The sequence below is a fragment of the Ornithorhynchus anatinus genome, chromosome 9 (assembly GCF_004115215.2).
Source record: "Ornithorhynchus anatinus isolate Pmale09 chromosome 9, mOrnAna1.pri.v4, whole genome shotgun sequence".
Lineage (NCBI taxonomy): Eukaryota > Metazoa > Chordata > Mammalia > Monotremata > Ornithorhynchidae > Ornithorhynchus > Ornithorhynchus anatinus.
This window is the reverse complement of record NC_041736.1, coordinates 44,679,844-44,968,201: the sequence shown is the minus strand read 5'-3', so window position 1 is coordinate 44,968,201 and position 288,358 is coordinate 44,679,844. Positions and strand designations below refer to the sequence as shown.

At 44.7% G+C, this 288,358-nt stretch overlaps 2 protein-coding genes across 7 annotated transcripts; one reads left to right on the top strand and one right to left on the bottom strand.

The window, feature by feature from the left end:
• The first annotated feature begins 18,689 nt into the window (after window positions 1–18,689).
• Window positions 18,690–83,130, top strand: ISM1 (isthmin 1). The gene is made up of 6 exons (XM_029072352.2): window positions 18,690–18,845; window positions 59,706–59,945; window positions 67,348–67,612; window positions 72,710–72,853; window positions 78,140–78,229; window positions 80,051–83,130. Exons 1-6 carry the CDS (start codon window positions 18,711–18,713, stop codon window positions 80,566–80,568), a joined length of 1,392 nt encoding a protein of 463 aa, XP_028928185.1. The 5' UTR covers window positions 18,690–18,710; the 3' UTR covers window positions 80,569–83,130.
• A 42,637-nt stretch (window positions 83,131–125,767) lies between these two features.
• TASP1 (taspase 1) lies at window positions 125,768–247,439 on the bottom strand. 6 transcript variants are annotated; one of them, XM_029071868.1, is made up of 14 exons: window positions 247,312–247,439; window positions 246,797–247,015; window positions 246,153–246,220; window positions 241,069–241,137; window positions 226,237–226,357; window positions 224,747–224,831; window positions 221,707–221,786; window positions 208,560–208,666; window positions 186,312–186,431; window positions 181,818–181,896; window positions 164,277–164,387; window positions 150,820–150,930; window positions 136,886–136,959; window positions 125,768–126,748 (listed from the first exon to the last, which is right to left on the bottom strand). In XM_029071868.1, the coding sequence occupies exons 2-14, from the start codon at window positions 246,939–246,941 to the stop codon at window positions 126,656–126,658; spliced, it is 1,263 nt and encodes a 420-aa protein (XP_028927701.1). In that variant the 5' UTR covers window positions 246,942–247,015; window positions 247,312–247,439; the 3' UTR covers window positions 125,768–126,655. The 6 variants fall into 6 exon arrangements, with proteins under 6 accessions (XP_028927701.1, XP_028927702.1, XP_028927704.1 ...); XM_029071869.1 differs by having other exon boundaries at window positions 247,321–247,439; XM_029071871.2 differs by lacking the exons at window positions 246,797–247,015; window positions 247,312–247,439 and adding an exon at window positions 236,279–236,427 and having other exon boundaries at window positions 246,153–246,190.
• Between the last annotated feature and the right edge of the window lie 40,919 nt (window positions 247,440–288,358).

Below are 288,358 nucleotides of genomic sequence, written 5' to 3'. Positions count from 1 at the left end.
TGGAGAACTGTAAATATTTGATGTGAAAAGGACCATTTTTCATTAAGTAGGATTTATTCTGTGTTTATTTTGTGCTGTACCAGAATCATTTGTCAAATTGCCAGGTCATGGGGCACTAAGTTCTAGCCCTAATAATTGAATACTACTACTATTATTCTTAGTAGGCCATATTGTCTCCAGTTGAGGATGACCAAGAAGATCAGTAATATTGGGGAATGCCAAATGCATAACTTTCAACTCAACTAGCCAATAATGTATTATACCTGTATCTCCAGGTATGCTCTTGGTGTTGGCTTAGAGAGGGGTCATCTCTGAACCAGGGATGTTGATAACTGATTTAATCCAGCCTGCCAGTTAGTACCATCAGGTCAGATCATTCAATCTGGACCGTAAGGAACTTCCTTCCAGCACAAGAATCCTTTCACTTCTGCTCATCATCAATCACTATGGTAGGTAGTGGTGGATACTACAACTATCTTTTCGCCTCATGAGAAGAGGAGGCAGAAAGAAAGCCAACACATGGACTGAATTTAGCCTTGAAGACCAATCAGCCCAGAAATAAAGGGTAGGAGTGAGTGGACAGTGAATGAATGGTATATAAGTAAGGAAAAGGATATGTTTTGTGGGACAAGGTATTTATCTGGCTCCACTGAATAAAACCTGGACTTTTTGACTCCGATGTATTTCCAGAGAACTTTACAAACTTTCAATAATTTTTGATATCAGGCAATGTTCCAACCTAATGTTCCACTATAAGGGTGACTCAAGACCCAAATAATTCTGCAAGCATTTTGGACAGGGTACGAATTGATGCTTATTTAATAATCCCACCCAAATCCTTACCTGAAATGAAAAAGGAATGTTACAGGCTAATAGTCTAATTTATTTAAATCAACTATATGCCTATCTTTTTAAATTACTTCTATGGAGCTTTCATTTCCTGTTCAGATAGCTCTGTCTCTACTACAATAATTAAGCTGTTGACCTTGCGGAGGGGTCAAACATTATTTGCCTTGGAGAAAGACAAAAGCCTATGATGGTGGTCACATGCATCTGTCTTAAATTCTAAAGATAAATAACACTCTTGTAATCTCTAATGAGTATATTTATGTGTGTAATATTCAAAAAGATTTTCATGGGCAAATTTGCTCAGAATTTGGGGTATCTAATTGGGCAAAGAATTGAGAACAGAGAACTTGTTTTAAAGCAATTAAAACCAGGGCTTACCTAGGCTTAGTTCAGTGTCTTGTTCATTTCCATGGGAACAAAGTTATCAAATGTCCAGAAATATAGCTTGAAATGACTTAATTTAGAGATTTTAACAAAACGATAATCGATCATATTTTCGATATGTCGGCCGCTATCTGGTAGAAGTTCATGTCATCCACATTTAATGAAACAAAGTAGAAACTGTAAGAAAAAGAACCCAGAACAGAATTTATGCCATCTATTTTCATGGTGTTCAGTTAGAAGGAAAACGGTGAAAGAATCAAATAGTAATCTGCGGTTCCCTACACGAGCTTGAATCTTCTGGCTTTTTTAAAACTGTTTCAGGCATGTTTACAATTTCACACGTGAAATGGGGAAATCTTTGATTGGACTGATAAGACTGATATAGTGGAGTTACATGGTGGACCAGGAATCACTAACTAATTGCTTGTCTTCTGGTGTAACAATTGCCATTAAATGGTTAATAGTGTGTTATTTAAGTGATTGTAATTAAGCCCCAGAGTTGACAACCCCATTGAGATGAATGTGAAAGTTCACATTCTGCTGAGAGCTATTATTTTCAGATTTGTCTCTCTGGAGGGTCAAAAAGCCTGGTCCTGACCAGAGCTGAAACACACTTGTTATATCCTGACCTTCCATTCATTTAAATGTCTGTCCTGTAGGAATATGGAAAGTGTCTGGAGTTTGCAAATAACTCAGTGTTGTATAATTATACACAAACTGTAACAATCACCTAAAAGTAGAAGAAACAGAATAAAATCATATGGGTTTACCCAATGCTATTAAGGATTGCTCTTCTTCAACAAAGGCAATGAAGAGTTTGGGAAACCAAGAGGCAGGTTCAAAGACAGTGACGGGTTGTGCAGTCAACAACAACGAAGTTTAAGGTACCCTCTGTTTGGAATAGATTGCCATTCATACTTTGGTTATTCAGTCATCCCAACACACATAGATAGGATCTCACAGTCATCTTTGAAAATGAAAGACATATATGTGTGTTTGTGTGTGTGTGTCTGTGTCTGTGTGTCTGTGTCTTTGTGTGTGTCTCCGTGTGTGCCTGTGTATGGTTATACTATGAGGGAAGAAATCTGTTTTCTAATTCCATCCTATCCAACGATTACCTAAGAGTCTTTTCAAGTAACAAACAGCTCTTGATAAGCAAATGTTTTTGCTGTCTTTTTCCTTTAGACTTTGGTTCACTCTGCCTTGTAAGCAGAAAGAGCTTCAGGATTTTCATAAGGCTTTTTATTATAGCTGATTTTAAAGTCATCCTGAGTTTGATTTTAAATAGAAAAGAAAGAGCTAATTTCCCTGGCCTCTTGGGTGAATCAGATTGTTGTTCTCATCTAAGGTAAGGAGACATTCCGAGTCTTTATAGAAATATAGATATGCATATATGTATGTGTATATGTATACACACACATTTGTGTATGGGTAGCAATTCCCAATTTATTTTGTTTATTTTGTGATATAATGAAATGTATATCGCCTTGATTCTATTTACTTGTCATTGTTTTTACAAGATGTTCTTCCCCTCAACTCTATTTATTGCCATTGTTCTTGTCTGTCTGCATCTATACCCAGTGCAGTTTCTTTACTGTCTTTTCACCTCACTGTAAAACAAAAGGAGTGATAATGTACCTGGGAATCAACAGTGGAAAATTATTATAAAGAACTTGTAAATGAAAAGGGACAAATGCAATTTTTATCAGCAGTATATGTTTATGTAGTCTTTGTGTATCAAGTTCTATTAGGCAAATTTTGTGTACCATTTCCATTCCTCCTTTTATTTTTGTTTTTCTGTGTTTTTAATTTTCAGTATGGATGATGAAAAAAAATAAGTCCTACAACTATATGAAAACACCCCACCCCAGGAGTAGCTGTTCTTGATCTCAGCATAATCAGAGAGTAAAGCAGTGCTTTAATCAGAAGGGTTGCATTCTCACTGCCTCTCTGATCTGGTACCTTTGTAAGATGAGCAAAGAGACAGGGGTTTCAGAAATGTGTAAGGTTGGTGTGAAAGGAATCCCCCAAATTGGCTTTATTCATTTGATGAGGGTGGGAGGACGTGTTTGTTTGTTTGTTTAACCATTGAAACCTTGATTTAGAGCGTATAAAGTTTGTAATAAAAATAGAAAACATACCCAGGTTTGACAGGAAGAAAACGTTATATGAATTACATGAGCATTTCAACTCAATCTGGATTACATTACACATGGCAACCCTTTTGGGGATGAGCGGTTAAGAGCAAACTTGATTAGTCATAATGATAATTATAGTATTTTCAAAAGTCCTTTCATCCATGGGTCTTGAAGTGCTTTACAAATAATAATTAATTAAGTTCCTGTCAGGTAAATGTCATTATATCTTTTGTACAGGAGGGTAAACAGAGGTGCACAGAGGTTAAGTGATTTGACCAAGGTCACCCAGCTGACAAAAAGCACAGCTGGGAGCAGAATAGAATTGGCTGATTCCCCTCCCCCCCCAACTTCTTCAAATATTGGGCAGAAGAAGATAGAAAGGAGTCACAGAAAAGGGAGGCTAACAAAAGCACAAAGGAGAAAAATGAGCGAAAATTGTAATATAAGAAAAGGAGTTTAGTTTGTATCTTCGACTAGGACAGATACAATATTCTGAGGCGACCATTATAAAAATAGAATAAAGAATAATTCTGAGACCAAATCTGCAAAATAAAGAATCAAATGACTGGCATCTACAAAACCATTTTGCTTTGTGTGTGGATTTTTTTGTTGGTAATTTTTAACGTAATAGACTCCCCAGGACACCACTGGTATCCATGTGAAAGATCCACCTGCCTTTTTCAGTGTTTCAAAAATGTTGAGTTCCCAAAGTCCAGTAGAGACAAAAACATGTTTTTACTTGCTTAGCACCAATGCAAATCTCAAGACTATGGCTCTCTTTAAATCATGTCTACTTATCATTCTTAATGTAATTTGCTTGACACCTAATAACACATTTTTATTGTATTTCTAGCCTACATTATTTGTTGTCATTTCCTAGGAAGCATGAACTGTATTTGATTTCCGAACCGAAGGACAACTTCTACCGTAACAGATTCTGCTAAGGAAAATCACTTTGTACAACTACTGAAGGATCACTTTAGAAATTTGCCTTTTGGCTTCTTTTCCCTGTTGAACTATTGTTTGTGGTTTCAGAATTATTTATTGTTCAGGATATGAAAGTTCCCTGAGCTTTTCAGAGGAAAGGTACTTTCAAAATATAAGAATCAAATAATGAGCTCAACTAATATCCAAAGAATAACCGTTATATTCAAAATACATGGAGGGCAAGTCAAATCTCAATCTTTTGACTTGCAAAAATGGAAATTAGAGATACCATATTCAGGTCTACACAAGATAAACCGACAACAGGGATGAAAAACTGGGATCGTCCTCACATCCATCTGTCTAAACCAGTTCTTATGGTGCTAACAATATCTAACTCATTAGCCACCTGACATGAGGGAGATTTGATACTCAATTTGATACTGCAGCACGGTAGTATTTAAAAGCATTAGGGTTAGCTGATGCAGAGAGAGAGAGGTTTTTCAGTGAGTTTACCACTTTATATGGACTTCTTGATTGGTCTAAGAGATTATATGATTGACAGCTGCTGCCTGGGTTGTTGGGGACCCTATCTTTCCCCCATCCTGTCACCAGCCTGTTTTCAGATATTGGCAGAAGTAGGGGTTATGTTTAGAGGCTCTCTTTGGAGTACTGTTGGTATGGACCGAGGGACTGAAGCCAAACTGGTCTGTCAACCCAGCAGATCTGTTGTCATGAGAGATGTGACTTCAAAAATATTAATTTTGTTTGCTGGCAGAATTCCCATTAATAATAGGTTGGCTCTTTGCATTGATACTTTAACTGTCCTGCCCCATTTCCTTTGGGTCAGAGACTGATTTTGACAGAGAAGCAGCGTGACCTGGGAGTCACAGGACCTGGGTTCTAATCCCAACTCCGCCACGTGTCCGCTGTGTGACTTTGGGCAAGTCGCTTAATTTCTCAGTGCCTCAGTTACCTCATCTGTCAAATGGAGATAAAGACTGTGAGTTCCAAGTGGGACATGGATTTTGTCCAATCTGATTAGTTTGCATCTACCCCGTATCTTGACTCTATTTATTGCCATTGTTCTCGTCTGTCCATCTCCCCCGATTAGACCGTAAGCCCGTCAAACGGCAGGGACTGTCTCTATCTGTTGCCGACCTGTTCATTCCAAGCGCTTAGTACAGTGCTCTGCACATAGTAAGCGCTCAATAAATACTATTGAATGAATGAATGAATGAATGAATGAATGAATACTCAGTACAGTACCTGCCACTTAGTCAGTGTTTAACAAATACTAAGAAATAGTCTACTTTTGAAAAGTTTGGTTGACTCAATACAAAGGCTGACTAAACATTTGGTTTTGGACTCCCTGATTAATAGTCTAAAACAACTCAAAACTAAAAAAACCCTTGGGTGATTGAGAAAGGAAAAAGTCTGTCCTGTCATTCCAGAAAAGATTTGCCAACTACTGTTAAAAAAAAAAACCCCACAATTAAAATCCTTTCAATTAAAATATTTCAGCTTTTATACAAACATTCTCCTGTCTAGGCATATGGCTTTGCCCAGAAGATGAGCCAATTACATTTTTATATAGCTAGATCAGAGCAGAATTTCCAACAAGAATAGAAGCAGTAATAACACAGAAGTAAATGTATTGCTTAATTCTATTGAATTTGTGGTCAGTTATGCATTATGCAACATGATTTATTCAAATCGAATAGCCTTTAAAATTTTAGGACAATTTATTGACCTTTTTCATTCATACTGAACAAAACTAAAATTTGGTCATATTAATATTTTTTCAGTGGACAGGATCACCAAAGAGTTGCTCAACTGTGAATTCAATCAATCAATCTCAATTTATTGAGAATTTACAATACAATTTACAATACAATACAACGGACTCTAGAGTTGTTAGAGAAGCAGCATGGTCTGGTGGAAAGGGAACAGGTTTGGGAGGCAGAGGACTGGGGTTCTAATCCTAGCACTTTACCTTACCTGCTCTGTGACCTTGGGTGAGTCACTTAACTTCTCTATGCCTCTGTTTTCTAATCCATAAAATATGAAATTCAATAGCCATGCTCCCCTCTACTTGGACTGTGAGCCCCAAGTGGGAAGGGGACTGTGTCCTTACCTGATTATCTTGTGTCTTCCCAAGTACTTAGTACAGTGTTTAGCACTTAGTAGATGCTTAAAAAAAATACCACAATTATCATTATTATAGACACAGTCCCTGCCTTCAAGGATCTTACAGTAGAGAGTCTGAGTTGAAATGAAAAACCTACATTGGGTGAAGAAAAGAAGCATATTAAAGAACAATGAAGTAATACCTCAAATAATGTGACCGGGGTGGAACAGCAGGTAGAGAGCAATGAAAGACAGACCACTAATAATAATAATATTAATAAATATGGTGTTTGTTAAGCACTTACTATGTTCAAGTTGCTGTACTTGGCACTGGGTAGATTTGACCAGATGAGACAAAATCCTTCTCCCATATGACGTTCCCGGTCTAAGGCGGTGGGAGAAGAGATATTAAATCTCTACATGACAGACAATAGAACTGAGGCACAGAGAGATTAAGTGATTTTTCCTATGATCACACAGCAGGTTAGTGACAGACTGAGGATTAGAACTCCAGTCCGGCGACTCCCAGGCCCATACTCTTTCTATTAGACCACACTGTTGCTCACTACAATTAGAACTGGAATGTCTTGTAGAGCAGAGGTTTCTAGAAGATTGGGGTACGATGAAACAGGATCATGTCCTGTGTGGGTTAACAGATGGACAGTGCATCAAGGTGTCAATTTTACAAAGTGGAAAGAAGAGCCATCGATGCATTACTCTCATCAGCCATATACCCGCACTTGGATGAAATATCTCCATTAATAACATTATCTTTCCAACGCAGATATACATACGTGTGTGACCATACGTACATATATCCCTGCAAAGCTAACAAGTTTAAGAGGTAGTCATTAGATATATGACATAGAGAATAACTGGCTCCCTCTAAAAGCTTTATAACTCACAGATAGCCTTTAAAAATACACAAAATGCTATACCCAACTAATAAACTCAACTCTTAATAGAATTAGAAATTATATTTTTAAACAATAATTCTATCCTTTGAAGAAAAAAAAATTACTCAGCCATGTGCTTGGCTCGCACTGGCAATAATTTTACAAAATTATTTCAAATAAAATTTAACAACTGACAATGGAACTCACAGCTGCAATGTATACAATAATTCAACTAACTTCTGTATTTTTAATGACAAATTTGATCAGTCTTTTGAGCACTGATTGGTTTTAGGTTTCCTGTATTTTATTTTCATTTTGAGAAGTCATATTTCCAAGGCTATGACATCCCTAATTGAATACGAAATTCAGTTTGTAAAGCCCACTATGCTTAAGAATGGTGGATTGCAAGGACTCCACAGGGAAAAGAGTTTTTCCTGCCATCTGGACAACTTTTACTCAATTATTTTGCTCTAGAGCTCGAGATTTCCCTTTCTGACTTCCAAAGTCATTCCTCTGCCTGGGCACTCAAGGCAAGTTTTCTTCACTTTTGCAATCACATTCCTCCCTTAGGCACAGAAATATTACTCGGGCCTCCATTTAAAATGTTTTTTAATGGGGTGCTTGGTTCAGAGATCATTATTTGGTGTGTGCCAAGGTATGGGGAAACCAAGAGAAAGTGGAATGTGTGGTTTGGGGCATTCCCTTTAATAATTCTCTAGACTGTAAGCTCGTTGTGGGCAGGGAATGTCTGTTTATCATTGTAGCGTATTCTCCCAAGAGCTTAGTACGTGCTCTGCAGGCAGTAAATACTAAATAAATATGATTGAATTGAATTGAATTGACTAATGCACGTTCATCTTTCCTTCCTTGCAGGATTTGAGTGGAGATTCTGAGCCTTCTAAATGGAATTTGGAAATTCCATGTTAGACTAGAATGAGCAATCAACAATTCATAGAAATCTGGTGCCATAGCACCTGAACTTCTGGCCACCAAGAACCCTTGGCTACAAAGAGAAAGGAACAGGCAGTGAGCTATACAGAATACGCCTTTCAGGAACAATGCCAGCAGCAGCAAAAAAAAAAAAAAGAGAACCTCTCTCCTCCTACTTCTCCAGCCTATAATGCGGTAGGCAAGCCATGTAATGAATATGATTTTGTTTTCTGATTACCTGTATATTAATTGAATTATCAAACCCAGCTGTTTCTGCCTAAATGTACTTACAGTGGTATTTCCTATGTTTAAAACTGGCTTTGCTTCCTATTTATCTCTGCAGTTACATGGTTACTACTGAATGAATATATTTAGGAACAACCAGTTGAGGAATCATTATTCCTTTCATCCTCACTGGAGATTTAGATGTTGATTCTAGCACTTCATGGTCAATCTATCAATAATATTCACTGAGCACCAAGCTGTGTGCAGAGCACTGTATTAAACAGCTGGGAGATTACCAGGACCTTACCATCTAGGTGGGGAGACAGAATCTAAAATAAATCGCTAATAGAAGGAAGCAGTGGAGTATAAAGAGATGGACATAAGTGCCACTGGAAACAGGGGGAGGGAATGAGTATCCGAGCTCTTAGGTGTTGCAGAAGTAATGATGTGGTATTTGGGGGGGTGGGGGGTGTTAAAAAGTAATCAGGGAAGGCCTCTTGTAGGAGATGTGATTTCAGAAGGACTTTAAAGTTGGGCAGATGAGTAGTCTCCCGGATGTGAAGCGGGAGGAAATTCAAGGCAGAAGGGAGGTCAGCAAGAGTTCAGCGACAAGAGATATAAGAACAAGACCCGGTGAGTAGGTTGCCTTGAAAGGGCCAAAGTGGGCGAGCTGTGGTGTAATGGGAGAAGTCATGAGTTCAAATTTAGCCAAGAGTTGAAAGGACCTGATGGTCATTTGGTAGTAACTCAATCACAGAGCACTCTCTCCTGTGAGGGCAAGACTCAGATTCAAATCCAGATGTTGCAACTACCTGGTGACAATGTGTCAGTCTTCCTCAACCCTGTCATTGCTCTATTTCCCCATCTGCTAAATGGGTTAAAAAAAATCCCTGAGCCTAATGTTGTGAGAGTAACTGAGATGATGAGTGAGAAGTGTCGATCAGTCCACTCTTAGCGAGGACAACTATACGTAGTACTCAGAGAACGGTGGAGTATAGGCTAAGGCAAATTCACTGTAAATAATCTCCACTGAAAGAATTGGGGACAACCACAAATATCCTTTGATGTAGGTCTGTAAATTGCCACATAATTAGTCGCTGGATTAAAGTCTGATTCCACCTGTCATAAATACTGATTTGAGATGCTTCACTCAGTGTTAAAATCAGTTTATAAAGGAATCTGGAAGAATGTTGTTTTCCCCATGAAGTTCCAGGGATATTTTCACTGAAAATGAAACTTCAACTATCAACTCAAACTTCTCCATCCTACAGGAGAAAATAATCATTGGTTTCGGTGATTAAATGTCAATTGACACAATGTGGTAGAAATGAGTCTTGCTTATTTGACGTATTAGCTTTTTATTACTGTCGGAAGAATTCAGATGAATCGCTTCTTCACTTTCTCAGTGAATCAAGACACATACTCTTTTTTTATACCCTACAAGAGGCAAGAGTTTATTACGTGCTTTTTGTAACACACCTTTAATCCTGGAGAAAAGATACGAGACGGCCATCAGAGAATTTGAGGACTAATTTAGACCTCAGGTAAATACAAGAATCATTTCTTCTCAATAACAAAGTCCATAGAACTGTGCTACAAAGAAGTGTAAACATCTCTTTTCGTGTTTGTTCTCCCACCAGGACATTTCTCATCTAACTTTCATCATCTTGTTTAAAGTTTACAAAGTGAGAATCTTCAGATTTCAGTCGAGACATCTGGCAGGCAAATGAAACGTTTTAAAATGTATTACACCCTCGATTATTATGAAACCCTCAGTGACAAGCATCCTGAGTTTATAACTATTCAGGCAAACAAATTAGTCTGGTTTGCACAGGCAGACCAGAACAGCCATTTTGGTAAAAGCCTCAATCCTTGACAACCATTTGGTTCGCGTGTGAAACAGGTGACAACGGGGCTTTGCCCGAATCGAGAAGTTGAGACACTACCGACTGCCATTAAATCCATTTTCCAATGTAGATAAACCCATCTTAGTTTTCTTCAAACATGATTTCACTCTCCCCACCAACCCTCCCCCGGACTCCGATTTAAGAGGCCGGGGTTAAAAGGGGGGTTAAATTCTCCTGGATTACTGGCATTCTCCTAGGTTTCACCAAGAATTTAGCTTCCCCGGAGGGCTGTTTAGCTTCCCTAAATAAAGCTCAAACACACCGTAACCCTGAGGTACTTAGAAGAGTAATTCTAGGCAATTTTGACTAGTCCCAAGCTTTGCTTCTCTTTCTCTGACTTCCGCTTAGCCACCTGGCCAGAGACAGCAAAGATATGGGTTGCTTTTTAGCTTGGGGACTCTCCTATCACTCCTGATAATGGAATGGGATGGAGCAAAATGATTAAGCTGGATCTGGCCCGAGAAATGCAGCTGGGACAAACCCACAAGAATGAAAAGGGCTTCTTCACCTTGGGAAGCTACTGGTTCTGATTCTTGAACTAGATTTACAGGGTTCAGTGCATCAAGGAACTCCTTTAATTTTGTCAAACTACCGCATTTGGGACAAAACCAGTACGTCTTCATTAAAAGCATCTGGAATTTAGCTGAACTCCCCATCCCCTTCCACCAAATCATCACCTATATAATCATATTTAATAACACATCGAATACTTAGAAATAGAACCGTTTCGCTTAGCCTCTACTAATAAATAATTTCAAGCCTACATCATCTACTGTAAGATGTGCTTACTATGCACTTATCTGCTCTGTAATGGAACCTGATAATTTGTACTTAGATTTAACTATGTACTTATAGTCCTTTTCATTTAAGGACCACCAGGTGAGCATATTAACCCACGTTCCATTCCGTTTCCTGGCTCTCATGCAATAATAATTGTAATAAAAGAATCACGGTGATGATAATAATACTTGGGTTTGTATAGCACCTTTCTGCCTCAGACTTGCTCAGGAAAAGTTTCTGGGTAAAGCATGTTTTGACTACTGTGGGAGTTCCATTCATTCTTCAGTAATTTAATGTGTAATGGATTTGTGATCTAAATAAGCAAACAAAATCTAAACAAGGAATAACAATTCTATTGGAGAATAGAAGAGGCTCGTGGGATTTCAGGAAGCATCCTTTATCGGTAGACCTCATAATCTGTTTTTAAAGGTATTCAGAGTCCATGAAAATCGGAAACAGGGAGTTGAATCAATTAATTAATCGATGCTGTTTGTTGAGTATCTACTGAGTGCAAAATAGTATGCTAAAAACTTGGAAGAGTACAGGAGACAGATGTTCTCTGCTCTCAAGGATCTTACAGTTGGTAAATTTGAAAGTTTTACTCTGCCTCTTCTTTATCGACTGCCTTGCCTGCCACACACTATTTTCTTCTTTGCTCCATCTATCTAGGAGGCAATTTGATCATACCAAGTGGCAAATACTGTGCTCTTAATACAGTAAGTCCTCATAAACGTTATATATGTTCCTCCTCTAGACCGTGACAACCTGATTACCCTGTATCTACCCCAGGGCTTAGAACAGTGCTCAACACAGAGCGCTTAACAAATACCAGCATAATTATTTGTGGGCAGGGAACACGTCTACCGACTGTTATTTTGTACTCTCCCAAGTGCTCAGTACGGTGCTCTGCACACAGTAAATCGTTAGTAAATATGATTGATTGGTTGATTACTCGATTTTCTAAGGAAGCAGTTCTTTCCAGTGCTTTTGATATCTGCCCTAGCACACTATATTCATTCATTCATTCAATAGTATTTATTGAGCGCTTCCTATGTGCAGAGCACTGTACTAAGCGCTTGGAATGTACAAATCGGTACAGATAGAGACAGTCCCTGCCCTTTGACGGGCTTACAGTCTATGGGCTACCTACACCTGATGCTCTAGACTGTAGGCTCCTTGTGGACAGGGAACTTGTCTACCATGTCTGCTGTACTCTCCCAACTGTTTTGTACAGTGCTCTGCATACAGTAAGTACTCAATATATACCATTGATTGATCAGTGGATGCTAGCTCTGCTTGCTCTCCCCCCCCCCCCCCCCCCCCCCCCCCCCCCCCCCCCCCCCCCCGCCCCCACAGCAGCAGGGTAGCATTTATTGAGCATCCTGCGGGGAAAGGTAACAGAATTAAGTCCTGGTCCTCACCTACCAAGGGTTTACGATCTAATGGGGGGAGGAGGGGTGCAAATTACCATACAATGCAGAAAAGAATAAGCACAAAGATAAAAACAAAAGACAATGAAGAGAGGAAGGAAAGGAAAAAGAAATAGAGCAAGGAAAGGTGGCATCCATCTCTACATATGTATATTTGTATAGCTAGATATGCATATGTTCATATGCATTAGTGACAGCAAAGGTAATTGGTGACTAGGAAGATGGGGATTCATCTGAGAATCCCTTTTTGGCTTTCTTTAGGAGGGTTTTGAAAATGGGGAGGGATGTGATCCAGAGGATTTGATGGGGAACAGAGTTCCCTGAGGTGAACGGTAGATTCGATTTGGAAGAATCAGAAATTGAGTAGTTGGGAGGTTTTAGCTTCAGAGGAGCTAAGAGTGAAGTGGGAGAAAAGAACAGAGAAGCGGAAGACAGCTGGTAGGGGAACGTGAAGGCTATGTTTTGGAATTTAGGATTTATGTTTAAAGAAGTGAGTAGATAGTGGAGATTTTCCAGTAATGTAATGAATTCAGAATAGTGTTTTTATGAGCATGATAAAGACATCTGAATACGAAAGAAATAGTAGTTTAGCAAGGAAGACATTCTCCTTAAGCATTTCCCCTTAAGCATTTTTTTAAAATGGTATTGGTTAGGTACTTACTATATGCCAGACACTGTACTAAGCACTGGGGTAGATATTAGAGAATCAAGATGGACACGGTCCCTCTCCCACATGGGGCTCCCACTCTCACTCCCCATTTTACAGGTGAGGGAACTGAAGCACAGAGAAGTTGTGACTTGCCTAAGGTCACACAGCAGACAAATGGCAGAGTGAGGATTTAGAACCCAGGTCCTCTGACTCCCAGGACCATGCTCTTTCCACTAGGCCACGCTGCTTCTTTGTGATACCACAACACTTCATGTACACATCCTTTATACTCTGCCCCTTCCCCCATCTGTAATCTATTTTAATGCCCGGCTCCCTTACTTGTAAACTCATTGAGAGCAAGGGTCCTCTCTATCAACTCCAGGGTAGTGTACTCCTTCAGGTCTGGCTCAGTGAAAAGAGCGTGGGCTGCGGAATCAGAGGTCATGGGTTCGACTCCCGGCTCTGCCGCTTGTCAGCTCTGTGACTGTGGGCAAGTCACTGAACTTCTCTGTGCCTCAGTTTCCTCATCTGTAAAATGGGGATTATCTGTGAGCCTCACGTCGGGCCAGCTGATTACCCCATATCTGCCCCAGCGCTTAAAACAGTGCTCTGCACATAGTCAGCGCTTAACAAATACCAACATTATCATTATTATTATTCAAGTAATTAATACGGCCCTCCGTATGTACCCAATAGGTTCTCCATAATCATCACTAATTGAATGACTGATAAGGATGCATTCAAATGAAGCCCCAGATGATGCTCCATCCGACCTGCCAACTGGGAGTCAATTGCCTTGGATAAAGCAGCAAGGTATACCGCAGTCAAGAAACCACTGGTTCTTTTTGAGCAACATCCTAATAGATGGGGACGATGAGGAAAAAAGTAAAAATATCAGCAGCGATTGCAAACGTAAAACAGGATCGCACAACTGACAGCCTTTTTGTCCACACAGTGTGACCGGGATCGTGGGTCTCACGTTAGTCTTTTTGGTCACACCTTCATTCATTGGTGAATTACACAGTCGGTGGTGTTTTGTTCTAATTAGAAGCCAACGGGATAAACCAGAGAGCAAGAGAGAAGAAAAAAGACGATTAAGAATGGAGACCTGTGACGTAGAAAGCGGGTCAAGACTTTAAACTGAATCTGAGGCAGCTTATGATGATGATGATGATGTTGGTATTTGTTAAGCGCTTACTATGTGCAGAGCACTGTTCTAAGCGCTGGGGTAGACACTGGGGAATCAGGTTGTCCCACGTGGGGCTCACAGTCTTAATCCCCATTTTACAGATGAGGTAACTGAGGCACAGAGAAGTTAAGTCACTTGCCCAGTCACACAGCTGACAAGTGGCAGAGCTGGGATTCGAACTCATGACCTGTGACTCCAAAGCCCGGGCTCTTTCCACTGAGCCACGCTGCTTCTCTATGTTTGTATTTCTTAAATTTTTCATTAGTATGCAGTTACTAATATGTAAACTTTCAATGGCACTATTGAGAACATAACCAATATATTTTTGAAAATTAATAAACTTGGTGACTTGGTCATTTTAATGCCCTCCCAACAGAGGAACAAGTTTAAAGAAACTAAAAATTGTTCACATGAATGCTGAATCTATTTATGATACAAATAGTTCAAAAGCTATTACTTTAACCATCATCGATAGCTATCCTTTGAACGGGCAGTTTGTGCAGGGGATCGTTCGAGATGTCTATCCTGGGTTGCTGAAAATAGAAAAATAGGAAACCACTGAAGATTCATTCTGATCTAGTAGGAGAAAGCACAGGACTGGGAGTCAGAGAACCTGAGTTTAAGGTCCGGCTCCACCACCTGCCTGCTGTGTGTCCTTGGACAAGTCATTTAACTTTCCAGCACTGCAGTTGCTGGATGGGATGAAATCCTCCTCCCTCCAATTTAGACTGTGAGTCCTATACGGTATAGGGACTATCTCCAACTTGATTATCTCGTAGGACCTAAGAGAAAGAGCATAGGTCTGACAATCAGAGGACCCGCATTCGAATCCTGGTTCCAACGCTGGTCTGCTGGGCGACCTTAGGCAAGTCACTTCACGTTTCTGTGCCTCAGGGTCCTCCTCCCTGAACGGGGAATTCAGTACCTGCCCCCCCCCCCTCCTACTTTAGACTTTTGAGCCCCTTGTGGAACAGGGACTGTGCCCAACTTCATAATCTTGTATCTACCCCGCAGTTTAGCGCAGTGGTTGACCCATTGGAAGCACTTAATAGCACAACCTATTCCAGTCCTTAGTACTAGCAACATGGGTGAATGCTCTGAGTTCTAATCCTGCCTCTGTCATTGTGACGTCTGTGTAACCTTGGACAAGTCATGTAGCCTCCATTTCTTCTTCTGTAAAATGTGAGCTTCAGACTGTGAACCCCATCCCGTCCGCTCCGGGGACGGTGTCTGACCTCATTATCTTGTATCTACTTCACCCCATGGCACAAAGTGCATAATAATACTATTATTATGATGGTGAACACCACTTACAAACATACAGAAAGTAAAAGAAGACCATAAAAAAAGATTTGACCTTTATTTTGAAGATGAGATTCAAAAAACAGAAAGACAACTAGGCAAGTGACTAAAGAAATAGTATGTGCAAACGGTAAAACGATTGGTTGGTTTTTTTTCTTATGAGCCTCAGGTGCCTCGGTAAATTGGTGTGAAAAAGCAAATGAACATCCATTTGTTTATTGCAGCATTTTTTTTTTAATTGCTTAGAAAAATAGAGCAGTTGTCCTCTTCCTCATCCAAAGTTGAAGCTTCCACAGGGACCTTATCAATTTCGGCCTTATTTATTGGATGCAAAATCAACCTGGCAGGAATCTGGATTTTCTAACCCTGTGCCAGGTATCCTTTACATCGTACAAACTCCAGTGCTGACTCGGCCGAAACGAAGAATAAACGCCTGTAACCACCTAGAATCCCAACAGATGAGCCTTCCTCGATATTTCCTCTTTCCCAATGTGGATTTTATGCTATTCTAATACAGTTTTTAAAATTATTTTCTCTTTCGATCAAAACCTTCGAGCCCGACTAGCAGCAACTGAGCACAGGAGAGAATTTGCTTACACAGTATAAAGACATTGAAAGATAGACAAATGTTAAAATCTGGTAAATCCACCCCTTTAGGAAATGGTAATACTGCCCGGTGACACACGGACTAGAAACGACTAAATCCATCTCCGTGTTCCTTCAGGTTTGGATAAAAAATTACCGTAATCGTTTTTGTGTATCCAGTTCTTGTTCCGTAGTGGGGGGGGGTTTTGTTTGGTTTGGGTTTTGGTTTTTTTAACGGTCCCTGGAACTCATTGAAGGGATCCTAGTAGTAGCCCATGAGATTCTTCTTTGATTCTTCCTTTGATCTCCCATCGGAACCCCGGCAGGCTATCGTTTCAGACTACTTGCTCGGCCCCGAATTAGACATTTATTGACGATTCAAGATCTTCGACCCCCCAACTGGATGGCTTGAGGCTACCTGGACTTTCACTCCATTTGCAAGAACAATCTAACGAGCTGCCACTTTTTTTAAAAAGAAAAAAAGATTCTCCCGGATAATAATAATGATGGTATCAGTTAAGCGCTTACTAGGTACAAAGCATTATTCTAAGCGCTGGGATGATGTTGGTATTTGTTAAGCGCTTATTATGTGCCAAGCACTGTTCTAAGCGCTGGGGTAGATACAAGGTGTTCGGGATGTAGAAGGGCACCGGGAGGCTCCGGGATCCCGGACCCGGGGGACTCTCAGAAAAGCTCCCTGGAAGAGCAGGGAGTTGGGAAAAGCTGCAAAATGTCCTTGGGCCCTGGTTCTTCGCCCCCCCACCCCCCGCCTCGACCCCAGGCAGGTCCGGGTTGGAAAACTTTCAGCTCTGTGACTTTTGGGGCAGGTCAACTTCACTTCTCTGGGCCTCAGCTCCCTCATCTGGAAAATGGGGATTAAGACTGTGAGGCCCCCAAGTGGGCCAACCCGATGATCTTGTATCTCCCCCAGCGCTTAGAACAGTGCTTGGCACAGAGTAAGCGCTTAACAAATAGCAAATTGTTTATTATTAAAAACTTGATGGGAGAAGGAGAGAAATTGGCGAGACTGAATTTTGATCGCAGGAGGGTGGGGAGGGAGGTGGTTTTTTTTTTAAAGGTTCTTTTTGGGGGGTGGGGAGGGAGGATTGCAGGTGTGGGGCAGGATGGGGGGGGGGCAGAGCGAGGAGGGGCCGGGATGCAATGGGAAGAGAGGAGGAGGAGGAAGAGCAGGGGGAGGAGGAAGAGCTAGGGGAGGAAGAGGAGGAGGAGGAAAAGCAGGGGAGGAGGAGGAGGAAGAGCAGGGGAGGAGGAGGAGGAAGAGCAGGGGAGGAGGAGGAGGAAGAGCAGGGGGAGGAGGAGGAGGAAGAGCAGAGCAGGGGAGAAGGAGGACGAAGAGCAGGGAAGGCAGGGGAGTAGGGCGAGGAGAAGGGGAAGAGGAGGAGGAAGGGCAGGGGAGGAGGAGAAGGAGGAGGAAGAGCAGAGGGGACAGGAGGAGGAAGGGGGGGAGGAGAGGGAGGGAGGAGGAGCGGGGAGAGGAGGAGGAGGAGGAGGAGGAGGAGGGCAGCGGTATAAAAGCGGTAGAGGCGAAGAGCGCTGTGCTCTCCCAGCCCTGTGCTTGGAGCGGGCGGGCGGGCGGGCGGGCGGCCGGACGGACGGACGGACGATGCCACCGCAGGCGGCGGAAAGCACCAGCACCAGCGCCAGCGCCAGCGGGCGGAGCAGCAGGAGGCTTGGGCGCTGTGCGAGCGCGTTGCGCGCCGGAGACGCGGCCGCCCCAAGCAGGAGCCGGCGCTGAGCCCCCTCCGTCCGTCCGTCCGTCCGTCCGCGTCCGCGCCCCCACCCGCCCCCGCCCCCGACGCGGCAAATAAAGGCTTCCCGCACTTGCCCTCCCCGCGCCGGGGACCGCTCCTCTCGCCCACCCTCCCTCCGTCCCTCCGTCCCGCAGCCCGGAGGAGAGCGGCGTCCGGAGCGCGGCTGCGGGGCCGGGGCCGGGGCCGGGGCCGGGGCCGGGGCCGGGGAAGGAAGGGGCCGCCGCCGGCCGCCGCTGCCGCCGCCCCGTCGGGAGAGCCCATGTGGCGTCGGGCCGCCCGCCTCTCCGGCCGAGCCTCCGCCGCCTCCGCCCGGGCCGGGCGTGGGTGCGAATCCGGCGCCGCCCGCCTCCCCGCGCCCGTCCCCGCCCGCCTTGGCCGCCCCCCGCCCCGCGGTGGCTCCGGCGTGGTGCGGCGGCTCGGGCTCGGGCTCCGGGTCTTGGCCGGGGCCGGGGCCGGGCGAGGCGGGGCGCGGGGCTCCGGCCGACCCCGACCCCGACCCCGACCCCGACCCCGACCCCGACCCCGATCCCGTCCCGGCTCCGGCTCTTCCCGGCGGCTCGGCGGCGGCGGCGGCCCCGGCCCCGGCCCCGCGCGGTCCTAAAGGCCCCCGCGTGCGGAGGATGGTGCGTCTGGCGGCCGAGCTGCTGCTGCTGCTGGGGCTGCTGCTGCTCACCCTGCACATCACCGTGCTGCGGGGCCGGGCCGCCCCCCCCGGCGCCTCCGACGCCGCCAACGCCAGCCACGGACGGCCGACGGTGAGAGCCCCGACGCGCAGCGGGACCAGCGCGGGGTCCGGCCCAGCGCGGGGTCCCGGGGGGGGAGGCCGGCCGGGAGGGAGCGCGGGCGGGCGGGCGGGAGGACCACGCGGAAGCCCCTCCGTGGGCGCGGAGCGTCGGGAGCCCCCGCCCCCCCTCCCCCCCTCCGCGCTCCCCGCGCCGCGGAATCCTCCTCCTAATAATACTAATAATGTTGGTATTTGTTAAGCGCTTACTCTGTGCCGAGCACTGTGCTAAGCGCTGGGAGAGATCCAGGCTCATCAGGTGGTCCCGCGTGGGGCTCCCGGTCTTCATCCCCATTTTCCCCCTGAGGGAAACTGAGGCCCAGAGAAGTCAAGTGACTCGCCCCCAGTCCCCCAGCTGACAAGGGGCCGAGCCGGGATCCGAACTCATGACCTCCGACTCCCCAGCCCGGGCTCTTTCCACCGAGCCACGCTGCATCTCCTCCTCCCGCTATTGCGCCCGGGCTGGGGAGCCGGGGGTCCTGGGTTCCGATCCCGCCTCCGCTGGGGGACCGTGGGCCGCTCACTTCTCTGGGCCTCGGTTCCCTCATCTGGAAAATGGGGATGCGGACGGGGAGCCCCACGGGGGACCACCTGATTCCCCTGTGTCTGCCCCAGCGTTTAGAACAGTGCTCGGCACCTAGTCAGCGCTTAACAAATACCAACGTTACTGTTATTATTAATTATGCGTTAAGCAGCGTGGCTCAGGGGCCAGAGCGCGCGCTGGGGAGTCAGAGGTCGTGGGTTCGAATCCCGCCTCTGCACCCCGTCCGTTGGATGTCTGTGGGCGAGTCGCTTCACTTCCCCGGGCCTCGGTTCCCTCATCCGGAAAATGGGGATGAAGACTGGGAGCCTCACGGGGGACCGCCCGATGACCCTGGATCTCCCCAGCGCCTTAGAACGGTGCTCTGCACCTGGTCAGCGCTTAACAAATACCAACATTATCAGTATTAGTCGCTAAGCGTGGCTCCCGGGCAAGAGCAGGCGCTGGGGAGTCAGAGGTCGTGGGTTCGAATCCCAGCTCTGCCACCTGTCAGCTGGGGGACTGTGGGCCGCTCACTGCACTGGGCCTCGGTTCTCTCCTCTGGAAAATGGGGGTGAAGACTGGGAGCCTTACGTGGGACCGCCTGATGACCCTGTCCCTATCCCAGCGCTTAGAACAGTGCTCTAGTGCACCTAGTCAGCGCTTAACAAATACCAACATTATTATTATTATTATTATTCGTTAAGCAGCGTGGCTCAGGGGCAAGAGCGCGCGCTGGGGAGGCAGAGGTCGTGGGTTCGATTTCCGGCTCTGCCACCTGTCAGCTGGGTGACCGTGGGCGAGTCGCTTTACTTCTCTGTGCCACGGTTCCCTCATCTGTAAAATGGAGGAAGACTGGGAGCCTCACGTGGGACGAAGCTGGTGGCTCGGTGGAAAAGAGCCCGGGCTTGGGAGTCGGAGGTCATGGGTTCGACTCCCGGCCCTTCCACTTGTCAGCTGTGGGACTGTGGCAAGTCACTTTACTTCTCCGTGCCTCAGTTACCTCATCTGGAAAATGGGGATGAAGACTGTGAGCCTCACCTGGGGCAACCTGATTACCCTGTACCACCCCAGTGCTTAGAACAGTGCTCTGCACCTAGTAAGCGCTTAACAGATACCAGCATCATTATTATTCGTTAAGCGGTGTGGCTCAGGGGCAAGAGCGCGCGCCGGGGAGTCAGAGGTCGTGGGTTCGAATCCCGGCTCCGCCCCTTGTCAGCTGTGGGACTGTGGGCAAGTCACTTCTCTGCGCCTCAGGGACCTCATCTTTAAACGGGGATGAAGACTGGGAGCCTCACGTGGGACAACCCGATGACCCTGTCTCTTCCCCCAGCGCTTAGAACAGGGCTCTGCACCTAGTAAGCGCTTAACAGCTACCAACCTGATGATTATTTACCTAAGCGCTTAACTCTGTGCCAGACGCTGTACTAAGCGCTGGGGTGGACGCAAGCAGATCGGCTTGGCCAAGGTCCCTGCCCCACGTGGGGCTCGCAGTCTCCATCCCCATTTTACAGATGAGGTCACTGAGGCCCGGAGAAGCGAAGTGACTTAAGCGCTCAGTGCATCCGATCGAGTGAACGAAAGGGAGAGGACGAGGCCCAGGCGCATCGCGGCCTGGAGGGGTCCAAGGGCTTCGCTAGAGGGCCCCGGGGGCGTTTATTGATTTGTTTTGCAGATCGATCTCTTATCGGGGAAGGTTTGAGAAGCGGCGGGGCTCCGTGGCCAGAGCCCGGGCCTGGGAGTCAGAAGGTCGTGGGTTCTAATCCCAGCTCCGCCGCTTGCCAGTTGTGTGTCTTTGGGCCAGTCCCTTCCCTTCTCAGTGCCTCAGTGATCTCATCTGTAAAATGGGGAGTAAAACAGTGAGCCCCGCGTGGGACAGCCTGATCACCTTGTATCCCCCCCCCCCCAGCGCTTAGAACAGTGCTTTGCACTGCCAGCGTTATTATTATTCCTGTTGAGGTGGGAGCTGTCAGAGGGATTTGGGCTTTGGAGAGGATAACGTCCCAAACCCGGCAAAGGGAGAGGGGTGCAAAGCCGTTCTGATCTCCTGCCTCTTTGCCCCCCAAGGAGCGATGGGATGAGACCCTCGCCTGGAAAACAGTGGCCGCTCAGTCCCAGCGCTTAGTGCAGTGCTCTGCACATAGTAAGCGCTCAATAAATACTGCTGAATGAATGAATGCCCGGGCCCGCCTCGGTTTTCCGGTCCTCGGCTCCCGGGAATACAGCTGCGGGAGATGGCATCGCGCCCCCCTGCAGCTCGGGATGCACTGAGGCCAGGTTTCGGGGGGGCGACGGGACACGCCCCAGAGCCAGGTTTGGGACATCCTCGGTCCCCCCCCCCTTCCAGGGAATCCTGCCTGCCGAGTGTCCGGGGGACAGCGTCGTGCTGCACCCGTCTTCCGGGGACTCCCCTCGCCCCTGACCCCGGGTTTCGGGGTCACATCCCTCCCCCGAGGCTCCCAGGTGGCGGAGAGAAATGGCTCGACTGTGGGCGAGCTGGGCCCCTCTGACTCCCGGGCAACCAGTTAGTAATAATGATGACGGTAGTTGTTAAGCGCATACTATGTGCCAAGCGCCGTTCTGAGCGCTGAGGTGGATACGAGGTAATGAGATTGTCCCACGTGGGGCTCACCGTCTTTATCCCCATTTTACAGATGAGGTCACTGAGGCGCAGAGAAGTGCAGTGACTCGCCCAAGGTCTCACACGGCAGGCAAGTGGCGGAGCCGGGATCAGAACCCACGGCCTCTGACTCCCAAGCCCGGGCTCTTTCCACTAGGGACTTGGGTCCTTTATTGGGAAGGGCGGAGAAAGGCCCCGTTTGGGAAGGTAGATTCTCATTTCAGCGTGGCTCAGCGGAAGGAGCCCGGGCTTGGGAGTCAGAGGTCACGGGTTCTAATCCCGGCTCCGCCACCTGTCAGCTGCGTGACTTTGGGCGAGTCACTTCACTTCTCCATACCTCAGTTACCTCATCTGTCAAATGGGGATTAAAAATGCGAGCCCCCACATGGGACAACCTGATTATCCTCTATCTATCCCAGCGCTTAGGACAGTGCTCGGCACATAGTGAGCGCTTAACCGATACCGCCGTTATTATTATGATTTCGAATCCAAGAGCTGCACGTGCCGGCAGAGGCCGACCTATAATCCTACCGCCTGCTGGGGTACCAGACCCCCCCCCCCTTAGCATTTCTCAGTGTGGCCACGATGGGTTTTCAAACAAGTCCAACTATCCGTTCTGGGGAGACTTGGGCGGTCGCCGGCCGCGAAGCCACGCATCGTTCCCGCTCCTCCCGCCTTCGGACGTTGGATCCCCGCACCTCCGCAGCGCACTGAACCCGTTTCAGGGGCAGGATCCCACGGGGAGCGCCAAGGCCAAACCTTATTCGCACGGGATCAGCCTTGCTTCTTAAAGGCAAGGTAGCCCCGTCTCTACCCGGATAGAGAGCCGAGAGTTTAGAAGAGTGCGAGCGCTTGGAACGGTGCTTGGCACATAGTAAGCGCTCAACCGACGCCATCGTTAAACATTTAAAAAGCCTCGAACTTGTTCAACTTAACGTGGATTCATCCAGCCCGTAGGTTTAAACCCGTCCTCTCCCCGTTTTTATCCCGGCCCCCAGTGACGGTGGTCAACTGTCACCACGATTCACGCGGCTCCAATCTACGCGGGGCTTAGTGCGGGGAGGCGTAAAAAAACCTGCAGGGCCTTCGGTGAGACTGACACTGAAGAAACTGTCTTTAATGTCTTCAAGATTTCTGGTTCATCGTTTTTATACATGATGCTCTGTTTCCTCGCGGACCCGTGAAGGGCTGTAAAAATGATGTTCTGTGGAAAAGTATGCTTGGCGAGTTTCTTTATGAGGTGTTTGCTATCATTAGAATAACCTCGAGTTTGCCTTTTCTGACAGGCCAGTCACATAATGAGAGAAACAGCTGGGAAAATGACAACTGAGGAGGGGGAGCGGGAAGGTGGATGTTAGCCTCCAAAGGGGTTTCGATTAAAGATCTAAGAGGCAGCAGCCCTGGGAGATTTAGAGGGAGTTATCCTGTTCAAGATCTTTGGTACGCAGTGTCTAGTTAACCCGATCCCACAAGTAGCCTCTCGATCATATTTTACGATTTATCCGCAAAATTCAAATACAGCTAGGATGCATAATGAGTTGAACAGAGAAGTTTATAGTTATACCACATTGCGGTCTAAAAGTTTATACTCCCCCTAGCTGATTCTGATTTGACTCTGGGGTGGTTTTTTGTTGTTGTTGTTGTTGTTGTTGTTGTTGTGTTTTTTGGGTCCATCTCACCTCCACAACCCTTAAATGTAGCGTTAGCAGGTTGTAGCTGACTACCCGCATTTCAGCAAATGGAAATCCATCGGTCCGCAGCCTCTGTAAATGGCAGAAGGGGAAATTGTCTCTCAGTGTATGTAACCGTTCTATGTTATATACGTTGTATATGTTCCGCCAATTCTTCGGGGTATTCTGTGGTATCAGTTCGAGTCGTTACTTAGACCGTCTTTAGAGACTGTGAACCGCCGTAATCCCCTGTTGATGTGACGTTCACAGAGTGGAAATTGGAGAGTAAATTAGCCAGAGAGAATTTGCGAAATGGATTTGTTTAGCTAAATTAGAAGTAAATTCAGCAACCCTCATCTCTAAAATGTGCTTCTATTTAAGGATTGTTGTTGTTGGCTATCAAGATTTGCAGCCCGTGTAACTGCAGTTGAGATTATTTGCACAGTTGCCCAGTTTGTCCTTCTGTCATCATCTTCAGCAAGAAGGCAGTCCTGTTTGAACACTGGGCAGAGATTACTCAGGTCCTTATTTACTTGCAGGGGATAAAACCCCTCTCTTGACCATTTGTTTAAGTACCCGTTTCTTTTGTAGACACACCAATCAGTCGCTCCCGAAATAACCTTCTCCTTGAAAGAATGAGCTAAGATGAAGAGACCCTATTCTAGTCTTTGTTGCTGAATTGTCAGATCCCTAATCTCATCAACATGAGCATTTATTAAGTGCCTACTCTGTGCAGGACAGGACGGCGGGACCACCGTCCCTGCCCCTGAGGAGTTTATTAATCTAATGAGGGCAGACATCTACCCCCTAACTTATTAAACCTATAACAGATAAAGTAGTGAAGGTAGATTCACACGATGAAAAGGAAAACAAGCAAATGAACGGATACTCACATGAACATGTTGACCCTCGTTGCTAGAGTCACCATACCGACTAGGCGTGAAATGTCAAAGTTCTCCAGTCCTTTGACAACTGGATTAAACCGAGTTCGTGGCTTCGATATTATTATTAATCATATTTATTGAGCGCTTACTGTGTGCCAAGCCCTGTACTAAGCACTTTGCACTGTGCAGTAATCTCTCTGGAGCTACCCTGTGTAACTCTGATTTAAAAAATCAGTTCCAAGCCATGATTTTAAGAGCCAAGGAAAGGAGACTGAGGGTGAGCGGGGCCACTGCAGCAGTCCAGAGGTGGCACGGAGCCGGCCGGGAGGATGGACTAGGTTGTGTCGGTCTACATCTGAAATTTCCACCTCTGTCTGCATCCTCTGCACCACTGACCACTTCACGCTGACGTTGTTTCCAAAGAAGGGCCCGAGGATGGCTCAGACCGGGGACGCAAGCCACAGAGATGGGCATCCTGGTCCAGATAAGAGGAGCTTCCCCCGTAAGACTCCCTTACCAGCCTGATCCACCGGGATTTCTGCTACTTCTTTCCCCTCCTTAACACCAGAGGACCATTTGAACCTTGGAATGATCTTCTCGGCGATAGTAATGGCAGTTTGGGGGGGTCTCATGTTTTTGATACCTCCAGGGAAGAAGATTCCACAGCCTCTCATTAATGTGATGCAGACTCTTATAGCCTTACAGGGTACAGAAGCACTGATTTACATCTCATGCCCTTCTCTACTGCTTGCACTGTCCTATGTAGATCTTTTATCTTCCAACAGAATCATCTCCTGAACTATTGAACCACATCTTCCTGAAGCTAAATGATTCCACGTCTTCACAACTTGACTCGCAGCTCCTATCATTTTCATTACCGTCATAGGGAGCCACTCCGAGCCTCCACCTCTCCAGCTTGAGAACATCAGCCTGGACAGACTGGGAACAGCAACCTAGTGTAGCAAGAGGATTGCCCCGCGGTTCCTACCTGTTCTTTTCTATTTATAAATATCTGCTTGCTTTCTAACAGTCATACTACATTACTGACTTTTTTTTTTCCTCCCAGCATCTTGTGTTGCCATTTAAACCTCTTCCCTCTCCTTCCCTCTTGCCTGGAACTCCCTCCCCCTATATATCCAACAGACCAGCACGCTGCGCTCTCTCCATCTTCAAAGCCCGCGTGAAATCTTTTCTCGTCCAGGAAGCCCTCTCAGACTGTCTCATTCTCCCCAAATCCTATTTTCCATCCCTGTTGCCTCACAAGTTCACTTAGCCCCATCCCCCTTGCAGACATATCCTTATACTCGCTTGGTTCCCCAACCTCAAACTTACTTTAATGTCTGTCTCCCCGTTGGACTGTGTAAGCTCCTTGAGGAAGGGAATCGTGTCTGCCGGCTGGATCGTGCTCTCCCGGGCAACCCGGTGCTGAGCGCGAAGTAAGTGCTCAGTAAATCTCATTGATTGATCGAGTGTGGGACGACGGTGGTTGGGTGATGATTCCAAAATTTCCTCCTACAACCCAGAACGTTCACTTTGCTCCTTTAACACTAACTTGTACCTCAGCCTCATCTATCTCACCTGCCTCTTGCCTGGAAATTCTTCCCCCTTCATATCCTACAGACATTCACCCCACTTTCAAAGCCTCATTAAAATAACATCTCCTTCCAAGAGCCCTTTCCCGACTAAGCCCTCATTTTCCCTACTCCCTCTCCTTCTGTATCCCCTTGCACTGGAATTTATACCCTATATTCACCTCACCTTCAGCCCCACAACACTTATGTACACATCTGTATTTTATTTTAATGTCTGTCTCCCCCTCTAGACTGTAAGTTCCTTGTGGATAGGGAATGTGTTTTTTGTACTCTCCCAAGTGCTTAGTACAGAGCACTGCACCCAGTAAGCACTCAATAAATATGATCGGGTGGGAAGCAGCACCTATATGAGCAGGGAGCTGGGAGGGGAACACAGTGGCCCTGGAGCAAGGGTGATTGGGTCAGGAATCCCAAGAGAAACCCTGGAGGCTTGGAGGTGTGAATGGACTTCTGTATGACATCATCATATCACCCAGCGTGTACATACAATGAACCAGAACATTAGACGGGAAAGAGGTCGCCAATATTTTCCCTGATTGTCTGAAGCCTGCCCCGAGGTAAAGCACGGTCCGTCATCTCTCTCCGAATGAGTCCTCTTCATATCGTAGAGGAAGGAGCGTGGCTTAGTGGAAAGAGCCCGGGCTTGGAAGTCAGAGGACGTGGGTTCTAATGCCGGCTCCTCCACTTGTCTGCTGGGTGACCTTGGGCAAGCCACTTAACTTCTCTGTGCTTCAGTTCCCTCATCTGTAAAATGGGGATTAAGACTGTGAGCCTGACGTGGGACAACCTGATTACCTTGTATCTACCCCAGCGCTTAGAACAGTGGTTGGCGCGTAACAAGCGCTTAACAAACGCCATCGTCATCGTTATCGTTGTTATATCCATGAAAGCTATGGTTAAATTGATGGAATAACTTTTCCTTTCTCCTCTGCGTTCCTTTAATCTTTGCCCGTAGACCTTTCTCTTTTCTTTTTTTTTTTAAGCCCTTTATAATCGTCTTGACGGCTCTCTCGGAATGTTTATCTTGGTAAGAAAGAATTTCTTCCCCAGCGACCTTAGGCTCAGGATCTTAATGATCCATCAAAAAGATAGTAATGAATCTCTTTCCCTCTTCTGTCAGCCAAGAGGGATTTGCCTTGCACCTTCTCCCCTATTCTGAACCAAAAGAATAGGCATGCTGTTATTTGGGGAGTGGAAGGAGACGGTGTCAGTTTAAAAGACCCGATGTTATTTGGAGTAGGTGTCACTTTGAAAAAGACACCAGATCCGATTTCTCATTTCATTTAACCCCTTCCTAAGCAGCTGTGGACCCACAGTGTTTAAACTCGTTCAGTCTCTCTCTGTTTCTAGAAATCCGGTCAGGAAGATTGCAGAAGCTGCGCGGCCGGGGAATAAAGGACCACTTGGTCCTTGCTGTGTCCTTGCCACTGTGGCGCCTGTAGGAGTTAGAGTGAAATATTGACTGGTGAGAGGTCAGTTCTCCTTCCAGTCAGATCAGTGAGTAGCAGCCAAAGGAGACGTGCTTTTGCGACCCGGAATGGAGTAACGGGAAGATTCCTAAATTGCAGTGGGTGAGGTGGGAGGGACTTCTGGATGGCATTCAAATGCTCGATTTAAAAGGGCCCTAAGAGTGCACACCTTTCAGGGGACCAAGTCGGCGGTCAGTGCTTCCCTGCGGCGATATGCCGGGCAGTCTTGGGAATTCCCCAGAGGTTCGTGGGAGCTGGTTTCCAGAAAGAGACCGAAGCCAGGGTTTCTTTATAAGAACATGGCGTTAGCTCTCCAAAGCGTAGAGCAGCTCCTATAATTTGAAAATGAAGTTATTTGTGTGCGCAGGCAAGAAAAAATAAACTTGTTGCGTTTACTCCTTTCCAACCTTAGAGACAGGGCTGGCACATCGCCGACGGTTGCACCTTCTAAATGTGAGCCTGTTTGCACAGTGACCTTTCATTACTAGCCCCAAGTCTCCGTATGCTCCGATGCAACAGAGCAGCATCCTGAAAAGGAAGGATCCTCTCGGTGTCTGGATACGGCATTATTATTACGGGGATCGCTAAGGTCCTAAGAAGTTGCACATTTCTCACCTAGCCTCGAGCTGGGTCAGACTACTTAGTTATTTAAGATGAATTATAAACTAAATCAATCAAGCTTCGACCACTAAGGGAACCTGATCCTTGGTCTGCCTTACACACATGATTTTCATTTTCCTCGTGGTCCACTATGGTGCATTTGCTTAGTGCGGGCAGACTGTGAATTGTATTAGATTGTGCTTCACATCCTCAATCGATGGTATTTCCTGAGCGCTTACTGTGTGCAGAGCACTGTACTGAGCTATTATTTCTTCCTCCAAGAGGCTTGGGGAAAGCAAATGATTCCCAAATGACTCACAATATGATTCCCAAAATATTCTCCCCCCGCCCTTGTTCATGGTTTGCTCTCATGACCCTGACTCCCAATCAATCAATCAATCATTAAGTCAGTCACTGGTATTTGTTGAATGCTTACTTTGGGCAGAGCACTGTCCTATGCATTTGGGAGAGTACAGTACAACATAGTCGGTAGACTTGTACCCTGCACACAAAGAGCTTAATGTCTAGAGGGAGAGACAGACATTAACATAAATTATGAATATGTGCCTAAGTGCTGTGAGACTGAGGATGGGGTGATTAAAGGGTACAGATCAGGTACGTAGGTGAAGCAGAAGGGAAAGGGAGTAGGGGAAATGACGGCGTAATCGAAGACGATCTCACGGGAGAGATTAGTTTTAATAAGGCTTTAAAGGTGGAGAATATAGTCTGTCATATATGAAGGGGGAGGCAACTCCAGGCCAGAGGGAGGACTTGGGCAAGAGGTCAGCAGTGAGGTAGATGAGATGGAGGTACAGCTTAGCGCAGTGTTCTGCGCACAGCAAACACTCAATAAATACGATTAAATGAATGAATGAGTAGGTTGGCTTTGGAGGAGCGAAGCGTGCGAGCTGTGGTACAGTAGAAAATCAAGGGGCTAGCAGAATGGAAGTAGATGGACAACGATTGAGGGTTTTTGAGGAGTGGGGAGATGTGAACTAAATTTTTTTTTCTGTTTTTTCTTAGAAAAATAATCCAGGCAGTAGACAGAAATAAGGACCGAAATGGGGAGAGACAGGAGGCAGGGAGGTCAGCGAGGAGGTTGATGCAGTAGGCAAGGTGGGATTGACTAGCCCATCCTAGTCTTAGAAGCCATCCCTATTTGTGTGAGTAGAAAGCAGTTTTTTTGCTATTCAGAAGTAGCTAAGGAGTCCTCGACAGATGTTTGAGTCCTGGCAGTTTTTAGAAAGCAGTGTGTACCTGCCTTGGTCTGTGAATGAAGTTCTACAAACTCAAAATTTACAGCACACGACACGTTTTTGGAAATCTACACAGTGCACATTTAGTCTTGTGATAGAACACAGAACGCAGAATTTACCTTTTCTCGCTAGCAACACTGAGTTTACAGAAGTCAGTGACCATGAAACATTCACTCTAGAATGGGTGAAAATATTTTTGTCTTTTCTTTTGTCACTAAGAGTTAAAGTTAAGAAAATACAGCCAGTTCTCCTGTAGCGGAGTAGTTGGGTTCTTGAAGGATCTCGCGTTACGGAAAAATCACATTATAGTACTTGCTCCTCGACCGAAGCCATACACATACATAAAACCGTTAGGGCTGACTTGTGGATCATGTTCTATCCAGACAGAGACTCCTTGTGGGGAATACGTTGCCTAATTCTTCAATAGTATTCTACCCAAATTGCATAATGAAAGCAGGCATTAAAGCAGAACTGTAGGCAGATATGATTTCTGTACAGCAGGACAAAACCAAAGTCAAGATTTAATGCTCGGCACCCAGTGAGTGTTGAATAAAATTCTCCGGTCTATGAGTTGATACTGCAATCCCTTTAAATGTCTCATCATTACTAGAGAAGGAACTCAGTATGATATCAGGCTACGATTTTTAGAATGAACTCTGGACTGCCTATTTTCTGTTACCATTATTTGCAACCCTGCAATCCGGGTACCGGATCCAAGGCCCTAGTGCAGTCAGAAGTCAGGCTACAACCAATCGATCATGTTTATTGAGTGCTCATTGTGTGCAGAGCACTCTACTAAGTGCTTGGGAGGTATAACACTCTAAGAGACACATTCCCGGCCCACAGCGATCTTACCGTTTAGAGGAAACTTAGGAAAACAGTGTGGCCTAGTGGAAAGAGCTCACAGAGGACCTGGTTCTTATCCCAGATCTGCCCCTTGTCTTCTGTGTCACCTTGGGGAAGTCGCTGAACTTCTCTGTTCCTCAATTCTCTCATCTGTAAAGTGGGGATTAAGACTGTGAGCCCTATAGTCCAACCTGACTGTGGAAGAGAGACTGTGTCCAACCTGTTTATCTTGTAATAACAATAATAATTATGGTATTTAAAAACCCCTCTCAGGGTATCACCTGCAGAGTTTCCAGTGCTCTACCAGTCTCGACTATGGGAGGGAGAGTCAAGCACAGGCATACTTATTCCATTCCTAGCTTGGGCAGTGGCTAGCGAGCGGAAAGCAATCTGCTTCGAGTCAAAACTCACCTGTGCTGGGCGGCAGCGGCACGGGAGAGGGTCGAGGGCAGAGACTCAAGTTTACTGCGTAGAAGGAGGCAGTGGTAAACCAGTTTCGTATTTTTACCAAGAAAACTCTATGGATATACTACCAGAATGATTGCAGATGGAAATGGGGTGGGAGAGATGGTTCCATGGCGTCACTATGGATCAGAGACTACTAGGCAGCGTAAGACAATTTAAGTGCCTACTTTATGCTAAGCACTGTTCTAAGCGCTGGGGTAGATTCAAGGTAATCAGGTTGTCCCACGTAGGGCTCACGATCATAATCCCCATTTTACAGATGAGGTAACTGAGGCTCAGAGAAGTTAAGTGGCTTGCCCACGGTCACATAGCAGGCAAGTGGCGGAGCTGGAATTAGAACCTACGTCCTCTGACTCCCAAGCCCATACTCTTTCCACTGAACTACACTGCTTCCCGGCATAATTATTTGTGTCTACCTTAGGGCTCAGTATAGTGCCTGGCACATAGTAAGCACTTAACAAATGCTATTAAAATGATATTTATTAAGCACTTACTCTTTGCAGAGCACCCTAATCAGCATTTTGGACAGTACAGTATAACCGCATTGGTAGGCATGATCCCCGCATACTAGGATCTTGCCAACTACAAGAAGATCGTACAGACTAGAGGACAGGTATGGATAAGGCATTGATGGCACAGGTCAGATCAGGAGAGCAGAGAAAGTTTTACTGGCAAATTAATTTTTTTGCAAGCCGATAGTCTAGAAAGAACTATCACCAGAAGTGGCCTGTTCTATGAGAAATCTTGTTCCTCTGTCTGTTCCGCCCTTCAAGATGTATTGTTTTCTCCTGTCAGGAATCAGTTGAATTCCAGATTGTAGCCATCTTGTTTTGGGGCCACCAAGTTTCCCTTCTTTAATAGGTGTTTTTCAAGAAGTGAGCCTTATCGCGTAACCTAGACTCCACGCAGGGTCTGCTTTTTTCAGACAGTGTGTAGTACTTGACAGGGTGAGTGAGTAGTATCAGCTCATTAGTGTGCATATTTTTATCCAGATATGCAATGGGAGACATTTTCAAGAATTAAGCAAATGTCCAAGATGTTTGGGACTGGATGACTGTTGGGTTACTAATAAGAGCTGTCAGTTGTTTGTGTCCTGATAATTTATGCATCATGACTTAGTCATTGAGTATCGTATCCTGATAGTCTTTTAGAGTGAATCCACTGAGCATTCATTGCCTCAGGATGGATGGATGGATGGATCCTCAGGATGGAATTGAAGATTACCGCATCATCTCCCAGGTCATTCTAGTTGATGCTGATTTATCATCATACCTCGTCATCATCTCATCTCATCATCATGAGATACCATTTATCTTTTCTTTTGGGGGTATGAAACCAAGGGACTTTTGTCCCTGACCTCTCTGCTCCTCCTTCGCCTTTTCCTCCTCCTCCTGCTCCCCAAAATAACATGCCACCATCACAGCTGCCAATTTTAAATAAAGTTCAAGCATCGGCAAGCCCTGGAGACTCTTGGGAATATCCCGTATCTGGAATAGGTTCGGTTCCTTTTTCAGAGAAGAACTTCACAAGGGTGATGGTGGAACTTTGCGTAACCGATGCTTATAATAGACTTTGAAAGCCAAACTGATGCTTACGATAGACTTTGGCTTTCAGTAAATGTTTACTCGGCAGGACAGGTAGGAACAGCTCGGTTAATGATTCACGGGGTATGAATATGGCCATTTTGCTTTATTTCAATGGCACGGCTTTTCCATCTTGAAATAGATCACTTCTCATTAGTGTCGTCTTCTCTGAGTACCACACGGCTCCGGGAGGGGGTTGAAGTGCTAAAATATAACTTAATTAGTACAGGAGACTTGCCGTGTAGACTAGAAGGCTTTAGAACCTCTGGTTAGAATGTGGAGAGTGTTTGGAAACATGTAACCACAGTGATGTTTTTAAATTGGAATGTTCATCTCACGGGATTCTCGAAGGTATTCTTTTTTTGTTTTAAGTTATTGCTTCACTTTATTGTACATGATGTCCTATAAAGAAGATATATGTCTGGGATTGAGCTTTGAAAGAGAACCATGGGGCCTGTTCCATTTAAAGGGAATGAAGTCAAGCAGTAAATTCGCTGGTCACTCTTTTCATATGGACTGTATCTCCGCCAGCAGTTGGTCTTTGATGTTGTAACAATAGAACTTGGGCACAGAGGTGGATTAGGACCCCGATAACACAGAAACAACAAGTCTGCATTCATTAAAAATTGGAGAGAGACCAGTCGTCTCCTCAACACCAGACGTACTGATCCCCGGGAGAAGGTCCCAATTTTGCTTCTATTTTCTTATGACTCATATCAAGCTTTCCTGCTCTTCTTCTCCATCTGTTTCTTCAGAAACTTTACTACTTACCTATATTTGTTTCCTTGTATAATTTTCAGTTGTCCCTATATCGCTCTGTCCACTGAAGAACTCTTCCTCTACATTCTTATTCCCTTTCAGCTGGGGAAACTGAGGCCCAGAGTGAATGACTCTCAAGGTGCTACTTAGCAAGTTAACAAAGCTAGGAGAGAACCGAAGGCGCTTACCCACCACTCTCGCCCCTGAAGCAGGCACCTCTGCTTTCTACCTGAAAAACAGAAAAGCTGAAGCACTATTGGTCTGGAGCAGTCGGTGTGTATTTCCTGTGGCTTTTAGAGAATTTGACCACTTTGGAAAAGAAGGGGCCGAAGAGATCATCTTCGTTTAGGAGTAGAACTGCTATTATAAAGTAAAAATAATAATTATGATATTTAAGATTTACTGGGTACCAGGCACTGTACTAAGCGCTAGGGTAGATAAAAGACAATTAGGTCAGGCACAATCCCTACCTCTCATGGGACTCACAGTCTAAATAGAACGGAGACCAAGTATAGAATCCGTATTTTACAGTTGGGGAAACGGGGCAAGTGGCAGAGCCAGGATGAGAGCACAGGTTCTCTGACTTCCAGGCCCGACCTCTTTCTGTAGGTCACATTAGTGATCTACTCTTCGATGTACAATACAGTGGAGTTTATCATAGAATGTTGGGCAGGTCCAAGAGGAATTTCAGCAGATTCATAGACAGAGAGTCCAAAGTGAGTTCCTAGATGTTACTAGTCAGGGATCAGAGGGAAAAGCTAGGCTACTAGATGGAACATTCATAATCATCAGACTGGAAGAAAAAGAGGATAACAATCATATTTCTTCCAAGCTTCCAGTTGCCGTGGCTGAATGGAACATTGATCTGACCCAGTAATGATAGTTCTTGTACTTGCTTTCCTGTCTTTCTCCATCAGGTGCACAGATAGTCACATATAATGCACCCTATCTTTTCTCACAAAGTTTAGTTCTGCTCATTCTGCTCATTCTGCTATACAGCATCTGTTATATTTTCCACCAACTACGGCTATTAAATCTCACCTTTTTGGGACAAAGCTTTTAATTTTTAAAAGTTAGTCTGATTGAAAAAAAAAGCTGTAGTGTAATAGGAGGAAAAACAAATAATCTGAGGAGAAGATGCAGCTTGACTAAGATGCTAAACCAGCCAGCCATCTCTGAGTGACTCAGAAACGTTTGGTCGTATGGGTTTGGGGCATTTTATCGGCATCCAGACCAAGCTGGCTGCTCTTAGACAATAGCAGCCCTCTTTGAGTTTTCTATGCTAACCGTGCATAGACTTGGTTGGATTTTTTTTTAACATCAATTAATAAATGGTATTTTGAGTGCTTACTGTGTGCAGAGCACTGTACTAAGTGCTTGAGAAAGTGCAATACACTAGAGTTGATAGACAGGATCCCTTCCCACAAGTCTAGAGGGGGAGACAGACATTAAGATAAATTACAGGCAGGGGAAGCAGCAAAGGATAATTATGTGTACCTAAGTGCTGAAGGAGTGGAGGTGTGGCGAATATCAAATGCTTAAGGGATCCAAGGGATCCAAGTTTCATCTTTACATCTCTGAGAAGCAGTTGAGAAGTGACAGTTTTTTTACAAAAGAGAAGCAGCAAATTGATATCTCAAAACAGGCCAGAGTGGAAGGGAGAAGAAAGGCCACTTAAACTGAATCTCCTCCACATGCTAATCCACTAGCTCAAACTGTATGTTGCTGGATATGCTGTTTCTGCTTATTGGAATGGGACAAATACGAGGTTTCCATTTTCTACTTTACATTTAGGAAATCATCTCATGCACTTCCCCAAACCCAGAGAGGAAGTCGTCTCCCCACACTCCTTCCAGTGCTTTTTCTTGGGCCAGGCTCACACCTGGCTGGTGGGGAGAATGTCTTGGCAGCCAAATGCAACTACAGAGTGGCAGAAGAGGAGAACAAGCAAGATTCCCCCTGAGTTAAGCTTTCAGTGGCCTAGTAGAAAGAGCATAGACCTGGGTTCTAATTCCAGCTATACTACTTGCCTACTGTATAACCTTGGGCAAGACAGTTAGCCTCTGTGTGGCTATTACATCATCTGTAAAATGGGGATAAAATACCTGTTTTCTCTCCCTCATTGACTGTGAGCCCCCTCTGGGGTAGAGACCGTGTCTGACCTAATTATGTTGTATTTACTTAGCATATTGCTTCATACATGGAAAATGCTTATCAAATATCACAATCACTCTGATTATAGAAGTCTCCTAAGGGCAGCACAGCTGGACGCATACCTTACCTACACCTACTGTATCAGCAGCTCTTGTCTCACCAGCTCCTGACACCCCTCAGTTCATGCTGTCATCTGCCTAACAGCCATATGCCCACATAAAGGGTCAAGAACAATTTTTCCTTTTCCCTCCCAGACCTTCATTTTAATGCCGTTCCTCCCAGGCATCTGGGCCAACTGATTACCTAAGGATCCAAGTTAGTACCATGAGATAAATCACTCCGTGGATATTGTTGCCTGGTGGCAGAGGGTTGGTCCGGTTGAGACTTATGAGGTCAACCTAGAACGTGATATTCCTACAATAAGCCAGTAGTCATTTGGCTTTTGACCGCTCTTCTCCCATATGATGTCCACCTCTTCACGTCTTGAATGCTTTCTCTTGTCTTTAAAAGCTCACCCCATGTAGATTTATTTTTCCAGCCAGATATCTTCTGTGTGTGCTCTGCTGCAGAAGCCAGTCGATCTGTTACGTGTCTATTACGGGAGAACGTGACCTATGGCCTGGATTGTCTGTTATAGACAAGCTTTGGGCAAACATCTGTTCACAGCTGTGTTTATCCACTTCGCTCCTAACTCGTCAAACTTCTGAACAGAGATCTTCTACTACATTAAAGGAGAGGTAGCCGATTCAGACCAAGGACCCAGGATTTAGGAAAGGATAAGCAGGTCATTTCCTCCCATTTCCAAAGTACCACATAAAATGCTAATCAGCTTGAAACAGTTTGTGGAGAAGGAATCTGCATTTATACTCTATCTGACTCCTCCCTAGTCTGTACGCTTGTTGTGGGCAGAGAGTGTGTCTGTTGATGATGATGATGATGATGGTATTTGTTAAGTGCTTACTGTGTGCCAAGCACTGTTCTAAGCACTGGGGTAGATACAAGGTTATCAGGTTGTCCCACGTGGGGCTCATGTCTTAATCCCCATTTTACAGATGAGGTAACTGAGGCACAGAGAAGTTAAGTGATTTGCCCAAAGTCACACACTTGACAAGTGGCGGAGCTGGGATTAGAACTCACAACCTCTGACTTCCAAGCCTGGTGTCTTTCCACTAAGCCATGCTGCTTCGGTCTGGAATATTGTACTCTCCCAAGTGCTCTGCATACAGTAAGCACTCAATAAATATGACTGGTCGATTGAAGGACAAAGCTAGGAGAGAAGCAGAAGGTCTGCCCATCTCTCTAGCTTCTGAAGTAGGCACCTCTGCTTTCTACCAGAAAAACAGAAAGGATGAAACACTGTTGGCCCAGAGCTGTCGGCGTGTATTTCCTGTGGCTTTTTAGAACATGCGGTGGAGGAAAAAAGTCGTTTGACCACAGCTTATTCTCCCATTTTGCAGCACCTACCAAGTTCCGATATTTCTGGAGGGTGTATTCCAGTTGGAAGTGAGAGGGAGTGTATTCAAACCCGTGATGCCGTTAGACCGGACCAAGTAGATTACTCAACGGGGCCACACACCTGTTTTGTTCAGGTGCTTGCTACACTAGCAGCCTATTTATCACATTCAGATAAGTGAAATACGGCCCCAGATGGAACCAAAGGACCATGTAATTGTGTGCAGTTGTAACAGATCAAGAAGCAAATCACACCGGGTTGCAAAGCCAAGTTCCCCAGAGTTGAAATCAACAGCCATCAAAGAAGGATAGATAAACTTTGCTTCACTTGGAGATGGGCTAGGGCTCCCCAGATCTGGGCTCCCAGGCCAAATTCTAAAGACACATCTGATTTTTTTTTTACTTTTTGGATGTTTGAGTCAGGAGGGCTCCATCCTGTTTTGGTTGCTGCAACTCACTAGGGGCAAAAGAACTAGCCCTGAATAAATCACCTCATACTCAGCACAATGTCAATGGATATTAAATCAAAACACCTTTAAAGGTTTTGTGTTTGATTTTAGAAATCTACTTCCCTTAGGTGTGCAGTAGTTTCATTTTTAATCAGTTTGATGCAAGTATTAAGCAGGTGTCAAATATTAACGTGAAGGAGGCTCTGTGGATCATCAGGATGGAGTCTGCTCCATCAGAAAGGTGAGTCTAGGCTCTGACAGTGGGGAGAGGGTTTAACATATGGAAGGACTGATTTTATCATCTCTTAGGTGGCCATTTCCTTTCAACTTGGTAGGTCGAATCACTTTAACACTGATTCTTTTAAGCACAGTAACAATAGCAGAGATTTAAAAATTACCAACAAATGGATTTTGGATGAAAATATTTAGAGACTGGATTAACAAGTAAGTTTATACCTGGCAATGAACATGGCAATCCTTGACTACATTATTCCATGGATAGAAGGTAAATAAACCCAACAAATGTGGCAATACAGCTTTGTTCACATCAAGGTGGGTTTGAGAGATGATGAGTTTTGAAAATTAGTCTTTCTAACCTAAGAATACATCTCCCTGAGAAATAACCACCAGTGAACAGGAGGAGGAGGAGGGGATAAGGGAAGTGGGAGCATAAAAAAGAAAGATATTTTCCTTTCACCAAAGTGTCAGATTCAAAAGCATCTGCCTACTTGGTGTGTGTATGGTATTCATTTCCTCCCTGCAGTCTATTGGAATGCCCTCCCCGACCCCCTCATCGTTTGAAATTGAAAATCGAGTCATGCGTCTTTAATCAGCCTTAGGGAACAGTGAAATTAAGGGGTGAGTGGGGAAGGGCCATACCTTTTTTCATGAAAAGTTCCTAAAAACAACAACAACAAAATGGGTCTGTGCTTGAGAACACCCTGAGCTGAATGGTCACAACCTTGGTTGGGGCTGCCTGGATTTGTACCCTTCTTGCTCTGACAACACTGTTTGCTTTCTCACATCATTAAGTGTCTCTCCCTTCTTGTGTCTTTCTCAGAAAAGGTGAGTTGTCTATTTCCCCCCTCCCCTCCTCCCTCCACACTCTCCAGTTTCCTAGCTTTGTGCCCTTGCTGCTTCCCTCTGGATGTCAACTTTCGGCATCCTCAGGTGGTGGGAAGAAGGAATGATTTTGGGGGGTTGTCACTGCAGAAACCACAACTGTCTGGCATTGCCCGTGTCATCATAAAAAAGTTTGGCTGGGTTCAGGCATTTAAGTCTGCCTCCCTCTTTCGAAACTGAGTTCACCTCAAATTGCCCTTTAAACCCAAAAAATTCCTGGCTCTTTAATGGATCCGCTGAAGAATAACTTGGCAGCTCTTGTATTTGTGGGAAGATTTTTTTCTTTTTTTATTCAAGGAGGAAAGAGCAAGGGCACATTGGAGCTGGCCACCTCATGGGCTTTCGGAGTACAGGTGTGTGTTTATATGCCGTCCCATATTCTCTTGAGGCTTGCCCCTTCCAACTACCTATAAAGGATTGCCAGTAGTAGAGGAAACACTGTGTCTCTGAACGTAATGCTTGTCTGCTTCTCGTGCCCCATTATTAACTTTTGTATGATGATGTCATCCTGTAGTTTGTGGCTCACCCCAATTAAACATTTTCTAGTCACCCAGGGACTCATTTGCCAGCTGGCAGAGCCAAAACCACGGACACCTGTAAGCAAAGGGTTTATATTTTTGTGGCATTGGAAAACTAGATGCAGTGGAGTAATTGTTTCTTGGGAACTACGGTACAGTCTGTTGAAGGCAACATTTCGAATGTCAATTGTTTTCCAAGTTGGGTCTTTTCTGCTGCTAGAATTAAATATGAAAATTTTACCATTATTAAAAATAACTTACACCCTCTAAATCCGTTCATGTAGTCTGCTGATAATGGAATTATCTACCATCGGTATCCAAGTTTATTCTAGTGCTAGCGGTTTGTGTAACGCCATTCATCCTCTCATCCTCCTGTCAATCAGCCAATCATATTTGAGTGTTTACTGTGTGCTAAGCAGTGTACTGACTGGAGGAATACTATATAACAGAGTATAACTGTATAACACCTCTGTCACCTTCCCCAGGCCCTGGAGAGATTAAAAACAAAAAGATAGTCGTCAAGGAAGAATTTTATATATAAAATCTATTTATGGACAAATTGTTCCTAGTACCAGTGCTGAGCTCAAACTGAACCAAACTGACCGGCAGGCAGCGGCCAGGATGGCCAGTTGGATAGCTGCCATGGTCCTAGGCTTCACCGCCCACATTAGCCAGACTTTTTTATGGTATTTTTTAAGCACTACTATGTGCCAGGGGTACTGAGTACTGAGCACTGGGGTAGCACGGGAAGCAGCGTGGCTCAGTGGAAAAGAGCCTGGGCTTCGGAGTCAGAGGTCATGAGTTCGACTCCCGGCCCTGCCACTTGTCAGTTGTGTGACTGTGGGCAAGTCACTTCACTTCTCTGTGCCTCAGTTACCTCATCTGTAAAATGGGGATTAACTGTGAGCCCCACGTGGGACAACCTGATTCCCCTATGTCTACCCCAGCGCTTAGAACAGTGCTCTGCACATAGTCAGTGCTTAACAAATACCAACATTAGATGCGAGTTACTCAGGTTCACACAGTCCCTGTCCCACATAAAGTTCACAGTCCTTAATCCCCATTTTGCAGATGATATAACCGATGCACAGAGAAATTAAGTGACTTGCCCAAGGTCACACAGCAGAGCCAGGATTAGAACCCAGGTCCTTCTGACTCCCAGACCTATGCTATATCCACTAGACCACACTGCTTTCATTTCCAGGATTACTGCAGGACCCATCTATCTGGCACAACCCCTTAGGGGCTTCTTGGGTCAGGAATCTCCACCAATAGCATAGCCTCAGACAGCATTCCCTTCTAGGTGCTTTACCCCCAAAAGTGTGGGAGCTTGAGGGGAGGGAAGAATTTATATATTGAAATGAAAAAGCATGCTTTTTTTAAAAAAAAAAATCAGCGGAGCTTATTTGAAGGTGATCAATCATTTGTGGGGGGTTTACTGTGTGCGGATCCTCACTGTACTAAGTGCTTGGGAGAGTATAATAGAACAGAACTGGTAGACATGTTCCCGTAAATCAAAAGATCAATGGAAGCAGCTCAGTAAACCACACTTGATAGACTCCAAAAACATGAGGACATTAAACAAACACACATATAACTAGAGGGAGAGAGGTATCACAAATCTTTCAGTTGAAGACAAAGGAAGCATTCAACAGCACAAATGATATGAATGCCTTGCTTTTGTGAGTTTGATCCTTAGTTAAAATTGATACTCCTTCCCTGAGCTCTATTAAGAACTGCTCACTGTGGGGCGGCTTGTGATCTTGCTTCCCATCTGCACGGCTGCATCTAAGTGCAGGAACAGCCGAGCAGGGCACCTGAGGGTCATCCCGTCTTCAGCACAGCCGTCAGTTCCTCTCCCCTCTTAAAGGCTGCACGGGGGTGGGGGAGATGGGAGAGGAGTGGGAGACTCTCAACTCAAAGGGTAAACCTGCTTCAGGTATATGATAAGGGAAGCAGCAGAAAGAGATTCCCCTCAGGACCACTGACTAGAATTCAGGTCACTATGTTTGTGTGTAAAATGGGATGTTTGCTTCTGTAATCTACAGCGCCGTAGAGGAAATATAAGAATAAGTTTTGCGGGTTTAGTGTCCGAGTCAGTATGGGATCATGATGGATTAGAAACCTTGATAGAATCTTGTCGACTTGCATTCAGTGTTGATCTAAGGAGAGAGACCTCTGGACTCCTTAGGGAGCTGTTTTTTAATGCAACATTTTGCTTGACATACGGCTCAGGGGTCAGGCCGGGGAGGAACTGAGTCTTGAAGGGAGCATTCCCTTGTCATTTCCCAGCAGGTGATTATACAATAAATGGAGCCTGTGGTGGTTTTCTCTGTAGCAGATTTTCAGAACTGTGGGGAACTAACGATTTAATTCCACAAGGTCCTACTGACACTCTGTGTTATCGTCCTAGAGTGAATGCTTTTCAGTTGCCCCTTCCCCCCACCCCCCCCAAACTCCTGGTGCTGTGAGACACACATTTCATCTTCAGATGACATTTATTTTGATTCTGTAAGTTAATTTTCTGTTGCCAATTTGTTTGCCTTACCAGCTGTTTAGGAAAGTAAGGGGGATAAGTGTATTTATTTGAATACATTAGTTCTTATTGGAAAAAAATATGATGGAAAGGATAGATCAATCTTAAGTATTGTGTTCTTACCATGTGTATAGTGCTGTTCTCTGTGCTTGGGAGAGTACAATAGAATTAGTAGAAACATCTCCTCCAAGAGGCCTTCCCTGACTAAACCCTCCTTTCCTCTTTTCCCACTCCCTTCTGCGTTGCCCTTGAATTTGCTCCCTTTATTCACTTCTCCCTCAGTCCAACAGCACCGATGTACGTATCTGTAATTCATTTATATTAATGTCTGTCTCTCCTCTAGACTGTATGCTCACTGTGGCAAAGGAACGTGTTTACCAACTCTGTAATATTGTTATCCCAGGGCTTTCTACCATGCCTGGTACATAGTAAGCGTTTAACAGAGACCATCATTATCATATTGTACTCTCTCAAGCCCTTAATATAGTTTTCTGCGCACAGTAAGTGCTCAACAAATACGATTGATTAGATCCATGCCCTCAAAGAGCTTATAATCTAATAATGTTGGTATTTGTTAAGCGCTTACTATGTGCCGAGCACTGTTCTAAGCACTGGGGTAGACATAGGGGAATCAGGTTGTCCCACGTGGGGCTCACAGTTTTCATCCCCATTTTACAGATGAGGGAACTGAGGCACAGAGAAGTGAAGTGACTTGCCCACAGTCACACAGCCGACAAGTGGCAGAGCTGGGATTCGAACTCATGAGCCCTGACTCCAAAGCCCGTGCTCTTTCCACTGAGCCACGCTGCTTCTCCAGTGGGGGTTGGCAGAAACTAAAATTACAAATAAGATGAAGTAGTAAAGTATAAGAACGTGTATCAGAGTGTTAATACCTAAGTGTTTAAGTGGCATGAAATACTGACCTGGAAGCAGGGAGAAATGTAAGGTTGGGAATTCAAATTTTAATGAGGGAAGCCTTCCTGGAAGTGTAATTGAGGATGAACTTCAAAGATAGGGAGAGCAGTGGTCTGCCATAAGTGCCAGAGGAGGGCATGAGCTCAAAGTGGAGAGCAGGAGGGATGAAACTGAGGCACAGCGAGTAGATTAGCCAGAGAGGAACAAAGAAAGTGATCTGGGGAGAAGTGAAAGAGGAGAGTGGATAAGTAGGAGGGAGACAACTAATTGAACTGCCTTAAAACCAGTTGTCGGAAGTTTCTGGTTGATGCGTAGAAGAATGGGTAATCATTTGAGGTTTTTGAGAATTGGGAAGGTGTGTGCAGAATAATATTTTAGAAGAATGATTCAGGCAGAAGAGTGAAGTATGCGATGGAGAGGTTGGAGGCAGAGAGGTCGGAGAAGAGTCTGATAGAGTAGTCAAGTCGGGATGTGACGAGGATCTTGACCAGTGTGGGGGCTATCCGTGTGGAGAGGAAAGAACAGGTTCTGGAATGTTGTGGCTGTAGGATGGTAGAGGAAAAACATGTAATGAAAGTGAAGAAGAGCAGGCAATGACCTAGTAGAGGGTACGATTATTGCCAGAGTGAGACTGAATGCAAAATGTGTGTGGTCAGCCCACACAACCCAGGCAGAATTTGGCCATGTTTTTATACAAATATTAATCAATGCTGAGTGGCTTTGAAGTATCATTTTTTAAAAACCAAAGAAACCTGGACTCAAAGATGAGATGCATGATCTTACACCAGCGAATAACGTCTCTCTGGCACCTCCACTCTTCAGTGTCCAACTGCCCCGCAAGAAGTGATAAAGAGCCCATGTTGGCCTCCTTGTCTTGCTTCTGGGGGAACTCGGGATCAGGAGGGTAGGGTGGCTTACCTGAGGTCAGTGGTGGCTCTTTGGGAAGGCTGGCATTTGGTCTCAGGGTATCGACTTTCTACCTAATGTTCTTCCCTAGAGCCCTCGTTACCTGCCAGGGAGCCTTAGGAAGAATGCCAAAACAGACTCAAAGCCTTCCTTGCCCCACGTGGATGGGTGGAGATGAACCACAGAGAATTTGTTCTTCTGACACCAAATAGTTATCCATTCCAGACTAAAGCCAACAAAGGATACTTCACCGCAAAGGAAACATTCACAACTAAATTATTCACCTCAGAAAATGCATGAGTTTTTTCCTTTCAGTAAAAATGTTGCCAGACTCCTAAGTCTTTGCAGCTCCGTTATGGCGTCGTTTTATCTTTGGAATAGAATGTCACTGGCTTGGGGATTCGGCAGCTTCCTGTGGCGTGAGTGCCGGTGAGTTCACCCTTTGTACCACTTGCCAAGAAGCAGTGCCCATATTCCCAGCATCCCCACGTCAGACAGGCACACTTCCTCGCCACCGGGCCCCTTCACGTCATTCTGGGCCCGTGATCCCATCTAGCTTTGCACCACTACTATGGAAAGGTCAGAATCAGAGCAGCATGAGGGCCCAACAGAATTTTAAGCACTGGGTAAGCAGTGGAGGTCCCAGTGAGCAAGCGGTTGTGACTCTGGAGTCTGAGCCATGTAGAGTCTGAAACTCTTCTCCTCATGCCACAGTACCCTGGTCTCTGTTTCATTCTATTGGTTTTTACTTTGTATTTGTCCTTGGCTTGTAGGGGTTGGGTTTTTTTGTTGTTGTTTCATCTCTTCTAATGTACCTGTTTCCTCTCTCCTACTTTATACTTAGATTTTGGACCCTTTCAGACCCTGGGACAGTCCTACCCGTAGACTCTTTGTCCAGCACTTAGTAAAGTGCTTTGCACACAGTAAGCACTTAAGAAATACTATTATACTACTAAGCAAAAAAGCCTCTTCTGGGATCTTTTTCACATCCTCCATCCATTTATAGGATTGTTCATTCTGACTTCAAAGAAGAGTGCTGTTTCCTTTCCCATTGTTATTATTTTTGAAAATATTTTCTGGCAGGAAAACACCAAAGATATTTTCCTTTGAAATAAAAATCCTGGAAAAGCCCTGTTTTAAATATATTCCCGTTGTCACCGGGGAGGAGAATCAAACCTGGGAAATGAAAGGCTCCAGGAGAACAGAGGGAAAGTTACAATCGTCAGCTAAGCACTCCACTTAGCATTTAGCAATCTCAACAGATTGAACAGACCCTGCTCCCATAACTGTTTCTTGATAATATGGTAATTTTTGAAGTAGATGAACCCAGTTCTGTGTTAATGGCTCCATAGGGTTTCCAGATAAGTGGCCATGTGTACTATATTAGAAAACTTGTAGTGGAGTTGAAGCCTTTTTATTTTATTTTATTTTGCTTCTCCTTCCTATGGACATTGAGATTTGGCAACAGATAAATCAGTTTTTATAGTAAAAATGTTTATAGAGACTGTCAGTTCTTAACCTTAAAACTGAACCATGCTGTTTGTATTTTTCCAAGTGATGGAGAGTGTGAAAGACGAGTGAAAATGGAGCGTGAAGAGATCAAACATGTATTGTGGAATCTCCGTTCAAAAACCTGAAGCAAAGAGAAATTCAGGGTTTGGGGAGGGGAGACTGGGGGAGGGCAGGAGTTCAGGGGAAAATTTTCATCTGTTAATAAGACTCAGAACCAGAGTTCATTGATCTAGTCTAAGAGTCACGGGGAGTAGGATGGAAGGAAAACAAGCCAGGCTGACTGAAGGATGGACTGTGGTTTTATTTTAAAAGCAAGAAACCCTTTATCTTTCAGTTAATGAGAAGGCAAAAATGAAGGTGTGACCACTTGGATCTATCTTATAAGTTTGGGAAATTTTAAATTTGGAAAGGTCATCCTACCTTATGTGGTGTTTTGTTTCATGTTGTGTGTTTCTCGGGGGGGGGGTGGGGAATGTAGTGCTGGGAAGATGGGGATGGAAAGGCAGAAGAGAGAAGCTGTAGTTTTATGTCTAAACTCTTTATGGTTAAAGTAAAAAGCATCTTCCCATGAAACTATGCTCTCAGGCTGTATGGGAGAGGGTAAATAATAAATATAATCGAGTTAGAATAATATGAAAAAGTGTTCATTTGGAAGGGGTGAAGGTGGAATAATTCTGTTAATCTAGGCTTTTTCTCTATTGCGGACTGGAGTAACTGTTTTAAGTGACAATTTTCCTGACGTGAATTCCACTGTCATTCTGTCTGTTTACAGTGCCTCCCCCGTAGCACTTTGGTACTGATTAATTCAGCAGTTCTCCTAGGTTAGAAACCCTCAATAGAAAAAGAATGAACTAATTGAAAATGAGGTAGAAGGAAAACACTACTGAGTGAGGAGATCATTTTAAACTTTTTATCGATCAATGTTTTACTTTGTTTTTTGTTTTTACTCACATGAATGTGACAAATGGATTTTCTTCACTTAATTTTATAGACTTGAAAGAGCTCTTTCTTTGTCTCGGGAAATACAAACTAAACATTGTCTAATGAAAAAAATAAATATTCTCTACAAAATGCTTATTGGTACAGCAGCCTAGATTGAAGGGATCCTCAGTTTCAAAGAGGAGATTTTTTCCATTTGTGATCCACCCCTTCTCTCTGGACTTCCTTGGACCTTGCAGATGGGTAAAAACCTGGTTCTTCAAATTCAGTAACATGCTAAAAAGGGGATTCAGAAGCTGGCTTGATCTTCCTTCTTCAAGTGTTCCTTCAATCATCTCCTCCACCCTCCATCTTGCTCTAGATAGACTCACTTCTCTGATTGCTCCTTATTTTCTTCATCTAAAGGATATGAGAAACTAATTAGAGGAGTCTTCAGAGAAAAGGGAACTTAGCGTCATCTTCTCCTTTCTTTTCTCCCCCATAGGTCATGTGGTCTGACACAGCCCAAAGGATTCTGCCTCTGCTGTGCTGCAGATTCAGGGCAAGCTGTTCTAATAATAATAATCCTAACAATAATAATAATAGTATTAAGTGCTTATTATGGGCCAAGCCCTGTACTAACTGCTGGTGGTAGACACCACCAGGTAATCGGGTTCCTGGGGCTCACTGTCCAAGTAGGATTTTGAATCCCTATTTTGTAGTTGAGGGGACTGCGACACAGAAGTTGTTACTTGCCCAAGGTCACGCAGCAGACATATGGGAGAGCCGGAATTAGAACCCAGGTCCTTTGGCTCCCACAGGCCCACGCTCTTTCCAGTAAACCAAACTGCGTTTCGAGCTCTTCTGAGAAAGATCGCGCCCTATTACCATACAGGTTGTGAATGGAGTCAGAGGTCATGGGTTCGAATCCCTGCTCTGCCACTTGTGACTGTGGGCAAATCACTTAACTTCTCTGTGCCTCAGTTCCCTCATCAGTCAAATGGGGATTAAAACTGTGAGCCCCACATGGAACAACCTGATCATCCTGTATCTCCCCCAGCACTTAGAACAGTGCTCTGCACATAGTAAGCGCTTAATAAATACCAACATAATAAATACCAACATAATGTCTTCGGATGTACAGAACAGCAGTGGAGCTACAACTTTCCTTTAAGATATTAATCATCCAAGCCAGAAGGAGCCAGGCCAGCTCACTAAGTTTAGGTTTCTCCTCAGCCACTCACTGATTCCATTGTCTAAACAGACCCGCTTAGTTCCTCCTGCAAAAGAGCGGCAAATGACACCAATTAGATTCATATGCAGGTAGGGAGAGAGGAATGTTTTAACCATCTTCCAAGTGTCTTGAATTAGTACGTGTAGGATTTGATTGTCTTTACGTGCTCTCTGCCCTCTTGATCGATCTCTGCTCCAAATCTCTCTGCTCCTTGACCCACTTTTCCTCCAAGGACACTTCTTGTGGGGTGTTTTGAGGAGACTTTTAATATTTTAATGAAAAGCATCTATTACGGTTCTTTTGGAGCAAACAGCTTTCATAACAGATGGAAGAAACACCACATGCCTTCTCATTCCTGTCTTCTTCCTTCATGCACTAGTCATCGTCCTTTTAATTTCATCCCAATTATGTTTGTTGTTTTTGTTGGAAACTGTGCCATCTGAACCTATGATCTCATCAAGTTACATAAGCCAAGTCAGGTCGGGCCCAACTAGAACACAGAGCCGAAGCGAGCGGAGGTGGGAGGTAGGAGGGAAGAACCGGGCAAAGAAAACGAAGACTGGGAAGGTCGTGGGGTTGAACGGTCGTGCTGGACGTCCTCAGAATACCAATGAGCACCACGTGCAACAGCAGAGGAGGAAGAAAGCCAAATGAGTAGAGGAGATATCTCTAACCTTTTTTATGGTATTTAAGTGCTCGCATTAAGCACTGGGATAGATGCAAGCCACTCAGGCTGGACACAGTCCATGTCCCAAATGGGGCTTTGTCTTAATCCCCATTTAAAGGTGAGGTAACTGAGGCACACAGATGTTCAGTGACTTGTCCAAAGTCATTTAATAGACATGCGGTGGAGCCAGGTTTAGAACCTATGTCCTCTGGCTCCCAGGTCTGTGCTTTTTCCACTAGGACATGCCAACCTGAGCCATAGCACGGGCCTTGGTTCTCTATTATGGGACCACCTCTCCACCAAGTCAAAATTGGAAGGTCATGAAGAAGGAAATAGGGTGGGAGAAGCAAGGTCATGATCTATTAATTAATCAAAGGTGTCTATCGGGTGCTCCTAGGGTGCAGTGCATTGTGCTAAATGCTGGGGAGAGATCAGTACAATAAAGTAGGTAGACATGATCCCTACTGATCTGCATTGCTCTACTTCCATTTGGAGGGAGCAGCCGGGCCTAGTGTAAAGAGCACCAGCTGGGAAATCAGAAATCCCAGCTCTTCCACTTACCTGCTTTGTGACCTTGGGCAAATCACTTAACATCTCTGTGCCTCAGTTTCCTCATCTGCAAAGTAGGGATTAAATACTCTTTTTCCTTCCCCCTTAGATTTTGCACCCCATGTGGGACAGGGACTGCGTCCAATTTGACTGTATAATACAGTACTCTGCTTGGTGCTTAGTAAGTGCTTAGCAAATTCTACTATTATTAGTAAACAGTGCTTTACATGCCTCTGACCCATAATCTGCTCCTTTCTTTCCCTGAGGATAATTCTGAAGCCTAATTGTTTTTTAACAGTTTCCGTTAATCACTTACTCTGTGCCAGGCACTATAGTAAGGACTGGGGCAGATTCAAGCTAATCAGGGTGGACAAAAGTGATTGTCTCACATGGGGCTCACTGTCTTAATCCCCATTTTATAGATTAGGTAATTGAGGCAAAACGAAGTTGGTAACTTGCCCGAGATCATTTGTGGTTCTAGCTTCATTGTGGTCCTGCCCATATGTGAGGAAGGACCAGGATCATAAACTCCTTTTCCACAGTCACGGAGTGTTTATTCCAACATCCGGGTCTAATGAGCCTTACCTTGAGTTTTCATTCCAGATCATCAATTCCCTTTGAGCACTGACACAGAAGCATAAAAGAGGCCTAAAGACTCTGCTACGTTCCCTTCCTTCTCCGCTTTTCTGAACCTTCCCTACTTCTGTGCAACAGTTCTTCCTATCCTCATTAAAACTGCTGGATTTGTCAATTCTGCATAGTCATTTCTGGTCCCACTAAGTAGTGGGAAGCTATGACTCTTTGGCTTTTATGTCTCTAGTATATGAAATCTTGGGGGAAAGATACTCTACCAGACCGAGCCGATGGTCATGTCCGCATTTTTCAATCAATCAATTGATGGTATTTATTGAACGTTTACTGTGTGCAGAGTACTGTACTGAGTACTTGGTCCAGTACAGAATAGTGTTGGCAGACATCTTCCTTACCAACAGTGAGTTTACAGTCTAGAGGGGGAGACAGACATTGACATAAATGATGAATTTCTGGATGGAAAATATCAATTTTTAAACCAAATCTTGCGTGAGAAAAATTAATGCTAGTAAGTGTTGGCCCAAGGAGAAGACTAATATCTCTTCAGAGCTTTCACCAGATAGTTTGATGCCAAGTCCCCACTACTGACTACTAGCCTATCCAGCTCCTTCAGGCCCGTACCTGCCCTCTTCCCTGCAGCAATAATAATAATAATTGTGGTATTTATGTGCTTCCTATGTCCCAAGCACTGTACTAAGCGCTGGGGTGGGTACAGGCAAATTGGGTTGGACACCGTCCCTGTCCCACTTGAGGCTCAGAGTCTCTATCCCCATTTTACAGATGAGGTAACTGAAGCCCAGAGAAGTAGAGTGACTTGTCTAGGGCCACGCAGCAGATAAGCGACAGAGCTGGGATTAGAACCCTTGACTCTCTGACTCCCAGGGCCATGCTCCATCCACTGTGCCAAGCACTAGGGAACTGCAGCAGCCTCTAGAGTCCCAGTAGGCTGGCAGCGAGAAGGAGAGGGATCCTTCAAAATGCCAAAGACAAATCAGGCGGTGGTTGCTCTGTACCCTGTAAGCGCTCAGTAAATACCGTTGACTGATTACAAGTCAGGACGAGTACACAGCCCTGCCTTTCACCTGATGAAGAAACGACTGAGAAACAGCGTAGCTTAGTGGAAAGAGCCCGGGCTTGGGAGTCAAAGGTCGTGGGTTCCAATCCCGCCTCCGGCAACTTGTCAGCTGTGTGACTTTGGACAAATCACTTCACTTCTCTGTGCCTCGGTTACTTCATCTGTAAAATGGGGATTAAGACTGTGAACCCCACATGGGACTACCTCATTACCTGTATCTACCCCAGTGCTTAGAACAGTGCTTGGCACATAGTAAGCACTTAAATACCATCATTATTATTATTATTCTCCAAGAGTCCTTCCCTAAGCCCTCACTTTCTCTTTTCACACTCCCTTTTTCGTGACCCTGATTTGCTCCCTTTATTCACCCCTCCCTCAGCCCCACTGCACTTATGTACATATCTGCAGTTGATTTATATTAATGCCTGTCTCCCCATCTAGAATATGAGCTTGTGGTCAGGGAATGTGTCTACCAACTCTGTTGTATTGTACTCTCCCAAGTGCTTAGTCTGGTGCTCTGCACACTGTAAGCACTCAATAAATGCAATTAATTGACTGATTGAAATTGAAGCTGAAATGGTCGGAGTATTCAGGCTATCGTGGGTTTGGGGTACCCTTTGGAAATGAGAGTTGGTTTTTGTTTTTCATTTTTTCGTCCCCTGCTGCGAGCAGACATGATTGAGGGGAGTCTGAAAGGGAAAGGAGAGTATCTGCTCCTCTCTGGAGTGAGGCGGGGGAAGGCTGTCCACGCACAACTCTAATCTTCTCCCCTCTTTAGAATTGCCAAAGATTCTACAGAAGCATTTCCAGCAAAGTCTCCAGAGGGGGAAAGCAAACCTACCAAGGCCCCATTGCCTCATCCCGCCGTTGTTCGTTTGATGGCAGTGATCTAACCCTAACCCTGGAACAGAGCAACAGACGGGAACAGAGAGCGGCCCGGCAAAATCAGAACAATCTGTGTAGGCAGGTGGGAAACGGAGCTAGTCGTGATGGTAAAAGCTCTCTCTCCTAGGCCTCGGGCCATATTTGGTCTGATAGTTATATAATCTTTTATAGTGTCAGTGGGGGTTTCCTAATAAATGAACCTTGCTGCTTTCTGGCAGCCCAAGGTGCTGTACAGGTGCATCATGAAAGGATAAAAGGGAGCTGTTGGGTTTCAGCTCAGGATCCCTGAAGTCACTGGCAGTGAAATGTGAACAAAGGAGCAGAATGAAAGCAGAAAATCAGCTACAGCAGGTTTGGATTTTCTGGGGGCTTTTACGCAGCCTTTTTGTGGGAGGAGGGAGTACTGATCATTCCAGACCGTGCAGGATTGAACTTTGACTCCCAGATGCATTGGGTTTCAGGATCCATCAGATTTCTACAAATGCCCAAACTTGAAATGCATAGCATTCCCCGAGGTCCTCTAGGATCGTTCTCTCGTTGCCTGTCCCGGTATTATAGAATGGGAGATAAGTTAGGACGAATGCAAAAGAATCTAGACTTTCCTATTGTTAGAAAAGGTGAAAGGAAGAAATGAAAACTTAATAGGACAACAATTATGCCAATTATGCCACATTGGCAACACAAGAAGCTGCATTCCAATCCTCGACTCCTCAGGAATGGAATGGCAATCCAATCTTCTTTTGGTCTGGAATTTACAAAAATGCTGGTAGTTTTATCCACTATCATCTCACTGTAGTTCCCTCCTCAGTTATCTACAAAGTATTATGGTAGGAAACCTAAACAAACTGCCAAATTAGGATGCTTTATTCATCATGTAATTCCCTCTCAACGTAAGCTTTCAATAATCAACTGTATTGAGCACTTACGTGCAGAGCACTGAACTAAGCACTTGGAAGAGTAGATTACAACAGAGTTGGTAGACACATGACCACAATGAGCTCACAGTCTAGAGGCGGAGACATGTTAATATAAATGAATTACAGAAGTGTACAAAGGTTCTGTGGTGCTTAGGGAGAGGTGAATAAATGGAACAAATCAGGGTGACTCAGAAGAGTGTGGGAAAAGAAGAAATGTAGGCTTAGTCAAGGAAGGCCTCTTGGAGGAGGTTTGCCTTCAATAAGCCTTTGAGGGTGGGGAGAGTGTCTCTCAGATAGGAAGAAGGAGGATGTTCTGGGCTAGAGATTAGCAGCAAGATAGACGAGCTCAAGGTAGAGTGAGTAGGTTGGCACTAGAGGAACGAAGGGTGTGGGTTGGATTGTAATAGAAGAGCAGCAACGTGAAGTAGGAGGGGGCAAGGTGATCGAATGCTTTAAAGCCGATGGTAAGGAGTTTCCATTTGATGCAGAGGTGGATGGAGGTTCTTGAGAAGTGGGGAAACGTGGACCGAACCTTTTTGTAGAAAAATGATCCGGGCAGCAGAGTGAAGGATGGACTAGAGTGGGGAGAGTCAAGAGGCAGGGAGGTCAGCAAGGAGGCTGATAGAGTAGTCGAGGCAGAATAGGATAAGTACTGGGATTTACGTGGAAGCAGTTTGAATGGAGAGGAAAGGGCAGATTTTAGTGATGTTTTGAAGGTTAAAGATGAAGTCCACGCTGGCCGAATGGCAACACAATACTGCTCTGTTGCGCGGGATGACTTGACTAAATTCAAGCAACCACACAAAAACCAGAGAATACATTCCACATTTCTCACTGTCTTTCTTATTTTGGGAATGGTTCATCAAAGTACATTGTTTTCACATACCTAAGTCTGGGTATCAGCTAAATTCCAAATGCTTGGGGCACTGAGATTAAAATGAATTATCCTACACGTGGCCAAAGACTTACAGAGCAGAGCAGTGATACGGTAATAATAGAAGGCCAGTCGGTTTGGCCATCTGCTTATTAAAATTGCACACTGCCTGCCATGTCCTATTTACTTCCCTTCGATTATTGTGGTGGTGATGGTGATGAGGGTGGACAATTCTGGGTGATATATTGCTGCTTATCGAGGATGAACCTCACACTACCACATCTCTGAGTGGTAACAGCCGGATGGCACCATTGCTTGGAGGAAAGAGATTTTACAGTTTTAAACTGATTGAGCTTTATGGTGTCCTGTATTTCTGAGAATACCCTCTTCTCATTCATGCTTAGAGATAATCAGTGTACCCTTTCATTCTTTTATCTTCTTAGAAGTAGAAACTTTGTTCCTCTCTAAAACAGCACCAGTTGCATTTTTGAACTTTATTTTTAGATTTGTGGAAGCTTTCCAAACATATTAGATGTCCACCACAGATAAAGGTCTGTGTGTGTGTCATCACATGTGGGGGGGGTGGGGAAGGCAGGAGAGGGAAAATGTGGAAGTGAATAACAGGCTTAATGAGTCTTCTTATAAATTTATGTCCCCTCAGACATTGCCTTGACCACATTTATATGTAGTAGAATATGAAATAAGGACTTGTGGTTTATCAGTTATCACTAGATATATTTTGATAGGAAAAAAAGATCTCTATGGTTGTTTACAGCACGTCTGATAATACAGTAATCTGTTTTACAATGCATTTCTCTGAATAGTCCTATATTTTTAAAATTCCATTTAAGATCTAAATTAGGATAAACAGACTTTATACCTGACCATAAGTCATACAAAGGATATTTTAGACCACTGATTGTTTTATCATTATTGCCGACAAATAATGTATTTAGTTCTTGACACCAAGTTCTTGATGTTAAGGCTCAGGGCTCTGGGTTTACAAGATTATGGATTAGCTATGCTCTCTTCCATTGAGAAATATATACCTTCATATATCTAGCAATAATGATAATATTTATGGTATGCGCTAAGCATTAACTGTGTGCTGAGCAGTGGGATAATTACATAAACTCAGGATAGTCAGATAGGACACAGCCCCTGTCCCTCCTGAGGCTGTTTCAAAGGAGTAGGGAAAACAAGTATTTAATCCCCATTTTACAAGTGAGGAAACTGAAGGGCACAGAGAAGTTAACTTTCTTATCCAAGATCACACAGCAGGCAAGCAGTGGAGCCATAATTAGTCGGGATTAGAAGCCATCTTCAAAAAATTCACCAGTTCTGTTACTCCGGAAATAGGACGGACTGACAATTATTAAAATCGATCGCCTGACAAACACGTTTTACCAGCCAGTCTGCCCTTCGAGGGACATGCAGGCTGTAAACTCAAGATTGTTGTATATTTCTCTGGCACAGATCATTTCCTCACTTGGAGAGTGAGAAAGTGGCCATGTGTAAGGGATACTCAGTTCTTGTGCTCTTTTCTTAGAGCTAGATCAAGCTGTCTTCTCCAACTATACTGAAGAATTGAAATGGGACCTGGAATTTAGGACAGGTAGGGCTCATGGTGCTGGCCTATGCAATGCAGAAGTTGAAAGGCAGTGGGAAGGTGAGAAGTTCCGTCTCTGCCAAATTAGGTGGGAAATAGCAGCAGGTTTTCTGGCTAGAGTTTTGCCAGCCACCTTAGTGGAATGCAAAACTATCAAGGGAACTTCCCTTGGCCCATTCTGTTTCCATGAGGCTACAGCCAGTAAGCATGAGAAGCAAGTCTCCTCCAAGCCTTCCCCTCAGTTGCCTGGTGAAGACACTGCACCCCAGTGCTGCAGGGGTAATGTCACCCAAATGAAAATATCTCCTTTCCTCATCCTTCTGTCAATTTGTTTGCAGTCCAGCATGCAACCTATGGCTGAGAAGCAATTTCTCAGTTTGTGTATGTTAATGAAAAACGCTCACTTTAATTGTTGTCATTATTCATCAGCGGGAAAAGGAGTATGTCTGATTTTTATTTTTTAATGGTGTTTATTAAGCACTTACTATGTGTCAGGCACTGTTCTAAGCACTGGGGTGGATACAAGCAAATCAGGTTGTACGCAGTCCATGTGTCATGTGGGGCTCATTGTCTTAATCCCCATTTTACAGATGGGGGAACTAGGAAGAGAGAAGTTAAGTGACTTGCCCAAGGTCACACAGCAGACATGTGGTGGAGCCAGAATTGGAACCGAGGTCCTCTGTCTCCCAGGCCTATGCCCTTTCCGCTAGCTACTCTGCCTCTCAGCCTGTCACATTTCACGTCATGTTCATTTTCATGTCATGGTTCTTTTAACCCAGGAACTGGACATTTGGTAACGCCCCGATTTTTTTTTTTCCTAAACAAAAAAGAGTGTAGAAAAGTTACGAAACTTGATTCATTTTTAATTCGAAGTTGAGTCGGGCTGCCATTTCAGAGAGTGATCATCCTTCTGAAGTGGATTGGTGGACTGTAGTTTTCCAGGCAGCAACGAAGAACCCAGCCCTTGAAAAGCGCTTTGGGGAAATATGCAATATCACAGCTTTAGAAAAGGAAATCTCTTCAGGAATGGGGAAGAGATTCCTTTGGCTATCTTTGGAGAGATCCTGTCCGATAACTCACTTCCAAAATTTAGCACATAAAAGAGAAATTATATGATGAAAATGAGTTGTGTAAATATTCCCAAATAAATTTACAAATACTCTCCAAATATTCCAGGACAATATTTCACCTTAAGCTACTTCACTTCATCAAGCAATTTGATTAACAGTAATCTTCTCAGCAGTAAGGAGAGGGGCAGGAGGTTAGGAAGTATTAGTGACTGGGTTCCAGAATAAGAAACTGAGATCCAAAGGGTGAGGGGATCACACCAGGGTCAGTGGCAGAGCACTGCTCAGACTCTAGTACTTTATTCCTTCTCCAGAGAAATGTCTAAAATGATAAAAAAATTCATGTCACTATCCAATCTATTTTAACAGTTCACACGAGATGAGTCAATGTTTGTTAAAAATCTAGTTTGGATTTTTTAAGGTAATTTTCCATTTTTCTAATTCAAAAATGACTTTCTATTAGCACCAACAAGATTTCGCCCTTGGTTTGAAGAACTTTCAGGAAACCGAAGAGGAGAATTAATCTCAAACTGTGGCTGAAGCCTTGCGTGGCTTAGTGGAAAGAGCACGGGCTTGGGAGTCAGAGGTCATGGGTTCTAATGCCGGCTCTGCCGCTTGTCTGCTGTGTGACCTTGGGCTAGCCACTTAGCTTCTCTGTGCCTCAGTTACCTCATCTGTAAAATGGGGATTAAGACCGTGAGCCCCCCACATGGGACAAGTTGATTACCTTGTATCTACTCCAGTGCTTAGAACAGTGCTTGGCACATAGTAAGCACTTAACAAATACCATTCTAATAATAGTAGTAATAATAACAGTTCTCTCTGCTGTCATCCCAGGGCTCATTCTAAACAACTTGACAGCTGCCAATCAGTCCTGCCCCTACAACAATAGGGGAGCAAGTTTTTGCTCCAGGCCGTTGTGCTTTAATGAGAAAACTGCTTGCATTTTATTTGGACGATTTTCATTCTCACTTGTCCGGGAGTTACATTCTGTAACTGACTTGGCCTCTGTGTGGGCTGAGGACAGGTTCTATTGGATGAAGCTTTGGAATGCCAAGGATGCAAAGTGTTCTCGGAAAAGTAGGTCCGAAGATGAAAACCATGACAAAAGGCAAAAACATTCAATGGGCAGACAGCACACTTCTCCTTTTCCTGATCTTTTAAGAGAAAGGCAGCAGTTCTCTTCCAAGTTCACCCTTTAAACTGTTCCTGGTTCCCCCTCATTCACGCTATGCCCCGATTTGAAACTCTCTTACCCCATATACAAAATCCTCATAAAATTTCACCTTCTCCAATTAATTACCAGCATCTCAAGTCACATAAACCTGTTGGCCATCTCTAGCACTGCAGATATATTTTTTACCATCCCAAGTGCTTGTGTATAGGTTTATTTAATTATTTATCTTGATTACTCTATTTGCAAATATTTTTATGGCTGGCTCTCCCATTACTGTAAGCTTCCTGCAGGCAGGGAAGATGTCACTTCTTCTTTATTTTGTACTTCCCAACTACTCAGTACAGCTCAGCACCTTGCATCCAGTTGGTTTTCGGTAACTGAGATTACCGCAACCCCCTTTTGTCGCAACCCTTCTATCTCTCTACAGATGGCAAGCGCAGGTCTTTTCACTCACCTTTTGCCCTAAATTTGTACCTCAGTCCCATCCATTTTAAAGCTTGAAAGTTCCCTTCCTGAATGGGGGAGTGAACTCTGGGACTTGATATCCTGTGAGTTTCTTCATTCTTACTTGGAATCTTCACAAAGATAATTTTTCCAGTAAATTCTAATTGATTTAGGATTAGAATTTGCCTTGGACATGCTGAGGGAGGTGAGGTTTTGTTGTTAAATGTATCCCTTTGGCTGGGTCAGAGGCAATTGGCAGGTCTTCTTCCTGGGTAGAAGACCATTCGCTGTTAATATATGCGGCAGAACCCTAAAACATGCTCAAAAAAACAAAAGCATTAACTGCCAGCCCAAGCTGTGGGTGAAATTCAATCCCCTCATTACAACAACATGAAAATGATATCCCCGAAGAATGAAGGCTAATGTGGGAAAGACCAAAGAGACTGGATAAAGAAAGGCTGGGGAGGAAAGGTGGTTTCATTCCCAGCATTATCTCTTAACTCTTTAGCTTCCAGGTTGATGTTGACATTTGATAGCAAACAAGTTGAAATGATCAGATGTGAAACAAGATAAAGATAGAGCAGGCGAATTGTGGGCCGCCCCTTTAATTCCCAGTGTATTGGAGCCGCCTCCCCAGCAGTCCAAGTTAGACTCTCAGACTTGTAACACGTCTTTGACAAGATCTGAGAGTTTCCAATGAGTGTGCAGAAAACTCAGTATGGTGGCTCTCTGGCCTATAGGGCTATCTGAAGTTCACTTCTCTCCCAGTCTTCCCCCACCCCAAGATCTCTACTCCCTTCCTGACCCTGTACTAAAAATGAAAAGTTAGCACTTCTGAGACAGTGTTTCCAGGAAGGAATGCAACCACCCTTTAGACCCTTTAGGAGCACCAGAGATTCTCCTCTTGAAGCCCAGCATGGAGGGCAGTCCAGCCCTTTTGGGTTCGATGGTGCAGCTGGAGTGATGGGCCCCATCAGACTATGGTCCACCAGCTTCCCCCTGCTTGCGGACGACATCACAGCCAGGAAAGAGTTTGTGGTGCTGATTGCATTATGTGCTCTCCTTGTCTCCCTGTAAGATTTCTTAGCCTAGAAGGCTTATATGTATTTATGCCTTAAAGCTGTGGTTGGCCAACATTTTTGACTGAAAGCACCCGAAATTCATGTTTTAGTTTTTCTGGCATCCTGGATCTGCTATTATATATGAAATATGTATAAAAAATATGTCTTATATTAAACCTAAAACCTAAATTTAGGGTGCTTTCAGCCAAAAATGTTGGTCAACTACAGCTTAAGGCATTGGTTTCAGAGACAGTTATGAAGCAGTTGTCTCTGTGTAACCAGCTCTTCTCCCTCCCTTTATCCTTCTGCCATTCCACGATGCCCATTCTCTTCCATCCTCCAGGAAAGTTAGCAGTGTTGGCTTGTGAGATGATTCTCCAGTGACACCTGCCATAAAATCAGTCTGCAATTTCAGCTCCAGTAGTTTGTATTTCATTCACTCTAGTATTTTTGGCCAGCCTCATTTTTTTTAATTGACCTAGAGTCATATTTACTCAATGACAGTTTCCCCCACGACTCCCCCAAAAAGCCTGAATTCTCATTTTCTTTCTGATTTCTGCGGCGTGCGGCACTCCCGTTAATGACATCAAACAGAGTTTGACATCAAGTGGCATTCCATGTGTGGGAGAAATATGCATGGCGGGGGAGAGATGAGAATCCGGCCCATAATAAACTGTGTCTGAATTTCTTTAACTGTGGTAGAGAAAAATATGCCTAAATCCACAGAACTGGAAGTCCTGGAGAAACCTTTGCTTTTTAAACGTCTGGACTCTGAAAAACTCCAGTTCTATTAGAATTTTGTGGGATTTTTCTCCCCAGCTGCTTGAGTTAATGGCCTGTGTATCTGAAGCAGTTGGAGTACTAGTAGAGATCCGACTGTGAATCCCATGGGGAAAAGGGACGCTGCTTGAGTTCTCATATTTTATCATCACCCCAGTGCTGAGTACAGTATTTGCCGGTGGAAAAGTCATATGGCCTAATGGAAAGAGGACGGGCCTGGTAGTTGAGAGACCCAGCTTCTAATTTCAACTCTGCCACTTACCTCCTGGGTGTTCTTGGATAAGCGACTTAACTTTCTGTACCTCCGTTTCCTCATCTGTAAAATGAGGATTCGATAGTTGTTTTCCCTCCCCCTTTGACTGTGAGCCCCATGTGGAACAGGGATTGGGTCTTATCTGATTATATTATATCTACCCCAGCACTTTGCATAGTGCTTGGCACCTACTAAGGCCTTAATAATAATGTACCTCGCAGCCATCCAGTAAATACGTCATGGCACTTTGTTTTGAAGAGCCTAAAGGACCTAGAAGTCATTCAGTCTGATTCCTCTCCCTCTGGCTCTGTCGAAAAGCCTCGAAACAATGGTGAACCCACCCCAAGATCTGGCTCATCTCCCCATATCCCTACAAGCAGGTAGAATGTGCGGATAATTATTGAAGCCTTAAAGATGGAGAGATGGAGGCACCGTGAGGAGTTTTTTCAGGGTCACCCAAGTCAAGAGAGGGGCCAGATGGAGCACCCAGGTTTCCCAGATCCAGCCAATGGATGATGATGGTATTTGTTAAACACTTACTATGTGCCAAGCACTGATCTAATCGCTGGGGTAGATACAAGGTGATCAGGTTGTCCTACGTGGGGCTCACAGTCTAATCCCCATTTTACAGATGAGGTAACTGAGTCGCAGAGAACTTAAGTGACTTGCCTAAAGTCACACAGCTGACCAGTGGCTGAGCTGGGACTAGAACCCATGACCTGTGAGTCCCAAGCCCGTGCTCTTTCCACTAAGCCATGCTGCTCCCATGAATGATGATGATGATAATTAGTGTATTTGTTAAGCCCTTACAATATGCCAAAAACCATATTAAGCGCTTGGGTCAAGACAACGTAATCACAAGCCTCCTTGACTGACGCAATAGTTTTCTGGTGTTTGTTTTCCAGAATAATCTCAACTTGGATGCTCACTCTCCTGCCGAGTCGAGTTTCCCACTCCATGAGGAGGAGCAGAAGGAGTATCCTGACCACCGGGCAGCACACCGACCATTCCCAAGACAGCGCTTCAGGCAGGAGAATGGACACACAGCCTTACAGAGGGATGGGCCCAGGTCCTTCCTTCTGGATCTCCCAAACTTCCCAGATCTGTCCAAGGCAGATATCAACGGGCAGAATCCAAACATCCAGGTAAACCACCGCCGCAGTCAGAGGGCGGGACTCTCGGCTCTTGATGGAGCTGGCCTCCCCCAGTTCTTTCCAGGAATTGCTTCGAAGTGGTACCTGGTGGCTTGCGTATCCCGCTTGCCTCTCGAGGAAGATCCAGCGAAGGATCATTTTATCCTGTAGGGTGAATGATGAGTGTCAAATCTCCCTTCTTGATGAACTCCTATAATTACACACAACAGGACTGGGCTTGGTAGGTGATCATCTCGTGACCCCAGCAGATGTCTTTGCTTGCTTGGTCTTGTATTTTGCAAATTTGTTTTCATTTCCTGTTATTTGGCTGTGGGTGACCTTTTCCGTCTTTTTCTTATTCCTTCTCTCTCCTCTGAATGCCAGTAAAACTGCAAGAGGAATGAGTACAGAACCTAGTACAGTACCTAATAACCAATCATTAAATGTGCTTGGGTGCCAAGCTCCTCTTCTCAAGCATGTAGCGCTGAGGTGTATTTTTAGGCAACTCTTCTGGTTCCCAAGTTGTTTTGCTTGAGCTGGCAGTTTGAAGGTAGCGGGAGAGAGAAGGCTTGAATCTTTCTTCTCTAGGGCCGTAAATCGCGAAGTTAAGCCGGTGGAATTCCTTACAAACGCTGAAATCGTCGTGTATTTCTGATACTGCTTATGATCAGTCCTGAAGTACTGTAGTAGGGTGCCATGTTAGAAACATCATAGACATTACCTTATACTGTGAGCTACGTATGGGACGGAGATCGGGTCTGACCTTCCTACTATGTCTCTACCGCAGTGCTTAGAACAGTGCTTAAGAAATACTGCTTATTATTATTATCATAATTTCCTCAGTGACCAGTCTACATTTAGGAGTGAGAGTGGTAGTATTTTTTAAGCACTTTCTGTGTGCAGAGCATTGAACTGATTTCTGGGAGAGAGTACACAGGAGAAAATTAGAGTTTGGCCCCGTCTTTAAGCAGAGATGTCCAGAAGACTAGCAAATGATTTTTTGTGTGTGAGGGATCATTAGGAAAGACCAAATGGAGTTGACACTCTATTACTGCGTACGCAGGGAGTATCATTCCATTGTTACATCGATGTGAACTGAGGTGGTTCTAGTACCAGACAGACCTAGCAGGAAACGGGCGTGCTGATTGCCCACAAATATATATACCTACTGGTCTTGTTTAGAGTCTGGGAAATTTATATAGGAAATGCCCTAGAGGTGGGAAAAGCCACAGATGGTCTTGAAGCTGTGGGTTGAGTTAAATGGTATAGTAATAAATGTATCAAATAATAATGCAAGCCACAAAAACTTATATAAGTGGAAAGGGTAAGCATTTCCTTGCTGGGAAGTTATTGAATTCTTAGAGCCTGGGCCAGGAACAGAGTTTTCAGACAAGGGAGTTTCTCAAACTCCCATTCCGTCTTCCAGATAAATCAGTGCAACTGGGCTCCTGAACAGCCTAGCTGTAATCCACTCGAGCCCATTTCACTTGGTGTCTAAATATCGGGGGATACGACGGCAACTCCTTTGGGTCTCGGCACTTAAAGGCCAAATACTTCTGCCAGAGAAAAGTGATGGGCAACAAATAGGAATTGACCCCAGTCCTAGCACATGAGATCAGTTTGTGCTTGTAAGCTTGAGCGCAGCCAAGATTGCAATTCATTTTTCATCATAATAAGCTGTTTTGTTTAGTTGAATGTGAAGTGAAGAATGCTTTGGAACAATTCTTACTGGCCAAGTGGGGGGTGGGGGAGTGTGGACGTTGGAGGTGGGGAGGGCAGTGCGCGCGCAGGCAAGCGAAAGGATAAAGGGGAGCGGAAGAGGGGCTGTAGCTCAGAAGTATTATATAGTGTGAGAGGGCAAGACTCAGCTGTTCATTTAACGTTCATCTCCCCAATCTCCTTGGGTCAGTTTCCCTTGTGCAATCCTGAAGGTGAGGATGAGGATGGGTTACAAATGGAAAGAATTAACACTGATGTCTTTAGACACTCATGAAGTTACACACACACATGCAGACCCCTAATAATAGACTTAAAGAGTTTAAGGCTTAAGGCTTTGTTTTCCAATCCCCTCTGAGAGAAGAAAGTATGCATCGCAGGGCTGTGAAAGCTGTACCTAGGAAAAGCATCGCGTTTGCGGGGACTTCGTGAATGTTGTTTTTCACTTCAAGTTGAAGACGGCACCATCGTGTCCTTCGGTATTCAGTCTGATTTTTCTGCCGTTCATGTTCGGGGCAGCCGAGATCACCCCAATTCATAAAATATCGGTGGCCGCAAAGCTACCAGAATCAGGATCGCTTTGTTTCGGAATATAAAAAGTATTTGGCCCAGTGGACTGGAAACAAAGGCAACCACAACCCAGATACAATTAAAGTAGAAAGTCTGTTAGAGAGCCGGCAAAGGGCCTCTTTTTCCATCAGTCACAGCTGTGCTCTGCTACATTTCCCTGCAACAATTCTTGTGTCTGCTAGACTTTTGAAAGAATACCCAAGGAGTGGTCTTTTACTGACCCTCTTGTGTCCCATTAACCCCATGCCCTCTTCCCTACCGCCCCGCTCCCCAAGAAATCATATCGAGTCCCGTTTCCGGCTCCGCGTCGCTGAAAGGTCCCGTTGGTGCGATTATTTTGTGTAGAAAGGAGAAGATGAGAGAGGATGGAGCGGCTGCTTCTACCCTCCTAACGTGGAGGCTGCCTAAGCGTGTGCTTGTGCACGCTTGCACACACACGCGTACCCACGCAGAGCCAGCATCGGCTGCCCTTCCACTGGCTGCTGCAGAGGCGGCAGCCGTACGCACCATTGCACTTGAGTAAACTAATTCCCGGGCGGTGCTTTTTAAAAAGGGGTGCTTTGGGCCCTTATTGGCAACGTCCTCCACTTCCTTACAGCCGAGCTCTTTTGTTGCAATGCGCCGGTTTGACACATGGCTGCTCAGTAATGTAAATGGGCCTGCCGATGGGACGGGCTCCTTCAGGATAAAGCCTTTCCCTGTGAAACAGAGTGAAGTCAGGTGAAGGGGCCTTCTCAATGCCCCAGTTTCCCCTGCTAGTTTTTCCCTTTATCTTGTTTTTTTTTTTTTTTTTTACTTTATCCCCCGGCCCCCTTCCCCGGCAAACTGACTCCCCGCCTCCGTTAGGGGGCCCAAACTTGGAACGTGATATGCCACTTGGCCGACTTCGCACACTTCCCCGCTCCTCCAGTTTCTCCCAGGTTTCCCACACTCTGACCTCATCCCGGTTGCCGGTCGGCCTTTTCCACTGGGCCTGTCTCTTCCCCACTGGCCTGTGGCCCCTAGTCGGCGACGGCATCTTTCAGCAATGAGGCCGGAGAGGGGGGAGAGGGACGTTGTCCATCTCCTGCCCCTGAGATGACCACGACATCCCTTCCCCTATCGTTTTTCACGATTGAAATGGTACGATCTCTCAAGGAGATGGTGCTTAGCTTCATTGAGAGGCTAGGGTGTGGTGGGGGAGAAGTCTACTTTGTGCAAAGAAATCTACTTTGTGCAAAGCCAAAGAGATTCAGATGGCTGGATGGGCACTCGAGATGAAAGTTTTCAATGGAGTTATTTAGCAAAGATAGCAAATCTGGGGCATGTTTTGATTGAACCATGATATTGACTTTGTTTTCTGCTTGCAACTGATTGTCAGATAGCAAATCCCAACTGGAAAAAAAAAAAAAATCCTAAAAGAAACCCCTTTACGGAGCTTGGGGTGCCAATTCATTACCATCATACTTTTTCACAATCGAATAGCCCTCCTTTTCATCATAAGTTTACATCAGTATTCATCTCAGGGAATATGTGTGTTTTTCTTCCACCTTGCATTGAAAGAAGCTCTTTTTTTATCCTTGGAATTCCACTGCCTTTTCTTTTTTCTTGCAAAGGTCTGTTTACACAGCTACAAGCCTTACCCCCAGTTTCTATCAGATCATTCAGACCACAGTGCTGTGCATGTTTTTACTCCCGATTTTGGGTGAGCTCTTTCCATTTCTGGAAATGTTTTTGGAGTTACCCTGAGGAAGGCAGTCGGAAATGGCGATATAAATTTGGTCCCTGTTTCTGACCAGGAGGCTCCACCCTCGCCCTGAAGGTTGAGCCAGTGGGGAAGAGCAAGGGCCGGTGCCCTTTTATTGATCTCTCCAACAGGCCTGCTAAAGGAGGACACAGGGAGTTTGGAAGTCTTGGACTGTGAATCCTATGTGGGACAGGGACTGTGTCCAGCCCAATTAATTTGTATTTATCCCAGCATTTAGAACAGTGTTTGGCACCTAGTAAGCACTTAACAAATTCAGCCGTAATAACAATAATTATTATTATTGCTAATAACAACAATGACTACCACAGTGAAAAGCCTAGTATCTCTGTATCAGGAGGCCTGGGGGGAAGGGGGTGACTTCTTGTTTACCACTTATTTACTGTATTACTTTAAGGAAATTGTTTCACAGTTGTGTTGAAGGAATCTTTACATGTTTCGCAGACCCGTAAAATGGATATCACCTCCATAATAATGTATTTATTAAGCGCTTACTATGTGCCAATCACTGTTCTAAGCGCTGGGATAGATACAAGGTTATCAGGTTGCCCTACGTGGGGCTTACAGCCTGAATCCCCATTTTACAGATGAGGTCATTTAGGCACAGAGAAGTGAAGTGACTTGCCCAAAGTCACACAGCTGAGAAGCGGCGGAGCTGGGATTAGAACCCATGACCTCTGACTCCCAAGCCCAGGCTTTTTCCACTAAAGCCACGCTGCTTTTCATCTTCTCCTTACTTCCCAGATGTGTCGGGAGGACGAATGAGATGTTCTACGTTAAGTACTTTGCTCTCAGCAGGCAAATTGATATCCAGTAATGTTATCAATTACTACTAAAACAATTGATAATATCTCAACATTATAAATGTTTTTAACGTTAACAATAATGATCAAGAATCAGTGGGAATCACACACACTATTTTGTGATGAAGGAATAGGAAAGAATAAGCCTTGTTTTGTCAAATAATGATCTCCATAGATAGGTGAAGATGCTGATCGGCTTTATGGAACAGACATTAACACTCTGGTTGGAGGAAGACTGAGACTCTAGGACAGATAAACAGATTTTCCTGGGTTTTCTCAGCAGTGGGAAAGATATTAGAGCCTAAAAAGGGGGAAGAGACTTTGGGGCTCTTACGCCCTTGCCAAAAAATCTTCACAGCAATGTTGCTTTTGAGCTGTGCTGATATGACGTCCTGGAAAATCTTGAGGAAATGAATGTAGTTCGTGTCTCTAACATGTATGTATGGTCTGGATTAGCATATTTGAGGTAAAGAAGGGAAAGGATTAGCCGGATTTGGAAACTTTTATCTGCCCTGAAAATCTGCTGTTCTTTCACACAGATATTCTTAAGATCCTCCACCCTGATTATTACAGACCATTGCAGTAGGATTTTTTGACATTAAAGAATTGTATAAATAGATTCAAGATAACTGGAGCTGCAAGGATCACCTCTTCTATTTTAAAAGTAACCGAATGTGTTCGATAGATAGCTCTAATTGGATTCCTGGGGAATAATGAATTAAAGATTATGTTTCTGCCTTCTCTAATGGTGTGAGCTCTTTATATTATTGTGAGAAGGGGTATCTCTGTAGCGTTGTATTTTAGGGAACATTAATTTTGAAGGAAGGGAAATTAAAGGGAAAAAAGAAACCTCTAAACTGCAGTAATTGATAGTGATCTGGGAGTTAGCTCTTATTTTACTACTTGCTGCCTACCCAACAGACAGCTCTTTTTATCCCCAGATTGGGGGAAACTGCAGAGCCCATTTGTTGGAAGAAATCATTTGGGCTGCAGTGTGAGCCAGTCTGAGACAAAACTGTGGTGCAGATTCCACTTTAATCTTGCACCTCAAGACTTACTACTTTTATTGCTACAATTGTAGGTTTGTCCTGATCGACCAATCTGGTCCCAAGGGAGTCTCTTAATAGTCTCCCAGTCACTGCCTCTCAATTGTTCCATCTGCAGTCAAAGGGGAGCCAGGTTGTAAATGCAAAGGTTTGTGTCTCCAGAGAGGAAACGTGTGCATTGTCCTGTAACTGCCCAACTGAGTTATGCACCACTGAACTGCAACAGCTCTTCTGCTGAAGCCATTTCTACTTCCTGGGTAATGTCCCTCCGCTGATTGGAGATAGCCGCCTTCGGTAAAGAAAGGATGTGCTTTTATTTCTAGCCAGAAAGTGTTGGTCTGAAAACAGCTATAGGAGAGCCTTCACGAAACAGGGGGGCTTAGCCTCTCTGGGGTCTCTTGTCCGAGACGCCTCCTTTGCTTGTGCTCCTGCTCGGCGCTCGATCCATCGGTCGAACTGAGCCTTTAGTGAGCGCGTACCCTGTGCGGAACACCGTACTGAAGTGGAGAGAGTTTATTTTGACGGAGACATCTTTACATTCCCGTACGTCTTTGTGGGTGAAATGGTGGTTCGGAAAGAGTCTCTGAATTACACGCACCCTTGAATGAGCGTGCGGTCCGCTCACCCTCAGATCGGGCCAGTTGTTTAACGTCCAGATTCCTGACACTACGATCCCCAGATCCTGTCATTCACGACCGGCCCCAGAACACGGTCAAGAAATGTGTGGGGACTCACCGGGGGTATGCCTGGGATTTTTAAGACCACTATGACGTTCACTGGAGGGATGAGATTCCCTGGAGATGGGCAAACACCAATGTCTTCTGGTCCAACATCTCAAACCGTTATTCCAGCATCTCGCTTGGGCAGAACTGGCAGCGTGTTTGCCTAGCATGCCTGACCTCGATATTTCTGGAGGGTATGCTTCTGATTCATTTACAAATAACTTCTCCAAAGTGGTGTTGCAAGAGCTATTTGATGTCCAAGAATCCCAGCAGGCGTTTTTAACAAGCCTAAGATGACTGTCTCTTGGAGCCAAGGAACTGCATTTCATCACCCCCGTGACAGTGGCTGCGAGTTTGAAAGCTCCTCGCCACTGGGTCTCGGACAGGTTGTGACCTCGGCCAGCGCGCTCACTGCACTGAACTCAGGGGCCCGGTAAAGGACTAGAAAGACAGCCAGCGATGCCTGGACTGGCTAAATCTGAGTAAAAAACCACTGACAGGAATGAAATCGCAGTTCTTGGGTTTCCCAACTCCAAGCAAGGACAGCGGTTGGCTCCTCTCTGACTTTGCCCTTTACACTTTCTAGGCCTAGGCCCGTGGTGCAGCTTCCACCTAGCGACAGAATTCAGTAGTGCGATGTTGGCCTGCCTCGATGCTAAAGGTACCCACGCAACCGGGCAAGGCTGAACCAGACAATCAATCAACCATTTTCCTCTGTTACATCGAGTTTTCTCCCCAGCCCTTCCCTCTCCCCCCAGAGACCCGAGCCAGGACGCTGAATGCTCATTGCCCGTGCGTGTTTAAATTCCCCAGGTCACTATAGAAGTTGTGGACGGTCCCGACGGTGACCCGGAGAAAGATTTGAGCCCAGAGAACAAACCCAGCTGGCCGATCCCTTCACCGGACTGGCGGAACTGGTGGCAGAGGTCTTCGACGTTGACCCGGGTGAACGGCGGCGACCAGGACTACAAGTACGACAGCACCACCGAAGACAGCAACTTCCTCAATCCCCCCGGGGGGTGGGATCGCCAGGCACCCAGCCACCGGACCTTCGAAACCAAAGAACAGACAGAGTATGGTGAGTGTTCGCTCCCGTGGGGCGTCTCAGACAGCTTGAGGGGAAATTCCTCCTGTGGCCACGATCCCTTTCTGCCTGGGGATGTCGTGTAGCTTTGGAAGACCGGGCCCCACAGAAGCCTGAACCCAGACCCTGTGAGTCCTGAACCTCTGGAGAAACGTGTGTTTTTTAAAACCCTCACCAATTATGTTTCCTTAAAGACAGCATCTTTGGGGGTCTTTGCAAAGAAAACCCAGATTCATCTGTAAAACGGAACCCACGCTCTTCTTAACATACAAATCCTTAATGGTAGTTGATTTAGTGACTGGGGAATCAACAAGGGAATTCTGTCAACTGATTCATGTCTTTGCAGTGACAGCAGGAGAAAGAATGCCACTCACGTGCGTGTGTTTGTGTGTGTGTGTGGCATCAATAGCAATATACTAGTTTTTTTGTGCCGATTTAATCATCAGTAAAGTGCGGTGTCTGTGTTTTGGTATCAAGGAGGCATATAATCCATTGATATTTTTTGAGTGCTCACTTTGTGCAAAGAACCGTAGAGAAGCAACGTGGCTTAGTGGCAAGAGCACCGGTTTGGGAGTCAGAGGACGTGGGTTCTAATACCAGCTCCGCAACTTGTCTCCTGGGTGACCTTGGGCAAGTCACTTCACTTCTCCGTGCCTCGGTCACTTCATCTGTAAAACGGGGATTGAGAACCGTGAGCCCCATGTGAGACAACCTGATTACTTTGATTCTACCCCAGCGCTTAGAACAGTGCTTGGCCCACAGTAAGCGCTTAACAAATACCATTGTAATTATCATTACTATTATTACTAAGTGCTTGGAAGAGTATAAATAGTTGGTAGCCACTATCCTCGTGCTCATGGAACTTACGGTCTAACAGGAGAGAAAGATATTAAAATACCTTTCAGGTAAGGGAAGCAACCAAATACAACGATATGTACAAAAGTGCTGTGGGATTGGAGGTGTGGTGAGTACTTAAGTGCTTAGGGGATGGGACAAACTGAGGCAGTAGGGAGGGAAAAATAGGATGGGAAGATGACAGCTTAGTCCAGGAAGGCTTCCTGGAGGAGCTATGAATTCAGTAGAGCTCAGATGATGAGGAGAGTGCCGGTCTGTCAGATACGTAGACTGTAAGCCCATCGATGGGCAGGGATTGTCTCAATCTGTTGCCGAATTGTACATTCCAAGCGCTTAGTACAGTGTCCTGCACATAGTAAGCGCTCAATAAATATTATTGGATGAATGAATGAGGAGTTTCAGGCGTGAGCAGGGTCAACAGCAGGTGCAGTGAGATCGAGGGACAAATAAGTAAATTGGTATTAAAAAGAGTGGCGTATGCAGGGAGGGTTGTAGTTTTGGCAGGTGCCAGACCCTCCGGCAGGGCTTTGCCAAGACCCAAGTGGAGGAGGCAGGAAGCAGAATAGAGACCACCTTGGCCCACCCTTCCGCCACCACCCGGTCTAACTCCCAGCCCCGGGAGGGCAATACTGGAGACACAAGTCACTCCAACTGCCCAAGCTGTCCCAAGGACAGCACAGTTCAACGTTACTTCTTTGCAGCAAACTTGACATTCCATTCTAGAGTAGCTCTTTGCTTATTGTTTTTTTGGCTTTACTCACATAAAACCCTTATTCCAAGTACCGTTTCCCTGGTAGACCAGGGAAGCCGTCATTTTATAGCGAACTGTCGACGGGCCCATAAAGGAATACTGCCGTCTTATAACTTTTTCCCACATTTAAAAATTCCCACTCTATCCTATAAAAATGTTACACAAACATGACCATCACCAGGGAAAGGTATTTACCATACTGTTGATCTATGGGGGTTAGCTCTGGATGCCTTCAGGGTGGTAACTCGCTCAAACGCTGTGACGGAGGCATATTTGGTGGAAAGAGTGTCAGTGGAAATGTTGGTGCACGTAATTAAATAAGTGCTCTGTGCTTCACTTTGTGAAGACCAATACAAAGGACATTTTATAAAGACTGCCTCTGTAGTCATTTAAAACTAAACTGAGGAGAATACTATTTTCAAGGGTCATAGATCTGAAAGGCCCCCAGTAGCCCTTTTGAGTTTTGATCCGGATTTTATGAAGTAGCAGACACAAACATAATCCTGACTTGTTAATGCAGATATTAAGGAAAAAAGAAGCTCCCCACATTTAGGCTAAATTCCATCATTAACCCTTAAAAATAAGAGTTTAAAATAAAAATTCTAATGAAAATCCCTGAATGAGTTGTGCAAAACAGACCATTGCAGAAGGAAAGGAAAAAGGTGTTGTTTCCTGGCTACTTGTTCCAGAAGGGTGAAGGGCATTTTGATGGAGCAGTGGGCACTGCACAGTTAAGGTCTTGCGTTCTCTATGGGAAACACAGCTGTGGACGCTTCCACTGCAGGTTCCCCTCGGAGCGGGGATATACAGCACTGTGTGTATTTAGGCTATTGCGTGTAATGGGCTGATTTAAATAGGCTGTTTCTGATATCCATTTTCCCTACTTTTATTGGTTTTTTTAAATCAATCCTATAACTTAATTATAATATAGTACTCTTTCTGAAATTTAGCACAGGAATTCTATCCAATAGCTAGCAAAGTGTAGAGTTGCGTGAATTTGCCGTGTGACTTTTTCTAGTAGAAACAGTAGTAACATCACACCTCCAAGAGGCTTTCCCTGACTGGGCCTTCATTTCTCTTATTTGCTTTGCCTTCTTCACTGTCTGTGCACTTTGATCTGTCCCCCTTAAGCCCTAATATTCACCCCAACCCCCCAACGCTCGTACATCTCCTTATACTCTCCCATTTCCCCTATCTATAATTTATCTCCCCCCGAGACTGAAAGCTTCTTTTGGATGGAAACATATCTACCAACTCTACTGTTCTCTCTCAAATGTCTAGTACCTCTTAATGTGGTTTTTGTTAAGCACTTACTATATGCCAAGCACTGTACTAAACCCATATAATACTAATCCCAGTATTATACTGTGTGTATATGTATACACACTATACTATACTTTATATTGAATGAATATATATAACACATATAATATATATACTTATATATAGTATACATAACACATATATATAACACATATAATATATATACTTATATATAGTATACATAACACAATATATATAACACATATAATATATATACTTATATATAGTATACATATATAAGTATATATATTATATGTGTTATATATATTCATTCAATAGTATTTATTGAGCGCTTACTATGTGCAGAGCACTGTACTAAGCGCTTGGGATGAACAAGTCGGCAACAGATACAGTCCCTGCCATTTGACGGGCTTACGGTCTAATCGGGGGAGACGGACAGACAAGAACAATGGCAATAAACAGCGTCAAGGGGAAGAACATCTCGTAAAAACCGATGGCAACTAAATAGAATCGAGGCGATGTACAATTCATTAACAAAATAAATAGGGTAACGAAAATATATACAGTCGAGCGGACGAGTACAGTGCTGTGGGGATGGGAAGGGAGAGGTGGAGGAGCAGAGGGAAAAGGGGAAAATGAGGCTTTAGCTGCGGAGAGGTAAAGGGGGGATGGCAGAGGGAGTAGAGGGGGAAGAGGAGCTCAGTCTGGGAACGCCTCTTGGAGGAGGTGAGTTTTAAGTAGGGTTTTGAAGAGGGAAAGAGAATCAGTTTGGCGGAGGTGAGGAGGGAGGGCGTTCCGGGACCGTGGGAGGACGTGACCCAGGGGTCGACGGCGGGATAGGCGAGACCGAGGGACGGTGAGGAGGTGGGCGGCAGAGGAGCGGAGCGTGCGCGGTGGGCGGTAGAAAGAGAGAAGGGAGGAGAGGTGGGAAGGGGCAAGGTGATGGAGAGCCTTGAAGCCTAGAGTGAGGAGTTATAAGTACTAATCAAATTATAAGATAATTGGAGTGGATATTGCTCAACACACAGTAAGTGCTCAATAAATGCCACTGATTGATAGTATTTATTGAGCAGCCACAGGATGCAACACATACTAAGTGCTCAGCAAGACAATATCATCAGGTGCTACACCTCTTATTCCCAGAACCCAAAAGAATGCTTTTCCCATTAAGGCCAGTGAGGTAATCAGGATAAAAAGGCACCATACCAGTTCCAGAACCCCTCGTGCCTTTTTTTCTTTGCCTATGGATGATTGTGGCCTTAGTTTTCCTTTGTTGCCCTGCAAGCGGATGACAGAGGAGCCAGAGAGAGAAAAGTGCCAGTAAGAAGAGTAAGGTACCACGGTGTCTAAGAAGAGGCCGATCTTGTCACAAAGCAAATTGTTTCTAACATCTGCTTTGTTTATATGATCAGAAGGGCAGCTTCTACCTAAAAGGAAAAACAAAGTTCAAAAAGGTTTTTCTTCCTTTTTTTGGTGGTGTTGTGTTGTTGTTGTTGTTCCCTGAGGGTTATTGAGCAAGACAAAACCATAAAATGCATCCTGACCCTGCTTTATGGCTGAAGATTCTCAGCTGCCAAAGGTCAAGAAGAGAGAACTATTTTTTGAAATAGCACTGCATATGTTTCCCCAAGGAGAGTCGGAAGCGAGAGACTTTTAAACAGCAGGCTTTAAGGCTGGCACTGGGCCCAAATTTCAGGTACAACCATATGGATTCCATTCTTGTCGGGCCAAAATTTGCAGTATGTGTGGTGTGTGTATATAATATATTGTATATACACGCGTATGGTTCATATCCCTAGACATATTTTACATGGAAATTAGCATGGGTAAGAAGGCAGGATTTGTAAGAACTAAATCTGGGTCTAGAAGAAACTGCTCAGTAAAGATATTATTACAAACTAAAATAACGGCCCAAAACATTAGGACTGTACTTCTCCGGCCCAAAACATTAGGACTGTACTTCTCCGGACGCTACGCGTTAAGCGCGCGCAGAAGCATCTTCAAGAAAACATAGGCTTGTAGGTCCACGGGGTGGGTACTAATAGAAAAGGTGGAGGGTGGTAAAGTGTTTGAGAATTAAATATTTCGGATGCCTCTCTGCAAGGCCCATATAGGGAGAAGGGCATTTTGTGGGTAGGTGGGTGAGCACGCCTGAGCGTAGGTAAGGTTAATCAGTACTCATCCCATTCCCTCCTGTTTAGATTACATCGATGGGGAAGGAGACTGGAGTCCCTGGTCGCTGTGCAGCGCAACCTGTGGGGGCGGGAATCAGAAGCGAACCAGATCCTGTGGTTATTCCTGCACTGCCACCGAATCCAGGACGTGTGATAGACCCCGCTGCCCAGGTCTGTACGAGAACGTTTTCGTTCTTCCCTCTCGGAGGTCATGATACGGTCTCTGTTCTCAAATGCCGGGGTTCCTTTTTCGCAAAACCTTGGATTAAGAAGATTCACGCACTGTGCTCACCCGCTCTGTGGGTACAAGCAGTTTCTTCGGTATTGAGGCGGGATGGACCAAAGTGTATAAAGTGTATTTGAGTGCCTGCTAGGTGCAGTGTACTATTCTAATCGCTTGGGAGTGTTCAACAGAAGTATGTCTACAAGGAGCTTATATTCTGAAAAGGGCACAAAGACATGAAAATAGTTGCAAATAGAGTAATTGGAATAAGTAAATTGACTGTACAGTCGAGACTCCGCATAAACACAGAGGGAGGGAATAATGTTAGCAGTGGCTGTTGGGTTGGTGGTACTTTGGAGGTAATTGGGGAAGGCTTGTCAGAGGTGGGATTCTAGGAGGGATCTGAAGGTAGAGAGAGGTCTATCCAATTAGAGAGGAAGGGAGTTCCAGGCTGGAAGAAAATTATGAGCAAAGGCAAAGATGCAGGAGAATCGAGAGCAAAAATCAGCTGGAAGAACATTCTAAATTTCTAATTACACTAACCAAAATCCACATTTGAAACCTGCATTGTGGAAGAACTGAGTGTATAACACAAGTAATTATCAAAAGCTGCCACCACCCTATCCAATCGAGTGCACTGCGGATGTTCCTTTAGATCAGGGCTTGGTGATATTTTCAGGCCAAAAAGCTGTCACCAGTGAGACGGCAATGCACTTGGATCTGTGAACTCTGGGGGTTTGATATTCGACTCATCCCCAGCCTCACAGCATTTAGGTGAAAATCTATAAATTATACATTAATTATATTAATGTCTGTCTCCCCCTCGAGACTGTAAGATCACTGTGGGCAGAGAACATGTTTACCAATGTGTTGTTTTCTCCCAAGCGCTTATTTACAGTGCTCCGCATACCTTAAGCACTCAAACGCCGTTGTTGATGAGGATGAGGACGTTAGAGTGGGGGGCAGAGAGAGCACAGAGTGCTACCAGCTGGCAAAATCGCTGCCTCACAGATCCCCAGTGGGCAAGAAGTGGGCAGAAATGGCTCAGAGTTCCAAAAGAATTATTCCTGAGTTGCCCCGTCCCATCCAGTGAGTTCTCCATTGGATGTGGTATTCGTCCCAAGCAGATTTGGGCCAAAATTGAATTTGTCACTAAAGAAAGGTCAAATATGCCTGGCCCTGTGCTGACAGAATGTGTGTGTGTGTGTGTGTGTGTGGTGTTGGGGGGCTGGGCTGGGAGGAGCACAGTTGTGGTGAGGAGTAGGAAAAGGCCTGCATGTAAGTTAAAAGAATCAACTTACAAAAAATTTGGTCAGACCACAAAACTTTCAGTATCCCTTTTCACTCTGGTCCATGTCATAAGGATAATGCATTTGATTGTAAGCTCTTTGAGAGCATTGAAAATTCCTGTTATGTGTTGCCAAGTGCTTAGTAAAGCAGGCTGCACAGAAAGAATAGGCCTGCAATAATTGTAGTTGATGATGATGACGTGATGGCAGTGAGCAGCAGGGGCTTGAAAAATATGGTGCTAACATGGCTGGATCTTCTATTTTTAATTAAAATTCCTTCCCACCCACAGCCTAGCATCTTCTTTTCAAAAGGTTTGTAAATGTAGGAAGTGCATTTATCTGCCCTGTGTTGGCAGAAGAATGGAATAGGTGACTCAGATTTCTTTTAGACAGTGCTAAGTTTTCATGGTTACCAGATTGTACCAGCCACAGTTACTAAGCCAACCTGTATCCACGATGTTTAGCGAATAAAATAAATTAGCACCTCATTTGACAGCAACCAGAAAAAAATATTGCCATCCTGGTTAAAAAGAGGTTAGGATTGACTACAGGGTTCCTCTTGAACCTGGTAGCTGATGAGTTAAATCGAGGGGAGACCAGTCATATCTTTGTTGCCTATTTTGGTATTTATGACCAGGAATCACCAGAGAAGAAAAAACAATTATGCATACGCAGGCAGAAATGACATAGGAGAATCATCAGGGAGAACATAATTTTACCCTTTGAGATCCTTACTGCCGTTTTCCAACGAGGAGGGCAAAGCTCAGTCTCTTCTGTTTATAACACCAGCAAAACTTCGGCTGAATTATTGTTCTGTGTCATATTCTGAGGTAACTTGTTCTTCCTCTCTGTGCTGTTGGATAAAGGCAAAAACCACTGAAAAACATAAGGCACTGGGAAGGAGTTCTGAGCAATTTGGAAACTCTACAGCCCCCAGTTTGCTCAGCTCTCTTCCAACAACTAAACCAAAGGGGTCACTTGTTGGGGTATGTAATTGTCAACTGATAGTCCTTTTGCAGGATGAACAAGCAAATGTTACTGAAATCTGCAATTCAATGTGACAAAATTATGTGCCTCTTGTATTAAGAGTAGTAGTAAGAGGATCAAATACAAGCCATACAAGTCATCGTCATCAGTTGTACTTACTCTGTGCACAGCACTGTACGAAGGGCTTGGGAGAGTACAGAAAACCAGGGTTGGCAGACTTGTAACCTTCCCGCAACAAGTAAGTGTACTTAGAGAGAACTTCTTCTTATGACAAATAATATGATCCTGAAAAGTCCTTCTTGTGTGATAGACCCAAATATCTCCCCTTCCTAATTTTTCCACATACTATACCTTCCAACTAGGAATGGAAGAATGTGCCATTTTTTCCCTCGGGTTTATTCTCAGGCACTTTTGACAGCTTTTGCTGAGACAGACTAAGATGGGGGTGGTTTTTTGGTTTCTTCTTTTAGTATTTTGCTTTATTTGCAGTTTGCAGTCGTGCAGGGGAGAAATGAAACAATAAGGATAAAGTGTGCAGCTTGGCCACCGCTCTGTTGACCTTTTTCTTTTTTTAAAAGTTCTACCAGCCACAAACAAACAATGATTCAACTCTAAGTAAATACAGATTAAATTGATGTTTTGCTGCTGCACTAACTTTTCCGGGCTTCCTTTTTCCTCTGGTGGGACTTCAGCCCCAACATAGAGGATCTGAGAAACCCAGTGAATGAAAGCTCTTGAGCAGTTTATAATTTAAAGGATTTTATCTCCACGTACCCATACCCTGCATCTCTCCAAGCAGATCAGTTGCTGCGTAGGGCTTTGTTTTATCCATTTTCTTACCACCTGTTCTCTCTCCTGCCATGTCATTTATGCTTCTTGCCTGAGCTTCTCAGCTCTTGGAGCATAAGACTAGTAAGTAGACCCTCAAGGACCCTCCCTCTCTATTTGAGGCAGCAATCTCTTTATTGTGTTTTCTCTTCTTTTTACCCTTCTCCCCCCTTGCCTTTCATGACAAGTAAACAGCATGATGTAGTGGATAGAACACTGGCCTGGGAGTCAGAGGTTGTGAATTCTAATCCCAGCTCTGCCACTTGTCTGCTCTGTGACTTTGGGCAAGTCACTTCACTCCTCTGGGCCTCAATTACCTCATCTGCAAAACGGGGAGTGAGACCGTGAGCCCCACATGGGAAAGAGACTGTGTCTAACGCTATTTGCTTGTATCCACCCAAGCGTTTAGTACAGTGCCTAGAACATTATGGTATTAAGTACTGTAATTAATATTATGACAAGTGAAAGGAGATGAGCAAAGAGTGGCACACACAGTGACTTGGCTCTTTTGCTTGCTGAGGATTTTGAGCCTGACTGGGTGGGAGGCCTGCCCACCTGGCAGCTATTGTAAGGTGACCAGAAATCAGATCATCTTGGGTGGGATGGGGAGATGGAGAGGGCTAGCTCCTTGGGGGCAGGGATTATGTCTACCAGCTCCATTGTGTGGTATTCCCCCAAGCAATTAATACAGTGCTCTGCACACAATAAGCCCTCAATAAATAAGTAAGTAAAGAATGGTTTCTAAGCCCTTCTAAAACCACATTTCCTCCAGGAGGTCTTCCCTGACTAGTCCCTTATCTTCTCACCCTTCCCACATCATCTATGCACTTCGATCCTCACCCTCCAAGTACATGGGAACTGACCTTACCACCCCACCTCCCCTCCCTCTACAAACACCTAGGTACATATCTTTAAGCTCTTTTGCTTTCACCTACCTGTAATGTATTTGTTTGTGGCCTCTCCTCACCACCAATCTAATGTAAGTTCCTTGAGAACAAGGATTGTGTTTCTTACTCTATTATACTCTCCCAAGTGGTTAGAACAGTACTCTGGACAGAGTAAGCACTCGCTCACTCACTCACGGAGTAAACACTGTTGATTGATTAAGGGTAGGAGAAAAAAAAACAGGAATCAGTCAATTGGGTAAGTAGTTAAACGAAACTAGGGTTCATTCTGGGCAAGGATCCTGTCTGCTAATTCTGTTGTTTTGTATTCTTCCAGTGTTCTGCACATAGTAAGCATTCAGTGAATACCATTTATTGATCGATTTTTATACCACTGTCCTAGGCACATGGGAGATGTGCTATCAATAGAAGGCACAATCCCTGCTCATGAAGAACCTAGAATATAACAGGATTTTGCAGTCTAGGGGAGAAAGGAGGAAGAAAGCGAGAGGATACTCACCCTCCACTGCTGTGTCATCCTCTATCATCCATGGCATCACCCCAACCAGGCAATCACGTGGGTAGTCTTATTCTAGCAAATCAGAAATTGGACGAGAAGAGAGGCAGGGAAAACGGTGAAATGAGAGCTGGAGCAATGTAAATTCAAAGGATCAGAGAGAATTGCCAGTTTGAGAATCTTGGAAAACTCTTTGCAAAGCACTGCCTAGAGCGTAGATGTGTGGGCTGCCTTTTTCCCTACCAAGTGAGACAAGCATATTAAGCACCCCCATTTGGGTAGCTCAAGAGCGGGGGCAACCAGTAGAGGCCTATGATCTTTAACTATTGGGGTGGGAGATTAGGCAGGGGTTTGTAGTCTAAGGTGGAGAGGAACAAAGGTGGCAGGTACCTTCACCCACAAACGTTCCCCAGCACAGTGCCTGAAGCGGCCATTTGCCCACCGTCCTCCCCCGTCCCCCAATTCTGAATGCTGCAGGCAGCCGTTGCCCACACTAGAGACTTAGCCCAAGAAGATACCCATGATATTCCATTTCATGCTATAGACTCTAACATGAAGCTTAATATGTTTTCCATTGATCCTAGTTTTAACTTTTTCCTACCTCCCACAAATTCATGCTAGCGAACTGCATGCAACACAAAGAGGTTCTTTGTTCAGGTTCTCGTTATAAAATAAAAAATGATTTCTTTTTCGTGGAGCTGGGAAAAATGAGCTTCTGTCTGTGTTTAGGAATTGAAGACACTTTCAGGACGGCTGCCACAGAAGTGAGCCTGCTCGCAGGAAGCGAAGAGTTCAACGCCACCAAACTTTTTGAAGTTGGTAAGTTGCCGCTGAAGGATCTCATCCCAGGTTGCTTTAGCTTCTTTTTCTTTTTCTTCATTTCCAATTTATCCTTTTGATTCATGGGATCTCATTTCCCTCCAGGGGAGTTTATTTCTCCTGGCAAATTTCTTCCCTTCAGTCACACACCAAGTCATTGACGTGGTGCAGAAGAGAGCCAACAAGCCGCAACTCCCACTTCACTGCCCCGCTGGCTAGGCTTCATTTCCTGGATAATCCAAAAACTGGATAACGAATCGGTTATCAAGTCCCCGGTGTTCAGTCGTCACTGAGAGCCACCTGAGGGATTAGAGACAGCAGTAATGAAATTACATCATTAGAACGAGGGCAGAAACCGAGTGGCTTCGTTTATGGCAACTCGTGGGGTGAGCCAACTAGAGAGATCGCAAGCGATGAGGCAGGGTACCACACCGACTGCTTTGGCCTTCAAGGATGCAGGTCAGGAGCGCTGGGCCGGGTCTCGAGAGACCGCTCATGAATCACTGCCTGTCACTGATGCATGGTGAGATACGATAGGTGACTTAGCCCAGCCAGTGCTGCCAGTCGGGGCCGGAGCTAGGGCAGGAGCGCATTACATTTCCGACTTGAAAAGGAGTCGTTTGGTTTGTCGCGACCATTTTGTCGTCGTGCCAATCAGCAGGAATTTCCCACTCACAGACTGTTTATTCAGTAGCGGATGCCAACTCCTGCATTTCCCAGAATGGTGAGTCCTCGTATTACACAATGTGTTTAGGCTCCTGTCTACACCACCAAAGTAAACCCTGTGGACAACGCATTTAATGTCTGCTAGACAGCAATCCAAATCCAATTCTATTAAAAGAACAAATCAGGCCCCCAACTAGATTGAACTGTTTTTTTCCTCCACCTGAATGATCGAGATACCACCAAAACCACCCCTTGCTGGCTGTACAGACCAGCTCTAGGAGGAAGATTTTGTGCAGCTTTTTTCATTCATGCTATCTTTATTCCTCCCTAGTTTCCCTCCTCATGTTTCTCCTTTTGGATCCTTCCTTAATCTACCTTCAGGATCTACAGAACTTGCACTGCTTGTGGGCATGGTAGGGTCTGGGCGACGAGGGCCTTGGGCCTTCGGGATAGAGACAGTAGTTTCCTCATTCACTGAGCTCCGGCAGGAGATCAGGGGACTCTCCACCAGTTTGTCAGCTCCCAGGAAAGTGTGAATTCACCTCACCTCGGTACCCTGCATAGCCTTAGGGAGCTAGTTCAACCCAGTTGGAGGTAGTGTAGGAAAATTACAGTGAACCCCATTACAGTGAACCCATTGGCGGTAGTATAGGAAAATTACACTGAACACACGGACATGTCACACCCAGTCATGCCTGCCTTACTATCAGGACACAAGGCCCCATTTAGACAAAAATTCTGCTCTTCATTTGGGAGTTTCTTGGGACATCATCTCCTAGTTGAGCTCGCTTACTGAATCTGTGCCCCCGGTGGAAAATTCTGAGTGGCATTCCGGATGTGTAATTCACGGGATCCTATCCTCTGCCTTGTGATTACTCCCATAATTGATTTCTTGAAGAGCCAATTAAAGAACGTACTGCAAGCTAGAGAACTTTCCAAACATCCTCTGGTTAAAAGGAGAACAAAACGGGCTAGTTACCATCCGTGGATTCATTGTAATTATCGGGGCTCCACCTCACCAGCTGCCAGACGCCTAGACCTCCGTTCCAGAGAGCCCTATACAATTATGACCCGTGCCGCTTAAACGGGGGCGTGATCCCTTACGGCGGGTGTTCACGCGGAGGGATTTTTTTTCTTCTTTTTTCCCCGCTTCAGACATGGACAGCTGCGAGAGGTGGATGGGCTGCAAAAGCGAGTTCCTAAAGAAGTACATGCACAAAGTGATCAACGATCTCCCCAGCTGTCCCTGCTCCTACCCCACAGAAGTCGCCTACAGCTCGGCCGAGATCTACGACCGGGTCAAGCGGAAAGATTTCCGCTGGAAGGACGCCAGCGGGCCGAAGGAGAAACTGGAGATCTACAAGCCGACCGCAAGGTACTGCGTGAGGTCCATGCTCTCCTTAGAAAGCACGACGTTGGCGGCCCAGCACTGCTGCTACGACGACAGCATGCAACTCATCACGAGGGGGAAGGGAGCCGGGACCCCAAACCTGATCAGCGTCGAGTTCTCTGCGGAGCTCCATTACAAAGTGGACGTCTTACCCTGGATCATCTGTAAGGGGGACTGGAGCAGGTATAACGAAGCCCGGCCCCCAAACAATGGTCAGAAATGTACAGAAAATCCTTCAGATGAAGACTATTTCAAGCAGTTTCAGGAAGCCAGAGAATACTGAAGGGCTACACCCTCTCTGAGAGGGGGATGGGGATAAACCATTCTCTTAGCGCCTAGGACGCCAACGAACTGAGCTGCTGGAAATGGGGTCAGTGAGGGGTCTCTCTCCAATATAGCTGTATATTTGTATATATTACATGTGTATTTTTCAAAAGTTACAGTATGGGTGTGTATATACCCATGTGACTCTATTATATAGATCAGGCACACCCTATACCCATACAGAGAGACTAGAGGTTTTCCCAAGGGAAATATATGCTATTGCCAAACATAGCTTGAAGGGGAAGAATGGGTTGGAAGAATAAACCCTTTGGTTGTTCTTTCGCCCCTGGTGCTCCGACCTAATGTTCAGAGTGCGGTGAAGGTGAAGGGAAGAGAAATCGAAGCATTATAAATCATTTTTCTAGGTAACTTATTCACTACGAATGTGACGCTCATAACCTTATCTCTGGAACTGTATTCTTGGAAGTATTTAGTCACATCTCTGAGAGAGGAGTTCATGTGGGGGCAGGGGAGGGATTTGGGGAGGAAATTCGAAGAAAAGAAAAATCCCAAACCCCAGATTAGAAATACCAAAGAAAATAATTCCAAAGAAATATTTTTTCAATTAAATAGCACCTTGTTGAGGTCCTGGCTTGTGAACTCAGTTTGCTTCAGTGATGCTCACCAATCACGGGGCTGTGTTGCAACGGGATCAGGCTTAAGGCTTGGGTTCACGTATCCAGATGCACAGAATCCAAAGTCAAAGGCCAAAATTTGCATCATCTGTGGACTCTACCAAAAGTTTTACCGGCATGAAAATGCATCCTTCTAGCACATTTCTGAGTGAATAATAAAAAACCTTACACATTTCTACCTTAAAAGTACAAAGTAGAACATTGTTTTTAACAAAATCACAATTTTTGTGTGCGTACATCATTCCACCTCACTCTTTTTCCCCTCCACCAGCATGTTCCCAAAGCACAGTTTGCAACAAAAATTGTTTAAAGAAGGGCTTGGGGCTGGGGATCAGGAATGTTTTAATGTTTAAAGAAAATACCTGCATTATTTTTGTAAAGTATTTATTAAGTTGTAGTTATGTCTCATGCGATGGGCATTTTGAATATGATCTGCTTCTGTAGGGTGGAATTCAGTGCAAGTGAAGAAAAGATTTATAGGCAATATTGAACTTGCAAAACTAAGAAAAGAGAATTTATAAATAAAATCATAATTAAACCTGTTCCCTGCATTCTTACGGTATTTTAAACCAAAAAAAACCCACACTATTTTAAAAAGCATTAACCAAGTATAAAGAAACTAAGGCTTTAATCAAGAGGCTAACAAGGATGTATACATTGTGGGTTAGTGTTAAAATAATGCTGTAGAACTATGTTGCTTAGCATACTGAGCTTCCAGCCAGCAGCCCAAGAAGAGACTCTGCCAATTCTCAGCGAGTTACCATAACGGTGGACAGCCGAAACATGAATCATGGAAATCTCCAAACTCTTCAATCTCGGGTGCCATTTTATGTGCCTTCAATTATTTACAACCAAAACTTTGTGATCCTACCTGGAGAGAGGTCAGATTCCCCATCTGCACCCTCTTTTGGTCCTCTTCCATCCCCTCCTTTGTGTCTCTCCTGGAGCAGAAGAAGATGGATGATAATAGTAATGAAGCTACCTATTTAGCTCTTACTTTGTGCTGCTAGGTCATGAGCTAGGAACAAGACGGTCAGATCAGACGCAATCCCTGACCCACAGAGTGAGTGAGCAGATATTTTATCCCAATTGTGCAATGAAGAAACCGAGGTTCAGAGAAGTCGAGCAGGTCAGTGGCAGAGTAAGAATTAGAATCATTCTCCTATCTCCCAGTCCTTTTCTCTTACCACTTGGCCACCACTGGCTTTCTTTTCTGAAAATCCGGATTTTTCACACTGGCAGAAGTTGTCCTGGTTTACAGAGGAAGCTTGCTTCATCTGACTCCGTGTGAGCACTCCTCCTAAACCAGCCCATGTGCATTTATATATTTCCCCAGGGTCTAGGTGTTGCATTGTTAAGGAAATCAAAGCCCTTGTTATAAGCAGTTGATTCATCTGCAAAACATCCTAGGGAGATCCAAGAGGGACGAGGTACGTTGTGTTCCCTGTAAACCACGACAGAAACAACCATGGCCAAGGCATGCTGGGACTAGTGGAGCAATTGGACTAAGCTATTTAAAAGCTGCCATTTGCAATGGGACAATCTAGAACAATGTGTAATTCCCCAGAGTGTTAACAACATGCCACTCCTTGGGGCGGGGTGAGGGGGGGATCGTTGCCGAAGGTTTTAAACTCTTACGTTCTTACCTTTGCCTCTCCTCCCGAAATAGCATCCCACTGCCCTGCCGGTTCGCTTCTTGGGTGTCCCAACATGAGCAGCGGAGGGTGGCTGGACAAACAGAAAGAGACACAAATTGTCCTCTACTGGCTGCCATCAGCTGGACTCTAGGCCAGAGGAGAAAAATCAATTGCTTTGTCGGGGGGCAGCAGGTGAGAACATGTGAGAAATTAATGAGAATATGACTGATTAAAGAAAAAACAAATCTACTTGCTTCTTATGTCTTTGCAGTTCACACTTCATAGAGTTATTTAGTTGGTTAAAGATCAGCATCTCTAAGATCATGTCCAAATTCCTGGATGATTGCCCCTTCTAGGATGTGATAGAAGCCAAAGAGGGATGGGGAAGGGAAGAGGTAATGGAGGGAGGAGTGAACTCTTAACAGCAGAAACCATGGATCAGAGACACATGTCACAAAACCCCTCTGCTTTTGTGGAAGACTGTGGGGAAAGAGAAAGTAAGGGAGAAAGAGAAAGAAAGAATGATAGGAGGCAGCATTATTATGATATTTCTTCCACATTTACTATGTGCCGGGCACTGTAGTAGACACTGGGGTAAATATAAAATAATCGGGTTGTACACTTTCCCTGTCCCATGTAGGGCTCACAATCTTAATCCCCATTTTATAGATGAGGCAAGTGAGGCACAGAAGTTGAGGGACTCACCCAAAGTCACACAGCAGAGGTGGCAGAGCCGGAATCGTCATCTCTACACTCTGGGTTGTGTATACACTTGGATCTGTGACCTATGGACAGTATATATTCACCCCACCCCCAACCCAACAGTATTTTTGTACATATCTTTAAATGATATATTATAAATTATTTATTCATATCAGTGTCTGTCTCCCCCTCTAGACTGTAAGGTCATTATGGGCAGGGAACATGTCTGCTAATTCTGGTATATTGTATTCCTCCGAGAGCTTAGTACAGTTTTCTACTTTAGTAAGTGCACAAGAAATACCACTGATTATTGAGTACAGAGAGAAAAAGTGAGAGGATGGGGAAAAAGAGCGGTGGGGAGAAGATTGAGGGAAGGAAAAAGAGAGAGAGAAGGAGGAAGGGGAGATGAGAGCTACTCTTTTTTTGGTACCAGGAAGATCATGTGGGTAAATCCTCTATTTGCAATGAGCAAGCTCCCATGAACGTACATTTTTGCCCAACTTAGAAATATCTGTACAGTAGCTGTTGGAAAGTTAGTTCAGTTACCTCAGCTGTAAAATGGGGATTAAGACTGTCCCACTTCATGTGGGACAAGGACTGTGTAGGGCTTTTCTCTCTCTGCTGTATCATCCGCTTGCAATTTTCAGTGGAAAAATATGTGTGTAGTCTCCATTTTGTCTACATGACTTCAGACAAATTAAAACCTTAACTAACTGTTGGGTTTCTGAATTGTATGTGTGTGTGTATGTACATATGTGCAAATTAAGACCAATTGAGAAGCAGCGGGGCCTAGTAGATAGATCACAGGCCTCGGAATCAGGACCTGGGTTTTAATCCTAACTCGGCCACTTGTCTGCTGTGTGACCTTGGCAAGTCACTTCACTTCTCTGGGCCTCGGTTACTGTGAGCCCCATGTGGGACAGGGACTTCGTCCAACTTGATCAACTTGTATCTACCCCAACAGTACAGTGCCTGGCACATAGTAAGTACTAAACAAATACCAATTTTTTAAAAAATACAAGAAACAGCTAGTCCCATATTTTAGATCTGCTTCGCTTTTTCTCCTATATATCTTAAAATAAGAATGTTTTCTGGACTCAAAAGCAATATCTACTACTTACAAATTTATAGGAATCAGACCCCACCAGAAGAACGAAATTTTGTAACAGTTTTGATAAACACAATGTGGGGATTTGGAAAGTCAGACACACAGGAGCAGTTCTTTTCCCTTAATGGTAAAAATAACATCATCCTTAACTATTTTAACGACAGGATTATTGGTTTTCTTTCAGATACACAGCTGCAATAGCAAGGGCTTGCTTGGTTTTATGACCTTGCTAATTTCCTATCAGTTCTGGGAATAATAAATGTTCCCTGTGTGGCTATTCACGTTTGATCTGAAAATTAAAAATCTTTAAGGATAGAAAAGCACATTATTCTTTAATGGTAACTAATGGGTGATTTCAAAATGTCACCATTGTGTTAGGAGCTCAAAATTTCTAGAATAAATCAACCAGAGGAAATCCTTGACCCTAGAAAGCACCCAAGTGCTGAAGGCCTATTTTTTAAAGGATTTCTGCTGCTCACATTAATCAACAAAGTTAATGTTATTAGTGGAGTATCTGAATATTCCAGTCCCGCACATCTAAGAATAGTAAGTGTAAATGAAGTCAGTCACAAATAAAAAGGAAGCGTTAACAAATCTGAACATGTCACTTGAGGAGCACCCAGAAGACATGCCTTCTTTCATGCTGAATAATATTAATAATTATAATTATTATAATAACAATAATTGTGGTATTTGTTAAGCATTTACTATGTGCTAGGCACTCTACTAACTACTGGGGTGGATTCAAGCCAATTGGGTTGGACGTAGCCCCTGAACCACATGGGGCTCACAGTCTTAATCCCCATTTTACAGCTGAGGCATAGAGAAGTCAAGTAAATTGCTCAAGGTTACACAGCAGACAAGTGGCAGAGCCAGGATTAGAATGCAGGTCCTTCTGACTTCCAGATTCTGCTCTAGCTACTGAGCCAAACTGCTTCCCTGGAATATGTGGAGTATGCAGATATATGGAATATCACTCCACAAATTATCCCTCTAATACTATCGTGCAATAGTAGTGTAGTTAATGGTATTTACTGGGCACCTACTTGATGCAATAAACCTTACTAAGAGCTTGAGAGGCTACGACAGAAGCAAAAGATATACATTACCTACACACAAGGAGCTTTGACTCTAATAGCATACGCAAATATTCAAAGTATTTACAAATATACCCTGTTTTGCCATAACGTGTTTTGGCTAGAATGCGAAGTGAGCCTGTTGGCATTGATCAGGCTGCGTTATCAAAGGAACTTCTTGTGGACCGTGGCAGAATGAGCGAACATGTGTTTCTCTGAAAGTAAGAGTTTTTCAAGGATGCAACCCTCAAACATTAGGACAGCGGTGGCCAATGGGAAGAATAAGAACAAAAATCAGATAGGGAGAAGAATGTATCAGGATGAAAAACCAGAATGAATAACTGCTTATACACAGACACAGTGCTTAGAACGGCTTTCGGGTTAATGTAATAATAATAATTATGGTATCTGTTAAGCACTTACTATGTGCTGGGACTGTACCGAGTGCTGGGGTAGAGACAAGGTAATTGGGTAGCACACAGTCCCCGTCCCACATGAGGCTCACAGTCTTAATCCCCATTTTACAGATGAGGTGACTGAGATAGAAGTGAAGTGATTTGCCCAAGGTCACACAGTAGACAAGTGGCAGAACAAGGATTAGAATCCAGGCCCTTCTGACTCTCAGGCACATGCTTTAGCTACAAGGCCAAAGCAAGTGTTTCCAATAATGTGACTGACAAAAACTGAACATCTGACTCCCGTCGATGATTCTTCTTTAGCACTTACTGTGCGTGAAGTACCGTACTAAACTCTGTGGGAGAATACAACAGAGTGGGTAGATACGTTTCCCACCCACAAGGAACTTACATTATAGAAGGGGAGACAGACATTAACATCAATAAATTATGGATATATACATAGTTACAAAAGGTCATTTTTCAGAGTGAAATGCTGTAATACCTATTTCTATTACAAAGCTTTTGACTCTGGGAAGAGAGGAATTGGGCAACTCTAACATGGCCAAGAACATGTGAAAAAGCACTAAAGAAGCCTGTGGTGGAGTTCTGTCGATGATGAAGAAAGCCCATAGGTTTTCTGAATCTGAAAGAGAATACCAAATCCTCCCTGGAGAGTTTGTGATTATTGGTGAGCAACTCCTTTTTTATGGACCTAGTTTCAGGAATTCTGTGGGTTTTATGGAGTTAGTATTCGTCAATAGCTCAGCTATGATTTAAGGCATAACAAAATGCTACAGAAGATGAATACTTGTTCCCAAAAACCCCGTGCATAGAGGGCACTGGACACTGTGGGCTATAATCTTCCCCATAGGGGTGGGACTACAGTCCCCTTAGATGTAAACCCTCTTCAGCACACATACATACGCTCATGCACGTTGTCCACTCTGAGGAAAGGTTTCTCCTGTCGGAAGACAGATTCTCTGGTGTTCTCCTTCAGGTCACCAAGCTGGAAAATCATCCCAGCAATCCTGGAGCAATCCCGGGTAACAATTTAGCCTGGTGTCACTTACCACATTTTGTATATGGTTGAGAACCAGTCAATAGGGAAGAGAGGAGATTTCCAACTCCAGCCAGTTCCACATGTGCAGGCTCCTTCCTAATTCCGAGCTTGGGATGGACCAGTGGTTCCGCAGTCACCGTGCCAGGAGGTTGCTCTCTGCGGCTGGGCTTGGAAAGGCCTCCTTCCGTAGCACCCGTCGGGGACAGAAGCTGGCTTAGGGCCAAGCTGAATCCGTTCGTCAGCCCTGTGAAATTGCGTGACAAGTTAGATCCCAGCCTGCAGCTCGCATTTTGCACGTCCCGCTGCCGTAATAATCCCTGTGCTCCCCCTCCTCCCCCTGCACCGTACCCACCACACCTCCTTTTGAGGTTTCACTATCCACCAACACCCAAGGAGCGGGGGAGTGCGGAGTAGAGAATTGGGACGAGAGGTCAGTTGGGAAGAAGCAACATGACGTAGTGGATAGAGCACGGGCCTGGGAATCAGAAGGTCATGACTTCTGATCTGCCACTTGTCTGCTGTGTGATCTTAGGCAGGTCACTTCACTTCTCCGGGCCTCAGTTACCTCATTATAATAGGGGGTTTGAGACCGTGAACAGTGCTTAGTACAGAGTCAGGCATTTAATAAGCGCTTAAATACCGCAATTATTATGATTGTCGAGAGAAGCTGAGTGGGATCTTTGTAGGGAATTATGATCTCATTCAACAGATGATCTGAACACTACTGTGGGAAAGCATAAACAAGGAAAACATCGTATAAAAGGATCAGTTAATTACTTCTGGGACATTTCAGTTCTTGTATTCCAAAGTATTCTGGACCCAATGAAGCCATAGAAGTCTACGTCTTTCCCTTGTTCTTAGGCAACTTTAAAATTACGTACTAAAATACATCTGTTCGATGAGTACAACGTTGGAGTTTGAACGTGGCTTAGTGAAAAGACCACTGGCCTGGGAGTCAGAAGGACTGGGCTCTAATCCCCACTCTGCCACTCAGCTGTTGTGTGACCTTGGATAAATCACCTAACTCAGCTGGGCCTCAGTTTTCTCACCTGTAAAGTGGCTATTCAATACCTGTTCCCTCTCCTATGTAGACTGAGCCCCATGGATTATGTCAGACCTATCTTAAATCTACCCCAGCGCTTAGTAGAGTATTTGGCACATACTAAGCACTTAACAAATACATTATTGTGACCGTTATTATTATTAATGATCATAATAATAAACCACATAAGGAAGTATTCTGGAACAGGAGAGTTCGATCTTAATCCTACTTCTGGCAACTTCACCTCACCGGCTGCTCCGCCAAGCCCATACACTACTCCTCTCATTGACACTGAGCAGGGTTCACTGAGAAGAACACATCCTCGACTGGATAAAATTAACCACCTCCATATGGTCTACTCTCAGTTTACACTTCCCATTAATGGGCAAACAACCCAGTGTTTGGTAACTTGACAGCAAGAGATAGTTTTGAAGGGCCAAAAAGCTTCATCATTTTGCACACTTGACTGTTCCAAGACAATAATTCCAGAGTTATTCTCATGACAATTACTGCTTCAACCTAAGAGGTTGAAGGCTCATACAGATTTGCTTTAATGGTCTCTGCTCAAGATCAAGTGAACTTTTCCCCTTGTGTTCCACAGTCCTCCTGAGTTGACCTCTGCTGCTTTGGCAGGTGTACAAGCCAAGTCAAACTTCCCACCTGATTCTTTTTTCTGGAAGGGATCGTGTTTCTGGGAGAATGTCACAGACCTCACCCCTCTGTCTGATCCGATAAATGAAAAAAGATAAGAAAGAAAGAAAAGAGCATCAACACCGCCATCATCAAGTGATAACCACGAGCATTCCCTGGCATTGGACCAGCTTGGCATTGGACCAGCTGCTGCAGACAGCTTGAGAAAACACATTCCCTCATTTCTGTCCTTTGCCCTGATGAATTAATGTACCAATTCTGGGTTTTGAGTTTCTCTTCAATTCACCTGCCAGACACTTGGCTTCATGGCTGGCCACACCGCAGGAAGAGATTGACTTTTCTTTGGTCCCTATTACTTGAGAAAGTCATTTGAAGTTTCCCAACTCATTTGTTTCCTTTTTAATGATCTTAGATAAACTGAGGACTGCCTTTTTCTGAACTCAGGCACTTGTCAGTCTTTCACAGCCTAAGTATTCAAGAACGAATTAGAGCAAGAAATGAAGACAGAGACAGAGAGAGAAAGGCACACAATTTACCCATCCAAGGGGATAAAATTACAACTTCCTAAGGGATGGGGATAAGTGATCTTTATCTAATCAGACAGTCTACCCAGGAAGCCATTCAGATCAAAGCAAGGTGCTTTTTATTTAGCACTGTGTCAACTTAAAAACAGTTCTGCAGGAGACATACGATCTGGATAAACTCACACCTCTCTCCACCCCCTAGCCATGACCTGTCTCAGCATCTGAACTCTCTTAGCATTCCACTGGGAAGGAGACCTGGATCAAGGTACTGTCCTCGGAATTATCACTTGCGGAGAAAAAGCTAGAAATTCAGGCTGGTTCTTCGTTTGTTACAATGAACAAATGGTATCTCGGTTTCTAATCTTTTCTGGGCAATGGAGTTTACAATTCATCAACAGATGCATATTTCAGCTACATTTTCTCAAGAAATTCTTCTATAATTTCCTAAAATCAAAGCAGACGTCGATAATAGTGACAAAGACTTATCTGGAATAAGAATTCATTCATTCAACCGTATTTACTGAGCACTTACTATGCACAGACCACTGTACTAAGCGCTTGCAGTTTCTTTATCTATGGTATTCTTAATTGGCTTACTGAGACAGCTCCTACAAAAATGGTAGTTGATGGAAAGACAAATGAAAAAGAAAGGAGCTAAAACTGTTGGTTTCTGCTGCAACTGGAAGTGAGGAGGGGTGAATGAGCTACAGAGAGGCAGCTCTTCAGTACCAGGTGGTCAGGTGTGAAATTTCTTGTCCTCATCATGGAACGATTGTGCAGATGTTCCCCAAAGAGACTGGTAGGAGGTTGGGAAGAAAGAAGAAAATCCACACGGAACAGTTGAAACATGGTGAGGTACAATGATTCAAGTATTTGAAAGGTTTTAAAAATCAGTTCAGGAAATTTTGAACCAGCATTCAGAGATTTACCGACCTATTTGGTTTTGAGAATAAAGGACTGTGATATTATTTCCTTTGGCGTTCCAAGTAGAAATCAGAACTGACTCAGGAAGCAATTTTGTGAGAAGAGGATGGGCTACCAAGAGGTCGGATAACTTAAGAAATAGAGTGGATTCCTATCTGTCTGGAATCTAGATACAGGGTTTTGAGCTTTTCCTGGTTCTGCCTGGCTTTCAGGATTTTGAACTGGGAGAATCCAGAAAGAGACAGCACTGATCCTAGTACAGTCAATATGGGTGTATCTCGGTCATTCTCCCTGCACTAACGTCTTTAGCTTTAGGATGATACAGCCCGGTATTAAAAGTATTCTCTATTACAGTAAAAACATTCCTATCGGGTATGTCTCTGGGGCTACTCTTGAGTTGATGTTTTGTTAAAAGGAATTACCAAAAGAGAAGTAATTCAAATAAACAAACCTGGGCATACTGATTCACTCATGAGTTTGACCTTTTAGCGGGATATGTCTATCTTTGCCCTCTCAGATAAATCAAAGCAAACAAAGAAATACCCAGGCTGGGATGACCCAGAAACTCCTATCTTGGGGAGCCAATCTGTATCTTTCTGCCTTCCCTTTGGGCCCTGTAGGGATAACAGACCTTTAAGGAGCACACTGGGAGCCCCTGGGAAATGGTAAATATTGATAAGGAATTCCAAGTTGCTGCTGCTGCTGATGGAATCTTATCCTTGTGTGCAGCTGTGATTGAAAAGAACGAGGTGCACTCCATAGTCCATTCAATTGCCGCATTAATGCACTTGCCATCCGTCACTGATCTCAAATCTGCCTCAGGGTCTTCCTACGTTCCTGAAATCTCCGCTCAAAGACAGCTACCCTGGTGAGGGCTGCATGCTAGGCTAGCCAACTGTCCCCTGCTATTCCATTTTGAGACCATGTTTCAGTTGGCCTATAAAATATTTGTTCTATCCTTCATATTTTCATGTGCCCGATTTCCCTTCACCATACAGCAGCTGTTAGTGAGGAGCCATGGGACAGGGAAATCAGCCTTCACACCTTCTTGGAAAGTCCCTGCCATGATTCCCGAGCCAAGTCAGGGGAAAGACGTAGTTCTTGGAAATAGACCAAATTTAAAGACTGAGATGAACTTCTTACTCCCAGCACAATATCACCCTGATATTGATGTCAAAAGAAGTCCCTTCTAGACAGCTAGCTCATCAGGGGCAAGGAACATGTCTGCTAATCCTGTTATATTGTACTCTCCCAAGAACTTGAGACAGTGCTCTGCACATAAGTGCTCAATAAATATGATTGATTGATTATCTAAATGTTGCTAAGCGATTCAGTGTTTTGGGCAGGTCTGTGAATTTCATTCCCTCATTTCTCCAAATACCTTATCCACCCTACCCTTCTTTCTGGCCTGCAGCGAAGGGGTCCTATTAAATACTTGCCTCTGTTTTTGCTTCCAAATATCTTTTCCCTTCTCCTCCTGTTCTCTTGCTCCCTTGACTGGCCTAGATACTTTTTCCATCTACCTCCTTTTCTTTTCTTCTCCTATGGCTGTTTGAACCATAAAGCTAGGCAAAAACTTTCTGCAGAGTACATTCTGAAAGAGTTCAATGCCCTAGAGGGACAGTGCCCTAGAGGCAGGGAACACATATTTCAGGAAAAGTGGGAGCTTTAGTCTGCAGACCAACTCTCTCCCCCGCCAATCTCTGTGTCTTCTCTTTTGCTATGTCAGGAAATCCAGTGATGTCAAGATCAAGATTGTAGAGATGGGCATGAATTTCTCCATTGGCTGAATATTGTTTCCCCTTTGCCAATGGTTTTAATTTGAAAAGCCCAAACTAGTTCAGCCTATATGCTGTGCACAGATCCTTGCTCTATTGAGAAAGTTAGATTTCAGTTCACTAACCTCAACAAGGGATCCATACCCCCTTTCCTGTGATATGACTCCTAACCAAGAACACCATCAGTTTATCAGTGGTGTTGACTGAGCATTTACTGTGTTCAGAGCAGTGTGGAGAAGCAGCGTGGCCTCGTGGAAAGAGCACGGGCTTGAGAGTCAGAGGACCTGGGTTCTAATCCGGATTTTCCACTTGTTTGCTGTGTGACCTTGCGCAAGTCACTTCACTTCTCTGGGCTTCAGTTACCTCTTTTGTAAAATGGGGATTAAAGCTGGGAGCCTCATGTGGGGCAGGGACTGTGTTCAACCTGATGATCTTCTATCTATCCCAGAGCTTAGTACAGTGTCTGGCACATAGAAAGTGCTTAGCAAATACTATTTAAAAAAAAAAAACTTCACCCCTCATATCTCACCTTGCAGCTCTCCTACTCTTCGTTCCTCTAATGCCAACCTATTCACTATACCTTAATCTCATCTATCTCGCCCACATCCTACCTCTGACCTGGAAAGCCCTCCCTCATCATAAATGACAGAAAATTATTTTATCCACCTTCAAAGCCTTACTGAGGGCACATCTCCAAGAAGGCTTCCCTGACTAAGCCCTTGTTTCCTTTTCTCCTACTCTCCTGTCTTGCTTCCTTTATTCACCACCCCCAACGCACACTTAGGTACATAACCGTAATTTCTTTATTTGTATTAATGACTGTCGCTCGCCCCCCCCCACCCCCAGACTGTTTGCTTGTTGTGGGCAGGGAATATGTCTTCTAACTCTGTTATATTGTCATACTGTACTCTCTCAAGTGCTTAATACAGTACTCCGTACTCTGTACTGATAGATTGATTCAGAGCCCTCTACTATGTACTTGGGGGAGTACAATGCAACAGAGTTTGTAGACACATACCCTGCTAGAGCATTTTGATTTTTGATTCTTCAAAGAACAAGGATCTAAAGAGCCAAACTTAAAAATGTCTGTCACGGGGTTACCTGTTCAGCTCTTGGGCAGAGGAGTGGCAGTCAACTGTTGAGAACTGTCCTTTCCAGCAGTCCACAGTGGTTCCAAATGGAATTATGCATTTGAAGAGATGTTAGAAATGTAGTTGCTAAAAGAAAAAAAAAAACCAGTGAAATCATTAAACATGTCTACCCCTTGGTTTTTCTCTGGCCTTTCCAGAGCAAATCAGAACTGACTCAGGAAGCACGTTTGGGAGATCAGGATGAGCTACCAAGATATGAGATCTAGAGCCAGGGGTTTGAGCTGAATGATCTCTCAAGCTCATTTATCCACAAATTATTATTTAGTTTTATTAGACCTTTGGGTTACTGCCAGCTCCGAGAATGGAAAAACTCAGCTCAGGTGCAAGCCCTTCTTGCAAACAGACCGAGCCGGCAGAGTGGCAGCACTCGAACATCCAACATCACCCCTGACTCTCTTAGACCTTACTCCATTTGGTAATCTGGCTACCACCCTTTTGGGTGCTTACATAGGAATTTGTATGTAAATTGCTCAAAAGAGCCATCTAATACATTTCACTCCCCCAGATGTAATCCTTTGTGGTTTTCGGGCCAAGAACAGTACGCTCACATGTGGCAGAACTTGGCACTCATCAGACAGGTTCCATTAACTTGGTCGCCAGGTGGTGACCATACTATTCATGCTTCTTGGTAACTTTTGTGCAACACAATTACCTTTGACAGCTCCAGAGCTAGACAGCAATTTTTAGCAAATGTTTTCAGTAACCAGAGGCAAGAATAAAAGGAAACTGAGTGCTTTGGTTAAGCTGTGCATGTCATACTGACAGCTACTCAGCACCTCTCTGGTCTTATAAATATGAGTTCAACTGGAAATTCTCTCTGATAGGAACTGACGGAAAGTACCTGAGCTACGATGATGGTTGTGGCCAGGACAGCCGACAGAAATTCCCCGGCCTGATGCAGGATTTTGGTTCCGATCCTCCAACCTCTTCCTTGACCTCTGCTTTCTGCAATATCAACTCCAGACATTTCCTTTGAATAGCAACATTTCTGCCTTTTGGGGCGATGGTAATCGGCAAAATGTGTCGTAGAAGAGAACTTACATCGCCTTAAGATATCACCTCCACTTAAACATCTGACAACGACTATAAATCTGTTAATTTTGCCTACTTGTTACTCGAAATTATTGATTGATTGCCTATTGTATGCAGAGCATTGGAAAGGAATTCGGAGAATACAATAGGATTAAAAGACAGGATCCCCTGACCTCGAGGAGCATGCAATCTAGTGTAAGAGACACTAAAATCAAATATCAATGGGAGGAAGAAGGAAATGGGGATACATATAGGAATTAATGCTTAAATAATAGACTGTGGAAGATAGGTACATAAGTGCTGTGGGAGGTTAGGAGTCTATAAATGCTGATGTGAGGCAGAACTGTTCTGGTGGAAGTTGGGATAAATAAGCATGGGGAAACAGGAACTAACTGAAGGAGGCCTAAATCAATCAATCAATCAATCAATCAGAGAACTGTAGTAAGCACTTGGGAGAGTACAATATAATTAAGTTGGTAGACATGCTCTTTGCCCACAAGGAGTTACAGTCTAGAGGGGGAGACGTGCATTTAAATACATTACAAATAAGGGAAATGAAAGAGTGTAAGGATATATAAGTGCTGTGGGATTGGAAGAGGGTTACTATCACGTACTTAAGGGATACAGATCCAAGTGTATAAGTGATACGGAAGGGAGGACAAATAGGGGAAATGAGGACTCAGTCAGGGGAGACCTCTTGGAGGAGATGTTATTTTAGGAGGGTTTTGAAGGTGGGGAGAGTGGTGGTCTGTTAGATATGAAGGGGGAGAAAAACTCAGGCCAGAGGGAAGACAAAGAGCAAGGGGTCGGCGGTGAGTTAGATGAGATCAGGGTGAGTAAGTGGGTGTTAGAGGAGCAGAGTGTGCGGGCTGGGTTGTAGTAGGAGGTTAGTGAGGCAAGGTACGAGGAGGGGAGCTGATTGAGTACCTTAAAGCCAACGATAAGGAGTTTTCTGTCTGATGCGGAGTTCGATGGGCAACAATTAGAGGTTTTTGAGGAGTGGGGAGACTGAGTGAGGTTTTTTTTTTTTTTAGAAAAATGATCCAAGCAGTAGAGTGAGGGGAGAGACAGGAGGCAGGGAAGTCAGCAGGGAAGCTAATATAGTAATAATAATAATAATAATAATAATAGTGGTATTTGTTGAGTACTTAGTATGTGCAAAGCACCATTCTAAGCACTGGGGGAGATACAAGGTGATCAGGTTGTCCCACGTGGGGTTCACAGTCTCAATCCCCATTTTACAGGTGAGGTAACTGAGGCCCAGAAAAGTTAAGTGACCCGCCCAAAGTCACACAACTGACAAGTGGTGGAGCTGGGATTAGAACCCATGACCTCTGACTCCCAAGCCCGGGCTCTTTCCACTGAGCCACACTGCTTTGATAACTGCTTGAATCAGTGTAGTAGCAGTTTGGATGGAGAGGAAAGGTGGATTCTAGAGATACTGTGAAGGTAGAAACTACAGGGTTTGGAGACAGACTGAATATGCTGGTCGAATGATATTATTAACAATAATAATAATAATAAAAATAAAATTATAATTAGGGTACTTGTTAAGCACTTGCCGTGTGCCGAGTACTGTTCTAAGCACTAGATACAAGTTAATCAGTTTGGACACAGTCCCTGTCCCGCATGGGGCTCAAAGTCTAAGTAGGAGGGAGTAGGATCTAAGCCCCCATTATTACAGATGGGGTAACTGGGGCACAGAGAAGTTAAGTAAATCGTCCAAGGTCACACGGCAGACACGTAGCACAGCCAGGAATAGAACCCGGGTCCTCTCACTCCCAAGCCCACGCCTTTCCCATTAGGCCACGCTGCTTCCAATCAGAGAGAAATGTTTGAACGAGAGAGATGACGAGAGGATAAACGCAAAGGTTATGGGCTCGTGAAACAGGAACGATGGTGAATGTCTAGAGTATTAGGAAAGTCAGTGGAGGAAAGGGATTCAGTGGGAAGATGAGAATTTCCATCTTGGACATATTACACTTGAAGGGACAGTGGGACATGCAAGTAGAGATGAAAACGAAGGCGGACGGAAAATGTGACACTGCAGAGTAGGAGGGAGGTCAGGGCTGGAGAGGCAGAATTGGGACTCATCTTCATAGAGATGATAGTTGAAGCTGTGGGAGTGGGTTTAGATGGAGAATAAAAGCGGGCCCAGAAGTGAAACTTGAGGGATTCCCACAGGTGGAGGGTGGGCGGCAGAGGAGAAACTGCCCAAAGAGAACAAGAACAAGGAGCCAGAGAGAGAGGAGACTGGGGGAGAACCAGAAGAGGACCAGAACCAGATGAGGACAGTGGTAGCGAAGCTACCAAGAGAAATGATGCTCCACTGTGCTGAAAGCATCTGAGAGGTCGAGGAGGATGAAGATGGAGTAGAGGCCATTTGATCTGGAAAGAAGGAGGTCACTGGTGACCTTAAAGAGGATAGTGTCCCTTAAGTGGAGGGGGCAGAAGCCAGATGGCAGGGAGTCAAGGAGAGAATTGGAAGAGTGGAAATGGAGGCAGCATGTAGAATGTATAAAACTTGCTTGAGGAGTTTGGAAAAAAATGCAAGGAGGGATCTGAACGATAACTGGAGGGTGCCACGGGATCAAGAAGCGGCATGGAGAAGTGGAAAGAGCACTAACGGGCCCTGGAGTCAGAAGGTCATGGTCTAATTCTCCACAGCAATTAATTTGTACCTATCCCAGTGCTTTGAACAGTGCTTGACACATAACAAGCACCTAAATACCATTATCATTATTATTATTAAATTAGCATATTATAAACTTGTGTGCATATATGCCCACCTGCCCTGCCTCTCCTTTAGATTATGAGTTACAACACTGCTCTGTACAGTCCAGCCACAGCACACATACTTGTTGTCGATGATGATGGAGTACGGTCTACGAAGGATTAAATGTGATTTTCTCATATTGTAAATGAGACAGCTTGTAAATGACCAGCTCAAGGAACCCGATTTTGTCAGTGGTGGAGCCAGGACTAATACCCGCATTTCAAAATAATAATAATGACAGAAACGGAATTCGTTTAGCACTTACCGTGTGCCAAGCACTAGTTTAAGTGCTAGTGTGGTGCCGATTCGGTTTTGTTTAGATATTTCCGCTGATTCAGGAGGGAGGTGTTAGGAGACGGTGGCCGGAGAAACGATCCTCCCGTGTCACCTATAATTCAGATAATCAGATTTTTCCCAGATTCCACCAATGCCAGGAAAGGAAAGCAGAGCACAGACCCTGAGTAAACCCAAATAACTTGAATCCCTCACTGGTTCTCAAGAAGTATAGATGCAGTAAAACAAGAAGAAAGTGCCTATTTCCTAAAAACCATCACTGGGCACCCAACGCTGAAAAGGCAATTGAAGAGTGTGGCCATCTAAGCACTATCACCCAACCTTGCTAGAAGGTAGTAGAAGCTTGAGACCCAATAAAACAGTTGATAAAGTCATCATTCTCAAGTCTGGTGAGGATGAGTACTGGATGGTGTGTCAGAAAGCACTCTGCAGACCCTCCCTTCCACACCTCCAGGGGCTTTAGGTTGACTCACAGTTTTCTGGCATTCCACATGGGCTAAGATTTCCCTTCCATGTATCAGGAGGAGGGGACTGCCCTTTGTTCTGGTTTCATTAGCAATACTTTACAGTCGAGGATTCTTTTGATCTTAAATGACTACAGACATGATATCATTAGCCTTAAATCAAGCCACATTTTGCCCTTTCACTAAAATATGTCTTATTGGCTAAGACACTTCCTTCTAATTTTCAACATGTTGCACATTGCCTCTCTTCATATTACTGTCATTATTTTTCCCTTATTTACCAGCAATGATATGAACTAAATTGGCCAGCCTTTATTCTTGAACCCTTGAAAACAGAGAGCAAAATTATTTACCTTTTTTAAAATTCACCCCGTTTCAAATGGCTTTCTCTTCAGATCTTTTCCTAGTTGTTTCTATATTTTGGTTGAAAGAGAAGTCTGTCCTCACAAAATGCAACTTATCTGCCCTCCAAAAATGACACTAGTGATACCTATTCGTATCCATAACGACCCCTACTATCAAACTGCATTTATCATACACCCTTTGGGTCTGGTTCAAGGGAAAGTGCTAAATTAAGTAAATCGAATAGTTCTTTTCCTAGTTCTTTCTATATTTGGGTTGAAAGAGGAGTCTGCCCTCATAAAATGCAACTTTTTTGCCCTTCAAAAATGATACTACTAATACATATTCATGTCCAAAGTAACCCCTACTATCGAACTGCATTTATTACACACCCTTTGGGCACGGCTCAAGGGAAAGTGCTAAATTAAGTAAATCAAATAGCTTCCAGGAACTTGAGAAAATAAAAACATAATTATTACTGGATTTTCTGTATCATTTGTAGCTCGCTAATAGTAGACCCTAAGCTAGTCCCTCTCCCAATCCAATGGGTTTGTAATCTTACTCTGACAGCTGTTCTGCAACCGACATGGAAAATAGGCAGTATCATCGACATCAAAGCAATCCTATCAGAGAAAAGGACTCCATCTGTCTCTCAAATGTGATCGGCGGTACGGGAGTCTCTCGGAGATGTTGTCGGCAGGGCGGCCAGGGAGACTGCCGGCATCGTTGGCAGACGACACCAAGACTGATTTGATGAGAACGACTCCGAGATCAAAAAGCTGCTCCCGGAAAAACAATCGATACATCACAGATATTTGGTCTTCCCCGTGACCCTGACAAAAGGATGCTTATCAAAGCCTATGCTGCGGCCTACCGAACAAGATACGGAATACTTGAAACAAGTGGTGGGGCGCTACTGAGGTTAGTGAGATTCAAAGGCTCTGCATACCAAAAACGAACCAAGGGCTTCTAAGTGCCTTTGAAGAATATATATATATGGACTCATTATGAACCTCTTTGCTGATGAAGCAAAATATTATGGACTCCAACAACCCTGAAAAAAATGGAAATTTTGCAACAACTGTACCAGGCATTCCCTATATACATTCAGAGATCTTCACCGGCAACACAGAACTGATATCATCATTGCATTCCGATACCTAAGCAGAGTCCAGTCGAAGAATGAAAGGATGGAACATGAGTAGAAAACTGAATTAACAAAGCCAGCATATTTCTTGGAAGACTGGTAGTGAGATGACAAGACTCTGAACTTCATACCGAACTACCAAAGCTTTACAAAGTCATGTTGGCATCCAACATTCTCTAGCGTGTCATCTGTGAACCATATTCACCATCAAATGGCTATTACATAAAAGGTGTCCTGGAACGCAGTCAGTTTACCAGCATCGAAGCTTCACAGCAGAGCTGCAGAAGGGGGTAAATGGGGCGGGCTTTGGTTTGAGCTTAGCAGGGAGGACCATGGTGAAAGAACAAAAGGAGCTAGGAAGGATTGCATTTTCCTACTCTTGGGTCATGTTTCTTCCTTTCTCAGTAGAAGGTCAACATTCTAATCTCAGCCCTCCCTGTTCCCTTCTCAACAGAGGCCTCAGAGACTCCCTCGGAAATTTCAGGCAGACCGTATATTGTAGGGAGAGGCAGAATTGGTTTTGAGTGTCCGTAACCAGCTAACAGCACCCTCTCCTCCCATCCCCATTATCTTTCCACGAGAGCAGTGATGAAGAATCGACACCGCTGACGGTCTAAGAGCGATGTATAAAGCTTTGAAGGAAACTGGAGACCCACTATAGCATCCCACCTTCTCTACACATAGAGGTGGTGCTGACCTGGCCCATTCCAGCTGTTTTACAATCCAAATGGCATCAACCACTCCAAAACCTAGTAAAAAATGGAGGTAACTTGCACATCACTGGGGATGGACTCTTTTTCCTTCATTTTTCCCTGCGGCCACTTTATTCTACAGTAGAAAGGAAATGAGGGACAGAAAAGCATTACGGGAAAGAAGGGGCTTGAAGTGGCTTTGCTAGAGGTAAGAGATTGGCAAATTGGTAGTTCATTCGTTCAATCATTTACCGAGCGCTTACTGTGTGCAGAGCACCGTACTAAGCGCTTGGAAAGTACAATTCGGCAACAGATAGAGACAATCCCTACCCAGTGCAGAAACGAAACTGAGATCAGAGCTCGCTGCCTTGATCAACAAGGGAGAAGGCCTGGAGGTCAGAGAGAAAGACGGGAAGAGAACAGACAGGCAAAAGGTGGTTTAGCCTGAATGAAGGCTAGAGTGAATAGGCAGAGGTGAGTGAAGCAATACCTTTCGGAAGCAGCAGCCGTTGGATATGACCGCCCTCCCGTCTCCGACAATTAAACGGCGTAACGGTGGTCAGGGTGTCTCAGTGAGGGGAGCCAGAGAGATGAAGGGCAGAAGATGAGAGCCAGTCGTGAAAATACTTACCAAAAGTTTCCCAGCCGCCAACAGATATTGCCACCAGCCCTTCCTAGGTTTTCCAGGGTCAGAGTCAGGCTGAATCTGATGGCAGAGAATATCACATTCTTCCTTGCCCACTGCCTAATCTATTTTAGAACCGATCGGGCTTCTTCCACTCCTCTGGGCCCATGTTGCTTTGGATTTTGAATGGAGCTAGCCGGACTAAGGTAGAAAGGAGATGAGAGGAGAGAGTTAGCCGTTGACCACAGTGCCGTGATGTGGTTGAGGAAGGACACCAGCCTTTAAAACCCCACTCTTTCGTGGAGTCCCACGGACACTTGGGAATGTGGCAACCTTTCTTAGAGGAGAAAATACTCATTCATGAAAGAGTCAAGACAAAAGGGTCATGTGAGTGCAAAGAATGACTCTTCATACCCTCAGCGAGGTGACTGAACTAGTTACTCTAACAACCTAATTGGAGACAACCCCAGGCCGTTGGATAAGTTGAACTCTCTGTACAATGATGACAGTGCCTGGCGCTGGACTCGTTTGCTTTCAAGTTGGGAGATTTCACAAGAGACTTGAAAGTTTTGGAATGGGCTGGAATGTCCCTTTTGATGAAATTGCACATGGACCTTAGGGGTTGCATTCTTTTTGACTTTGGGTCTTCCAACAATCTGTATGTGCAGTTCACTCGGGCCACTCACCACTTCCAAAGCCCATCTGGGGCTGGGCAGTGAGTAAACAGATGAAAACGCTGCAAGGACAGTTCTGGCACAGTTGCGGGAAGGAATGTCTCGAGGATAGTAAAATCGTTCTCGTGCTCTTTGCTGGCAAGAACATTAGGAACATTGCCACTGTTTTCTGTCTTCTCCTGCGGAAGCATTGCGACAGAGCTCTAACCCCTGGGGCAGGGGTGGGAGGGGAGAGAGAGAAGGTTCCCAGCCAATGAGGGGGGTCGGAGGGGGAGGATTTCTTTCTCTGTTCTGGACAGGGAGCTCTTGCCCAAAGGGGAAGTCTCTGTTCCATACTCAGATGCACTCCTGGTGGCATTCCTGCGTGTGCTGGCAAAAGGAGAGACCCAGTTGCCAGGCTCTCCACCCACACACGGGTATTTAATTAAGAACTGGGTGAGGCCAGGATCAGATAAGACTCAACCCTATAAAAATCTAACGATTACAGAATCTCCACTAAGGTGTAACTTTTCAACATCACTGCCTGACCCTTGTGCTGGCCCTTCCTAAGGTGAAAATGCTCCGGGTATGATGATGTGGAGCCCAAGGGAGAGAGACTCTCCTCGCTGCCCAAGGAGGGCTCCGTGCACGTTGACGGGGGTCCTTGTTTCTGGCTCTGGAGACCCTGCTCGCCTCCTCCCTCTACCACACAAAGTTTCCAGGAGGCCAAATGAACCCCTGGTTGGGGCAAAGCTCCTGGTGGGCAGGGAACATATCTACTCTCTAGTGCTTAGTACAGTGCTCTGCACACTGTATGCCCTCAATAACTACTACCGATTACACGCCCACCTCCTCCCCCTTCCACGGACTTTCCAGGAACCAAGGCGTATCCTGGCCGGGGCAAAGCTCCTGGTGAGCCGGGAATGAATCTACTGATTCTCCAGTGCTTAGTACAGTGCTCTGCACACAGTACGCCCTCGAGAACTACTGATTCAGTGATTGATGAAATCAATGAATCGACTTTCAAATTATGGATCGCTCTTCATTGACTTTTGTTCTCTATATAAGGGCAGATAAAATGTTCACCAACAGTAATAATCATGGTACTTGAGGAGCTCTTACTACTTACCGTGCACGGGGTTAAGAGCTAGGGTACACAAGCTAATCAGTAGTGGAATTTGGTTTGTTTCAAGCTATAAAATGACTTCAGCACTCCAATGGTAATTTCAAACTAGCCCAGGCCCTCTGGACTAGTTTCTCCTCCTCACCAACTTCCTCGACGGGCTGCTCCCGATCCTTCACGATAATTAACCTAAAACGGGGTCTGTCTGGGTTAAGTGGACCAGTCTTTCTGAAAGGGATATTCCTGATTATGGTAACATCGAGTGAATGAGAGGAAGGTCTGACTCTCACTTGCCCCACAGTGGGGGGTTGCTCCACTCAGGTGACTGAGGCTCAGAGGGCCTAGAGTAACCTGCTGTAGTCAGTCAGTCAGTCAGTCAGTCAATAGAAGCAGTGTGGTCTAGTGGATAGAGCCCATGCCTGGGAGTCAGAAGTTCTAGAAGACTCTGCCCCTTGTCTGCTGTGTGACCTGGGGTGAGTCACTTCACTTCTCTGTGCCTCAGTTACTTCAACTGTAAATTGTGGATTAAGTCCGTGAGCCCTGTGTGGGACATGGACTGGGTCCAATCCGATTACCTGTATCTACCCCAGCTCTTAGAACAGTGCCTGGCACACAATAAGCATTAAACAAATACCATAAAAAATTGTACTTATTGAGTGTTTACTGTGTGCAGAGCACTGTGCTAAGCACTTGGGAGAGTACAATACGATAACAGATACATTCCCTGCCCGCAATGGGGTGGGAGGGTGGGGGCGGGGGCACTCCTTAAGAGTTTAGGGTTTTCCCAGGGTTCAGTTTCAGTTCTAGGGATAGAGTTCCAACTCTTTTGGGTAAAGCGCTGTTACATTTTTAACACTGGGAGGGGTGCCGGCTGGGGCCACGGTAAGTCAGGTTTATGGCAAACTCGGCTCCCCAGGGCAGGGTGGAAGCCCCAGAGCCGGCTGGGAGCCAAGGTGGTCATTTTCTTCTCTCTGCACCAGGGCCCCACCCTCGAGTTTCCAGGGAGATTGACCCATCACTGAGAGAGATGCCTACGTGCTGGCATTCAGCGCCTGGGGCCACTTCCGGGACAAATAATTGGACTGGGTGCTCACTTGGAAGCCCCGACGGAACAGAACAGGACAGGATCCTGTCAAAGCTTTGCCCAGGGAGCAGCACCCTCAACTCCAAAGATGTTGCCAGGTGCCAGCACCTTGGGGTCATGCATGGGAGGACTGTGAATTTACTTTTTTTTCATCTAAGCATAAACCTTACTGCATGGGATTTTCCACCAGATATCACCTGAGGAGAAATTAACCAACCCCAGAAGAAAATCTCCAATAATTAAATTTAAGTTGAGAAAAAAGAAATCATCCGCAATTTGCAGGATCCCCTCCTCTTGTGTCACCTCTACCTGAAAGTATGGATTCAATCTACCATTCCCTGTGCAAAGACTGGCCGTGACCCTGTTCTCTGACTTTTCCTTGAAAGGCTTCTTGGATCTCTGGTTTCTCTTCAAAGAGAGCCTGCTGCTTTCTCGGCACCTTTTCTCCAAGGACGTCGAAATCCATTCAGCCTTCCGGCACCCCTACCAAACACCACATGATTCTTCTCATTTTACCAGTGAGCTTTAGGAGAGGCAACATAATACAAGGTCTTACAGTAAGCAGGAAGCGTTAGATTGTCCAAATTTTTTAAAAAAATCAACTAGTGGTCATGCCATTATTCATTAAATATTTCACCAAAGTCAAGAATTGATGTTCAACTTCTGACAAGATCAGATTAGGAAGAAACCCATTTGGGTTAGCTTTGGGTTAGGGCACAGATTAAGGAGCAGAAAAATGTTTAGGCTTGGGTTAGGATTGGGATAAGAGCTATGAGCTAACTTTAGTATTTAGTGTAGATAAGCGACTGTGCCATTTAGCACGGGTGCAGAGACCCTAAGGACCTTATCCCCTCTAACCTAATGAGAAAACCTGATATCACCCTCATGCTTTCCCTTCCCTTTCTGGCATCAACTTCTCCCTCTTTAAGCACGATTAGGTATCCACAGTTCGGGAAAAAGCTAATGCGAAATCCCCACCTCTCTTCTCACATTCAAGGCCAAGCATTTAGAATGTGTTAAACAACTGCTGCCTCTGTCCCTACTAATTCTCTCCTTGTTACATTACATCCTGCTTACCCTTTACGGTCCCTCTGAAACTGATTTTGATTACCCAATCCAAGAATTTCTTCTCTGCTCCTTTCCTTCTCAACTTCTTTGGACGCTGCTAGTACTCTTTGCTTCCCAATATTTTCTGGGACCTTGTTCCTGTTTTCCCACTTCTTCCCGATTCTCATCTCGCTCGATCGTAGCCTTTCTATCTTTTTTTCCTCTCTACCTATTAGTCAGGGGATCCACCAGGTTTCATCTTCCGATCCTTTCCCTTTGTGAGCTCGTATGAATCCAATTATCATTTGGGCACCAGTCATTTCCAAATCTAATCTAGCCCTGTCCTCTCTCCCATCTCTCTCACTAAATTTCTCACGTCTACTTGGAAGACCCACTGAGACCTGAAATTAAACATGCCAAAAGCAGGACTCATTAACTTCCTCCTCCCCAACCAACCAACCAACCAACGGGGTTCAAAGGAAATTAGACTAGAGGTGGGTAAGCAGCTCAGTAAAAATGACCCATAATTCACAGAGTTGGCTGGCACTGCCGTTTTTCAAGTTAATGATGTATATCGCAATCAGATCCCTCTTGGTAAAGACGCGACGAGTGGGAAGCCGTGTTTTAGTCCGTCAGCAGGGCTGCACGAAAGGGTATCCAAGTGGCCAGAGAGAATCGAGTGTTCCTTCTTGGCAAAGGGGAGCCACTGACCCCCTGCTCCCTCAGACGGAGCCCAATAATAATGATGGCGTGGCCCCGAGGGAAGGGAAACGGGTTACACATCCGTGTCCAGTTGCATTACGCGGGATTTCTGGGATACACGGAACCGAGTCTGAGGTGGAATAGAGCCTCCAGTGTCCTTAATGGACCAAGAGTCTTTGTTTGGCAAGCGACTCGGCGTGGGTGGAACAGTAGGGCATTTGTTAGTCTAGCCTGAGCACATCGTTCAACTGTTCCCCAGGCCCTTGTAATGTTACGCTCACTCATCTACCTTCTCAGCCCCGAGGGGCAGTGGGGTGTTCGGCGGGGTCCGAAAGGTAAGGGAACGCCCAACCTTCTATTAATCTGTTCACGAGAAAACACTCGGCTCCCTCTCGGTCATAAAAATGAATGAAGAGCAGGACTGTTTGGATAAACGTTAGCCAAAAGAAACCTCGGAGGCAGCTAGAAGGCTACTGCTTCATACAACAGAGACCATGTTTCCAAACACAAATATTACCCTTGGCAATCCAGCTGTCTACCGCCACATGACATATGTTGCATTTTTTGTCATGTTTAAGTTGGGGAAGAGAGAAAAAAGGGTATAAATAGCTGCCCAGTGCTAAATGTTCTTTGGCTTTCTGGGCATGTCTAAATGGAACCAATGTTTGAAAGGCAATCCATGGAATAAGAGCATTTCTCTCAGCTTCTGTCGTATCCTTCCTTGACCTAAGGTGATCATTTATGAGGCAAGAGGACCAGAAGAAATCGAATACACTAATGACTCCTAGATCGCTTCCGGTTCTGGAAATTCTGGGTGGAAAGACGTTAGTTCTTACTGAAGATTGATAGAGACCCTAGACTACCCCTCCCATATTGATCAGGCCACCACCAGGAAATCGATGGAACGGTTCTTACCAGATCTACAGAATGCATAATCTTTAAGCCGGGAGTTGCAAAATTAAATTAATTCTTCAAAGATCTAATGTCCTAGGCAGAACACCAATAATTTATTAATATAGAATGTTCCACTGTCATGGCGGCATCTTCAAATCAACCCATTATCAATCAATCGGATTTTTTGAGTACTTACCGTGTGCAGAACACAGTACTAAGTGCTCGGGAGAGTACAATATAAAAGTCTTGGCGGACACGTTCCCCATTAATTCAACAGCATTTATAATACAATTTTCCACTCGGTACAAGGTTGCTTAAGAGCACCATGGCCTAGTGGGAAGCAGCATGGTTTAGTGGCGAGAGCGCGGGCTTGGGAGTCAGAGGTCGTGGGTTCTAATCCCGGCTCCGTCACTCGTCTGCTCTGTGACCTTGGGCAAGTCGCTTCACTTCTCCGTGCCTCAGTTACCTCATCTGTAAAATGGGGATTAAGAGTGTAAGCCTCATGTGGGATGGGGATTGTGTCCAAACTGATTACCTTGTATCTAATCCAGCACTTAGAACAGTGCTTGGCACATAGCGCTTAACAAAGACTATAAGTATTAACACCACCCCTGCCTCTTGGCACTTAGAACTGGATTTTCTCTTAAAAAAAAAAATGAGAAAAAATATAGGCTATAACTTTTAGGATTCCTCCAGTCTCACCCTAGTCAAATTTCTCTATGACAAGTCTATCTATATAATCTGTCCACATATTTATGTACAGATCAGTGGTCTTATCTTCAAAAGCAAAGCTCAGGACAGATTATATATTCAATACACATATATAATTACACAATAGAATGATGCCTTTCATATATAATAGAAAATATAATATACCTAAAGATGTTATTCTATTGGGTGATTATATACATATATGTTATTTATAGACATATAAACTAAATATTACTTATAGATTTATAAGCTTGCATATAGTTTATACATCTATAAATAATCTATACATATATAGTTTATACATCTGTCCAGAACTTTGATTCTGAAAATGGGGTCAGAGGCCACAGATGATAAAATCCCATCCACGAGTGGGCATGTGGTTAAAAAGTCCAGTGCAAGAACGACAATTCCATTCTACCTTGCGTGCATAGAAAGATAGTTCCTTAGTACAGAGTCTCAGAGCTTAGTATAGTGCCCAGCACATAGCAGTTATTATTACTCACTAATTTTAAGACTGTGTCTTTATGGGCAGGGAACATGTCTACCAACTTTGTTGTACTGTAGTCTCCCAAGTGTTGAGTACAATGCTCTGCACAGAGTAAGTGCTCAATAAGTATCACTGATGGATCAATTGATATCATTTTTTCAATGACATGTGTTAAGTGCTCACCGGGCACCAAGCGCTGAACTAAATCCTGGGGTAAATACAGGATAATCAAGCTGGACACAGTCCCTGATCCACATGGGGCTCGCTGTCTAAGAACAATGAGGTAACTGAGGCACAGAGAAGTTAAGTGTGCTGCCCAAGGTCAAAAGGCAGACAAACGAGAAGAAGTGTGGCCCAGTGGAAGTCAGAAAGGCATTGGTTCTAATCCCTGCTCTGCCTCTTTTCTGCTGTGTGGCATTAGGCAAGTCATTTAACTTCTCTGTACCTCGGCTGACTCATTTGTAAAATGAGGACAGAGACTGTCGTGAGCCCCATGTGGGATATGGACTGTGTCCAATCGGGTGAACTTGTATCTACACCAGTGCTTCGTATAGTACCTGGCACATAATAAGTGCTTAAACAAATACCATTAAAAATAAATAAATAAATAAGTGACGAAGTCTGACTCCCAAGCCTGCGTTCTTTCCACTTAGACCATCCTATTTCCCAGGTGTCCTGATCTTCCTTTAGCTCTCCTCAAAGGGAGCAGTCCCACTCTCGATTGTCGTGTGCCATTTGCTCTGCCGATTACCGACGACAGAATCATCGCTCAACCGTCCACCTACAACAGAGGCTTTGGGGCTGGGATCCCATAAGCCTTCACGATGGTTTTTTTCTGCCGTCTCACTTTCAGTTCACCTAAAGTTGCTTGGGAATCCTGCTGCTATCCACCCTCCTCGTGAGCCTTGCCTAGCAACGTTGTTGTGAAGAATGGTGCCTCAATGCCGATGAGCTGACTGTGATTCGGGATCCCATCAGGAACGCTGTTCGGCAATCTGATGTGATTTATACTCTGGCTCTTAAAGTTGCCGAAACAGCTCTGTGGTAGCTCACGGTCTCGATCCACAGCTCTAGGTGTTCTTCTTGATTGAGACGCAGCGCGGTTCGGTGGAAAGAGCCCGGGCTTGGGAGTCGGAGGTCATGGGTTCGAATGCCGGCTCTGCCACCTGTCAGCTGTGTGACTGTGGGCAAGTCACTTCACTTCTCTGTGCCCTCAGTTACCGCATCTGTAAAATGGGGATGAAGACTGTGAGCCTCTCGTGGGACAACCCGACGACCCTGTATCTACCCCAGCGCTTAGAACAGTGCTCGGCACACAGTAAGCGCTTAACAAATACCAACATTATTATTATATGAAGCTTGATTCATTCATTAATTCATTCAATCGTATTTACTGAGCGCTTACTGTGTGCAGAGCACCGTAGTAAGCGCTTGGAATATACAATTCGACAACAGATGGAGACAGTCCCTGCCCAACAACGGGCTCACAGTCTCAAAGATGCCCTGCCGTCACCAAATTCCACAACCAGACTTTTCAGACCATCCACGTTTGCCCAGCGGTTGCCAGAGCCGGTGTCTATTAATGCTCTCAGATGCTTCTGTAATATCTACACGGTTGACTAGAGGACATAGCGTAACTCCCAGCTCTCCCTTTCAGCAGTCACGCTCAATCAATCAATGATATTTATTGAACACTTACTTAGAGCGCTGTTCTAAGAGCTTGGGAGAGTGTACGACATAACAGAGTTGGCAGGAAGGGTCCCTGCCTAAAATGAGCTTACACTCTAGCAGTGCAATTAGTTTATTAAAACTGATTAGAAGACATAATGTGGCTCCCTGCATTCTCTCACAGCGGTCACGCTGTAAAGATTACATCTGCTGAGCTATGTTTTGGTCTGAAGCCACAATACAATTCCAAGTGTGTGGTTAGCCATATTCCTCAGAAGCCTGTCCAGAAGAATCTAGGCAAAATCTTGTTGACAGTGTGAAGCGGTGAGATGTCCTGGGTGGTTTTCAGTCCGCCCGGTCACCCTTCTCCTTGACGATGGTGACTGTTGTAAACCTCTCAACAATTCTCAATCGCCTCTTCAACACGTGATTCCGATAGGATTCTTGAGCACCATGAGGTCAAATCATACCAGGCCACGTGCAGATATTTTAACCAAGTAATTCAAGAAAAGAAAGTACTTCAGCCTGGATTATTCAGGTTTGAGAACCAACTCGGTAAATGAACTTTTATTTTAACTAGCTGAGTAATTTAGGCAAAAGGGCTTTTTTTTTTTTTTTGGCTAGAATTTTTTGAATAATTCTTTCCATTTTCTATTTGACTTAAAAACGTCACTTTAAACTTCTGAGAAATGACTTTCCCTCTGGCTGCTGAAAGAAGAGTTTGACCCAAAGGAAAAAAAAAGTTTTCTCTCCATGAAATTAGTAAGTAAATCAAATATTCATCGGCCCCTAATAGCTCACCTTGTGCGAAGGGATGGAAACGGAAGACCGGATGGGATGCCTGTGTGCTTTCGGGACCCAGCGACTGAGCTCCCCAGTTGATTGGGAAGAAAATGACCTGGTGCAAACAATTCTTCATCGCCTCCTCTGCTTGACAATATTTAAAAATGGCATCATTCTACTCAATGGTTAGAAGCGTAGCTTGGTCATACGTGATTGTTCTCCATTGGGATTTGCACCTATAAGAAAATAGACAAGAAATATCACTTTGGATACTTGAGCACCATCAAGAACCTAGAGATAAAATAGATGTCGTCGAGGTTTTTTTTTATTCATTCCCCCCAGAGGACAGGAAATTTTAGCCTTTACACTGCCATCTGGGTGGTGTCTCTGAGGAAGCGCCTAGCCACAACGCTGCAAGGATGTCATTGCCGGTGACTCGTAATTAAAAGGCTTCTTGGTGTCTTGTCATCAAGGTTTCTCAACCTTAGGTTCAGTCCATATTTTTGGCTGCAAGCAACCATGTAGCTTCCTGTTTTGCTGCCAGCATGCCGCCGCATGACAAATGAGCTTAGACAGTCCAAAAAGACGCTTTCATTCAGCTTTATACTCACTCTTAATGAAAACAGTAATTTCCCAAGGAATACACAAGGTTCGGGGAAGATATGATGAATTAGAGATGAGCACAGCTTGTACGTGCAGAACACACAGCTTCGGGCACCTCCCAAAGTGTTGATATTTTTTGACATGACTCAATTACAGCAAAATGGTGAGCCTCGGGCTGTTATTTCAGTTGGCTGAATGGCTCAGAGCCCTTCCTCTAAATTGGCAAATCATATAAACAAGTGTTTGGATTGGGTGCCTGAAGGACTCTGAATTTTGATCTTCATGAGTTAACACTGTTCCTACTGCTCTTCTCTGCCCAAGAACTATTAAAGAACAAATCCTGGGATTAGGACATCCAAATCTTTGCTCAGTAATCCCAGAACTGGTCCAAAATCTGTCAGATTCGTAGAAGACTCGAAAACATACCTTAAGGCTGTGCCTTCTAAGCATAACGGAGGTTAGGTTGCTGCGCCCGGACCCCCGGGGGACCGGTTCCAATTTCAGTTGCAGTAACATGCAGGGAACTAGTCCTGTCACTGGACACTGCTCACTGCTGGTGTCCAAGAGGACTTTCCACTGCCAACTGGAAACATATCAGCGTTCCCAAAATAGAAGTCAAGACAAACTCCAGTTTTACTTCTCCACCCTGGACGAATGCTTCGGAAGGAATTATCGAAGGAACCCTTCTTCCATTGCTAAAATCAAACTGGATCCCTCTTCTGTTTGTTGTCAGTGGGCTATTTTCCAAACCTAAGGGAACACAAGCCACAAAAGATACTACAGTACTATTCCTGGTTCCCCTGACATAAGTTCAGAAAACTGCTCCATTCAACTATGAGGGCAATGATCACGTCTACTCATTCTCCTATACTCGCTCAAGTGTTCTGCACACAATAGCTGCTCAATAAATTCTTTAGATTGATTAAAATAAGTGGAATGAAGCTGGTTATATCAACCTGTGTCGGCGTGAGAGGTCGAGCTGATTTTTCCAGGAAACTACAATGTGTTTCAGATCCAGTAAAACCGCGTTAAGATGGAGGAAATCAATGCTCGGACTGGGCACCGAGAGATCTGAGGTTGAGTATAAGATTTCCACTGGCTGCTCTGTGACATTGGGCAAGTCACCTAGCACCTCTGGGGTTCAATTCCCTCCTCTGTAAAATGGGGATGAACTGGATTTTGAGTCCCATTTAGGACAGGGACCGTTCAATCATTCAATCGTATTTACTGAGCGCTTACTGTGTGCAGAGCACTGTACTGAGCACTTGGGAAATACGATTCAGCAACAAATAGAGGCGAGCTCTTCCCATAACGGACTCACGGTCTAGAAGTGGGGAGACAGACATCCAAACAAGTAAACAGGCATCAGTAGCATTATTATAAATAAAAACAATTATAGATATATAAACACCATTAATCAATAGAATTATAAGTATGTACATATATACACAGGTGCGGTGGGGCGGGGGTAGGGCAAAGGAGCGAGTCGGGCCAATGGGAGGGGAGGGGGAGCAGAGGAAAACAGGGCTTAGTTTGGTGAAAAGGGGGCTTAGCCTGGGTCTGTTTTCAATCTCAGAGCCTTGTATCTAACCCAGTTGTAAGCACACTGCTTGGCACATAATAAATACCATCATCATCATCAGTAGTAATAGTACTATTAAAATGGAATCAAGCAGCATGCACGTTCTTTAGCAGTGACAGATAGTGTGGGGCTAATGAATATCAAGATTCAGACCAGGCTGAAGGTCTAATAGTATTTATTGAGCACTTACTATGTGCAGAGCACTGTACTAAGCCGTCGGGAGAGTACAACACAACAGAATATTAGCAGACGTGCTCCCTGCCCATAACGAGCTTAAAGTCTAGAAGGGGAGACTGATATTAATATGAAATGATTTATAGCATATAAAGATCATGTACAAAAGCGCTGTGGGGTTGGGGGTGGGAAGAATATCAAGCGTGAGTGATCGTGCTGATTGTAATAGCGTGATTGTAACTTATTTTTGTGTCTGTGTCCCCTCCAGATTGTAAGCTCCTCGTGGGTTGGGATCATGTCTACCAACTCTACTGCACTGTACTTTCCCAAGGGGTCTCCAGTGCCGTGCCTTCAGTAAGTGCTCAATAAATACCACTGATTTATCTGCGAAACCTGGGACTTACAATTAAAGCCATATCCGATTTCTTGAGCGGTCAGTCTCATTAGCGTCACCTTCGTAACCCCATGAGCATCAAACTGAATGACTGGACATATACTGGAACTATCGGTTTTGGAGTAATGTTTGCTTCATTACATCTCAGTTGGGCATAAGAGATGACAGCAGAATACCCATACATCTATCGATAGACAGAAGAAACACTTTAGGCACAGAATGAAGCAAAACCTCAAATAAGGTGGCCTAGGCAAGGAGAGTTCAGAGAAACCACAGAAGGCAGACCATTCTGGCAAAAAAAAACCCCACTTAGAAATGGGACAGTTCTCTCGAAGAATGGGCCTGGGAGGATGTTGGCATACATGAAGTCGGAGCAAGAATCAGGTTTTTTTCAGCTGGACTTGCACATATGGTTGAAATAAGTAGCATCATCTTAAAACCAGCATACCAGCTGGATTTTGTATAATGGAGGCAATGAGGGCCACATGCCACGGGGTCCAGATACCACCAGGAATTGGCAGAGGGCTCTGGGTAAATTGGAGTATGTGACCACCCTGCACAATTTCCCAGGATACCAAATCATCACCCGTGTCCCCAGATATTCCTTGCTCCAAACATGTGAATCAGGGACCGTAAACTCCCCAGTTAAGGCCAACCCCCTGATCGGAATGAGATATAAACGCCGCAACAAACGCTCTTCTCATGGAAAATTCACAGCGTGATAAAGAAAAACTTTAAAATCTACATTTATACAGTTTCCCATTTTCACTAGATCTTTGCCTGGAATTCAACACATGGTACTTTCCCTCATTCACTGGAGAAGATTTATTTTAAGAGAGAGATGAAGGGCACCGATGGAGCTGGAAGGGAAGTAATGATTTATACTAATATTTGAGGCAGGTCATTAAACCTGACCTCCTTCGTTGTAAACTCATGCTGAGACAAATATTTCCTTAAGACTGATTTACCATTCAACTTTGCATACTCGTATTCGGTAGCATTTCTATAACTGAAGTCAGACTCGCTGACATACTTCCCAGTCTCTTGTCTTCAACATTTAAAAAAACAAAAAACAAAAACCTGAACAGTCTGTGACTGTTTCCAATTATTAAAGATTTTTTTTTTCCTTGTTTGGCCTATGCTAAAAGGGTAACAAAGAAACTAAGGTGAGTGGGTCCCTCATCTGTTCTTCCTCTCATTAAATGTCTGCATAAATTCCACTGGGAAAAGGGCTCTCTATTTGTAATTCTCATCTCGTTGCAACCCCAGACTGGTAAATGCAGTTAAAACGAAATGCATTCAATCGTATTTATTGAACGCTTACGATGTGCAGAGCACTGATCAGAAAGAAAACTCACTGGCCCGATCCTCAGGTAGAAGGTTATCTACAAGGCTGTGCTATCCTCTGGGCAATTCTTTTACTGCATTCTAGAGAAGCAGCGTGGCTCAGTGGAAAGAGCACGGGCTTTGGAGTCAGAGGTCATGAGTTCGAATCTCAGCTCTGCCACTTGTCAGCTGTGTGGCTGTGGGCAAGTCACTTCACTTCTCTGTGCCTCAGTTCCCTCATCTGTAAAATGGGGATGAAGACTGTGAGCCCCACGTGGGACAACCTGATTCCCCTGTGTCTACCCCAGCGCTTAGAACGGTGCTCTGCACATAGTAAGCGCTTAACAAATGCCAACATTATTATTATTATTATTATCCCACTGCTACTAATGGGAGCATAGATGGTGTGACTATGACAACAGACCTTGGAAGGCTTCATATTTCTTTGTGGATTTGCTCACTCAGTATCTTTCACTGGCTCTCCAAATATTCTCTCTTTGAATCAACCCCTATACACCCTCCTATAAGGAATGTGGGGTTACGGTCTTGACAAGCACCATGGTAAGGAAAATTTGGGTTCTAATATATAATAATAATGATGTTGGCATTTAAGTGCTTACTATGTGCAAAGCACTGTTCTAAGCGCTGGGGGGGGATACAAGGTGATCGGGTTGTCCCACATGGGGCTCACAGTCTTCATCCCCATTTTGCAGATGAGGTAACCGAGGCACAGAGAAGTTAAGTGACTTGCCCAACGTCACGCAGCTGACAAGCATATATGTGAAGCAAGCACAATACGGCAAAAGAAGGTGGCTCTGAGGAAAAAGTTCAGGGGACAAGGGTTCTAATCCCAGCTCTGCCACTTGTCTTGAGTGATCTTAGGTAACACTTAACTGCTCTGTGCCTCAGTTTCCTCATCTGTAAAACTAAGGAGGAAGAACAAAAACAAGGAGGAAGAACAGGCATTTTCACCCCCTTAGACTATGAGCCCCATGTGGGACGGGGACTATGTCTTACTTGATCAGCTTGTATTATCTGTAGCTCTTGGTACAGTGCTTGGCACATAGTAAGCACCTAACAAATACCACAGTTATTATTATATTTCAACTGACCTACAACACCAGCACTACATATATACGTGTAATAGTTCACGTAATCTTACACTGCTTCTCATTCTATCTGGACAGACACCTTGTTGGACAAATGTTCTCTAACACCCTTAACAGTGTTTTATCCAAATATTGCCAGGAAAATACAAATTATGGAATGATTTAGTGCACTTGAATGATAAGGTCTTTTAAGAAAACAGGTTCTACTCCTCCTGCCACTTTGGGGAGTGGAATGCCTCTCTACTGCTTTTCCCAGGTTCCTTTCAAATCTTATAGCAAATGTCACATTTTATATAGCTGTTTAACAATATCCCAAACTCAACACTCACAGCACGCTTTCAGAACCAATTCAAAAGAAACAAATTCTCCCAGAATTTGGGTACAGTTCTGTAAAGTCTGCATCTTATGTGGGGTAATAAACCGATTACATTGCTTCCTTGGTCCAGTCAATAAATCAATTGAATTTATTGCACCTGAGTGCCAAGTACTGAGCTAAACGCTTGGGAGAGTATAATCGAAGCAACACCCACACTCACAGCTCCCTAGGAGTTTACGGTCTACAAGGGTAGACAGGTAAAACTTATAGTGAGGGCAGGAAGAAGAGCGTGGATATAAACCAGTAATGGTACAATTACGTCAGGACGCAATAGTTGAATAAATTGCTGCGTTGTACAAATACAGAAATATGTACCTAAGTGCTGAGGAAATGAGTCCATTTTTTCTTGGAGTAATATTCAACCCCTACCTTAGTGAACTGCATTGACTTGCAAATACCCAACCCCCTTGTGGAAACAGAGCTAAAATCAGAGGGGAAGACGGCTGTGGAATAAGGAATCCTCTCTCCGTAGATTTCAGTTCTCAGAAGACAAAAGGCTCCTAAACAAGAAGGAAAAATACAAGGCCTCCTTAAGAGACTGCACGTGATGTTTTTCCGCATTTCTGCCTACTCAGGTATCCTTGTGGGTGGGACCTTTAGAGGGAGAGCCGTTGAGCATTTCTCTTGCTTACTCTCTTCTCTTGGTGACTGAAGTGTGCCTCACTGAAGTCATGCTGATTGCCTCTTTGGAAAAGAGACAAGTGAGCACATTCTTCAACAATAACTTCTGTGGAAGAAACATAAAGAAGGAAAAGATTTGGTACATTCAGTTAAGTTCCTATGTATGGTGGTGACCCTGGTCTTTCTAAGCCGTATTCTGAAATCCTCAATATCTCTCAAGAGTCACGCTCTGTACCTGGCAGGGATCTGTTAACACTTCAGTTCATCAAGTCTCTCTTGAGGGGAGTCAGATGTTCAATTTTCATCTGTCAGTCACGTAATTGAACTCAGTGTGGTCGAGTGGATAGAGCATGGGCCTGGGAGTCGGAAGGGCCTGCGTTCTAATTCTGGCTCCATCACTTGTCTGCTGTGGGACCCTGGGTCAGTCATTTAACTTCTCTGTGCCTCAGTTACCTCATCCCTAAAAGGGGAATGAAGACTGTGAGCCCCAGGTGGGATATGGACTGTGTCCAACCCGATTAGCTTGTATCTACCTCACACTTAGTACAGTGCCTGGCAATAGTTAGCACTTAACAAATACCATTAAAAACAAATGAACCCCAAACCAACAACATAGAAAACCTTCAGCAGCAGAGCTGAGACTTGGCGTGGCATAGTGGAAAGATCATGGACCTGGGAATCAGAGGACCTGGGTTCTAATCCCAACTGCATCACGTATCTGCTGTGGGATCTTGGGCAAATGTTTCTGTGCCTCAGGTTTCCTCATCTACAAAATGGGGATTCAATACCGGATGAACAGGGCCCCTTAGCTTTCAGTCTAAACACCATGATCTGAAAACTCTTTTCTCCTCACTGCTTTTCACTGCTTTGTGATACATCATAGGGCCAATAACCCATACTATCAGTCTGTCCCTAAGTGTCATAATTCCAGTGGTCTCAGAATTCACAGAAACTTCTAACCGAATCCAACTGGTCACTTAGGTGTGATTACTGTTCACAGGATGATGATCGGCTTGACCTACCCTTCTAGGTTTTATACTATCTGTGGGGGTGAACACTGACCCAATTAATCAGTCCAAACGCACAATGTAGATGAGTGTCCCTTGAATTAATGACTCGTTTTACGTCTCTGTGAGATATCTGCAGCTCTGATACAATGAGTTATAATAGCCTGATACCACCAGGTAAAAATGTAATAAATAAGGTGAACTACAAAATGATACTGAGGCGAATAGTATCAGCAAACCAGTTACCGATGGGTTCATCAATCATTTTTGATCAGTCGGGCCAACTACCTCCAATGGTGATTTCTCCGTGGAACTGTTTAGAGTTCTAGGGAACTGGTTTTAGCTAAAATTCATCAAACACATTAAAGGATATCCAATTTCACTGTGCTGAGTTGAGCGATCGCAATTCATCAAGGCATGAAAAGTCTGTCCTGTCCTGTGGAATACCATTAGTGGTTCAAGGATGTTTCTAATCTTCCTGATGGCCAAGGGGGAGCAACTATTATGATGATGAATGGGAATGAATATCTGGAAAAAGTTCAAAACATGTTATACTTCCAAAGACTAATACATACTGTTTATCTAAATCATCCAGCTGATTAAAGAAACACACAAAACCCGAGACAGTTAAAAGAAGAATATCAAATAGGGTTTGACCTATCCTGTTATGTTTATCGCTGTTCACGTCATGCTCTTAAAATGAATTGCTGTACCAAGATGTAGTATTTATAATGAGGTTCTTTTGAGGCTGATGTTGAGCAATATAGGCTGTCCAGTTGACCATGCAGCCAAATATTTACACAAAATAAGTTCATCGTCAAAGGGTGTCATTATAAACTTAATGTATAAAGGCACGGACTGATTAGCTCCATTACCTAGTTCTTCACAAGAGCCACATCACGGAAACTTGTAACGTTTCTACGCTAACTTCCTAAACCCGTCGATGTTATCAATACGTTAAAATCATCAGCTTGTGTATTGTGCATAGTGCATTACAAGGAGTAAAAAGAGGGGTGCATAGACGGGCATTCAAAGAATGGCTTACGGTATCGATAGGGAATACGCCATTCAGCTGAGAACACGAAAAGTGATGAGAACTGTCATTCCTTTTAAGGAAATCCCCGATAATATACAATAAAAAGCTTAGTTATTCTGCCTGCTTGGAATGGGAGATGCCGGCTACTCCGAAGTTCTGTTTAATTAAATAACAGGCTGTCCCAAGGCCCCACTACCTCTGGGGTAGGTCTGGTGCTCATCAGCCTGAGGATGTGAAAAGCGGCCCAAAAACCTGGATCCAACTATGCTGCTGATCCACCAGAAAATTATTCTAACTCAATAGACTCGAGAATCAGCGAACACTTTAAAGAAAGTTCCCCAAGACCTGCTTAAACATACATGATATAAATAATTATGGATCGATTTTCAGTGTGAGCACAGTTAAATGAACTGACAGTAAGTCTGAAAAAAAAAAAACTAGACCCGTATCAGAAAACATTTGGTAAGCTCTTCATTTAACCAACATTTTAGTCAGGAACACGGAATTTAATCCTGCCAGTGAATTCTGCTATCTTTATACTGCACTCTCTAAATGGTGCTTCGATGGATAATAATGTTGGTATTTGTTAAGCGCTTACTACGTGCCGAGCACCGTTCTAAGCGCTGGGGTAGACACAGGGGAATCAGGATGTCCCACGTGGGGCTCACAGTCTTAATCCCCATTTTACAGATGAGGGAACTGAGGCACAGAGAAGTTAAGTGACTTGCCCACGGTCACACAGCTGACAAGTGGCAGGGCCGGGATTCGAACTCATGACCTCTGACTCCAAAGCCCATGCTCTTTCCACTGAGCCACGCCGCTTACAGACATAGGAAACTGAACCAAGAACATCAGCACGGTTTGGAGACATTAATAGACCTTGATTACAATATAGCCTTAATCTTCATACAAATTGAAGGAAAATAATGTGATATGATTTCCTATATGTCTATGAGACACGTAGCTACCACAGAAGATAACATTCTGCTTTTTTATGGCATTTGTTAAGCACTTTTCATGTGCTAGGCGCTGTATTCAGCTCTGGGGTAGATACAAGGTTCTCACGGAGGACGCAGTTCCTATCCCACATGGAGCTCACAGTCTTAATCCCCATTTTACAGATGAAGTAACTGAGGCACAGAGAAGTAACGTGGCTTGCCCAAGGTCACAGAGCAGACACGTGGCAGAACCGGGATGAGACCCAAGATCCTTCTGCTCTATCCACTAGACCATGCTGCTTCTCCACCCAAGTCCTTAGTACAGTGCCAAGACACACAGTAAGCACTTAACAAAAACCACAATTATTATAATTATTATTAATGCGGGAGCTTTTCCTTGCTTGTTCTCCTCTCTTCAACATTTTATACTCGTTCCCCTTCTACTATCCTCTTCTAAACTTCCTATGTAAACAACCAGAGGTCTAAAAAGGAAGCAAGAAAAAATCATCATACAGTAAAATGTCTATTTATCCTTGCTTACCTTCTTGAGGTCCAGGCGGTACGAAGATACAGTCTTATCTCAAGTCATGCATTAGTTCAGTACTTCGTTTCGTTGCTTCCCAAATCATCTTGTTTTCTTGCACAGTGTCAGAGCCATGCCTCAGAAATACAGCTCGAGTCATGCGGTGTTTAAACGGCCTAGGTGATGCGCAGAAATTGCGTACGTGGGTCGGAGATACAAGGACCAAAGCCCAGGAGCAAAGGGAGTCTGGAGTCTTGCTTACTTGTTGACAAAGTCAGGAAGTAAACCAAGAAAAATTAGTAGGAAACGAAAATAGGGCATTAGCAGCAACAGCCATCATTCTGTAGATCCACAATCAAGATAATGGCTGTTACTACAGGTGTGGCTTATTTTCATTTTCTACTAATAGGTGCCATAAGGAAGCCAGAAAAACCTGGTTGAAGGTCTATTTTTTTATAATAATGTTGGTATTTGTTAAGCGCTTACTATGTGCCGAGCACTGTTCTAAGCGCTGGGATAGACACAAGGGAATCGGGTTGTCCCGGGATTCGAACCCACGACCTCTGACTCCAAAGCCCGTGCTCTTTCCACTTTGGTTTTTTACAGTATGTGAAGTGATGCTATGTGATCACATGACACCTTTCTTACAATCAAGGAATCGGCAGTAATCAATTGAGAAGCTTTATAGCGCAGTGGAAAGAGCACGGGCTTTGGAGTCAGGGCTCGTGAGTTCGAATCCCGGCTCTGCCACCTGTCAGCTGTGTGACTGTGGGCAAGTCACTTAACTTCTCTGTGCCTCAGTTCCCTCATCTGTAAAATGGGGATGAAGACTGTGAGCCCCACATGGGACAATCTGATTCCCCTGTGTTTACCCCAGCGCTTAGAACAGTGCTCTGCACATAGTAAGCGCTTAACAAATACCAACATTATTATTAATGGATAGAGCGTGGGCCTGGGAGTCAGAAGGACCTGGGTTCCAATCCCAGCTCTACCTCTTGTCCGCTGTGTGACCTTGGGCAAACCACTTAACTTCTCTATGCCTCAGTTACCTGATCTGTAAAATGGGGATTAAGACTGTGAGCCCCATGTGGGACAAGGATTGTGTCCGATCTGATTACTTTGTATCTACCCCAGAGTTCAGACCAGTGTCCAACGAATCTCATAAAAAAGTGCTTAAACACCATTTAAAATAGTATCAACTGAGAACCTACTGCGTGAAGAGCATTGTACTAAGTACGTGGGAGAATACTAGGGATTCAAAGATATGATTACGATCTTAATGGAGATTACATTCTAATAGGGGAGAGAGTGGAATGATTTATAGATCAGAGGAAAATGAAAAAGGGGGAAATGTACAAGAGCTTCTGTAGTTTAATAATAATAATAATAATAATGTTGGTATTTGTTAAGCGCTTACTATGTGCAGAGCACTGTTCTGAGCACTGGGGGAGATACAGGGTAATCAGATTGTCCCACATGAGGCTCACAGTTAATCCCCATTTTACAGATGCGGTAAAGGAGGCACAGAGAAGTTAAGCGACTTGCCCACAGTCACACAGCTGGCAAGCGGCAGAGCCGGGATTAGAACCCACGACCTCTGACTCCCAAGCCCGGGCTCTTTCCACTGAGCCGCGCTGCTTCTCATAAGCTTAAGGTTAGCTTCTATCTCCCCTGCTAGGTTGCAAAGACCTTGAGGCTAGGAATCGTGTCTATTACTTTATTATAGTCTCCCAGTGCTCTGCATAGAACGAGCCCTCAATAAACCCTAACGACAGACTAATATATGTCCACAAACGCATTAAGGCATTGTGAGATCAAATGCTCAAGCGGCAGTTTTGGGGCTATAATCTGAATGACTTCCTTTCAAAACCCATTCTACTAATGCAGTAGAATTTTCAAAAACAGAAGTCCATTTCCCTCGCGTACCCTGTCCTCCCCTTGACTTAGACAACCTCATCGGCCTCCTAACCTTTGCTTTATCCTCAACTCATTTCTCTCATTCGACCAACGTATTCAATCCGTCAGCAAATCCTGTCAGTTCTACCTTCACAATAACTCTAAAATGGACCCCGTCCTCTCTATCCCAACTGCTACCTTGGTGATTCAAGCAGTTATCATATCCCACCTCGCCTACTCCAGTGACCTCTCCGCTGACTTCCCTGCCTCCTATCTCTCCCCTCTCCAGTCTATACTTCACTCTCCCACACAGATCATTTTTCTAAAAAATAAATTCAGTCCACATCTTCTCACTCCTCATAAACCTCCAGTGGTTGCCCATCCACCGCTGCATCGAACAAAAACTCCTCACCATTGGCTTGAAGGCAATCAGTTCCCCTCTCCTGCCTTACCTGACTGATCTACTCCAGAGCAATCCACCCACTTTGCTCCTCTTACGCTAACCTCCTCTGTGCCTCTACCTCCCGGCTGACCCCTTGCCCGTGCCCTCTCACTAGCTTGCGGCTCCCTTCCCCTTCATATTTATTCAATTGTATTTATCGAGCGCTTGCTGTGTGCAGAGCGCTGTACTGAGCTCTTCTTATCCTACAGCCCACCACTATTGCTACCTTCAAAGCCTCCCAAAATCACACTTCCTCCAGGAAGCCTTCCCTGAGTAAGTTCTCATATCCTTCCCCCTTCCCAAGTGGTCAGACCATTATCCCTTAAGCACTTCATATTCACTCCACAGAGCCGGGAACATGTCTGCTAATTTTGTTGTACCGTACTTTTCCAAGTGCTCAGTACAGTGATCTGCACACAGTAAGCCCTCGATAAATCCGACTGATTGATACATACTCTCATTACTCTAGGAGTACAAACCCTAGGAGATGAATTGCCCTCGGCCTCACCCTTTATTTTGCCTTGGCCTTTGATATGTAAGTAAAACCTCCCACTCGGACCTCCTTCTTTCTGATCGTATTAGTTACAGGTGGATTACCTCTCCACCCAAACGGCTACCTTACTGCTACGGGCTCTCGTTATATCCCGGCTAGACTACCGTGTCAGCCTTCTCTCTGACCTCCCTTCCTCCTCTCTCGCCCCGCTCCGGTCTATTCTTCACTCCGCCGCCCGGCTCATCTTCCCGCAGAAACGATCTGGGCGTGTCACTCCCCTTCTTAAACAACTCCAGTGGTTGTCTATCGACCTCCGCTCCAAACAAAAACTCCTCACTCTAGGCTTCGAGGCTCTACATCACCTTGCCCTTCCCTACCTCTCCTCCCTTCTCTCTTTCTACCGCCCACCCCGCACGCTCCGCTCCTCCGTCGCCCACCTCCTCGCCGTCCCTCGGTCTCGCCCGTCCCGCCGTCGACCCCCGGGCCGCGTCCTCCCGCGGTCCCGGAACGCCCTCCCTCCTCACCTCCGCCAAACTGATTCTCTTCCCCTCTTCAAAACCCTACTTAAAACTCACCTCCTCCAAGAGGCGTTCCCAGACTGAGCTCCTCTTCCCCCTCTACTCCCTCTGCCATCCCCCCTTTACCTCTCCGCAGCTAAACCCTCTTTTTCCCCTTTTCCCTCTGCTCCTCCACCTCTCCCTTCCCATCCCCACGGCACTGTACTCGTCCGCTCGACTGTATATATTTCCATTGCCCTACTTATTTTGTTCATGAATTGTACATCGCCTCGATTCTATTTAGTCGCCATTGTTTTTACGAGATGTTCTTCCCCTCGACTCTATTTATCGCCATCGTTCTCGTCTGTCCGTCTCCCCCGATCAGACCGTGAGCCCGTCAAACGGCAGGGACCGTCTCTATCTGTTGCCGACTTGTTCATCCCAAGCGCTTAGTACAGTGCTCTGCACATAGTAAGCGCTCAATAAATACTATTGAATGAATGAATGAATTAAAGATATACCTATTAGGCCTATGGGGCCAGGAACTAGATGAAATTTAAAAAATACCATCCCAAAAGTACAAGCTAAGCCATTTTAGTTACAAAATCATTTATCTTCTGCCCGATCCCAGGATCGCATTACATATCAACATCAATAGTTTCACTTTCTCCATTGTTTGTAAATAACCACGCTGACAGTCTGAGAAAGTAAAGTGTCATTTCGAGGCAGAGTAAAGTACTGATCCTGTTTTAGCTGGCTGTCCTCGCTGTGGCTTTGGTGGTGCAGCTGCCTTCCCTTCTGAAAAAAGAAACCACTGTGGTCATTTTCTCCTTACAAATAGCTGCACATTTGGTCACAGAGAACCACCTTTGGCTTGGCTTAAGTTTTCTGGATGCCGAATATACCGTCTTCTGAAGATGGCTCTGCCAATTTTATATTTGATCTTTCCTTCTTCTTTAAGCTTTACGATCAATGGCCGTTTTATACGGCAATCAAGCCTCAGCACCTTGGGAGTCTTCTAAAATATTATTTTCCGCCAATTACTATCAAACTTTAATTATCTTGGAAAATGCCAGAACTATCCCCACGAACTCCCATAGCCCGCTAAAAATTAAAGGAGGTTAAGGGGGGAGAAGGGAAGGGTCTGGGTTTTGTTTTTTCCCCAAAAGGAGGGGAGAAATCAAGAAGGCAATTAAAAACCACCAAGGAATTATTCTGGTAATCCATCACACCAACCTCAAAAAGGTTTTCTTTCAAATTTAGAAGTCTCCTTTCTTTTATGGAGCTAAATAGCATGGCATTAAAATACCGCATTTACCCTGAGAGGAGCGTAGAAGACCTATCACAATCATTCTATTGATACTCATCATCCTTACCAGGTCTGGATTCTGGTAATAAGTGAAGTAAGCGGGTTATTTTAGGATGACACCCGGCAGGGGTGGCACAATGCCTCCAACCTTCCCGAGGCAGTGGCTGCTTAGATTATTCCAGGTGGCTTTGAGGCCTGCACTGTCGCTCAACTCCTTCTGCACACGCAGGTAGCTATCTTTGTTCTTCTTTTTACATGGATTCTCTGTTTCCCCATCCTCAGACATGAGTCGTTTTAAAAGGACAACAGGACTGAAAACTGGGGGTTGACTGAAAAGGCCTGTAATCACCAGAGGGAAATCAATCAATTATTGGTATTGATTGATTGCTTGCTGTAGCAAAAGCATTGTACTAAGAAGAAACCAGTACCCCTGAAGGGAAGCACGAAGTACTGGAAGAGGGGAAAGTTACTAGCTTGAAGAAGCATCATTCGGTTAGTCAATCATATTTATTGAGCGCTTACTGTGTGCAGAGCACTTTACTAAGCGCTTGGGAGAGTACAACATAAGAATACATCTTAATCCTAATCCTCTATTTTTACATATTCAATTTACCCATGTAAACTATACTAAGAAAGATCTGTCGAAAGTCAGTTCTTAATTCCAAACTACTATATTAATTTTACTCCTTCAATGGGTGACAAATGCATAAAGGAAGTGAGATTATATGTATATATCCGTCAATTGTGGTAGGGAAAATAATCATTACGTGTTATTAAATGTCATGGATAGCATGAGAAAAAGGGACTTCAAATTGAAAATGACATTTTAAAATACAAGTTTTGAAAAAATGCAAGAGAGATGAAGGGAAGTTGGAATCTTCCTAGCGGTAATTCCAAAGCTATTAATTTCTCTTTATAAAGAAGCCTCACTGAGGATATCACGTAACATACTGAAGATTACTAATTCTGTTGCATTGCACACTCTTGGGAATGCTCTGCCCACAGTACGAATTCAGAAAATACCAGCAATTAATTGATCAAAATCCCAATGCATTTACATCAAAAACAAATAAATGTACTTGGGTAAAGGATGAATGTAATTTAATAATTCACAAATCAAGCACAAATTATGCACCTCCTTCTCAAGGCAACTTTTTCTTTATCATTTTACCTTATATTTAAGTCCCCTGTAATTTCTTCCCGGCTTCTGTACACCACAGCTTTTCTCCCAAATAGCAATGATGCAAATGGAGCAAGCTGATAAAACCTTTAAAGCAAAGATGGTTCAGATTCCCCCTGAGCTGCAATTTTCAGCAGTTGTCATTTTATTTGCCATAGCTTTTAGAATTTCCCATGTCCTGACCATTTCTGTACTACAAATTAAAAAAACAGAGGGATGCAAACAGTGCTTTGTTACTTTTTGTGTTTCCTTGTTCAGGTCTTAGAGGAGAGAGAGAGAAAAATTCTACCGGTAAAGAGATGATTTGCAACACGTGTGATTCTAGCTTTAGTTCGGGGGGGAAAAAATACCACTTTTCTTCTGGAAGACTAAACAAATTACCAAACTATCAAATCTCAAAAGCAAAAGATGACTTTTTTATCCACAGAATCAGAGACATTTCTTAGTGCATTCAGTAATTTGCTTGCTTTATTTTTGTACCTTTATCTTAAAAATATATTTAAACAAGGAACAAAGATAATATTGAATTTTTCCATAAACTTTGTTTTCTTATTTACAGTTACAGTGTAAATAACATTCCATTATACACAAATAAAGACTGTGCATTACTGTACTCTATCTTTAAGTATCTTTTCATAATACAGTACATACAGCTTGAAGCTATGCAACATATAAGCTTATAAAAGCTTGAGGAAAGAGGTTCAACCTTAATTGTAGATTAGTTTTAAAAAGGTCTGGCCTTAATTCTGCACAAGATTGTTTCACTGAAACCATTCTCTGTTAAATAAAAATACCCTGTATTAGGGATGAAAATCAGGGTTTAAGTCACCACTGGATCCACTTAAACCATTACAAAAAACAAACTCTTTTTTTTTTTTTTTTACAGTGCAGCGCTATCACTACTGAACCACTTAGCAACTAGATCTGAGTTCTGTTAATTTTCAATTAATGACACGAATGACAGTTGCTACAGCTCTAAATCAAAAGTTGTCCCCATATCTTTCGATTGTTTTGTAAACAATGAAAATTTATATTTTGCAATTTCATTAATCATACCTGCTCTCCAATTGCACATGGGGAAAAGGAAGTCCTGTTCCACTTAGGCGGGGCGGGGGAATAGCTCACATACACACCCTCACACACACACAATCACACATCACTAAGATTACGGACTACAGCAGCACTTGTGTCTCAAGGTATGGTGCACGTGGATGCGATAAGGATTATAAAATGAGGAGGATAAAACACTCAACATCTGCTAAAACACAAAAAAGTTCATTACGGGCAAAGGCATTCAGACACTTCACACTGAGCCAGTAAGTCGAGGGGTTCAGTTTGCGGGACTCTCCAGGCGGCACACCCCTCCTTCGATTGCCACTGACTGTCCTGCCACAGCTCCAGGGGGAAGTCTTGAAATGTGAGTCTGTGGAGAGACACGGTGAGAACATTAAGAGAGGACTGGAAGAAGAGATAGGTGGTAATAAAGTAGGAAAGCAAAACGCCCAGAATTTGGGCTTTCCTTCCCAAATCCAACACACAGATGCAAACTACTGAGTAGCTGCTAAACAGTATTTCTGGAAGCAAAGTTTATCATTATCATTACTGTTACTTACAGCCCAAGATCTTGAGATATTTCTTGAAAGTATTTTGTCTGGAAAAATTAAAAAGGCTTAAAATCTAATTTACCCTGCAAGCACCTGTAATTGTTGAACTATTTAGCTACATTTTTGACAATGTCTGAACATTCCTCCTCTCTTTTCCATTGCCCAAGGGAGAGAAAAAAAAGGTTTTTAAAAGGCAGTACATTGGTCTAGTAAGCCATAAAATGAAAATAGTCTACTAACTCATAAAACAGATACGATTCTCGGCTGCTCCATCAACATCCTTTAACTCTGATCCAGAGGAAGTGAATGAACTTTGAGTTTGGTTAACAAATCTCTTTTCCTGCTATATTTCAGCCTGTCTGTTGAGGTGGCAATATGCGCCGACCGAGGTAACTGACATTTGGCTAGTGGAAGCTCTGTCCCGGTCAGGCCTGCCTGAAAAAACGCTCTGTAGAATGTGGGTTTGAATATTCTCGGTGCCTGCAAATAGTAGAATTTGCTATTTATTACAAAGAGCAATAAAGCACTTTATTCTCTGTTGGCTGCTAGTAGTTTCAATTAAAAGTGCATTCAAACTGGTTACAAGTTATTACCTCTAATTCCCTAAGCAGAGACATCAAATCCCCGAGTTTAACGCAATTTGAGCTGTCAACTTGTAAAACGAAAAGGCTACTCCTCGGGAAATATTCTCAAGGGGTTTAAAACTTAATTAAAAGGCCAAATAGGTTGTATTTATAGATCCCCCTTCATCTGAGAATTGCAAAATCATTAAGTTGAACCAAAGAAAACCCATATAGCAATTGAGCATATCATTATTACAAGTTTTATACACAATTCCAGACATGCACATCACCGCTTTTACTTGCCGTCTATGCTTTTTATGAAGCTACAAAAACAGAATTAAAATGTCTCCAAGGTGTCATTTAGTGGTTTCGGTTGAATTTTCTGCCTTCCTGTCTGACCTCCAAATATCTTTCCATTTTAGAAATTCAAATAAGATTTACCCCCGAGGAAAGGGAAGATTCTCTTAAAAGAGCCATTATTCCTTGACAATAAAAGGACAAATTTGGAACGTTTCAATGTAAAAGCAGCCCCTAAAAATATGTTCTCTAACTGTTTGATCATTTCTAGCCATAAAGTCTTTTTTCCCCCCTTAAAGAATTGGATCGGGATGCTTCAGTTAAAGGAACCAAATAGTCGTTAGAAGCAGTGTGGCCTAGTGGAGAGAGCCAGGGCCTAAAAGTCACTCAACCTGGGTTCTGATCCCAGCTCTGCCATCTGTCTGCTGTTTGAACCTGGGCCGGTAACTTCTCCCTGCCTCCGTTTCCTCATCTGTAAAATGGAGGTTGATTCTGTGAGCCCCATGTGGGATAGGAACTGTGTCCAACCTGATTATTTTGTATCTACACCAGTGCTTAGTAGAGTGCCTAGCACACAGTAAGTGCTTTACAAATACCACAATTATCATTATAGTAGCAGGACACATAGGACTGATGACAGAAAAAAGAGACATGGTGAAAGGACAGCATAATAAGTATATTTATATAAAAGTATAATGAACAGAGTAGGGATGGTCTATTCTTACAAATTCACTTAAAAAGACTGAAGTGAACACTTCACCTCAGACAGAAATCTAACGTTTTGAGTAATATAATCGCGTTTTTACTAGCAGATGGTGGCTGGATCCTGGAAGTCGGATATACTTGGAAGTCTGGAAATGAGAAACTGGTCATTTTTGCCTAGTGGAAAAAAAAAAAAAAAACCAGACTGGCCTACTACTCTGGACAGTAATTTACAATCCTAATGGCAAATTCCAACTGTGTTTACTATGTGGTTTGGTCACGTGAAAACTTACCTAACTCCTTTCCCTCAATTTCCAAGCCCAAATAAGATTATTTTTGTTGTCTAGGGATGGATTTGTTAATTCGGTTTTGAATAATTATAATCTGTGGGATGGACCGTTTTAGATCACATCTTCACAACTATACACTTGTAGAGTGAAATCACTTGTCCGTATCTTATTCCAAAATAAATACTCTGGCCAGTTCACGTATTAAAAGTATTCTGCCTAAAAACACTGTCTAGTTGGGTCATTAATCGGAAGGAAATTTATTTTCCATGAGAAATGGAGGTGGATAATGCTGACAGCTGCATAGGTGGGGAGTAGTGGGGTGGGGGTAGAATTTGTTTTTGGAACCAAACTGCAGAGGCACTGACACTCTGAAATTAAAGCACTAGGTAATGTCTTTCTCCAAAATTGCTTAAAAATGGTGGGGCTGTGAATTCGTAGGGTAGCTTCTCAGCGAAGAGCACAAGCTGTATATTTTTTATATTTCTGTCTCCTAACACCTCTGTGCGGCAATAACTCTCTTTTATACACATAAAAACTACGGTGCAGAGGAGTTAAATGCCTCACTCAATGAGAGGTTGTTAGTGGCGGAGCTGACTTTATTTATTTTCCCGATACACTGTTAATGATAATGAGACTATTCTATTCTTCCATATTAGACTAATTTTTTTGAACCAGCACTTAATTCTCCTACAGTGTCAACATCTTGGAAGATGCCGCTCACCATGGCACTACCATTTCTTCTGACCCTCTATCATCTTCTTCCCAGGTCGATGCGTGTTCCGGAAAGAGCGTTCCCTTATTCCCTAACAGCATTCTATCCAAAGTGCCAGGGGAAACGCAGGTTACGGGTGAACTATGTGTTCAATTAGGCAGCAGACTGTGCAACAGAAATAGAGATTCAGTTCCCCGAAGTGTAATTTCACTTGCATTCCACATTGACCTGATTGAACAAAATAACATGCTTCCAGCCTCTCAATTTGTACTATGAAAAATTTGCAAGCGTTTCCTGAGGAATCGGAAGCATACTCTCCCAATTCGACAGCCTACAATTGACGTTAAAGTTTTCGAGAACTGCTGATGACCGTGCACTTGAAGCACGTTCCCAAAAGAACTCCAGAAGGAGCTTTGCTGGGATTAAGGTGTCTTTGGTAAATAGTCCTAAGGAATTACATCTGATAAGACGAACTGAGAGGTCGGCTAACATGTTTGATTTTAAGAGAGGCCACAGTTTTCCGCCCAGTCGGTTGGAGTCATCTAAGTAGATCTAGCAGGCAGAAGAACCTCTCACGAAAAATGAGAATTGGTTGGTCTGACCCTTTCATTCATTCATTCAGTAGTATTTATTGAGCGCTTACGGTGTGCAGAGCACTGTACTAAGTCCATGGGAGAGAACGACACATAGCAGACACATTCCCTGTCCACAAAGAACTTACAGGCTAGACTTTACTGAATCCTCGGAGCACAGGCTATCAGACTGCGAGAAGGAACTAACAGGGGTGTTTTACATTCTTGTACTTTACCATTGCCCCTGTTTTCATAATACTTTCCTTTTTTTTATGGGATTTGTTAAGCGGTTACTATGTGCCAAATTCTGTACTAAGCATTGGGGTAGATACAAGCTAATCGGGTTGGACGCAGTCCATGTCCCACACGGCGCTCACAGTATTAATTCCCATTTACAGATGAGGTAACTGAGGCACAGAGAAGTAAGTTGCCCAAGGTCCCACAGCAGACAAGTGGTGGAGCCCGGACTGGAACCCAGGACCGTCTGACTATCAGGCCTGTCTATGCTCTATCCACTAGGTCAAGCTGCTTCTTATGTTACAAGCTTGAAATTGGCTCAGGAAGGACCCCCAGTTCATGTCAGCATCCTGCGCTGATGGGCATGAAAATGAAACACCAAGATGAAGGCACTCAGGTAACCCCGGAACTATGTGCATAATGTAAATTTTATTATTACTATAAATCGTTAGAGTAACTGGTGGCCTCAGTTTTGACTCTCCCACCTGAGTATGCTACAATTCTCAAACATTTTAAATTACATTTAGAATAAGTTTGTGCCGAGAGGGCAAGATTGATAAGTCGATATTTTCCCAAAAGAGAATCTGGCTTTGTTCCTCCAAGCTGTTTTTCGTAATGATATTAACTGCTTCTGAGGCAAACACAGTCTATTACACTGGAAACTGAAAGTCTAAATAATTATAGCTGCAAATTACAGAGCTTTTTGTATTATCAGTTGATCTCCTTCAAGAAAAACATTCAGAAATCATTAATGATAGAAAATAAATGGAAATTGAAACACACAATGGTTTATCACCAGAGAATGGAGGGACAGAATTTGGAATAAGTAAATAAAATACTTCAGGAAAACCATTAGTTGTCTATTCTGTCAATATAAATGTGCTTACAAGAATCTTTTAACTGATTTTGCCATCTACAGAAAAGTTTTGATTCCACTTCATTACAAATTGAAATTTTTTTGCTTTTTTCGGTCCTGCAACTGTCAGGGCAAAACAAGCCTACTTAGCATTATGATGACAGCACCAGCATATAAAAGTAAATTGTCAGTACCTACCATTTCTCACATACGAAACTATCTGAGCGGAATGTAAATAGACAGAATCTCTTAACCACCTCCAAATGGCTTAATTAGAATTAAAATGTTGAGTTTTTTTCAACGTCTCTGGTATCATTTTGTTTACGGTACACCAAAATCATAGGTTATAGTCTTCATAAGGGAACTTTAATCCTCATGTAGCATTAGAAAAATAGGCCTTAGGGAATGGCAAGAGTTCTCTTATTATACAGACATAAGACAGATATGCATTATAATCTCAGGGAATGAATGGTACTGAAGCTAAAATATTAAATGGAATATATAATTATGGACTTCAAAGTAAAAATAATAAGGGTGTATATGTGCAAATCTGTGCAAGTAGTGTTGGCTTTCTAAAAGTAAAATCCAATAACATACTTGAACTCATAACTCAGAAAACTCTGTACATAGACAGAATAGCATATTCACTTTGATCATATGATGATATGTCCAATTTAATGTGGAAAACCAATGTTTTTACATTTTTTTTATTCTAGTTAAAAACTAAAGACTACTTACTGTAAATGGTTATAATATTTGGGGCTAACATGATGCTTCTCTACTGGAGAGGTACGAACTTATCGGGAAGATCTCAACCCTGAAAATTTTTTTTAGATACAGAGAAATGGAATCAGAGATATTACATGGTTTGTCCATAGTGTGAAACCTGGAAATGGGAAGCATTAAAACTAAGTCTTCTAATTCTCAGTGTGCTGTTGTAGCCCAAAAAGCACGTGCTCAATGAGTCGTATTTTCTGAGCGATTACCGTGTACAGGGGGCTATACTAAATGCTTGGAAGAGTATAACACAACAATATGACAGACACATTCCCTGCCAACAACGAGCTTACGGTTGAGAGGGGGAGACAGATAATAATACAAATAAATTACGGATATGTACATTAGTGCTATGGGGGCGGGGGTGGTGAATAAAGGGAGCGAGTCAGAGCGATGCAGGAGGGAGCGGGAAAAGAGGAAAGGGCTTAGTTGGGGAAGTTCTCTTGGAGGAGATGTGCCTTCAGTGAGGCTTTGAAGGGGGGGAGAGTTATTGTCTGTCGGATATGAAAAGGGAGGGCGTTCTAGGCCAGAAACAGGATGTGGGTGAGAGGCAATTCAATCCTATTTATTGAGTGCCTACTGTGTATAGAGCACTGTACTAAGCACTTGGAAAGAAAAATAATAACCATAATAATAATAATAATGGTATTGGTTAGGTGCTTACCATATGCCAAGCACTGTTCTAAATGCTGGGGTAGATACAAGGTAATCAGGATGTCCCACATGGGGCTTACAGTCTTAATCCCCACTTTACAGATGAGCTAAATGAGACACAGAGAAATTACATGACTTGCCCCAAGTCACACAGCTGACAAGTGACGGAGCCGGGATTAGATCCCACGATCTCTGACTCCCAAGCCCGTGCTCTTTCCACTGAGCCACTCTGCTTCTCTGTAGGTATTTGAAGATGGAGACAGTGGTCTGCCGGGAGCGACGGGGAGGGAGGTCCAGGCAGGGGAGAGGGCATGAGCAAAGGGTCAACAGCAAGAGACAGGAGTGAGGCACTGGGAGGAGTTTGTTGTCGGAGGAGAGAAATGCACGGACTGGGTTGTAACGGGAGAGGGCGAAGCTAGATGGTGGGGAGAGAGCTGACCGAATGCCTTAAAGTTGAGAGGTTTCCGTTGGATGCAGAGATGGACGGGCAACCACTGAAGGTATGTGAGATGGGAGACGTGCACAGAACAATGTTTTAGAAAAATCATACGGCAGCATGAAATACGACGTGGAGAGGGAAGAGGCCGGGGGCGGGGAGGGCAGCGAGGAGACCGATACGGTAATCGCAAAGGGATATGACAAATGCAATCAAGGCTCTGAGCTAATCTGTGCCACTGTACGTGATTACACGGCTAGTTTCTGCTCACAACTCTACTATTCCTTTCTCTTGGTCTCTCACTCCCACTCCCTCCACCAGCTTCTGCTTGAGAACCCCAAGCCTAAATCTCTTCAACTGCTAAAATCACTTGCTACTTCTCTCCTTCCCTACTTACCACTACTTTCAATCTCAATCAATCAATCAATGGTATTTATTGAGTGCTTGCTGTGTGCAAAGCTCTGTACTAAACACTTGGGAGAGTAGAATATAACAGAATTGGTAAACATGATCACTGCCTCCAAGGAGCTAACCAAATATTCTCCAATGGCTTTTTCCTCTTACCTTCAAACCCCGTGACATCTCACCCACAGTAAATAAAAGTCCCCTCCATGCACTGTCCCATCTCTCTGCTCACATACCTGTCCAAACTCCTCTCCACCAACTCTCTTCTCAAACCACTGCAGTCAGGCTTTCAACATCTTCGCCCTACCAAGACAGTTCCCTAAAATCACGATATGGTGGCTAGATTACTGATTCATTCTTCTTCTTTATCGTGTGTGTCTTCAATTATTTATTCTGACCCTTCAAAAAATTTCTCTCTTCCTCCATTAGAATGCAAACTCATTCATTCATTCAATAGCATTTATTGAGCGCTTACTACGTGCAGAGCACTGCACTAAGCACTTGGAAGGTACAATTCGGCCTTGTGGTCAGGGAACACAACACTTAGGTTTTTCACTTCCCAAGCATTTAGTGCCACGCACTTACTCGGTAAGGCTCAGTAATGGGAATATTTACTAAGCCCTTACGATGCGACTGGCACCGTACTGGGCGCTGGGACAGAAGCGATATAATCAGGGTGGACACAGACCCTGTTCCATATAGATCTCAGTCAAAGTAGGAAAAACAGGCATTTAATCCCCATTTCGTAGATGAGGACAGCGAGGAACAGAGAAGTCTGTATTACTACCGCCATTTCTACTTGTGACCCCTTGATCAATAAATGTTTTTCAACTGACCAATTAGGCTAAAATTGAGAAAAAGGGGGATTCTTGAGATTAAGAGTATTGATTTCACGCAGAAAATAAGTAATGGAAATATAGCTAAGAGCTGCCTCAAGGATATCGTGGTACACCTCTCAATGACGCAAGGATAATATAACAGATATATTTTCCTTCATTTCAGCAAGTGCAAATACTCACATTCTTTGAAGAAAAATCCTTACCTAACTTGGGGATAAACACATCACCTGAATGCTGAAGTAAGCTTTACTTCGAGCGGTCCTTTACAGGTAACTCAGAGGTAGCTAGACAATTTCCTCTTACCCGGAGAGAGTTGATAACTATGCCTGATGACTAGAGAAAGACTTTGAGTTGGTAGATTCAGATAAATCTTTGTTCACTATGCTACCCCACCTCTTGATAGTGCAGGGAGAAATCAAGCCACAGATTCTTAATAAATGTCCTTTCAAAGAAGTCAGGAAACAAAGTAACCACACCAAGTGTTTACTCTCTTTAAAAAGCCAAAAAATTATGCTTTGCCCCTCCCTTTCTTCTATTTCGAGCTGAGCTTCCCATCCATAATATTGCTTTACTTGCAGTACAGTAAAATTCCAGCCTTTATGACAGAGATGATTTTTTGATCAATAGAAGTCAGCAGCCAAGACATTTGTGGTTTTTCTCTGGAAAGCATTTGCAGCCACAGGCTCAAAGGAGGAAGAAAGGGAGAGGGATTAACTCTCTTCAAGGAAGGTCAAAAACATAATTTAAAAGTGAACCGAGAGGAGCAGCTGTGTCTGTCAGCCCAATCAAGATTACCAGCTGGAGAATTTACCAGCAATACGAAAACAATGTACACCAGATGTCAAAGGATGCAATTGTGAGCAAGAAAACATCTCTGGGCACAATGTGGTACTGTTAGCTCTATTTACTAGCCAGATTTCATATGAAATATTAAAAAGGCTTCTATAGGCCACCATCAGTTGGGAATAACAGGAACATTTCCTCACACGGGACTTTTGAAATATTGCTGCACACATCAAAACTAGCTTTCGTGTCTCATTCAATGCCATAAATTTTCACTTGTCTAAAATCTATTCTTAGTTTAGAACCCACATACGAGGAGTGGCAAAAGTATAACTTTCCTGCGGTGCCTATGTAACCGTTCTCAGGTCATTAGCTTTATTCTAACTTGGCTTGGGGAAAGAGGATCGGGGGCGGAGGAGTGGGGAATGAAGTTAACATAGGCAGGGGAAAGGCAGAATGGCCCTTTTCAATTCTTGAAGGATGAAAAAATGAAGAAAATTAAACAGGCATACATCACTATGAAAGATGGTCAGTGTTTTGGAAAACCAAGGTGCTAGAAATCAATAAAGTGCTACAGCCACTGTACAAATTACTTTGGTATTGGGCTTCCAAAATGCTGCTGTTGAAACGTTCGTTTAACTTTGATTTTTAATAGAAATTATGTCTCCTCTTTGCCTCATTGCCAAACCACCCCTCACACCTCAAAATGAAATGGTACAATTACATTTATAACCGCCAAAGATTCAGAAATTGTGGTTACGTTGCCATGGTGCTCCTGCTCCAAAAAACGATGACAATAATAATAATAATAATAATAACAATAACGTCATTTGTTAATCACTTACAATGACCAAGTACCATACTATGCTAGATACAATACAGTCAGATAACACACAGCCCCTGTCCCACATGAGGCTCACAGTCTAAAGAGGAAGAAGGGGAGGTACTTAATCCTGTTTTATAGATTAAGAAACAGAGATCCAAAGAATTAAGTGACATGCACAAGGTCACAGAGTAGGTAAACAATGGGACTGGAAAACTAATAAGAATGAAAACAAAAAGTAGGGATCTGCTTGCTACTTTTACAAACACATTCTTGTTTTGCAAAGATGGGTTTGCAAGGAGAAATGTTACTTGTGAAGGAAAAACTGCCAATGATGCATCTGGTTTCCCAGATGATGAGATAAATTAGAACATACAGTATTTTTAAATGAACAACTAATTTTTCTTTGTCATCAAGAACGGCTACAACGTTGGCTGGTGTTCATTCATAATAGAATTTGCCATTTCTGATCAATTTTCTAATGTTCAGTGTTGGTGGGAGAAAATGTTAAAAAATATTTTGAAAATCTTTATTTACCTCCCTCATTAAGTCATAATTAGAGTGTTGCAATAAAACAGAGATGCGAACCCTGTGTCTAGTTATGTCTCAAATGGATAAGCGAGAAAAACACATAGGAGGCATATTTCAAAAATGAGACTAATTTGTTTCTTAGAGGAAAAAAAGGAAGAAAACATAAAATATTCTATCACTAAACCTGCTGTGAATAAACATCGTAAAATAAGAAGTGGTGTCATGTATTTAAAAAGACAACAACTTCGAAATTGCCTTACTAAAATAGTTCAGTCCTACCTGTCTACATAGGGTGGCTAATACACAGTTTGCATGGTTTCTTCCTACTGTTCTGCCAAACCCCCGTATAACTCCTACTATGGAAGTACCCAGACTCACACAGTGGCAATGTCACCTGAGCCCATCAACTAGACAGGTCCGATATGAATCACGTCATAATTGCAGATTGTTCTGGTTATTATCCAAACTTCATGACTTACCTTGGCTTTGCCATCTTGGGCTGACATATATCCAACACACATGCTCTCAGTTGTGTGGCTCCATAGAAACTCCACTGCCATGAAAGAAACACAAAGTAAGCTCGCAAATTAAATCTCCGAATTTTCCTCAAATGCTAAAGAGAGCATTTTAGTACTCTCATTTCTCCTCCTCCCTCTCCCTTCTGTGCCACCTATAAACTTGGTTGGGTACCCTTTAAGCACTGGATATTCAACCCGCTGTCTCCCCCAAAGCACTTAGGTACATAATTCACAATTTATTTATAATAATGCCTTTCTCCCCCTCTAGACTGAAAGCTCTCGGTGGGCAGGGATGAGTCGATCAACTCTGTTGTATTGTACTCACCAAGTGCTTAGTACGATGCTCTACACTCATTTAAGTGCAAAAAATACCACTGATTGATAGTTTGAATTATTAGCACTTAAAAGATCTATCCGACTCACTGCTGTCCTTTTCCCCTTAATTATAATGAACCTCAGTACAAGTATCCAGAAAGATTTAAGTCCACTTTTCCTTCCCAACTGCTAAGCATAGTTTTCTCAAAGTGCTTGTAGCTGGCAAATGATGGTTCAAAGACCCAAAGGCTTACAGGACAAATGAGGATGGTCACATTGGGAGTCCTTACTTTACTTAATGTTTCTCACAGTGGATTTAATCGATGAGATTTTTTGAGCACTTACCGTGTGCAGAACTCTAAACTAAGTGCTTGGGAGAATACAATAGAATAGTCGGTAGATATGTCCCTGTCCAAAACAAGCTTACGGTCTAGGATTCCACACCAAAATGCTTCCTCCATACTTTCTCCATTTTCCTTTCCGAGAAATTTGCCAATTCCTCCTGACTTTTTACTTAGAGAGTATTAATAATGAGAAAAACACAAGGAGTTGCTACTTTGACTTTAAAACATAATGCAATGGGAGCTCGGGAATGAAGTGGCCGGGACTAGAAGTGCATCATTGGTCCTATCCAGGCACTTATGTAGGTGGATTTGACCGTCATGGTAACTTTTTTTGAGTGGGTGCATATCTAGCTATACATCTAGACATAAACACACCTATATAGTTATAGAGATATTTAGAGATATGTATATATCCCCTCTCTGGGTCACAACTGGAAAGTTTCTAGTACTCTACCAGTCTCAAATATGGGAGGGAGAGTCAAGCAGAGGCATATCCATTCCATTCCTAGATTGGGCAGTGACTAGCGAGTGGAAGGCCGTCCGCTACAAGTCAAAACTCACCTGTACTGAGCAGCAGCGGCATGGGAGAGAGCTGAGCGCGGACACTCAAGTTTACCGTGCGGAAGGAGGCAGTGGTAAACCGCTTCCATATTTTTACCAGGAAAACTCTATGGAACCACTACCAGAACAACTGCTGATGGAGGTGGGGCGTTCTGGGAGAGATGTGTCCATAGCATCGCTATGAGTCGGAGAAAACTCGACAGCACAAGATCTCTCTCTCTCTCTCTAAAAATATATATATGCATATATATATATATATATATGTATCTGTATATGTTTATATATGTTGAGATGAGGGAAATTTGTACTATAAATGATACAAAGTGCACTTCTCATTCAAAATTTATGATTGTTACCTGAAATGAATTTTTTATATGCTTAGAATCTGTAAACTTAAATATTCCGATTTGCAAAATCATAGCTGGAACACCAAATTCACAATGAAATTTTCTTTCGGAAGCTTTTTTTCTGCCCGAATGTAATTAGTAATTTTAAAATTTAAGGGGCTTTTCCCAAAGCAAGCCAAACACAAAACAAAAGAGTCTTCTCTCTTCACCTAATAAAGATTTTAGAAATCCGTGATGATCAAAATGCATTTAAATGAGATTTGAGCTTGGGCTTGAGTTTGAACTTATGTATACTTGGCCACTGGCTTGTTTATATCTACCAGTCAATTAAGCCTGAGGACAAGTGTTTTGAGTTCAGACATGACTTTAGGATCAGTGATTCTAAGATTTTGTACACTCTGCCAGCCATCTGTGGAACAACCATAAGAGAAAAACGAATTCTTTTTAGATATGTGGAACACTTCCCCAACAATTACTTACTAAACTTACCAATCTGCCCAACAGACCCTCAGTTGAATGCAGCAAGAAAATAGCATCACGCAAGCAAACTAGTTTTCACAGATGATTTTTTTTTTCCCCTTACCCATCTGTTTCACACTACGAAATCCCTAAAATCTAGAGTGTGGTCTGGAGTATTCTAAATCTCCTGACAGTGACTGCACTCAACAAGTCTTACTGAATTTCACTATACTAAAACAACAATGAAATTCAATTTGAGTACAAAGCTGTCAGTTTCCTGATATTATCTTCCCTCTTCAATTCCTCCCCAATTACTAAAATCAGGGTTGGAAGCTAACTCAAAAATGAACTTAAATAAGAAAAAGTGAAAGGAGTTGGATCGAAAGCAACTTGTATAACTACACCCCAAATTATAAAGGCATAACATCACAGGACATGCTATTACTTGCATTTTAGATGTTTACAAGACTACATTAATTCATTATTTGCACTGAAGTAAATGAAACTCAATATCGAGAGTGAAAAGCTATACAAAACTCCCCCACTAATTTCACATTTATGCAAAGAATGTCACAGGATACATCAAATCTATAGCGCTAAAAATGACAGAAACGAAAATAACAAACTGTACCATTTCACTCCTACTGGGTCAGCACTTCTGTGAGACCTGAGAGCCAAAGCTCTAGGTTTTGATACCTCAAAAAACAAAACAACAATCCAAAACCTACGAAAATGTTCATTTAGGACCAAACTCGGTTGAATGAGCCATTTCCTGGGAATAAAACCGTGGAAAGCACAGTCGGTGGAACACTTTTTAGGAAAAGGTTTGTCCAGGACAAAAATGTGAGTCAGTATAAATACTTCCTTAAATTACCACAACTCTCTATTTTCAACCTTGTTTGCTCCCTTTCCACAGATAAGAGAGTTCCAGCAGCAGGTGGAGCCAAACAGACATATGTACGGAGGAAGAACATTATTTCTCTCTTGAATATGATATTTTACCTTCATTTCTATTATGATAGGGTCAATGTGTGAGATTATAAATTCGTTATGGGCAGGGAATGTGTCTACTAATTCCGTTGTTCTGTACTCTCCCAAGGGCTTAGTATAGTGCTCTGCACGTACTAAGTGCTCAATAAATACCATTGATTGATTATTTTTTATTTGTGAAATGCTTATTATGTGCCAATGCACTGTTCTAAGAGCTAGGGTAGATACGAGATAATCAGGTTGGACACAATCCATGTCCCACATGGGGATCCCAGCCTTAATCCCTGTTTTCCAAATGAAGTAACTGGGGAACAGAGAAGTTAAGTGACTTGCCTAAGGTCACGCAGCAGACAAGCGGCAAAGTCAGGACTAGAACCCGGGTCCTTGATTGACTGATTGAGCGATCGGCCCTATACTTTGAAGAGGATACAGAGTCACATCTCCTACTTCCTTCCCGAAAAATGAGCCTGGTCTGACTCCTGTCACTATTTCCCGGTTTAGCCAGGGAGGGTCTCTGAACCTTCATCAGTCTTCTTTGGCAAATAGTAACAGTGGGAAGAGCTTGGCCCTTCCTAAGAGACTGACAGACATATCCCTCTCTAAACTTGCTGTGGGCAGGGAATGTGTATATTGTACTCTCAAAAGAAGCATATAATATGACTGATTCATCGATTGATTTTTTTTATTGGTATTTAAGCACTTACTACGTGCCAGGCACCATAATAAATGCTGGGATAGATACAAGTTAATCAGGTAGGACACAGTCCAAATCCCATGGGGGGGGCTCACAGTCTAAATCCTTATTTTATAGATGAGGAAACTGAGACACAGAGAAGTTAGTTGACTTGCCCAAGATCACACAGCAGAAACGTGACGGAGCTGGGATCAGAACCCAGGTCCGTTGGCTCCCAGGCCTGTGCTCTTTCTGTTAGACCATGCTGCTTCTCAGTTATTGTTCAATCGTGCTCACGTACGGAAATTTGGTTTGGAAGGAATCACATTTCTACTCCAGAAAGAATGCTGAACAGTCCATATTATCACATGTGTATGATGAAGATAGCAACTCTTAAAACAGAGAGTGGCCATTGATTTCCAAGCTAAAGAAGCAGTTGAAAGTTGACGGAAAACTCAAGAATACACCATTTACAATTTGCACTGAATTTAAACTGTACTGAAAATGTGAACATTAACCTCGAGGAACACTTTTCATTTTTTCAAACTAGATACATGAGAAAATGGCACTAGTCTCCCTGATAGTGGATACTGCCAATTTTGTCATCCCCCTAGATCAGGTGAATTAACAAAATCCCAAAAGGCTGTTTCCATTAAAACACCCCAAATTAAAAGTTACAACTTTTAAAAAATGTGTAATCTACACAGTTTGAGTTTTCTTGTATAAAAACTTCTGAAATTTGCCTTGCCCCCTCCATATTTTCTGATTTCCTAGCTTAAAATACAGTTCTGGGTTCCTTTATCAAAAGTAGAGCATTCTCTTTGAACGCTGATTGCATTTTTAAAAAATCAGTATTTAAATTATATGTAGTGGTCTGTTGCAAATCCCAGTGCATATAATGGCAATTTTAAAATCCTATATTCACTAATATCAAGGAATAGAGGAAAAAAAAAACAAAGAATGATACAGTGTGGCCATATGCATAATATATTTTGACTGCTGTGGTTTGCTCTTCCGGAGCGGCCTCTTTCCCCTGATTTTCCCTGGACTGACTGACAAAGATATCGGCCCCAGGGGTTCCGATGCAGTGGAATCAACGCTCCCAATCCCATTTCCTGGCCCTGAGGGGAGGTTGGGAGGGAAGAAATCTCCCAAGAGAGAAGATGTGCAAAAAAAAGTTGGATGGGGAAGGATGCAAACGCACTCTAAAAAATGGCTCTCCCAGGTTCTATGCTTCCCTGATGAAAACCCCGGGCAGACTGCTGACTTTCCATAGTACTTCTAACTCTTTCAAACTTCTAGTTATAATCCCAGGTTCTACGCTTCCCTGATGAAAACCCAGGAGTGACTGCTGACTTCCATAGAACTTCTAACTCTTTCAAACTTCCAGTTATAGTTTACATTATCATCTGCAGCAGGCACGCTTACTATCAGGTTGATATGCATGCATGGGGCAAGGAGAGAGTTAAAACATAATTCCTTAGTTCCTTGTTCAAACCACAGTTCACTTATGCCACAATGCAGGGGTGACCAAGCTCCATGATCAGAAGAACCAGTAATAAGGAGCACAATATGACTGAGGGCTCATTCCCCACTCCTCAAAAAACTCCAGCAGTTGCCCATCCACGACAGCATCAAACAAACACTGCTCACCATTGGCTTCAAAGCACTGAATCACTTCGCCCCCTCCTACCCCACCTCGTTACTCTCCTCCTACCACCCAGACCGCACACTTTGCTCCTCTAATGCTAACCTTCTCACGGTGTCTCGATCTCATCTATCTCGCCGCTGACCCCTTGCCCGCATCCTGCCTCAGGCCTGGAACACCCTCCCTTCTCAAATCCTTCAGATAATTACTCTCCCCCACTTCAGAGCCTCACTGAAGCCGCGTCTTCTCCAAGAGTCCTGCCCTGACTAAGCCCCCTTTCCTCCTCTTCCTCTCCCTTCTGAGTAGCCCTGATCTGCTCTCACTGTTCATCCTCCCTCCCAGCCCCACAGCACTTATGTACATATCTGTAATTTATTTATATTAATGTCTCCTCTAGACTGTAAACTCGTCTACTTATTGTTGTACTGTACTCTCCCAACTACTTAGTACAGTGTTCTGCACATAGTAAGCGCTCAATAAATAGGATTGAATGAATGAATGAATAAAAAACAAAGTATGTATGTGTGGAATACAAAGCGAGTGAAGAAGAGCTGCAGTTTGGCATCCCCTGCCATTTGACAATTAGCATTCTTAGGCACACACCTCTTAGAGAGGGCCTGCTGCATAAGGAAAAAGTTAGTTTGTTAGTCAACAGCTCCACTGATTATATTATCTTTTATATTATTATTTCTGGTGCATTAACCTAAATGGCACGCCTCTTCGTCAAAACTTGGCCACTGTACCATTTTTACACTCCATTTAATAGCATTTCAGGCTTTAAGGCAGATTATCGTGTTTATTAATTCTATTGTACTTTCCCAACACTTAATACAAGGCTCTCCACACTACAGACACTCTACGAATGATTTTTCTCTGTCCTTAAAATACTATATTTTAACAAAGGGCAGAGTACAATTTGACATACGACTATTTCCTTTGAACAATGACCGCTAAAAACGTTTACCATATGTATATGACCTCCTCTTCAAAACACAATTAAAAATTACTCGTATGGTTAACAGTCAGATGCCTTATCTGATAAGAAAACTAAGAGCAAGTCAAGACAGTGCAAAAACATGATCAAAAGTTCTACTTCATCATGCTGCTGAGTGAAGTATCTATAAACTTGCCATATTTGTCTCTTGTCTTCAAGCCTTTGCTCTCACTCTCCCTCCTGACTGGAAATCTTTCTCCCTTCAAATCCAACAGACCACCAGCCTACCCCATCTTGAAATGCCTTCTAAAATAACATCTCCTTCAAAAAGTCTTCCCTGACTGATGTGTCATCTCCTCACTCTATCGTCCTTCCCTTCTGTGTCACTGAAGGACTTTAGATACTCATCCCCGACATATTCTCCTTCACGGCACCTATCTTCATACCTGTTTAACCCACCGAATTTTAAGACTTTGAGGGCAGGGATCATGCCTACCAACTCTACTGTATTATACTCTCTCGATGCTCAGTACAGCGCTAAAAAATATCATTGATTGATTTGGGATTCTCCATGTGGTTAACATTTAAAATGAATTCTTCTTCACTATGATTAGAGTAACTTCATTAAATTTGCTTTCTACATGGGACTTTACTCTGGACTTTCAAAAGATGATTCCACCTGCCTTGGTTAGCCATTTTAAACTAAGTTCATGGCAGGGGAAAAAAGGTTCCTTTCTATGGCTGTAACCAAAATTTCTCCATTCAAATGGATCCTACGATTTGGCTGGAGAGAAAACCCCTCGGTCTCCTGCTGATTTTTCTTTAATGTAGTACTCCAATTGTTAACAATCCCCAGCTGTACTGGCTCCCTTGCCCACTTAAACTTCTCCGTTTGGCCCTCTCATCCCAGAATTTCTTGAAGGAAAATAGGGCTTCAAAATCAGAACCTTCTTGGAATAGGACGTTGCCAAACCAGCTGAGGCTCCTTAAGCCTTGGGTTGGATCGTACACTCTCTAACGTTTAGCATCGTGTGGGGATTGTTGCTCATTGCATATAAAAACTCAGTGCTTTTCTAATTATAAAAAGTCAATCAAATAAAAAGCTAGATTACCTGCATGATAGTCTTCTTGAGGTCTTTAGAATCTCCTCAACATAACTGTTCAAGGTTTCTCAACTTTTTTTAAATCAAAAGTTATCATAATTTACAACTTTCACATGGCCATATCTTTTAACACTTCCATTTAAACACAATGAAATTGGGAGGATTCATACGATCCTACCTCATGCCCCGTAAAGTAACTAGCAGTCGGCTTGTCTCGCTTAATATTTTCATTAAGAGAGATAGGGACTGGGCAGAAATATTCCATTTATTTTTTCTAATCAAGACAAGAGAACTTTCAAAATAGTAACCTTAAGGGAATGCCCAAGGCTCAAGTAAATCTGCAGAACATCAGTGGAGAATGAAGGTAGCCTAGAAGGTCTTTTGGACCATACGTGAGCTATGCTGTTTTGTCATACTATAATCCTTAGTGTTTCTGAGCTACTATCATGATGGAAGTTCTAACCCTTTTGCAATATTACTTCAGTATAAGTTTCTGTAATTACAAATTCCATATACATGCCACTTGGTGTGCGAAGAATTATTTCCTTTTATTTATTTTAACTTACCACCTTTCAAGCTTCAGTGAAGGCCCTCTTTTCCTGCTGGTGTGGGATTCTGTGGAACATCATAACTCCATGGTTGCTCTGCCCGCATCCTTCAAGTTTTTTATTTTTAATTCAGTCTTATCAACTCTCATCTTGGATCTCTCCAGATTGAAGATTTCTAAATCTATCCATCTGCTCTAAGGAAGCTTCTCCAATCCCTTGATCATCTTGACCGCCTTTATCTTTACTGTCACCAGCTCTATTATATCTTTCTTAAGACTATTTTGCCCTAAGTGAATGACCTTGAAGTTGATTACACTGATTCCTGAAAGACCCGACTATTTACAATTCTCCACCTGAAAAGTAGCTCTTATCCATATCATTTATTCATTTTCCTAAAACAGAACATGCCCTAAAATTGCAACATTACTCACTTTATGAAAAGCTTTTGTAAATCCATGTGTGCGTTTAGTGGATATACATCTACTGGTTCCTTTACCGACATCCTAGCTGATCCCCTCAAAGAACTCCAGAAAATTAACGGGGTACAATTTTTCCTTGCAGAAATTGTGTTGTCTTCTCCCTCCTAATAGATTATGCTCACTGATCCTAAATTTAATTATCTACTCTACTAATTTGCCAGGAATACAAGTCACACTTATTGGTCTATAATTCCCAGGTTCACATCTAGAACCCTTTCTATAGATGGAAAAGCAGCACGGTGTAGTGGATAGAGAACGGGCCTGGGAGTCAGAAGATAATGGGTTCTAATTCCGTATCCACCACTTGTCTGCTGGGTGACCTTGGGCAAGTCACTTTATTTCTCTGGGCCTCAGTTCTCTCATCTGTAAAATGGGGATTGAGAATGTGAGTCCCACGTGGGACACGGACTGCGTCCAAACTGATTTACTTTTTTCTAACCCCAGCGCTTAGTACAGTGAATGGCATTTAGAAAGCACTGAAAAACACCAGAATGATTATTATTAGGTGGGTAATACCATGGCAACCTACAATTCCTCTAAATTCAGTAGCTATTGATAGTACTGATAATGATAGGCTATGAAGAAATTCAGGATATACCCAGTTCTCCTAAACCTTACATAACTTTGCGGAATCTCTTAATGCAAACACTCACTGTCACAGTACTTGCTCATTTCCGTACCAATACGTGCACGTGATCAAACAGCTTCTTCCATGAAAGGGCACACTAAGACTCAAACGGGCTCATGCTGTTGGAAGAACATTCCCTAATATCCTAACAACGCTCTGCCAAAACGAAACAAAAATACTGAAAACATGCATTATGGCAGGACTGAGTGTATTTGCCTTGATTACAGGAATTCCACGGCGAAAGCTTCCTGGCCGGTCAGGAGTCCGAACAACAGGTAGACTCTAGACTGTAAGCTCGTTATGGGTAGGGAATGTGCCTGCTAATTCTGTTGTATTGTACTCTCCCAAGCGCTCAGTATAGTGTTCTGCACACAGTAATAGCACTGAGTGCCTACTATGCCCTCAATAAATACAATTGATTGATACTGGAGGGTGCTGGCAGCTTTGACCTTCCTTCATGTACATCACTGCCAGCTCTGAGAACTGAGAGACAGGAAAAATGACTTGAATATTCTTAGTGAGGGCACGACGGTATCGAGATTCCTGATGGCCTGGAAAGTTCAGATGTGGAACTGGGGATATGTGTGTCAGTAATAATTATTACGGTGGTTATTAAACACTTACTATGTGCCAAACACTGTTCTAAACACCGGGGAAGCTACAAGTTGGTCGGATTGGACAGTCCCTGTCCCACGGGGGACTCACACTCTCAATCCCCATTTTACCGATGAGGTAACTGAGGCACAGAGCAGTTAAGTGACTTGCCCGAAGTCACACAGCAGACAAGTGGCCAAGCCAGGAGTAGAACCCTGGTCCTTCTGGCTCCCGGGCAGCCTGTGCTCTATCCACTGAGCCACGCTGCTTTACAGGGTGAACCTGCCCTGTGTCCGATCATCACTTCGGCAGATGTTTTCACTGAAAAATTAAATTGTAAGTAACGCCGACTCCTCAGCCTAATCATTGATTCATTAGATGACCTTGGGCAAGTTACTTTCAGCATCCTGATTCACTTTCAAGTTAAAAGGAAGACACGTTAGGGCTGTTGTGAAAATGATGAAAATAATAAAATACTTAGCAAACACAAATGTCATAGGGATGTTAAATCGCTACCACCACCCCTCTTCTGAGGACACCATTTCATTTTCACGGTTTATTTTTTCCCATCTCTTCTGCTCCCTCTCAGTCTACCACTTCTCCAGTCTCTAACAAAGATTAAACTTTTTTAAAAGCTACTTTGTAGTTTATAAAAAAAACTCTAACTGGCTAAACTTTAATCCAATGCAAATGAAGACAGAAATACATAGCCACAAAATCTTGAAAATGGGCTGTACTATGTAATGGAAATGACTGATACTACCGAGCGCCACTAGAATGTATCTCCTTTGAAGTACATGTGTTTATAAACGCTCGCCAAAATTTTAATGCCAGTAAAACCAAAAGGCGGTTTGGAATTTTTACTTACAGTAAAATGACCTTTTATCTTTTAATGTTCCAGGAAGCATCATTTTGACCAAACATTTTTTATTTTGAAACCACAAAATGTTTTGGTAACGGCAACAAAAGATATGAGCGACTTTATTTCTCGGAGAGGAAAGGGGCCCTATGAATATATTCTTTTTTACCACATTGCTAATGCAGTACCTTCCTAATTATAAAAGCTCCCTTTCTTTTTTTTTTAAAAAAAGAGCAATATTTGGATATCAAAAAAAGGTAATCAATAGATCACAGAACTGCTAAGAAAGTATGTTACTTTAAACTTCTTCAAAAATTTCAACTACGGAATAATACATATTTCTACTTTGCAGAAAATAGTTTTATGTTCCGCTTTCAGTACATTCCTTTGCTTAGATGACCCTTAATATACTGGCTGCAAAACAAGAAAAACTGAGATTTTTTTCATACTTGAAAAATTTAGCCCCCTGTTTTAATGTCTCCAGCATAAAGCTTAGGAGTAGGAATGGAGATAATGTTGAGTTTACAATGTTGAGTGACAGCCAAACAATTCTGTGCTTTCTATCTAGTGTCTATGGCTTTCCATCTCTAATTCCTTATACTTATCCGATTTTATTTTTTCAGACTGTCAACAACTAAAGAATAGAGCTCTTTAACCACAGAGCGTAATCAAGCAAGGAGCTCCCAAAGTGGGTTCAGCCACAAGAAACCCAGAAAAGGACCAGAATGGATCTAGGTGGGGAGATTACAAATAATTCCATATAGCTATATTTGTACAAACACTCACTAAAAACATCAAATCGCTAGCTCAAAATTAGAGTGAACTCATTAGTGTATTCCTGGGCAAATCCTACGCCTTGGTTTAAATGTTTAATAACCGCGCTATGCGTGGCCGTTCCTATAAAGCACTCTCGGAGAGGCCTGGAAAACACATGTAAAGTATGTGATATTACTTCAGCAGGTAAGAATATATTGTTTTCTCTTAGAGGTAAGGGAAATTAAATTGTTTACAGATGTTTCAATTTCTTGGAAGGCATTCGTTTTGATTTAAAACAACGATTCTTCAACCTGTGAGTTAACAGCTTCTCATTTCTGGGGGATGAGCTCTCTTTAAAAGGATTGTACTGTTTTCCTTACTAATTAGTACGGACGTAGCATTTGAGGAATGGCAGCAGAATTCTCTTATATAGTTACACAGTAAGTAAGTTTGGCCTCTAACGTCACCTTTATTCAAGCTGGTCCTTTTCTACTACACAGCCGCCCAAATACCAATGGGAATTTGCTGTCACTGGGCTTCCAGGGATATTTGGGAGCCTAAGACTCTGGGGACGTTTGGGACCCGATAAAAGCGAGTCGTCTATGACTGAATCGAAAACTGGACATTTAGTTCAAATGAGGACTGCATGACGTGTAGTATTCAGGGGTGAAACAAAAAGCACTCTGGCCTAATCCTCCTAGACCGCTTGGCTGTCTATCACTCCCTCCTACCTAAAGCACTTTTGGTCCTCAGTTTACCAACACAGCACTAACCTGTTTCTCCTCCTTTCTAACCGCTCCTCCTTAGTTTTCTTTGCTGGCTCCTTTTCTGCCTCACACAGTCTACCTATTAATGTCCCCAAAAGACTCCGTTCACGGTCCCCTATTCTTCTCTCTTTATTCATCCACTCTCTCGGGTAGCTCATCCACTCACTCTAATGCAGACAAGTCCAAATCTAACTCTCCAGCCTTGACTTCTCAGCTAATCCCGGTATCTCCTTTGCCTCCTAGACATCACCACTTGGATATCTCATCGGCAGCTCAAACTCAAATAGGCCTAAAAACCAAACAAAGCAATTTCCCTCCTAACTTTCCCATCTCAGTCAGTAAAACCTCCATCACCCTGTTCCAGAAGCCTGTAACCTTGGCATCAATCTTGACTACTCACTTCTGCTTCATCTCCCTGATCCTCCCCTTCTTCCCCACCCAAACGGTTGCCATTCTAGTAGTATAAGATCTGATCGTATGGCGGCTATATTATTGTATTGGCCTCTTCATGTCTCGCCACACATCTTTGCATTCCTCAAAACCCTTCACTGGCTCCCCAGGTGCAGCGCAAAACCTCCTTGCAATTGGTTTAAGGGGAATCCTCAACCTCCTACTGCTTGCCCACATCTTTCCTCTGACCTAGAACTCACTCTTCCCCCATTTAAGACAGACCACCACCGTCACCGCTTTCTAAGCCTTATGAAAATCACACCTCCAAGTGGCCTTTTCCTATTAAGCTCTGTCTTCCTCTTTTCCCTCGCCCGGCTACAACACCTGTGAACCTGGATTTGCACCCTTTATTCACCCCACCCTCAGCCCCACAGCACTCTCAATTATACCGTACTCTTCCACGCACTTAATACGGTTTTCTGCGAACAGTAGGTAGCCAATAAATACAACTGATTGCTTAAACACTCAGCCACCCTCAGCCCCACAGCACAACAAGCCTACAGTTTAGATGGGGAGCCCGAAATCGGTATAAATAAATAAATTACGGATACGTACATAAGTACCGTGGGGCTGAGGGTGGGGTGAATGAAAGGCGCAAATCCACCGTCAGGGGCGACGCAGAAGGGATGGGAGAAGAGGAAATGAATGCTTAGTTGGGGAAAGCTGCTTGGAGGAGAAGTCCTTCTAACAAGGCTTTAAAGGCGGGGAGCGTGATTCTCCGTCAGATATGAAGAGGGAGGGAGTTCCAGGCCAGAGGTCAGACGTGGGCAAGACGTCGTCGGCAAGCTAGATGAGCTCGAGGTAGAGTGAGCAGATTGGCATTAGAGGAGTGAAGTGAGCGGGCTGGGTTGTAGTATGAAATCAGAGAAGGGATGTAGGAGGGGGCAAGGTGATAGAGTGCTTTAAAGTCAATGGTAAGAAGTTTCCAGAGGAACTGGAGTCTAATCAGATGAGGTACCTGCGGCCCAAAGATGCTAAGTGACTTGCCCAAGGTCACACAGCAGACAAGCGGCGGAGGAGGGATTAGAACCCAGGTCGTTCCGACTCGCCGGCCCGGGCTCTATCCAGTAGGCCACGATGTACATCTGTACAGATTGCCTTACACACCCTACTATTGAAGCATTATATCCTCCTTATTTCGACTTCTCCTTCACCCCGCCTGTAAATCATCTGGGTCTGTCTCTCCAGCTATGCTGTATATTCCATGAAGGCAAGGATCGAGTACACTATTTTATTCTCCCAAGCACTCAGGGGAATGCTCTGCACACAGCGGGTACACAGTAAATGCTACTGATGGATTCATCCATTGAAGTGGAATTCTGTCCCTCTGGTTCACGTTGAAATTTTATAATAGGGCTCTATTAACTTGCCGACTCTGCAACTTTAACTTCTCAGATCACCTAAACGACAGAGACCTATCGGGAAAAAATGTCATCTTACCTAGAAGGGTCTGCTTATCTTGTAAAGAGTCAGGCTCCGTCGAACACCTACAAGATCGAAGAACTATCACTCCTCCAAGCACACCATCTTCACTGGCTAGGAAAGGTGAACCTGGATAAAATTGATAAGCTGGTTATTTTTCTCTAGAAGAGCTTACTTTTGCTTTCAATTTTATAACGAACAGAAGCAAGAGCCAAAAAATACGAATAGCAGCTCTGTGCACGTCTACTTTATTTTCTAATGATGACTATCACTGTCTGCGATGGGCAGATCTTGTATTGGTTTGACGGTACAGACAGCAGATCTTGGCCCGCTTTGTCCGTCTGGCAAAGACAATGGGAAGACCTGCCAAGAGAACTTTAGTGAGAGGCTAAATACGCATTACAGAACTCAGAGTGGAACTGGAAATACCACCAGATTAAATGACAAAAAACGAATACATAAAAACAAACTAAATGACTGCCTTTGATCATTTTTAAGGATCACTTATCTGCCTCTCTCTGTTGTGAAGAGTACACTGCCAAATCCTTGAATTTACTACCTTAGATTGAATTTTAAACAAGTCGCAGGCTTCATTACAAGTATAAAAAATGATCTCAGCGGTTTGGACAAATGAGTATGAAATTGGGTTTCTATTATTGAGAGCCTGGCGGTTTGAGATGCATGGGCCTCCTAGAGAAGATCTCACACACTGAACCGCTGTGGTTATTTCAAAAACATACTTGATATATAAAATCCCTCATTTTTCTCCCCAAACATCCTACTAGAGCATCTGGCATGGTGACAGAACACATGGGGAACAAATGCAAAATCTACCAAAAGCAATCACAAACAGTAGTAATACATCTGAATTTTCAGGATAACGTGGACAAAAAAAACAATAATAGACCCTTTTTCCAAACTGCATCTAGTAAATAGCCTCTGTCTAAAGTAAATAACTTTCTTTAGATTTGCAAAAGTACATTAGGCCCTATTACCAATAATGAAATGTAACTAACTCGAATACCGTTACATCCCTCAAGAAAAGGTCTCCAACTGATATAAAGCTAACTGCATAATCCAAGATAAATGCGAAGAAATATTACTTTAAAATATCAGTCATTCAACAAAATCTTTAAAACACTTCAGTTCCATATTCCTACGTCAAAATGTGGGGCAGTTACTGTTTTCCCAGACAAGTTGACGCTATTGTTTTCCAGTCAGACGTGGAAACAAGGTTACTTTTCAGAGTGGTTTAAGAGACCATTCTATTTCAAGCCCATGTAGAATCTCGTGATGTGACTTGAAGATGAAGTTTAGGAAGAATGAGAATAATAATAATAATGATAATGTTGCTATTTGTTAAGCGCTTACTTTGTGCAAAGCACTGTTCTAAGCGCTGGGGTAGACACAGGGTAATCAGGTTGTCCCACATGAGGCTCACAGTCTCAACCCCCATTTTACAGATGAGGTAACTGAGGCACAGAGAAGTGAAGTGACTTGCCCACAGTCACACTGCTGACAAGTGGCAGAGCCGGGATTGGAACCCATGACCTCTGACTCCCAAGCCCGGGCTCTCTCCACTGAGCCACGCTACCCTCGAGATGCTGAACACAATATGAAAGCCAATGTGAAAAAGCTGAGGCTACTCGGGGCAGTCGTGACAGACCTAGAAGTCCGGAATTCTTTTAGATTAAGGATCAAGTTTAAAATTTTGAGCGTTGAATTTTCCCACCCTTAGGATAGAACTCTTTTGAGGTAGGAACCACATCGAATGCATTTCTCTGTCATCTCCCAAGGACAAGCCCTTCTCGGCAGGGTTTTGTACAAAACGGGTGCCCGTTGGGAGGGCAAGCCAGAAGCATCCTGTCTGGTATTCCGGAAGGGTATATACAAGAAGCTTATCTCTGTGCCTCAGTCACCTCATCTGTAAAATGGTGATTAAGACTGTGAGCCTCACGTGGGACAACCTGATTCCCCTGGGTCTACCCCAGCGCTTTGAACAGTGCTCTGCACATAGGAAGCGCTTAACAAATACCCACGTTATTAAGATGAAAGTCTGGAACCACTGAGATATTCCAGCTTGCGCTGCCACCAGGAGCACCAAAATCAGAGATGGGATGTAAAATTTGGACGGCAATCCCCAGTAGCAGCTGGGCCAACTTCAGCTGCAGCTTCTCCCAGATGCTCGGCTCCAAGAGCCATGCAAGGCAACTGGGCCAGACGGAAGATCGGGCAAGGAATTACGGTTAGACTGCAATTTATTAAGTTTATAATACTTTCACAGTTCCACTAATATTCAACTCTGTTGTATTTCAAGGAGCTATCTTCAAAATCACCTAACTGCTCACTGGCCAGTTTTACTGGTGAAGAAGCAAAGGCTTAGAAAGTATAAGTGTCCTACTGAATTCAATACTTGGTAATTCCAAAGAGGACACCAACTCACTGCACTAAAGATCACCGTGCTTCCGAGTTCTTCATTAAAGATGTTTCTATTTCATTTCATTGACGCTGAAAATATTACCAAAAGTTGCACGGGACAAAAATGTGTTCTTCATTTGGCTCTCTGTGGGGAAAGGGGAGGTCAAGAGGGTCTAAAAAATCCCACCTTTTAGTTTTGAATTGCTCAAAGTTTCTGATAGGTTGGTAATCATCATATCCTATTCCACTCCCTCTTTCTCCTCCTCTGAAATGTTCCTCCCATTTCATTCTCCTCATTCTATACCTCAGCCACCTGACCCTGCTGCTGCTTCTCCTTCCTCATATCACAGAGAAGCGGTGTGGCTCAGTGGCAAGAGCCCGGGTTTAAGAGTCCGAGGTCGTGGGTTCTAATCCCAACTCCGCCACTTGTCTGTTGTGTGACCTGGGGCAAGTCACAACTTCTCTGCACCTCAGTTACCTCATCTGTAAAAAATGGGGATTAAAAAATATGAGCCCCACGGGGGACAATCTGATTACCTTCTGTCTACCCCAGCGCTTAGAACAGTGCTCTGCATATAGTAAGCGCTTAACTAATACCATAATTATTATTACTATATCAATCATTCGAGTGTATTTATTGAGCACTTCTGTGTACCAAGCATTTGGGAGAGTACAACACAACAATATAACTGACACTTTTCCCTTCCCACAACAAGTTTAAAGTCTACAGGGGAAGGCAGAATTAACATAAATAAAAAAGTATGGATATGCACATAACCAATCAATCAGTAAATGGCACTTCTTAAATTCACACTGTACGTAGAATACCGTGCTTGGAGCTTGGGAGGGTACACTGAAATAGAGCTGGCAGACACCATCCCTGCCCTCAAGGAGTTTACAATCTAGTGGAATTCCTCTGTATAGGAAGGAAATTGGACCTATCAACAGACTCCCCGAGTACAAGAAGCTGATGCCCTCCCTCAGACGGGGAGAGCTGATCTCTTTCCTTCACTCTGCTGTCCCCAACCTACCACAGTCTTCATCCTCTTGAGAGGCTAAAGGACGCCTGTAGACTAACGTTGTCCTATGCTGGAAGCTAAGCAGGTAGTGACAGAGAGAAACTGCAAATTTCTGTCATTCTTCGGTCAGGAGACTCTCTCAGGGTTAGCCCAAAAGAAGAATCTTTTGGACATTTCACACCACTCATTTTCCAAGTGAAACTAACTGCCCTTTTTGGTCAAAATACAATCATTCCAGGTGATCAACATGGAAGAGGGTCCCAAAATGATGCATTCGAGGTTATTTACGTATAATCAGTTTCATTTAGACACACATGGAGAATGCTATTTCTGTCAATTCTTTCTAGTTATTCTGAGTGAGTAGATGTTTTGTTTATAAAACTGCAAGATACAATCTTTTCTTTCTTTGGCAGAGAACTTAATCTTCCAATCCATCTTATCTGCTACAGGCTATAAACAATTTCCTTATATGGTATTTCTAAACAAGAAAATTGTTTCCCGCATCCTCTATCCCAACAAAACTGTAGCAGTTGGACGACAAGTTGCCTGTGACTAAAATTAAAATATCCTGCATGGCAAAGCATTTAGGTAGATGACTATTTCTTAGTCACCTAATTGAAAAAATATATGAAAGAGTAAATCCATCTAGTTTCCAACAACATTAAAATGTTTTTCTCAATGAGCACGCTTTTTTCTCATTTCACTTTGAGACTTCGGCTGTACTAGAACAGTTTAGAGGTATATAAAATAGTCTTAAAGGAATGGTTTATGTGAACAATTCCATATGCCTCCGACTAGCGCATTGGAATGGTTGATAACTGTCTCTGGCCTTCGTATCATTTAGAGATACTATCAGAAGTTTATTTTCTGAATTTGAATAAGTATGGGCACTGAAAGAAATAAAATCTAAATAGGGATGCACACATTTGCATTTGGAAATCTGTGATCAGTGGGGGTGCTAATAATACTGGGGATTTCCAACCACGGAAACACGTAGGAGGTTGGCTATTGAGAGAACAAAGATGAAAAGTAGGGCAATCCCCTGCTGAGTTACGATATTATAGTGCCTCGTCAGCACCAAATTGCAGACACTTTGGACATAAATGGGTCCTGCAAAAAATAACCAAAACCAAAAAAATCAGCATGCCCTTGCAATACGATACACTTCCTCCCACCTACTCGCTTCACACATTCCAAGCTCCAGTCTCAGAACCATCGTTCTCAACAGAGGATTTTAAAAATCTGACTCTCAAAAACTAGGGATTACATAAACATCACAGTAGAGTAATAACTAGTAAAAAAAATATATTGAAAACAGTTTAATTTAGGGTCAAGAGAAGAAAGGATACTTGACAGCCAATGAAAGGGATGGTATTTGACAAAGAGTAAGTCACCTCACTGTGACTTGGTTGGTTCTATGGTTTGGGGAGTTTTCTTCATCTGGAAAATGGGGATTTAGACTGTGAGCCTCATATGGGACAACCTACCCCAGCGCTTAGAACAAGTAAGCGCTTAACAAATACCAACATTATTATTATTAATAATAAGATCCCCATGGATGTGAGATATGAACCATAATACCAGTGATTAAGGGGGACATCATGAATAAGTGAAACTTCAAATGAGAAATTCGTGACGGGCAAGGTTTCACTGAATCTGACGTAGCCTCAGGACCAGGTGGATCAGATATTTGGCTTTTGACTCTAAATAGGAGGGATATGATTTATTTAGAAATGAAAGAGATATTGCATTTCACAGAGGTGGATGGGCAACCACCGGAGGTTCCTAAGAAGCAGAAAGATAGGGACTTTACTTTTTTGTAGAAAAATGATCTGGGCAGCAGCGTGAAGTACAGACTGGAGTGGGAAGAGTCGGGAGCCAGTGAGGTCAGCAAGGAGGCTGATGCAGTAATCAAAGCAGGATAGGATAAGTGTTTGGATTAACATGGTATTAGTTGGGATGGAGAGGAAAGGGTAGCTTTGGGCGACATTGCGAAAGTTGAACCGACAGGATTTGGTGACAGATTGAATACGTGGCTTGAATAGGAGCGATGAGTCACGGATAACGCCAAGGTTAAGGGTTTGAGACAGGAAAGATGGTGGTGCACAAGCATAGCTTTTCATAAGCCCGGATTCCTCTCACAATGCACGGGTTCCTGTATAATTTATGATAATAAAGTAGGGCATTTTATAGCAGGCAAACAGACAGCCTAGTTAGTCACCTTTGGTATATCTTCTAAAGCGGGCGGTCGGCGGGCGATAGACAGAGCCCAGCCAATGCTGAGAGAGATGGAAGATGTGGAGAGGAAGGTGGAAAGCGGGAAGGGGAAGTGATCGTACGTGGCTGAGTCAACGGCTGAACCTACGGTTTGAATGTGCATTCAATTTTGGGATATTTTCAGTTACTCAGCTCATCTACCACATAGCTAAGGTAAAGTTAAAGCCTAGAAATACCGCCCTGAAGAGTTTCTAAACTGCAGGAAAACACACCCCACATAACTCGAGGGATATTTTAACTAAAGCAAGATATACACACAGATATTTAACTGAACAATGTTGTTTTGATGGCAAATACCCTACGGGGACAATAGGAGTGCCAGTAATTCAAAATTTCCAGTTTTAAAGTGAAGTTTATTAATCAAAACCTGGGCTGAAGAAAAGAAGAAATGCTATTTTACCAATTAGGCTGGGAGCCTTCCAAGAACTCCTAAGCCCTTTGGCTGTTTCATTTTTATGGCAGTTAACACCAGAGCTCAGCAAACAAGGTGGGTTTTCGACTTTTCAAACCAACTTTCCAACACACAACGCTGGAATTTAGAAGATGGGTGTTCCTTGCTTCTAACCTATGCTGTTCTATTAAATCATCTGATGCGTGGCATTTCTGGATCCCCACTTTAAACCACTTGTACTTCTACCTCCTTGGTTTCCAGGGGATTGAAAATTCCGAAATCAAAAAAGCGAGGACAGGGTAACATGGAAGAACGAGAAAAAACATCAGAGTACTTAAATCTCAGGATCACAAAGATTAGAGCCAGAAGAACCTTCCGGTCGGACACTTGAAGAATCAAAATCCTAAAACATTTAATGACAACGATGAGTTGGAAAGACTAGCGTAGTGGGAAGAACACAGAACTGGGAGCTAGGAGATCTAGGTTCAAGTCCTAGATCTGCCACCGGCCCGCTGTGTAACTGGCCAAATCGCTTAACCTCCCCAGGCCTCAGTTTCTTCATCTGAAAAACCGAGATAAAAATAGAATGTGAGCCCCGTGAGGGCCAGGTATTGTATCAGTATCTACCCTGACACTTGGCCCATAGCGTGCACTCCATAAATAGGGTCATTATTATACAGTTTCAGTGAAAATCTTGGGGGTCATGAAATTCTCTACTCTTGATACCGCCGCTCAGTTTTGATAACTAAACTTTCGAAAAACACCGGGGCACCTGTTCCAGACAAAGCCGAAGGCATCCAGAAACTCAGGCAGTTTTATACGGAATGGATTCGAAGTAAAGTCTCTCTCTTATTAATTAATGTTGGTATTTGTTAAGCGCTTGCTATGTGCAGAACACCGTTCTAAGCGCTGGGGGAGATACAGGGTCATCAGGCTGTCCCACGTGAGACTCACAGTTAATCCCCATTTTACAGATGAGGGAACTGAGGCCCAGAGAAGTGAAGTGACTTGCCCACAGTCACACAGCTGACAAGTGGCAGAGCCGGGATTCAAACTCATGACCTCTGACTCCCAAGCCCGGGCTTTTTCCACTGAGCCACGCTGCTTCTCCTATTGCATTTCCAACCTTCATTACTTTGGGACTATGGCTAATTTCTGAGGACGGATTGCTAAAGAGATGGGAATAATAAAAAATGATCTCGGCCCTACTTTCCTCGGCTCTCAACTCCTCTGCTGGGCAACCTGCAAACTATTCAGAGAACCGAATTTATTCTATAGAGAATAGGTGGAAGGGATCTCTCTGCCATCCTGATTTTTGTTCTTCGGGAATCCACACAAAACCTCTTCTTAAGCAGACCTAATCCTTAGGGATAGAAACTGAAGGGACCAAGCCCCCATTTGGGGCAATTTCCATAAACTTTAAACTATAAAACTGCAAGATACATTTATGAGCTTCCATGTTTATAATCTATATCCCTCTAAAATTAGTAGAATTAATAGGAAGTCTTATGCTTTTATTTTTTTCAATGAAGCACGGCCAGCCTTTTTTTATTGGCCAACAACGTACTTTTATCTCAACTTTTCGATAGCCAGAAATTTGTTTCCATTGCTTTGCTAACTGTGGGCATTATATTTTATTGTAAACATTTAGCTGGACTGAGTTTCAAAGGAAAAAATCAGGACTGCTTGGTGACTGTTGATAAAGTTGTGTTTTGGAAACAAAAAAAACACCATATCAATGTCCTGAAGATCCTAGAGTTTAGAGGGAGAGGGAGGGTACTTAACCCCCATTTTACAGATGAGCAACCGGAGGCTCAGACAAGTTAATTCATTTATCTGAGGTCACACGGCAAGTACATGGCAGCTGGAATTAGAACTCAAGTCCCCTGTCTTCCGGGCCTTTGCTCTTTCCACGTGGCCAGGCTACTTTCTTCACTTTGTAAATAATGCCCTGGGAGGAATATGCTTTTTCTGTCCTCGTTATATTTTAAGTGGTATTTGCCACTCTACGCCAGGCACCGTACTAAGTGCTGGGGTAGATACAAGACAATCAAGTTGGACACGGTCCCAGGTTCACACAGGGCTCACGGTCTTAATCCCCATTTTACCGACGCGGTAACTGAGGTACAGAGAAGTTAAGTGACTTGCCCAAGGTCACGCAGCGGACAAGTGGAGGAGCCCGGATGAGAACTCAGGACTTCTGACTCCCAGGCCAACACTCTTTTCACTAGGCCACGCCGCTTCTCTCAGAGCTTTATATGCTCTGACTTCGGTCTTAAGGCCGCATTGCTTCAAAGCCGATGGCGGGAGGGGGGCGGGAGGGGGGCGGGTACACAAGAGAGGTGTCTCACAAAGTGACCTGCCTGAGTGGGAAACTGTTTCGCACAGAAAATGATAACGGTGGTATTTGTTAAGCGCTTACTCTGTGCAGAGCACTGTTCTAAGCGCCGGGGGAGATACAGGGTCATCGTGAGGCTCACGGTCTTCATCCCCATTTTACAGATGAAGAGCCTGTCGCCTCTAGACTGAAAGCTCACTGTGGGCAAGGACTGTGTCGACCACCTCTCTTGCAGTGTCCTCCCCATGCTCCGAGTACAGCGTTCTGCAAACGGTAGTCCAGTGCTCTGCACATAGTAAGCGCTCAATAAATGCTATTGAATGAACGAATGAAGAATCGCTCAAGAAATACAATTGACGATGATGGGGTCCCCAGTGTTGGGTCACTGTGTGGACTTTGAAAACCTCAAGCCCAGGTGGAAGGGGCCAGGAGCCCGTTTGGGTCTTTTCTGTTTTGTACTGTTGAGAGCATTCGTCAAGCGCTCACTATGTGCCCAGGGCCGTGCTAAGCCCTGGGGTAATAATGTCGGTATTTGTTGAGCGCTTACTATGTGCCGAGCACCGTTCTAAGCGCTGGGGTAGAGACAGGGTAATGAGGTCGTCCCACGTGAGGCTCACGGTTAATCCCCATTTTCCAGATGAGGTAACTGAGGCCCAGAGAAGTGAAGTGACTTGCCCACAGTCACCACAGCTGACAGGTGGCAGAGGAGGGATTCGAACTCATGACCTCTGTCTCCCAAGCCCGGGCTCTTTCCACTGAGCCAATCAGGTTGGACGCAGTCCACGTCCCCCACGGGGCTCACAGTATCAATCCCCATTTTACAGATGAGGTGACTGAGGCACAGGGAATTTAAGTGACTTGGTCACACAGCTGACAAAGGATGTTACCGCCAGTCTTAGAGCACTGAGGCAGATGCAGGACTCGTGCAATTCTCACAGCAGGCTGCAGTGCTGGGCGGGAAGGATCCATGCACGTGATCGTCAAAAACATTCTCGAACTGACTATCTAACAGCGGATAGCCTGCCTGGCTGTCGGGAAGACCGGACAGGAGATCTTCCCCACTCAGGCTAGAAATATAGGACGTGGGGATCATAAACTGCTGGACACCGGGATCCAAATACGATTAAATGTTATGGGAATTGTGAAGGTTTTTTGGCATTAACGTGATCGGTTACGATACGGGCTATAGTCACTGTTAGAGCAACGATAATAATAATGATGGTATTTGTTAAGCGCTACGTGCACAGCACCGTTCTAAGCGCTGGGGGGGGGGGGGGGGGGATACAAGGTGATCAGGTTGTCCCACGTGGGGCTCACAGTCTTAATCCCCATTTTCCAGATGAGGTAACTGAGGCACAGAGAAGTGAAGTGACTTGCCCCAAGTCACACAGCGGACAAGTGGCAGAGCCAGGATTAGAACCCGTAAGACATCGGGCTCCCAAGCCGGGGCTCCTTCCGCTCAGCCACGCTGCTTTGCTATTATTCGTACGGTATCTGTTAAGGTCACTGTAGTCAAGAAAAGGACGCCTGCCTATATCCTTTAGCTTGGTTCAAATGCTGCAGCGATAAACAATTTGGTTTCCAGATATAAAAAAGTGGGGTCAGAGGTCTAGCAATCAATTATTTGATCAGTGGCATTTACTGAGTGCCTACTTTGTGCTGAGCACCCTACCAGAAGTCTGGGAAGGAACAATACACTAATAATAGTAATAACGTTGGTATTTGTTAAGCGCTTACTATGGGCAGAGCACCGTTCTAAGCGCTGGGGTAGACACAGGGGAATCAGGCTGTCCCACGTGGGACTCACAGTCTTAATCCCCATTTTACAGATGAGGGAACTGAGGCACAGACCCGCCCACAGTCACAAAGCCGACAAGCGGTGGAGCCGGGATTCGAACCGATGACCTCCGACTCCAAAGCCCGGGCTCTTTCCACTGAGCCGCGCTGCTTCACTAGACTTGGTAGACATATTTCCTGACCACATGTTTAGCGGGCGGGTACAGGCCTTCCGGATGAATTATTGTTTGGGGACTGCGAGGGTATAAAACACGAAGAGGTAAGTAACATATTCTGGAGCCGCAAACAAGCCGCCAGAGGATCAAAGTATGGAAGATGAATGCTGAGATGGCGGCTGAAGCCTGGGTTGGGAGCGTGGTGGTCAGGGAGAGAAGAATGCACGGACGTGTTTTTAAAAGATGAGCTGGCGACGTGGGTTGGAGGCCCACATGGAGGAGATGAGATTTTGAAAGCAGACAGGATACCTCCTCTTGGGAGTTGGCAGAGAAGTTAGTTGGGAGAGACTTGAGTAGTTAAGCGAGATCGTCGGGGTAAGAGAGGTGGAAGATGGGGGTGCAGGGGGCTTCAGGAGGGGGTTAAAACGTAGAATAGTCGTTAGGGGTGATGGGCCCGGGAGGCATCGGGGGATTTCTGCCAAAAGCAGGTTAAAAAAAAAAATCACTCGATGGAATCTATCTGAAACCTTCCGTACGGGGAGCTCAGCACTAAGGGATTGGAAATAGCAGACATGATCCCTGCACTTAGGGAGCTTATTTCTGTTATTTATTTATATTAATGTCCGTCTCCCCCCTCGAGACTATAAAGTCATCGTGAGCGGGGAATGTGTCTGCTTACTGTTATACTGTACTCTCCGAGGGCTTAGTACAGTGCTCTGCACACGGTAGGCGCTCCATAAATATGACAGTGAACGAATGAAAGGGTGGAAGAACGGTACTGATGAGGTGATCTACAGATGGAGGAGTTGGTGGTGTGAGATCAAGGAAACGGGGGGCAAAAGAATCGAGTTCAGGGGTAAAAGCAGCGTTGAGGGCGTGGGGGGGTAAAAAAAAAAAAATCCCACCGGGACGTGATCCGCTGGCCACATTACTTTTCAGGTAGGAGGAACGAAGGAGGGAAGGTGGGTTAGAAGGGTGTAGCTGGAGAGTAGGATTGTAAAGTTGGCGAGGTTACAAACGGTCCAGTAACTAGAGCTGATGGCATCCGGTTTCAGGTCAAGCAATGTGTCCAAAAAATTAATAACCCAAACTATGTTTTCTCCCAGTTCCAGGAAATTTGTTCAACAGATCCCAAGTGTGGTTAGCATTCTTGAAATATTTTTAAATATCTGTTGAATTCTTTAAAACATCTTTGACCATAAAATCTATAATGATCTTGCTATTGCTAACCTATCCACCTGGAATGTACGAAGGCATTAATGTTTACTATCAAATCTCTACTCCTGAAATCTGGCCACGTTTGAAAGGAAACAGACAAGTAACAAATCCGTGGAACTTCGGTCGGTAAGAGGTGGATGCTTAAAGAACGCATATTAGCCCTAAACGCCATTACGCTTCAAATACCTTCTGCAAGTATTATCAAATTCCTTCCAACGGCCAAAATTTAGAGTTCTTATTATCCTCATTCCGGGTTCTAAATTTCTGGGCGACCTGGGGTACATCTGCCAATTTATATATTCATTCCCTGCTATCGGGAGAGCTTGAATGCCTCAGCTTCTCCTGGCGGGAACAGATTTCCGAGAAGTTTCGGAAAGGTGGAATTCCTTTGTAAACAGGAAGACCGGGACCTCCGGGCTAAGGCCAAACTCACTTTTTTATACGTCTAATAAGGGAAAGCTACATTTTTGCTGCCGGCTCCCTATTTCCATTTGCCCTGACGGATGAATCTTTCAGTCCGGTCCAGTTCAAGTCTATGTGAAATTTAATACAGTCACAAAACATTTGTTTCAATGACAGAATGAGACAAAGATTGTTCATGCTATCTAAAAAAGACAAACATTAAAAATAGTTTATTTTCCATGTCGGGAAAATCTGCATCAAAAGTTGTAAGCAAACACTACAGACTAAATCCTCAACTTCAGGGTTTAGTGACTTGAACAAGTCTCTTCCAGACACATTAACTCTATACTGAACCTAAACTGAATTAAAGAAATAGACGGGAATGCAGTTTTCTCCCAATAGAAAGAACGAGGGTCTTGGAGTCAGAGGACCTGGGTTCGAATCCCGGCTCTGTCACTTGCGTGACTTTAGGCACGTGAGGCTCACAGTTAATCCCCATTTTCCAGAAGAGGGAACTGAGGCATAGAGAAGTTTAGTGACTCGCCCACAGTCACCCAGCTGACAAGTGGCACAGCCGGGACTTGAACCCATGACCTCTGACTCCCAAGCCCGGGCTCTTTCCACTGAGCCACGCTGCTTTTTTGGCCAGGAAGAGTTTCTAGAAGGGAGAGGTCAGTATCGTCAAAGGTGGCCAAGGAGCTGAGCAAAAGGAAAAATTAAAAAAAAAAATAAATTGTGGCATTTGTTAAGCACTTACTGTGTGCAAAGCACCGTTCTAAGCGCCGGGGGATACAAGGTGATCAGTCTGTCCCACGTGGGGCTCCCAGTTTTAATCCCCATTTGACAGATGAGGTAACTGAGGCACAGAGAAGTTAAGTGACTTGCCCAAGGTCACACAGCTGACTGGCGGCGGGGCCGGGATTAGAACCCGTGATCTCCGACCCCCAAGCCCGCGCTCTTTCCACCGAGCCACGCCGCCTCTCAAAGGGGGACGGGAGAGGGGAGAGACGCCACGGCTGCTGCCGGGATCAAAATTCGAAGACAACGGAAGAGAGATAGGGGTGCTGAATTCAGGGAGGGGGAAAAAGGAAAACCGCCGGGAACGGGTCAGGGTAAGGAACGGGACCTGCAGCGGAATTTTTATTTACTCTGTCATCACACTGGGGCCGGTTCCGGAACGCGAACCAACTAAAAGCATACAAGCGCCGGGAAAACATCCTGTACGATACAACCGTTCACGACACGACATTCCTGAGGAATGGATTCTGGTTCGGTCAGGCGACCGCCGCCTAAACGGCAAGTGGGAGGGTCTACGAAAAGACTCGAGGTGATTAAAGAAAACAGAGATAAATAAATATCTTTCATATACCTCGGTTCTGTTTCCTGGTACTAGGCAGAAGAGAGAACAGGACAATCAGGCGAGGGATTTGGGGGGATTCTTTTTAAATACGGATACTCACTGATGAACTTGTTTTGCATAGTCTCTAACAGAGCTTGATGAGCATCTTCTGCCTGCAGAGCACGTGAACATTCTCTGGCCAGTATGGTCCGGACAAGGTGCTCTCCGCAGCCTAAAATGGCAAATAAATCAAGCAAGGTTAAAGGAAATACATCGTTCCCTCCTATATTTTATCTATGAAGACTATAGACCGTAAGCTCCATGGGGGCAGAAAACACGTGCCTACCGACTCTGGGGTTTTTTGGATTTTGCTTTAATGGTATTTGTTCAGTGCTTACTATGTGGCAGGCGCTGGGGTGCGTACAAGTCGATCAGGTTCGTGGCTCAGTGGAAAGAGCCCGGGCTTGGGGGTCGGGGGTCACGGGTTCGAATCCCGGCCCTGCCGTTTGTCAGCTGTGTGACCGTGGGCAAGTCACTTCACTTCCCTGTGCCTCAGGCACCTCATCTGTAAGATGGGGATGAAGACCGTGAGCCTCACGCGGGACGGCCGGATGACCCCGTATCACCCCCCGGCGCTTAGAAGGGCGCTCGGCGCGTACTAAGCGCCTAACGGATACGAACGTTATTATTATTAGGTGGGACGTGTCCCACATAGGGCTCACGGTCTTAAGCCCCGTTTTACAGAAGAGGTAACTGGGACCCAGAGAGGTTAAGCGGCTTGCCCAAGGTCACACGGCACGCAAATGGCGGAGACGGGATTAGAACCCAGATCCTTCCGACTCCCACTCCCATGCTCTATCCACTAGGCTACACTGCTTCTCTGCTGTACTGTGTGGTCCCACGCACTGAGTGCAGGGCTCTGGACATAGTAAGCGCTCCATAAATACCAATCGACTGATCAATCACATTTACTGAGCGCTTCCCGAGTATAGAGCGCCGAACTGAAAGCTAGAGGTAGTGCAACATCGCAGAGTTAGTAGACACATTCCCTGCCCACAGCAAGCTCACACTGACCGACAGACCACGCTAGCGTTTGAAGAGCGGCCTCGACCATAAAAGTACTACTTAAAATGCTTCGTTTCTGCTAAGTTTACGTCCACGGAGGGCTCCAAATGCTTTACCCAAGACAATCAAAGCCATCTATTTACCGATCAGATACGCAGGGGAAAATGGCATTGCACATTTTTTTGGCGGTGCAATGCCGCTGCATGGCAAGCCCTCGGTTGGAAGCAGCGTGGCTCAGTGGAAAGAGCGCGGGCTTCGGAGTCAGAGGCCAGGAGTTCGAATCCCGGCTCCGCCACTTGTCGGCTTTGTGACTGCGGGCGAGTCGCTTCGCTTCTCTGGGCCTCGGTTCCCTCATCTGGAAAATGGGGATGAAGACCGTGAGCCCCACGTGCGACAACCTGATTCCCCTGTGTCCACCCCAGCGCTTAAAACAGTGGCCTGCACATAGTAAGCGCTTAACCAATACCAACATTATCATTATTATTATTATTATCGGAAAGACCACCTCCAGAGAAGAAAGAACAGTCTGCTCTGCAGGAACCGTTCAGTATCTGCCGTCTCAGCAAACACTCTGAACGCCAGTGCCCGTCTTCGTGGGACATTTTTCTCTTTTTCGCTCGGACTGAAATACGGCGCGAAGATGACCCAAAAAAAATCCACTACATGGGATAGTTCTGAATCCTTAGCAACTACATGCAAATAGCCTAAATGCAAATAATAAATGCAGTTGTTCAATTTAACTTGATAAAACTATAAAAATGATAATAATAATATTTGTTAAGCCCCTACTACGTGCCAAGCGCTATACCAAGGCGCAGAATAGGTACCAGACAATTAAATCAGACCCAATCTCCGTCCCGGACGGGGCTCACGGTAAAAGCAGGAGGGGGAACAGGAACTGACCGTGCTTGGTATTTACACGTTTTCGGATCACTGAGAACATCGGCATCCCCACCTTCACTTCCGGGTCTCTAGACTCCGTAGGCATTTTAATAATAATGTTGGTATCTGTTAAGCGCTTACTATGCCCAGAGCACTGTTCTAAGCGCTGGGGGAGATACGGGGGATCAGGTTGTCCCACGTGAGGCTCTTAGTCTTAATCCCCATTTTCCAGATGAGGTCACCGAGGCCCAGAGAAGTGAAGTGACTTGCCCACAGTCCCACAGCTGACAAGTGGCAGAGCCGGCATTCGAACCCCCGACCGCCGGCTCTCAAGCCCGGGCTCTTTCCGCCGAGCCACGCTGCTTCACCACTGGACTCACGCCTGCACCAACAATAGCTTCTATTCTATTTTTCTGCTTTAAATATATGCACATGAAAACTCTACATTACATTCGAGTTTGCGACCTAACCTTTCTAATTTGGAAGTTAGTCATTTGATGTCTCTTTCTCTACAGAGAGGCTTCATTTACTCGCAGGGGCATTTTAGGATCATGATTCTTATAACAATAGTTTAGGCAGCTATTTTAAAAGTCCCCCTTCTGTATTTCTTCATCAGATGGACTCGGCTGCCAATTCTATAAATATACCTATTTATGTCAGCAATTAAATACGATAAAACAGCGGACTGTTGCATTCTTAGGATACAAGGCATTTTCCAGGCTACCAGGCTAATACTGTTGAAAGGTCACGCGTGCCTACGTATTTTACGTCAAAGAATCGAACCACATACAGTTAATGTCATCCACAATACGTGTCACTTTGAGTTTTCCTGCGTTGCTACACGGAGACTTACACTGCTTTCTGTTCATTCAGTTTACACGGTGCCTCTAAAAACATTTTCTTCTCCGCTATGGCAATCCTATACCCTGCCCCTCTAGCAGGAGAAGAGTAATGACAACACATGACAACTTTCAGCTAAAAGCTTTCTCTCCTGCAGATTCCAGTCAAAAGGGAAAAAAATGATTTCTGCGGTTTTGGGCCCAACAAAATTCCGGAGCTTCCTGGACTAAATTGCCACAGAGACTTAGCGTGGTTCAAAAGCAAAAACTGCTCCGTTCTGCCTTAGAGTTTGAATCCAGACTTTAGAAATATCCTATTTTTTGCTCCAATGAAGGATAAAAATGTTGTATTCCCCCAGTCCAATCCGATATATGAACCCAACTAAAGATGTCGACTCAACTAAGTCCGGTTGGTAATTAAAAAACTGAAAACGATATATTTACATTATTTCCTAATCGTTTCGATTGTAATTCTGATTTTCAACAAGTCAGACGCTCAGCCCCAAGATATAAAGCTAATGATCATCGCCACATCAACGGGCAAGAGATCTCTTCACGGCACGCCTATTCTCGACTTCTTGTTGAGCCGCACAGAACTTCAAATTCATTTCAGGAGAACTTTTCTCTACCGTTCTTGGGCGGTTCTAATGCCGGCTCTGCCACTTGTCTGCTGTGTGACTCTGGGCAGGTCAACTTCTCTGCGCCTCGGTTCCCTCATCTGTGAAATGGGAATTGAGGCTCACTCACCCGGGACCGTTTCCACCCCCTCACTCGGTTCCGACGCCCGGCACACGGTAAGCGTTTAACGGATACCGAAACTTTTATTGTTGAGCATTCACTCGGCGCAGAGCACCGTACTAAGTGCTTGGGGAAGTAGGACAAGATCCCTGCCCTCGAGGATCTTACAGTCTGGTCTCGAAACTTCAGCGGTCCCACGAGCACCACGACCCGGTGGAAAGAACCCAGGCGCGGGAGCCAGCTCCGCCACTTGCCCGGCCAGATCATTTAATGTTTCTATACCTCGATCGCCTCCTCTGTAAAACGGGGATAAAACCCTCCTCCCTTGATTTTAATCCCTGAGCCTCACGTGGGACAGGGATTGTGTCCAACCTGATTAGCTTGTATACAGCCCAGTGCTTAGTACAGTGCCCGTCACGTAAGTAAGCGCTCAACAGATAGCCTCGAAAAACTCTCCACCCCCGGCAGGTACGGCTCCCGACACTTCCTAGTCGTAAACTCGAGATTATATCTCACAAGTTAATAACCCCATTTTATTCATTCAGTAGTATTTATTCAATAGCATTTATTGAGCGCTTACTATGTGCAGAGCACTGTACTAAGCGCTCGGAACGTACAAATCGGCAACAGATACAGTCCCCGCCCTTTGACGGGCTTACGGTCTAATCGACGGCTTGGGAGTCCGGGGTCATGGGTTCGAATCCCGGCGCTGCCACCTGTCGGCGGTGTGACTGTGGGCGAGTCACTTCGCTGTGCCTCAGTTACCTCATCTGTAAAATGGGGATTAACCGTGAGCCTCACGTGGGACGACCCGATGACCCCGTATCTCCCCCAGCGCCGAGAACAGTGCTCCGCACACAGTAAGCGCTTCACAGATACCAACATTATCATTGTACATCGCAACCCTGAAGGTGTACTTTCAACTCTCCAATCTTGGAGCTGAAAAATAAGACAGAAAACAGAGAATACGTTCACTAACAATTCCCTATTCGCTCCTTGATTTTCAGAGAATAACTCTTCTCCCTTACTTCAAAATTATATTTTAGCTTGCCTGTAAAGTCTGGGTTCTTTGAAGTCAAAAGAAAAGTCCATGTGTCCAGTTTAGTAGTAACAGATGTTCCCTTGGTTCGGGATTTTGCTCTGATTCCTCAACAGAGCCCAAAAATGAGATTACGCCTCTTTACGCAAGGTTCATAATCTCACTTCTCGCGGGAGAGAGGCTTTATATCTTTCAAGTCCCCATCAATCCTGATACAAAAAGACTCTGAAAGAAGAAACCTGAAGCTTCCTGATGAACTTGTTTTGCATAGTCTCTAACAGAGCTCGATGAGCGTCTTCTGCCTGCAAAGCCCGTGCACACTGTCTGGCCGGTAGGTCGGATTCTGCCGTCGCGATGGTGAAATCAACGGGGATTGATTCCCTAGGCAGAAGAATGCCACACTTGACACAGAGTAAGTGCTTAACGAATACCAAAAGAACGACGTCAGAAGGCAAAGTGCGACTGAATCCCAGATCCACACCTCCTAACCACAGCCCCCATTTAGGAGTGGAGGGACGCGGGGACAGGGAAAGTTGCTTCAAGGTGGAAGTGTAGGTCATTATAGGATTTCCACTTCCTTCCTCACTCCCAGTCACCGTCATCCCTCTTCAAGAAGCTCAACGCTTCCAACTGCAACACATGCTCCCAATCCAAGACCTACCCGGCAAATGTTAAATACGAAAGATGAGATTCTTTCACTCGCTCATTCCGTCGTATTTATTGAGCGCTTACTGCGTGCCCGCCTATCCCGCCGTCGGCCCCCCGGCCCACGTCCTCCCGCTGTCCCGGGACGCCCTCCCTCCTCACCTCCGCCAAACTCGCTCTCTTCCCCTCTTCAAAGCCTTACTGAGAGCTCACCTCCTCCAAGAGGCCTTCCCAGACTGAGCTTCCCCATTTCCCTCTGCTTCCTCTGCTGACTCCCTGCCCCCCCCTTCACCTCCCCTCAGCTAAGCTCCCTTCCCCCCCCCTTTCCCTTTGCTCCTCCCCCTCTCCCTTCCCCTCCTATCAGCACTGTGCCATTTGCTCATTTGTATATATTTGTATTACCCTATTTATTTTGTTAATGAGGTTTACATCCCCTTGATTCTATTTATCGTAATTACGTCGTCTTGTTTCCGTCCGTCCGTCTCCCCCGATTAGACTGTAAGCCCATCGTTGGGCAGGGACTGTCTCTATCTGTGGCCGAAATGTCCATTCCAAGCGCTTACTACAGTGCTCTGCACATAGTAAGCGCTCAATAAATACTACTGAATGAATGAACGTGTGCAGAGCACTGTACTAAGCACTTGGGAAATACAGCAATAAAGAGACACAACGAGCTGGCAGTCTAGAGCGGGGGAGACAGACATCAATATAAGTAAACAGACATCAATGTAAAAAACTAAAACTGCAGATATGTCCGTTAAGTGCTGTGGGGTAGGGAGTCGGGGGAAGAGCAAAGGGAGCGGGTCGGGGTGATGCGGAAGGGAGGGGGAGATGAGGAAAAGGGGGCTTAGTCGAGGAAGGCCCCTTGGAGGAATTGTGCCTTCAGTAAGATTTTGAATGAGCAGAGACTAATTGTCTGGGGGAATATCAGGTGAATTCTTAATTTTTTTTTTTTTTTTTTGAGGCAAGGGGAGGAGATTATCCCTAAATTCAGAATTTAAATTTACTTTTCTCCAAATTCTAAAGAGCATCATTAACAGTGCTTTGTATCGCGAGAGGAATGATCTTCTTAAATAGGCCCATCGATCATAAAACTTATCGGATACACTTCGGTGGTCCGCCTACGACCCGCATTAAATCACAAAACCTCTCACATGATTTTTTGCATTTGCAGTACGGGGCGGCCATATTTTCGATTCTTACCTGGATGAGCAATACAATTAAAAAAAAAAGAAATCAAATACAAAATAACGAAGTCTACGTAATGCCTACAAAGAGTTGAGGAATTAATCTCGAGTGTTGCATCATCATTGCCTTCACCATAAAGTTTCTTAATTTTTCCAGGCAACTAAAGCAAGGTTTTTGACTCATAAATCTTATTCAAAATGCCCCTTATAAATATACGAAAACAATATTTAATTTTAAAAGGGTAAATGGACTACTGCTCAGAATTCACAATCATTAAAAAGGCTTTTCAATATTACGAAAATAAAAACGGCATAATCTCTTCGGAATTAAATCCCTACCATTCTACTTCTCGGACCTTGAGACTTTACCCAACTAAGGAGCTTATGTTTTGCCAAGTAACCCTGGAAACAAAATCATAAACAATAAATCAATATAAATACGATTATTGAGCTATTTATCTAATAAACTTGTAGAGCCTAAACAATTCTAACCATGTTTTTCATTCTAATCTCATGCGATCATTTTTCATGAGTTGGTTAAAAAAAAAAGGGAATTTCATCAAATGTCATCCCACCTTCCCGCTCCGCTCCATCTCTTAGCATCCACTCACCGGTGATGCCAAATGGGTGCGGGAATGCAGAAAGGGGCTAACGGCACAGACTCTCTACACCTCTGCAAGGCCTTCTACACCGGCGGTTTTCGCGCTGACACTCTGCCCTCACTCGGAAACGGTAAAGACGGCAGGATGGGGCCCGGCACTGAAGGACTCAGTCGCCTTGCCCCCTCCTACTTCGCCTCGCGACTCTCCTACCCACGACGCAGCCCGCACGCTTCGCTCCTTAGTGCCAACCTACTCGCCGTACCTCGATCCTGTCCGTCTCGCTGCCCACCTCCTGGCCCACGGCCTGCCCCTGGCCTTTCCTATAACGACGCTGGTATCCGTCAAGCGCTTCCTAGGTGCGGAGGGGGAGATACAGGCTCATCAGGTCGTCCCACGTGAGGCTCACAGTCTTGATCCCCGTTTTCCAGATGAGGTCACGGAGGCACAGAGAAGTGAAGTGACTTGCCCACGGTCACCCAGCTGACAAGCGGCAGAGCCGGGAAGTCTGACGGACAGTGCCTCGCCCCACCTTGAAAAGTTATTGAAGGCACATCTCCTCCACGAGGCCTTCCCTGACTAAGCCCACGTTTCCCACTCCCTTCTGTGTCGCCCCGACCCGCTCCTCATGTTTATTTTGTTGATGAATTGTACATCGCCTCGATTCTATTTAGTCGCCATCGGTTTTTACGAGATGTTCTTCCCCTCGACTCTATTTATCGCCATCGTTCTCGTCCGTCCGTCTCCCCCGATCAGACCGTGAGCCCGTCAGACGGCAGGGACCGTCCCTATCTGGTGCCGACTTGTTCGTTCCAAGCGCTTAGTACAGTGCTCTGCACATAGTAAGCGCTCAATAAATACTACTGAATGAATGAATATTCGCTCTCCGTCCCCCAGTCCCACAGCACTATGTACGTAGCTATATTTATTTATATTAACGTCTGTCTCCCCCTTAAGACCGTAAGCTCGTTGTGGGCAGGGAACGTGTCTGCCACACTGTTCTGTCGTACTCTCCCAAGAGTTTAGTCGAGTGCCCTGCGCACAGTAAGCGCTTAATAAATACTACTGAATGATTGATCGGTAGATTGGTAGATCGGTAGAAGCAGCGTGGCTCAGTGGAAAGGGCACGGGCTTTGGAGTCAGGGGTCATGAGTCCGAATCCCAGCTCTGCCACTTGTCGGCTGTGTGACTGCGGGCGAGTCACTTCACTTCTCTGGGCCTCGGTTCCCTCACCTGGAAAATGGGGATGAAGACAGTGAGCCGAGCCCCACGTGGGACAACCTGATTCGCCTGTGTCTACCCCAGCGCTTAGAACGGTGCTCTGCACATAGCAGGCGCTTAACAAATACCAACATCATTAGATTGAGGGGACGTGACGGTTCCGGGGATGTAGCCTGACAGGTCAGAGGGGTGGGAGACTGAGACCGTTAGCCGCCGAGGTTTCCGTCCCTCATCACGCCGCTAGCGCGGGGCAGGAAAGGAGCGAGGCCCCAGGATAGCACGTAGCAGCGTGGCTCAGTGGAAAGAGCCCGGGCTTAGGAGTCAGAGGTCAGGGGTTCGACTCCCGGCTCTGCCACTTGTCGGCTGTGCGACTGTGGGCAAGTCACTTCACTTCTCTGTGCCTCAGTTACCTCACCTGTAAAATGGGGATTAACCGTGAGCCTCACGTGGGACGACCCGATTACCCCGTATCTCCCCCAGCGCTTAGAACGGTGCTCGGCACGTAGTAAGCGCTTAACAGATACCAACATTATTATTATCATTATGCAGCAAGAAGGGCGGGGGCTACCGGCCACGTATCTCGGTGGTCTGGTCGGTTGGGAAGCCAAAGCTCTGCGCCTCTGCTAGTTAGTTAATTCCCAACGCCCGCGTTCTCAAAAGAGTTTTAAAGGAAGAGCGCTACTATAATTACCGTGTAACGTCGGATCGTTTCCCTCAGAGGATAAAAGCATTATAAGGCGGTAATTATCGCAAACCAAACACTGGCATTTACTCTACCTGCTCCTAATTTAAGTACTTGGACCTTTTCAGAAATCCTAATTACGGGAGGGACGAATGGTCCACTTGGGCTTTTAACAAATTAATCGAGACTCCCGGCGGAAACAACGAATGAGCCTCGCACTGAGAATCCGCGTGGCAGAACGGATGGTGGTTTCTACGGCCTCGCCCGGGCCCTCCCTCGGTCCTGCGACTCACGCTCCGTTCATTCACTCAGCTGTATCTGTGGAGCGCTTACCTTGTGCGAAGCACTGTACTAGGCGCTTAGGAGAGTACAATATAACAATGGGACTGTGGGCAAGTCACTTCACTTCTCTGTGCCTCAGTTCCCTCATCTGTAAAATGGGGATTAACTGTGAGCCTCACGTGGGACAACCCAATGACCCTGTATCTCCCCCAGCGCTTAGAACGGCGCTCTGCACATAGTAAACGCTTAACAGATACCGACATTATTATTATTATTATTAAATAGACACATTCCCTGCCCACAATGAACTCACAGCCTAGAGGAGGAGACCGACATTAATATACATAAATAAGTAAATAACTTACAGATCTAAACCTACCTATGTGGATTGGTGAGGAGGGATGTAACGCATTATGGCGTTCATGCAGGGTTTTGTTTCAGAGAAGCAAAACAGCTTCTAAAATAGAGGAGTGGTTTGGCTTAGCGGAAAGAGGACGGGCTCGGGAGTGGGTTCTAAACCCGGCCCCGCCACTTGTCAGCTGGGTGACTTTGGGCAAGTTACTTAACTTCTCTGCGCCTCAGTTACCTCGTCAGCGGGATTAAGACTGCGAGCCCCACTTGGGACATCCTGATGACCTTGTATCTACCCCAACGCTTAGAACGGTCCCTGGCATATAGTAAACGCTTAACAGATACCATCATTATTATTATTACGCACAGGACTCATTTCTAGCCATCGTATAAATGCCAATATAATACCACTTCTTTGCCACAGAGCCTGGGTAACCTTCACCATCTTCACCAACCTCACTGACCAGTTATTTTGCAGGATTCCTGCTAGGCCTGTCCACCTGGATTTGTTTAGAAGACTTCTCCATCGGGCAGAATTGGGACTGGAACCCAGATCTCCTGATTCCCAAATCTACAGAAGGGATGTGTTTTACCACGGTTCTCAACCGATGGTATTTCAATCGATCGTATTTATCGAGTGCTTAACTGTGTGCAGACCACTGTACCAAGCGCCTGGAAGGGTGCGGTATGACAGAGTCGACGGACACATTCCCTGTCCACAAGAAGCTTAGAGTCCAGAGGACTGCAGTGAAAAAATTCCTGGGGTGAAAGACAAGTGACCATACTCCAGATTTCCAACCATGCATCACTAGGATTAGAATAAATTCCCTACATTGTGAGAAAATGGATTCCACTCTAAATAAAATCCCAGCCCCCCACCAAAAAAAAAAAATTGGATAAGTATCGCAAATGGTATTTGAAGCGGAAAACGCAATACTATCTATAGATCCTTAGACTGCTGGAGAAGATCATTTAATTACCAATATCCAGTCGGATAACTCGCATGAAAAGGAAACAGTCTTTTGCCAAATCCTATATAACATCTGCTAATTTTATGTCACGTTCGTGTGACCGCCACAAAAACGATCGATCGAGGGCACTTATCGAGTGGTTACTGTTCACAGAGCACTGTGGTGACGGCGTTACACAGAGAATGAAGATGTCAGTCTCTTCAGGAACAAATCAGAAGCACCCAGTTTTCTGTTCCGGTCGCTTTGAAGCCATAAAGCACCGTAGTGCGATTGTACGGTGGCTCCGTCCCCTATTTGGATTGTGTATTTTTGCTTCCGGGCTTGGCGGCAACGCCGCTTTTCACTTCCTACTCGTTACTCCTCCTCCCTCCCCTCTTGGGACGCTCGACCCTCTATTTTTCTCCTCACGACCCTGCGACCCACTTTGGATTCCCAACCTGCCCCCAGCCGAAAAGCCTCCTTCTCCTTCTCGGAGGGGCACCCTATGGAAAAATCCAAAGTGGGGGGTGGAAAACCAAAAGTGAGACGATCTCTAACAGGTCGGCTGCACGAGTCAGGACCTCCTCGTCTTTCCCTGCTTCTTCTCACTTCCCCCGGTGCCACCCGAAGCTGCAGTGTGTGGGAGAGACCCAGCTGCAAACAGCTCCTGCCCATTTCCACGTTATCGCCACTACCTAATATTGCTACTGTTATTCCACTACCTTCACCGGCGGTAAAGTACCATTTACGTTCCCCCTACCCCTGACTAAATTCCCTCTGCAGGATGTTTACGATTGGGAATTTTTTTTTTTTTTTAAAAAAAAAGGAAATTAAAACCCCAAATTATTCTTGGAAAGGTTTTATTTTTTCTTTAAACCTGTTTACTCAAATGAATACAAAATTGACCAGAAAACGATCCCATTCAAAGACATGCGATGTTGGGTGTTTTTTTTCCCTCCACACTCCCCAAATCCATAAACTTTACCCATAAAGTAGCGGCTGTCCATCTGGGTCATTCCTCTAGACTGTGAGCCCGTCACTGGGCAGGGATCGTCTCTATCTGTTGACCGACTGTACATTCCAAGTGCTTAGCACAGTGCTCTGCACAGAGTGAGCGCTCAATAAATACTATTGAATGAATGATTGTCTCTATTGCCGTACTGTACTTTCCCCAAGTGCTCAGTACGGCGCTCTGCCCAGAAGCGCTCAATAAATACTATTGAACGAATGTCTCTATTGCGGTATTGTACTTTCCCCAAGTGCTTAGTACAGTGCTCTGCACAGAGTAAGCGCTCAATAAATACTATTGGATGAATGACTGTCTCTCTCTATTGCGGTATGGTACTTTCCCCAAGCGCTTAGTCCAGTGCTCTGCACCCAAAGAGCACTCAGTAAATACGACCGAATGCATTGCCTCTGCGCACTCAACTGGCCGGCCGGCAAAACCCAGGGAACAATCTGTTGGGATGGTTAGGACACCCGGGGAGCGCGAGCAAAGACCGGAGGACGGCGGGAGGAGGAGAGAAGAGCAGTAGCGGGTCTAGAGGCGTGGGGGCCTGAGAACCTAAACGGCGTGGCTCGGTGGAAAGAGCACGGGCTTGGGGGGGTCAGAGGTCATGAGTTCGAATCCCAGCTCTGCCACTGGTCAGCTGTGTGACTGTGGGCGAGTCACTTCACTTCAGGGGATGAAGACCGCGAGCCCCACGTGGGACATCCTGATCCCCCCGTGTCTACCCCAGCGCTCGGCGCATAGTGAGCGCTTAACAAATACCGACATTATCATCGTTACGCGGCCTCGTGTACAGACACAGGCCCGGGAGTCAGAAGCGCCCGTGCTCTGATCCCCGCTCTTGCCACCTGCCTGCTGTACGATCCCGGGCACGTCACTTGACTTCTCTGCGCCTCGGTTACGTCATCTGTAAAACGGGGGTTACGACCCTAAGGCCCACGTGGGCTAAGGGCTGATTCCAACCTGATTAGCTGCCCTAGTGCTTAGTGCCGCGCCTGGCACACAGAAAGCGGATAAATACCGTTAAAAATGAAAATGAAAGGGGGAAGTTGCGGAGAGAAAAGCAGCCGAATCCAAGCTGGGAAAAAGAGTGGCCAGCTTCAGAGGGAAAGGGAGCAGAGACAGAGAACAGTGGTGAGGGCGAGGGCGGATGAACCGGTTATTTCTAGGTTATTTATTTATTATTATTAGTTTATTACTTCTGGTTATTTCTTCTAGTTATACTAGGCCATTTCTTCTAGTAATAGTTTGGACGCAATGAAAACTCCGGTTCAAATTCGTGGCCTCTACCTATATTTGCTCCGCCCTGACATTTGGTTCTATTTTATTCTCTCCTATGCCTTCGCATCAAGCCTAGGGACATTAAATCTAAAAATAACATAATGAATTAAACACAAATCTTAACATCGCACGAGAAACCCGAGTACGAAAATGTAATCAGAGGTTCCCCTAATAAACTCTAACCATGATCTATGCTGCTTTGCTGTGATCTGAGCACTGCGTTCTCCCTACCCCTCACTAAACCCCCTCTGCAGGATGTGTAGGATTGGGAAATTTTTTTTTAAAAAAAAAAAAAGGAAATTAAAACCCCAAAAATTATGTTTGAAAAATTTTTATTTTTTTAATTTAAACTGGATATTTACTCAAATGAATACACTATTGCCCAGAAAATACACTATCCCACTCCAAGTCAAGGGGTGTTTGGTTGTTGTTTTTTTTTCCATACTCCCCAAATCCATAAACTTTACCTATAAAGTAATAATGAAAATGTCGGTATTTGTTAAGCGCTTACTACGTGCAGAGCACCGTTCTAAGCGCTGGGGTAGACACAAGGGAATCGGGTTGTCCCACGTGGGGCTCACAGTCTTAATCCCCATTTTACAGATGAGGGAACTGAGGCACAGAGAAGTGGAGTGACTTGCCCAGTCACCCAGCTGACAGGTGGCCGAGCCGGGATTCGAACCCATGACCTCTGACTCCAAAGCCCGGGCTCTTTCCACTGAGCCAGCAGCTGTCCATCTGGGTCATTCTAAGGAGGGTAAATTCATGATACATTAAACAGTTCCACTGCCTTCCTTCTATTTAAAACTCCCACTTCTCCTCTCCCAACGTCCTCTTCCCAGTTCCTCTCTCCACCCCTCCTCTTCCTTCCCTTCCACTTCCCCCTTCTCCTTCTTTCTCCCGTACGGACCCTCCTTGCTCGCAATCCTCAGGCTCTACAAGTCTTCACCCCGACCTTGAACGCTCCTATTCTTTACGAACCACACACCGTCCGCTTCCAGACCGATGAGGTTTGCCCGAGATGACGGTCGGATCGCCGCCTCCGGCCCATAGGGCCCGGAAACCAGAGGATCTGTCTGGTGTCCAGACGGACATCTGCAGGACGCGGGAAGGCAGAAGCTACTCCGGCGAACGCTAGGTCCTTTCCGCCCATCCCCGCTCGTACAGAGGGGCGCCGGCCTCGGCGGCTGCCGAAACGTCCGCCGTCGCGGGCACCGTCACGCTGGACGCTGGTCCCCTCCAGACCGAGCTCGTCGTGGGTAGGGAATGGGTCCGTTATATTCTTCCAAGCGCTCGTACGGTGCCCTGCGCACCGTAAGTGCTCGATAAACACGACCGACTGGTGGCGTGCCCTACCTCTAGGCCCCTGGATTCCCGGAACGTGAAGTGAGGAGGTGTGACGATGTGTACAAGGGCGGCGGCGGATACCAGGGTGGTGTCCGCTAGTGGTGAAGGCCAAGGGAAACCGAAGAGCCTGGAACCGAGCGCTCGGCTCGGCCACCGTCGGTCAAGCCACTGATGCTCTCCAGATGCTCTTTTTAAGGCCGGTCATCCGCCACTGACCGCGTACACAAGAACAAGGACAGAGGGAAGACCGGGCCTAATATCCCCGGGAGTATAAACAACACACCGCATATCATACGGAAAACACGACGACCTCTGCATCCGAAAGAATTCCACCGGGCCTAGGTTCCCACGTTCGAGGCATCGGCGGAAGCACACGATTCCCTGAATATCCAACGGCTTACCAGCATCGGACCTGGTTTGTAATTTCGGTACCTGACGGGGTACGCCGCGTACCGCGTTCAAAGCGACCGATTCACGAAACGGGAAGTCGACGTCCCGTGCCCTTCGGTGATCCGAACGGGCGAGGCTTAAAAGCGCGCACGGATCCGAAGTGACTCCTGGGAAATATCCGATTTGCGTTCAACGGTGCCACTAAATTTAAACGTCCAACCCGCTGAACGAAACAGTAACCACCGCTACGGCTCATTGACCGGCTTACATAAACCCTTACGACGTACACCGTCCTTTATTTGAGTTTTATGTCAGAAACTGAACCGACCGCTCCGTAGGCTTTTTAGAGAACGAGGATTTTACATCTCCTAAACTTCCAGAGCTTAAAAGAACCACAACAAAAAATGCACAAAAAAGGCACTGCGCTATAAAAGACTTCCCACATACTGAGTGAGCTCTGCATCTAACAAGAACCTTCCACTGAGAGAACCAAGATGGCAAAATAAGGGAAGGCCTTCAGTTCAGTCTGGGCCTCTAAGCAGCGTGTCAGAAAGAAATTGTTTTTCTGCTCCTTTTGATGGGCTACGCTTTCAAGTCAGGAAATTAGAAACAGGTGTGCCAGAGGGCACTCACATCCACGATCCACACCGAGAAACACACGTTTTCAATTTGCGAACATGAAAGGGACTCCTGTCGAATGAAAGGAGGAATGAAAATCCAGCTCTGTTTCTGCGAGCCAGATGAAGACGGCTTAGAAAAATCTCTCGACGAGCTGCTCGACTCACTCTCCGACTGCTAGCAGGTATTGTTCCGCGACGGGGAGACGGGCGAAGGAAAATCGCACCGAAGATAATGGCGTCGCAATTTTCCATCCCAGACTTGATCCCGTGCGTCGGTTTTTCTCTCTTCTATTTCCACTCGTGATCTGGAGGGAAAATGTTTTGTTTCCTCCAAAATAAACAAGCAGTCACTTCCTCCAAGAAGTCCATATGCGTTATCTTGGCGCTGGAGGCGGAAATACGTGGAATTATCCGACGGAGCCGCACGGAGCCTCGAAAGCGAAGAGCTAGGCTGTATACCGTCAGCCTCCGGTGGCCACGCCACGCGTCTACCGCCTCTGTTGTACTGTACTCACCCGAGCGCTTAGCAAAGTGCCCTGCGCGCGGTGAGGACTCAATAAATACCATTGCTTCACTGACCGATTAAAGTGCGGGACTTTTGAGGAACCCAGACCCATGTGAAGTCCAAATACTGGGCCCACTGATCCACGTGGAATGACCTGGTTGACGGCAGCTCAGAATCTCTTACGCGGGACAGATTACTTTCTGCTCTGGGGCTCAGAGCACGTGCGTGGACGTGCTCGGTGATCTATCTCCTAGGTCGACTGCAACTTCTGCCGTGATCTGAGGAGCCTGAGCCATCCGCTTAACCGCCATTCTCCAAACTCCATCTCCTTATCGGTGAGACTGCCAGGTGATCGTGGCTAAGGACCCTCTACACGGTAAAACTGTTGGTGGGCAAGAAATGTGTCATTCGTTCATTCGATCGTATTTATTAAGCGCTTACCGTGTGCAGAGCACTGTACTAAGCGCCTGGCAAAGTACGCTACACCAATAAACGGTAACTTGGTTAAACCGTTCTCAAACAGGTGAGCGTAGTGCTCTGTACGCAGTAAACGATCGATAAACACGACTGATCGATAACCAAACACCCCACGTCTGCCTTGCGAACCCATTAGGTTGTTCGGAGCAAGAAAGCGTTCTTGGATAAATATCGGTGTCATATACGGGCCCGTATTTGGGGAGCTTCTGAATTCCATTACCGGCATTTCTGAAAGAGAAGGATCCTGAGCTACTGGTATTTATTGTCCCACTGGGCACAAAGAGATGAAGTTATCTGCTCCCCCAATGTTTCAGCTGTCATATTTGCTGGACTTATTCCCATATTGCTCCTTCACTCTTGAGGAAGCCCTCACGGCGGGATGAGATGAGAGGGAAAAGGGAGAGAACGATAAGGGGCCGATGCGGTGCCAACTGGCTTTTCCGCGGCTCACCCCAGACCAACCGTCAATCACGGATTATTTAAGATTTAGGGCCTACATCAGATCAGTTCGTCCTAGACAGGGTAATTCACCGAAGGCCGTGAGAACCCCTAAAAACTGGTCTTCGTTTTTAATTAATCTGGACAGGGTAATTCACCGAATGGCCATGAAACCCCCTAAAAACTGGTCTTCGTTTTTAATTAATCTAGTTTCGAGCGACGTTCTAGCGTACGGGCCGCGAGCCCTTTGAATGACCGTGGTAAATCGATTTCCCTAGGGTGCTCTCCTAGCCATTACGAGGTTTTATCCCCCCCCCGGGCGGAACAAGTCTTTGATTCGTGCCCCCCGGCGGCATCGCCCGCTTGGAGTCGAGGATTACTGATACACGCCTCCGTGAAGCAGCCTTCTAGACTCTCCCCCTCTAGACTGTGAGCCGATTGCGGGCAGAGAACATGTCTCCCAACTGTCTTATATCGTCTTCCGAGCGCTCGGTACAGTGCTCAGTGCAGAGTAAGCGCTCAACGGATACCACTGACGGATCCACTAACGTGTGACTCTGTGCCCTCAGTGCAGCCTCTCCAGGAGGGCCACAGCTAATCTCCAAAAGGGCATCGTCAGAGCCAGGAGCAACGTCGGGTAGCTGAAGGTGTGGCCTCCTCTGGACTGCGCTCGGGGCAGCTGCCCCGATACATCCAGCTCTTTTCCTTCTTCCCTTTTTCGGCTTTCTTAAACACACATTCGAAACGTTCCACCCTAGGAAGACGGTTTTAATGGTATTTACTGTGTGCTTATTACGTGTCAGCTAAGCAGGTCGTACGTAACCCAAGTGGGGCTCACGGTCTTAATCCCCATTTCACAGATGAGGGAACTGAGGCACAGCGAAGTGAAGTGACTCGCCCACGGTCCCACAGCTGATAAGCAGCAGAGCCGGAATTAGAATCCGGGCCCTCTGACTCCCAGGCCCGTGGCTCCTTCCACGAGGCCATGATGTTTCCCAAGTTGGGACAGCAAACAAAATACTTCAAATTTATATAAAAATGCATTCGTGCTTTATTTAAAATAAAACGATGATGTTAAAAAGCTCTGAAAAATGGTTATCGAAAGAGGCAAATACCTGAGGTACTCACAGCTGTGGAATAGGGATTCTGAACTCCAGTGTTTTCAGCCCAGCAGCCACATCCATAGAGAGCGGCCTGAAGAAAAAAAAGGAGTCTATCAAATTCCGATTTATTAAGCTTATCTTTAAGCCTTCGAAAGAAGAGCCGTTAAAATGTTCTAAGTATTTTGGCACTTTTCATGGAGAACAGACTGGAGATAAGAGCGTCCAAACACACTGCGCACTTGCACGTCTCTACGCAATGGTCGGTGCTTGGGTGGTGTATTTGTTTATAGGTTTCTGTTTTGCTCACCTGCTCGCTTCCTCCGTTGGCACGACACCTCCGAGAAGCCTTCCCTGACTGAGCCCTCGTTTCTGTCCTCTCCTCTGCATCTCTCTCGCACTGGGATCTGCTCTCTCTAGTCACCTCTCCCTCGTCCTCAGGGCACATCCGTACACATCCATGGTTTATTTATATTAATGTCTGGCTCCCCCTCTAAGACCGTAAACTCGCTGTGGGAATGGAACGCGTCTACCAACTCCGTTATACTCTACTCTCCCAGGCGCTTAGTACAGTGCCCCGCCCAGAAGAAGAGCTCAATAAATACGACTGATTTACTGATTGCCCGCTCTCCCTTCCGGGTATAAGGGAGAGGCAAAGAACAATTTACGACAAACCCTCCCCCCTTCTCTCTTCTGCCTGAGTTTCCTTCCGCCTGTTCCCGTTAGATAGGTAGGCTCTCCGTTCCCCTCCCAATCCTACATTCCACTCCTCTAACGCCGATCTGCTCTCTGCGCTTCGATCTCGTTTATCCCGTTACTGACCCCTCCTTGCCCACGTCCTCCCTTGGGCCTGAAACGCCTTCCCTCTTCATATCTGACAGTCCTCTCTCCAAATTCAAAACCCTCTCAGAGTCACATCTTCCAAGAAGCCTTCGGAGACTAAGCCCTTTATTTCCCCCCATCTGTCCTCCCCTCTGCATCCACTATAATAATAATAGTAATAATCACGGTGCTTGTTAAGCGCTTACTAGGTGCCAAGCACTGAGCTAAGCGCCGGGGTAGGCACAAAATAATCACGTTGTCCCACGTGGGGCTCACCGTGAACTTGGCCGTATAGCCCTCGAGCACTTTGACAGTCGCCCCGGGTCCATAATCCTTATATTCTACTTCTTCCTCTATCTCTAATCTATTTTAATGTCCATCTCCCCCTGAAGACTGTAAATTCCTTGTGGGCAGGGAGTGTATCTACCAACTCTGCTGTGCTGTACTGTCCCAAGTGTTTAGTACACTGCTCTGTACACAGGAAGAGATCAATAAATACCACTGATTAGACTGTGAGCCCATCAATGGGCAGGGATTGTCTCTATCTGTTGCCGAATTGTACATTCCAAGCGCTTAGTACAGTGCTCTGCACATAGTAAGCGCTCAATAAATACTGTTGAATGAATGAATCAATGATTGGTATAACGGCCCTTGTCCCGGCTCTGCCACTTGTCAGCTGTTTGACCGTGGGCAAGTCACTTCACTTCTCTGTGCCTCAGTTCCCTCATCTGGAAAATGGGGATTAACCGTGAGCCTCGAGTGGGACAACCTGATGACCCCGTATCTACCCCAGAGCTTGGAACGGTGCCCTGCACATAGTAGGCGCTTAACAAATACCAACATCATCATTATTATTATTGTCTTTCTGTGCTTTCCATTTTAACTCAGGCCCCCTTTCCCTTCCCATTGTTCAGGTCGGTACCTAAGGATATTTTTCCTGGCTTTTCCTAACTCTACGTGGAGTTGAGCGTCCTTTTCCAGGTTAATTTCATCTACGAGGGAGTAACAGCATCTAGCTCCTGGTGACCACACAGTGGCAAATCGAAGGTCAATTCTCTCTCTGCCTACTGATACCTTTCACGGACCGAAACACGAGTGTCACCGGTCGCTGCACTACGCAACAAGCTAAAGCAATTACCGAACCATCCCAAATTGTCATAAACAGTCTAGGAACATCTTTGCCCCTCACGTACCACATTTGATCTGCCTAGGCCTTTCGGCAAACCCAACGAGAAGCAAGGATCTCAGGAGCTAGCTTCAACTTCTCGCCAAAGGAAGAGTAATAAATACATGTCACCTGTCTAAAATTTGGACCTTCCTTTTTTAATTTGTAGAATGCTTCTGAGAACCAATAAGAGTGACATCTGCACATTGCTAGCTAAAATGAAGAACGGTAGTCTCATTCACACCTCCTGACAACATTTCACTGACGTTAATGGGACAGATTATACTGGGGGGAAATGAGAGGGTCAAAAGGGACCCTACGTGATCACCTAAACCGCCCTCTCTTGGAGATACGTAGATTGTTCTTAGTGAAGCAGTACGGGCAGGCGGCGAAGCGAAGCAACTTGAGGAAACGTGGGTTTATCGGGCAGAAAAGTAGAAATAACCCCTGTTCTTTTTTGGGTTCCTTCAACCTTCAGGCAGGGAAGAAGGCGTGCCCAAACAATCTAGGACATGCCCTTCCTTCTACATGGAACACCCTCTCCACATCAAATACACGAAACCACCTCCGTCCCAAACAGGAGTACTGATTCAGCACTTACCCTGAGCAGAACAACTGGACTAAATGTTCAGAAGAGTGCAATAAGGTTAGCCGACATGATCCCCGCCCTCGAGAAGCTTACAGTCGAACGGAATTTACAATCTACGGCAATGGAATTTTGTACTTATTTTTAGAACTTACTCTTATTTCTAGGTGGGATCCGTAGTGGAACCTAACTGATTGCACGTAAGTCTGTGGGAAAACATTTCAATCTTTCTCGTAGCTCTCTTCTGACCCTCCTAACTTTCACCATCTCAAACTGTAGAGGCAAAAATTTGACAATTCTGCCAATGTAAAACCATTTATAAGGGCAACGTAACTATAATGATAATAATAATAACGTTGGTATTTGTTAAGCGCTTACTATTTGCAGAACACTGTTCTAAGCGCTGGGGGGGTGGGGGGGGGATACGGGGTAATCAGGTTGCCCCTCATGAGGCTCACAGTCTTAATCCCCATTTTACAGATGAGGTCACTGAGGCGCAGAGAAGTGAAGTGACTCGCCCACAGTCACACAGCTGACAAGTGGCGGAGCGGCATTCGAACCCATGACCTCTGACTCCCAAGCCCGGGCTCTTTCCGCTGAGCCACGCGGCTTCTCTATTTTTAACGCCATGCCGGCAAAATGGCAAGATGTCCACATATACGGGACACGGTATTTTGCTGCTAATGTATCCCCGTGTCATGTACCACATACAATAATGATAATAATGATAGTGCTTGCTTTTCTTCCAAGATACAGTGAGAAGGGTATGCGGAGAATATGACTAAATATAAGCTGCCTCTCCAACATATACTTTGGGTATTCTACACTCTGTTTCTTGAAACAAATTTGCAAGCCCCCAGCACTTCGAGAAAAGGGAAAAATATCCATATCACAGTGACCTGTGATGCCTTCCTACATTTTTACAACCACAAGTCATCCCTTCGGTTTTTTTGACGGCATTTTCTAAGCACCTACTATGATCCAGCATGGCTCAGTGGAAAGAGCCCAGGCTTGGGAGTCAGAGGCCGTGGGTTCTAACCCCGGCTCCGCCACTTATCAGCTGTGTGACTTTGGGCAAGTCACTTCACTTCTCTGAGCCTCAGTGACCTCATCTTTAAAATGGGGATTAAGACCGTGAGCTCCAGCACTTAGAACAGTGCTTGGCATATAGTAAGCGCTTAACAAATACCATCATCATCAACACTGGGGTAGATGCAAGCTAATCAGGCCGGCACAGTCCGTGTCCCACATGGGGCTCACAGTGTTAATCCCCATTTAACAGACGAGGCAACTAGACTCAGAGAATTTAAGTGAGTTGCTCCACATAACACAGGAGACAAATGGCAGAGTTGGGATTTGAACCTAGGTTCTTCTGCCTCCAGGCCCGTGCTCTGTCCTCTAGGCCATACTGCTTCTCACTAATCACCGTGAAATAGGCTAAGAATCAGAAATCATGTATTTACCCATTTCAAAAAAGCATCTGTCCTCGATTACAAAATACGTTTGGCTGATAGAGGCGATGATAAAACTCCCAGTGACATAAAAATGTATATTCTGTTTACCTTCCAAATTTTGTCACACCCCCCCGCCCACTAATTACCCCGGCCAAATCACTCCAAAGTGCCATATCTAGGAACCAGCACATCACAGTAATCATTTTTCAGTTTTTCATCTGTAAGCATAAATAATAATGTTGGCATCTGTTAAGCGCTGACTAGGCGCAGAGCACCGTTCTAAGCGCCGAGGTAGATACAAAGCCCTTACTGGTATCAATACGCACTGTTTAGCCCACAGTGAAGTCCAAGTGGCCGAATATATAACAGAGGCTGATGGTTTGTTTCTTCTTTTTCCCTCGCACCATTAAAGTAGAAAAATTTATGACAACTAGCAAACTTTCTCCTCCCCTTCTCAAGGCCGTTCGCCAAGGTGTAGTCACCTGACCAACTCTCCCAGGATGCTTCAAGGCTAAACCTCCACTGGAGACAGCAGCAGCAACATTTCCTTCTTGGTCAACCACCACTGCTCCGACTGTATCCAAAGTTCCCGAGTCGTTCTCCTGACGATAAACAAAGCACAAAATAATGCCGTGACTACAGTATCAAAATCATGAGGGATTAGTTTACCGGAATAATTAACTACGATTTGGGGGCAATGCCAAATGACAACAAAATTAAGCCGAGCCTCAAATGTGTCCTCTTCCAAACTCCTAAAACGAACGTAAACCTTTAAAGGGATACGGACTTATCATCGTGCCACCCCGTAGGCACTCGAACACCTATTAGACGACTGATGCGATGTGAAATTTCTTTATCACTAAAAGATGATAATACAATAGTCAAATTCAGCTCAGCAAACTCTACCCGTACAGTCGGTCCTCCTAAAACATGGGGCGGGGAGGGGGGGTGTATTCTTAATGTATTCTGCATTCAGGAAAACTGGCATTTTAGAATTCACCCTGTGCCCGATGCCACACACGTGACCACAGCCATTTCTTCCAACACCATGTCACGTTCTAGCCGGACAAAAATATGTGGTCAGAAATAAGTTCCTTAATAGGTTTCATAGTAAATGAATCAATCCATCAGGCCAGAGGCAGAACCAGGGTTAGAACCCAGCTCCTCTGACTCCCAGGTCTTTGTTCTTTCCATTAAGCCACACTGCTTTCCACCCGAAAACATACAAGGAGCTTACAATCTCGTTACCATCAATTAACATTTACAGTGCCAAACTGGCCCACGAACTGTGCTTTTACTAACATCATAAATTAAGACAGTAACCTAAAACTAATCACAATGATAAATATGTCGATCCCTATTCTCAACTCAGCCTTAAGATTTCCTGAGTAAAAACATGGAAAGTCTTCTCTTGTGAATTCCATATTTTGATCTGATCGTCTCATTCTTCAGGTGATATATGGTAAATCTGTTTATTTATTAGACCCCGCCCAATTGCCACATCTTCCCCAAACAAAAAAGAAGCCCTAGTATAGGGAAAGAGGAACTAAATAGTGCATGATTTTGAAAGTAATCGGGGTAAAAGTTTCAACTTCAACTCTCAGAGTAACACTGGAATCAACCAAAATCAAACCTACTTACTGATGAAAAAATAAGCGCTGTTTCCACGGGCACATTCGATATTATAGAAACTAGGATATCACAGAGTGGTTCTTCAAGCAAGCTGCAGGTCGTTATTCTGGCAGGACCTCGGATGCGACACCACTTGACTTGATATAGGGAAAGGGGGCTGGGAAGTGGACAAGGCGGAGGCCTCTCCTTCTCCCACTCCCCCAGACTCACCGGTAAGGGAGGAGGCGTCGGCTTCCTCCTCTCGCCCCGATGCCGCTTCCGCACTATCCCTCCTCCCCCCTCCCTCTCCTTCCCCTCCTTCGAAGCCCATATCATTCGCCTCTACCACCCACTCCAGTTACTTGTCGCCGTCATCTACCGCCCTCCCGGTCCCACCTCCGACTTCTTCAACCACCTTGACCCCTTTCTCACCTTCCTTCTCTCCTTCTCTCTGCCCACTCTGATCCTCGGAGACTTCAACATCCATACGGATGTACCCGACGACTCCTCTGCCGCCCGCCTGCTATCCCTCCTCGACTCTGCCGACCTCCTCCTCCACCATATCGCGCCCACTCACCGACTCGGTCACACCCTCGATCTCGTCATCTCCTACCGCTGCACTATCTCCTCACTCACCAACTCTGAAATCCCTCTCTCGGACCATAACCTTCTCACCTGCCTCATCTCTCACACTCCCTCCCCCTGCAAATCTTCGCTACTGCCCCACAGAGACCTCCGCTCTCTCGATCCCATCCGTCTTTCCAATAGCATCTCGCCTCACCTTGCCGCCCTGTCCTCTCTTCCCACTCTCGACGATCAGGTCTCCGCTCTCAACTCCACCCTCACTACTCATCTCGACTCTCTCGCCCCCCTTTCCCTCCGCCGCTCTCGCGCCACTAACCCACAGCCCTGGATCACCTCCTCCGTCCGCCTCCTACGCTCCTATGCTCGAGCTGCTGAGCGCCGCTGGCGAAAGTCCAAGCACCGAGCCGACCTCACACACTTCAAATTTATCCTTTCCTGCCTTAACTCTGCCCTCTCCTCCGCCAGGCAAAGCTTCTTCTCCTCCCTCATCGACACCCATGCCCGTCACCCCCGCCGATTGTTCCGGACCTTTAACTCTCTCCTTAGGCCCCCTGTTCCTCCCCCTCCCCCATCTCTCACCCCTAATGATCTGGCCACCTATTTCCTCACGAAAATCAACACGATCAGGTCTGAGCTCCCCAAAGTCACCCCTCCGCCTCTCCCCTCCCCCCCAACGACCCCCTCCCCTACTTTCCCATCCTTCCCTGCAGTATCCTCAGAGGAGATCTTCTCCCTCCTCGCAAGTGCCACCCCCTCCACCTGCGCCTCGGACCCCATTCCCTCTCACCTTCTTAAAACCATCGCCCCTGCCCTCCTCCCTTCCTTAACTTCTATTTTTAACCACTCAATCTCCAAGGGCTCCTTCCCCTCTGCCTTCAAACACGCCCACGTCTCCCCCATCCTAAAAAAACCCGCTCTTGACCCCACTTCCCCCTCCAGTTATCGTCCTATCTCCCTACTACCCTTCCTTTCCAAAATCTTAGAACGAGTCGTCTACAATCGATGCCTAGAATTCCTTAACTCCCATTCTCTCCTAGACCCCCTCCAATCTGGCTTCCGTCCCCTCCACTCTACCGAGACTGCTCTCTCTAAGGTCACCCGTGACCTCCTTCTTGCCAAATCCAACGGCTCCTACTCCATTCTGATCCTCCTTGACCTCTCTGCTGCCTTTGACACTGTCGACCATCCCCTCCTCCTCCATACCTTATCTCACCTTGGCTTCACGGACTCTGTCCTCTCCTGGTTCTCCTCTTACCTCTCTGGCCGATCATTCTCGGTCTCCTACGCTGGAGCCTCCTCCCCCTCCCATCCTTTAACTGTTGGAGTTCCTCAAGGGTCAGTTCTTGGCCCTCTTCTGTTCTCCATTTACACTCACTCCCTCGGTGAACTCATCCGCTCTCACGGCTTTGACTACCATCTCTACGCAAATGACACGCGGATCTACATCTCCGCCCCTGTCCTCTCCCCCTCCCTTCAGGCTCGCATCTCCTCCTGCCTCCGGGACGTCTCCACCTGGATGTCTGCCCGCCACCTAAAACTCAACATGAGCAAGACTGAGCTCCTCATCTTCCCTCCCAAGCCCGGTCCGCTCCCAGACTTCTCCATCACCGTGGATGGCACGACCGTCCTTCCCGTCCCGCAGGCCCGCAATCTCGGTGTCATCCTTGACTCGTCCCTCTCGTTCACCCCACACATCCTATCCGTTACCAAGACCTGCCGGTTTCACCTCTACGATATCGCCAAGATCCGCCCTTTCCTCTCCACCCAGACGGCTACCTTACTATTACGGGCTCTCGTTATATCCCGGCTAGACTACCGTGTCAGCCTTCTCTCTGACCTCCCTTCCTCCTCTCTCGCCCCGCTCCGGTCTATTCTTCACTCCGCTGCCCGGCTCATCTTCCCGCAGAAACGATCTGGGCATGTCACTCCCCTTCTTAAACAACTCCAGTGGTTGCCTATCGACCTCCGCTCCAAACAAAAACTCCTCACTCTAGGCTTCAAGGCTCTCCATCACCTTGCCCCTTCCTACCTCTCCTCCCTTCTCTCTTTCTACCGCCCACCCCGCACGCTCCGCTCCTCTGCCGCCCACCTCCTCGCCGTCCCTCGGTCTCGCCTATCCCGCCGTCGACCCCTGGGTCACGTCCTCCCGCGGTCCCGGAACGCCCTCCCTCCTCACCTCCGCCAAACTGATTCTCTTTCCCTCTTCAAAACCTTACTTAAAAATCACCTCCTCCAAGAGGCCTTCCCAGACTGAGCTCCTCTTCCCCCTCTACTCCCTCTGCCATCCCCCCTTTACCTCTCCGCAGCTAAAGCCTCATTTTCCCCTTTTCCCTCTGCTCCTCCACCTCTCCCTTCCCATCCCCACAGCACTGTACCCGTCCGCTCAACTGTATATATTTTCGTTACCCTATTTATTTTGTTAATGAATTGTACATCGCCTTGATTCTATTTAGTCGCCATTGTTTTTACGAGATGTTCTTCCCCTTGACGCTGTTTAGTGCCATTGTTCTTGTCTGTCCGTCTCCCCCGATTAGACTGTAAGCCCGTCAAACGGCAGGGACTGTCTCTATCTGTTGCCGACTTGTTCATCCCAAGCGCTTAGTACAGTGCTCTGCACATAGTAAGCGCTCAATAAATACTATTGAATGAATGAATGTACGTTTGGAGAGAGTCTATACCTCTGTCTTACTATTAAACTCTTTTAAAACGGTCTCTGTCGAGCAAAAACTAAAGGCATTCCATGTGGCATTCTTAAAGATAAATACTGAGGGGCTGGGGGTGCCCCTTAATATACTAAATTCAGCCAATAAAAAAGCTGCTCTGCTGCATGGTAAGAGCGTCATAAAAGTCAATTATATTTGAAGCTGAATTATAACAACGTTCAGACAAAGACATGATATAAAGAACAGAGGCAACACTCCATAAATGCTTATTAAATAAAATAGAAAACTTCAGTCATTAAGTAGGTTTCAAGGGACAATCCCAGTTCCCCCAATCGCCCCAAAAATAGTTTAGCCATGGCATAACCCTGGCGATCGAGGTCCATTTTCTAGCCCTGAGGTGAACTGGAAACAGGTTAAAAACTCGGGGGCAACAAGCGATGGCGGCAAAGTCTGCACCCTGTTTCTGATCTTAGGAACATCCCAGAATTTCACTGCGAGGTCAGATAAAGGGAAAAAGGAACATTCTTTCTAGGAATATATTTGCAAGTAAGGAATAACCGAATGAGGAAGTTAACTTTATTCAGGAATGAGCACAGAAATATTTTCTAACCAGAACACCACCGCTCACAATCTGGTGTACGCTTCCCAGGGCTTAGTACGGGGCTCTGCACACAGTAACCACTCAGTAAATACCAATGATGGGGAGAAGTCTCTGGGAAGAGGGAGATGGTCATGAGGTCTTCCTGCCGCCAAGGGGAACGGACAGGAGAAAGACAGTAGGGCTCCTTGAGGAACCACATTGGGACCCACGGACCCAATTGCTTCCTGAAGCGGAAATGAAGATTTTTGAGAGGTCTGGACTAGGCACAGTCGGCCCTGGCCAGCGGAGATGCAGGGCCACGAGTCAGAGTGGCAGTGGAATGGCTGGGGGTGGCCCTCCGGGAGCAGGAACCATCGAAAACGGGCTCCCCGGGGACCGGCTAGAGGCCCAGACTTCCACGCAGAGGTATTGCCAGGTGAAAAATTGACCATCCGGTGGAATTTACTGAGTGCTTGCTGTGTGCGGGGCACTGCGCTACACGCTCGGGAGAGAACAACGTAGCTAAGTTGCTAGCCAAATTCCCCGCCCACATGGAGCTGCCGGTCTAGAGGGAGCGACAGCCATTAACACGCAGTAAACGATGGATAGGCACGTGAGGTCGGTGGACCTGAGGACGGGGTCGATAAAGGCTGCAAATGGGCAGCAAAGGGAGTTGGAGCGGAAAAGGGGAGGAAGCGGTCGCGGGATCGGCCGCTGCTGGGGGAAGGGCCCGGGATGGCCTCGGATGACGAGCCGGGGGCGGGCCCGGGCCCGGCAGCCCCTTCGGCGCCGGATCTGTGCGGGCGGCCGAAAGGGCCTCCACCGCCACGGCAGAATCGTTTTCACACTGAAATGGCATTTTCGGAACTTTTTCATTTACCACATTCGACTGCGGGCCGGTCTGGTTTACTTCCACCTCGGATAATATTAGTATATTTAGCCACGTTATTTCATCAATAGATGGGCAAGATATACCCTATAGGTATTTCCTACAGTTCGAGCACTTAAGAACTCTAAAGCCACAGGACTATATTCATTTTTAGGCAGAAAGACACCAGTTGATAACTTTCATTTCTTCCTAAAATGTATAGAAGAAAGAGTCTACATTTAAAATGGCAATATGGAAGTAAAGAGACGGCTGAGAACACTGTGCAAATACATGAAGAAATAAAAGTCACTACCGAACTCTTTCAAACCGCAGACTTAAGTGTCTACAGAATCACTTAATCATTTCAATCACTTAAACTTCAAACGTCTATGAGCTTACAAAAGGACAGGACACTTAGAGATTCTTTCTTTCTTTTCTGAGATGAGTAAAAGTGGCCCCTAAAGATTTATCGAGACAGAAACACATTTCACCTGACTTGCGAAAGAGAAAAATTAAAAATATAACCAGCCGAACTAAAAACTATTACTAGAACTCTCTCACTCCCAGGAAGTGCTCTCTTTTTCTTCGGCAAATATTGTTGCTATCCTAAGTAGACAAAGAAATGTTTCTTTTGGAAATTTTTCCATTTGCAAACCTCAACTCACCTCTAACTGAAATATTCTATATGCATTACACTGAATGAATTCTAAATTGTGAAATTCCCTTTATCCCTGATTCATCTGATACAAGTATTACCATTACTTTCCACTTAAATTTGTGCAGTTACTTTATTTTTCCAAAGTGTCACTGTAAGCTATACCAGGACAGGGACCATATATTTTTATTTGATTGTACTCTCCTAAGTATCAAATATTCACAAGATCAATTACCTCCATTTATTCTGGGAACACCCTTATCAAATAGAAGGGAAATGATATTTTTCCCCATTTACAGATGAGACAACTGAGGCGCAAAAAGATTAAGTGACCTGCCCAAAGTCACAGAGCAGGACATAGCAGAATTGGGTCTAGGACTCAGATCTCCTGACTCTCCGCCCCGTGCTAACTCCATTAGACTAAACTGCTTCCAATTTTCTGTTTCTGTTTTACACTCTATCTACAAAGCAGTCCACCATGGAAAAAGCGCAGCCTAAAAAGGCTTTAATGAAGCATTCTGTGAAAAATGGACAACAGAAAGGCAACCACAGTTCCTCTCCACATTAAAAAAAATAAATTTTGAATAGTCTTTTTGAAGAAAAGGGAAAGGGTCTTGACCGCTATTTTCCATACCGTCGCGTCTTACTGAAGACTGTTATAAATCAGAAATCACTCGTGCATCAGTCTTCTAGCATTTTAACTAGGGTAGCACAAAAGATGAGAATGCTTAGGACTGTGCCAAATTATCACTGAGGAAAACAAAAACTGATGTCACTGAGTGGATGACAATACGATGGATTTACTGTAACTCTGAGCCGGGACCCAAAAAGGCAGGTGAGTTCAACCAAAGCGGAAAATCCCGTTCCAAATAAAGCTAAGTGCACCTAAGGGTCCGAAACACCTGTATGAACACCTCCATATATATATATATTCAAGAAATAGCTCATCACTAAGTCACACTGAGAAGTAAATAGGATGCTTCAGCAACGTTTTTATGAAGTGCAAAGAAATATCGGCATTTTAGCTTTAAGAACTCTTCATAATTTAATTCAGGTACTAAACGTTGGCGAGTTTCAAAACCTACATGTAATGATGGATTGTTTGCTTCTTAAGTATTAATTTTGATATTTGTAAATAAAAGGGCATATACTATATCTAGTCAGAAATCTTTCCAAATATCGTGCTGAATTCTGCGCTGCTGCTTCAAGTGTTATCATCTGTGAATTTGACTCTCCACGTTAGAGGAGTAAATGCAATTTATCAGGGTGGAGGTACAGAACCTGAACAGAATGGCAGTGTGTGTATCCGGATACAAGCCCAGGAAGTTCAAAAAAAGTGACAGGGAAGAATTGAGTTTTGAAAAGTCAAAATTCCATCTATGCCATTTTCCCTGATGGAGACACGTACACTCTCATCTGTCCGGAGGTGGTGACAATTAGAAGTGGGAAGCAGCAAGGCCTTACTGGAAAGAGCACCGGCCTGAGAGTCAGAGAACCTCTGCCTCTTAAAAAAATAATAATAAAAATAATGATGGTATTTGTCAAGCGCTTCTATCTACCAAGCCCTCTTCTAAGTGCTGGGGGAAATACAAGGTTATTACGTTGTCCCAGATGGGGCTCACGGTCTTAATCCCCATTTTCCAGATGAGGTCACTGAGGCCCAGAGAAATTAGGTGACTTGCCCAAAGTCACACCGCTGACAAGTGGCAGAGCCGGGATTAGAACCCACGACCTGTGACTCCCAAGCCCGGGCTCTTTCCACTAAACCACGTTGCTTCTCTTGCTTGCGCTACGTGATCTCGGGCAAGTCACTTGGCTTGTCTGTGACTCAGTTTCCTCATCTGCAAAATGGAATTCAATACCTGTTCTCTCTTCCATTTAGCCTGTCAAGTCCTTGTGGGACAGGGTCCGCGTCCAACCTTTCATTCATTCATTCATTCATTCAATAGTATTTACTGAGCGCTTACTATGTGCAGAGCGCTGTACTAAGCGCTTGGAATGAACAAGTCGGCAACAGATAGAGACGGTCCCTGCCGTCTGACGGGCCCACGGTCTGATCGGGGGGAGACGGACGGACGAGAACGATGGCAGTGAATAGAGTCGAGGGGAAGAACATCTCGTAAAAACAATGGCGACTAAATGGAATCGAGGCGATGTACATTTCACTGACAAAATAAATAGGGTAATGAAAATATAATAGGGTAACCTGATTATCTTCTATCTGCCACAACATTTAGTACAGTGATTGGCACATAGGGAGATGCTTAATAGTACTGGGCTCTGCACACAGTAAGCGCTCAATGAGTACTCTTGAATGAATAAATTAAATAATACCAACTATTATCAATAGTAATAAGAAGAAGGTAACTCTACTTGCAATTCTGTTTTCTTGGCCTAATGGGATGCACCTTTTTTTCTCCAAACAGAGGCACCTTCCTACACCCTATAATTTCATTCAGTTGTATTCGATGAGTGCCTACTGTATGCAGAGCACTGTATAATTTAATACGTCCATAAGCGTTGCGGACTGTGAGAGCGCGTAAGCGTTGAGACATCCGGGGAGGCATCACCTCGGTGAAGAAAATCAATGAGAGAGAATTTCGCCCGGAGAAGGTGGGGGTTTCGGAAGGGCCCGAGCGGAGCTGAAAGGGGAGGGGGTTTCAGGCGAGAGGGCGTGAGGAGGCAAAGGTGACCGTGAGGTGAGTTTGGCAGTAGCATACGGCACGACTTGGAGAGTAGCGGGTGAAGGGGGTGGATAAGGAGAGAGTTCATGGAACGCCTCGAAGCCAAGGTCAGGGGCTTTGCAAAGGAAACAGGTAGCTACTGGAAGTTTCTGAGGGCAAAGGTGTAAGCAAAATGACTTTTTACTCAGGCTGCGGGGGGGGGGGCAATCATAGGGTGAAGAAGCGGGGAGAGATTAGAGGCAGAGAAACGGGGCAAGTGGCCGATCCGATCATCTTAACTTAAAAATGAGGAGACCCTGAATTACAGGCGGCTTTTGGGGTGACCCCAAGAAATAATCTGGTAAGAGGATCAGCGGGATTGAGTGGCAGACTTCATGTGGCAGTTTCGAAGCTAGTGAGAAGGTGAAGATTACTTCAAGATCGTGGGACCGTGGGGCCGGGGGACGGTGGAACTGGGGCCACAGACGGGTAAAGAAGCAGAATGAGTTTGAGAAAGGAGATGAGGTGCTCGGTTTTCGACACGGTCAGTTTGCAGATGTCACGGAAAGAAGAAGAAATGTGAGGCTGCAGATCAAGACGCTGGTATAGGAGAGATGGAGTCGAGAGTCCTCCGCCGCGAAGTAGCGTCTAGGCCGTGCCGGGAAGCGGAGCGGCCCAGCGGAAAGAGCGCGGGCCTAGCCGTCAAAGGACCTGGGTTCTAATCCCGACTCCGTCGCTTACCCGCTGTGTGATCTTGGACCGGTCGCTTAACTTCTCTGGGCCTCAGTTATCGCACCGGCAATATGAGGGTTCGGGACCTGTTCTCCCTCCTTCTTACTCTGTGAGCCCCATGAGGAACCTGATCATCCTGTATCTACCTCAGTGCTCAGCACAGTGGTTGGCACACAGTAATCGCCGAACAAATACCACAGTTATCATCAGTAGAAGCGGCGTGGCTCAGTGGAGAGAGCCCGGGCTTGGGAGTCGGAGGTCGAGGGTTCAAATCCCGGATCCGCCGCTCGTCAGCTGTGTGACTTCGGGCAAGTCCCCTCACTTCTCTGTGCCTCAGTTACCTCATCCGGAAAATGAAGACTATGATGAAGACTGTGAGCCCCACGTGGGACAACCTGATCACCTGGTATCCTCCCCAGCGCTTAGAACAGTGCTTCGCACATAGTAAGCCCTTAACAGATACCATCATCGTTATTATTATGGGTTCGAATTCCGGCTCTGCCACTTGTCAGCTGTGCGACTGCGGGCAAGTCGCTTAACTTCGCGGGGCCTCAGTTACCTCATCTGTAAAATGGGGATCAACTGTGAGCCTCACGTGGGACAAACTGACGACCCTGGATCTATCAAAGCGCTTAGAACAGTGCTCTGCACACAGTAAGCGCTTAACAAATACCAACATTAATTAATTAATTAATTATTGGAAGTATTATTCACTAAAGCCATGCAAGTGGATGAGCTCCTCCCCGAGAGGGTGCCGTAGAAGACCAGGACCCAGAAAAGAACCCCGAGACAAGCACGGTTTAAGAGAAGACACAGAATAACGCTGAGATTAGGAGCAAGAGGAAAATAAGGTGAATACCGTGTCACAGAAACCGAGGTGAGAAAGCGTTCCCGCAGGCAGGAAGTAAATCAACTGTGTCAGAGAAGCCCACAGAGCTACTTGGAGCCGCAGCAACAGAGCTCTCCCGGCTCTGAACTGAGAGTCTCAAAATAATGGAGTAAATGCAGAACTGGAGATGACATCGGAGCAATTCACATTCCGTTCATTCCGTCACAGACCCATTAAACACCGGTCAAGTCTCCAAGAGGCAACCCGAGCACTCTCATTAAGCCCAAATGTCTTACCTGTAAATATTCTAGCTACATTTTCCCACGGTCTAAAGAAGCACAGCGCGTCGGTTTTGCATCACGACGTGACACTATTTCCGACCATTAGACCGGCGCTGGGCACCTAACAATAATAATAACGATAGCTGGCATTTGTTAAGCGCTTACTATGTGCAGAGCACCGTTCTAAGCGCTGGGGGAGATACGGGGCAATGACGTTGTCCCACGTGAGGCTCCCAGTCTTCGTCTCCATTTTACAGACGAGGTAACTGAGGCACGGGGAAGTTACGTGACTTGCCCACAGTCACACGGCTGACACAGTGAGCGCTTAACAAACACCATCATCATCAGTAGCATTTGACTCAGCCAGCTCCACCGTAAGGGACGTCGCCACGGTCGGCCATCACTACCGGAACGCGTTCTTTCCACTGGCTGTTCTCTTCTACGAATTTCAAGAACCGCGGCGACTTAATTCTACCGTCCCCATCTGAACCCGGTACGCCGAACGACGAAGGCTTTTCTGTTCCTCGGGCACGCGTAGCCTTCGCCAGTTCGCCTGTAACCGGTACAGGCCGAAACTCAACGGTGATAGGAGAGGCTCCTCAGTTAAACCGGAAGCCACAGTCTTGACCGCCCTTTCTCAGAGTATTAACGATGCGGAAACTGCTCGTCCCCCAGATGACGTGCGGTCTGAAGCCGTTAGCGCCACAAAACCGAAGCAACAGTCAGCACCAGAGAAGCGCGGACAAATCACTGGGGATTTTTAGCTTATTTTCCATTAAGTAAAGACCTGATCGATACGGGCCTTTTGTTTTTGTTCCTCCTAATCAATCCCTTACCTCCAGAAGAGAGGGAAGGGTCCCTTTTCTGGTTTCGGTAGAGCAGTAAGCCCCCTTGTGGGAACCTTCAGGCTTGCCTCTTTGGCCTGCTGTATCGAAGCTCTTCGAATATTCGAAAGATTTCCTGCTGTTTCAGCCTCTTCCACAATTCTATATTATTTCCGCTACCCTCACGGTATCGGTGTAAAAGGCATTCCATTTCTTTCCCGGTCTGACTCGATGAGATCGCTCACCTCTCCCTCCCCGGACCTTTCCACGAGCAGTTACCCGACTACCGACGCTCCGGAAAAGAACCCAATTTAAACACGGAGAGGTGTCTGAATTTGAAGTTAGAAGTCTGACCGCCCGGCCGAGAATAATAATGGTGGTATTTGTTAAGCGCTTACTATGTGCAGAGCACTGTTCTAAGCGCTTGGGGGATACAAGGTGATCAGGTTGTGCCACGTGAGGCTCAGAGTTTTAATCCTCATTTTACCGATGAGGTGAGGCACAGAGAAGGTAAGTGACTTGCCCAAGGTCACACAGCTGACAAGCGGCAGGGCGGGGATTAGAACCCGTCACCTCTGACTCCCAAGCCCGGGCTCTTTCCACTGAGCCAAACGGAGTAACCCTCCAAAGGGACATGAAGTTCAATGAGGTGGGACCTTTTTCTGCCTCTCCGAATTCAATAATTTGCAGATAAAACTTTGGTTTTCATTTCTTGGGTAGGTAAAAGTTAGCAGCGTGGCTCAGTGGAAAGAGCCCGGGCTTGGGAGTCAGCGGTCATGAGTTCGAATCCCAGCTCTGCCGCTTGTCAGCTGTGCGACTGCGGGCAAGTCACTTGACTTCTCCGTGCCTCGGTTCCCTCATCTGGAAAATGGGGATTAAGACTGTGAGCCTCATGTGGGACAACCTGATGACCCTGATTCTCCCCCAGTGCTCAGAACAGTGCTCTGCACATAGTAAGCGCTTAAATACCAACGTTATTATTATTATTATTATTAAAAGTTACAGAGCTTCACAACAAGATGACACAACTTCAGTGGTGACATTACTGGGCGAACTACGCAATCAAACGAGTGCTGTGCTTTCCTGAACCAACCGTCCACGGATCACGATAGAAACAAAGCGGATGAAAAACACCCTCTTTCTATCGAAAACAGCGGGGATGTGGACCGCTACTGTTCTGTCAACAATAAATGTTTAGAATCCAGTAAAGGAGGGGATGTCAGAGTTGGGAAAGTGTTTCCGTTAAAGGCTCCGATACACTCTTAGAAACCACCTTTCTTCCCCGTGGGCGAGCTCAACGCTGTCGAGGTGCTTCACTGAAGTTATCACGGGACGTACGTCGTTCACGAGACGTTTGCCCCGAGAAAACCGTTCTTCACTATCTTTATACTTCAGAATTCTTTATTTATGAGGGTCGCCTACCGAGAACGATTCTTCCGAACAGTATGGAAAAGTTATTCGTTTCCAGAACGTTTAACCGAGTAATCTCACATAACGCAAGACGATAACTGGATATCATTTATGCCACCTATTTTGTCCGTGACTAGGAATTGCAGCGTGCACCCCAAACGGGGGCAGAGTTCTGCAGATTGGAAGGGCATGCAGATTCGGGTGGATGGGATTCTGGGGCCAACCACAAACAGTCTGGAAAGCGGAGCTCCCCTCCCTTCCTTCCCTTTTTTTTTTAAAGCATTTGGCAAGCGCTTACTATGCGCCAAGCACTGTACTAAGTGCCGGCTGGAGAGAAGGTAATCAGGTTGGACACGGTCCGTTGTCCCACACGGGGCTCACGATCTACAGAGGCGGGAGTGGGGCTTAATCCTCATTTTACAGATGGGGAAACCGAGGCACAGAGAAGCTAAGGATCCAAGGTCACACGGGAGACAAGCAGCGGAGCCGGGATTAGAACCCAGGTCTTCCGATGCTCAGTGCCGTATTCTTTCCACTGGGCTATGCTACTTCTCGGCCTCCGAACACTCAAGGGGCAGCCCCTAACCCCTTTCCCATGGGCAAACTGACCCAAATTCACACTGTCCCAAATTCACACCTGGTAGACCTCCAGATAACCCACTGTACACGAGGCAGGAAGAAGCACGTTGGCAGTCCTTGGAAAAATTCAGCCCCCCACACGAGGGAGAGCCGTGATCAAAGCGGACTAAAGGGAGAGCAAGGAGTCTGTACCGCTTTCAATCGGTCCATCAGTGGTATTCATCGAGGGCTTACTTTGTGCGGAGGTACTGTATTAAACGCTTGGGGAGAATACAGAACAACGGGGTTGCTAGACACGTTTCCTGCCAATACTCCTTTCTGGAAATTATACTTAACAGAATTCCCAAAAAAGCGCATTTCCAAAATCCTCTGGGAAACTGGGATCTTTTGGAAGAATGTGGCTCCGGCCATGGAATCTTGAAAGGAACTCAATTAAACTGTATTTAATGAGAGGTTTTTTTAACTGTATTTAATGAGAGTTTTAATGAGAGAGGAGGAACTTGTACTCTCTTTTTTCCCTCTACAACAGCATCCTGCTCTGCTTCTACCATGCGACCGAACTATGAGCATTTAGGACCGAGAACATCTTCTCAGGCCCAAGAGAGCTTGTGTAATTCCTGAAGCTTCTGTAATTACCGCAGTGAGGGAGATGGGTGACGGGCGGGAGAGAGACATTAATATTATTAACTGGCTTCAGAACCAACCGGAGTATCGGAGAAGCGGCGTGGCTCGGTGGCAAGAGTCGTTTGGGAGTCAGAGGTCGTGGATCCTAATCCCGGCTCCGTCCCTCGCCCGCCGTGTGACTTTGGGCAAGTCGCTTCACTTCTCCGTGCCTCGGTTACCTCATCTGTAAACTGGGGATTAAGACCGTGAGCCCCACGTGGGACAACTCGATTACCTTCTATCTCCCCCAGCGCTTAGAACAGTGCTCGGCACAGAGTAAGCGCTTATCAAATGCCATCGTCATCTAGCACTTTTTTTGAGTAATTAAACTTTCAGCAAGCAGCTTTTCAATTCTTGTAATGAATAGCTTTACATTTTTATATCGTTGGCTATTTCTAAGAGTTCCTTCCAAGGTTACCCCATCTAAAAGCGAGAACGAAGCAGTCACCCAGTTTAACGACTTAAGGGAATTATACCTCACGTCTAAAACGTACTACGGTCGACAGCGGATAAGCCGTGGTTCTATGCCATTCGACTCCCAGTCTCTGGCATCCCAGGCAGCTTCCCTCCTGGTGATTTCATTCTCGATGACTGAAGTGAAGCGTCAGCAGTACATAAAAGAAATGCTGCAGGGGACTGGCAGGGGAAGAGGGGAGAGACACGTGAATGGTGCCGCCCTATTGCCACCTTACCCCCTCCTTCCAAAATACGAACACACACACACACACACACACACAGAGAGCAGCGGCCTCCCAGACTGGGAACAGTGTGCCGCGAGGCAGGTAGCCACTGACCACCTTTCGGACCCCAACCCGGCCCCTGGCCTTGGGGACCAGAAGGAGGTAAGAAGCAGGAGAGCAGATGAGGAGAAGGGAACGCCAACAGGTTTAAAAGAACGACACCACACGGGGTGCCAACTCTGGGGCGGAGGTCGGATATGCTTCTCCTCTTTGGCCCGTCTCCCTCTTGGCAGGATCTACCCCACATCAGATCTTTCGGCGGATCGCCTTGTACCACGACTCCACCCGCCCCCAGAGGAGCCCGAGAGGGCCTTCCTTCTGCACTCCGACTTCCTGCTCACGCTTTCCGGCCCACAGAGCCAGAAACGGGGCCAGGGCCCGTCCGGTGGCCGTCGTCCATCAGCCCTGCCCTGACCACCCTCTCGACCTCCCAGCGGTGGGGGCTGGGGACGGGGGGGGAGAAGCCGAGGAGGGACGGAAGGGCAAGAAGCTCCCGGCAGAGGCCGGCAACACTCCCTCGTGGAATTTCTTTGCTATACTTGATGGATTTCTTCTACGGGTCGCTGCCCATACTGCGCTTCACTCATCGAGAGTGAGTTCCCTGGATGTGAAACTGCCCGGGAGTCAAAATATCTAGACCGCAAAGACCGGGAGTCAAAGAATACCGTGACCGATACAACCCTAGCCGTTCTGTGTCGCCCTGACTTGCTCCCTTTATTTATATCAATAATAACAGTCTCTCTTAAGCACGTACTGTGTGCCAAGCGTTGTTCTAAACGCTAGGTTAGATACAAAGTAATCGGGTTGTCCCACTTGGGGCTCACAGTCTTAATCCCCATTTTACAGAAGAGGTAACTGAGGCATAGAGAAATTAAGTGACTTATCTAACGTCACACAGCAGAAGAGCGGCGGAGCCGGGATTAGAACCCACGACCCCTGACTCCCAAGCCCACGCTCTTGCCACTGGCCCACGCTGCTGCTTCTTTCCCCCCTCCCAACCCCACGGCACTTATGCACATATCTAATTTATTTATTTGTATAGATGTCCGTCTCCCCCTCCTAAACTCTAAGCTCCTTGTGGGCAGGGAATTGTACTTTCCCAAGTGCTCAGTACAGTGGTCTGCACACAGAAAGCGCTCAATAAATACAAATGAATGAATAAAGGAAGTTTTAGGCTTCACCTTTAGGTGAAGTGTTGCTGAAACGAGATATTCACTCTGCCCACAGTATCTGTTCAATAAATGCCGCAGATTGACATTCATTTGAAAATATCTTCTTATTGTCAAGTCACATAGTGAGGGTTACAGTTTAACCTAATGTACTAGACACAACCACCGACATCTTTTGCAAAATTGCAATAGATGGCAGTAATTTTTAAAGAATGAATGAGATCCTATTGCTAACATTCTTTTATAATCTAACTGGCTAAATTCTATGAAAGAGAAAGAAGCGGCGTTTCCAGCAGCCGAATCACAATTCCTTTGTAGATGCTTCTACGAAATGGAAAATGCCCCATACAGTTTTAAAACATAATTTTAAATTCTACGGAAGCGGCGTAAACAGAGAGCAGCCATTTCAGCGAGCGGCAAAGGTAGTGTTTTCTGGAATTCTCTGAGGGCATGTTGAAGATTTCAGATTTGGGGGTTTTTGCTTGTTTACTGTTCACTAATCATTTCCCAAAGACAGACCACACAAATTCTGGTGTAAAGTGTAACTGAAACACTAGGGTACATTAATTACCCTCACTCTGCACACCCCCTTCCCCCCCACACCCCCATACACGCGTGTGCACGGATCAATCTGAGCAAACTACGGGGGTATTTCTGTGCATGTATTTTCTTTGATCTTAACCTACCTCTCACCCAAAAAGTGCAGTGATTTAGTATGATACAGTTAAGAGTTTGCATAATAATTTCAAGATGGTGGATAAAAGAGAAAAATTGGTGCCCACAATATACTTCAAAAGAATAGAATATATTTATACGCAGCACACCAAACAAGACCCAACATTTTCCTATCTGAAACATGTGGCCAATTTGGTTGCCCCTATGTGGTGGCTAAAGAACATAAAATTAAAAGTTCCGACATCTCTTTAGAGTGGTTTTCTACACTCAGCTCCATACCAAATAAGCAATGCAGAAGTTTGAAAAGATTTCTAAAATTCACTCATCTGAAGCGTTCGATTGAAAAATAATGGAAGTGGCTTTATTGTCTTTAATTGCATTCACCAAAATATAGATTTAGTTAAAAAACAAAGGGTGCTAGTAATATAAAACTTAACTGATAAGATGCTGAAAATAGACACCAAATTCTTGGGTGTATAAAACTTTCAAATCCATACTACTGAAGAATAAGGGATGAACTCTTTGAACAAGCAGCTCGTTGAAAATGGAAAAAAACAGTCAAGCACTGAAAAAGAGTAAATCAAGCTAGAGATAGTCCTCTTCTCCCACTTCTCATTCTCACCTCTGTACACTCATTCTGACTTCACACTTTTTAGAAATACAGTGCTCCTTTCCAGTACAGCCACATTTAACTTTCTGAACCAAGACTTTTGAAGGGATCAATCATGCTCATTTAATTCCAGCTTTTCTTTTTCAATAGGAGCTCCTATTTTTCAGAGCAATTCTTCTTCAGAATTACCTTGGGGCTGTAATCCAAGCCTCAGGAAACCAGGGTTAGCAACTTCATTCCAACAGAAACAGTTCCGCTTCTAAGTCCATTTCAGAGGAGTTCGAAAGAAAGCGATTACACTATCTCTAAGTTTGTTTCAAAAGCAGGTTTAAAAGACAACTAAAATACTGCAAAGACAACTAAAATGATGAGTCACTTCCATGCAAATAATAACACGTCCCTCAAGAGAGATCACTAAACCCCTTTAGCAACAACAATGTTGTCGATTCTGGCGTGAGCTAGTGTGGGGAGGAGATACTGAAAAGAGGGATTTAGTTAACTCACTACCCTAATTCTTTACCAGAACTTTACCACAGATTCTCTTTGGGGTGTTAAAAGAGTATGTCATAGTTGGGATTTTAAAAGGTTAAGTTGTCCTGCGCTAATTCCAGAAATGTGCAGAATCTCCACTTACCAATCCAACACGTTAATAGCTTCGAGACCCCACGACGACGCACTGTGACATGTATTTACACGGTCCACAGAGATGACAACTTGCTAGGTATTCCTCTGAGAGTGCTAGCTCGACTATATGAGTAACCCCCTCTACGATTTTAAAATAAAGCAAGCCTTTGGAGATCTTGCCTTTTTAACGAGCTGGTGATTTTAATATCTGTAGATGGAAAAAACCACGACCTACAGCCCGGCGTTGGGTAGACTGTAAGGGCAGAAGAGGCAAATTTATGATTTTGAACAATTAATCTTTCAACCCTGAATGAGGAAATGATTTAAAGAATTCCACACAAAAAATGGGCACGGCAAGTTCTGCAACCTAATTCTCCATCAACTGCGTCTCGCATCAAATGTCAAAGCCGCTATGTTTATAAAAAAACATATTTAAATGTACCCAGTAAACAAGAATCAATATTAGATTTGAAACACATCAAACACTTCCACTACAGACCTTATATAGAGAACAAAACACATCTCAGGCCCTGAGAGCGTTGTCAGAATTCCCGGATACATTTAGAGGATGGTTCCTACTAGTCTTCAACTTCCACACCACTAAGTTCCCATGGTAAAATAATAATTCCAAGGTAAAAAGTACACTGCGACTGAATGTGAAATTAACTCTTCACTAAAACCTTTGGTTTAGTTTTCTCCTCCGCACATCATTAACCCAAGGAAACCCATCAGAATTCAAAGCAGTGAAGGTTACACGATAAAGCCCTGCCTAACGAACCAACGGAGTAACAGACATTTATCCCTCGATTACCTCTCTTATTTAAAAAGTCTTAGTCGAAAGAAAACCTGGTACCAAGTGAAAAGGCCTCTGCCAGAGTTAGAAGTGGCAAGAGGAGTAACGGAAAGAGAAAGGATATTAAGGAAGCTGCGGGAGCAGGGAAGTTATAGTTGAGGCAAGAGTCCCGGGAGCGAAGGACGGGCTGGAGTAGGAAGCCGGCAGGTTGGGTATCTTCTCGCCCTTCCTCTGCCACACCGTTTTTTTTCCCCAAACTCCTCTAGCCACCTCTTCTTGCCGCTGCATACTGATAGTCAGAACACCTGCACATTAGCTGGAATTTCTGACATGTAAGCCACACCAATTATTCACTGAGAGAAGGTGTCACGAGAGTGATTTAACGGGAAACTTTCATCTAGACGCCTTTAGATACACCTGACAGACGCAATTGCCTGTTCCAGGAAAGTTTCTCTAACAATTACTTGCTCTCTTGGTGGGGAAGCAGCTAGCTTCTTGGTGGAAAGGACGGGAGAAGAGGAAGGAAAACTACAAAGAGATTAGAGGAATTCTATCCACAATCCGCATTATTCCTTGATGGCAAAACTGAGGGGAGTATTTTCACGGCAAGCGCCGTGATCCCTTTAAACTGGATAATTAAAGCCAAGCACTTTACTGAAGTTTAGGAATAGAGACTCAGAAACATTTTCACGTTGTTGGCCTGTGTTATCTCCTGAGCGGACAGAAGGGCATCCTGTTGAAGAAAGGGCTAAAGGATCAAAGGAAAAGGAAATTTGATTGCATTTTCCAGGAAGCAAATGGGCTGCTTCTTGTTTCTAGGCAGGAACCAGAAATAGTAAAGCCTCCCAGTAGGCCTTATAAACTACTGCTTGAAGTTCATTCCTTCCTTCTTCACCCTCCTCTGTATCTTGATGCCCCTCTGAAATTACCTTTGCCTCTGGGAATGTCTCTTAAAAATGTCCAGCCTTATGGCAAGGCCCTAAAATCTATTCTTCTTGGAAACCATCTTGCTTGATTGGAACTAAGGGAAAGCTTGGCTGAGCCAAGAAAGGATTTGACTTCTCTGTTAATTTCTTCTTTTCCCTCTGTTAATTTCAATCTTCCTCTGATTACTGTTTGGGAATAGTGTGCTTCTAAATACGCTCTTTTAAGATGTATCTTGGAAGCTCACAGGTCCTCCAGAGCCACCCTCAGAGCCTTGGCAAGGGTGTATTGGGGATATGGCAGAGGGCTGGTCCAGGAGCCGGAGGATGCGAGTTCAAGTCTGACCGCGTCGCTAATCGGCTGTGTGACCGCGGTCAGGTTCCTTAACTTCTCTGTACCTCGGTTTCCTTATATGCAAAATGGGGATGATAACATCTACCTTTCCTCCCTATCTCACAAGGTTGTGGCGAAGACAAAAATGAGCTAATAAATGTGAGGGCCTTGGAGAATAAAAGCACTCCAGAAAACCCAAGGTATTTTCCATATTTTCGGGTGTGCCTAAAGTCTCTCTGTCCCGGTGGAAGTGGGATACTGGTATTTATGAATTTTCACAAGACTATCTGAATCCTATACGATACCTAATACTAACTTTTTTTGCCAAAATGATGTAGATAAAGTCACGCCTAACTTATAGTAGAAACAAGGTTTCCGGCTTGCTGGACTTGAAGGCTTTGCTACTTCAGTTCAGGATGAATTGTTCGGGATTAAAATGTATTGCAAGCAGGTAAATTCATCTGTGCTAAGTGCAGAAAACGGTCCGTGGATATCACTGTAATATTTCTCTGTATTTCCTTTCTTTCTTTATTCACTAGAACTTCCAGCCACAATATTGCTAATGTTATTTATATGAATCAATAGTCTCCATTTCAAATCAGGAAATGGATTCTAATCCCCACAAAGATCACGGAAGACAGGTACCAACTGTTCTGGGGTGGAAAACACGACAGATCAATAAACCCGGCCCACAGACCAGATACTATGTTATTGGAAATAATCGGGATTTTCTATTAATGTTTCCTTAAATGAAATACCGGAAGAGCACTCGGTGATAATGTCACGGATCTGAAGCAGAGGCAAGTACGGAAATTAAAACTGAACAAGGTCAACGACGGTCTCCACGGGTTGAACAGAGTGGCTGACGTTTCAAGAAAATAGAGACGAAGTATTTGGTAACCTCGATCTGAATGCAGGCCTTCAGGATATCTCAGCGGCAGCCGATCGTACTGCACTTGTCTAAAACTGAACTAAAAAGAGGCATTCTGCAAAGCCCTCCCACTCCTCAAAAACTCCAATTGCTGCCCATCCTTCTCCACATCAAACAGCAACTCCTCATCTTAGACTTTAAGGCAGTCATCGACTCTCGCCCCCAGCTTATCCTTGCTCTTCTTCCACTACAACCCAGTCCCCAAACCTTGCTCTTCTGTTACCAACCTGTGCCTCACTCTCAATCTCCGTTGCCACCGACACCTTGCTCAAGGGAATTAATCAATCAGTGGCATTTACTGAGTGCTCACCACGAGCACAGCACTGCACGCACCGCTTGGGAGAGTTCAACTGAGTTGGTCCGCGTGTTCCCGGCCCTCAAGGAGCACGGTGGCAGGTTGAAAAGAGAGGAATCGGCCGATTATAGAGAAGCTGTGAAGGCAGAACTGATAGGCTTTGGAGACGTCGCGAATGTGCGGATTAATTCCCAAGCCTGTGTTCTTCCCACTGGGCCATGTTGCCTCTGTTTTCATCACCTAAGTACAACCCGATCTAGGGCTGATGCCATGCTAGGTGAACGAGAGTCGCCATATTTTCACCCAGCGGGAAGAAAAACTTCATTATCTGCCAGCATTTTAGCGGATCCATATGAAAATGGCATTATACGAAGCAAGTTAAACGAATACGATCCCTGCCCACTAGGAGTTTTGGGACTCTAATAGTTAAAATGTACGTAGATACATCTGAGTATGAAACAACGCACGAGAAAGAATCCGAAAGCGATAAATACATTAAGGAGACATACATTATATATATATATATAAATACTTTTTGAAAGGGACTTTTTAGTGATAGTGGGATTGATCGTTTTAACGGGTAGTGGAAGGTAGAGGGAGGGGAAGTGTCTTAGGGTCTAATACAGAAAAAACTCTTTGAGACACTTACAATTACTTTCTTATAATTATAACAATTTGTAAACACTTCCTGACCTTTTCACTTGATTGTCTTCTTTTCTTTAGTTGAATGAGATCTGTTTCCACCCTTTCTGCCAGCTCTAGCTTCCTCTTGTTTCTCTTAAAAGCTGCTAAACTAAATCCTATAAAAACATTAAAACCAACATTAAAAGAGCGGTTATTCAAAACTACAGTACACACATAGATTATTTGGAGAAACCTCATTGGGGGATAAACCATTCTCTCTCAAAATCTTAGAGATGTGGAGAAACTTCATTCGGGGGTAAACGATTCTCTCTCAAAATCGTGCCTTCGATCGCTCGGACTAAAAATGGCACGCGTAGTTTAGCGCGGCAGTCTAGGAGACTCAGAAGGTCGGCGATGGAGCCCCCCGCCACTCTCTTCCCATTATCCCTCTGATGGCAGGGCAGCGGGGAGAGACTACGCAGGGTCACGAAACTGCTGCTGCTTCCACCACCACCCTCCTCCCCCTTCCCCTTTCCCTCCCCCTCAACACTGTGCTCATTTGTATATATTTTTATTACCTATTTATTTTGTCAATGAGGTGTCCATCCCCCGATTCTATTTCTCGTGATAATGTGGTCTTGTTTTTGTTTCGTTCTCTTTTGCTCTGCCGTCTGTCTCCCCCGATTAGACTGTGAGCCCGTCGTTGGGCAGGGATGGTCTCTATCTGTTGCCGAATTGTACATTCCAAGCGCTTAGTAGAGTGTTCTGCACATAGTAGGCGCTCAATAAATACTATTGAATGAATGAATGAACCAAGCATCCACGCCAAACTATCAGCTGCCTACCCAAGGCTTGCTCTAACTGGACTCTTGGAGGGGATACCGCCATTAAATGGTTTAGAACTGGTTGTGGTTAAGATATAATAATAATAGTAATGATGACGATGGTGGCCTTTGTGAAACGCTTACTATGTGCCAAGCACCGTTCTAAGCGCTGGACTAGACGCAAGCTGATCGGGTTGTCCCCACATGGGGCTCACGGTCTTGATCCCCATTTTACAGATGAGGTAACCGAGGCTCAGAGAAGTTGTGGCTCGCCCAAGGTCACACAGCAGAGAAGAGGCGAAACCGGGATTAGGACCCACGTCCTCTGACTCCCAAGGCCATGCTCTTCCCATTAACCCACGCTGCCTCTGACGCACGCTCCCTTGTGCGCTGTCTCTCTCCCTCTCCCCCTCCAAATGTGTTCGCACAATGAGATATACAGAGCTGGGTTTGCATTTCCATTGGTGAGAGTCGAATCACCAGTTGAAACCTTCCTCCCTTCCCACTCCTTCCAGCCAGGAGTCAACAGACATTAAAAGGCATCCTCTTCACCTGCAGGAAGGGAAAGGGCTCTCGGGTGAGCAGGGACGGGGGCTGGTGCAAATCAGATTTAGCTGCCAGGTGGGAGGCCTTCGGAGCAGAGACAAGATGGAGTCGATCCAGGGAGGGGCCGGAGGAGGTTGTGGACGGGGGGAGACTGCGATGGAGAGGCTCCAGATGTGGCTTCGGGGTGGAAGCGCGCGTGCAGTGTGACGCAATGACACCACGTCACATAGCGGGTGCCTCAAAATGAACACCCCTGGAGCCCAGGGGGAGGAGCGGGGGTAGGCAGGTTTTTATCTGGCCCCGGTGATAACTATTAAAAGAAATCCAGAAAGCCCGAGGTCAGAAAATTGGGTACTTACAAGGAAGTCATCCTAAATATTAAGTCACCTGACCAAAATCAAGCAAGTAAAAATATATGAAAATGCCTTTCTTCCAGCAGATCTTAAAATACACAATCCACAAGTGAAAGACTCATCCATACAGAGGTAAACCAGTATTTTCAAAAGTAGGCACCGGAAAATTACCAGGCAGCTATCACCAGGCACACTGGATGGCAGAGCAGCAGAGATGAAAGGCCGAGAGACAGAAAGACTCATGAAGAAATGGGGAATCTGAGGAATTTAAAAAGGCAGGAGGACAGGGAGCTTATTTCAAGCATTGCAACTATTTCGCTGTTTTCCTCAGTTTTTCGTTATTATCCTACTTTTTAAGATGTAGCCACTTCTCTGTACCTCAGTTTCTTCATATGCAAAATGGGTTAATAATATCTACCTTTTCTACCTCCCTCAAGAGGTATATGAGAGAAGCACTTCGATTACTACCTGTATAGTGAGTTTTACCATTCCTATCGCATACGAGTGTCAGGCTGCTAAAGAGGAGAGAAGACCCTTAGCAATCACTGAATTCCCAGGGATGACTGGCCAAAGGAGCCATCAAGGAAAACCCCCTTCACCCACCACTGGTGAATCCTTTTCCAATTCCCTAATTTAATTAAATCTAATTTCTTAAATTATATCATTTTCTTTTCTGTCACATTTTAGATTATTGGATGTACTTACTGGAGATACCACAGAAAATAAGCACTGGCATTTACGCCCAAAATGAATTTAAAATGTCTCCGTCTCCTTGCTCTTCTCTCTTTCTTTGGTTTTCTAAATCCTGTATATCGATATATTTGGAGTTCGAAATCACGAGAGCTCTGAGTGTGATCGCTACGTGCAAATGCTTAAATTTTCTTTATATAATATTATGGAGATTAGTCGAAGGCCGTGAAAATAGCTCAAAGAAAGGAGCCTTGGTAGATTCTGGTGAGACCAATCAAATTAGTGAGTTACGAAGTTTGCAAAATAATCAGGTCCACAAAAGTCCTATTTGTAAGGTTATAGGTAACGGAAAACGATAGCCTCATTTCAACACAGGTATTTAAATTCACATACGGGACTTTGGATATGCAAAAAAAAAAGTTAAAGTCATACTGTCCGCCCTGTTTGCAAATAAAGCACATTTTCAAAGAAAATTTTACAACGAGAACTACACAGCGTTTAAGTGTTAATCAAACCTTTTCTCAACTTTTTTAAACCAGATGGGTTCCTTCCAAACATAAAGCAAAACGAGAAATGAGTAATCTAATTAGTTTTGTTTTTCATTTTAAAAAAATTTAAGTTTCCTATCCATTATATAAGTTCTTTTAATTTTTTTTTTTCCTTTTTTAAAAGCATTTTCCAAAAGAAATCTTTACTCAATCATTTTTGGTTAAAAAAATTCCTTTTAGTTGTACATCACAACTCCTTTTATAAATGTCAATTCCATATTTGAATTCAGCACCTGACGGAACTTTATAAAAAGTAAAAACTTCACGATAAACAGACATTTTTTTATGCCACCTTAAGAAGAGAACTTCTTGAGGTCAACTTTTTGAGGTGAAGAGCGATTAGTGTAGTGCTCTGCACACAGTAAGCGCTCAATATAATTGAATGAATGAAGGAAGATTATTGTTATTATTGTTAATAATGATGATAAGCAGTTCGACGTGGGCAGGGTACTGTGCTGTACTGTACTCTCTCCGGTGCTCAATACACTGTCCTACATAGTAAGCGCTCAATAAATACCTTTGATGAGGATAATGATAAGAATAGTAATTTTAAATAGTATTTTATGGTATTTGCTAGGCATTTACTACGTGTCAGGCACTGTACTAAATACTGGCATTTGTTAAGCGCTTACTATGTGCAGAGCACTGTTCTAAGCACTGGGGTAGACACAGGGGAATCAGGTTGTCCCACGTGGGGCTCACAGTCTGCATCCCCATTTTACAGATGAGGGAACTGAGGCACGGAGAAGTTAAGTGACACGCCCACAGTCACACAGCTGACAAGTGGCAGAGCTGGGATTCGAACTCAGGACCTCTGACTCCAAAGCCCCGTGCTCTTTCCACTGAGCCACGCTGCTTCTCTTAATACTAAATACTGGGGTAGACACAAGATAACCAAATTGGACACAGTCCCCGTCCCCAAAAATGGGGCTCACAGTCTTACTCCCCCTTTCACAGATGAGGTGACTGAGGCATAAAAGTTAAGTGACTTGCCCTAGGTCACACAGCAGACAAGTGGTGGAACCGAGATCAGAACCCAAGTCTGTCTGACTCCCAGGCATGGGCTGCTTCCACTATTCATTCACTCATTCAAGAGTATTTACTGAGCGCTTATTATGTGCAGAGCACTGTACTAAACGCTTGGAATGGACAGTTCGGCCACAGATAGAGACAATCCCTGTCCAGTGACAGGCTCACAGTCTAATCAGGGGAGAGCATGTTTCTATTAGAGAAGCAGCATGGCTCAGTGGAAAGAGCCCGGGCTTGGGAGTCAGAGGTCATGGGTTCGAATCCCAGCTCAGCCACTTGTCAGCTGTGTGACTGTGGGCAAGTCACTGAACTTCTCTGGGCCTCAGCTACCTCATCTGTCAAATGGGGATTAACTGGGAGCCTCACGGGGGACAACCTGATGACCCTGTTTCCACCCCCGCGCTTAGAACAGTGCTCTGCACATAGTAAGCGCTTAACGAATACTAACATTACATTATTATTATTATTATTTAAGTGCTTACTACGTGCCTATACGCGTCCCTGTCCCGCACTTAGTAGGAGGGAGAACAGATATTTAATCATCAAGGTAAAACACGTGAACCCACACACAACAACCCTAAGTTGGTCAAAAGAATGTAAATTCAGGTGTTTCGGAGGAGGATTTAATATCTACAACTTCACCATGCAATTTATCTCTACTTAGAAACCTCCTAAGAGGTGACAGTAAGGGCTCTTGTTCCAATTCCCGTTAAAAGGTTATTTAAGCAATTGAACTTCTTTAGGATTACCTTTTTTTTTTCCTAACGGAACTGGCAGGACAGCCAGGAACAGAATTAAATTAATTCTGAACTTACAGGAAATATCAACATTGTGGTGAATGAATTTCAAAGACTGACTAGTAACCAATTTTGAATATTGTATTTGTTGTCTAATGAAATGTTAAAGTTTTACATTTAAAAAGGTACAAGAAATGTACATAGTTCATAGGAAGAATAAGCCACAAAACTAGGGAAGGGAGAAATGAGCAAATACAATCAAATCTCATGCAAGATGGACAATTGTAGCAGTGAAGAACCTCACGTTCATGAAAATCACGTTTAACTATTCATTCATTCATTCAGTAGTATTTATTGAGCGCTTACTATGTGCAGAGCACTGTACTAAGCGCTTGGAACGAACAGGTGGGCAACAGAGAGAGACGGTCCCTGCCGTCTGACGGGCTTACGGTCTAATCGGGGGAGACGGACAGACGAGAACGATGGCGATAAATAGAGTCGAGGGGAAGAACATCTCGTAAAAACAATGGCGACTAAAGGTCTCGACCAAAACCAAACACCTGCACTAACCATTCCTTTCAACGTCACATCGCACTGCACCTGGACAGCTGCTTCTTGTGGAAGAACAATCCATAGTTTCTCAACAGCATTTTATCCAAAAAGACATAAGGAAAACATGCGCTTTAGAAGAACTGACTACTAAGAGTACGTAATAGCAGTCGTTTCACACTTTCGACCCACCCTTCGGCACGTTCGCTAGTTTCCGTGCTTTTTGTGCACAAATCATTTTCCTAAAAAGTGTGAAAAAAAATCTAAATTTAGCATGATGCACGAGTACTGATTTACCATTTAGCACAAAAGCATCCAGAACATTTTGTAGAACGTATTTTAGTCGACGAAACACTATTATCTGTAAATGGGACGTAATAGTGCTAATACAGTTCTATAATTGAAAACGTTTACCACCTCAAGAGACGCGTAACATTATATTTCAAAAGAGGGCAGTGCCAAATTAAGTGCATAGCATTCAGCTCTGAAATCCAAGTGTGAAGTACTTGACTTCTGGGTCCCAGTGAAAGACCTGTAATAACGACTGCTGGCATACAGGGAAATAAAGACCAGATTCCCGCCAATCGCACTGCCCTCCCTGAATTCACCGAATGCAAGGAATTTAGAGACGAGGATATCTGCTCTATCCAGTGTCCCTGCGCAAGCTGGAGAGGGAGAAGATGCTACTAGACTTGAAGGACAGCAGATTACGAAGGACAGAACTAGCAAATAAACTCAAGAATTAAACTGGCTTAGTCCAGCAATCTGCTGAGCAGCTGTTAAATGGCACCTACGTTATGGGAACAGATGCAAATCATTAAAAATAATTAAGCACGTTAAACGGTGAAATTAAACCCTGCCATATTACACCCCAACCATGCTAAATTCTACAGTTGCTACATTAAATAACATTTTTTTAATTGCATGCTAATAAAAGAGCAGCATAAGTTTAGCTTCTATGAGGCTGTTGGGAAAAAATAATGATGATAATAATTATGGTACTTGTTAAGCTCTTACTATGTATCAAGCACTGTTCTAAGCACTGGGGTAGATACACGTTAGGTTGGACACGGTCCCCGTCCCACATAGGGCTCACACTCTTAATCCCCATTTTACAGATGAGGTAACTGAGGACCTAGAGAAATGAAGTGACTTACCCGAGGTCACACAGCAGACAACGTGGCAGACTCGGCATTAGAACCCATCACCTTTTGACTTCTACGGCCCTACTCTATCCACTAAGCTGTGGAATGGAATGGAATGGGAAATGGGAATGGAAAATGGGAATGGAAATGGAATGGAAAATACAGGACCAAATCAGCTCCAATTAAAAAAAAAATTGGAAAGCATTCCTAAGTAGAGGGGAGTATTAATGAAAAAACATCTCATCAGCTGCACTGTATAACTGCAATTGTACTTCTCACTAGGGTAACTGTCTGATCAGCTTACAGCCCTATAGGATGTCTTTTAAAGCATCCTCTGTAAAAAGGGTTCCCGAAATTTCAATCAAGGAACGCCACATAATAGGAGAGCACTGGTTGGAAAAATAAATTTCACACACATCGAAATTCACCAGTCGGCAAATACGCCACGTATTGTATACTAATATGTCTATATATGACCACGGCATACCTCTTTTCAGTTGATATATGCATTTGAAAGTATCCATTTAAATGCACTAAGCCATGGTACTCTTATGATAATTTCTGATAAATACTTGGGACCAATGTGCCAATGAGAACTGCATTTGGGAATTGCTTCTCTGTCATTTCCAACAACTCTAGACAAACTAAATATCTCTCTGAAGACCTGATTTATTGATAGAAAGAGTGCTCGGTAGTCAATGGAAAGAATAAACTTTGAGGTGAGAAAATTTGCAAAACCAATCAAGAAAGTAACTTTTTTATAAAAATAAACTTTTGTTAGAAGAATTCATTTTTGGTCTGAATCCTCACAGTGCTTCACTACGAACCAATACTGGCATAGCTTCTTCCACGCAGACAAGATAAATATTTTAAGTCACCGATCACCAGTCGGCCAAAAGACTCACCCTAGCAACTCCGGCGATAATGAAATAGTATTCGGGTGCCTATTTTGTGCAGAGAGTTAAAAGAAATGATCTCCGTCCTCAAGGAGCTTACAATCAAACGGGGAAACTGCACAAAAGAAATTACAGATAGGAAGAAGAGAATGGGAAAAGGTCTTAGTGTTTAAATCTTTAAACATCAAATGCTTATAAGAAGTTCTTACGGTCAGAAATATTTGGGGGGATCGTGAGTGTGAAAGTGTCGAGGTGGTGATCGAAAGGATAGGAGCTGGGAGAATAAAAATTAATCAGAGAAAACCATCAGGAGGAGCTGGAATTCCCGAAGGGCTTTGAAGGGAAGAGGCATGGTCTGGTGGATTTGAAGGTGCAGGGTGCATTAATCACTGGTATTTATTGAGCACTTTACTGAGTACCAAACACCGTACGAAGCACCTGAAGCTAGCACTTGAAGCTAGCAGGAGAATCAAGAAAGAAATACAGTGAGAAGGTGGCTTGAGAAGAACAAACAGTACAATCTTGGCTACAGAGGGAAGAGAGAATAGAGATGTAAGAACTAGAGAGTCCACCGAATGCCTTAATTTGGAGAGGAAAAGGCAACTATTAAGGGGAACAAAGATTTAGAGCATTATGATCCTGGCAGAGGCGTCAAGCACGGACCATCAATAGCTCCACAGGATTACCAAGGAAAATGTTGGGCTTTTCCAATCTCCCAACCTCAGCATCCTACCCCGTATCTCACTTTGTCCTATTTCTTCTCCTCTGCCACTCCGGAAGGGCACACGAGATTCCCTAAAGTGTGTGAAACCTGACGGCAGAGTGAAACGAAAAGAAAGGAAAAAGCCCGGGATCAAACCGCTCCCTAGTGCATAAACTCTCAGGCCAATTAGGAGGCAGGTTCAAATCAGTATATCAGCATCTATCTCCCCGTCTGCACAATTCCAACATATTGCTTCTAGCCTCTCGATGAATTGTAACGTAAGGTTTCAATTGTAAATTTACCTAGTAATAGTCATTATCGCTGTTAAAACGTCTCAAAGACGATTTCATTAGGTATTTTTAATTTGGCATCTGTCATCTATCTGCACCAAGTCAAGACTTCTTTTCTTATTTTTTTCCAATATGACTTCAGGCAAGTAATTCCGTCTCTATTCACTTCGTCTTATACACAAAAATGACTTGTGATGTATAACTTTATTTACGAAAACTACTTAGGTTTCACCACTTGTAAAAGTTTCTGCATACCTTTCATTCATTTGAGGTGTCTAGGGTAAAAGTTCTACATAAAGGCTTCTTATTGTTCTTTAAGAGGCATCCACAAGGGATGAATTATTTTTTACTTAAGTGGAAAACTGGGGATCAAAATGTCAGATACACCACATAAGCAGAGAGACAAATATCGACAACTCGGAAAGGATCTTTAAACATGGGTCGTAAGACCGAAGGCTCTAGGGAAACCAGACATGAGCAAACCTTCGGTCCGAGGTCCTCCTGCCATTAAAACGAACTGACTAGTTAAATGCTACCAGAGGGAGTAAGAGGAATTGGTATTAACTTTCCTACATTCCCACGCAAAGGGTGGAGGAAATTTCAACTGCAAAGGGCCGGCGCTCACTTGACACTGTGGTATTCAAGGAGGTCAGGGGTGAACGTCTCTTGAGCCAATAACCTTGGCATTATCCTTGACAGCTCTGTCTCTTTCAACCCCTACACTATCATCAGTCAGTTGTGAAAACCTGTGCGTTCTCCCTCTACCAAAACTCCAGAATCCACCCCTTCCTCTCCATCCAAATTCCCATCATGCCGGTCCAGGTACCGGTCCCATCCCGACTCGACTACCGCCTCGGCTCTCCGCACAGCCCGCCCTGCCAGAACCATCACCCCTCCGGTCCGACCTGCTCCCCGGCTCAGTTTTCCGCAACGCCCATCTGCGTACGTCTCCCCGCTCCTCAAAAATTTCTAATGGCTGCTCCTTCTTCTCAGCACCAAGAAGAAACCCTTGACCATCCTTCCCGCCTCACGAACCCACCACCTCGGGGCCATCCCCGATTCCGCTCTCTCAGACCACTGCTTTCCCCATCTCCAAAGCCCTTCTAAGACCACGCTTCTTTCAGGACCTCTTCCCTCCTCTGCTTCACTTTTGCTGAACTGCTGCTTCAGCCCTTCCATGCTCCCCGTCCCCTCCGCCTTCTGCTCCTCCCCCTTCCCCTCCCCTCAGCACTCTGCTCATTTGTATATATTATTTATTACCCTATTTATTTTGTAAATGAGGTGTACATCCCCTTGAGTCCATTTATCTTGATGATGTCTTGTTTTTATTTTGTTCTGTTTTGCTTTGCTGTCTCCCCCGTTTAGACTGTGAGCCCACCATGGGGCAGGGATGGCCTCTATCTGTTGCCGAACTGTCCATTCCAAGCGCTTAGTACGGTGCTCCGCACATAGTAAGCGCTCGATAAATACTATTGAAAGAATGAATATCATTTGTGCCTTTGGGTCCTCATCCCCATGTAGTACACTTATCTTTACACTCTCTTGGTTCTTCTTACCAGAAGCTTTCCTCTACAGTGTAGGCTTTTTGAGGGCAGGGATTAGTTCTGTTGTACTCTCCAAGTGCTTAGTACAGTGCTCAATAAATACTACTGATTGGATTGGGAAAATCCGGGCCTACAAGTAAAAGACTGACTATTTTGATTATGGGCTTCTTGCTTCTAAAAATCCATGCCTATTCCTTTAAGAGGTGCCATCACTCTTTTGGCAACACTGAAAGAAAAAGATGGAGGAAGGGGAAAGATATCATAGTTGAGATTACAGTAATAATAATAATAACAACTATGGTATTTAAGTGCTTACTATGTGCCAGGCACTGTTCTAAGCCCTGTAAAGATCCCAATTTTGATTCATTCATTTAATGGTACTTATTCAGCACTTACTGTGTGCAGAGCACCGTACTAAGCCCTTGGGAAGTACAGTTCGGCAACAGATAGAGACAATCCCTACCCAACAAGGGACTCTCAGTCTAGAATCAGTCACCCGTGACCCTTTTATTCCGTGAAAAATTAACAAATGGAAAAATACATTGACTCCAACAGAATTAAAGATTCATTTGCCCTGCCCAAAACGGGTGATGAAAACATACCACAGAAACATAACATCCGTATTCCCCAATAGAATTCTTTTCCTGGGGAGGAACCGGAGATGCAGGATACACTAGGACTTGCTGTTTCCAGTCTCCAATATCTACTTCCCAGGCCTTTCATTTCTTCGAGGAGGCTAGAAATTACATTGTCAACACCACAGAGTATAAATTCGGGGGCAGGAACAGTACATTTGACTTTCACTTTCCTTCCAAGCACCTAGCACATTGCCAGGTACACTATAGTTTTACAATAAATCCTAATGAATAGAAGGTGAGCACCAAAGGATCCGTACGAATCCTGCACGGGAGTTGACTAAAGCAGAGCGCCGTTGAGGCCGGAACCATGAAATGAAGCTAACAGCTACCGAGCTCTGGAAGTCGAGACCCCTCGACTCAGGGCAGCTGGATAAGAGACCGGACCGATGAAACACCTGGAATACTGTGCACACGCCAAGTCGGGGAAGAGAAGCAGTGTGGTACAGTGGACAGGGCAAGGGCCTGGGAATCGGGAATCGCTCATCTGCCGAGTGACCTTGGGTAAGTCACTTAACTTCTCTGTGCCTCAGCTAGCTCGACTGCAAAATGGGGATCGATCAATCAATCGTATTTACTGAGCGCTAATTCTGTGCCGAGAAGCGCTTGGGAGAGAATAAAACAATAGAATTAGCAGACGTGTTCCCTGCCCATAACGAGCTCAAAATCTGGAGGGAACTAAGACTGTGAGGCATGCAGGACCGGGACTGTGTCCAATCCCATCACCTTGCATCTTCCCCAGTGCTTAGTACCGTGCCTGGCACATAGTGAACACTAACAAACACCACAACTATCAATTGCTATTACTACTTGGTTGTCACTTCAATTAACGGGAACAAAGAGATCCTACTGTTCATAAAATCCACCCAACAAAACAGCACCATTGGGCATTTTACCGGGAGCTTAGCCCGGCGGGAGAGAGCCAGCCCGAATCAATCGATCAATCAATGATATTTATCGAGCGCTTACTGTGGGCCGAGCACTCTACTCGGCACTTGGGAAAATACAACAGTGTTGGTGGACGTGATCCCTGCCTTCAAGATTCTAATGAAACACCAAAAACCAGCAGTTCAATGAGAAACAAGCTCAAGTGGGAAATGTGTAGCATATATATCCCCATCATCATCATCATCATCGATGGTATTTATTGAGTGCTAACTATGTGCAAAGCACTATACTAAGGACTTGAGAGAGTAAACTACAGGAGTTGGTAGTCACGTTTCCTGTCCACAACAAGCTTAAAGTCTAGAGGGTAAGCCAGACATCGTTATAAATGCAAAATATATGCTCAAAAATTACAGATAAGCATATTAATAATGATAATGACAGTATTTGTTAAGCGCTTACTATGCGCCAAGCACTGTACTAAGCGCTGGGGTGGATACAGTCCCTGTCCCACATGGGGCTCACAGTCTCAATCCCCATTTTACAGATGAGGGAACTGAGACCCAGAGAAGTCAAGCGACTTGCCCAAGGTCACACGGCAGACAAGTGGCAGAGCCGGGATTAGAACCCATGACCTTCTGACTCCCAGGCCCCTGCTCTATCCACTATGCCACGCTGCTTCTCAATCTCTAGACTGTAAGATCATTAGGTATCTCTTCTATTGCACTCTCCCAAGTGCAGCGCTCTGCATATAGTAAATGCTCAAAAAATACCTTGGACGGAATGATGAAAACCAAAGGCCGAGAGAATTGAGAAGTCCTTTTGCAGTGCAACAGCATTTAAATCACTTAAGAACATTCATTAACTGTACAGCATCTTGACTACTTAGAAAATGTCACAACCTACGGCGAGAATCTTCGAACCGTATCAAACGTATGGCTTTGTCATCACTCCAATTTAGGTAGAGAGAACGTCATCGATATTTGGAGAAAACAACTGACAAGTGAACCAATGTATTCCCAAACAGTAACCACTCCATTATCTTGAGCCTGATGGTAACTACAAAATCGGGAGCCGGTTCCAAAACCCAATTAACTTCTTATTCAGCTTCGCTTAAATAAAATGAATCCCATTACACTTCTCCACTTTGAAAGGACTGAAAAACTCAGCCCTTCATTTTCACTGAATACACCTCCTTAAACATTTCACACAGAATCATTTAAAAAGGTTAAGAGAGATTTTAAAGACAACACTGCCCTTTAAAGTATTTGTAGAAATAGCAAAGATTAAATTTCTCTGATGGCTACACACAAGTTTATTTGAAGACTGACAAATTTCATTAATAAATTATTTTCTTTGCTCTATCTAAATATAATTTCTAAATTCCTGTCGACAGAAACTATCGTCAGTACAATTTCTTTCGCTAAGAGCAGCTGCCAACATCACTCTGCTGTCAAACGGGGCTTTCTTAAACGTAGACCATTTCCTCCGGTCTTAGAAACTCTAAGTCTCACCTTCACGTGGTACGTACCCTTCGACATTCTACTAAATTAAAGGGCTAAATTGCACCCCACAGTCGTGACCTCTGAATATTTTTGCCAGCACGTTGACTCTAGAACGGAAAGTTTTTGGATTCGTGAAATACTTATGCAGGCTAGAGATCAATAGCCAGGCAGATAATGACATCACTTTGGTTTCCTTTTCCTGAAAATTAAGTTCCGCAAACAAAAAGCACCGGAAACACTTTTCAGTGTACCCAGTTTTACACACCCGTTCCTAAGCTTTCCAAAAGACGCGAAGGAATACGATCACCACTTCCCCTTTTTCATTAAATTTACTCACTTGTAGTCATGACACTTGGAGGACACGAAGGTATTCCGTGATCCACTGCCCATCTGTAGGCTCCTTCTCCAACTAAAAAGCTAAAAATGCATTTACATAATGAATAATTCTCAGAATTACTATTTTCAACTGCAACATGCCGGTGTTACGTCTAAAAGGTGCTTTTATTCAGCACCAGACGTCGCAAGCGTAAACCAAAGGGTGAATAAACAAGAAAGACGGTAGCCGGTTACTATGATGCACAACCTAGAACTCAACGGCCCCGTAAACATACGTCCATTGTACTGGATCTGGGAATCACGGCTGCTCAACCCATTGGGATCCGTGGCTTAGTGGAAAGAGCCCGGGCTTGGAAGTCACAGGATGTGGGTTTTAATCCCGGCTCCGCCGCCCGTCTGCTGTCTGACCTTGGGCAAGCCACTTCGCTTCCTCAGTTACCTCATCTGTAAAATGAGGATTAAGGCCGTGAGCCCCGTGTGGGACAACCTGTTTAGCCTGCATCTACTCCGGTGCTTAGAACGGTGCTCGGCACATAGTAGGTGCTTAACAAATACCATCGTCATCATCATCAGATGAGTTTAGGGGGCCTGAATTACAGGCTATTAAGCCAACCTTGGGCATCACTTTTAAAATCAAAGTATCCGAAGAGACGAAATATCAAAGGGTCCCTTTACTACTGCTTTAGCGTTACAATACGTCTGTTTAGTTTTCTCCCTCAGATCATCTGATAGCATTTCAACCAGGTCCCCTGAGAAAACAAGCAGTGTGGCTCAGTGGAAAGAGCCCGGGCTTGGGAGTCAGAGGTCAGGGGATCGAATCCCACCTCTGCCACTTGTCAGCTGTGTGACTCTGGGCAAGTCATTTAACCTCTCTGTGCCTCAGTCACCTCATCTGTAAAATGGGGATGAAGACTGCGAGCCTCACGTGGGACAACCTGATGACCCTGTATCTCCCCCAGCGCTTAGAACAGTGCTTTGCACATAGTAAGCGCTTAACACATTCCAACCTTATTATTATTATTATTAAAACTACCATCTAATGACTTGAAAATAAAATAAAAGCCTCAATGATATACTGTGTCCCTGATCAGATACAGACAGCTGAAATTCCCTGAACCTCCGAGGCACAGCCTCTAGATGACAATGACAACGAAGCCAACAATAAGACAACATTTTTCTTTTCAGTAACCTTCATCTGTGTCTCTCATTACCAGGTCCCACAGCGGACCTTCTAACGGGACCGCGTTAGAAACCAAAATATCCATGACGACCTTCCTAGGCGGGATGAAGAGTTGGGCATTTAATTAGAAGCCTTTAATAAAAGAACTAGGTGGTAGATGGCTGTGTCTTACGGAAGGCAGATGGCCACAAGATATTTGCCGTGTATTTCCTGGCAGAAGGGGTTGTTTCTGAGAGTCACCAGGACACAGTCTGCTGATGGCAGGAGAATCAAGTAAATAACCCAGGACATGAACTGGTCAGTCGGCTGGAAAACCAACAGCCCTCGGGATGTTTGAGAGTGCTTTGGGGATAATCCTGTAAATCTCTCTGGGGAAAAAAGCTGGGAAAAAAAAGCCCTAAAACCGCCTAACTCGCTCAAACCAGTCTCAGTCGAGGGCTGCAAATGGAAGACTAGTATATTTTTCCAGTGAACCATCACAATATAGAACATTATGGTGTCGAGCTACAGTTGGCCAGAAATAAAAATGAGGCTCGCTACGTGCGAATCAGACAGAGATTCAACACTGTGAAGCTAAGCCAAATCAGACCTTCGAAATTCACAGCTTAGAGATATTCCCCAGCTGTACCTTTTCTGGTAAAAACAAAACAAAAAGCCTCTCTTCTGAGAAATTGAGTTTTTCAATCAGTCTTTTGTTTCAGGTTCCCCACATCTGTCCTAAGACGTGACTGTGATAAGAAGTACTAAGCCTCCATCACACAAGTACCAAAAACGACGAATTCTAATACAGAAAGATTTTACAAGAATCTAGACAGAGCCATCACAGTAATATCAATATTGGGCAAGCCATCTATCGATACGGGTTTCGCGTCCGCAGCGATGGCGAACTGTCAAAAACTAGGACAAGGGACTTCACGGGATGGGAAAGCTGCATAGAACGGTCGACTTTTGTTCACTGATTTTGCCAAACCTCAGTCCATAATTGCCGGCACCACATTCTGCCTGGCAAAGGAGAGGACATCACAGACCCATTTAATGCTCAAACAGGACCACCTCAAGCGTTTCCCCTCCTGGAGGCCTTCCCCAGTGGGTCCTTCTTTTCCTCAGCTCCCTCTTCTTTCTGTGTCACCTACACATTTTGCTATCAGCATAGACCAAAGAAATTTTTAGACGCTTCCTTGGACTATTGGGTGTTTCGTATCTGTAGTTGTTATTACAATTTTCATTGTCATGCTAAACTAACGATGATTCAACCACGCTCGTTTGGTTAAAAAAAGTTATTAGTCTACGTTCTAATTTTTATTTCTTCTAAACCCAGAATAAAACCTACCCAAAAGCAGAGTTGAAAAACTTTATTTCTTTGGTAGTGTTTCCGCCCTAAACATTAAATCACTCTCTTCCCCAAAAGTGTTTTATACAGGGTGGGGGGTGAGGGGGGTGGAGGGTTCAGTGGTCATTGTCCAATTTTTTAGAACAGGATGCAGAAAAAAAACTTTCCAAACATTACCAATTGCTTAATCCTGGAGTCAAATTTGGGATTTTTTTAAAAAGTTTAAAAGCAGAACATCAAAAATGAGACCTCAGCAATGGTACAAATATCTATACAAACAATGACAAAGACAAAAATTACCACTAATCTCAATTCCGCCTTCTATCCACAATATTCCATTCTATCCCCGGTTATATCAAGTGCACAGAATGTTCCAAGATCAGAGAACAAAGCATGTCTTCCTTTCAGAGGCACGCTATTGCTGATGTGTAACAAATAACATTAGCCTTCTTTGGATAAGAATAACCTTCAAATATTGCATGCATTAGAGACCAAAGGCTAAAGAAAAGTCAAGCAGAACAAAGCAATTACCAGGGAGGAATTCTGCCAGCAGAGAGTTTTCCTTTCTGCCCTTCACACAACAATCTATTTGCAACTGAAACTGGATTCTTGATTCCTGAAAAGAAAATTAGCAGAAAATGGGTACAAAAATGTTGTTTAAAGTCTTCCCACTAAGTTTTGTGGTTATTTTGGCCATCCATCTTTAGAAACACTTTTTATTTTGCGTTTTAATTAGAACCATACGGAGGCATACCCTATAATTACAATCAACAATGTTCAACTCAATCGCAAAAGACTGTAATACTATCTATACCGTCACAACATCTGCAGGTTAAAAGATATGACATTTGAAAAACTGGGTTTTGAAATATTATAATTACTTCATTACTAATGTTCTTCCCATGTTACTGAGTCACTCGAAAGGACAAAATTAATTCCTTGGTTAATTTCTTACAGATCAGATTGAGAAAAAGAAATGACCCAAATGGTGCGACATGTCTGCGCTGATCAAAATGAATTTCTAGCACTGGTGACTTCTAAAGACCCAGTTCTAGTCAAAGTATCAAGTTTACAAAGCAGGTAAAACACTGTTCTTTTTCAAAATCACACAGAAAACCTGTCCCCCAAATGGGACCTTTCTTGGTTTTGTGTTTGGATTATTGGAGTACTCCCAGCAACCAAATGCGTGAAGAAGGGGGAAATTGACTGGTTTAGGCAAGTTTCAAAGAAAAGGACGGAAGTAGCATTCATGTTTGTTAAAGAACATGGAGAAAAATCTGAAAACACTGTAAGGTCAAGAAATGTCAGATATACATCATGGCAGGAGAACTGGAACCCACAATAAATGCCGTTGAATAGGCCACCACTAAAAATTACTGTGATGTCAACGGAAACTGTCTCCAGAAAATATCTATGAAACACTAATGGCAGCAAGTAGTAGTCAAAATAATTAGGGAAAGTGAGGCTTGTGTCTGTGTTTTCATATATTTATTTTTATATTGTTGAAAGCTGTTCTGGAATTGGTAAGTTACATTTTATACAATATTTAATCATTTAAAAATCGTATCAATATTTTCCTAAAACATTTAGTGTTAAGTTTAAATGAAATAATGATAAATATGTTCTTCTGAACTGATCCAAGATAAAAAAGGAAGAATATTTGTAATAATTCAAGTTATTTAAAAGGACCTGGATATTGCACTTTACAGAATGGTTACTATACAAAATGAATACACTCACTAGTTGATTATTCTGGGGAAACTCATTTTAGATACAAAGATATATTCACACTCACCTAGTAAATTAAATTTCTCAGCTTCTACACATGTAAATATAAAAAATGAGCTCTAAGTCCTAGGTGGCAATTTTTTTTTACTTTTAGGTTACTTTGTATTGAATGTTTTAATTGATAAGCTTTTAACTTAAATAATCTATTCCCATTTCACCCTGCAAATAGCAAGACAGTTTTTAGTTTTTTAGACGTCTACTTCTAAAGAATTCTTAATCATTCTATAACATACCACTCAACGCTCCAACTGCTCCAAAGTTTAAGGACTTTCCATCCATTATACTGGCATCACACTCGATCTCGCCCAAAAGGTTCAGGTTAGATCCCATTCCCGCATTTGTAAAAGGTGAATCCTAAAAAGGGGGGGGGGGGGCGGGGGAAGACAACATACATTACATTATAAACTTCAGTGCACTATATTTAAAGTATGCAACTGAATTTACTAAAATGAAAGCCCTTGATATTCAACAGCCAAATAAATCCTCAAGAATTTCGAAGGCCTACAGAGCAAATGACGAGCGATGGGGTTGTGAAACAAGGATTCAAGGGGTACACAGTGGAAACCCGGACACTTCATCTTCAATCTGGAGAAGCCAATCGTAATTCCCAGTTTGCTGGGGAGTGGGGAAAGAGGGTGACTGACACAAGGCCAACAAAAACATGAGTACAGGGCACAGATAATAGTGTTGGCATCTGTAAAGCGCTTACTATGTGCAGAGCACTGTACCAGGCACTGGGGTAGACACAGGATAATCAGGTTGTCCCACGTGAGGCTCGGGGTTAATCCCCACTTTACAGATGAGGTAACTGAAGCACAGAGAAGTGAAGTGACTTGCCCACAGTCAGACAGATGACAAGCGGCCGAGCCGGGAGTCGAACTCATGACCTCCGACTCCGAAGCCCGGGCTCTTTCCACTGAGCCACGGATGCAACTCGCCCTCCTACCAGTCCCCTTCCAGTGCGAATCTGAGCGCATGAATCTGAACTACGACGGGACGGAGCGTTCACTCCCAAACATAAGAGTCCCGGGAGGAGGAGATTCCTCCTCAAACTGGTTTCTGCTTTTAAAGGATCTCGGAGAGGGCGCTCTTGGCCCACGCTCAAGTCAGGAATTGAGGACCGTTCTACGGCCAAGTCCAGAGATCCTGCTCAGCTCAGGATCCCGAGAGGCTATCGGATTCCTAAGATTGGGCCACTCTGAACCAGGGCATCACGAGAACTTACATCACCAAACCTGGCCTCGCCTCTTGAATCTAGAGGGAACGGCACTACCTATCATCACCCCGTATCGCTCAGCACTTCGATGACGTACAAAGAGCAGGTCACACGGTACTGTAAGGTTTCCATTGCTACCGAGGCCAACCACCACCAAGAATACTGTAGTTTCCAGCCCTGCATGGAAGTCCTACCGTCGGTTCACCGGAAAGAGCCCTGCTGTTGGCTGGTTCAGTGGAAAAAGGCGGGAAGAAGTGGAAAATCGATCAATAAGAGTATTTAATGAGCTCTCGCTGTGTGCACAGCACTATCCTAAGCGCTTGGAGAGAATGCAATTAGGTAGACGTGAACCCGGCCCGGAAAAATCCTGAACATTCCAAGCCTGCTTCCGGCTCCCGGCCCCCCTTGCCCCAACAGGAATGTGACCGGCAGCAACAAAAGGGTGTAAGCAGCACTCGGCAGACAGCTGTCCCCTACAGGTAATTTCGTCACGAAGTTTCTCGCTCCCAAAGTCCTGACCCGGGACTCGTCCACGGTCCTCGAGGTGGGACGTCATCGTCAAGAGCAATGAGAGCAACGGAAAATACTCTCAGGGGTCAGCCAACTGCAAGATTTACACATTTTGATGGATCTAAAAACAATATAACCTTGTATAGAAGGGTTGCTAAATTCATGCGTTTTTTTACATGAATTACGGTGATAATGGGAAATGGGCTATCAATATTTAGCATCTTTACAGGTAATCGATAACAGTACGTACTTAAATTTATATGTAACTTATTCGTGCGCTCTGTGTGCAGGCTGAATATACCCCTAACGTTCCAGGAATCTTGGCTTAACGGTCCATCTGAATGCTTCTTCTTAAAATCCCGATCGGAAATCAGGAAAGACTACCTCGACGCTCCCTATCGCCACCGTTGTCATCGTTATTGTGATTATTACCGTTACTATTGTATCTGTTAAGTGCTTACTATGGGTCAGACACCGGTAGATACAAGTTAGTTAGGTTGGAGACAGTCCCTGTCCCACATGGAGGTTCACAGTCTAAGGAGGTGGGCGAATCCCCATTTTACAGATGAGGAAATGGAGGCAAGATCACACACGGCAGCAAGTGGCAGAGCTGGGATTAGAACCCAGGTCCTGTGACTCTCTGGCCTGCGCTCTTTCTGTTATGCCACACTGCTGTTCCCTGACAGTGTGTACAGAAAGAACTCATTACAGTTACTGAAAGACAATTCGTTCCAACATGGTGTAGAGCAAAAGCTGGCTATTTAATATCAAAATTTGCTTTCCCTTAGAGGGCTAGTTGCAATTAGAGGATCTTGAGCAAATAGGAATCACGCATTACTAAACTAAAGGAGTCTTTCGTCTTTCAAGAAGATGTGTGTCTTCCTCCCCCTCTCCCTTCCCCTCCCCTCAGCACTGTGCTCATTTGTATATATTTTTATTCCCCTATTTATTCTGTTAATGAGGTGTCCACCCCCTTGATTCTATTCATCGTGATTAAGTTGTCTCGTTTTTGTCCGTCCGTCTCCCCCGATTAGACTGCGAGCCCGTCGATGGGCAGGGATGGTCTCTATCTGTTGCCGAATTGTCCATCGCAAGCGCTTAGTCCAGTGCTCTGCGCATAGTAAGCGCTCAGTAAATACTATTGAACTGAATGGAAGAGATCTGTTTCTGGTGAAATTGTGTTATAATCTGCTTTCTGACTTAAAATCCTGGTGTACCAACCATTCAATGGTATCGAGTGCTTACTATGTGCAAAGCACTGGACTGAGCACCTGGGAGAGTACAATACAACATAAGCAGCATGGTAAGAGCCCGGGTTTGGGAGTCACGAGTCACGGGTTTTAATCCCGCGTCCGCCACTTGTCAGCTGTGTGACTTTGGGCAGGTCACTTAACTTCTCTGTGCCTCAGTTCCCTCATCTGTGAAATGGGAATTAAGACCGTGAGCCCCACATGGGACAACCTAATTATCTCGTAGCTACCCCAGTGCTTAGAACAGTGCTGGGCACACTGTAAACGCTTAACAAATACCATGACTAGGCGGCAGACGAGTTTACAGTCCAGAAGGGTGACAGATATTACGTATAATAATTTAAAGGTACGTATATAAGTGCCGTGGGGTTGAGTATGGGGCAAATATCAAATGCCCAAATGTCACAGATCCAAATGCCTACAAGACACGGGAGGGAGAGAGAGGCTGGGAAAAGGGGGCTTAATCGGAGAAGGCCTCTTGGAGAGACTGATTAGGCTGTAGGCCCGTCAACAGGCAGGGACTGTCTCTATCTGTTGCCGATCTGTACGTTCCAAGCGCTTAGTACAGTGCTCTGCACACAGTAAGCGTTCAATAAATACTACTGAATGAATGAAACCGTGGCACTCATAATACTCTGAGGTGGAGAGAGTGGTGGGTCCGGCATATACGGAGGGGGAGGGAGTTCCAGGCTAGGGGGAGGACGTGGGAGAGGGGGAAGCGACCAGATAGGTGAGATCGGGGCAAAGCAAATAAAGCGGTGCCAGAGAAGCGAAGCAAGCACATCCGGGCTGTAGGAGAAGATCGGCGAGGTAGGAGCGGGTGAGCTGATTGAGCCAATGGTAAGGAGATGCTGCTTGATGCAGAGGTCGACGGGCAACCCCTGGAGCCTTCTTGAGGAGTGGGGCAACGTGGACAATCACCACTGCTTCAAAGCCGAGGGGCCGCCGCCGAGCCGAGAGGAGAGTGCTTTTCCCCAGCCCTGGACCAGTCACCTCCCACGTCCTCTTTCACCACGATCACGTCCTGGGGGCCACCACCTCCCACTTCCCCCTTGTAAAACACCTCCCCTCCCCTGCCGCGGCCAAGGGGATAGAGGGCAGACAAGGGTAGACTGAGCCAGGATGGGGACGGCAGCTGGGCGAGGGCCCCGACTTGACCCTCGGAGCGGAGCGAGAGGGCAGGGAGACTGGAAGAGGGGGATCGAGTTTCCATCACAGGGAGGCAGGGGCGCAAGGGGAAATTCCCCTAGAACGGAAGAGGATAAACACGGAGAAGAATTTACAATTCAATTTTGACTTACTTGAAGGAGTCATTTATCACGCGGGGGCTGCTAACAAAATCCGTGAGAAAATGTACCCTACAGTACAGCCATTTATGAGCAAGCCACATTTGAAAAACACCTCATCTCTGTTTGGTGGGGTAGCCTGATTTTGCATTAGTGGACCGGTGCCTCAGTAAAAGACGGTCGGAGGGAAGTCGGTTTACGTCTGGTGAGAGTTCCAATATCTACTGCGGATAATACACGAAATAGTTGGTTCCCTCCCAAATAACGACCGACTATATTTAAGCGACCTTCGAAGTTGCAATATAACAGATAAGCATCACGTCTAAAATTAAGGCGTACTCACAGACTTTGAAAATAACAGGTGCACGGAACAAAGTGAAAATCAGTTTTGAATTCTTTTAAGTAACCTTAACATTTCATTCTTTTTTTTCCAAACCGTCAGACACAATGTTCCCTTGTGTCACGCGCGACTGGGAATAAATCTGATTCAAAGTAGACGGAGATAAAATAATCACTTAATTTATGCTAATCACCTTTTTAAGTCAAGGGGGGAAAAAAACCTCTGAAGAACTGGACAAGAGAAGCCTTATTTTCAACAACCTTATTTACTGCTAGGGAAATGAAAAATAATATTACGAAACTGTAAACAGCAGACAATTCCCCATAATGGAAAGAAGAGAAATTGAAGAAAGGATTTGGACAGCAACTACTGAAAAATAAAAAGAAGCAGACTTTATGGGGAAGATTAAGCTTTATATTAACCTTCCTTTGAATACTAGTCTCGACAATAATACAGGAAAGGCGAGAAGGGTTTTTTTTTTTCATTTGGTTCCCCTGCCATGAAAAATAAAAATGTTTCTATTTAATACAATACTGCGGATGTATTTTTAGCCAAGCCAGGGATCTGCAAAGCATTACTCTTTCACTATAAACCACAACCTGTGTTACCCATTTAATGTTCCTAGCTATAAGTGTAAAATAAAATAAGAACTGTTTGCAAGTGTATAGTATATTGGACCACTGGGGATGTATTATGCAACTTCTGCATAATACAGATGTAAACAATTTGGTTTTCAATGATGTACAAAAACTAGATCGGCACATTGTAAAATCATCTTATATAAAATGATTTATGTTTGCCTAACTTCCAGGGGGCTCCTTTATAGGCATTCACAGGAAATTATTAATATGTTACCATTCACACTATGTCAGTCAAGTGTAAATTTACCAAACACATCATTAACTGAACACACAGACATATTTATCAACCAGATTGCTTATTCACAAGAAAATGAACCAGAGTCACAGAAACCCTATATGAAATAGTTGGCTTGTTTTTATCAATGACCAGAATGATCTACTAACATTTATCTCAGAAGTAAAGCATGCTTAAAAGAGAAAAGAATTTTTCAGTTAATTCATTTTAGTCAATCTCTTCAAAACGGATAAATGAAACAGAACGTCTACCTTGAGATTCTTCTGGCTTTTTAACCAGATAGGTCCTAGTCACGTTTGAACCCATTTCCTCATTTCAAATAGGGTTTTAATCTAGAATTACAATTTTTACTATCATTTTATTGACTAGGGCCCTAACTTCTCTTCAAAAGATTATATATCATTATACCGAAGGCTGAAAATCAATTCGAAAAGATCTATACTGGTCTTTTTCACTTCCAAAATGTGTTTCTATTTCAAAAATTGTTTTTCTTGAGCCATCTACCCTAATAGAGCGACTTCTTGTTTATCAGGTGTTCTTATCCCCTTTTCGGTTGAGGGAACACAACACAAGGTGGGCTGCTCTCAGCATCTGTGTGAATATACATATAAATGTCCCCAGGTCAAAAAGAAGTTCGGGAGAGGTTAACCAAAAAAAAAAAAAGGAGATAGACGGGGCAATCTCAATCAGATCACCCTGGGCAACAGGGAGGTCTCTGGATTGGAGTACCCACCAATTTTAATTTCATCAGGTAAGCCAAGTCCCATCATTCTGGGCTTCCCATTTGGGAACCACTGCTCTAGGCTGATGCTCCTGAATCAACCAAAGCATTTACCAGAGTGCTTGATATACGGCGATCACTTATTAAAGTCCGTTATTACGCTTGCCCTGTCTCTAGTCAGATTCCACAGCCTCCTTTGATCATTCATTCTATTTTCTCCTTAAATTATGGTACTTGTTAAGCACTACTATATGACAGAGCACCGAGCCAAGCAACAGGGTAGACCCAGATGGAGTAGATACAGATAATATCTAACAGAGCCCACGTGGGGCCCCATGTTGACTGAATGAGAGATGAGGAGTTTATTTTTTTAATGTGACTGTTAAGCACTTACTATGTGCCAAGCAACATTCTAAGCTCCGGACACTGTTCTAAGCACTGGAGTGAGGATAATGAGTGGAGTGGGGATTAAGACTGTGAGCCCCACGTGGGACAACATGATCACCTTGTATCCTCCCCAGCACTTAGAACAGTGCTCTGCACATAGTAAGCGCCTAACAAATACCAACATTATTATTATTATCATTATTAATGCTAAGATTGTGGGCTTGGGAGACAGGGAGGATCGTGGCGTTGTCTATGTGATGGGAAAGATGGGAGAGGAGAGGGTTTGGCTGAGAAGATCACAAAGTTTGACTTGTCTGGTTGTTAACAAAATTCAGTACTGGTAGAAGGAATCCAGGGGCACTATCCTAAAATTCATTCTGTAGTTAACTTTCAATATTCACGGGCATGTTAACCAGTCTGTACATTATCCAAATCCTTTCCTGCACCTCCTCTCTTCTTTTCTCTGTTTCTTAGGCATTACAAAGCCTATTAGTAATTCCAAAGAGTTGACAGAAGAAGAGAAAGGTTCAAATGAATTCATTTTGTTACTTCTTTCTAACTTCAGTAAATATCTGGTAAGTAGGAACCCAGAGGGGGATAAACATTAATGGCTAATATTAAGATTTCTGGAATCCATGTGTTTTAAATTTATCTACGCTGTGTAATACAACAATACTGTGGTCAGAAAGGATGCTCTCATGCTGCACTAGCTGCAAGATGATTCTGGAATTAAGTCTGGGCGCTTCATCCTCCGTGATTTCAAAAATCAGGCTTTTCCCTGACTGAGATAAGTAGAAAAGAACCACAAAAAAATCGAGAGTAATGAAAATGGAAATGAAGAGTAAATAAATGCAGAAATTATAACATACCTATGAGGACCATAACTCTGTTATCATAATACCTTGCAGCAGGATCATCTAACACGGGAAGACAACTATTTTAAAGATCTCCTGGGAATGTATACCTTCATGATTAGACAGGGTTAGTAAATATATGTGTTTAGTTGCAGGAAGCAAAATTGTACCTTCTTGAGTAATGCACTTTGGAAATAACCCAATACGTCATATTTGGCAAGGTAGATGCCAGTAATCACATATCTAGTACTTTTAACTCATTTTTTGGCCAGAGTAAACTATAACAAGCTCAGATTTTGTACCTTAATGGAATTTTACAACAAGATTCAGTTCTCTTTTGAACTTTAGTGTTGCCTTAACCCTCAGGTCATTAAAAAAAAAACAAATCAAACTTACCAAGACGCCGGAAAAGTTTTAAATGAACATTCAGATAACACGAGGCATTACTAGGGAACTCATTTAACATATATTTTAATCGTTAAAAACACTGTACAAATATATGCTGGAAAGAGAATGTCTCCAATGGATCTCGCCCAAGAAAAGTAAAGTTAATCAAAAAATACAGAAATCATAACTAAATCAACATTTTAGATAAAAAACTCTTTCATTCATGAATACAGAAACAGGGTCATTTAAAACTTCAGAAGCCCAAGTAAAAGAGTTCCTTAGAAACAAAACACTGTCCATTTTCTTTCAATAACTGCTCTTAAACTCTAAGAACCATCCCCATTTTTTGGCCTTCTCTTTCTTTTTTCTACCTCAGGATGTATTTACAGATGCGCTGGCAGTTTTACCGACAGGCATGCTAAAATTTCTTGTTGTGGTTGATCAAAGTTGGAATGCCTGCCGAAATTACTCATTTAAACAGTCCTGAATTACATCCAGCCAAATAGATTGCTCTACTTTTGAGATGTGTAAAAACAGTATTTCAACTATCTTGGAAATAGTTTGAATGAATATTTGTTTGCATCACACTCTGTGACTACTACTGCTTTCTTAAGTCAAGCACATTAGACACTACAATGGAACATCCTTGAAAGACTAATTACCAAAAAAAGTCCAATTGCAAAATAGTATGCTATATAAAAAACCCAGTCTGCATCTGTGAAATGAATTAAAAAGTTTCACGGTCGTCTTGAAGTACAAAAGCTAACTGCAAAAGAAACAGAACAAACAGAACAAATGCCGTTATGTATTCATCATAGCATTTGTTGATCGGGCACAGAAAATCCTTTTAGACAAATGGAACCAGATTTTTTTTTTCTAATTTACTACTAAAAATATTTAAATGAAAAAAACACTGCACATCTGCTGCCTCACCCTTTTCCTCTTATTAATCTGCCTAGTTTACAAATAAATAACATAATTATGTAGGAAAATCACATCACAGCACTATAGATTATTTTATTAGGTTTTTTATTGAAAACCACAGAATTGCAGTACAAAGAGTTACTTGTCAAACATAACACAAGTCTCTAAAAGAAAATCCTGGCTTGGCTGGGCTTGCACATCTGAAATAGTTTTTAAGTTTGTTTTAGTTGGATTCTTTACGACGTCCAGGAAGAGGTTAGCACAAACGGTACCTGAAACTGTCTTTTCCGCATCAGCTTCAACAGAAAGACAAATGTGGCACTTTCACTTGGATTGCCAATTCTGGCATCAAAAACAAATCTTACTAGTTTAAATGATTACCTCTTATAATCATTTTTGGACTGTAACAGAGAAAACTGTCACTTGTCAACAAGATAACAGCAAATCCAGAAAGTGCATCTGTTTCCAACTGTCAATCTGTCAAATGAGGGAACTCGTAGAGAACAAGTTCCCGGGGCCTTCCCCCTTCAGGGATCATTTGGAATATTCCGGGATGAGGCTTATCTCAGCCAGTAAAAGGAAAACTCCACCTCCCCTAGGGACAGGGCCAAGATCTCCTAACACCAGAGAGAAGGGAAGTGAGGTAATTGAAGCTGACTGTTGGCTGTTCTGCAAGCTGAGCCCTCCTACCCTTGAGCTCTATCTCTAAGGGATCTTCACTTGGTATCCTATTTCTCTCCACCCAACCTGTATTTGGGATAAAAGGGAAGCTAAAGTGGGATCATTGGGCTATTATCTTAAATTGGGCGTAGTCTTAGACTGAGCTTTATTTCCCATCTCTTCTTCCAGCAAAATCTCTCAGGCAGCACATGGTTTAACTGCCTGATTTTCATTAAAGCCTCCACCTGGCCCTGGAAGTCCACCTTAGTGCCTGGAAATATTACTTAGCAAACCTAGTCTTTAGAATTCTCTGTGGTGCTCTTTTTCCCTTCTTCCACTTTGTGATATTGACGGTAATGGTCGATGGGGTCTACAGAGAACACTCAGTTGGATCCTGAATAGAGTGCCTGATCTCCCACATTCCTTTACTAAGTCTAAAAAACAGGGTGTCTGATTTGGGTCCCGGTAACTGGCTGAACAACAGAGTGGCCCCAATTTCGATCCAGCTGACCACCACAAAAAACCCACAGCAGCGTCTAGTAGGAACATGCCCTGTGAAAGTCTTATCTCCTCCAGGAAGCCTTCCCCGACTACCCTCTCATTTCTCCATGCTATTCTCCCTCTACGAACCCGCATTCCCACCCCAAGCAATCGATACTCATCCGACCTCCATCGCAGAGCAATTGTCTATTTCCTCTAGCAGTAATTTACTTTATCATCAGTCTCCCCTTCTAGCTTGCGAGCCCCTCGTAGATCATGTCTACCAACTGTTTTGTATTTTCCCAAGTGGTCGGGACACTGCTCGGCATAGTATGTATTTAATAAATACCACGGATCGATGCTTAGAATTCCAAGATTCGTCACCTGTTTCTTTCATCCTGTATGGATAGCACAGGGTGTGATGCATCCCTCCGAATCTGAGATGAGGAAATGTGACCATTTAGCAATCCTCTCTGTTATGGCTGGCAGCAGATGGATGGCCAGCACTTGCTTCCCAATTTGTTTAACAAGACCTAGGAAACAGATACTATTTGAGCGCTTTCTTCAGGGGAACATTTGCTATGCTTTGAGCCCATCTCTCTCTGCAGTAAAGCCCCATGGCCAGAATATTTATCCCCACATTTTTCTGGGTCCATTTCCGCACATCACCTAACCAGCTGAACAACAGAACAATTTTGGAGGGGGACAAAAGCTTAACCGACAGAGTCTTTCATTTTAGTCTTGCACGAAATTCCAATGTTCTGGGGTACACTTTATAAATCCTCGATAACCAAGTACCTTCGTATCCAAAACCAAAAGTTCGATTCCTATCCCCGGTGCCCCGTGAAGTTTCTCTGATAAACGATCAGAGAATCAGACAAAAGTGAAATCTGCACCAACATTTATCTCCAAGAGGAATGTCAACCTTCTGGTGTTAAATGAATCTAAATTGTAAGTTTCGGCATCTTTTTTTATGGTGTTTGTTTAGCGTTTACTTTATGCCAGGCATCGAGCTAAACGCTGGGGTAGACACAAGTTAATCAGATTGCATACAGTCCACGTCCCACGTGGGGCTCACAGTCTTAAACCCCATTTTACAGATGAGGTAACTGAGGCACAGAAAAGTTAAGCGACTCGCCCAAGGCCACACTGCAGATAAGAGGCGGATCCCGTATTAGCAAGTGAAATCTGACCGGGCATTTACCTCCAGAAAGACTGTCACCTTTCGAGGTTCCACGAATCTAAGTTGTACATTTCGGCATTTTCCTTAACTTCCAGACAATTCTAAAGCTGATAACCAGACGCTGAGAAACATCTTTATTATCATTAAGAGATACGAATGGTCCTTAAAAGCTAATTTAGTAACGTAGTCAAGCCCAGGTGAAAACATTTTCAGGCCTCCAAGTATGAAGAAGTGGATCTTCTCCCCAGATTCCCTCCCCTCCACCTCTTTTGTGCTTCTGTGATCCTCTAGGGTGTTTGGGTTTTTTTTTTTTCTTATTGTCTTTGAATGGGAGTGGCATGGAAGCCAATTCTGGTTGGGATATGAAGAGGAAAAGCTGCTTGCTGACTACTTAACTGTGCCGGCATTCCCACTGGTCTGAGCTTGCCACCATGGCCCTCCCAACCCCAATCTAAAAACAGAATGAAAGCTAGCACAAGAAGTCACTTCTTCTGACCCTGCTATTTCTATTGCCTCGACTACAGAGCTTTACCTATCCCAGAGTAGCACTGGCAGCCCACTAAGAGGAGACTCTGGACACCTGCACATTTTACTCAGTGAATCAAGCGGCCCTGAATGTGGTATTCAGACTTGAGCATTCAAAAGAGAAGATAAATCTGTGTTCACTAAGCTGCATTCTCCAAGGCAACTGTTTGTTCTTGACTACAATCAGCTATTTTCAACTACAACGGAAGAATAAACTGTACTCCTTCCTTGTGCAGAAGCTGAAACAGCGCAGCCACTTCAAGACTATTCTCAAAGAATCCCAAGAAAGACTGTTTTTTAACGATGACACCCAAATCTTAGGGCTCCACCAAAGCATAAGAATTATTTTGCTGAAATGCAGAAAGGAAAATCCACTGTGAAATGTGTTTATGCTTGAGAGCGATTCTTATAGTTTTACTGGGTTGAAAAAAAAAACCCCACCATTTTCCCTTAAGCAGCTAAATTTGTATTAAATGATGTTTTAAGCACTATGATTTTATCCAGAAAAATGGAATGGTTTCCGATGAGATGAATAATGTGTAAGTATATTCGGTATAACTTGCCATACAGTCCTCAGAGCAAGAATAGTATCACTGCTCAAAACAGGTTGGGCACTGGGGTTGTTTTTTTGTTTTTGTTTGTTTGAGGAGGTGACATGTAAAGGGGTGAAGGTTAAATGTAATTTATTTTTTCACTGTCCCAGGCTAACTGGGATCTGGTGTTTCTCTGCCCGACTATGTTCACCCACAGGCTGGCTTTGAATTAAATCAACACCTTAGCATAGAACAAGCAAACAAATTGCCTCCTGAATAGATACAGATCTTCAGAATACAGTTCCCTTGGTGAGAAGGCCAAATTTCCCAGAAAAGGTGATCTTCTCCACCTCCACATAAGAGGGCCAGGGGTACTTAGACACAACTCATTAAGTGTACATCTTAATAATAATAATAACAAAGCACTCAAAAGGATGCAGAAAAACATCAAGACTCCATAAACAGCCGGGATACACAGAAATACATTTGAGGCACCAGTGGAAATACTACTGAAGAAGACGAGGCTAGAAGGCTAGACAACTCAGATGATTAATGCTAATTAAAAAAAAATTACACTATAAAAATAAAGTGGCTCCAAAGTGAGAACTGAAAAATAAGAATAAAACTATTTTAAACTATTACAAAACAAAGAAGTAAAATGTCTTAGTGCACACACATAAAAACAGACCTCCCATAAGCAAAGAAAAAAGACATCAATGGAAGGCAAAAAAAAAAAAAAGATTCTTCAGGCTGGTAAGCCTAAAATTAGACTTGTCTGCCATATTTTGGTTTGTGGGTACTTACGACAAACTGTCTCTCCAATCTGTTCTATACACACTACAGTGAGCAGGCTAAATACTAAAACATCTAACTATCCAGCTGTCCACGAAAAGATGATTTCTAGAAATGAAGACATAAGGCAACAATGTGCAGAAAACCTCGAAGTCTTGCTTTCAGAAAGAAAACTAATTCAAAAATGCCTTAATTTGAATGAAAGAGTACTGAGAAATGAGATTGGGCATTTTTTCTATGACAAGTGAGACCTTCATGCCACAAAAATCTGGAAAAATCAGATGAAGTGTTCACGATTTCACGATATCAAAAATAACGATGTAGCCACGTGGTGCAAAATGTCCTTCTCGCTGTAAAATTCTGACAGAGTCCATGTTTGCTTAGTGTACACTCAGCCAACTATCAAAACATAACAATGTGAATATGTGTATTTTCTTCTTTAAACTAATGTCATCGCTGGAAAGTCAAAATGCTTCACCAGAGCTAAAAACCAGTTTGCATGGTAGCGAGACTCCCTGGAGAGAGGTGAGGTACAAGGTCCAGAAAGAGGAGAGGGTTCTGGATCTATTCTCCAATAAAACTGGGGAAAAAAAATCAAAGGGTGAGTTTTGACTTTGGCAGGATGCCTTCCACTCACTAGCCACTGCCCTGCCAACTGCCAACACTCATAGAGTTCCAGAAACTGCCCGGATGCGATCCTGAGAAGGGGATATTGCGGTGCCGCTAATTAATACCCTGTGCAAATGCAAGCCAGACAACTCCATTTCCACTGGGAAGCAAGGTGTTCAGCAGCAGTCGGGAGTACTTCAACAGCGTGGCTCAGTGGCAAGAAATCAAAATTCCCAAGTATGTACTTTTGCACGTGGGCTTCGGGGTTTTTTTTTTGGTTTTTCCTCACCCCTTCCCACCTTAATTGTTCGGGTGACCATTCTCCTAGCCCCCTGTATCAAAAGGAGGCAGGGGAACCCAAAAAGTAGAGACATCCCACCTTGGCTGTCCTTCGACACTGGAGCTCATGGCCCGCGGAGGTCTGGGGAGTCCCAGCATCCCTGCCCACACCTAGACCCAGGCCCGTCTGGAAAGATCCAACTTCGACTGTGAACCCAATGGGAATGGGACCTGTATCTAAAGTTACCTCTAGGGAAAGTTCTGTCCATATCAACAGTGGTAGACAATTAACTCCGCTCTAGTACATGAGAAGCAAAGATTCCAGTAGCTTCCACTGGAAGAGTGATTTAGAGATGCAACGACAAGCAATAATGAGATGCTGATAAGCTGCTGAGTGGGTTTCACAGAAATATTCGGTCGTGGACCTCCGTCTGCATCCCACCCCGACGATCTCGTATCTACCCCGGTGCTTAATCCAGTGCCTGGCACATAGTAATAACAAATACTTAAAAAAAAAAAAAAACACTGTAAGGCCCAAACTGTTCCTTGCAACAAAGCTAATGTAACGGAAATCAGAACCTCCCAACAAATTATCATCCAAAGAGATGATTTTTACACAGTGGATTTCAGTTCACGGTGCATTACCATTTGTACAGTACTCTACAATAAAATATTATACCATCAAATATTCCTTGATATGCTTTGAAAGACATTAGAGTTGGAACAGTCATCTTCCTTGTCAACACCTCTTTCACTCACAGCATAAAATGTATTCTTTCCATAGACTGAAAAAGATGTCATTAATAATTCCAAAAAAGAATAATACTACAGCTTTTCATCTCCAAAGCACTTTCCAGGTTGATTTAAGGATCACAGAAAACAACAATCAAATTCAGCTACCTCTAAGGTGCAACAAAGCAGTGTCTCTATAAGTGCAGTCCACCCTCACTCAGATAATTTTCTAAATTCTAATACCAGGATATTTCATTAAATAAATTTAAAATGGCTAACCAGAATACGTTGGTTCGGACTCTTGCAAATAGTAAGGCAGTAATATAAATGATCGTATCAAATGGTTAGGAAAAACTACGTTTTGAAAAAGCTCTGGCTACAGATTATCGCATTGTTATACTCTTTTAAACACTTTAGGAAAAGGTGCCTAGATAATTTGAACATTCTATGGTTTTACTGCAAAAACTAGAAACTTACATGTGTTTTCAACAGAACTTTCGATATGTAATTAAAAAATATACCTCCAGTTCAACAAGAGCTGCAGTCACTGCATCGGTAGCAAGAGCACCAGCCTGTAGTTTTTCAATTGCCTGCAAAACCAAACGATTGACAATTTTCACTTTAAATACATACTAGAACCATATGCTTTCGAGACCTCTCAAAGCAGAAGTTTCAGTCACTCAAATTTATTGCAGTGGACCTTCCCAAGATTATATCAAGATTCAAAAGATAACAGAGAGTCAAATATATGAGGTCGATGAAGAATTATACCTGACCTTATTAAAACCATCGCCCCTGCCCTCCTCCCTTCCTTAACTTTTATTTTTAACCACTCAATCTCCAATGGCTCCTTCCCCGCTGCCTTCAAACATGCCCACGTCTCCCCCATCCTAAAAAAACCCGCTCTCGACCCACTTCCCCCTCCAGTTATCGCCCTATCTCCCTACTACCCTTCCTTTCCAAAATCCTAGAACGAGTCGTCTAACAATTCCTTAACTCCCATTCTCTCCTAGACCCCCTCCGATCTGGCTTCCGTCCCCTCCACTCTACCGAGACTGCTCTCTCTAAGGTCACCCGTGACCTCCTTCTTGCCAAATCCAACGGCTCCTACTCCATTCTGATCCTCCTTGACCTCTCTGCTGCCTTTGACACCGTCGACCATCCCCTCCTCCTCCATACCTTATCTCACCTCGGCTTCACGGACTCTGTCCTCTCCCGGTTCTCCTCTCACCTCTCTGGCCGGTCATTCTCGGTCTCCTTCGCTGGAGCCTCCTCCCCCTCCCATCCTTTAACTGTTGGAGTTCCTCAAGGGTCAGTTCTCGGCCCTCTTCTGTTCTCCATTTACACTCACTCCCTCGGTGAACTCACTCGCTCTCACGGCTCTGACTACCATCTCTACGCAGATGACACGCAGATCTACATCTCCGCCCCTGCCCTCTCCCCCTCCCTTCGGGCTCGCATCTCCTCCCGCCTCCGGGACGTCTCCACCCGGATGTCGGCCCGCCACCTAAAACTCAACATGAGCGAGACCGAGCTCCTCGTCTTCCCTCCCGAACCCGGTCCTCTCCCAGACTTCTCTATCACCGTGGATGGCACGACCATCCTTCCCGTCTCTCGGGCCCGCGATCTCGGTGTCGTCCTTGACTCGTCTCTCTCGTTCACCCCACGCATCCTATCCGTTACCGAAACCTGCCGGTTTCACCTCTACGATATCGCCAAGATCCGCCCTTTCCTCTCCACCCAGACGGCTACCTTACTGCTACGGGCTCTCGTTATATCCCGGCTAGACTACCGTGTCAGCCTTCTCTCTGACCTCCCTTCCTCCTCTCTCGCCCCGCTCCGGTCTATTCTTCACTCCGCCGCCCGGCTCATCTTCCCGCAGAAACGATCTGGGAGTGTCACTCCCCATCTTAAACAACTCCAGTGGTTGCCTATCGACCTCCGCTCCAAACAAAAACTCCTCACTCTAGGCTTCGAGGCTGTCCGTCACCTTGCCCCTTCCTACCTCTCCTCCCTTCTCTCTTTCCACCGCCCACCCCGCACGCTCCGCTCCTCCGTCGCCCACCTCCTCGCCGTCCCCCGGTCTCGCCCGTCCCGCCGTCGACCCCCGGGCCGCGTCCTCCCGCGGTCCCGGAACGCCCTCCCTCCTCACCTCCGCCAAACTGATTCTCTTTCCCTCTTCAAAACCTTACTTAAAAATCACCTCCTCCAAGAGGCCTTCCCAGACTGAGCTCCTCTTCCCCCTCTACTCCCTCTGCCATCCCCCCTTTACCTCTCCGCAGCTAAAGCCTCATTTTCCCCTTTTCCCTCTGCTCCTCCACCTCTCCCTTCCCATCCCCACGGCACTGTACTCGTCCGCTCGACTGTATATATTTCCGTTACCCTATTTATTCTGTTCATGAATTGTACATCGCCTCGATTCTATTTAGTTGCCATCGGTTTTTACGAGATGTTCTTCCCCTTGACGCTGTTTATTGCCATCGTTCTCGTCTGTCCGTCTCCCCCGATCAGACCGTAAGCCCGTCAAACGGCAGGGACCGTCTCTATCTGTTGCCGACTTGTTCATCCCAAGCGCTTAGTACAGTGCTTAGTACTAAACTGTGAAATGAGAACCTGTGAAAGGTTTGAATAGTTCCAAAAATACAACATACAATAATAATTATAACTTTGGTATTTGTTAAGCATTTACTATGTGCAAGTACTCTATGCCCGGCACTGTACTAAGCGCTGGGAGAGCTACAAGATAATTGGGCCGGACACAGTCTCTGTCCCACGTAGGGCTCACAGACTTAATCCCCGTTTTACAGATGAGGTAACTGAGGCACAGAGAAGTGAAATGACTTGCCCTAGGTCACAGAGCAGACAACTGGCATAGCCAGGAGAAGAAACCAGGTCCTTCTGATTCCCAGGCCTGTGTTCTTTCCACTAGGCCATGAATTAGGATGATTTATTTTAAAATATATTTTATCTAAATCTTCCATTTTCCCAAAAGCTAGACATGAGAAGGCCCTTGGAATTATTTGTTTTCTTAAAGAGAAATGTTTGAGTTTACTATAATTTTCATGCCCTAACCCAAAGTGATTCTCTCTCCCATTCTTAACTTTCACCAATTCACAGAATACAATTATTTGTGCTCAAAGTCCACGATCCTTTGATTTAGATATAATCTTCTCTTATTGTGAGTCGTTTCCAACCCACAGCGGACACATCTCTCCCGGCACGCCCCACCTCCGACTGCAATCGTTCTGGTAGTGGATCCACAGAGTTTTCTTGGTAAAAATACGGGAGTGGTTTACTATTGCCTTCTTCTGCGCAGGAAGCTTCTGTCTGCCCTCAACTCTCTCCCATGCCACTGCTGCCCAGCAAGGGTGAGTTTTGACTTTGGCAGGATGCCTTCCTCTCACTAGCCACTGCCCTCCGGTAGCCAACACTCATAGAGTTCCAGAAACTGCCCGGATGCGATCCTGAGAAGGGGATATTGCGGTGCCGCTAATTAATACCCTGTGCAAATGCAAGCCAGACAACTCCATTTCCACTGGGAAGCAAGGTGTTCAGCAGCAGTCGGGAGTACTTCAACCGCGTGGCTCAGTGGCAAGAGCCCGGGCTTGGGAGTCAGAGGACGTGGGTTCTAATCCCGGCTCCGCCACTTGTCGGCTGCGTGACTTCGGGCAAGTCACTTCTCTGGGCCTCAGTTGTCTCATCTGTAAAATGGGGATTGAGACTGGGAGCCCCACCTGGGACAACCCGCTTACCTTCTATGTACCCCAGCGCTTAGAATGGCGCTTGGCACATAGTGAGTGCTTAACAAACGCCATCGTCATTACTAAGCTACGTCTCACATTTACCGTGGGCAGGACGGCGTACCGGGTGCTTGGAAATGTACAATAAAGGTAAAGGCCACAAGCCCCGTTCTTGAACACCTTATTCTCTAATGCCAGGTTTAGGTTACCGTCTCGGCTCCTGCTGATCAATCGACGATATCGACTGCTTGCCGCTCTCCCACGACGTGACCTCAATCGGTTATCTTAAATTTCCTATTCCTCAGTTAGTTGGTTTTAACGGATGACTTTCGTAACGTGCCACAGACGGCAAAGTTCTCTATTCTTGTTTCCTCATCTGTAACCTCGGGTAATAACACTGGCCTCTCCTACCTCGCAGAGGTAGTGGAGGCATTGAGAGGCCCAAAGGAGATGTGATACAAAAATCAAATTCAAGCTATTATTCACCATTCTGATGCCCGATTACATCGACAAATAGCTAACGGCATTATGAACGGTAACGAGGCTGCCTCGGCTCTGAACAAGGGCTAAAAGAGAATGCAAAATAATTTATGGAACGTAAGCACTTTCTATCTCTTTTTTTTCCCCTTCAAGAAGCAAGACTGGCTGCTGGACTCGCTAATTTAGCCTTCCCAACCCAGTAAAGATCTTTGCCACTGCAAGTATAACAGGAGGAGTTAGATATCTAGCCTAGCAAGGGTGTGGAGTGAAAGAGACACTTCACCTCCACTCAGCTAAGCCCCCTCCTCCCTCCCTTCCCCTCCCCTCCGCACTGTGTTCATTTGGATATATTTTTATTACCCTATTTATTTTGTTAATGAGGTGTCCATCCCCTCGATTCTATTTATCGTGACTATTTTGTCTTGTTTTTGTCCCCCCGATTAGACAGTGAGCCCATCACTGGGCAGGGATTGTCTCTATCTGTTGCCGGACTGTCCATTCCAAGCGCTTCGTTCAGTGCTCTGCACATAGTAAGCGCTCAATAGATACTATTGAATGAATGAATGAAAGAGAGAGAGAGAGACAGAAAATAAACTGATCCCCAAACAATCGGTTCTCTTAAAACGTGTGCCTAAAATGTGCATTTTCAAAGGAACACGATGACTATTAGGGAACGTTCCTCAACACTGTGTCCAGAAACAATGGGTGGCGCTATCAGAAGAAGGGGTGGTGAGCATTCACGTGGGGAAGGCAGTATGAGCAATCAGAACACAGCTTTTCCTTACACAGAGCCTGTTAAGACTGTAACCCCCCCAAGATTTCACTCATTCATTCCTTCAATAGTATTTATTGAGCGCTTACTACGTGCAGAGCACTTATTGCTATTGTTCCTGTCCGTCCGTCTCCCCCGATTAGACCGTAAGCCCGTCGCTGGGCAGGGACTGTCTCTATCTGTTACCGATTTGTACATTCCAAGCGCTCAGTACAGTGCTCTGCACATAGTGAGCGCTCAATAAATACTATTGAATGAATGTACGAAGCGCTTAGATCCAGGGCGCTCAACAAGCTATTTAAGGCCCGTCAATCGATCGTATTTATTGTGCATTCACTGGGTGCAGGGCACTGTACTCAGCGCTTGAGAGACTGAAAGTTCACTGTGGGTGGAGAACGTCTCGGCTTATTGTTATATTGTACTCTCCCAAGCGCTCAGTACAGTGCTCTGCACACAGCAAGCACTCGATAAATACGAACGAATGAGAATACAATACGTGCCCCGCGTGTTCCCCGCCCACAAAGAGCTTTCGGCGTAGCGGATCTGAATGAGAATACAACAGGCAAGTGCACAGAAAACAGGAAATGAATTCAATCCGATTCTTTTTTCATACCTTCTGACAGGCTCGTTTGCACACGTGTTTATATTCTTTAGCTTTTGATTCGGAGTGATAACCTGCACCTGAAAATTAACGCAGAAAAAAACTGGGGTCAGCAGCTTGCAATAGGCTATTATTGAATCAACTCTGGAACACAGTTTACATTGTTCAGTGTGCTCCATCCAAATTAAAGTCATTCTATCTGACCTGCTAAAAACAAATATTACACACGCGGCTAAGATTCTGTGACTGAGCTACGGAAGCTGGATATTCATTCATTCATTCCCTCGTTTTGAAAGCTACATTTGAAAAACTGCTATCCGCCCCTTTTTAATATTGCCCAAGGGGGGGGGGGGTCCACGGGGATTAAGGAAAATAAAAACAATCAGTGAATGATTAAGCAACCACTTCGACCCCAGCATCGTCCGCAAGACTGTAATCTGAGCAAGGAGAATATATACTTAAGATCATACACCTGTGTTCTGCTGAAGAAGAAACAGAGGACAGTACTGACATCCTGACTCTCTAAAATTCAAATTCCCTTTTCCCGAGTTGCCCAGAGCTAGCTCCCAATAAGTTCATTTCTTAACCTACTTTAAGACACGAGTCGGAATTCGGTACTGTACTTATTTTCCGACTCTCGATTTTTGATGTCTCACCTGCGTGTACAAGCACGAATCCTACTCGTTTCTCTTTATGGGCCTGCTTGGTTTCTAGTTCTCTGGCTGTCACCTTAACAGCAGTAACTTGAGAGGACTTGGAAGGCAGCACTTCTGCTGAACTCATCCCCTTCTCCATGATCATACTCCAAGATTACCATCTTCTACTGGAAAAAGGGCATTCTTCCATCCAAAAGTTAACTCGGAAGAGGAATCCCCCTAAAGCAAAATCAAGACCAGATGTGACGCATTTCCTTCTACCCAAAACGCACATTACTAACGCAAATTCATGCAAAAGGAATTGTCAAAAATATTGCTATTTCAAGTTACCAATGAAACGTACGTGTCTACTTTGATACTCGCTAGATTCTCAAAGGACATGCAGATTTAAAACAAAAACAAATATGGAGCATGAGAAAGTTATAACGTACGCTACTGAAAATAAGGCAAGGCAGTTGCAGACAGCTGAACGGCAGAGAAGTGAGAGCTGAGGGGGTTTGAAAGATATTTTTCACCTGCCTTACTCTCAGTGATGCTCCATGTTACTTCAATATCTCTTTCAATATCGCTTCCTCCTCCCATGAAGCCAAATGGTCGATATCCCAGTAGACACTTTAAAGCAGGGGCTCTGAGAGGACTATAGCACTGCTAGGTTAACAAACAGATTAGACAACATAAGTGCTTCTACAGAGCAGCCAAAGAAATCACTTTAAAATCCGCTACACATTTTCCACATCTGAGCACAAAACGCCGGCGAGTAACAAGTTAAATTACTGAGCACGGATATGAACGCGGCAGTTTCTTCAAAACATAAATGAACGGCGGTCATATAAAACGGCGTTCCCGCATTCCTGGAAATGTGAATTTCCAATTTTCATGAAGGACGAGCCACAGTTTTCCGTCACCAATTGAGCTACATAAAATTGCAACCTATTTGAAAAGCGCCTAAACTCAACTAGTTCTTGAATTATTTACACTCTCCAAACGATGCTCGTCTCTGTCCGAACCTACTTGTCTCTGTTCACTCAAGCAGAGGAAAAGAAGTGGCTCTAATTCTTCAATGTGCATTATTTAGGCATTTATTGAGCACCCCCGCATCAGCAGCAGAACCAAGGCAAAGAAAGGCCGGGCATTTTGGTGAGATTATTCGTACGCTCCGTTCGCTTGTGTTAGGAGATAGGAGGTGTATAAAATATTTCTGAGTTTCCCCAGAGTCACATCGTGCTTAACTGCACAAAGGTAGAAGACTAAGATTGCATTGCACTGATTCCTCGGAAGGTCACGATGGGTGTCTGTTGCTTAAAAAAATGAATCGAGAGCTCCAAATAACAGCAGCCCCTACGGGAAGCTACTGAGGTAAACATCGGCACCGAAGATAACGGGACGGGTGAGTTGGCGGAATGTTTTCCACATAATAATAATGATAATAATAATGTTGGTATTTGTTAAGCGCTTCCTATGTGCAGAGCGCTGTGCTAAGCCCTGGGGGAGACACAGGGGAATCAGGTTGTCCCACGTGGGGCTCACAGTCTTAATCTCCATTTTACAGATGAGGGAATTGAGGCCCAGAGAAGTGAAGTGACTTGCCCACAGTCACACAGCTGACAAGTGGCAGAGCCAGGATTCGAACCCCTGACCTCTGACTCCAAAGCCCGTGCTCTTTCCACTGAGCCACGCTGCTTCTCTAAGCACTTCTCTAAGCTGCTTCTGTAAGCACATAACCCCCAAACCCATAACCTTTCACAAAACCCTCAAAGTGCCTCAACCGTGGATCTTCATGGATCTTCATTTCCCTCAATGAACAGTAAAATTACTTGGACAAAGTAAACTATCAATTCTTTTTGATATTGAAAATATAGGAGTTACCAGAAGATCCTTCTAAACATTCCCTTTACAAAGTATTCCTCTGACTGGAAAGGAGTAAATTTTGAGAACCAGTACCAAGTCAATTTAGGAAACCCCCGTCTTCAAACCACTGCGATATGACGACCCCCGTTGGAAAGCTGACATCTTTGCTTATGACTGTCATGGCAGCTGTCTCAACGCTTACTTTTTTTGCATCAGAATAGCATCACCATTACAGCTGTTTCCAAAAAATTATGGAAGCGTACTTTCAGTTAACTTTCGTCGAGTGTTTTACAACCGTTTTTAGTATTTCTCACAGCACATCTCAAGTAATAGTCTATCGTCTTCCCGTCTTCCAGCAAAACACAAGTGGGTGTGAACCTGGGATTATAATTTACAGCCGTGGATCTCGTGATCACTGCTTAGATTAGCAACATAAATTAGCACAGGCCCACCGCCTCAGAGTTGGGTCAATAAGGGCCCTTCAGAATATCAACAAACACTGTAAATGTAACTAATTTGAAGACCGTCACTATTTACTGTAGTCAGATGAATCAACTCACTGGTAAGGGAACACTGGGAGATCGAACTAGGAATGAAATCTGCGGCAGATACATTTCTAAAGTCAATCGGCGACACCGCTCTCCTGGTTTTCCACAGAGGGACAGAGGGAGCAGGAATAATCACGACTCTAGTACAACTTCAAATTACGATTCTGAAACACGGAGTCATCCAATCAAACCCATAAAAAATGTCCTAGATACTTGCCCGAGACACTGAATGACGGGTAAAGTGTTATCGCCGGCGGCTGTCCGCGTTCAACTGAGATAACCTGGCCTCCAAACACTTTTTTCTTCAGTATCTTCGAGGGCCATTGCCGGAAACCGCCCGCCAGATCATCTCAAGCAAAAGAAACGTTCGACTCCGACGCGAGGGGAGCGGGCCATAGTTCGACACCAACCTTTTGCACTCCAACCTGTGAAAAGGAACACGAAAAGGACAGCCGGGTACGCGCTCGCTGCGTGAAACGCTTGGCCGACATTCTCAAAAATATGAGGTAGAATTATCGTACGATACTACAGCTTTCATTAGGAGAGTCTGCGAAGCCAGAAAAAGCTATTCTGAATTTCCAAAATGCCTAGAGCTCCCGGGCCGAGATACGCAAAGGCCGGTGAGTCACCCGTCCCGCTCCCTCGGTTTAGAAATCCATAGAGCTCGGCAGAGCAAGGACTCGCAGGATGAACTACGGACACAGAACTGCATCGAGACCACAGCAGGGGGAAAATCTGGCCAGAAATGGCATTATCAACTTCACCACAGGCACCTCCTCTCTCACTGTCCGTCCTTTTCCACTATATAAAAGAAGCACACCAACTGCATGGGATCTTTCAGGCAAAGCTCGCTACGTAAAACGTCACGGCCGTCCGGCCTTAGGCCGTCGAGTCGTCTCCGACCCAGAGCGACGCCGTGGACACGTCTCCCCCGGAACGCCCCGCCTCCGTCCGCGATCGTCCCGGTAGCGGATCCGTGAGGTTTTCACGCCTCCGCCTGACTCTCCCTCCCGTAGTCGAGACGGGGAGAGTCCCAGAAACTCTCCGGGTGCGACCCTGAGAGGGGGGGTCATGGTTGGAAATCCTTCTTTATGCCCTACCTTCTTGGACCCGTTTTAAATGACTATTTTTGGTTATCGAATAGGGCTGGAAAATTGCATTTTTACACTCCTTTCCTCCTCAAAGGACCCTGCGATAATCTCATATTAACCCCCGAACGTAGTACAGTGCCCGATGACGTGGTTCTTCAGTTTGAAAACAACTCTTCTTTCTGATGATCGGAGAGGCGGCGCGGCGGCAGGAGCCCGGGCTTGGGAATCAGAGGCCACGGGTTCGAATCCCGGCTCCGCCACTTGTCAGCCGTGTGACTGTCTGCAAGTCACTTCACTTCCCTGGGCCTCAGTTCCCTCATCTGGAAAATGGGGGCGGAGACCGTGAGCCTCACGTGGGACAACCCGATGACCCTGTATCTACCCCGGCGCTTAGAACGGTGCTCTGCACAGAGTAAGCGCTTAAGAAATACCGCCATTATTAGTATTATTATGGTGATCACATCCTTTCCACTGAGACTAAATTTCTTGCCCACTACCGCACCTTTTCTGGTCCCTCGCCATTTGGGGTGAGCATTTCCCCCAGACATACTGATGTCACATCCTACCGCCAGTTTGAGTTGTTTGAACAGCAGCGGTGATAGTTGGCACCGAGCCATTCCCACTCACTCATTTGGCGCCGCGGTGCCCAGAGGCACGTATTGAAAGACAGTTAATATTCCTACACTGAAATGCGGAATCTCTACAGTGTGAAACGGAGCTACCGAATGGCGCATCTTTACCCCCAAATTAAAAATCTTATTGAACCCCATTACCTTCGACAATCAAAACTGACCCACGTCTAGGTAAACTGTCGAGGATCCGGTTTGTTCACACATCTACAGCAGCGTGGCTCAGGGGAAAGAGCCCGGGCTGGGGAGTCGGGGGTCATGGGTTCGAATCCCGGCTCCGCCACTTGTCAGCCGTGCGACTCGTGGGCGAGTCACTTCACTTCTCTGGGCCTCAGTTCCCTCATCTGTCAAATGGGGATGAAGACCGGGAGCCTCACGTGGCACAACCCGATGACCCCGTATCTCCCCCAGCGCTTAGAACGGTGCTCCGCACATAGTAAGCGCTTAACAAATACCAACATTATCATCTCTTCATCTATACATCAAACTCATCTATGTTTCTACCTAGGTTTGGTAAATCTCTTTCAGAGAAAGAGGTAGGTGGTTTTAGACCTCTACCACGGCAATTTGACGGATCTGTCGATCACGTCCGGCCCGGAAGGCTGCGGCGGAGAGGGAAAATATCCCTTCAACCTATCGGTCAGTCGATGGCATCTATTTAGCACTTCCTGAGTTCTCGGGAGAGTGCAATACGATAAGAGTTGGGACACAGGAATCCCCGGCCAGCAAGGAGCCTACAATCCGATGCCATTATTCATTCCTAGCTCGAAGAAACCATTTCCGATCCCGACGGCTGAAGGCCGGAAAGATCCGACACCCGTTTTCCAACCGCCGAGGCCGTCGGCCGTCCGGGGGAACGTTCCGTTACTCAGTCGGCGATGCCGAGAGACGCCGAGGCTTCGCGAACCAACAAAAACCCCGGTCTGCCTGCTCCTAAAACCGTCCTGGCCCTGAGGCATCCGTCGCCACAGACTACCACTCCCGAGGCGGCACCACTGTGCAACCCCCGGAGCGCTTAGTACGGTGCTCCGAACACAATCAGGGCTCCATAAATACGACTGAATCAATGAACGAATGAAACCCCAGGCCTGACGCGTGAAATAGGGGGAGGCCCCAGATCCTAGAGAAGCGGCGCGGCTCAGCGGAGAGAGCCCGGGCCTGGGAGTCGGGGGTCATGGGTTCGAATCCCGGCTCCGCCCCTTGTCAGCTGGGTGACTCTGGGCAAGTCACTTCACTTCTCTGGGCCTCAGTTCCCTCACCTGTAACATGGGGACGAAGACCGTGAGCCTCACGTGGGCCAACCCGATGACCCTGTATCTCCCCCAGCGCTCGGAACGGTGCTCGGCGCAGAGTAAGCGCTTAACAAATACCGACGTTATTAGTATTAGTAGGGCTCTCCCCCATGCTCAACTCTACCTCCGACGGATAAAGTGTCTCTTGGGAGCTTCCCCCCACTAGCCTGGAAGCCCAGTGTGGTCAGGGACTGTCTCTATTGCTGAACCGTCCTTTCCAAACGCTTAGCACGGTGTTCCGCACGCAGTAAGCGCTCAATAAATAACGATAAGAAAAATAGATGAGTTTGGTGCTTGTAAGACGACATCCAGCGTGGCTCATTGGAAAGAGCCCGGTCTTGGGAGTCAGAGGTTGTGGGTTCTAATCCCGACTCTGCCACTTGCCAGCCGTGTGACTCTGGGCAAGTCACTTCACTTCTCTGGCCCTCAGTTACCTCATCTGTAAAATGGGAATTCAAACCGTGAGCCCCACGTGGGACAACCTGATCACCTTGCATCCCCCAGCGCTTAGAACAGTGCTTTGCACGTAGTAAGCGCTTAACGAATACCACCATTTTTTTTTTTAAATAAGCTGGATCCTCAACAGTTCACACAGACGAAGGTCGGTCGACGGCTCTGTAGGTCTGAACCATGTAGGTTATGGGTTCCAATCCCACTCCGCGACTTGTCGGCGGACCTGGGGCAAGTCACTTCTCTCGGCCTCAGTTTCCTCATGGGATCGAGACCGTGAGCCCCACCTGGGACAGGGACCGTGTCCAACCCGATTTACTTGAATCCGGCCCCGCGCTCAGCACGGTGCCTGGCACGTAGTGAGCGCTTAACAAACACCAACGTTATCATCATCGTTATTTTGGAGGGCAAAGATGGGCCATTTGCTAGCTCCTCTTCACACCGTAGGGATCGCACATTTCAGGATAGCGCCATTACGGTAATCACGGTCTCCGTTTGGGGCTTACTACGTACCGTACTAAGCGCCGGGGCGGATACGAGCCGATCGGGTCGGACGAGTCCCCGTCCCACGGCGGGGTTCACAGTCTCGACCCCCATCTTCCGGATGAGGAGACTGAGGCCCAGAGAAATAAAGTAATAACAACAGCGGCATCTGTCGAGCGCGCTGTGGGGATAGAGAGCGATGAGGCCGTCCCACGCGGGGCTCCCGGGCTTAACCCCCATTGGACAGACGAGGGGACCGAGGCCCGGAGAAGGGAAGTAATACTAACGGCACCCGTCAGGCGCTCACCGTGTGCCAAGCACTGTTCTAGGCGCTGGGGTCGGGGGGGATAGAGAGCGATGAGGCTGTCCCCCGCGGGGCTCCCGGGCTCGATCCTCACTGGACAGACGAGGAAACCGAGGCCCGGAGAAACGAAGTAATGATAATACTGACGGCATCTGTCGAGGGCCCACTGCGTGCCAAGCACCGCTGTGAGCGCCGGGAGGGGAGGGATGGAAGGTGATGAGGCCGTCTCCCGTGGGGGTCCCGGGCTCTCTGCGCTAAGCACCGTGGTAAGCGCCGGGAGGGGAGGGATGGAAGGTGATGAGGCCGTCTCCCGTGGGGGTCCCGGGCTCACTCTGCGCTAAGCACCGTGGTAAACGCTGGGAGGGGAGGGATGGAAGGTGATGAGGCCGTCCCCCGTGGGGCTTCCGGCCTTACTCAATGCTAAGCAGTGTGGTGAGCGCTGGGAGGGGAGGGGTGGAAGGTGATGAGGCCGTCTCCCGTGGGGGTCCCGGGCTCTCTGTGCTAAGCACTGTGGTAAGCGCTGGGAGGGGAGGGATGGAAGGTGATGAGGCCGTCCCCCGTGGGGCTTCCCGCCTTACTCAATGCTAAGCACTGTGGTAAGCGCCGGGAAGAGAGTGAGAGAAGGTGATGAGGCCGTCCCCCGTGGGGCTTCCCGCCTTGCTCGGTGCTAAGCACCGTGGTGAGCGCTGGGAGGGGAGGGATGGAAGGTGATGAGGCCGTCTCCCGTGGGGGTCCCGGGCTCACTCTGCGCTAAGCACTGTGGTGAGCGCTGGGAGGGGAGGGGGACGGAAGAGGACGAGGCTGTCATTTGACGGATGAGGTGACCGGGACCCCGGGAAGGAAGGAAGGAAGGAAGGAAGGAAGGAAGGAAGGAAGGAAGGAAGGGACGGACGGGAGCGGCCCGAGGGGGACGCCTTGTCCTTGTCCGGGCCGCCCCACCGCGCGCCGCCCCCCCCCCTCCGCCCAGCGCGCGCCGCGGGGGGCCTCCACACCGCCGCGCGCCCCCTCCCCCCCCCCGGGCCCCTCCCCCCATTCCCCACTCACTGAGGGAGCGAGGGAGGGAGGGAGCGAGCGAGACAGAGAGACGGAGGAGGAGGAGGAGGAGGAGGAGGCCGAGGCCGCCAGCGCCCGCCGACCAGGCCGCCCCGGAACTCCTCGCCGCCCGGTGGCCCCGGTGAGGAAGAGGAGGCGGCGGCCCCGCGTGTCGCTCTGCCATTGGCTCCCCCGCCCCGGGCCCCGCCCCGCCCCGCTCAAACGCTCCTTCACCCGCTCCTTCGCTCGCTCCTGCCTTCCTCCGTTCATTCATCCAGTCATCCAGTCGCTCGTTCATTCATTCGTGCATTCATCCATTCACCCCGTCACTCATTCATTCATGCAGTCACTCATTCGCTGCATTCGTTCATTCATCCATTCATTCGGGCGCTCATTCATTCATCCGCTTCATTCGTTCATTCAGTTGCTCCTTCATTCACCATTCATTCAAACAGTCATTCGTCCATTCATTCAGTCACTCATTCAATCACTTCATCCATTCACTTCATCCATTCATTCGGTCGCTCATTCGTTCATCCATTCATCCGGTCACTCATTCATCCATTCATTCCGTCACTCATTCATTCATTCAATCACTCATTCATTCATCCATCCTTTCAATCACTCGTTCATTCCTCCATTCAGTCAGTCACTCATTCATTCATCAGTCACTCATTCATCCATTCATTCAATCACTCATTCATTCACTTCATTCATTCAGTCACTCACTCACTCACTTATTCATTCATTCAGTCACTTCATTCATTCAGTCACTCATTCATTAGGCACTTACAGCGGGCAGAGGACTGGACTAATCATAATAATAAGATTGGTATCTGTTAAGCGCTTACTATGTGTCGAGCACTGGGGTAGATAGAATAAAAATAATAATAATGGCATTTGCTAAACACTTACTATGTGCCACGCACTGTTCTAAGCACCAGGGATCGGGTTGTCCCCCCTCCGTGGGGCTCACGGCCTTCATCCCCATTTTACAGATGAGGCACTTGGGGCCCAGACAAGTCAAGAGACTTGCCCGACGTCACACAGCCCACAAGTGGTGGAGCCGGCATTCGAACCCGTGACCTCTGACTCCCCAGCCCGGGCTCTTTCCACTGAGCCACGCACAATTCAGCAACAGATAGACACGATCCCCGGCCGACAACGGGCTCACAGACTAGAAGGGGGGAGACGGACCACAAAACAAGGTACGAGTAGACAGGCAGCGCTGCCATCAAAAGACATAAACTGAACCTTAGAGAAATGCCAAGATCCGCCCTTCCTCTCCACCCAAACGCCTATCTTACTGGTCCGGGCCCTCGTACTATCCCGGCTGGATTATTGTGTCGGCCTTCTCCCTGACCTCCCTTCCTCCTCTCTCGCCCCGCTCCGGTCTATTCTTCACTCCGCCGCCCGGCTCATCTTCCCGCAGAAACGCTCTGGGCCTGTCACTCCCCTTCTTAAAAACCTCCAGTGGTCGCCCATCGACCTCCTCGCGAAACAAAAACTTCTCACTCTAGGCTTCGAGACTCTCCATCCTCTTGCCCCTTCCTACCTCTCCTCCCTTCTCTCTTTCTCCCGCCCACCCCGCACGCTCCGCTCCTCCGCCGTCCACCTCCTCACCGTCCCCCGCTCTCTCCTATCCCGCCGTCGACCCCCGGCCCACGTCCTCCTGCGGTCCTGCAACGCCCTCCCTCCTCACCTCTGCCAAACTCACTCTCTTCCCCTCTTCAAATCCCTAATAATAATAATGTTGGTATTTGTTAAGCACTTACTATGTGCAGAGCACTGTTCTAAGCGCTGGGGTAGACACAAGGTTATCAGGTTGTCCCACGTGGGGCTCACAGTCTTAATCCCCATTTTCCAGATGAGGTAACTGAGGCAGAGAGAAGTTCAGTGACTTGCCCACAGTCACACAGCCGACAGGTGGCAGAGCTGGGATTCGAACTCATGACCCATGACTCCAAAGCCCATGCTCTTTCCACTGAGCCACGCTGCTTCTCTACTGAGAGCTCACCTCCTCCGGGAGGCCTTCCCACACTGAGCTTCTCCTTTTCCCTCCACTCCCTCTGCTCCCTCTCTGCTCCCCCCGCCCTCTGCGCCCTCATTCATTCATTCAGTAGTATTTATTGAGCGCTTACTATGTGCAGAGCACTGGACCGAGCTCTTGGAATACACAATTCCCCCTTCCCACCCCCTCAACTATGCCCCCTTTCCCTCCTTTCCCTCTGCGCCTCCCTCCTTCCCTCCCCCTTCCCTCAGCACTGCGCTCATTTGGATATATATTTCATTACCCTATTTATTTTGTTAATGAGGTGTCCATCCCCTTGATTCTATTTCTCGTGATTATGTTGTCTTGTTTTTGTCCGTCTGCCACCCCCCGATCAGACTGTGAGCTCGTCACTGGGCAGGGATCGTCTCTGTTGCCCAATTGGATATTCCAAGCGCTCAGTCCAGCGCTCTGCACATAGTAAGCGCTCAATAAATACTATTGAATGCATGAATCCAATGCGCGTCATTAATAAAAATGAATAGAGCAGGAAGTATGTACAAATATAGACCAGTGCTGTGGGGAGGGGTGAGGGGTGGAGCAGAAGGAGGAGGAGGAGCAGGGGGAAAGGGAGGGCTCAGTGTGGGAAGGCCTCCTGGAGGAGGTGAGCTCTCGGTAGGGCTTGGAAGAGGGGGAAGAGAGCTAGCTTGGCGGACGTGAGGAGGGAGGGCGTTCCAGGTCAGAGATAGGATAATAATAATAATAATAATGTTGGTATTTGTTAAGCGCTTACTATGTGCCGAGCACTGTTCTAAGCACTGGGGTAGGCACAGGGGAATCAGGTTGTCCCACGTGGGGCTCACAGTCTTCATCCCCATTTTACAGATGAGGGAACTGAGGCACCGAGAAGTTAAGTGACTTGCCCACAGTCACACAGCTGACAAGTGGTAGATCTGGGATTCGAACTCATGACCTCTGACTCCAAAGCCCGTGCTCTTTCCAAGATCGGGGCCAGGGGTCGAAGGCGGGACAGGCGAGAACGAGTTACATTTGTTAAGTGCTTACTATGTGCCAATCACTTTGCTAAGCGCTGCAGTAGGTGATGATATGTTATTTGTTAAGTGCTTGCTATGTGCCAAGCACTCTGTTGAACCCTGGGGTAGATACAGGGTAATCAGGTCGTCCCACGTGGGGCTCACACTTTTAATCCCCATTTTACAGATGAGGTAACTGTGGCCCAGAGAAGCTAAGCGATTTACCCGAGGTCACACAGCAGACGAGTGTCGGAGGCGGGATTAGAACCTACAACTTCTGACTCTCAAGCCCGGGCTCTTTCCACTAAGCCACGCCGCACGCAAGGTAATCCTCGCCTGCTCTGCGACCTCGGGCAAATCATTTTATTTCTCTGGGCCTCGGTTTCCCCAACTGTAAAATGGGGATTCGATACCTGTTCTGCCTTCTACTTGACTGTGAATCCCGTTTGGAACAGGTACTGTATCTACCCCCCAGTGCTTAGAACAGCACTTATCACATAGTAAGTGCTTAACAAATACCATTAAAAAAAAAACAGAAACATGCTTTGGATATTAGTGGATAAAGTAAAAGGGATCGGATAGTACTTGACCCAGTCCCGACTTCAGAGGTTATGCTAGAATGAATATTTTATAAATATTTGGGTAAATTGATTTTGAGCTGAGGACATTATAAAGCAAGAAACTATTTCTTTTTTGTAGGCTCAGAAGAGCAAAAAGACACCCACTGCTCGGTGACTTCCGAGAAACAGCGTTGCCCAGTGGAGAGAGCCCAGGACTGGAGTCAGGAGACCTGAGTTCTAATCCCGGCCTCGGCACTCACTTGCTCTGTGACTTTAACATCATCGTCGTAATCAGTGGTATCTGTTGAGTCCTTGTGCAGAGAACTGTATTAGACGCTTGTCTCGTGAGGTCGAATCGTCTCCAATCCGCAGCGACACCGCGGGTACGTCTCTCCCGGGACGCCCCACCTCCATCTGCAGTCGTTCCGGTAGCGGAACCGTAGAGGTTTGTTGGTCAAAATACAGAAGTGGTTTACCATTGCCTTCTTCTGTGCAGTAAACCTGAGTCTCCGTCCTCGATTCTCCCCCGTGCCGCTGCTGCCCGGCACAGGTGAGCTTTGGCTTGTAGCGGATGCCCTTCCGCCCGCTAGCCACTGCCCGATCTAGGAATGGAATGGATAGGCCTCTTTTTGACTCTCCCTCCCATTGTCGAGACGGGTAGAGGACTGGGAACTCTGCAGGTGCCATCCTGAGAGGAGATTAAGCACTTGCGAGGGTACAATACCACATGCGAGTCAACCATCTTCTCAGTTGCCTCAGTTTCCTCATCTGTAAAATGAGGATTAAATACCTGTTTTCCCTTCCCCTTTAGGTGCGTGTCCCACATCGCACGGGGACTCCTGGGTCCGATCTGATTACGCCATTATCGATCTGCCCCTGTGCTTGGCACATAGTAAACATAGTAATACGCAGTCCAGTTATATCATTATCAGAGCAGCATCGAGGATGATTATCCAATTAGGTAGATTGGCAACAAATACAGACCTCGATCCCACAGCTTCATTTTTTTCTAGATGAAACTGTGAGGGCGAGGAGGTGACTAGGACCAGCAAAAAATTATTCTGCACCCCAATTTATAGGCCCACTTTGGAGAATTCAGTACTAACCTAAAGTTTTACCAAGATTGAAATGTAAAACTACCATTTTATAATGTATGACCTTTACCTCGCCATCATCTACGGGAGAAATATTTGTCAGTGTTGGACTATCGCCTTTTGTGAGGCTCCGAGTTTTGAACAAGCAATTGAGTTTGAATTCTGTTTAGGAGAGCTAAAACATCTTTTAAACTAAAGGTCTTGGTAAACAGTTTCCAGGGCTTTCTGGACATCAAACTGTTCCTATGAATCAGAAACATACTGGTTTTATTTCCTTTGAAATATATATGATTTTTTTAAATGAGAGTAAAAATATTTGGCCAAAGCTATCTTACTGGATCCGGAGCTGTGCTAAATTATTTAGATTTACTTTCAAGTGACCTGTCTAACACATGTTGGGCCCGTACTTTCCATTTTCAGATGTCAATTTAATTATTTAACCTGTTTGTTGTCCTTGTTTATATGTGGCAATTTCCTTTAGCACCGTGGTTTTATGCAGTGCCCTAAATAATGTGGTGCAAACTGTGCATAAAATCGCAGTTACTGCATGAACAATAAAGAAATGATTGCCCAGATACCCAAGTTTGATTCTTGTAACTTTGTAACTTGTAATATTCGTCTAATTCATTTTTTTCCAAATTCTGAATATAAAGTTTATTAATATTTTAATTATGAAAACGCTATTGCAATTCCGAATTCAGGTTACCGCAGCTGTTTCCTCCCTGGCTCCCACGCTTGCCTATATGAATCTGTTATACAAATCTACCCTATGCAAAAACTCACCTGCCTTGAGGCAGTTTTTAAGGCTTACATGTCCTCCCTGACGATCTGAGTTATGCTTTTTCAAATGTGAGAAGGACTGACTCAAAATGTCCCAAAAGTAGATCAGTCCGAAACAATTTAGGAAGATCAAAATTTGCTTTCTTGTTCTGAATTGGCTTGAAAAATATTAATGGCAGCCGCAAAGGTACTCACAAACCATTTTCAGAAAGAAAATAGCCGAAGTAATCAGCAAAAAGAGTGAGACAGGTATCCATACGGGAAATTGCCATTTACTCTCCTGTCTTCTCCTGTCTTCTCTTTGCTAGTGACCAGTTTTAGACTCTGGCTCCTTGGAGTCTCATCCAGCTGAATAAATACACTTTACACTGTGTGAGGAGTCAGCTAAACTATCTCCTTTCATCTTACAAAAACTAACTTTCTCTGTGCCCTGGGCAGAAAACTGGCAATTTCAAGGGAACGAGCCACAAGGATTCTTCTGAATTAAGACAAGCACAAAGGTAGGGAAGACTTAGATGAAGTCTTTCTGATGTAGTAATCAGTTAGTCAGTAGTTTTTATCGAATGGTGATTCAGTGCATCCCCTCTCAGGGTCGCACCAGCAGAGTTTCCAGTCCTCTACCAGTCTTGGCTATGGGAGGAAGAGTCAGGCAGAGGCCTAATAATAACGTTGGAATTTGTTAAGCCCTTACTGGGTGCAGAGCACTGTTCTAAGCTCTGGGGTAGATACAGGGTAATCCTACATGAGGCTCAACGGCCTACCCGTTCCACTCCTAGCTTGGCCAGTGGCTCACGCATGGAAAGCAATCTGCTACAAGTCAAAACTCACCCATGCTGGGCAGCGGCGGTCTGGGAGAGAGTCGAGGGCAGAGACTCAAATTCACTGTGCGGAACCCTACCGGAACGATGGCAAATGGAGAGCGGGGCTTCCTCGGAGAGATGCATCCGTGGTGTCGCTATGGGTCGGAGACGACTCGGCAGCATAAGACAAGATTCAGTGCATCGAACTTTACTAAGTGCCTGGGAAAGTGCAATCAAGGTAAGAGACCGTCTCTGCCCTCGGTGATCTTAGATTGAATCCGAAGAGAGACACGGAATCATTTATAGAAATCGGAGAAAAGAATGAAAAGATGGATACGTGTTTAAATAATAAGAGTCTGGAAATGTGTAGGTACAAAAGGGCTCCGGGTGACTCTGTATAAATAATGTGGTGTAATTTAGGAAGATATGGGGAGAATAAAAATTAATCAAAGAAAGTCTCCTAGAGGAGGCGAGATTTCAGGAGGACTTTGAAGATGAGGAGAACGATGGTCCGGTAAATTCGAAGCAAAAGGGAGTTCCAGGAAAGGAAAAATGCATGAATAAGGAGTTGGAGACAGGAACGTTAAGGACGAGGCACAGTGAAGTTAGCTCAAAAGGAACAAAGACTGTGAACCGAAGCGTAAGTTGAGAAAGAAAGTTGATAAATAAAAGAGAGCTGATGCCATTCCTTAAACGCCAAGGATAAGAAGGTTCTGCTTGATGCAGAAAGGAATAGGATATCATTAAAAGTTTTGAGGAGGGGGAGACGTGCAGAGAAACATTTGAGAAAAATGAGACCCAGGAAGCGTAATGAAGTATTAACTGGTGAGAGGACGGTGTGGAGACTGATATAGTAGACGAGTCAGGATATGACAAGTACCTAGAAGGTGATTATTTAGGTGAAGAAGAAAGGGGTGGATCCTGGGAATACTATGGAGAAAAAAAATGACACTTTGAATGAGAAATGGTAAGGAATCAAAATAATATAAAGATCGCAGACCATGAAGATGAAATAAAAGTGGAGTGACTTTGGGAGGGCAGATGAGGAGTTCGGTTCTGGACATATTACATTCATTCATTCATTCATTCAATAGTATTTATTCAGCGCTTACTATGTGCTCCGCAGAGCACTGTACTAAGCGCTTGGAATGTACAAATCGGCAACAGATGGAGACAGTCCCTGCCTTTTGACGGGCTTACAGTCTAATCGGGGGAGACGGGCAGACAAGAGCAATGGCAATAAATAGAGTCAAGGGGAAGAACATCTCATAAAAACAATGGCAAATAGATAGAAACAGGGTGACGTACATCTCATTAAACAAAATAAACAAAATAAATAGGGTGATGAAGATTACAGTTAAGGTGCTGACAGAACATCCATGTAGAAATGCTCTGGAGGCAAGAGGAAATGTGAGACTACAGAGAAGATGAGGGAGGGCAGGGATAGCGAGATTGATTTGAAAGGCATTCCTAAAGAAGTGATAACCTCCTCCAAGAGGCCGTCCCAGACTGAGCTCCTCTTCCCCCTCTACTCCCTCTGCCATCCCCCCTTTACCTCTCCGCAGCTAAACCCTCATTTTCCCCTTTTCCCTCCGCCCCTCCACCTCTCCCTTCCCATCCCCACAGCACTGTACTCGTCCGCTCGACTGTATATATTTTCGTTACCCTATTTATTTTGTTAATGAATTGTACATCGCCTCGATTCTATTTAGTCGCCACTGTTTTTACGAGATGTTCTTCCCCTCGACTCTGTTTATCGCCATCGTTCTCGTCTGTCCGTCTCCCCCGATCAGACCGTGAGCCCGTCAAACGGCAGGGACCGTCTCTATCTGTTGCCGACTTGTTCATCCCAAGCGCTTAGTACAGTGCTCTGCACATAGTAAGCGCTCAATAAATACTATTGAATGAATGAATAACTGAAACCTGAAAGCTGATGTTGAAGGGATAAGAGTAGGAAACCCAGGACCGAGTCATGAGGGACTTCCACGATTAGGGTGTGGGAAGCAGAAGGCAAATCAGTAGAAGAGACTAGAAGTAGAAGGAGAGCCAGGTTAAACTAGGTTTAAAAGACAGTATTCCAGGGGGCCAAAATAACTAGAGGTCAAGGAGGAGTGCAATAGTAAAGTCTCCTAAATTTGGCAAAGAGGAGGTTATTTGGGGAAGCAGCGTGGCTCAGTGGAAAGAGCCTGGACTTGGGAGTCAGAGGTCATGGGTTCGAATCCTGGCTCTGCCACTTGTTAGCTGTGTGACTGTGGGCAAGTCACTTAACTTCTCTGTGCCTCAGTTACCTCATCTGTAAAATGGGGATGAAGACTGTGAGCCTCACCTGGGACAAGCTGATTATCTTGTATCTACCCCAGCGCTTAGAACAGTGCTCTGGACATAGTAAGTGCTTAACAAATACCGACATGATTATTATTATTGACCTTGGAGAATGTGGTCTCAATGTCAGAGGTGGAAGAAACCAGATTTTAGTAGGTTAAGAAGGGAATTGGGGGAAAGTGGAGGAAAGTGGTTAAGTCAGATTTTAAAAATCCAGTACGGTGATAAACAACTAGATCCAAGAAGCTCAGTTTTCTGGAAAAGCCAGTACCGGTACTGTGGAATGTTCAGTATTTTCAAGTTAATCAAAATTCTTGTCCCCCCTTCTTTATAGGATAAGCCTCTTTTTTTAAAAAATTCTGGATGACTCTGAGACCAGGCCCTGGATTATATAGACAAATAGACTAACTTTATGGTAATGCAGGTCAGGTTACCCTAATTATTGAGTAATTCAGGAAAGAACCTATTGTTTTTCATTTAGCAGGGCGGAGGCGGTGTTGCCTTTATTACCTGATATTTTACAGTAATGTAGACCTCATCTTTTAGAAGTTTTAGAGATGCCACGCTACAGAGGATTGTCGTAAAATCTTCCTAGACTGCCAAAATTAGGAGAGTGGACCATCCGGGACATTTAAATGTGGCCCTGCCTGGAGACAAGGGGATGAGCTAGATAAGTTGTTACAATCTCCGTCATCTTAGAAACCCATTACGTCTTCTTCTGTTTGTGTCTGTAAAACATGATCTATAATTTCATGTAGCTTCCTCAGGCTTCAATACCTATAAAGTTTACAGGGAATTCTTTCCCATTTTCTATATGAATTAGAAATGGTAGAGTAATTCGCAGCGTGGCTCAGTGGAAAGAGCCTGGGCTTCGGAGTCACAGGTCATGGGTTCGACTCCCGGCTCTGCCACTTGTCAGCTGTGTGACTGTGGGCAAGTCACTTCACTTCTCTGTGCCTCAGTTCCCTCATCTCTAAAATGGGGATTAACTGTGAGCCTCACGTGGGACGACCTGATTACCCTGTACGTACCCCAGCGCTTAGAACAGTGCTCTGCACATAGTAAGCGCTTAACAAATACCAACATTATTATTCCCGGTGATGAACCTGTCGGTAATATGATGAGAATCAGTCTTCTTCCTATCCAAATGTGTTCTGCTGTGCTTGAACGGAAACCTCTTAGGCGACAGCTTTATCTGGTTTTATTCTAGGAGCACAATACATACCCTTTTCTGCCATATTTCCTTGTAAACCTTAAATTCTTGTGTTCATTTTTATGAATCTAATTTTGAATACAAGACTCCAGATGTTGTATTTCAAGATGTTTGCCAAGGTGGTTAAATGCTGCAGAGGGACCAGATGCGTTATTCTGCTTTCTTTCAGAAACTCAGGGCATCCTCTTCTTCCAAAGATTCTTGTTCAGCAAAGAGAGTTGTATAAAAATGAGGAAAAAAACTGTTCTACATCCGTTTTGACTGGTTCAGACGCCAAATCTTCAGCTTACTTAGTAACCTTACCCATCAGACTTGGATGCTGGATTTTTCCTCCAAATTTTCAATTGGAGCAGATCGATGCCATAGGTGTCCTTAGGATGTGTTACCAAGTGAATTGGCTGTCGGCACCTTGAGACGCAGAACAATACACAGGCCCGGCCACAGGGAGATGATTGGACTTAGGGGCCAGAGGGACAACACTCTTGAGAGCCCGTCCTCTTTGAAAGGAAACACATGTATAGAGCTGGGGCCTGCCAGCTCTTTGCTAGTGGCCAGTTTTAGACTCTGGCTCCTTGGAGTCTCATCCAGCTGAATAAATACACTTTACACTGTGTGAGGAGTCAGCTAAACTATCTCCTTTTATCTTCCAAAAAGCTGGCTGAGGAGAAGCAGAGGTTCTCTTAAATAAAAAAGGAACAATTGCACGAGTGCGTGCACTTTTTCAGACTCCGTGCACATTTTCTAGATGACTTGAAGGCAGCTTCATTGGAATCCTTTGATCCCATTATCTGATTCGTTTTCAGCTGAAAAAAGACTCTTTGGACCAGGTAGAAGTCAGAGGATATGAGTTCTAATCCCAAGACTGCCATCTGCCTGCTGTGCAGTCTTGGGTAAGTCATTTCATTTCTCTCTGCTTCAGTTTCCGCATCCATAAAATGGGAATGAAATACCCGTGGTCGCCACACAGAGCTCACAGTTTAAGGCTAAGGAAAACTCAGCCTCATTCACAATGTGGAGATGCTTTTCCACTATTGGCAGAAATGCTAAGCTTGTCTGAGAATTCCCTACTGGATTCTGGAGGGGTATTCGAGACCAGCTTCTTTCATTTGCTGGTTCTTCTTGTCAGTCGGTCAAACGATCAGTTGTTTTTATTCACCTCCTACTGTATCCAAAGCACTGTGTAAGAATTTAGAAGAAGATAATAGGATTAGTGAACACCACCCCTGTCCTCAAGGAGCTTGCAATCTATCAGGGGAGATGGACACTAAAATAATTACTTTGAGGAGACAGTAATAGAGTATAAAGATACGTACATTAGTGTTGTGCTGGCCTGGTATAACTACATGCTTAGGTGGCACAGAAGTGGTGAAATGGCTTTTGAGAGGTATAAACTGGGAAAAATAAAAATCAGGCAGGCAGTGCCCTCCTGAAGATGTGATTCGAAAAGGGGTTTGAAGATGGGGAGAGAAACGGTGTCAGATGTGAAGGATGAGGGTATTCCAGGAAGAGGGAGAGGCGGGAGCGAGAGGTTGGCGACAGGAAAGATAAGCACGAGGCACTACTGTGGTATAACTACTAGCTTGAGAGGAAACAAGAATGGGGTCTGGGTATAATGGGAGCCCCACTTTTGGGCAGGCCCATTTCATAGGGTTTGGTGGCCTGGGCTGGAATTAAGGCAGAACAGGTTGGGATTACCATTCTGGTCGTGGCAATTTTTCAGAGATGGCAGTGGCGGTGTGGGCTGGAACAGGGACAATCTTTGGTGCCCACCAGGCTGAAGTAAAAACCACTCCAGGTGCCTCAGGGGGGAAGAGGAGAAAGAAATTCTGGCCTCTTATCGACAGGTAGAAGTCATACTGCTGCGGTGCTTGACCTCCAACCCAGTTCATGATGTCACCATGTTACACTACGTGCCCAAAGTACTGCTTAAGATACGCGAAATCACCCGGGACCTCATCGGCAAACTCACTAGTAATTCAACCATATAAAATCAGTTTTCTCAGAGTTTCCAAGATCAATAGTTTTCATTACCATCGCCGGTTAGCAGTGACTGAAAGAATAATAATTTGGATTTGTAGAGTAATTTTTCCCTTAAAACATTTCCACATGCATTCACTCTGTCCACTTCACTACATCCTCCTGAATTAGTTAAAGGCTAGAGTTAACGTAGGTGGAAGTACATGATGTCCAAGTAACTTGGCCAAGGCCACCCAGCTATGCTGGCCAGAATTCAGGCCTTCCCATTTCTAATCCAGGCAATAAGGGGCCTGGTTTACCTACACAATTGATTTCAATACCTGCTCCAATGATCCTCAAACGATTTCTAGTGAGGACCTCCTTTGCTTCCACATTACTTGGCCACCAAAGCGGAAAAAATCCCTATTTCATGCCCCTTGACACTGTGGTTGAATCAAATGAGCCTATTCAGTAATAAATGGAGGAAATAAGTATTCATGGCTGCCAGTCATATCCTTTGACAAGGATGCATTTGACAGAAGGAAGCAGACTGAGCCCTGAGAAGTTAGCTGGTCACAAAATATGTACAGCACTTGCTTCACACCATTCTCTCGGGTCTGAAAAACAGATTCCAATTAAATTCTTAACTCTTCTTCTTCTCTTGGGTGTGCGTCGTACTTATTTAACACTGCAGTTGGCAGAATGTTGGCAAACAAATTGTTAGTTTGTCTTAAGTGGTTTAAATATAGGCTTCAGTTTTAAAGAAATCCAAAATTAATATTGTTTTTCCCTCCTTTCAAAGTCTTTTTCACCTATTCCTACTGCAGATTGGTTTAATTTAAAGTTTAATAAATGAAATTCCTTCATCTTCTAGGGAAACTTTCTAGAAACAGTGCATACTCTTAGGTCCTATTAATGGTGTTATGAAAAGAATGGTCTATTTAAGCTGAACAATTTTCCAAAAGAATGTTTTTATAATTGCCGGGCTAGCTGTTCAAATGGTGGAGGATGTATGTGCTCCAAGTTTGATTTTTATGGTATTTTTATTTTTGCCATGAATAACGTCCAAGACATCAATCTTAAACCAAATTAATATCACAGCAGATCACTGCAGAACATTTTGGTCCTGACTGTAGACACCTAATTTCCTATGGCCAAATTTTAACGGAATAACTGTCTCAAACACCCTTGAATTCAGCAAAATAAGATGACCTTTTTGGAAATCTGAAATTGCACATTCTATATCCATGCGGAAAAGTAGCACGGCCTAGTGGAAAGAGCACAGGCCTGGGAGTCAGAGGGACTTGGGTTCTAATCTCGGCTCCACTAATCTCTTACTGTGTAACCTTGGTTAAGTCACGTAACTTCTCTGTGTCTCAGTCTCCTGAGGCACGTTTTACACTGATTATTTTTTACATTGGACTGTGCTGGTTTTAAAGTATACAAATCACATCGCTTTTTATTGTCAGAACATAAAAACAAAAATTGCTTAGGAGAACCTTTTAAATTCTGTCACAAATGGTCCCTTTACTCTTTCCTGGCACAGAACCCACCAAAACCTAGGAGAAGCAATGCGGCTTAGCTGATAGAGCATGGGCCTGGGAGTCAGAAGGACCTGGGTTCTAATCCTGGCTCTGTCACATCTGCTGTGTGACCTTGGGGAAGTCGCTTGACTTCTCTGTGCCCCTGTTACCTCATCTGTAAAAAATGGGGATTAAGAGGGTGAGCCCAATGTGGGACAGGGACTGTGTCCAACCTTGATTAACTTGTATCTACCCCAGCACTTAGAACAGTGCTTGGTACATAGTAAGCACTTGACAAATACCATAATAATAATTATTATTATTATTATCATTAAAAACTTCAGTCCAGGTTGCATTCCTAGATCTGGCCAGAGAAATTCAGAAGTCTTCTCCATGAGACCTACTGGTCCTTCCAGAATGGATCTGAGATAAAGATATTGACGTTTGAACCCACTCCTTCCTTTAAGACCCTATTTCTGAAAGCCACACTTGTTTATGGTTCTTTCACCCTAAGAGATTTGGTTTAAATTTCTCTAAATCTGCAGTTTATATAACTTCACTTATAATTACATGCGGGCTTTTTAGACAAGCCTCCGTTCATTCATTCGCTCAATAATATTTGTTGACTGTCAGATTGAAGAACAAAATGACAGTTAGAAAGCAATGATGACAACTATAAAAACAATACAAGCGACTGTAATTTAAGGGGAAGAGGTCAGTTTTCAGGTTCGAGAGCACCATTTACTAGTCACAGGGCAAGCTGTGAACAAAGCCTTTGTGATCATAAAGGAGGAGATTGAAAAAAACCTGTTTAAAAAATTCTTAATCCATATGGTTATTAACAATAGAAACGGAAAGATCTTCCTTTTGGGCCCAGTGACCTGGGATTTGCCACTGTACTTTTTGTCATAGATTACATAGGAACAGCTGAAAAGTTTCAGCCTGAGATCAGGCTGGAATTGGACTTCTTTTCTCTGAGATTGCATCTTTGGGCATAACCCTGAGGTCTGCCTGCTTGACAGTTTCAGCCTTGACACGATGATTCTCACGTATCGTCCTTATTACCCGTTAAACACGTGCATTCCAGACTGCAAGCCGCTATTAGACTGTAAGCTCATCCTAGGTAGGGAACGTATCTACCAACGTATTCTATTCTCCCAAGCGCTTAGTACAGCATTCTCCTCTAAGCGCTCGATCGATACTATCGATGATGTTGTTGATGATGATGATATCGTTCTGCTGTTGCATTACATAAACTGCTCTGTCCCTCTTTGAAGTGGATGGAGAGCATGTGAGTTTAAGCAAGGGACTGCTTGTTCATTTCAACAAACACTTCTTCCCAAAAACAGTAAAAGCATTTTTACCCCAGTGGAAAAAACAGATGATGCAACAGCAGCTCTTGAAACTCACCAGCGTCTCTTATCTTTCCTGTTAGCTTCATGTCTGCATGGTCAGGAAGAAAGCTCAATAAAGCTCATTGCCTAGAGACCAATGAGCAGTCCTCCAATTTCCCAGGTGGGAAGCTTTCTACAGTTAGAGGTTTTTGAAAGGTATTTTTCAGGGAATTTCCCTGCCTAGCCTGTGCCGGAGGGAAAATCTTTGGGAGACATTCCTGAGAAGTAGCTTTTATATTATTAAAGGAAAAAAAAACCCCACTAAAGTCACAACTGCCCCTAAGTTTACTGAGTACGCTGCCCTGCAGAGAGTAAATGCTCAATAACCATCACTGATTGATTCGGCCTGGGCACAACTCGACAGGTGTCTGCTCATTAGCCAGTGAAGGCAGTGAGCAGGATAAGTTGCACATTGATTGACTGACTGATTGATTAAATGAACTGAAGAGGATTTGGCCAGGAGCAGAACTCAACACTTGCTCTCTCACCCTACGCTGCCAGGAGTCAAGGGATTGTCCTAAGGTCTCTGGAGACAGGAAATGGACAGTTTAGAGGGATGGGAAAGCCTGAAATGAAATCTATGATGGACATGCTGATGACCGTGAGGCAGGATGGGCTCTGAGGCAGAGCTAGTTTCAGCTACAGAGACAATAACTTTGTCTACAGTGACAATCTCTGCTCGCCAAAGTATTCCATTTTGTCTTCCTGGCAGTTTGGATGGATCATGACCCACAGATCTTTTCTGCTCCAAATTTTATTGCATTGGAGTAACGTAATAGAGCTACAATATCATCATCATCATCATTAACATTTTATTTGCTAAGCACTTAACTATATATTCTAAGCACTGGGATACACACAAATTAATCAGGTCGGACACACTTCCTGTCCCACATGGGGTTCACACTCTAAGGAGGAGGGAGAACGGGACTATTGAAGGGCTATTTTGAATTTTATTTTCGTCTTTCAAAATGTGTGCATCCTTACCCAATTTAGCACCATTTACAAGTTTAATGAACATCTTCTTGATTTCTCCAGCTGCGTCACAAAAAACACATTGATTGGAACCGGCCCTAAAACCGATCCTTATGGAAGAGGCTTTAAACCAGACAATTGCACAACTAAAAGACAAAAAACCAGGTTTTGAGATCTAAAGTATCCCCAAGAGTTATCAACACTTCTCAAATTTACTGGATACTGCCAGTCCTTTACTTGGGCCTATTAGGCCCAACAAAATAATTCTGGAAAAAAAAGCCTGAAAAACTGAATCCTGAAATATCCAAGGGTCAGGTGGTCTTAGGCAAAGGCTCTGTACTGAAGATTAGATCAAAAACAGATGGTTGTTCCTTCTTATTCCCATGTTGTTTTTGTTTTTATGCACTGAAATAGTGAGAAATCTGAAGAAACAGACCAGCACCTAAAAATATTAGCTCCTTGGTGAAATCATTATTCCAAAAGTTGTTTTCCTGTTGGTGCTAGAACACAAAGTAAGCAGGGTAGTAAATCAAATTACTGAAGGTCAATTTTCCCTGCAGTTTATTCTTTCGTGAACAAAATGTCTGCCCCTTAATCTGCCTCTTATTTTTATATTTGGTTTCATTTTGTCCTTCAGGGACTTGCACCTCTAGGTGATTTTAGGGATGGAAAATGGATCATTGATGGATTTACCAAACTTATCAAAATTTTATTTTCAACTAAGCAACATATACTAAGAAAGGGATGATACAAACTCACCTATTAGGACGATAATAAATTTCTATTTTCATCAATTATTTGGACAGATGGCTCCCCCCCGTCCCACCTCCAAAAAAATGACCTCTGAATGTAGGCCTAGACTACTCTAAGAAATGAAATTTTAAAGTCAGAATAACATCACTTCCCTAGAGGACGAAAAAGCAAAATTGAAATCTGCAGTCTCATCACACCTTCCTTGATCCTTTCTCTTCGACATTAACAGGAACAGCTTTTCTGATAAGCTGCCAGTTAGAAACACTTCGTCCAGCTAATCGCCCTCTTTGCATGATCGGAACACCCCAGTGTCCTTTCCTGGATCTGCCTAAGTAGCATTCTTTGTAGTCCCAGTTGCCTTCCACCCACACACTGTTCTTTCCAGTGCATGTTCCATAACATCTCAGAAGAGTCTAACTAAATGTGATTGTGTCGTTTCACAGGCCAACATTCATAGTCATGATTAGCCCTGGGCCGCCAAGACTGAACTTAATATTCTTTTTTTGTTCTTATTGAAGTTTTCTTCTATTGCCAGAAATGGCCCCTAGTAATAAATCTTCCCATAAAATGTTCTTTTCTATCCTAGGATATGGGGTCTGCCTATTTTGTGCCACAGATAAATCTGTACTGCCCTATACATGAGCTAAAAAAAAAAAAGCACTCTCCTACTTTACAGATTTTATGGAAAATCCACTTTGATGAGGCACAGGGTGGTTTGTAAATGACTGGATTAAGATGCATTTCACCTTACTATGAACATCACTTCCCTTATCTGTGTTTGCCCTTCTGTCTTCCTTTTTTATATTCTTGGCCTTACAGAGGTACAAAAGTCATACAGACATTTTGTCCGGGGCCATCTCCATAGTAGCACTGCAATGTGGGCAAGTCACTTAACTTCTCTGTACCTCAGTTCCCTCATCTGTAAAATGGGGATTAAGACTGTGAGCCCCACGTGGGACAACCTGATTCCCCTGTGTCTACCCCAGCGCTTAGAACAGTGCTCTGCACATAGTAAGCGCTTAACAAATACCGACATTATTATTATTATCACAATAATCCTCCCAAGAGTTATGATTCCAGCCCTCCTTCTCCACCAAAACCCTCCAAGTTCCAGCACCCTTTGGTGGGCCCAAGAGAGTCTAATTCAGGGCCAAAGGACCAAGATGACCTCCTCCTGAACTTGAGCCCAAGCCCAACCCAAACATGAGTTGCCTTTCCTCTATTTGACCCACAGTCCAGGCCAGACTGGTCCTTGTAGGGCACTAAGCTATTTCTGTAGTGGGAGAAATGCTGACTTTAATCCAGGTAGAATTGAAACCTTCTCAACAATATGGATTGCTTGAACACTACTAGTTCTTATTACCGGACATTTTTTTACATGGGACATTTCTACAGGTTAATGAACCGTTTGCAACGTATCAAATACAGTAGCTGCCTTTGGCTTTCTATAAAGAAAAATCAAGCCCGTTACTTCAGGAGCCCAGAACTGTATTGCTGGCCCACCCTGTGAGCCTCTGTGAGGAGAAACCAGGAAGAAAGTTCTCCCTTCCCTTCTTCCAGCCTCATCCCTAAAACCTGCAAGGTTGTCACACTACCAGGGACAGTTTAGTCACCTGTCAGACTTGCAAATAATGATAACATTTGGGTCCACCCACTCCCATGAATATCATCATGTAACTCCTTTCAAGTAATTCTATAAGAACTAGTGTCATTGCAGTAGTGAATGACTCTGAGAAGGAAAAGATTATTTATTTGAATTCTTCTGGGGTGGAAATTCCAAAACATGATGCTCTTCTGGTGATGAAAAGCATTGATATTTCCTTCAAGGAGTGAAAGAGTGTATCTCCCAAATCATGAAAGCAGCATCAGCAGATTTATAGGCCAAGAATGAACACAAACGTTCTTGTTTCAAAAAGGAATTTGTTTGACCTCACTACAAAATGACTCAGCACCTATGTTTGTCTCTATTCTTCACTTTGACAGTTAAAACCTTTCTGCCAGCAATATTTATCATTATCATTATCATTTGCAAGTGAATGTATTTTTCTGTCTCAGTGAATTTTTCCATAACCTGAACCCAAACTGAAACCTGGCCGAAAGCCCACTTAGAGTTTCCAAAGCAATCCGCCCAAAAGTATCATCCCCATTTCTTTATGGCATCATTTTCCAATCATCTTTCATTTATAATTTTAGTTAGTATCTTGATTTTGAATTCCTCTGGATTTAACACTACTCTTATTTTCATTCCCAAATATGCTTTGCATTCAACTAAGACAGTTGGAACACTAAAAACAAAAAAAAAATCGTTCCTCATTTTGACATTTCCCATAGCAAAAATAGACATTTTTGATATTTCAAAGTGAATTTTGTGCTGGTGAAAGTCTTAGGTAATTGCCTTTGGATGGTCTAGTGGGAAGAGCATAGGACTGTGAGACAGGAGAACCAAGGGCTACTCTTGGCTAGTCCTAAGCTGCTAGTTACCTGTTGTGAGAGACCTTGGACAAGTCACTTAACTTCTCTGAGCCTTGGTTTCTTCATCAGTCAAATAGGGACAAAGTAATCATTCTCCCCTCCCCTTCAGTCTGTGAGCGTCATGTGAGACAGGAACTGTGTCTTATCTGGGAGTCTGTCCCATAGTAACATAGATACTTTGCACATAGTAAGCAGTTAGGAAATGCTATCCTCATTATTGTTATAGCTAACGATGAAGCGACAAAGCAAGTGAAATTCTAGTCATATTCCTGTCAAAACTTTTCTAAAGGATTATCCTTAAGAGTGCAAATGTCCACCATATTTCATCCCATGTGGAGATTCAGTCATTCATTCATTCAATAGTATTTATTGAGCGCTTACTATGTGCGGAGCACCGTACTAAGCGTTGGGAATGTACAATTCGGCAACAGAGACAATCACCTGGTCTGTTCAACGGGGACATTCCGAGTAGTGTGGCAGCATAGCACTGTATAATGTACTGTTTGCCCATGCACGTTTGGAACCAGTTCAAAATTCTGGTCTTGTTCTTCAAAGTAGTTAAGCAGGGAAGGACCAGTTTTCTCAAACTAATTTCTCTCTCTCTCTGTGGCTCTCTCTGTCTGTGTCTCTCTCTCTCTTTACTGGATCTATTCTTGGAAATGACATCTCGTTCTCGTCCTCGTCATCTTCCCGCACAAGGAGTTCCTTCCCACCTACTTTGGAAACCATCTTTCTTAATTCTGAATTAATCATCCTTGTCCCACTTAAAAGCTCTACTGCAACCATGGAACTTTCACTCTAGTAGCTTCACATAATTCTGCTGACCATTCTCCAAGGCCACCCCTTGAATCGCCACCACAGAAAAGCTGGCCAGCGTATTTCCTCCTAGCACTGATGAAAGTGGGTCAGTCGAGGATTTGAACAGAACGAATATAAAATGATAATAAGAGAAGCTGAGATGGAAAAGAAGTAGAAGAGGTAGGTCTCTTCTATCAAAAAAGTCACCAGCCAGTACTAGGAAGAAGAGGAGCAGGGGAAAGGGAATAATGATTTCATTCTAATGCCCCCCTAACCTCTGGCCTGGAACGCTAACCTGCTTGCCAGTTGAGGCAAAGGTGGAATGTACAGTTCCAAAGCGTGTCCATTTGGAGTTGGATTGGAATGACCCACTCATTTTCCAGAGGCCAACAAACAACTCTTTCGAAGCTAATTATTTGTGAGTCCAAGTGTCAAGGGATGATGAATGAGACCCCTCGGGCCGGTTTTGTGAAAGATTCTAAGTGCAACAAACTCAGGGCCATTTAGTATCACAGTTGTGAAACTGTATTTTTTTTAAACTACGATTTCATTCCAGTTGCTGCATGTCCCCTGTGAGCCTCCACAGGCGAAAGAAAATGCGCTGGGCAGGTCCTTGGAAAGTGGTAGAACGTAGAGCTCTTCCCAAGCCTAGATTTTATTACCTGGGTCCAGCCTGACCCAGATAGAACCCAGGAGTCACAGGAGAACTTTAATCCTGTCAGAACCTTCCGATTTTAACTCAGCTCCTTAAATCAGTAGAATTACACGGCTACCAGGCTCATCTCCACACCCCTTGCCTGTCCCTGCCTCTACTCAGGGAGTAGAATCCCTGTGAGGAATCCTAAGAGATGGCAAGAATAATGGGAGTAGCATAGAATCTTCACCACCAATCCACTCCCTGACACCCATTTTGACTTTGCCTAGAAATTTAAATAAATTCTGCTGATGCCTCGTTTAGCCTTGACACTTATTTTCTTTTAGCTCTCCTGCCTGGTTTCTTTTTAGGTCTTGAACAGGAAATATGTGTTAATTGACCTAAAGTGATAAAGTACTCTAAGTCTTCAAGACAAAGGAGATATTTGAAGAACAGATTATCCTACCTAGTATATCTGATATATTCGAGGATATATCAAAATAGAACTGAAAAATGAAGAATGTATTTTTTTATTGTTATTTTGAACTCTCCCAAGCGCTTAGTACAGTACTTTGCACACAGTAAGCACCCAGTAAAATACCATCGAAGGAAATGAGGACAGCCAACGTTCAGGGGAAAATCCTCCAGAATCCCAAATAAATCTGTTTCAACTCCCCCTCGATGTTGCTAACCTTCAACTTATGATTTTTTTAATATTAAGAATTCAGGAAAAGTACAGTTTATAAAAAATAGACTTGGCTTTCAAGACTACCATCCGGTGATAAATCACACTGTGCAAACTGCTCGGGAAACCCAGAGATTGATCTGAGTTTCCAAGGTCAGTGGAATCTGCTTGTAGAGAATTCACATGTAATGATGACTAGCTAGGTGGAATGAGCGTCTTAAATTATTGCATGCAGTTATGCATTATGCATTATTCTGCATTGCAAGATGCACAGCTAAGTTCCGGGCCTTACACCACACCTCCGCTTGTGGTACAGATTATCTAAGGTGAAAACGTCAGTGAGTCTTTTTCCACTCGGGGCCCCAGAAGTCAGGACAGATTTTCTGGCCTCCCAGGTTGTAAATCTTCAGCCACCCTAATTACTGTTTCCTCCGTTTTCCCCCATTTCTGATTCAGCAAGGTAGAGAGTTAGGGAAAGCAAAGAGACCTATATTCAGGTTAGAGGGACTGAGCTCAGTGACTGTGATGTTCCGTACGTGCCTCTCGGGAAGATGGTACGAGGCCGAGAACTTCTCCGAGGTCAGTCCCACTCAACTCCCAGCTGAACTCTCAACGGCTCATTGCTCTAGGCAGAACGGTGGATGCTTAAGGTTCTGATTTTCTGTTCTCGTCTTTATTGAGGGGTCAGAATACTTTTGTTGTTTAAGACAAAAAACTTAAAACATGGAACACAGCTTTGGCTGGCACCTACCTAGAAAAATTCTTAGGAATCCAGTTTCAATTTTATTTTTATAACAACTGAGATTTTGACATCTGCTACAAAATCACTGTAGGGCATAGCTCTGTGCTGTTACTACTACTAAAAAATAATAATAATCATTTGTCAGCTGTGTGACTTTGGGCAAATCACTTAACTTCTCTGTGCCTCAGTGACCTCATCTGTAAAATGGGGATTAAGACTGTGAGCCCCAAATGGGACAACCTGATTACTTTGTATCTACCCAGCTCTTAGAACAGTGCTTGGCACATAGTAAGTGCTTAACAAATGCCATCATCGTTATTATTATTATTACTTGTCAAGCACTTACCCTGTGCCAAGCATTGTGCTAAGCACTGGGATACATATGAGTTAATCAGGTTGGACACAGTCCCTACCCCAAATTGGGCTCACAATCTTAATTCCATTTTTTACAGATGAGGTGACTGAGGCACAGGGAAGTTAAGTGACTTGCCCAAGGTCACACAGCAGACAAGTGACGGAGCCAGGATTGGAACCGGTGGCCGTCTGACTCCCAGGCCCGTGCTCTATCCACTACACCGTGCTGCTGTCTTCCGTCGCTCTCTGGCGTCTTTTCGGGTCTGGGGGTTTTGGGAGTTGATCTCTGGAATCCATTTCAGTGAATCCCCAAAGCATGAAATTGTTGGTGTGACCAACGAAGGGACTTCCCACCTGTTGGAAGCATTTTCCCTGGACTTCCACAGTCTTCAGGACCTGGAGATGAAATTATTAGTTTTACTTTCAGTCGATCAGTGGTATTTATTCAGCAGTTACTGTGTGGAGAGCACTTGAACTCTCAAAGCCCCTCTGACAGTCCTGAGTTTGAAGTAGTGCTGGTGCCCTGACTTTCCATGGCTTCAGTGTGTCTTTTCTCTTGGTGAGCATCAAGAGGAAGGTACCTTACTCTCCCAAGCGCTTAGTACAACGCTCTGCACATAGCAAGCTCTCAATAAATATCATTGATTTATGAATCCAGTTACGTCTCATTCTCCCCCGGAACAAGACAACTGGAAAGAGTTTGTCCGTCACCTGGCCAACTGGGTCGGTGAGAAAAGAGGCAGATATCCCTACTCCCCCCGCCCCACCCAAGAGCAAGGGAACAAAATGTTTCCAGAGCCTTCTGGTCAAGAGTTAAATATGAAGGGGAAATTCATGGAGAAGTTTCAGATATCTCCAGTCTAAAGGAGCATATAAAAACCCAAAGAGCAAGAAATGCAAGGTAATAATCCTACGAATCTAAGCGAAATACCAAATAAATAACACAGTAACAATTATTGTTTCCAAGCTAAAATACTTCCCGCATTTCATCCCTTGGGAGAATAAGAGCAGGCAGCCGAACCAAAATAAAAACAAAACAGAGTCTAGGCTCTCTCTCACACTCCATGAAGAAGAAGAAACCTCAGCCTCCAAAGATAATCTTCTCAAACTTGAAGATTGTGCTCAGTCTGCAAGATGGTAGTTGGAACCTGCAAGGTGACTTTCCAAGAACCTAACACAGTTAATGAAAAAATATTCATTTATGAATTTGGGTTATTGGAGGAAGCATTGAATGGATTCTGCAAGCTTGCATGTGCTCCCAAAATGTATTAATTTCCAGATAAATTCAGATATTTGTTATAGATCTTAATTTAAGAGGATAATGGGTATTCAGTTTTTTCAGTGCCCTTTCACTCTCCCCAAGTATCATTTGTCCCGTATCCTGAAAAGCAAACCAGAAATTTTGTTTAAGGAAATTTTGATTTCCTGTAAGGAGGGAAAATTCCTATGGTTTTTGTCAGGCACAAAAATGCTGATAAAACATTATTGTGGTATTTAATGGACATGGGAAGATGCCCTATGATGTTTAGATGGGCGCAGTATGGAAAAGATTGTTCCTCAGTGACATTCACACACATAGTTGCAGTCTAAATATCAACAGCACAGCATCATTGCTAAATAAAAGGACAGCTTATAAAGAGAAGTAATACCAAGCAGACAAGAAATCAGTAATAGTTATTGAGTGTCCTAAGCGTCCTGTTCTCTCAGCTTGGGAGTGTACAATAGAGTTAATAGGCAAGATTTCTATCCAAAAAGGAGCTTATACACCCAAATACACAAATGAGGAAAAATATCTTTTTTATATTTTACTACTCTTGAATAACCTAGGCCTCACATAAATGAACATCAATCAATCAATCAATCATTCGGACAGTCAGAGGTGTTTATTAAGCATCTACTGAGTACAGACCTCCGTCCCTGCAGCTGAAGCATTTATAATAGAATAGGGAGACCGATGTAGAATACTTTACAAATAAGATGAGAAAGAAGTATTTAAGTACTACAATATATAGAAACAAAATGTACAAAAATGCTTTGATTTACCCATTTCGCTGAATTATTCCTTTCGTGTATCTAGATATCAATTAAACATTTATTCTTAGAGCTCTGATTATGTTTTATTCTTTTATAAGTAGAAATATATTCTTCTTAGTCTTATTTGCTTTTTCTCATTTCAGATTTTATTTTCTGTGGGCAAATGACACGCCCATTGTTAACTCTCTTTCCATTTAAAAATCAACTGAAGAACAGGGGCTCTCCGCTCAACCTTCAGTTACAGCTCTACTTTTACATCGGTCGGAATCTTCCGTGCAGAGAAGGCCTCAGACAGGTGAGACAGTAGTATAACTTGTGAGAAGTTGACAAATTTTAAAATGAAAAACACCCTACCTTTTAGAGTCGGATTGTGAAATCTTGCATTTCCCTATTATTTTTTTTAACTGCTTCATTTTCACTTCATCATTATTATCATTGTTACTGTTATCATTTCACTTGAAGGACATTCCCTGTTCTAGGCTTTTGACTGAAAAGATTTTTAAAAGTTGAATCTTCTTTATACTGGCCATATCTTGATCGTACATTTAGGTTTTTTTTCACCTTGGTCACAGCAAAATTTACAAGGGAGAGGAAGAATTTCTACTCAAGTAAGCAGGTTGACCCCACGCCCTTCCAAAAACGCAGAAAACATGAGGCTTTTTTGACTAATCAGCAAGAATCATCAGGCATTCTGCCAACATTCTCCTGTGTTTTCAGTGAAGTTTATATTTTCACCTACAAAAAATTGCAATTTGCCATTTATATATATATATATATATATATAACATATAATTTGCCATATAACATGAGAGCTAATGAAAAACATGCTTTCCTTCTGAATACCACTCTAGTCATCTTTATTGCTACAATATTAAGGCTGTAGCCTGATTTAGGACCGAAAGCAAGCGTAAAACAACCTTATCCCTAAATGGGCTTGTGTCAGATAGAAGTATAGCTTTAATGTAGATTGCCAAGCCGCTCTCTAACGTACTGTATTACTTTCAATTGATTGTTTGCTCTTCGGGAACAAATATGTGTCAATGTGACTTAGCAGTGTTATTTTTGGATAGCCCAGAAATATGAATGGGGCACATAAGCCAACTGTCACCATTAATTGAAAATAATAAATTTCATTTGGAAAGCAGAAGTAATAGAATTCATCTGTGAGCTGTTCGTCTCTGTTGTCTGATGTTTTTCTGTCTGTTATTAAATACATCAAAACCTCTGGTGATTTCAACCTGTAATCTTAACTCTCTCAATGCCTGACTTTCACTTACAATCGACTGTCAAAATAATATGCCCAACTCTTTCGGGTTTTCCCAAGGGCCAAAAGAGTGCCATTGATTCCATTTTAACAATAATAATAATAATGTTGGTATTTGTTAAGCGCTTACTATGTGCAGAGCACTGTTCTAAGCGCTGGGGGAGATACAGGGTAATCAGTTTGCCCCACGTGAGGCTCACAGTTAATCCCCATTTTACAGATGGGGGAACTGAGGCACCGAGAAGTGAAGCGACCTGCCCACAGTCACCCAGCTGCCAAGTGGCAGAGCCGAAATTCGAACCCATGACCTCTGACTCCCAAGCCCGGGCTCTTTCCACTGAGCCACGCTGCATTTTCCAACAGTTCTGGAGCTAGGGGTGTTTTGTTTCGTTTTCGACATGTGGCTTTCCGTTCTCTCCTTACTTTCCCAAATGCATTTTCTCCTTTAGAGAATGAGATTGCTCATATCTCTCATTAAAATGGAGTGCGTGATGACCGTTTGCACAAACCATCACTCGGTCCTTGTCTCTTCACAGAGCAGTGGAAATCAAAGCACCTCTGGATAATAATAATAATACCCTAGTTTTTGTGGAGCAATTTTATTCCCAAAGCAGTCTCACGTTACTTATCTCATATTTACCCTCACAACAACCCTGTGGGTTCCATTGAAAAACAAGCGGAGAGGTTGAGTGACTTGCCCTAGGCCACACAGCAGGCCCAGCTCTGACTTGAACCCAGGTCCACCGGCCTCCAAGCCAGGTCTCTTCCACTAGACCACACTGCCGGTGCAGTCCTAATAGCCTGCCTATGGCCAGCAATTTTAAAAGGCTAATTAGAAAGATGCAGGTATATTTGAGGTACATATATGGAGGCATAGAGAAACAGTGTGGCTTAGTGGATAGATCCCGGGCTTGGGAGTCAGAGGACGTGGGTTCTAATCGTGACTCCACCACTCGTCTGCTGTGTGACCTTGGGCAATCCACTTAACTTCTCTGGGTCTCAGTTACCTCATCAGTAAAATGGGGATTAAGTCCGTAAGCCCCACATGGGACAACCTGATTACATTCTATTCACCCTAATGCTTAGAACAGTGCTTGGCACATAATAAGCACTTAAATACCATAATAATAATTATTATTATCATTATTAATAAACAAAAGGAATAATGTGAAATTGAACACAGCCATGTATGAAATCATTTTTTCTGCATCAAGCACACATTCCAGCATTTGAAATGCTATGAAAAACATTTGCTTATAGTCCCCCTAACGCTAGTTTGCTTACAACTAAATAAGCTCCCAAATTTCAAGTCATATCAAAAATATTGAAAAGGTTTCAGGCCATTGAAAATGGCCTGAACACCTGGGCGAGGGAGGGATGGGAGATGGCAGCGAAGTGGTTGGAATACTCAGAGCCAGCCTACGGAGATGGAAGGTCCTGAAGAGGGAGTGGAGTTGGGAAGCAAACCCGGTGCTCTAATAATTCTAGTCTTCACCCACACTATTGTGAAAAGAGCAGCTGCCTCAATTCCGGGCCTGTGTCCCTTCCTCCTAGAATGACCAAAGTGAGTTCAGAGAGGACAGCAAGGAGGGCAAACAGGGCAGGGCCAGCGGTGAGCACAGATGTGGATGGTAGTTCAGTGTCCTCATCCGTTTTGAATTCAAAACTCAAAGGGACCGAGACATTGGGCTGACGTGCTTTGAGCGCCACAAACCTCTGGGTGGTTACCCTGTTCTGTGGTCTTTGCCCATCGCATCAGGATGCATGAGAAAAATAGCTCGCTGGCACCTGCTTGGCTGTAATTCAGCTAGCATAGGGGCATTTGCTAATGGTGGTTTTTATTCATTCATTGGAAAGTATTTATTGAGGGCTTACTATGCGCAGAGCCCCGTACTGAGCGCTTGGAATGTACAATCCGGCAACAGATAGAGACAATCCCTGCCCACTGCCGGGTTTACAGTCTAATCGGGGGAGACGGACCGACAAAAACAATGGCAATAAATAGAGGTGCCGTGACTGGAGCTTTTGGTAGTTGATTGGGGAAGGCTTGTTTGACGCGATGGGATTTCAGGAGGCTTTATATAAAGGCAAAGGTGTCGTTTGCCAGATTAGAAGGTAGAGGGAATCCCAGGCTAAGTGTAAAGAATGAACTAGAAGACTAAGGAAGGAAACGAGGCATCGTGATTCCCGGAGGAGCCTCAAAACCGGAATAGTGGCTTGGGACACATTCGTTCATTCATTCAGTCGTATTTATTCAATAGCATTTATTGAGCGCTTACTATGTCCAGAGCACTGTACTAAGCGCTTGGAATGTACAAATCGGTAACAGGTAGAGACAGTCCCTGCCCTTTGACGGGCTTACGGTCTAATCGAGGGAGACAGACGGACAAGAACAATGGCAATAATTAGAATCAAGGGGAAGAACGCTTACTGTGTGCAGAACACTGTACTAAGCGCTTGGAGAGTACAGTTCGGCAATGAAGAGAGACAATCCCTGCTCACACTGGGTTTATGCATATTGATCAGATCTCTGTGGTTCAGACTCCACCACATTTGGGGCTTTATGGTGGGCTTGCTCTCAGACGTTTGAGCCCCAGACCAATTCTTCTACTGGAAAATTCTTCCCACAAAAAAGGCTTGCCCCCGTGCCATCAAGATCCGTGTCTCTGCTGAATCGTTCTCTTAGACTTTATTCAGAGAACCAGCAGACATAGCTGAACTTAACAGGAAACCTTATCCCATTTCCTTTTGATTCCTGTGACTGAAATCAGAGAGAGATCTAAACCAGAAACTAAATATACTAAATAAATCAAGAAAAATATATAACTGGAGGAATTCAAAGAAAAAAAAAGGAACTCTCCCATCCAGGCATAGGCTTGTACATTTAGATTTGACTTTCCGACATGATCGGTACTTATGTAAGTAAAGAACACATAGTTTTAGAGCGGTTCATTATTTCTTCAGAACACAATCCTTTCTCGGACTTCTGTGGAAACAGTTCAAAAAATTCTACATATGCCAGTTCTGGATATCTAAGTTTGTGCCAAAGGAGTCGAATCACAAATATGAAGCAATTCGAATCAGTTTACTGGGAGCAAAACCAGAGCTTTTTTTTTACAACCAAAAGAGGCCTCGAAGCTGTTGACTTCCAGGTCCACGCCTGGTTGGGAGGCTGGGGTGATGGGACGGTCAGAGGTTATTTGAAGTGTCGGGTTACGGCTGTTGTCACTAGACACCTTGCTCGGGGTTTGCGCTCTACGGTCCTCGGTCTTGTCCGCGCTCGGTCCTACTTTGGCAGCGGAACGAAAATGCAGCTGATGAGAAACGAGATTAAAGTTGTGAAGTGCTTGTGCTCCCTGAAGGAAAATATATTGGAGGGAGCACAGCCTAGGGAACGCTGCGCAGGTCAGCGCTGCGTATTGGTCGGAGTCAGCTCGAGGCAGTTTGACTATGCGAGTGAGGCGGGGGGGAGGCCCGAGGAGGCGAGGTGTGGAAGTTGGAAGGAGAAAAGGCCCCTAACCGTCCTCCCCCTCCCAAAACCAAACAGCGTCTCAGGCATTTGCCCAGTTTGCCTAAACTTGCCAGTTTGCCAAAAGAAAATGGGGAGAAAAGAAAAGCGGACTGTCAGAGGTCTGACCAGTTTAGTGACTTTAAGCGGATAATCTGGAGAACCACCGTAGCCTCATGGAAAGAGCAGGGGCTTGGGAGTCAGAGGACCTGGGTTCTAATTCCGACTTCGCCGCTTGTCGGCCGTGTGACCTCGGGTAAGTCACTTAACCTCTCTGTGCCTCAGTTCCCTCATCTGCAAACATGGGGATGTTCTTCCCCTCGACTCTATTTATTGCCATCGTTCTCGTCCGTCCGTCTCCCCCGTTTAGACCGTAAACCCGTCAAACGGCAGGGACCGTCTCTATCTGTTGCCGACTTGTTCATTCCAAGCGCTCAGTACAGTGCTCTGCACATAGTAAGCGCTCAATAAATACTATTGAATGAACTATTGAATGAACATCTGCTCTTCCTCCTACTTAGACTGTGAGCCCCATTTGGACCTGATTGATTCCTAGATAGTGCTTGATTCCTAGAAAGCACTTAAATCATTATTGAAATCTCAGTTTTCTCCCCGTGTCCCACTTGGGGCTCACAATTTAATCCCCATTTTACAGATGATGGGATCGAGGCACAGAGAAGTTATTTGCCCAAGGTCATCCAACAGACAAGGGGCAGAGCTGAGATTAGAACTCAGGTCCTTCTGACTCCCAGGCCTGTGCTCTACCCACTAGGCCATACTGTTCTGAAGGAAAGGACCTAATAATAGAAGATAGATGATTTCAGTCAGTGGTATTCACTGACCACTGTCTGAGGAGAAAGTACAATAGAACAGAGCTGGCAAACACGTTCCCTGCCTACAAAAAGCTTACACTCTAGAGGACAGTTGGCCTTCTCTCACCGGATTATTACCCCTTTGTCAATAGAAGGTCCCGTCTTTTAGAATACTTTAATAAATACTCTAATTTATTAAAGTCAGCGCTCAAGTCAGATGAACAGGGATAATAGCTTAATTTTGATCTTCAGTGGAAAAAGGAAAACAACCCACACCTCCAAAGCTGGCATTTTCGACCAGCCGCTCTAAGCACAGCCCCAACTGATGCCGTATTTATTTTGGCACTTTCCATCTCCTTGCTCTGGCGAATATCAGCCACGTCGAACCCACTCTAGCGAATAGGCACAGAGAGCACTTGTATGTTTTGTTGTGCTTCGTTCCGGCCGGTGGCTTTAAAATAAATCCCGAAGGGACTCCTTGAGTCCAGGCATGACAATAATTGTGGTACTGAATAATGCAAGGAAAACACCATGGTTCTTTTATAAAGATCTGAAAAGGAATTTAATAGCCGGCTATAAATAATCCAGGTCTCGGATCGGGTACGACAGCGAAAAGACCTCAGATCCAGTTAAATGCCTTTCGTTTGGGTGGCTACGTATCAATGGACCTGGGCCATATAGCTTCAGCAGATTTCAGTGGGGAGAGATTAGAGTATTTATTAAAGTATTCTAAAAGACAGGACCTTCTATTGACAAAGGGGTAATAATCAGGTGAGAGAAGGCCAACTGTCCTCTAGAGTGTAAGCTCTTTGCCGGCAGGGAACGTGTTTGCCAGCTCCGCTCTACTGTACTTTCTCCTCAGACGGTGGTCAGTGAATACCACTGACTGAAATCATCTCTCAGCCTGCTCACTGATTCCTTACTCACTCTCTGCCTCCACTCTCCCCTCTTCGGTTCACATTCTCCCATTCATCCAGCCCAGATCATTTTTCAGTGCGTAGAACAGTGCTTGGCACATAGTAAGCACCCAACAAATGCCATCATCATTATTTTTCTAAATTGTTCTGCGCACGTCTCCGAACGTCGCAACTCTCCGCGATCTCTGCGCAAGGAGCAGAGACTCCTATCGTCTTTAAGGCCCTCCACCGGCCGTCTCTCCCCTACCCCTCCGCTCTTCATTCCAGCTTACGCACTACAGTCCTCTCGAACAAATCTGTTCGCTTTGCCCCCCCCCCCCCGTCTCTCATCTCTCCCACTGCCAATCTTTCACTCAGGTCTCTCTCCTGGTGGGGGCCGACTACCGTTCTCCCCATCTTCAAAGTCTTACAGAAGTCACATCTCCTCCAAAGGGCATCCCCCGATTAATTTCTCCCCAACTGCCAATCCAGCACATCCATACCAGCAACCCAGTCGCACTTACGTACGTATCTGAAAACTCCATTTCTTCCTCCAATCTGTATTCGCAATCTTGGATGTAGGGATCGAGATTACTGATTCTACCGTATGTTCCCAAGCAGTGTTGCCTAGTGGAAAGTGCACAGGCCTGGGAGTCAGAGGACCCGGATTGTCCGTCACTTGCTTGCCGTGTGACCTTTGGCAGTAGCTTCTCCGGGCCTCAGTTTACTCATTTGTAAAATGAGGACTAAATACCCGTTCTCCCGTCTCCTTAGACTGTGAGTCCTGTTTGGGACAGGGATTATGTCCCACTTGATCATCTGGTATCTACTCAAGTGCTTCCTGCAATGCTTGGCACATAGTAAGCACTTAGAGAAGCAGCCTGGCTCAGTGGAAAGAGCCCGGGCTTGGGAGTCAGAGACATGGGTTCGAATCTCAGCTCTGCCACTTTTCAGCTGTGTGACTGTGGGCAAGTCACTTCACTTCCCTGGGCCTCAGTTACCTCATCTGTAAAGTGGGGATTAACTGTGAGCCTCAGGTGGGACAACCTGAATACCCTGTACCTACCCCAGCGCTGAGAACAGTGCTCTGCACATAGCGCTTAACAAATACCGACATTATTATTATTGCTATTATCAAACGCCACAGTGAGTGGGGGATTGGCAACAATTAGAATTTTTCCTCCGATTAAGCACAGTTCACTGATCTCAGGAGGATGAGGCAAGTTTGGTGTGGGACTTCGTCATAGTGCATGCATTCTGGCACGGCAAGACTGCCTGATCAGTTGTTCGGGACCTGAAGCACATTTTTTTAAATGTTATTTGTTAAGCGCTGACTAGGTGTCAAGCACTGCTCCACGGGCTGGGGTAGATAGAAATGAATCAGGTTGGGACCCAATCTCTGACCCACATGGAGCTCCCGGGCTAAGGAGGGAGAAGAGGTACCGAATCTCCGTTTTGCAGTTGAGGAACATGAGGTACAGAGGAGTTATGTGACCTGCTCAAGATCACATAGCAGGCAAATGGTGGAGCCGGGTTTGGAACCCAGGTCCCCTCTGGCTCCCAGGCCAGTGCTTTATTCACTAAGCCACACTGCTTTTCTCACTCCATTCTTGGTAGAGCAACAGACCGATATGGCGGGACCTTAGAGAGAATTACAAGTTAAAACAAAGCAAGTGAAACTAGGGCTACATAAAACAAGGTCAACGTTGGTTTTTGAACGTTCTGTTCAATCCCAGAAAATGCGAGTTTAACCTGAGGCTTATTCTATTCGGATCCTGGACAAAAGGGGCCAGGAACGTGTCTGTCGACTCTGCTATTGGGTACTCTGCAAGCGCTTTCATTCATTCGATCGTATTTATTGAGCGCTCACTACGTGCAGAGCACTGTACTAAGCACTTGGGAGAGTACAATATAGTGCTTTGCATACAGTAAGCCCTCGATAAACACAATGGATTGATGGGTTGAAAAATAATCTCCGACAGAGCCCGAGTTTCCCGATTTAGGTGAATTCAGTCAGTTGTCAAGCAGATGTGCACTGACGGGCTACAAAGCGTCACGCTTGTTACCCTGAGGAAGCATCCTCCAAGACAAGACGCTGAGCACTCACTGCTGCTGCCCACCGTTTTCTCAGTAACTTCCCGCGTCCCAGTTAGATCCGGGAGTACGTTTCTGCCCCCCTCAGCCCTCAGGGAAGGACACCCCAAACCTTCCTCCAACGCGGAAAGCTATCCAATCGGTTAATTTTATATTTAGGGAATAAATTGATTCCCTTTGCCCCCCTGCTTTTATTTTTGCCTCAAGTGGGTGCCATTTTGGTTGTGGTAAAGTAGGAGGGGCTAGCGACGATATAAGCTATGTTTCTTCACTGACTTTCTCCGTAAGTAATTTTACCGTAGCCACTCTATCCTCACATTTTCCCTGGTCTCACGGCATACATATCTTGATTCTTATTTTACACTGAGGCTTTGAGGGGAAAAAAATAAAAGGACAACTTTTGTCCAAATCCAAGTTGAAAGTTCGGCATGAAAGTAGGGGAATGTTTCCTACCGCAACCATTGATAATGGATTAAAAAAAAAAAGTCCTTGGGGCTCCACACCAGAAATATCAGCTATGCAGTTAACTCTAAATTGTCTGCTCTGGGAATGAGCAGTGATATAGATAAGGTACTGGCCAATCAATGACTGGCAAAGCTAAACAAGAGTCTGAAAGAGAAACCCAACAGTGATTATATTTTAATTAAATGTGAATGATTCATGGGTTTCCCCTTTTTTTCATTAGGAGGCAAAATTGAATAAAGGCGTGGCCATCAAAATGGTAGCGTGGTCGCCTATAAGGACCCAGCTGTCACCAATCAGCGCTTGAGCTAATTCGGGAAGTTTTAATAGAAATAGGAAGGAAGGTGTGTGTAAATACTTAGCCAGGCCAGCAATCAGACTAATTCCTTTGCAGTTCGCTTTTCAGGCATTCAATAGAAGCAGCAGCACGGCCTGGTGGAAAAGCGCAGCACTGGGAGTCGGAGGACCTGAGTTCTAATTTATTTGCTTTCTGGGTGGCCTCGGGAAAATCACTTCATTTCTCTGTGACTCGGTTTCCTCATCTGTAAAATGGGGATTCAATACCTAATCTCTCTCCTACTTATATTGCGAGCCCCATGAGGGTCAGGGACTGTATCTGACCTAACTTGTATCTACCCGAGTGCTTAGAACAGTGCTTGACATATAGTAAGTGCTTAATAGAATAACAATAATAACAGTAGTAGTTCCGGCCATCAGAGAGCTAAGCAATTCAAAA

What these genes read in the sequence shown, in the direction of transcription:
- ISM1 (XM_029072352.2), top strand. Translation starts at nt 18,711, where the DNA reads ATGGTGCGTCTGGCGGCCGAGCTGCTGCTGCTGCTGGGGCTGCTGCTG. An exon ending in CCAGCCACGGACGGCCGACG is followed by an intron (nt 18,846 to 59,705) that starts GTGAGAGCCCCG and finishes TTTGTTTTCCAG; the next exon opens with AATAATCTCAACTTGGATGC. An exon ending in CAAAGAACAGACAGAGTATG is followed by an intron (nt 67,613 to 72,709) that starts GTGAGTGTTCGC and finishes CCTCCTGTTTAG; the next exon opens with ATTACATCGATGGGGAAGGA.
- TASP1 (XM_029071868.1), bottom strand. Translation starts at nt 246,941, where the DNA reads ATGATCATGGAGAAGGGGATGAGTTCAGCAGAAGTGCTGCCTTCCAAG. An exon ending in CACAGCTGTGAGTACCTCAG is followed by an intron (nt 164,388 to 181,817) that starts GTATTTGCCTCT and finishes TTGCCATTTTAG; the next exon opens with GCTGCGGAGAGCACCTTGTC. An exon ending in AGATAAGCAGACCCTTCTAG is followed by an intron (nt 136,960 to 150,819) that starts GTAAGATGACAT and finishes CTTTCATGGCAG; the next exon opens with TGGAGTTTCTATGGAGCCAC.